Source organism: Pongo abelii, chromosome 21, assembly GCF_028885655.2.
Source record: "Pongo abelii isolate AG06213 chromosome 21, NHGRI_mPonAbe1-v2.0_pri, whole genome shotgun sequence".
Lineage (NCBI taxonomy): Eukaryota > Metazoa > Chordata > Mammalia > Primates > Hominidae > Pongo > Pongo abelii.
This window is the reverse complement of record NC_072006.2, coordinates 67199053-67477478: the sequence shown is the minus strand read 5'-3', so window position 1 is coordinate 67477478 and position 278426 is coordinate 67199053. Positions and strand designations below refer to the sequence as shown.

General features: G+C 55.0%; 9 protein-coding genes, 2 long non-coding RNA genes and 1 pseudogene across 34 annotated transcripts; 5 read left to right on the top strand and 7 right to left on the bottom strand.

Moving 5' to 3' along the window:
* Window positions 1–31817: 31817 nt before the first annotated feature.
* BHLHE23 (basic helix-loop-helix family member e23) lies at window positions 31818–38339 on the top strand. Its single transcript, XM_002830516.4, has 2 exons — window positions 31818–33386; window positions 37736–38339. Exon 1 carries the CDS (start codon window positions 32002–32004, stop codon window positions 32725–32727), a length of 726 nt encoding a protein of 241 aa, XP_002830562.2. The 5' UTR covers window positions 31818–32001; the 3' UTR covers window positions 32728–33386; window positions 37736–38339.
* A 23237-nt stretch (window positions 38340–61576) lies between these two features.
* Window positions 61577–66310, top strand: LOC129052255 (uncharacterized). 6 transcript variants are annotated; one of them, XR_008517218.2, is made up of 7 exons: window positions 61577–62669; window positions 62835–63110; window positions 63317–63496; window positions 63576–63631; window positions 64902–64975; window positions 65396–65473; window positions 66155–66310. XR_008517218.2 is itself a non-coding variant. In XM_054542339.2 (5 exons), the coding sequence occupies exons 1-2, from the start codon at window positions 62097–62099 to the stop codon at window positions 63226–63228; spliced, it is 912 nt and encodes a 303-aa protein (XP_054398314.1). In that variant the 5' UTR covers window positions 61577–62096; the 3' UTR covers window positions 63229–64710; window positions 64902–64975; window positions 65396–65473; window positions 66155–66310. The 6 variants fall into 6 exon arrangements, 1 of the variants encoding a protein (XP_054398314.1); XR_008517221.2 differs by lacking the exon at window positions 65396–65473 and having other exon boundaries at window positions 61577–62899; window positions 62976–63110; XR_008517217.2 differs by lacking the exons at window positions 63317–63496; window positions 65396–65473.
* Window positions 66311–72215: 5905 nt separating this feature from the next.
* Window positions 72216–90704, bottom strand: SLC17A9 (solute carrier family 17 member 9). Of its 7 annotated transcripts, none has more exons than XM_009233806.4 (13): window positions 88357–90704; window positions 84387–84584; window positions 83845–83984; window positions 79559–79658; window positions 77783–77913; window positions 77195–77291; window positions 76884–76980; window positions 76249–76336; window positions 75393–75427; window positions 74834–74949; window positions 74248–74303; window positions 74093–74122; window positions 72216–73484 (listed from the first exon to the last, which is right to left on the bottom strand). In XM_009233806.4, exons 1-13 carry the CDS (start codon window positions 88413–88415, stop codon window positions 73321–73323), a joined length of 1311 nt encoding a protein of 436 aa, XP_009232081.1. In that variant the 5' UTR covers window positions 88416–90704; the 3' UTR covers window positions 72216–73320. The 7 variants fall into 7 exon arrangements, 5 of the variants coding, with proteins under 5 accessions (XP_009232081.1, XP_063576647.1, XP_009232084.1 ...); XM_063720577.1 differs by lacking the exon at window positions 88357–90704 and adding an exon at window positions 87974–88282; XM_009233809.4 differs by lacking the exon at window positions 74093–74122.
* A 2080-nt stretch (window positions 90705–92784) lies between these two features.
* GID8 (GID complex subunit 8 homolog) lies at window positions 92785–103067 on the bottom strand. Of its 2 annotated transcripts, XM_024238942.3 has the most exons (6): window positions 102807–103018; window positions 102232–102333; window positions 99633–99762; window positions 98075–98271; window positions 97569–97766; window positions 92785–96528 (listed from the first exon to the last, which is right to left on the bottom strand). In XM_024238942.3, the coding sequence occupies exons 3-6, from the start codon at window positions 99748–99750 to the stop codon at window positions 96355–96357; spliced, it is 687 nt and encodes a 228-aa protein (XP_024094710.1). In that variant the 5' UTR covers window positions 99751–99762; window positions 102232–102333; window positions 102807–103018; the 3' UTR covers window positions 92785–96354. The 2 variants fall into 2 exon arrangements, with proteins under 2 accessions (XP_024094710.1, XP_003779445.2); XM_003779397.5 differs by lacking the exon at window positions 102232–102333 and having other exon boundaries at window positions 102807–103067.
* A 40-nt stretch (window positions 103068–103107) lies between these two features.
* Window positions 103108–163692, top strand: DIDO1 (death inducer-obliterator 1). Of its 3 annotated transcripts, none has more exons than XM_054541395.2 (16): window positions 103143–103266; window positions 127046–127242; window positions 129827–130667; window positions 131432–131753; window positions 134109–134321; window positions 135361–135574; window positions 144372–144834; window positions 144973–145132; window positions 146222–146338; window positions 146473–146577; window positions 146837–146972; window positions 147191–147719; window positions 148420–148573; window positions 149301–149390; window positions 150225–150420; window positions 159021–163692. In XM_054541395.2, the coding sequence occupies exons 3-16, from the start codon at window positions 129829–129831 to the stop codon at window positions 162200–162202; spliced, it is 6720 nt and encodes a 2239-aa protein (XP_054397370.1). In that variant the 5' UTR covers window positions 103143–103266; window positions 127046–127242; window positions 129827–129828; the 3' UTR covers window positions 162203–163692.
* Window positions 143223–180334, bottom strand: LOC129052254 (uncharacterized). Its single transcript, XR_008517215.1, has 4 exons — window positions 180123–180334; window positions 156584–156754; window positions 152210–152376; window positions 143223–143888 (listed from the first exon to the last, which is right to left on the bottom strand). It is a non-coding gene; the product is annotated as an uncharacterized LOC129052254 (long non-coding RNA).
* TCFL5 (transcription factor like 5) lies at window positions 179835–200704 on the top strand. 9 transcript variants are annotated; one of them, XM_024238933.3, is made up of 6 exons: window positions 179835–180646; window positions 181352–181538; window positions 182116–182278; window positions 183772–184015; window positions 187262–187403; window positions 199918–200704. In XM_024238933.3, exons 1-6 carry the CDS (start codon window positions 179994–179996, stop codon window positions 200038–200040), a joined length of 1512 nt encoding a protein of 503 aa, XP_024094701.1. In that variant the 5' UTR covers window positions 179835–179993; the 3' UTR covers window positions 200041–200704. The 9 variants fall into 9 exon arrangements, with proteins under 9 accessions (XP_024094701.1, XP_054398310.1, XP_054398309.1 ...); XM_054542335.2 differs by lacking the exon at window positions 199918–200704 and adding an exon at window positions 194968–195207 and having other exon boundaries at window positions 179958–180646; window positions 183775–184015; XM_054542334.2 differs by lacking the exon at window positions 199918–200704 and adding an exon at window positions 194968–195207 and having other exon boundaries at window positions 179964–180646.
* Window positions 195796–196921, bottom strand: LOC100461967 (Putative DPH3 homolog B; annotated as a pseudogene).
* Window positions 200705–200839: 135 nt separating the features above from the next.
* COL9A3 (collagen type IX alpha 3 chain) lies at window positions 200840–225611 on the bottom strand. The gene is given in 33 exon segments (XM_024238931.3): window positions 200840–201305; window positions 201308–201457; window positions 203206–203283; window positions 204701–204883; window positions 205436–205490; window positions 205626–205772; window positions 206007–206039; window positions 208937–208981; window positions 209824–209859; window positions 212327–212398; window positions 212502–212555; window positions 213154–213207; window positions 213292–213345; window positions 213459–213503; window positions 213971–214024; window positions 214130–214183; window positions 214968–215021; window positions 215652–215705; window positions 216067–216120; window positions 216630–216683; window positions 217017–217070; window positions 217776–217829; window positions 218299–218355; window positions 219999–220040; window positions 220459–220512; window positions 220813–220866; window positions 221093–221116; window positions 221408–221443; window positions 222625–222678; window positions 223335–223406; window positions 224080–224115; window positions 225000–225068; window positions 225492–225611. Coding segments are annotated over 33 exon segments (2052 nt in total). The 5' UTR covers window positions 225570–225611; the 3' UTR covers window positions 200840–201267.
* Window positions 225612–228562: 2951 nt separating this feature from the next.
* OGFR (opioid growth factor receptor) lies at window positions 228563–237414 on the bottom strand. Of its 2 annotated transcripts, none has more exons than XM_024238927.3 (7): window positions 237160–237414; window positions 234542–234610; window positions 233832–233910; window positions 232494–232572; window positions 231631–231697; window positions 230591–230739; window positions 228563–229966 (listed from the first exon to the last, which is right to left on the bottom strand). In XM_024238927.3, the coding sequence occupies exons 1-7, from the start codon at window positions 237340–237342 to the stop codon at window positions 228910–228912; spliced, it is 1683 nt and encodes a 560-aa protein (XP_024094695.2). In that variant the 5' UTR covers window positions 237343–237414; the 3' UTR covers window positions 228563–228909. The 2 variants fall into 2 exon arrangements, with proteins under 2 accessions (XP_024094695.2, XP_024094696.2); XM_024238928.3 differs by having other exon boundaries at window positions 234542–234605; window positions 237160–237396.
* Window positions 237415–237531: 117 nt separating this feature from the next.
* Window positions 237532–241596, top strand: LOC129052253 (uncharacterized). Its single transcript, XR_008517213.2, has 2 exons — window positions 237532–238906; window positions 240110–241596. It is a non-coding gene; the product is annotated as an uncharacterized LOC129052253 (long non-coding RNA).
* A 33-nt stretch (window positions 241597–241629) lies between these two features.
* On the bottom strand, window positions 241630–245710 carry MRGBP (MRG domain binding protein). Its single transcript, XM_024238926.2, has 5 exons — window positions 245498–245710; window positions 244938–245059; window positions 243557–243638; window positions 243176–243250; window positions 241630–242773 (listed from the first exon to the last, which is right to left on the bottom strand). The coding sequence occupies exons 1-5, from the start codon at window positions 245643–245645 to the stop codon at window positions 242586–242588; spliced, it is 615 nt and encodes a 204-aa protein (XP_024094694.1). The 5' UTR covers window positions 245646–245710; the 3' UTR covers window positions 241630–242585.
* Window positions 245711–278426: the final 32716 nt, after the last annotated feature.

Sequence of the window (278426 nt, the reverse complement as noted above, 5' to 3'; positions counted from 1 at the left end):
TGCTGAGTGACCTCGGAAGCCCTGTGCTGAGTGACCTCGGAAGCCCTGTGCTGAGTGACCTCGGAAGCCCTGTGCTGAGTGACCTCGGAAGCCCTGAGTGACCTCGGAAGCGCCGTGCTAAGTGACCCTGGAAGCGCCGTGCTGAGTGACCTCGGAAGCCCTGTGCTGAGTGACCTCGGAAGCGCCGTGCTGAGTGACCTTGGAAGCCCCATGCTGAGTGACCTCAGAAGCCCCGTGCTGAGTGACCCCGGAAGCCCCGTGCTGAGTGACCCTGGAAGCCCCGTGCTGAGTGACCCCGGAAGCCCCGTGCTGAGTGACCTCGGAAGCGCCGTGCTGAGTGACCTCGGAAGCCCCGTGCTGAGTGACCTCGGAAGCCCCGTGCTGAGTGACCTCGGAAACCCTGTGCTGAGTGACATAAGCCAGAAACAAAAGGACAAATGTTGTATGATTCTACTTGCATCAAATATCTACAAGAGCCTAATTCACAGACAGAAAGCAGATTCGAGGTTAAGAGAGGCTGGGGGTGGGAGAGGAATGGGTAGTTGTTATTCACGGAGACAGGGTTTCCGTTTGGAGTGATGAGTTGGGGACGTAGCTAGTGGTGATGGTGACACAACATCGTGAACGTAATTATTGCTGCTGAACTGGACACTTACTTAATTTTTTTAACTTAGCAAATCAAATTCGACTATTTATTTATTTATTTTCAGACAGCGTCTCGCTCTGTCACCCAGGCAATGGCACGATCTTGGCTCACTGCAGCCTCGACCTCCCGGGCTCAAGCCATCCTCCCACCTCGGCCTCCCAAAGTGCTGGGATTACAGGCATGAGCCACCGTGCCGGGCCAAATCCAACAATTTATTTTAAAAAGATAATACTGTACACCATGATCAAGTGGGATATTTCCCAGGACTGAAAGATTGGTTTAACAGCCAGAACTCAATTAATGTAATAAATCATATTAATAAAATAAAGGACAAAAGCCACATGATCATCCCAATTGATACAGAAAATCCATTTGACAAAATCTAACACCCATTTGTAATTAAAAAAAAAAAAAAACTTTCAACCAACCAGAAATGAGAGTGAACCTCCTCAACCCACTAATGGGATCTATGGAAACCTACAGCACGCTTCCTGGGGAAAGCCTGACCGTCTCCCCATGGCAGGGAGCAAGTCAAGGGGACCCTCCCCTCCCGCTCCCTCCCACACTGCACAGCGGGTTCCAGCCAGGGCAGTGAGGCAAGAACATGGAACTCAAATCACCGGGATTAGCAAAAAAGACGTAGAACTACGCCTCATGCCGTAGATGGAATCGCCTAAAGAATCTACAAAGATAAAATAAAATGAAGTAAAACCTGATAAGATGATGGAAGGGTTTAACAAGGCCATGGGGCGTAGGATATTTCTGCACTGACAGTGAACACCCCAAGATGAAATGCAGAAAGCGTCCTGGTCAAATAGCGTCAGAAAGAATAAGCTACTTAGGAATAATTTCACAAAGGAAGTGTGAGACTTGCATGCTGCAAACTGTGAAACACGGTTGGAAAAAAGACCCAAAGAAAACCTGAACAGATGGAGAGGCTGGAAGGCTGAACCCTGCGCAGACGGTGGGGCCCCCGCAGTGCTCCGCGTGGCCTTCGTCCCCTCTGGCCGTGTTCCCTCCCCAGCTCAGAGCCCCTCCTCCTAGTTACCATCCTCGGCCCTCCCTCTGCAAGTGCAGGAGGCCCGGGCCACAGGCCGGTGAGCTGGGGGTCCAGCCTCTCCTGGCGTTTTACCCACGTAGGTGACAACGGACGGCACTGGAGCAGAGAGGCTGACTCTGCCCGAGGAGACGGGGGAGGCTTGGACCCCAGGCTGGAGGGGGCTGGGGACCCAGACCCACTCACTTGATTTAGAAGGACACGGGGCTGTCAAACCTATGCAGGGTCATCACACCCCGCCCTTCGTTCGTCCCTTTTCGGCCAAGCTCAGGACACTGTAACCCTGGAAGACAAGCTTGTGGTTCTGAGATGACCCAGGGAATTGGCCAATCCCACCCGAACCCCTTGTTCCTTCCTCTGGTCATTGACGCTCCTCCCAGACGGCTTCGAGAGCCCCGCAGATCCTTCCACCACTCCCCAGCCCAGAAGATCCAGGCGTGCGGGGGACCCTGGCAGGGGACATACCCACTCGGCGCTGGCCTGTCCTTTACTCAGAGAGGCGGCCGAGGGGGGTTGGGGTTAAGGGGGCTATAGAGGGAGAAGGGTGAGCTGCAAGGACGGGGGCCTCAAAGAAAGCAGCACCTTCTGCTCCCGCTGAATCAGCTGCCACCTTCTCTGTGTCCCCGTGTCCTCCCACTCTGCCCTGCCTTCGGCCAGCTGCCACCTTCTCTGTGTCCCCGTGCCCTCCCGCTCTGCCCTGCCTTCGGCCAGCTGCCACCTTCTCTGTGTCCCCATGCCCTCCCGCTCTGCCCTGCCCTCAGCCAGCTGCCACCTTCTCTGTGTCCCCGTGTCCTCCCACTCTGCCCTGCCCTCCAGGGACAGAAGTCCTCGAGGTTCTGGCTGGGCCCATGTGCTGAGATGCCTCTGAGAAAGCTGTCTTTCCATGATGGATCCCGCTGGACGCCCGTGAACACGGGGCCAGCTTGCAGAGAGCTGGAAGGAGGCCTCCTGGCGGCACCCAGGCCTGTCACAGGTGGCGGAGCAGGGGAATGGCTCAAGGTGAGGAGGGTGGCCTGAGGGTGGCTCCGGCCGGGTTTCAGAGCCCCGTTCAGTCCCTGCAGTGCCGTCTGGATTGGATTGTCCATTTGTCCACAGGATGGCACAGCAGATGCAGCCGTGGGCCTGGGGTCTGGGGTTCCTAGTTGGTGGCCAGGAGAGGAGGCCGGAAGACTCCATGGCTCCCAGGGCCTGGTCGCAGCTGAGAGGCTCCCTGTCACGATGGCCAATAGCCCTTTCTCTAGGGACAAGGATGGGCTGATGCCACAACACGTGTGGGTCCAGCACACCTACCTATGGCACACATGGGTGTGCGTGTCCTGCTGGTGGCTGACCCGTGTGACCCTGCATGCGTGTCCTGCTGTTGGCTGACCCGTGACCCTGCATGCGTGTCCTGCTCGTGGGTGACTGTGACCCTGCATGCGTGTCCTGCGGGTGGGTGACCCGTGACCCTGCATGCGTGTCCTGCGGGTGGGTGACCTGTGACCCTGCACACGTGTCCTGCTGGTGGCTGACCTGTGACCCTGCATGCGTGTCCTGCTCGTGGATGACCCGTGACCCTGCATGCGTGTCCTGCTTGTGGATGACCCGTGACCCTGCATGCGTGTCCTTCTCGTGGGTGACTGTGACCCTGCATGCGTGTCCTGTGGGTGGGTGACCTGTGACCCTACATGTTTGTCCTGCTCAGGGGCACACCGTCTGCCCGTGCACAGGCCTCTGCCTGGCCACCTGGTGGGGTCCTGCCTGGATGCTTTAGAGTCTCCAGCCTCTGTGCACTTTGCTTCTTTGCTCAGATTTCATTTCTGATTGTGGAATTTTACTCTCAAACCAAAAGATGCCACACGCCGCTCCTGACGCCGTGACACGGAATCATGCTGCGTGTCCCTTGTTTCCGGATTTCTCTTCTGTGGCTTATTGATGGCACTGAAGCACCGCACAGCAATGACGTCTGTCCTGGCAGGGCACATGCACTCTGCGTCTGAACGAGTATTGAGCTAATTCCAAAGCCCAGTAGAGACGTGGGCCGTGCGTTTATCTGGAGGAGACCAGGCATGCTGTGGTTGGCTCTGGCTGCAGGACCCTGGGCTGAGCACTGACCCAGGCCACCCCAAGTCACCAAAAGAGGGTAGGGAGGGGTGGACAAAAGTATTTATTTTGCCTATTTTCCTGCCAGTGTCCAGTTTCAAATGTACTGTTTTTAAACTACATTAGCACTTTCTGCCCTGCGGCCTGCAGTGATTGTGCTGTGATTATTAACACTTCATAAATAATAATGCAGCATTTCCCCATCAGTTGTCAGAGTGAGTGGCTGCTCCTTATAGCCTGAGACTCTGGGCGCCCCGGGGTCTCCTGTCAGTGCCATCCCATCTCCTTTGTGAGCCAGGCTGTCCCAGAGCCTGCAGCCTCCCAGGCCACCCCTGCACTTCCCTACGGCCAAACTCTGTGAGTTTGAGAGCCCCCCACAGGGTGACCACGCTAGAGGAAAGAAGCCCCCAGCAAGCAGGGCCTCCTGGGCCTGTTCCTCCATCATCCATCACCCGTGACCTGAGACCTCCACCTCCCTTCCTGGTCTCAGGTCACTGCCCACCCCCTTCCACCCCACCCCCACCCCCACCCCCAGCCCCGTGACCCCAGGCTCAGGCCTCCTTTGTTTCAAGAGAGACCAACACCTCCCCGACCCCCAGCGGCTGATTCTTCTCTGGGGCTCTCTCTCATCAGACATTCCCATCTTGGAGAACAGGGCAGGGGGTGTGAACCCGTGAGCAGAGCTCCTCGCTGGGAAGGACCAACTCTGCACAGCCCCCTGGAGACACCAGAGAACATTCTAGAGTCGATGGCAGCCGAAATGTGCCTGCCCCAGGGGCTTGGCAGGGTGATGAGGAGGCCACGTAAAACACAGCTAGTTCACCCATCACTGACGATTGTTCCTCCACACCCAACTGTCACCACCAAAGTGGGGGAGGCGCGTGGGGGAGGGGCCCACAGCCGCTGGGTGGGGGTGCTGGAAATGGAGCCCCAGACCCGAGGAGGCCTGGGTGGCTGCACGGTGCAAATCTGCACAGTGCAAAATGTAAATGCAGAAGGAAAAGTGCCCTCAGAGGCACAAACAAAGCCTTCTCCTTCCTTCCGCATTCTCTCTATTGACTTGCCTGCTGTCTTTCATTTGCTATTGAATGTCATTCTAAGTAATGCAAATATAAGTCAAGGCACACATGCACACGTTAACTTCGGGGCAGAGCCACTCAAACCTCCGCACGCACGCTCTGCGGCTCCTGCGCGATGTGCATCTTGTTCCTGCAGCACGGTGGAAACGCCGCGCAGCCTCAGCGTCCTGCTGGCCCTTCATACCCTGCCGGGATGCCCTCTCGGTTGCTGTTGGGTATGAAGGACTGAAAGGAAGAGCCACAGTCTCCTGTCTTTCTCTCTCCTTCCACATCCTCATCTGCAGTGCAGGTGGCCGGCTCACATGCGAGTCCCAGGGAGATGGGGGGATGTGTCCTTGGTTGTGTGGGCATCTGAGAGCAATGCCACCTGCTTTCTGCATTTGGGGCCAGCTCTGAGTCAAGGGAAAGTGTGGCCTCTCGAACCACTGGCACCCACTGGCTCCGCAGTGGACTCGCACCCTGACCATCTCCAGCTTCCTTCAATCATGCTCACGCCACCATCCTTAGATTGCACTTACAAAGCGAGCATTCAAAGATAAAATTACTAAGAATTTCAAGATTGCTGCAGCAGGGCATCAAACCGCATGCAGGTACTTCTGAGCAGACCGTGTGGCCTCCAGGTCACTCCGCTGAAGACAGCCTTGCCCCTGCCGTGCAGATGGACATTCCTCCCATGCCAGGGAGGCCGAGGAGCACAAGGCTGGGTGCACCCAAGCCCCCAAGTCCAGCAGCACAGGGACAGTGCAGCCACCTGGACAGTGAGGAGCCTGGAACACAGGTGTGCACAGATCTGAGACCCCACCAGCAGCAGGCGCTTTCTGTGGGTCAGGCGCTGCCTCCCTGATCACATACAAAACTGAATGTCCTGGAACCCCAAGTCAGGGGTTGAGCTCCCCACACTCTGAAGAGGGCGGTGGGAAGGAGGCCCATCAGGACCCACTGAGCGCTGGGGAGACGCTACGTTCCGCAGACACTCGGCAGGCAGCTCCTGAGGGCGGCTTCTTTTATTTATCCCAGGGCAGCTGTCCTGGGGCTGCTACTGGCTCCTGATGGGTGAAGGAAGGGTGGCTCCGAGGGGAACAGAGCTGGGATCAGAGGCCAGATCTGAGGCCCCGAGGTCCCCACTTCTGACCACAAACCACCCGACAAACTGGATCCTTCTCCACACTCCAGAGTTGAGGCTCTGCACTCCCCACCAGGAGACCATCCTCTCACCCTCCTCTGATCCAGATGAAATCCGGCCAGCGTGTCCCCACCTGCTCTGTGCAGACAGCCCCAGGAACGAGAAAGGGACGAGAGGGGCCACAGCACCCTGCTCTCCGCCCCGGTCTTTCCCTACAAACAACAAACCCAACCCTCCCAGGCAGCCCCGTCAGAGGGAGTAGGGCTGCTCCTTCCCCGAAAAAGAAGCAGAAGACGTCCTGAAAACTTGGTCGGAGCAGGCTCAGGAGGCTGCAGCCCTGACACCTTCATCCTCGTGGCCCAGTCATTCAGGGAAGCTCTGGATGCCCCAGCCACTCACCTCTGCAGTGTCACCTAAGATGCAAACCCAGGGCCCCTCAGTGGCTCTTGCCCCCACCCTGCCTGGACCCAATGACCAGCACCCCTGAGTGCCCGTGTGGCAGAGGAGCCCCCAGGGCAGCTGTATTCCTGCTGCCAAGGGCAACAGGCCAAGCCAGGTGGCCCCGCTCCGACAGCCCCGTCCATCCCTGGAGTCAGCAGCAGCCACACAAGGAAACTTTGAGCACTCTGGGTGCCCGCTGCACGTGCCCACTGGGTGAGGGGTTTATTCTTCCACCCAGCCCATGGGGCATTAACTGCACCCCCACCCTAGGGACCAGAGACCAGAGGCTCAGCGTGGGGCGTCACCTGCCCCGGTGAGCACAGGTGGAGCTGAAGGGGCCCAGGCCTGGCTCCTGAGGCTGGCAACCAGCCTCATCCACAGTGACATCCTCCCTCCTCCCCCAGCCCCAGGCTCCCACGCCCCGTCTCCCCCAACTCAGGGTCACCTCCTGCCCAAGCCCTGCTGGTCCCTGGACAGGTCAGCCCTGCCCGCCTCTGGCTGCAGCACTGGCCATGTTGCCAGTGCCTTTCGTCCCAGCACTGACTCTTGCTGCTGCAGGTGGGCTGTGGTCCTGGGGACGCGGTAATTGAGGATGGGCTGATGATTGCTTTAGAAACGTGAGCAGGGAGCCACGCCAGAACATTCTAGAAGGGCTGCCAGGGGCTCATGAGACAGTCAGCAGAGAGCTGGCATGAGGGAGGCCAGTGGCCTCCCTGCGCACCTGAGGCCAGGGCACCACCTGAGCTGACTTTTGAAGCCCATCCTGCATGGAGGTCCCCAAGCCCTTCGGGTGACACGTTAGCAATGGGAGGGCTTTCCTGAGCCACAGCGTCCTTGAGGAGCAGCAGCTGGGACCCCTGGTTCTGGGTCCAGCTCCACGATGCCTGGCGATGCCCCAGTAGGCACTGGACTCTGCCACCCCCCAATGCTGAACCCCGAGAGCGGCTCCTGCTACAAGGCCGTGTTTCCCGAAGCGTGAGCGGGATACACGTCCTGCTGGTGACTGTGCCGCGGGAGAAAGGGCACGTCACGAGCAGCGCTGAAGGAAAATCGGGAAGCGGGAAGCAGCCCCAGGTCCCCCATGGGAGCGCGTGGACGCCCTGCTCGCACTCCCTCTGGCTCACAGGGCAGTGGCTGGACAGAACGAGGTCCTCTCCAGGGAAAGCCGACAGCTTTCCATGGGGACTAACGGGATCTAACACAGCATCATCGTGCTCGTCCTGGGACGGAGTCACCTGTTTTTAACTAAAAGTGGCCACTTTTGTCCCCTCGTGACCTGTGAACTGTCTGCACCATTTGTGAAACACCCATGCCCTTCCTCTGTCTCCAGAGCCCAGAGCAGGGTCGGAGCAGCCTCTGGTCCTACACAAGGGGCCTGGGCGCGCTCCCACCTCCGACATCCCCCAGGCCTGCGTCCGGCTCCAACAGAGGGGCCCTGAAGGGCCTCTCCCAACCCCAGGCTCTGCCTCCACGGCCCGGGCAGGGGGCCCTTGGTGAATCTCAGGGCTCTGCTTCACCGGCTGGGAGGCGGAGTCAGAACACCTGCCTGCTCCCAGCACGGGCCAGCCCCGTATGCCCGTAGGCCCGTAGGCCCGTAGGCCTGGCAGTTTGCAGCCTTGCCTTAAAGGGACAAAGAGAACAAGCCCGGAAGTGCAACTCGCTGCCTCGGGTGGGGGGGCCTGCGCGGCACCGAGGATGCAACTCCCGGCCTTGGGTGGGAGGCCTGCGCCGCACTGAGGATGGGATGCGCTATTTATTTCCCTCTCTCACCGACCCAGACCATGAAATATTTATCTTTCCTAATTGAGCCTCTGCTTGAGTGGCCTCAGGCCAGTTCCCCTTGGGACCCGACAGTGAATTGTTGGTCAATAACTCAAAACAGTGCAGCACTGGCAGCGCCAGGTCAGGCCCGGTGCCAGCAGCACCGTCTTGTGGGCAGGACGCAGGACAGGGAAGGAAGCCTTTTGAGGGGGTTCCCGCACCTTCACGGCAGCACACGCGTGATGAATGCACTGGACACCGCCCTGAATCCAGGGAAGGCTAGTGTAGGGGGTGGAATTTAAATGAATTCCCGAAGCCCAGTTGTCCAGTCCAGGCTGAGAGGCTGAGACGTGCATGCACACTGGCAAACTTGAGCCTGCACACAGAAACGCAGAGGCCCGGGGGACCTGCACACAGAGACGCGGAGGCCCGGGAGGCCCGGGGGACCTGCACACGGAGACGCGGAGGCCCGGGAGGCCCGGGGGACCTGCACACAGAGACGCAGAGGCCCGGGGGACCTGCACACAGAGACGCGGAGGCCCGGGAGGCCCGGGGGACCTGCACACGGAGACGCGGAGGCCCGGGGGACCTGCACACGGAGACGCAGAGGCCCGGTGGACCTGCACACGGAGACACGGAGACGCGGAGGCCCGGGGGACCTGCACACGGAGACGCGGAGGCCTGGCGGACTCGGGCGCATTTGGAACCATCATGGGAAATAACACAAGCCGTGGCCTCGCCCCTGCAGGGTGGGCCTCGCTCAGCCTCCTGCGCCTCCCAGCAGGAGCAGCTCTTCTGCTCAAGCCACCTGTGCATTGTGAGGGCTGAGCTTCTTAAAAAGGCAGACGTACCTTCTAAAAGGAAGGACTGCACCCTCTCTGAACAGACTCCCTCCCCCAGAACTCGGCATGGGAGCAGTTTGGGGAGCTCAACGGAGCGTTCTGTCCCAGAAGAGCGAGGGGACTCCGCTCCCACACACCCAAGGAGAGAGCCCCACTGGGCCACCATCTTCCTGAGTCCCGGCCGCTGCCCCACCTGCCCCGGGGGAAAGGCGGTGCCCAGAGCAAAGCCCCCATGGGGGAGAGGCTGCGGGCGGCCCCCTCAGGGAAAGAGTCGTGGGCGGGGGTTTCCAGGGCGTGGGAGGGAGGCAGGAAGGAGGGAAGCGGATCAGAGTGGAGAGCCGCCTGCCCAGCAAAGGACTTTGTTGCCAGGAGAGGAGGAAGGAGAAGAAAAACGGAAAACCTGCTGTCAGGAAAGAGGCTGAGCCTTAATCTCATGCCACATGAGGGCACTCTGGCAGGCAAAGCCCGAGAGCAGGCATGGCTAATGCCCTCCTCCACCGCCAGCGCCCTCTGCTAATTGAGAACCTGATGAAGCTGCAGAAAGAAGGCCCTGGATCAGTTCGACTTGACTCGCGGAGGCCAGGCCAGCACCTGACGCTGCTTCACCAGCCTCCTCCCCACTGGCCCCCTCCCTGTAGGCTCCCTCCCCACCGACCCCTCCCCACAGGCCCCCTCCCCACCGGCCCCCTCCCCACCAGACCCCTCCCCGCAGGCCCCCTCTCCACCGACCCCTCCCCACAGGCCCCCTCCCCACCGACCCCTCCCCACAGGCCCCCTCCCCACCGGTCCCCTCCCCACCAGACCCCTCCCCGAAGGCCCCCTCTCCACCGGCCCCCTCCCCACCAGACCCCTCCCCGAAGGCCCCCTCTCCACAGGCCCCCTCCCCACCAGACCCCTCCCAGCAGGCCCCCTCTCCACAGGCCCCCTCCCCACCGGCCTTCTCCCCACTCCGGCCCCCTCTCCACCGGCCCCCTCCCCACCAGACCCCTCCCCACAGGCCCCCTCCCCACCGACCTCTCCCCACCGGCCCCCTCCCCACCAGACCCCTCCCAGCAGGCCCCCTCCCCACCGGCCTCCTCGCCACCGACCCCTCCCCACAGGCCCCCTCCCCACCGGCCCCCTCCCCACCAGACCCCTCCCCGAAGGCCCCCTCTCCACCGGCCTCCTCCCCACAGGCCCCCTCCCCACCGGCCTTCTCCCCACTCCGGCCCCCTCCCCACCAGACCCCTCCCAGCAGGCCCCCTCTCCACAGGCCCCCTCCCCACCAGACCCCTCCCCACAGGCCCCCTCCCCACCGACCTCTCCCCACAGGCCCCCTCCCCATCAGCCCCCTCTCCACCGGCCTCCTCCCCACCGACCCCCTCCCCACAGGCCCCCTCCCCACCGACCTCTCCCCACAGGCCCCCTCCCCACCGACCTCTCCCCACCGGCCCCCTCCCCACCAGACCCCTCCCCACCGGCCCCCTCCCCACCGGCCCCCTCCCCACCGGCCCTCTCCCCAGCAGCCCCCTCCCCGCCCGCCTTGGTTCTTCACTCTTCACAGGGAACAGGGCGAGGACAGCCGGGAGAGGAGGGGCCTGAGTACACAACAGACATCGTCAAATCAAGAAACGCAAAAGAGCCATGAAAGATACGGGCCGTCCCGGTGCGCAGGCACCCGCATAAATTACCCTATTAATAAACCGCTTACTCTCGGGCTGGGTCCCCTGGAATTCACCCGCCCTGGCCTGGAGAGGTGGGCCTGGTTAATTTCAGCGTCTGGTTTTAGGTGAACAGGTCAAGCCCGCTCAGAGAGCCGTAGTCCGCACCACGAGGCCCTGCGTTGCACCAATTCTGTTTCCACGAAGTGTCCAAAACCAGCAAGTCCACAGGGACAGCAGGGAGCTGGCAGGGGCAGTGGGGAGACTCTGATGGGCTCCTTTTGGGGTGGTGGAAGTTCTGGAATGAGTGGCAATGGTTGCGCGATGTTGTGAATGTGCTGAAGGCTGCGGAGCATCCCTTTGAGATGGGAGCGTGTGCAGTGTGTAAATTCCATCTCAGCAAAGGTCAGCCAGCAGGTGCCCTGAGATCCTGGCATTCTCGTGACCAGGATGCGGGGGGCTGGCATTTTTTTCTGTTCTGTATTTAAAAAGATTGCACAGGCGTGATCTCCAGAACAAGGCTGGAGGAGGAAACCCGTTCCTCAGTAACGCCCCTCCCTCGCTCCCGGCCAGCGTCCCTGGGGTGCCCGCACCTGCGCTCAGAAGGCTGCATGCTCCGCCATTGCTGTCCCAGAATTCTTCATTTTTGAGCAAGAAGCCCAGCGTTCTTAGTTTGCATGGTACTCGAAAAATTCTGAGCTGGTCCTGCCCCCCATACGGAAGCGGTCGGGGGGATAATGGTTAACCTAGTGCTACCTTCCTGGTAGGCCCAGAGTGAAGCCTGCCAGGCTCCCTGCCAACCCCCAACCAGGCAAGGGGCAGCCCGGGCACTGGGCAGGGCTAGCAGGGCCGATCTGCAGGCCTCGGACACCAGGCGCCACCCAAGACACCAGCCCCCGGGACCTGCCACTGCCTGCACTCGGCTGTCTGAGCTGCCCCAGCTGTGCAGGGCTCCAGGCGCTGGGGAAGGAAGGACGTTCAAAGGTGAGGCTCTGTGCAGGGAAGCAGGTTGAGGTCAGAGAGGGAGGCGGCAGCAGCGGGGAAGCCTGTGTCCAAGACAAGAGTGCTCAATGCCCAAGGGGGGTCTCGGCCTGGAGGTCTCAGCTCCTTCAACCTGCTCCTTAAATGGGAGGCACCAGGGAGGAGAGAGGCCCTGGGGATAGAGCTCCAGCCTGTCCACGACACACCTCGGCTCAGGCATCCCTCTTAGGGGTTGGATTGGGTCCCTTAAGAATTCCAGTGTTGAAGGCCTCATCCTGGTGCCTGAGATGTGACCTTACTTGGGAAGAAGGTCACTGCAGAGGTCATTAGTTAAGACAAGGTCAGGCTAGAGTAGGGTGGGCCCCAATTCAATGTGACTGTGCCCTCAGGGGAAACGTGGACACAGACACGCACGGGAGAGGCGTGTGAAGGTGAGGAGAGATGAAGACACAGGCCAAGTGATGGTTTCTCAAGCCAAGGAAGACCAGGATCGCAGCACACCTCCAGCACCCAGGTGTCCCACTTCCGGCTCCAGCACGGTGACACTGAATTTCTGTTGTCAAAGCCCAGTCTGCGGCCCTGTGTTAGGTGGTGCGAGGACCCCACCGTCCTTCCCGCCACAGGCCGTGTGTCAGTGTACGAGTCCTGCAGTGCCTTGACACGGCCGTGCTGAGTGAGTGTGAATGAGCCTCCCCGTGTGTGAGTGACGCTGCGCTTTCTCAGGCCCCTCACCTCCCACCCTGCTGCGTGGCCACCCAGCCACCCCTCTCGGCTTCCAGGGTCCCTGCAGGGACTTGGCACACAGAGCTAGGCGGCAGCTGAGCCGCATCCCTCCTGCTCCTGCCCCGGGACAGCCTGGTGAGGGTCCTTCCCCCAGGGCGGCCGCTGCCCAACACTCTCAAGACACGCCGGGCCCGGAACGTTCCAGAGCCCACAGAGCACAGAGCTCTCGCTGTGAGGAAGGCCGGGTGCAGCAGGAGACAGCGGCCCACACTCATGGCTGCAGACATACATTTCCTCCTGCACACGGGGAGCAAACAGCTTCCGGAAGCTCCCGGGCCGGGCGGCCAGCGTTTGCTCAGAGACAGGAGGAGCCTGGCATAAGCATGGCTCAGGAAGGCGGCTTTGCTGGTGCAATCATCCTTAAAGCAGATGCGCGTCCCACGCTGACAGCTTAAATCCTGTGACCTTCACAGAGGTGAATGTGAAGTCAGCATCTCCTGCCGGCGTGTGGGCAGAGCCAGCCTGGACGCAGCACGGCCGCTTCCTCCAAATCCCGCAGGATCCGAGAGCCCGGGACCGTCCGAGCGCTGGGCGGGGACCTGATTCAGCAGGCAGAGGGGCATCTGAGGCTTAGGAACCTGGCTTTCCCCAGGATTCGCTGCCTCCACCATCAAAATAGCTCAAATGGTTATTGGGTTTGGGTTTTTTTTTTTTTTCCTATCTAAAAAATAACAAAAGTCTCTCCAAGGTCATTTTGTGGGTGGTGTGTTCCTGTCCTTGATGGGAAAGAACATCGTGGAGGGTATAAAACTAAGTGAAACGCAGTCCCACCTCCACCCCCACAGCCCCATCACTCCCCGTCTCTGCCCCTAACCCAACTCAGAAAACCAATGCAGGTCCTTTGGGCCACAGAGAAACTGCTCAGCTAGAATGAAACTCGCCCACGGTGAAGGCTCTGCTCACCTTCGGGCTCGGCTCTGGTGTCCCCCCAGGAGACCCTCCCCACCCTTGTTCAACCCTTCCCGATAGGACAGTCTGGGTCCTGGAGACAGACACCCCCATCCTTCTGCGTCGGAGCCCTTCCCAGGGGTGACGCTGACAACTTACACCGTCCCTGAAGCCACCTTCCCAAGGACCACGGGAAGCTGCAGCTGGAACCACGTCACCTGCCAACACTCGGGTTCCCAGTCAAAGCACAAAACACTTGGGGTTCACCTGAGTGACACAGCTGGAGTGGGATGGTCCCAAGACACCCGGTGCCCGGTCAGGGGTGGATGGCTCTCCCAGGGAACCCTTCACAGCAGAGTTGCAGACACCTGGAGCCATGACGATGTCCCCAAAGGCAGCGGGATTGTGAAGCTCTTGGCCTCACAGGCCCCCTCTGAGAGGAATAAGGGAGGTGGAGACGCAGAAGGGAAGCTTAATCCCATCAGAGCTTCGCAATCAGGGTGTGTGATTAAGCGACAGAGCCTTGCGCCTTGACAATGAGGCCTGGCCCGTGAGCACATCGGGCTCAGCGGTTTTAAATTATCACGCAGGCACCACGGCATCAGAACAAAGATGAAATCTTGTTGATGGCCTTGTAAAACCTCTCGCTTGCTGAACTTCCTGCTACAGAGAAGTGAGGGTTTGCCTCCCACAGGAGGCCCAGAGGCTCCAGCTCTCTGTCCGCCACACCCTAGATCCACCTCGACCCGGGCTGGCCAGTGTCCAGCGGTGTGGGAGCTGGGAGCTCGCGGAGCCCAGCTCCTGCACTGCAGAGTGGACTGGGCGGCCACTCCCCCCGGCACGGAGCCGCAGAGTGGCAGCCACAGATCCAGTCCTTCCCATCAGCCGCTTTTGCCCGCACGAGGGTGGCGGCTGTTCACATAACTGACATTGCCGTCGAGCTCCACCATGTAATTTTCACGTCACTCTAGAGCCTCACCATATTTGGAAAATGTGAAATAGTTCTGATCTCCCACCCCGTTCTTAAAAATCACTCAAATCTGCCTAATTTCAAAACTCTGGGTCTGACAAGCCCGTGTTCTGTGCTATCCCCGCAAGGTGGTGCCACCGTGGTGGGTGGCCACAAGACCCAGGGTCCGGGGAGGGTGGGGGCTGGGTCAGGGGCCTGGGGCTGCACAGCCCCCTAGGCTCCGGGGCTGCAGGCGCGGCTATTGTTTCAGGTTGGAAGGCCTCACGTGTGCTCAAACACACACACCCTCATTTTCTCAGCCGTGCTGCCATTCCCCCTAATTAGGCAGAACTTGGGTTGACAGTGAAAGCAATTTTCGAGTTGACCCCATCATTCTGCCCTACAGTGGCTCAAGGAGGGGCCAGTCACCGTGGGAAAGGTTGGCAGATGCCGACCATATTGACAGTTAAAATAAGTGGCATCGGGTGGACATGCTAAGCCCAAATCCCTCCCTTCAGAGCAGGCAACGAGGAGCGAAGGAGGCAGGCAGGGGAGGGGTCCGTGCTGGGAATCCTGAGATGGCAGGAGCCCCCCGGGCAGCCCCGAGTTAACCACACCACTGACCAGCCTCAGCCGGGTTGGACCAGGTGCTCAGGAAGAATCTGTCCAGCTCTGGCCCAGGGAGCGGCAGGGGACAGAAAGGAGAGGCATGGCATGAAGAGCGTGTGGGCAGCTCACAGCCTCTACATGGGACCCGGTCCTCCAGAAAGACAATCTCTGTTCCAAATGCAGCCCCCTCCAGGAAGCCCTCCTGGAACTAGTCCAGATTAAGTGACTGTTCACCCCGCAAACCTCCCCTGGGCCAGGGTGCCCCTCCTTTCAGACTTGCAGGAAGCACCTAAAGGGTGTGAAGTGGGAAGAGGGGAACCAACAGACAGAGATTCCATCTGCACGGGCCAGTTCCGAGCAGCCCTCGGGGGCGCCACCACGCAGGTCCAGGGCTTGGCACTGACCAGCTGGACCCAGCTGGGTCTCCTGTGGGCGGCGCGGGAGATTCTGATCAGCCACTCAAACCACCAGGACTGAGACCTGGGAAGGAGCCTTGGGACTGAATTTCCAGGCCAAGAGAGAGCAGATGCTGGAGGAAGAGGTGCTCGTTTTCCTCCGGGGCTGCCAGCAGCTCCTGCCACGCTGAGGGTTCCACTGCCTCAGAGTCAAGTCAGCCCAGGACACAGCAGAGCTGAGGGACGGAAGGAGACCCAGGCTTTGTGCCAACAGCGGCACCTGGACTCCACTGTGCCTGAAGCCATCCTCGGTTCACGTAACTGAAAACTCCAGAGGCCCTTTTCCTACTTTAACTAGTTTGGCTCAGTCAGGATCCTTCAGTTGCAAGTGACTGAACCCCAGCTCAGAGGAAAGGCTGTGCGGTCCTGACCCCGCAGGTCACAGCACGAGAGAAGTCAGACAGACGAGGAGCCGGCGCCAGGAAGCAGAGGTGACGGTTCATTCACCAGGGAGAGGGGAGTGCCCTGCACATGGCCGTGGCCCACACCCCATCTGCCCACCCAGCTCGCTCTCTGCTCATCGACCTCCCCCACCCCCCGCAGCCCCATGGGAGGCTCACGGAAACCGGGTTTACATCAAAACGGTGGATGGGCTAGGGTCTCTCGTCAGGGGCTGCTCCTGGTATTTGCGGGTCTGGAGCAGGGGCACCAGGGCAGTCTGCCCCCTCATCTTGCCTCGATAAATAGTAGATGCCCACCCACTGCAAGTGGCCGTGCCACACGGCTTCCCTCTCTGTGCCCCCTCGAGGGGCCTCCCCTCAGCTCCAGCCCTCACAAATAAGACTCAGGTCAACAAACTTGCTCCTAAAAAACATCATTCATTTGCCTTTTAATTGTGCCATAAGCAATTGTTTAAAGGGCTGAAAACTCTTAATGTTCAATGTATTAATATTTAATCTCAGCCAAGTACAAAATCATGTGTGCAATAACGTGGGAGCCACGTGGAGAAAATCAATAACAGACACCTTCACTCTGCTCCCAGCACAGTCTCCCTGTCCCTGGGCTTCTCCAGGCGTTCACGCCTTCTCAGACACCGCAGGCCGCACAGGCCCCCTGCTGCAGCCAGGACACCCTGTCTGAGAGCAACACGGCCAGGGCAGCTTCCAGGGGCCCTCGGGACCTGGGCCAGCCTCCTGTGCAGCTTGGGATGTGTGGAAAGGGAAGTCGGTGAGACCCAGCTCGACGTCCAGGTCTCCGCCCCACACAATGCTGTGTCCAGTCAGGGCTCAGAAAGCATGGCCCTGCTCCGTGCTCCCCTCACTCCTCCCCGCCTGCACCCACATCGTCTGGAACCATCCGGGAACCCAGAGAGAGACTCTGCACTCGGTGATGGCAGGGGGGTGGGCAGGGCCCAGGTGGACATCAGGGAGCCCCACGCTTGGGGCCCCAAAAGGTCTTCCCACAGTAGGAGAGCGCAGCACCCACGGCCCAGGACTCTGGACACCCCTCCTCACACACCAGCTCCCAAGCTCTACAGACAGACAGACGGCAGCACAAACTCAGGCTGTGCCTCAGCGGGCCAAGTGACCTGGCAGCCTGCAGTGCTCTCCAGGCCCAGGTCCCCATCTATAGGACGGGAGGGAAGGAGGCCACTGAGTGCTTGCACAGAGCTGAGGCTTTACAGAGCCGGTCCTCTCCACTGCTCAATACACGTCACCACTCAATAAATATCACCGGCCCCAGCAGAGCCTCTCATGGTCCCCGGCCAGTGGAGAGAACAGGGACAGAAGCAGCCAGGGTCCGGTGTCCATCTAGGAAAGGGGCCCCTCCCCTATAAACAACTAGAAACTGACAACACACGTGGACAGCAGCCTTCAGACTTAGGGTCCGGAGTGCAGGACCACGACCCCTGAAAGAGCAAGTGAGGGGCACGCACACTTGCCCGGCTCACCACCTGAAGACAGCTCCCATGCTGCAACTCACAGAGGGCTATGAACAGAACCCAGACATCTCTCTGAGCTGAGGAGACAGAAGGCACAGCCACGGGGCAGAGGACCAGAGACAGAGGGCTGCACAGAGAGGGAGCCCCGAGGTCCACAGAGGGCTCCCCGAAAGCCTTAGACACGTACCAACTTGCACTTGCCTGGGATGAGACTGCAAGAGGGGAAAAAGCCCTGGGGAATGGAACAGGGACAGCACCTGGAGCTCACACGGGCCAGGAATAAGCTGCATCCCCACGGGGAGGGAGCGTCACCGGGAGAGCCCTCCAAAGGGGACTGCTACGGCACTGAGATAACCTGCATCCGACCTGCCAGCACCCAAGGCCAGCCTGGAAAGGGTCATCGGGTTCCCAGCAGCTTCACTGCCTACCAGGACTAAGCCCAACACTCTCTAAAGGGTTACAACAAAACCTAGCACCTAACAATGTAACACTCACAAGGCCGCGTGCAGCCAAAAATTACCAAGGATGCAACCACGGGGGAAGCATGACCCAGGATCAGGAGAAAAAAGAATCAACAGAAACAGACCCAGAAAGGACAGCAGCAATGGCATCAGCAGACAAGGACATTAAAGCCGCAGTCACAACTAGGGCCCACATTTTCAAGGACATAGAGGAAAACATAAGCGTGCTGAAGAGTGCAATGACAGATCTTTAGGAACCTAAACGCAATTTCAGAGGCGAAAAATACGTCGGAAATGAAAACACGATGGACAGGAATAACATCGAATTACATTTTTTAAGGAATGTGAAGACATAGCAATAGCAAATATTCAAAATGAAGCCCAGTGAGGGAAAAAAGACTAGAAGACCAATGGCCGGGCGTGCTGCCTCATGCCTGTAATCCCAGCATCTGGGGAGGCCAACGCGGGCAGATCAGTTGAGGTCAGGAGTTCGAGATCAGGCTCGCCAACATGGCAAAACCCCGTCTCTACTAAAACTACAAAAAAATTAGCCAGGCCTAGTGGCAGTGCCTGTAGCCCCAGCTACTCAAGAGGCTGAGGCAGGAGAATCATTGAAACTGGGAGGTGAAGGCTGCAGTGAGCTGAGATCACACCACTGCATCCCAGCTTGGGAGACAGAGCAAAACTCCATCTCAAAAAAAAAAAAATCAACAACATGCTGCACACAGCTAACGTGGTGGAGGGATCAAGAAAAAATTTTTAATAAAGTTTTTCAATTGGACACAAATCCAGACAAGCTCCATGAACTCCAAGCAGAATAAACAGAAAGAAAGCACGGCAAGGCCATTGTAATAAAACTGTAGAAAACCAGTGACAGAGAAAAATCTTAAAAGCAGTCAAAGAAAACAGGCATGTTACATAGAGAGACAGGAATTACAGCCGACATCGTGTGAAACGTCGTGAGCTGGGAGACAGACGACGCGTTAGCACATTTAAAGGACTGAAAGAAGAGAATACCTGTCAAGTTAAAACTCTACATCGGGAAAAATATCCTCATAAATGTAGGCAAATAAAGATTTTTTTCAACAAAAGGCTGAGAGAATTTATCACCAGCAGACGTGCAGTACAAGAAACATCAAAGTTATTCAGGCAGAAGGAAAATGACACCAGATGGGTCTACACAGACAAAGAAAGTGGCTAGATAGGGAAAATATGTGGATGATAAAAATGCTGTTTTTCTGGCTGGGCGTGTTTGCTCATGCCTGTAATCCCAGCACTTTGGGAGGCCGAGGTGGGAGGATCACTTTAGCCCAGGAGTTCAGTTTAGGCTGGGCAACATGGTGAGAGCTGTCTCTTTAAAAAAAAAAAAAAAAAAAAAAAAAATGCTGTTTTTATAACTTTTGAAATTTTGAAAGATAATCGCCTGTTAAAGCAAACGTATTCATAATACACTGTGGGGTTTATAACATATGCGGATTTAGTAAAACGTCTGACAATGATAGTACAAAGGGCAAGCAGGAGGGTGGCGGGCGGGTGAGTGGCAAGCGGGCGGTGGGTGAGCGGATGAGCAGTGAGCGGGTCTTACACTGTTATGAACACATAGTGCTCTTTAGAGCTACGCCTTGATGCTCTGGAAGCACGTGCCAGAAGCCTACCTACTGAAGAGGGTGGCCACTAAGACGTAAGCCAAAGGGCCAGGTGCGGTGGCTCACGCCTGTAAACCCAGCACTCTGGGAGGCCGAGGCGGGCAGATCACCTGAGGTCGGGAGTTTGAGACCAGCCTGGCCAACATGGCAAAACTTCGTCTCTACTAAAAATACAAAAATTAGCCGGGCATGGTGGCTCACGCCTGTAATCCCAGCTACTCGGGAGGCTGAGGCAGGAGAATTGCTTTAACCCAGAAGGCAGAGGTTGCAGTGAGCCGAGATTGCGCCACTGCACTCCAGCCTGAGTGACAGAGCAAGACTCTGTGAAAAGAGAAAGAAAGAAAGAGAGAGAGAAAGAGAGAGAGAAAGAAAGAAAGAAAAGAAAGAAAGAAAGGAGGGAAGGAAGGAAGGAGGGAAGGAAGGAAGGAAGAAAGAAAGAAAAAGAAAATCAAACAAGCGGGTAGTGACGGTAAGCACAGAGTCATGTGAAAGGTCTGTTAGTCCCAAACGATACAAGAGAAGAGGCAGCAAGCACAAGTGGGACAAATAGGAAAATCTCACAAACTTTGTGGAAGAGCCGCATTCTGAAACCACAAGCCATTGAAGAGAAAAATTCAAGACCTAAATAAATGGCAAGATGCCTTGTTCACAGCTGGGAATACACGGCATCACTGCAACAGTGATGCCAGCACACCCCAAATCAGGCTCCACCTTTCCGGGAGGAACCCTTGCGGAGCACGGCCAGGGCACACGCACCAACTCCGAAAATGCTGAAAGGAGACAGTGAGACTCTGCAGGTCAGAGCTGGGGACTGCAGCTGACAGCAGGGCCACCACATGGCAGCGCCCAGTCCCCAGCCCTGAGTCACGCAGGCTGTGAGGGCCCCGGTGGAGCCCATGCCCCAGGGCTCAGCTGCTTCCACATCAACACCGCAGAGCTGCGCTCTCAGCAGCAGGTGTCGGCCACCACCTGTGCACTCCCTGCTCAGCCCAGAGGACCTCTCGGGCAGCTCAGACAGACCCTTGACCCTCTAGGGCTGTGCATCTCACAGTCGCGGTGGTGGCCCTGAAGGACGGCCTCCTGCCTGCTGTCTCTGCAGGGGGCACTCCAGTCCGGGGCCGCTGCGTGGAGCCGGGGCATGGCCTGCCTGTGGACATCACGCCCTGGTGCAGTGTCAGATGACTGCACCACGGACCGTGTGCTATGGCGGCAGGGCTCGGTCAGAAGTTCCAAGTGCTGTGGCCAGGGCTAAGGGCCACAGAGAGGGAACCTGGGCTCAGGGGCCCTCAGAGCCTTCCCACCTCCACTGGCCAGAGGGGGAAAGGGTCAGCCCGCAGAGCGTGAGGACACAGGCGGTCGGAGTGGGGCTGGGGTCTGTGGGTGCACCTGCTGTGGTCCCAGCAGGGGGGATGCACAGGTGAGTACCCAGCCTGACCTCATTCACCTAAACACACGGCAGGAGGCAGGCACCATGACTGCACCTCGGTTTACTCACTTTGGGGCAAGGAGAGAGTTAGGGGTCCAGGTTGAGCCATAAAATCTGGGCCTTGACCTCTGTCCTGGGGGCTGGTCCCCTGTGCCTGACGTGGCCTTGTGGGCACAGACCCCCCAGCCCTGCCACTGTGGAGCCCAGCCCTGCACCAGCCTTGCCACCATGGAGCCCAGGTCCCCTCCACAAGCCCTGCCACTGTGGAGCCCAGCGCCCCCCACCAAACCCTGCCAACATGGAGCCCAGCCCTGCACCAGCAGGCACCACATGAACCATACTCCAGTCCCTCCCTGTCCTCTCTCACCGTAGGAGGCCCCTCTGCAGCCCCCTCAGGGCTCTCCTGAGGCAGGGCTGCCGGCCTGGGGGACCGGACAGGCCCACTCCATCACCGCCAGGCACCAACTCCTTCTTTAGGCCCACCCTGCACAACCCAGCACTGGTGCCCTCCTGGCTGCCTCCCGGCTGCTTCAGGGACCCCAGGACCTGTGATGTGGCCCCAGAGTGGCCAAAGACACACTTGGCCGCTGCACCCCTGCTCCCCCAAAAGCCTCGCCCAGTCTTGGCCACTGAGATGCAAACCTGGGGCCTTGCTGCCTCCCGGCGGCCAGAAGAAGAAATGCCCAGGTCAGCAGCCCCGACCAGCCTGCAGTGCCCTGGAGACACTGGTCCCATCATCTGGGGAGGACCTGGACCCCAGCCTGTCCCCAGACAGCACCAAGGGGCTGGGCAGAGCTAGTCAGACCATTTCCCCAGGCCTCCCCTACTCCTTCCCAGACTGAGCCCCCACTCATGTCCCCATAAGGTGCCCAGCAAGGGCTCAGCAGGTGCCAGGCTGCCCTGTGCCCCTTCAGTCCACTCAGAGCACCTGGAAAGAACACAGGTGGACAACGATGAGGACAAGGAAGCACACCCACACGGTGGGGGTGGCGGGGCCTTAGAAACAGAGCGAGGGAATTGGGGACTCTGTCGAGTGTGCTGACGTCAGCGTCTGCACACGGTGAAGGCAGGGAGGCTGAGCAGATATTCAGGAGGCGGAGTGCACTGAGTGCATTTCATCTGGAGGCTTTCAACTAATGTTGGGTTTATCAGACGTGACCCTGGCATGATCCAGGAGCCCCCATACAGGGGAGCGAGTACGGAAATGGGGAGCCCCACGGGGCAGTGTCTCAGTCACCTGCTGCCTGGAGCAAACCACCCCAGAGCTTGGTGGCTTAAAACAACCCCCACTTTACAGTCACAACTCTGGGTGCAGGATTGGAGAAGGGTCAGGGTGGCTGTGTCTGTTCCATGAGGTGTGGCTGGGTCAACCTCGTGGCTGCATCCCGTGGGGCTGGGCTGGGTTGGAAGGTCCAAGCAGGGTCACTAATACACAGGGGACCTTGGGTGGGCCACACCCTCCACGTGGCCTCTCTCCATGCTGCAGGAGAAGCTGGACTGGAGGTGCCGGGCAGTGAACGAGCAGAAGCCGAGGCCACCACACCCAGAAAGGATGTGACGCCTCTGCTGCATCTGTCATGGCCACGGGGGTCCCAGCAGCCCAGACGCAGGGGTGGAGCAGCCCAGCACTAGGTGAGAGGAGCTGTAGGCCTGGGCGGGGCGGGGGGAGGTGGAGGCAGGGAGAGGCAGGGAGAGGCACGGAGAGGCAGGGAGAAGCAGGGAGCCCTGTGCAGATGGGACCTGTGATGGGGCTGACTCTGGGCAGGGGTGGGGGAGGGAGAGGCAGGGAGAGGCAGGGAGAGGCAGGGAGAGGCAGGGAGCCTTGTGCAGATGAGACCTGTAATGGGGCTGACTCTGGGTGTCGGGAAGGTGGAGCACGGGGATTTCAAATTCACCGGATGGGAGTGAGTGAAGGCACTCAGAGCGGCGGCGAGGCTCTCGCTTGAGCAGCAGGAAGACGGGGCTGCCCCAGCGCGCCAGGGATGTGGGGAGGCCCAGCTGCCCCGAAGACAGTGAGTGGGAGCCTAGGAAAGCCCAGGACCTGGGGACAGAGCCAGGCCCGACCCCACCCCAGGTGAAACAACCTGGTTCACAGCTGGGACCCCAGAGGCACACCCGTCCCCCAAATAGCAAGGAGTTAGGCAAAATCTCAGGTCCCCTCTCCCACACCGCCCACCAGTGGAGACATGAGGCTGCCTCAGGAGCCCATGTGGCATTTCTGTGCATGTCTGTTACCACACAGCCAGGGGCACCCTGCCCAGAAAAGCCCAGCGTGGTCCCTCGTCCTCAGGTGGGGAGGAGGGGCCACCTGCAGCTGCATCACCTCATCCCCAGCCTCTCTAGAGTACTCTACATCCAGCCCCGTAGTCAAGACCCTAGAAGCCCACCCAGCTTTCCACACACAGAAACCCACCAGGCTGTTCCCTGAGCATGGCCAAGCACAGGGAGGTGACATGGGGCTGGACACCTCATCTGGCTCCCCCAACGGGATGCCTCCTGTCTTCAATGAGGGCCGGGTGTGTCCCCAGGCCCAGGGCCCACAGCAGCAGCAGCCAGGCCACATCTCTCATGGAAGACACCCTTTCTGGGTATGGGCATCAGCCTTGAAAAGACAGACCCCACTCGCCTGCAGTGCAGCGTCCACAGACTGCCTGGTGGGGTTTCCCATCCGGGACCTCAGAGGCTGTGAGCTCGGGAGGCAGGAGGCAGATGGGGCCATTCGCAGTCTAGTCTTTGTTGATGACAGGGGAGGGGCCGAGGCAGGACTCTGAGCGGGAGAGGCATGACCTGACCCTGCCCGAGGAGGACCTCGCAGCTGCTGTGTGAAAGGGAGGGTCTGGGGATGATGGGAGGGCAGAAGCCATTAGGAGGCTGCTGTGCTGACCGAGGACAGGCAGGGCGAGGTGGGGAGCGGCCACATTCCAGATGAATGCAGGAGGGAGAACCAACAGGATGTGAGCTGTGAGGAAGCATGATTTGCCATCAACAGAATCTGGGGGTGTGGGTGGGCGGGTCTGGGGGAGACCGCAGCTCCATCTGGAACGTGCTGCATCGGAGGCGGCCCTCACACATCTGACATCCTGTGCCCCGCTGGATCCCTGAGTCTGGAGTTCAGCACTGGGGTCTGGGTAGGCTGTGGGAAGGGTATTGGATGAGATCCCCGAGGGGGCGGACACAGCTAGAAAAAAAGCCAAAGGACCGAATCCCAAGCCCTCCAGAATGAAAACGTTGGGGAAAAGAAGAATCAGCAAAGGGGGCTGAGGATGAGTCACCAGGAGGTCACTCTAAGTATTAGCTGAAATAGTGATGATTTTACAAGGGGGAGGAAGGTCTATTGCATGAACTCTAAACTGGTCACCGCAGAACCAATGTTGTTCAAGACTGAAAACAATCATCAGACTTCCAGTTTCTGGTCATGACGGACTAGTTAATCTGGACCCATCTTTTTTCTGACGGTGACTACAAAAACTGAGCAAAATGTTAAAAATATTTACCTGGAATGCAAACAAAATTCCGGGAAAGACAAAGACCCCGAGTGAAAAAAGCCTTCGGGATGCTCACTTTTCCCCAAAAGCATTTGCTGCTTCACATAGCTCAGAGCCCAGTGAGGAGCTCTGAGAGCCTGCTGGAGCCAGACAGGGAGAGATTCAGCCCACCTGAGAGTGGAGAGTTGGTGAACATCCCCCCGACCCCCACCATTTTGAATTGGGACAACAAATAACCGCACCCTAGACATAAGGGTGGATAGAAGGAGACCGGCTCTTGCAGCAACTCAGGGCCTTTTGCACCACTGCCACGGTAGGAAAACCTAAACTGTAATCATCTTGAAATGATTTCAATCCCTGAAACTAGAGTAAGATGATCCAGGACCCCTAGTGCCCCCATGTCTCGCAGATGCAAACATAAACCCTCTCTGGAGGAAAATAAAATAGATCTCAAATGATTTCTACAAAATAATTTTACAAATACAAATGTTCAGTCCACAATAAAAATTCCAGACAATTGAAAAAACAAATCAGCAAGAATGAAAGCAGAAGAGACCATAGGCAGCAGATCTACCAGTCCAGACACTGGAGTCACAAGACAGAGACTGGAATATAACTGTGCTTACAGCATTTGCAGAAATAGACGCAGGATTTAGAATTTCAGCAAAAAAAAAAAAAAAAAAAAAAAAAACCTACAAAAACCAAATGAAAATTCTAGCACTGAAAAATAAAATCACTTAAATTGTAAGCTTAGTAGCTTTAATAGCAAATTCAGCTGAAGAGAGAATTAGTGAAGTGGAAAATAGGTCAGTAGAAAATATTCAGAATGAAATATGGATGATACAAATGGAAAATACAGATGACAGGTTAAGATACACAAAGGATTCAGAAAGAAGGACCAATATATTTGTAACTGGATCCCAGAGATGAGATGAGAGAACATGAGGTTGAAGCAATATTCCAGAGTTAATAGCCAGGAAATTTCTAAAAGTAATCAAAACCATCAAGTCACAAATTCAACAACCCTACAAACCCAAAAAGGATAAATGAAATGAATCAATTTCTAGTCCAGTGTGTGAGAAGCTTGGAAACAATCAATTTTTTCACAGGAACAAAACGTGAGCAAACTGAAAGTCAATAATGTTTCTTATATTCAACAGATGAGGTCACAGGGCAAACCACTGCCCAAAAAAGTTGTAGAGATGACAGACAGATGCAGAGAATCCCAATTCTGCAGAGCAGACACCTCCCTGGGAACCACTGCCAGGTTGGGAAAACCTAAACTGTCACTGGCAGATTGCTGGAGGCTGTGTGGCCAAGCTTGACAGTTAAAAACTCCAGTGCCCAGTCTTAGGGTGGAGGCCACACTTCTGTGAGTTTTACCTGCACAAACTCTACCAGATCCCCAAAGTAAATGCCAGAGAAAAATCCCCTTGTGCTTTGGACAAGGGGAGGGGAGAAGTAGCACTTTCGAAATATGCCAGAGCATTCTGTTCTTCCTCTGCCCTCTAGAGAAACTATTTTTAACCTACCAGAGTTTAATCAGAGTCTAACCAACCTGGAGGAAGGGAAGTATCAACTCTAGCTCCCTCCAGTCTTCTGTGTTGGGAAGGGAAACACACAACCCCATTCTCTATCCCTCTTGTCTCATTTAAGAAGGAAAAACAGGCTGGGCATGGTGGCTCACACCTGTAATCCCAGCACTTTGGAAGGCTGAGGCGGGTGGATCATCTGAGGTCAAGAGTTCAAGACCAGCCTGACCAACATGGAGAAACCCCGTCTCTACTAAAAATACAAAATTAGCTAGGCATGGTGGTGTGCGCCTATAATCCCAGCTACTCACGAGGCTGAGGCAGGAGAATCACTTGAACCCAGAAGGTGGAGTTTGCAGTGAGCCAAGATCATGCCACTGCACTCCAGCCTGGGCTACAGAGCAAGACTCCATCTCAAAAAAAAAAAAAAAGAGCGTCCAACTTAAGAAAGCATTGAGTGAGCTTGTCATGCATTCCTACACAAAGAGTACAACCGCAATATATTCTACAATAGCAAAGCAAAGTAAGTAAAATCATTCCAAGTAAACCAACTAAACAGAAAGGCTTTCCAAGAACTGGGCAGCTGTTGGAACCAAGCCAATAGAGGATTGACTGACAGCTCATCAATGGCAGAGATGTGAGCGTCTAAAGCTCTCATAGTCTGGGTAATGGTCTGGAACATAATAAAATCCCCACAGACTTAGGTTGGCCGGTTGACTATGCCAGGGCAACCCAGAGTTGGGGGAAAGTGGCAATTCTCCACATACCCAACCGTTTATGTGATTATGTAGACAGGCTAAAGTCTGTGCCTACTCAGTAAATAAATCACTCTCTGCATGATTCCAACTTGTGCCTAAAAGTAGAATGCCAATCCACGTATTTATGCCACCCATCCCTCTCATTTCTTAGGAACAGGAATCAGAGGTCACTGACTGGCTCACGGGAATAAACGGGATCACTCTCTTGTGTTCCGTTGGCCTGTGGGGCTTTGTAAGAGACAGGTTTAATTTGAGATAAGTGGACCCAGCTGTTTATTCCCAGAAGTTTAACTGTAGTTGGGGTACTAAGGAGAACTTGATAGAGTCCCTTCCACTTGGGGGGAAAGTTGATCTGCTGAGGATCCTTCCTTCCAAGTTTTTAATAGGACCCAGTCTCCAAGCTGGGTTGGAACCAGATTCTCTTCCTCAGTGGGGGAAGGGAGTCTTTGATTTCCATAGTCAAGGGGTGTGTTTTGCACTTGTCCTAAGTTGATCACATAATTCTGTAGCTTGAAAGTATCTATGTCTATTAGGAGGTCTGTAGTTAAGAAAGGCCTTCTATACATTATTTCGAAAGGGCTGAGATGCAGATTTCCCTTAGGGGCCATTCGAACCTGTAATAAGGCTACAGGTAATAAAGACCTCCAGGTTTCTGATGTCTCTTGGCATAGTTTAGCAAGAGTCCTTTTTAGAGTTTGATTAGCTCTTTCTACTTTCCCCAAAGACTGTGGCCTCCATGCTGAGTCAAGGCGGTACTGAATTCCTAGGGCTGAAGATGTGTTTTGGGTAATTGTTGCTGTGAAAGGTGGGCCATTATCACTCTGTAAGCTCTTAGGCAGCCCAACTCTAGGAATTATTTCCTTTAGTAGGAGTTTAGAAACCTCAGTTGCCTTTTCAAACCGGGCAGTAGTGCACGCCTGTAATCCCAGCACTTTGGGAGGCCAAGGCGGGTGGATCACGAGGTCAGGAGATCGAGACCATCCTGGCTAACACAGTGAAACCCCATCTCTACTAAAAATACAAAAAATTAGCTGGGCGTGGTGGTGGGTGCCTGTAGTCCCAGCTACTCGGGAGGCTGAGGCAGGAGAATGGCGGGAACCCGGCAGGTGGAGCTTGCAGTGAGCCCAGATCGCATCACTGCACTCCAGCCTGGGTGATAGAGTGAGACTCCGTCTCAAAAAAAAAAAAAAAAAAAAGAAAAGAAAAACATAAAATAATAAGTGTTTGCAAGAATACGAAGAGATTGGAGCCCTTGTCCGTTGCTGTTGGAATGTACAATGGTGCCGCTGCTGTGAGAAGCAGCGTATGGGAACCTCTGAAGACCACGTGAGAACTCCCTGAAAGAACTGAAAGCAAGGGCTGAACAGGTGCGCTCATCGCTCCCACGGGCCAAACGCTGGAAATAAACAAGCCGGACGTGAACGTGCAGAGACCGCATGAGGTCATTTTCTGAGGTACTTGGAGCAGTCAAATGCAGAGGTGGGCGGCGGAGTCGTGGTTTCCAGCGGGTAGGGGAGGAGGGGAGCAGGGGTTACTGGGGACAGAGTTTCAGTTTGGGAAGATACAAACATTCTGGAGTGGATGGGGGCGTCGGCTGCACAACACCGCGGTTGTGTATAATGCCCCTGGGCTGTGCACCCGAAAATGGTCACAACGATCAACTTCGTGTGATATACATTTTGACAGAGCACATACATACACGAAAGAAAAGGTGGAGTCTTCAAATCCCAGGGCCTGGGCGTTGTCCCTAAAAGCCAAACAGTGTGGGTCCCAGGGTTGGGGCAGGGGCCTCCGGTAGGGGCCTCCGGTAGAGACGTAGGTCTCTAGAAGACCCTACGTCCTGTGGAAGGGGAGCATTGAGGAGGCGCCGTCTCTGGGAGAGGCAGGGTGGGTTGTTCCAGTTACTAGCACCATGCCCTGCAGGCAAGAAGCTGGCTGGCCCAAGACCACCCAGCGGGGGCTCCCTCCCGCTCCCCCCACCCAGCAGGGGCTCCCTCCCGCTCCCCCCAACCACGGGGGTTCCCTCCCACTCCCCCCACCCAGCGGGGGCTCTCTCCCGCTCCCCCCAACCACGGGGGTTCCCTCCCACTCCCCCCACCCAGCGGGGGCTCTCTCCCGCTCCCCCCACCCACGGGGATTCCCTCCCGCTCCCCCCACCCACGGGGATTCCCTCCCGCTCCCCCCACCCAGCGGGGGCTCCCTCCCGCTCCCCCCACCCAGCGGGGGCTCCCTCCCGCTCCCCCCACCCAGCGGGGGCTCCCTCCCGCTCCCCCCACCCAGCGGGGGCTCCCTCCTGCTCCCCCTACCCAGCCTGACCTCCTGGTGCCCCCACTGTGCCCCACCAGACCTCCCTTCCCCAGTCCCAGCAGCATGGACAGCAGTGACGCCCACAGGGTGCTCACTGGGGCCACAGCACACCCCTGTCTTTGGGCACCCCCAGGGCCAGGGCGCAGTGGGAGCCAGGGGCCGCTGCAGGGACGGCTGCCGGCCACAGGTGCTGTCTCCTGGGAGGGCGGGGGAACCACCGGTTCAGAACAGCCCGGGACAAGTGAGTCCGCAGTTACAGACCCACTCCACAGGGCCGTCGCTAGACCACACGTGTTGTGGACAGACCCCACTTTACAGATGTGGAAACTGAGGCCAGAAAGGCTGAGCAGCTGGCCTGGTAAACGCCTCGGCCGCGCGGAGCCGCTTCGCACCCTCCACAGCCTCTGCCTACAGGAGGTTCGAGAAGCTGGCCAAAGTGCGGGGCTGCTTCATCGCCTGGGACCCCCGCTCAGCCCTCAACCCCCCACGCTCACCTGCTCCTATGCAAACGGGCAGCGTCCAACCCCAGCTCGGAGGGGCACTCGATGGCAGAGACGGCAGGTTCCTCCAGCTCCCCTACCATGTGGGCGCCTGTGAAACAGCCCCCAGCGCCCACCTGAGCAGAATCCGGGAGGGCCTGGGAACCCGCATTTTCACCCCTCCCGGCCCCTCTGAGAAACACGGGTTCTGAGCCGCTGGGTGCAATCTCCCAGAGAGCCAGCAGGTGGCAGCGTCGCACCGAAAACGCCGCCTCTGCAGCTGGCGGGGCTGAAGCCCGGAATTTGTGGCTGGTCCCGCAGGGGCCGCAGCAGGGGCTTCCCCCGGGTGCTGTTTCGTGCGCCTCACCCCTTACCCCCTGCCCATCCCTGCCTCCAACCCTCTGAGCCAAGGTCGATCGATTCTACTGAAGATTAACTGGGCCTGGGAACTGGCCCAGAGCCCTGGCTCCCTGCTGGGGAGTTCGGACCTCCCAAAGCCCCGACCCAGCCCCAACCCCAGCCCCATGGCGTCAGCGTCTCTGGCTTTAATGAGGACCCTGCTCCAGCCGATGCTTTGAAAGCCACTCTCATCCACACTCGTGATGTCAATTACCGCGTACCCCTCAGAGGCCTCCCCACCAGCGCTGGCTGCACCTCCCCTCGGGGGCCTCTGACATTCTCCAGGTCCATAGCTTCCCCTCCCGGTCAACCCCATCCTTCTGCTCCCCCAGCTCCGGGGACCTGTGGAGCCACCTTCCGCCATGGCCCCCACCAGCCCTGCAGTTCAGGCCCAGGAGGAGGCCGCGCAGCCCCGGACCGCACCGGCAGCAGTGCCAGAGGGGCTCTCCGAATGGCCACGGCGCCTTTCTTCCCATAAAGACCAAACTCCCCGCGTGATTCAAACTGTCCCACAGGCCTGGTCCCGCCCCTCTATATCCCGGCCCCACCCGGGCCCCTCACTGCCCTCTCCTGTGTCAGGCCGCCTCCGGCCACCTGAATGCTCCCCAGACCCCGGCCCGTGGCCACAATGACACCCACTCACCCTTCAGACCCAGGCCCAAACACAGCGGCCTCCTCCACACCAGGTCTCCCCATTTCCCGGTCTATGCATCAGCCTCGAAGGCGGGGTGGGGACCCAGGACAGCGCCTCAGACAGACGCTTCCATCCTCGCGGCCCCTGCGCTCCTGGCGGGCGTGTGCTGGGGGTGAGGCCGGTGCTGCAGGACGCGCAGCCAGACAGGCCGCCAGCCCGGCAGAGGCTGCCTCAGGCCCATTCCCCTCCGCCAGGACAAAGGCCTGAGTTTCCCACGGCGACTTATCCGTGCGTCTGTCTCCTCACACCCCGCACCTGGCAGGGAACCACCGGACAGGCCGGTCACTGCTGCGTTCCCAGAACCTTCCAGACAGCACATCCGCCCCACACACGTGCAGCTCCCACTCCCCTCCTGGGGCTGCGCACACAGCCCCATCGCTGTAGCTCCTCCTGGGGCGGAGCCTAGAGAACAGGGAGGGTATGCGGCCCTGCCCAGGTCACATAGAAGGGCCCGACGGGCCGCTCCACCTCGTGCCAGAGGCCAGAGTGGCCCAGTCTCCCACCCAAGTGAGGACCGGAGAAGCCACTATCCCTCAGCACACTCTAGCCTCAGCACTCGGCCGGGCCTCCAGGCAGGTTCCCACCTGGGAGAAGCGCTGGGGTCCTGGCCTTCATGCGGGGTTGGAAGAGGACTGAAAAGGCGAGTCCGAGGCCGGCCACATTCCCATCCAGTGTGGCTGGACCCCAGGGGTTCGGAGGCTCCGGGAAAGCCCACCAAGCCTCACGCGTTTCGTTGATCCCCAGGAAGCGGCTGGCAGGGAGGAGGCAGCTCACAGAGCCCCCACTCCCACCCCCGGGGAGCCCCAGGCCACGCTGCCCTCCACCTTCCTGCCCTCCCCGGCCTGCAACGCTCGTGGCGTTTTTCAACAGGTTCTAGAAACTCCCTCTTACTCTGCCCCTCAAGCCTGGCCACAGGGCGCCCCGAGCCGGAAGTGTGCGGGCTCCGGGTACACGCTGCGCCGCGGCTGCACCAGAGCGCCCACGACCCGACCCCGACCCCGACCCGAAGCCGCCCCTCAGCGGGACAGGGTGTTGGCGCTGGTGCTGCTGCTATTGCCGCGCGCCCCCCCGCTCTGGCCCCTGCCTGTCGCCAGGGTCTCTTGCGCTAGGGTCAGACTCAAAGACGGACCGAGGCGGGTGCCCACGTGGGACGCGTGCGTTTGGTGGCGGAATCCCCGGGGCGGCCGGAGGCTGCGAGCCGGGAGTCGAGAAGCAAGTACGAGAGCGCCAGGACCCCGCCGCCCCGCCCCGCCCCTCGGTCCAGAGCCCCCACCCCCGGCCTGTGAGCCTGCGGCGCTGGTGGAGCCGGGCTCCAGGAAGAGGAGCTCACCCGGTCCCCCCTGATTGGACAGCAGCGAAGTCCCACCGGGCGCCTCTGCGGCTTAAAACCGAAGCGGTGGCGAGTGGGAGGTAGAGCCCGCCCCCTGTGCGTCGCGGCTGGGAGGGAGAGGAGCTGCGAGAGAAGGAAGAGGCGGAGGAGGCAGCGGGCGCCGAGGCTCTGGGACCCGCAGGCCAGCCGGACCGACGCGCAGAGCCGGGAGCCTCATCGCAGCGGCAGCGGCGGGCTCGGGCGGGCCTCGGGGTCTGCTCACCCGCATGAGCATCCGCCCACCCGGCGAGCCCCCGAGCCCAGGGGGCGCGGCCATGGCCGAGCTCAAGTCGCTGTCGGGGGACGCGTACCTGGCACTGAGCCACGGCTACGCGGCGGCGGCTGCGGGTCTCGCCTACGGGGCGGCGCGAGGACCCGAAGCGGCCCGCGGCTACGGCGCTCCGGGCCCGGGCGGCGACCTCCCCGCGGCGCCCGCACCTCGCGCCCCAGCTCAGGCGGCGGAGAGCAGCGGCGAACAGAGCGGTGACGAGGACGACGCCTTCGAGCAGCGGCGGCGGCGGCGCGGGCCAGGGAGCGCGGCGGACGGGCGGCGGCGGCCGCGAGAGCAGCGGTCCCTGCGGCTCAGCATCAACGCGCGCGAGCGGCGGCGCATGCACGACCTAAACGACGCGCTGGACGGGCTGCGAGCCGTCATCCCCTACGCGCACAGCCCGTCGGTGCGCAAGCTCTCCAAGATCGCCACGCTGCTGCTCGCCAAGAACTATATCCTCATGCAGGCGCAAGCCCTGGACGAGATGCGGCGCCTGGTGGCCTTCCTCAACCAGGGCCAGGGCCTGGCCGCGCCCGTGGCCGCCGCGCCCTTGACGCCCTTCGGCCAGGCCGCCGTGTGCCCCTTCTCGGCAGGCGCCGCGCTGGGGCCCTGCCCTGACAAGTGCGCCGCCTTCTCCGGGACGCCCTCCGCGCTTTGCAAACACTGTCACGAGAAGCCGTGACCGCGCGGGCCCGCGCCCCTCCCGCACGCGTCCTCCGATCGCCCCTGTGACTGTCGCTCTGCCCGGACAGGAAAGGCCTGGAGGGACCCTGCAGACCGGGAGGAGGCGGCCCGACGTCGCTTCCAGCCTGTGCGCGGTGAACAGTTTGGCGCAGCGGGAAGCGCCAAGGCCGTCGGGGCGCGGGATTGAGCTGGAGAGCCGGACGCTGGACTCTGCGCCCGGGAACTCGCTGCACCCACTGGGTATTGTCGGGACCCAGCAAGTCTAGGAGCGGGGGTGGGTAGAGCATCCTTCGGGCACTGCCGCTCGCCCCCAAAAGAAGACCACCGCGGGGTCCCAGGGCCACGGCGAGGACGGGCACTGGTCAGATTCCGGACAGGCGGTCCTAGCCCGAGGCGCACGAAGGGTGGAGACGAAGCAAAGCCGGACTTACTGGCTCCTGATCCTCTCGCAGTGGGCCTCGCGCTCCCGCTCCAGCCGGCCCTTCGTGCTAAACTGCAGGGCAGTGCTCTGTTCCTGGGGACGCGCGTGGCCGGCACCTCCCACCTCGGTGGCTCCGAGACTCCGCAGCCCTGCGGAGAGCCCACGATGGCCGTCTGCAGAGGAGCTGGACCGCGGACGCAGGAAGACCCCGGCGAAGAGCTTTTCACCTTTTCCAAGTAGGAGTTTGTTCTATTTATTTGGGAAGTGGACGTCGTCGCCGGCTGCCTCGAAGTCTGAGGAATTTGTCCCCTAAACGTCCCCTGGCCTCCCCCCCCCCCCCGCCGCCATCCCCTGCCCTGGACGTCCGCGGGGTGGAGTTGGATGGAGACCGCTTTGCGGGCCCTCTGCCTCGGGGGGCTGCGTGGAGGAGGGTCCTCACAGCCCGCGCCCTACTTAACCCTGACGGTCAGGGGAGGGCCACGTCTAGCCCTGGTGTCCAGCAAACCCCCTCCCCACCGATCCCCTCGCGCTTTCAAGGGAGGAGGCCGGGCTACGGGTGAGTAAGCTGCTGCTGGCCCCGCGCCCCGCGCCCCGCCGGGTGTGAACGGAGATGCGCTGCGCAGTGACCGTCTTGTGCAGCTCCCAGCTCTGCCACCATCCAGGGTCCAGGGAGCCGGGCAGGGTGCCCCCCGGGGACCCAGCTGTCCGCGCCGGTTTGCGCCCCGCGGCCCCGCCGCAGTATCCGACTTTATTAACCCAATTTCCTCGGCTGTCGGTAATGCCAAGGGGAGAGGGCGGCCGCCCGGCAACGCGCCTGTCTACAGCGTTTAACTTTGATTAATACATTCCAGAGGGCCTTCTGTACTTGCAAAATGAAGTGTATGATTAAGTCTTATTCATAAAGACATATGCCTAATACTGGTTTCTGCTAATTTCCACTTTTATTTCTTCATTGTTTTTTTTTTCCCTAACAGACTAGTTTATCAGTTTTGCACATTCGAAAAGCCGAGTGCCAGACACCGTTTTTCCCTTTAGATAAAGTGGGAAAGCTGGAAACTCAAATGCCCTTCACTTCTAGCGTCATTTCAACGTGATCTTAAATAGCTTACCTGCTTATCAGAATTTGAAACAGGGGTGTTTATTCTGGTTAAAATCGGAGACATTGGTACATTATTTATATTCAGAATAAAGCATTTTATTTCCATTTATTTTATAAAAATAATATGGTTAAATTTTAATATCAAGTGAAATAGTGTTCATTTGTAGCTGAATTCACCATAATTTCAATTTTCAGATAATTGTGTCCACTCGAAACCAGAGTCTGAAGAGCCTCTGAGATGCTAAAACTCATCCAAAAGCAACCACTTATTATAGCAAATGTGTGAAATCATAAGGAAAAGGGCAGAGGAAAAAAAATCTCTTTCTCTCTTTGGGTGGAGAATAAGTTTTTGAAAGAACCACTTCACTAATCAAAAATTCTTCTGATAATTTAAATAAAAATTCAAGTTACATTTAAACTTTTTTGTACATGACAAAGCTGTCTGTCTACTGTTCTACAAAACGTCTGCATGCCTCTCATTTGGCCTGAGCGGAGTGTGTTGTTTCGGAGAATTAGCTCGCCTTGTCTGCAGTGGCTGCTCGTGAAGCCACCTGGGCGATCACAGTGTCATTTGGCCTTTCTCAGATTTGCCCAAGGATCTTCTCATTCCAAGACAGCCCTCCACGGCCTGTGCGCCCACATCTGGCAAACAGCAAAGCAGAACCCACGCGGGTGCCTGTGCAAGCCTGTGGCTCCCGAGAAATGTGGGGGGCTGCTCGTCTTTTCTCTGACGGCTGTGCTCCTGCAGGTGTGTCGAGAATGGCTGGGGATCACCTGGAAGGAACTTCGCCATCACCACCCACCAGGAGCCACCCTTCCCCCAACACTCAGGGAGGAACCAAACACGAAAGAGCTTTGCTTCCAGCTGAGCTTTTCAAGACGCTCACCGTGTTTTTTTGTTTGGTTTTTGTTTTGTTTTGTTTTGTTTTGTTTTTTTAAGACAGTCTTTCTCCATCACCATCTTGGCACCATCTTGGCTTGGCTCACTGCAGCCTCTGCCTCCCAGATTCAAGCGATTCTTCTGCCTCAGCCTCTCTAGTAGGTGGGACTACAGATGTGCGCCACCATGCCTGGCTAATTTTTGTATTTTTTCGTAGAGATGGGGCTTCATCATTTTGGCCAGGCTGGTCTTGAACTCCTGACCTCAAGTGATCTGCGTGCCTCAGCCTCCCAAGTGCTGGGATTATAGGCTGAGCCACCACATCTGGCTAAGATGCTCACCTTTAGATTCCTTCCAGGTAGAGATGTGTAGGCTGTGGGAGGTGGGAGGCCGCATCCCCAGAACCGAGGTGTTCACACCACCCTCTGTGACCAGCGTTGCTGTATGGAGAGAATGTGGTCATGTGTAGAATTTTACATTTTCAAGTGGCCATATTAAAAAAGGAAATAGAAGCAGGTGAAATTATTTTTATTGATAACTTAATACTTATCCCAATACATCCAAAATATCATTTCAGTGTGTCATCAATATTTAAAGTTATTCGATATTTTACTTTTTTGGCACTAAGTCTTCAAGTTCCAGCATGTGTTTTGCACTTAAAGCCCAGCTCACTTCATACCAGCCATGCTTCAATGCGTTTCAGTGCTCAGTGGGCACGCGTGGTTTGGCAGCCTTGGGTTTTGCAGCTCTCAGCCGTGAAAACGCCAAGCATGCAGAGTACTCTTCGCTTCTTTCTCTTTGTTTAATAATAACCAGGAAATGCCCGTGGACTCAGGGAGTCCATTCTAGAGCTAGGCAAATAGGAAATGCCCCATCCTTGTTTCTTTTCCAATCCTTATTCATCGAGCCTTTCTCCAGAGCGCGGACTGGGGCTGGGGCTGGGGCTGTGGCTGGGGCTGGGGCTGGGGCCCGGGCCAGCAGCAGGAAAGGCAGAGGCTGTACCCACTGAGTCACTGGGTCCACATGCCCCTCCAGCCTCACACGCGCCAGCCACACCCAAGCCTAGGAAACAGGAGACAGCAGATTACAAGGCCGCAGAGTAAGGGTGTGGGCCCTGCTGGCTGCTGCTTGAGCGACTCACAGATCAAGACCTGTTTTTTTTTTTTTTTTTTTTTTTTGAGACGGAGTCTCATTCTGTTGCCCAGACTGAAGTGCAGTGATGCGATCTCTGCTCACTGCAGCTTCTGCCTCCTGGGTTCAAGCTGTTCTTCTGCCTCAGCCTCCTGAGTAACTGAGATTATAGACGAGTGCCACCACGCTCAGCTAATTTGTGTGTTTTTAGTAGAGACTGTGTTTTGCCATGTTGCCCAGGCTGGTCTTGAACTCCTGAGTGATCTACTTGCCTCAGCCTCCCAAAGTGCTGGGATTACAGGCGTGAGCCACCACGCCTGGCCAAGACCCATTCTCTTGATGGCTTGGCCTCTCTTTGGAAAGGAGTCCCTTTGTGAAGCCTAGTTTGTGGGAGCTTGGGGCAGACTTCTCCGAGCCCAGTGGCTCTGTAAGAGTCCCTCATGGCATCAGGAGATGCAGGTTGCCTGACCTAGGTCCCACTGTTGTCTTCATGCCTGCTTCCTTGCTCCCCAGGGACTCTCCAGCTTGCTGGGCAAAAATACAGGGCCCAGCAGGTTAGAAAACAAACGTGGGGCTCACAGGGCCTCTCCTTTTTTCATTTCTTTTTTTTTTTTTTTTTTAAGACAGAGTCTTGCTCTGTCACCCAGGCTGGAGTGCAGTGGTGCGATCTCGGCTCACTGCAACCTTCACCTCCCGGGTTGAAGCAATTCTTCTGCCTCAGCCTCCTGAGTAGCTGAGATTACAGGCGCCCGCCACCATGCCCAGCTAATTTTTTTGTATTTTTAGTAGAGACGGGGTTTCACCATGTTGGTCAGGCTGGTCTCGAACCCCTGACCTCGTGATCCACCCGCCTCGGCCTCCCAAAGTGCTGGGATTATAGGCGTGAGCCACCACGCCTGGCCTTTCATTTCTTAAAGAGACAGACGCGTCTCCTGCATTTCCACGCGTTTGGATGCCCTGTGGTCAGCGTACCTCAGACAAGGCAGCCCTTAACACGCAGTTTCCTGCCTGAAACCAAGCTGCCAAGGACTTTCCCACCCCTGGGTGAAGCACTGTGGCCCGAGCACTTTTGGTTCTGCTGGTGCCCAGTATATGTTACAAAGAGCTTTGCTTCCCCCAGTTAAGAAATTCACTCACCTAAAACTGCATCCCCGGTTTTCAGTAACAGGCGATCGGCCTTCTATCTCAGGGCAGAACTGCCCCGGCTCCAGCTCCACCCTAGGGCCTGTCCGGTGCCACTGGGTCCATCCAGCCCACAGAAGTTCATGGACAGACCCTGGTCGACCAGGGACTCTGGCTTCCAACAGCTCCCTTTAGCTAATAATTTCATCCGAACGATGGGATTTTTTTTCGTGTGCGCAGCTGTCACTAGACTCACTGGGAAACTTTGTTTTACCTTATGGTTAAGCCAATGACCAGCCGCTTGCTTTACAGATGCTTACTTTACCAAATGCATGTGTCTATTTCCTTTGCAGGATGGGAACAGGAAAAGAAGAGGCACCTCTTCGTAAAGGACAAACACCGTTCTCCTAAAAGGATAGGTGAAATGCACAAACCATCTCCAACCCGAAAGCCACTCTGGCTTCACCATCGCTCTCCAAAAGACCTCCTGTTGGAACCAGCCACCAGAGGCTCCTAAACCCTGGTTAATCCAGCAGAGAATGATTACAGCAATTTTCTAATGTGAATTTGTTTGTGGTATGTTTTTAGTCTTTAATCGCTTTTGGCATCCCATTTGAAGAGATAGAAATAGAGGGATTTGTGATGTATTAAATTATTTCTCCCACAATTACCTCTTTGAACTCATAACCCTGGATACTGTGTTCCAATACTCCAACCAAAGTCTGTTTCATAAAATTAGAAAGTTGATATGCATTTGCAAATTGAATCCCAAAGGGACAAAACCTGTGCTACCCCGAATGCAGAAAAGGTTCAAACAGTTAGCAAAGTCACCTTTGATTCAACTGTTTTACTTGCTGTAAAAAGTGATTTATGCTGTATTATTTCCAGTGTGATGTGTCTGAGGCATATTTACTCACATAAATGTATAAAAGCTGTTGTGTGGTAGCTGAATGGAAAGACGGTCAGAATTATCCTTGAAGTTAACATATGAGGAAGAGCCCCTCTGAGGGGCATGGAAGGGGGTCTCTGAGCACACTGCACACCGCTGTGGCCTCTCCTGTGTGTCCTTCCCTGATGTGTCTTCGCCCAGGCATCTGTGGGCATCCTCCGAGAGCCACCCTGGCAGGCAAGAGGCCTCTGTGGCTGTGCGTTTCTGGTGGCCATGGTGGGAAACAGCACAGAGTGGCGCACGGGCCTGCCAATGGTCTCTGTTGCCCGAGACACACAGCACCACCATGCATGCCTGCCCCACCTGGGGCCCCTGGGGACAGGACCATGATCTTGGCTAAAGTGCTCCTCAGAGAATGTCTGCACCTCTTCCTAGCCAGCCTCGTTTTGCCTCCAAGCTGGGTTTTGTCAAAAGTAATGAGCCCACAGTCAGTTGCTCTCCCCGGACCCCCTGATTCGCCCTGACGTGAGGCCAATCTCCCCGTGCACGTGGACGGCCCTTGCTGTTCTAATGAGGCCTCCACCAGTCTGGATCTGTGGCCGCAAACCCTGAGACAGAGACAGGACCCACAATGCTCTCTGATGGCCACAAGGCATCTGACAGGACACATTTTTGTCGCCGTCATCCACAGCCTCTGTGTGCTCTCAGCATCTGGAGCTGCTTCTGGCCCCCAGCACTTCCTGCTTTCTGACCACGGATGACACCAAAGTTACCAAAGTTACAGGGTCAAACGGTCTCTGCATTTCATGCACGGAAACAAAACCATCCTCCACAGCTCAGCAGACTCCTGGGGCATTGCGTCCCGGTAGGTCCATGTAATTTAAACTGGCGAGAGACTCGTCGCAAGGGTATTCCGTACATGAACACACCCACAGCTTTAGGGACTGGGATTCAGAAACCCACCGACTATGAGCCAGTGAGTGCCAACAGGCCCAGGCTGCTGGTGGAAGAAACGGAGGGGAAAAGCTTATTCTCCTCCAGACTCCACACGAACCAAGCCCCTGAGCAGAACCATCCCACCTGCTGGAGAGTGTCCCCACCGCCCTGGGCTGAGAAGTCGGTGACACCTGCCGGAGAGTGTCCCCACGGCCCTGAACTGAGAAGTTGGTGAAGCCCTCGCTTTCATTTCAAGCACCATAGACAAACGGGAAGATGCTGATTTCACATTCAGGAATCTGGGTTTCCAAAATAAGCGTCTTCACCTGCTGTCAGGAGGAGAAGAGCACTCCCCTGCTTTTACCCTGGATCTGCCCTCAGGGTGGTGGCATCAGCGGTGTGTCCAGAATGAGCAGATGCATCCAAAGCCGTCAGCTCTCCTGCCTTCTACCTTAGCAGCTTCCAGGGCACTAACAGGAGGAAAAGCATTGGGCTCGCCCTCCCCTCTTCCCTCTCCCCTTCCCCTCCCCTCCTCCCTCAACGCTCTCTGCAGAAGATGGGGTGCTTCTGCAGTGCACCCCCTCTTGTCTGGGTAGCTCTGCTCCCCTAACCATCAACCCATGCTTTTAAAAATATCCCAAATGTGTAGCGGGTCTCAAGCCCCTGGTCACTGCCCCCAGCCCAGGTAGGTGCTGGTTTCATCTGGCTTGGGGAAGGCCTGGAGGGTCTGGAAAGAAAAGACTGGCCCTGGTGGGGCAACTGACTACCTGTCGTCACCCTAGTCTTGAGACAGGCAGACATCAGATGTGGCAAAAATTATCTCTGCCGAAGTGTGTTGCCCAAACTTGTGTGTGTGTGTGTGTCTGTGTGTGCTATATGTGTGTGTCCATGTGGTGTGCCTGTGTGGACACGTCTGCATATATGTCTGTATGCATGTGTCCATATGTGGTATGTGTGCATGTGTGTGCATATGTGTGGTTTGTGTGTATGCATGTGGGGGTGTGCATGTGTGTGGATATGTGTGGTGTGTGTGCATGCATGTGGGGGGGTGCATATGTGCGGTGTGCATGTGTGGTGTGTGCATATGTGTGCATATGAGGGGGTGTGTACATGCATGTGGGGTGTGTGCATATGTGGGGTGTGTGCATATGTGGGGTGTGTGCATGCATGTGCGGTGTGTGTGCATGTGTGTGGGGGATGTGCGCACGTGTTTGGCGTGTGTGTGCATACATAGGGGTGTACATTTGTATGCATATGTGTGGTGTGTATGCATGCATGTGGGGTGCATGCATGTGTATGCATATATGAGCATGTTTGTGGTGTAGTGCTGCATACAGCTGTCTTTCTGTGTGGGTTTCCAGCCCCCTCACCTTCGTCCTGTTACAGCCCAACTCTGACCTGCCAGGACAGCCCTGCTGCCCCCACGTCCCCCTGCCCCTGGCCCTGAGAGATCTCTGGGGCCCTCCTTCCCTTTCTGCGGAGTTTGCCTTGTGTGTTTCACCGAGGTGAGATGGGAGCCACCATTCCAATTCCCAGGACACAGCCCTTTTGGTCTTTCTTAAACCCTGGAAAGCCCTAGCAAACACAATGAGTTGGGTGCCCCAGAGGTCAGGCCCTGTAACCCTTTCTGGCAGGAGAAGAGAGAGTCGGAGCGTTGGAGGTTCCTGGACTGTCCCCAACTCTGAGTGCACCCGGCTTCCCTGTGCTGCTCCTGCTCCTGTGTCGGAGGGGTGAGCATAGAGAGGGAGGGGAAGCCGGGGGCAGGCCAGCGCGTCCTCATTGCCCGGCAGGAAGTCTGCGTGGCATCCAGGGCACACCCCACTTGCAGACGTCACAGCCAGAGGCACGTGGAGCCTCCCTGAACCCAGACACACACACAGGAGGGCAAGGAGAAGGAAGCGCCAGGGAGGAGGATGGCCTGTCCTCAGTGTGAGGGTCCTGCGGCCATGGCTGTCTCCCCTCAGGGAGGGAAACTGGAGTGAGACTGAGTCACAACAGGGCCAGGGCAGGGAGGGGCCAGAGCTAGGGGCTGCGGCTGTTTCCTCCTGAAACCGAGGATTCCCACCGCAGGCACGCGAGGCAAAGACCACACCCGGCCTCAGGTCCCTCCAGGGCAGGCTTTGCTATCAAATGAGGTGTGTGTTTTTTTTTTTTTTAACATTTCCATTTTCAGAGCCTTTTGAAATGGAAGCTGTGGACTCGAGACAACAGGCCTGTGGGATTCCATTGACCATTGACCATTTTTTCAGAAGGAGAAACCGAGGCTGGAGGAGAAGGTTACTCTTTCCAAAGCACCAAAGCTCAGATTTAAAACTTGACTGTCAGGCTGGGCTCAGTGGCTCACACCTGTAATCCCAGCACTTTGGGAGGCCAAGGCAGGCAGATCACCTGAGGTCAGGAATTCGAGACCAGCCTGGCCAACATGGCAAAACCCAGTCTCTACTAAAAATACAAGAAAAAATTAGCCGGGCGTGGTGTGCACCCATATCCCAGCTACTCTGGAGGCTGAGGCAGGAGAGTCGCTTGAACCAGGGAGGCGGTGGTTGCAGCAAGCCGAGATCGTGCCATTGTAGTCCAGCCTGGGTGACAAAGCAAGACTTCACTTCAAAAAAAATTAAAAATAAAGTAAAATAAAATAAAACTTTACTGTCGGCCCCTGAGACCACAGCTGCGCCCACTGTGAGCATCACCCCAAGACACACAGTGTAAAGATGTGGCCCGAGACCAAAGGGCGTCTCGTGGCTGTGGCTCGGAGGAAATGGGTGTCAGCCCAGGAGAAACGGCTGAGCCTCACCCAGGGTGGGGTCAACCCTGCCTCATGGCTGTTCCGGAAGGTGAGCGAGAGCCACTGCGCCCGGCCAACGGTCGGCACCTTTCAGTGAACATGGGTGTAGCAAGTCAGCTCTGATTTTCTGCTTAATGAGGCTTAAAAGGTAACTTTGAGGGGACATGGCTCCTCCAAACCTGTGGGTTATCAGTGAGGGACCCATCTCCAGCACAGGTGGTGGTGATGCTGTGGCTAATTGATATTGTGTGGGATTGCAGCTGTGGGGACAGAGGAGGGGACAGGGGACAGACGGACTCTCCAGGATGCAGTGTCACTAAGCAGCCTCTGTACAGCCTGCAACAGCAAAATGTGTTGTGGAAAGAGGACGCTCCCCACGCCTTGCCCCCATCGTGTAGCTGAACAGGTGTTTCCAAAATAATTACAAATGAACAGACGCGCTCAGAGGCTGGTGTGCTGGGGAGGGAGGGGCGTGTCCAGGGCCCTGCTGTGGTCCAGACACACTGCCCCACAGGCTGAGGGTGAGGTCTCTGCCCGGGCTCCGACCTCGGCACTGTGTCCCTGTCCTTGGCAAACTCCATACCAGGTGGCCGGCTGAGGTCTGCACCTGCAGGCTGGGCCCCGGCTCCCCTCGCCCGTCCCGCCACCTTCTCTGCTGGGGAGTGACCGTCGTTGAGCCGCGTCCTGAGGATTAAGGAGGGACCTCCCCACTCCAGGCCCGCATGGGCACTGCATCAGGGTCAGCTGCAGTCCCACAGACGCAGCAGCCTCCAGCCGGATCTGAGTCACGCGGCTCCACGCCGCATGGCAGTGACATAGGCACCACAGCCCTTCACTAGAGAGCGGCAGCCGGAAGGGGCAGGTGCGGCCGGTTCTCTGCCTGAAGAGCCTGCAGTGGAGGAAACGTGGGGCAGCTCTTCCAGGCGGCATTGAATTCTCTCACAAGGCGATTGTTTTCTTTCTCTTATTGTGGTGAAATATACGCCACGTGGAGCTCACCGTGGTAACCGTTTTTAAGTGTATAGTTCAGTGACATGAAGGACACGCAGTGTAGTGCAGCCAGCGTCACGCTCCATGTCCAGGACTTTGCTATCATTTGATCGTTTGTCTCGTAAATTGAGGTGTAATATATGTACAGTGACATTCACCCTTCTGAAACACCACGGCCACACGGCCCCCACCACAGTCGAGACAGAGAACACTGCATCACCCCAGAGGTCCTGCTGTGGCCCCGGCCCTGTGCCCTTGTGACCCCTGGCCTGTGTTCTGTCCTGAGTTCTGCCTTTTCCAGAATGTCTCATAAATGGAGTCACCGGACTGGGGCCTTCAAGTCTGTCTTCCTTCCCTCCCTGTGCCCTAGACTGTCAATCAGCACTAACGTGGCTGCACTGGGGGGTTGAGGAGCTGCATGAGGTGTTTCTGTAAACCCTGGAGCGGGCCAGGCCGGGAGTTGCTGTCATTCTTATTCCGCTGCCCCACGGGGGCTCTCACTGAAGCTCTGAAAGTCGTATACTGCCTTGATTTTTGCAGGAGGAGCCCTGCGTGAGCCTCTGTGATGTGAAAGAGACGTTTGGGGAATGAAGTGATCGGCCCGGCCTTAATCTTGCTGGAAAGATCCATGGACCTGTGTCAAAATCCTGCCTGCAGTTCTGGGCCGCTGAGCACGGCACACAGAGAATCCGCAGCGTGATGCGTGCTTGGCAGCCCTTTGGAAGCAGCCCAGCTGTCTCCCACAATTCCAGAAACACTTCTCCAGATTCCAGCCGCAGCACAGCACACCGGGTTGACAGGGTGGATGGAGAAAGGCAAGGGGAGTGAGTTGGCCAGGCACGCACGGGCGAAGGGAAGGCTGTGTGGTGTGGAAAGGCCTGGGGTGGCTGGGAGCTCAGGCCCTTGCAGGACTGATGGATTGAAACAGCAGCAACGGTCTGGAGGGGACGCCAGGGAGGCCCCTGTGAGCTCAGCCCCCAGGGCTGCCGCTAAGTTGCCTGTCACTTGGCATTAACCTGGAGACGTCCCCAGCCCTGACTGCAAACACTGCAGAATATAAACCAGTCACGAAAGGCCCACGCGATCTTGCAACAAACCAGCAAATGAGAAAGGACCAGACTAGCAACTCCTGAGATGGAACGGGCCCAGCCAGAGACACGTTTTACCGTCCTTTGTCTCTAGAAGGTGGAACACCGCGGGTGGGTTTTCCTACTCAGATCTTGTCTCAACTTTTTTCTCTTTCACATCTTGATGGACAGGCCTTTAATAGACAAAGCGGGTTTAGGGTGCTCCCACCAGGGGAAGTCACGATGTCAGGATGTCAGCGCCCCAAATGGAGCCTGGTGCATTGCTCCCAGCTACCTCCCAGGCCGGGCCCAGACAGCGGGGCTGTCTCCACAAGCCGGTGTTCCTAATCCCCCTCTAGGCAGCTCAGTTATCTATCAGGCACTGTGGGATGTTATGGATGAACTATGATTATATATCCCCCGTAACACCCTAAGTCAATCTTCACAATTTTCATTTTGCGGAGATTTAATGTAGATTGTGCCCTGTTGTTGACTCCCATTTTAATCCAAAATCGCTCATTAAATGGAGACCAGCAGGCGTCGGTGGGCGAGGCCTGTGGGCTGAGCCTTGGCCGAGAGAGACCAGAGCAAGTTCCAGATGGACAGAAGCAGCTGCCCTCGTTACGTGCTGGGCGCTAATCTGAAACGCTGACCCGCTCCTCTGCACATTACAGTTATTAAATGCAACCAAAATTCCAGGGATGACGTGGTCCCTGGATGCCTCTGAACCAGGAGCCTGCCTGGGGCTGCACTCCTGCCTCAGAACCTCAACGGGAGGAGGACAGGCAGCTCCACACAGAAGCGGCGGTCTGGCCCCACGGTCTGCTACAGGCAAAGGCCCCCACTCAGTGCCCACGTACAAAGCCCACCTGGAAACCCCTGGGATTCCCTGCCCACCTGGCCGAACACCCCCAGCTGGGGTGCCAGATTCAAAAACAGTGACTAGGTCCCAAGTATTGCATGGGGTATATTTACCCTACAAATGTATTTATAGTTATCTGAAACTCAAAGTTAACTGGGGGCATCCTGTGTTCTTACTTGCTACATCTGGCCACCCTCCCTGCCTCCCAGCCTCCCCTGCCCCCAGCCTCCCCTGCTCCCAGCCTCCCCTGCCCCCAGCCTCCCCTGCTCCCAGCCTCCCCTGCCCCCAGCCTCCCCTGCTCCCAGCCTCCCCTGCCCCCAGCCTCCCCTGCCCCCAGCCTCCCTGCCTCCCAGCCTCCCCGCTCCCAGCCTCCCCTGCTCCCAGCCTCTGCCTGCCTCCCAGCCTCCCCTGCCCCCAGCCTCTGCCTGCCTCCCAGCCTCCCCTGCTCCCAGCCTCCCCTGCCCCCAGCCTCCCCTGCTCCCACCCTCCCTGCCTCCCAGCCTCCCCTGCTCCCAGCCTCCCCTGCCCCCAGCCTCCCCTGCCTCCAGCCTCCCCTGCCCCCAGCCTCCCCTGCCCCCAGCCTCTGCCTGACTCCCAGCCTCCCCTGCCCCCAGCCTCCCCTGCTCCCACCCTCCCTGCCTCCCAGCCTCCCCTGCTCCCAGCCTCCCCTGCTCCCAGCCTCTGCCTGCCTCCCACCCTCCCTGCTCCCAGCCTCCCCTGCTCCCAGCCTCTGCCTGCCTCCCAGCCTCACCTGCCCCCAGCCTCCCCTGCTCCCACCCTCCCTGCCTCCCAGCCTCCCCTGCTCCCAGCCTCCCCTGCTCCCACCCTCCCTGCCTCCCAGCCTCCCCTGCTCCCAGCCTCCCCTGCCCCCAGCCTCCCCTGCCTCCAGCCTCCCCTGCCCCCAGCCTCCCCTGCCCCCAGCCTCTGCCTGACTCCCAGCCTCCCCTGCCCCCAGCCTCCCCTGCTCCCACCCTCCCTGCCTCCCAGCCTCCCCTGCCCCCAGCCTCCCCTGCTCCCAGCCTCTGCCTGCCTCCCACCCTCCCTGCTCCCAGCCTCCCCTGCTCCCAGCCTCTGCCTGCCTCCCAGCCTCACCTGCCCCCAGCCTCCCCTGCTCCCACCCTCCCTGCCTCCCAGCCTCCCCTGCTCCCAGCCTCCCCTGCTCCCAGCCTCCCCTGCCCCCAGCCTCCCCTGCCTCCAGCCTCCCCTGCTCCCCAGCCTCCCCTGCCCCCAGCCTCCCCTGCCTCCAGCCTCCCCTGCCCCCAGCCTCCCCTGCCTCCAGCCTCCCCTGCCCCCAGCCTCCCCTGCTCCCAGCCTCCCCTGCCTCCAGCCTCCCCTGCCTCCAGCCTCCCCTGCTTCCCCTGCTCCCAGCCTCCTCTGTCCCCAGCCTCCCCTGCTCCCACCCTCCCTGCCTCCCAGCCTCCCCTGCCCCCAGCCTCCCCTGCCCCCAGACTCCCCTGCCTCCAGCCTCCCCTGCTCCCCAGCCTCCCCTGCCCCCAGCCTCCCCTGCCCCAGCCTCCCCTGCCTCCAGCCTCCCCTGCCTCCAGCCTCCCCTGCTCCCAGCCTCCCCTGCCTCCAGCCTCCCCTGCCTCCCAGCCTCCCCTGCCCCCAGCCTCCCCTGCTCCCCAGCCTCCCCTGCCCCCAGCCTCCCCTGCCCCCAGCCTCCCCTGCCTCCAGCCTCCCCTGCCCCCAGCCTCTGCCTGACTCCCAGCCTCCCCTGCCCCCAGCCTCCCCTGCTCCCACCCTCCCTGCCTCCCAGCCTCCCCTGCTCCCAGCCTCCCCTGCTCCCAGCCTCTGCCTGCCTCCCACCCTCCCTGCTCCCAGCCTCCCCTGCTCCCAGCCTCTGCCTGCCTCCCAGCCTCCCCTGCCGCCAGCCTCCCCTGCCCCCACCCTCCCTGCCTCCCAGCCTCCCCTGCTCCCAGCCTCCCCTGCCCCCAGCCTCCCCTGCCTCCCAGCCTCCCCTGCCCCCACTCTCCCTGCCTCCCAGCCTCCCCTGCTCCCAGCCTCCCCTGCCCCCAGCCTCCCCTGCCTCCAGCCTCCCCTGCTCCCCAGCCTCCCCTGCTCCCCAGCCTCCCCTGCCCCCAGCCTCCCCTGCCTCCAGCCTCCCCTGCCCCCAGCCTCCCCTGCCTCCAGCCTCCCCTGCCCCCAGCCTCCCCTGCCCCCACCCTCCCTGCCTCCCAGCCTCCCCTGCTCCCAGCCTCCCCTGCTCCCAGCCTCTGCCTGCCTCCCAGCCTCCCCTGCCCCCAGCCTCCCCTGCTCCAAGCCTCCCCTGCCTCCAGCCTCCCCTGCCTCCAGCCTCCCCTGCCTCCCAGCCTCCGCTGCTCCCAGCCTCCCCTGCCCCCAGCCTCCCCTGCCCCCAGCCTCCCCTGCTCCCAGCCTCCCTGCCTCCCAGCCTCCCCTGCCCCCAGCCTCCCCTGCCTCCCGGCCTCCCCTGCTCCCAGCCTCCCTGCCTCCCAGCCTCCCCTGCTCCCAGCCTCCCCTGCCACACTAACCAGGTAAACTCCTGCAGCTGCCAGCACCTTAAGTGCTGTTGCAGTTATTAAATGCAACCAAAATTCTGGGGGTGACCCTGCCCTGCTGCCCTTCCTCCAAAGGATGATGTAAACACCTTTCTAATGAGTTTCCCGGGGGCAGGACTGGCTACAGAATTTGCAGTCCCAGCACAAAATGAAAATATGGGGCGCTTGTTCCAAAACTGTTAAATATTTCAATATGGCAACTTCGGAGAATTAAACCAAGCAGAGGTCCCTTCTCATCACAGGGCGCTGGGCAGCTGCTCAGGTCATGCATGGTGAAGCCAGCCATGCCTGGGGAGGAGAGGGGTGTACCTCGAACCCCAGTCAAGCTGCACAGCAAGCTAGGTCCACGACAGACCCACTTCTTAGCACCCTCCTCTTCCTTCATCCCTCTTGGCCCCTTCATCCCAGTACCCGACAGTCACATCCATACACGTGTGCACACGTCTGCACACACACCCAGGGGCACACACTTCCACACTTCCATCTGGACACTGCTGCCTGTGTGGGAGGTGGAGACACACCTGGTTTAGCTGCTGCTGCCCTCGCTCCCATCCGTGGAACAGAGTCTGTCCAATCGCCATTTGGAGAGGAGGTGGCCAGTTTCTATCTCATGGGAGAGGCATGGGTTTCCCTGTGGGATCTGTCCCTCAGCACGGGCAGGCCAGAGCATGAGTCGGAGCATTGCTGTGCACACAGGTGACATGGCCCCATCTGTCTTCACATCACCTTCTCCTCTGTGTGCGTTCGTCCCCAAACTCCCCTGCCTCTCTCTTCTAAGGATGCATGCAGGCCAGGTGTGGTGGTACACACCTGTGGTCCCAGCTACTCAGGAGACTGAGGTAGGAAGATCGCCTGAGCCCGGGGGGTTCGGCTGTAGCAAGTGAGCTACGATGGTGCCACTGCACTCCAGCCTGGGCAACAGAGCAAGACCCTGTCTCAAAAAAAAAAAAAAAAAGGATGTATGTTGTATTAGTAGTTCTCACATTGTTATAAAGTACTACCTGAGACTGGGTAGTTTATACAGAAAAGAGGCTTAATTGTCTATGGTTCCCTGAGCTGTACAGGAAGCGTGGCTGGGGAAGCCTCAGGAAACTGCCAGTCATGGCAGAAGGCGTAGGGGAAGCCAGGGTGCCCTACATGGCCGGAGCAGGAGGAAGAGAGAGGGGAGCATGGGGGCACTTTCAAACCACCAGATCTCGTGAGAATTCTATCATGAGACAACACTCAGGGATGGTTAGAAGCCATTAGAAGCCACCCCCATTGTCCAACCACCTCCCACCAGGCCCCACCTCCAACACTCAGGATCACAATTCAACGCGAGATTTGAGTGGGGGCACAGAGCCAGACCATGCCACAGGTAATGGCATCAGGGGCCCCTCTGGTGATCCAAGATAAGCCCCTTTTCTTGGGACCCTTAACCTAATTACGTGTTTTACCACATTCACAGGCTCTGAAGATTAGGGTGTGGACCTACCTTCTTGGGCGCTACCACTCAGTCCACTACGGGTATTTTCTTCTGTTAAGAATGTTCCCAGTGGCGGAGGACGGTTTCCATAGAGATGCAGCCCCGGGAATCGGGCCTCCCTGTCCTCCTGCCTGCCAGGACAAGCACCTTCCTCAGAAGCCGTGCAGTGGCTGGTTTCTCATCTGCCTACAGAGACGTTGTGTATCTGAGTAAATATCCCTTCCCTAAAAAGCAGAATGACAGCCTGTTGCAAACAGTGCTTCTGGCTGCTTGCTTCCTTAGTCGATCTGGGAACTGTCTGCATCGTGCGTGTGACTGAGCCCGACTCCTCTGAGCAGCAGCCCAGGTTCCATCTCTGACTTCCTGGCCTTTGCCAACAGCTTGCAGTGCTGGGAGCTGGGATTGACGGCCACCACCAGATTCAGAAAGAGGCAAGGAGAATCCCCCTGGGAGGATTCATGCCCTGCCCACACCTTGATTTGGGGCTTCTGGCCTCCGGGACCATGAAGGGATCAGTTTCCCTTGTTTTAAGCTGCCCAGTTTGTGGTACTTCACGGTGGCAGTCCCAGAAGACGAAAGCAGCACCTGCCGTGAAAAATCCTAAACTTGGGCTGCGGCGTGGACGTGCGCCCCCACGCCCTTTGGCATCCTCCTGGGGTAGCGGCTTTCCTTTCCACTTGGGCCTGTTCACATCTTTCGTGTAAGTTTTTTTCTCCCAGAGGAATGAGAGGAGAGGGCGGGCGAGTCGTCAGTGTGAAGGTCCATCAAGTGTGCATGGCAGCAAGGCTGCTTCCACCCCACAGGTCAGCCAGCCAGGGTGCCCAGAAATTGGGCATAGAGACCCCTTGTGTGGTCCTGTGGGCCTCTGCAGCCCAGCACGGGAGCCCCCACTGTGGAGGTGTTGGATATTGGGTGGATCAGGTACTGAGTGCTCAGCAGCCTGGCTCAGGAGCCCCTACTGTGGAGGTGTTGGAGATGAGGTGGGTGAGGTACTAATCGCTCTATAGCCCAGCTCAGGAGCCGCCGTTGTGGAGTTGTTGGAGATTGGGTGGGCTCAGGTACTAAGTGCCCACCAGCTGGCGCACTCCCCGCTGGGACCTTTAACGTAATCACGCATTTTACCACATTCACAGGCTTGTGAAGAGCTGTGGAGATTGGGTGGGTCAGGTCCTAAGCACTCTGCAGTGCAAGCCATGAAGCCAGGCTCTCATTCCCCTCCTGCCGATGGGGTGGTGGTGGGTGAAGGAGACCCAAGGCCTCCTGCTGCTTTTGGAGGAGCGGAAACTCAGGGCCCAAGGCAGCCGCAGGCAAGTGTCCCTGCTGGCTCCATAGAGGCAGCCCCTGCCTGGGGTGGAAAGTATGCAGGGAGGCGGCTCTCTGGCACACACAGACGCTCTCCTGGTCCAGGCATTTGCATTCTTGAACAGAAGGTCATGCACCCTCCACCTCAGGATGCTCAAACCAAGGAGCACGGAGGGCGGGCTTGCTGGGCTCTCCTGAAAGTCACAAGCACCTTGGAGGCCACCCCAGGAACGATAGGAGAAGGTGATGCCAGCCGGGCCACCCAGAAGGGGCGTGTGTCAGTGGCTGGGAGGATGGCCTCAGTCCTCCGCGTCCACGCCAGGAAATAGGTGTGGGGCCTGGGCTGATGCAGAGAAGACAAGCAGGGAAAGGGGTCCCGATCCAGACCCCAAGAAAGGGTTTTTGGGTCTCATGCAAGAAAGAATTTGAGACGAGCCCATAAAGTGAAAGTAAATTAAGAAAGTAAAAGAACAAAAGAACAGGGACTCCATAGGCAGAGCCACTGCGTGGGCTGCTGACTAAGGTCACTTACGGTTATTTCTTGATTATATGCTAAGCAAGGGGTGGATTATTGATGAGTTCTCTGGGAAAGGGGTGGGCAATTCCCAGAACTGAGGGTTCATCCCCTTTTTGGACCATATAGCGTAACTTCCTGATGTTGCCATGGCATCTGTAAACTGTCTTGGCACTGGCGGGAGCGTCTTTTAGCCGCTAACGTATTATAATTAGTGTGTAATGAGCAGGGCGGGTGAGCAGAGGCCACTCTTCTCACCATCTTGGTTTTGGTCGTTTTGGCCGGCATCTTCACCACATCCTGTTTATCAGCAGGATCTTTATGACCTGCATCTTGTGATACCAGTCCTGCCAACCTCCAGTCCCATCCTGTGACTCAGAATGCCTCACCCCTGGGAGTGCAGCCCGGCAGGTCTGAGCCTCATTTCACCCACTCCCTACTCAAGATGGACTCACTCTGCTTTGAGCCCCTCTGACCACAGTATCGGAGGAACAGGAATTGGGGTGTGGCTTAGCTGGGCAGTTTTCACAGGAGGTTGCTGTTGAGGTGCTGGCCGTGGCTCTGGTCATTTGAAGGACCCACTTCCAGTTGGAGTGTGGCTTAGCTGGACGGTTTTCACAGGAGGTTGCTGTTGAGGGGCTGGCCATGGCTCATCTGAAGGATCCACTTCTAGGAGGGTTTCCGCGGCTGCAGGCAGGCGGCCCCTGTTCCTCGCCTCGTGGACTCCCAAAGCAGGCAGCACCTCACCTTGGAAGTCACACTGTCCCTTCTACTACTTTTTTTTTTTGAGATGGAGTCTCGCTCTGTCGCCCAGGCTGGAGTGCAGTGGTGCGATCTCGGCTCACTGCAATCTCCGCCTCCCAGGTTCAAATGATTCTCCTGTCTCAGCCTCCCAAGTAGCTGGGATTACAGGCATGCACCACCATGTCCAGCTAATATTTTTGAATTTTTAGTAGAGACAAGGTTTCACCATGTTGGCCAAGCTGGTCTCCAACTCCTGACCTCCAGTGATCCACCCACCTCGGCCTCCCAAAGTGCTGGGATTACAGGCGTGAGACACCGCGCCTGGCCCCTTCCACCACATTTTACTCATGAGAAGCAAGTCGCTAAGTCGGGCCCACACTCAAGAAAACCTGCTTTTGAGGGGAGGATTGTCCAAAAAAATGGGGGACATTTTAAAACCACCATACTCAGATAATTCACTGACAAGGATTTAAAGAAAACCATCAAGGCTGGGTACAGTGGCTCACGCCTGTAATCCCAGCACTTTGGGAGGCCCAAGTAGGAGGATAACTTGAGACCAGGAGTTGGAGACCAGCCTGGCCAACATGGTGAAACCCCATCTCTACTAAAAAATACAAAAATTAGCCAGGCGTGGTGGCGCACACCTGTAATCCCAGCTACTCAGGAGGCTGAGGCAGGAGAATCGCTTGAACCTGAGAGGTGGAGGTTGCAGTGAGATAAGATGGTGTCACTGCACTCCAGCCTGGGCGACAAAGGGAGACTCTGTCTCAAAAAAATAAAATAGAATAAAATAAAATAATATAAAATATAAAGAAAACCACCCAAAGATCCCTCCACACATATAAAAATAATGATGGGGTCTAAATTCAACCTTCAGATGAGTCTCCAAGCTCTGGAGTTAGAAGCGAGCATCCCAAAAGAGGCGCCACATATGAAGGAATGTCCATCATCGACCCTTCAAGACCAATCACCGTCCTCTCTCGGGGGTCTTTGGTGACAATGACCTCTGTCCTCGGGGCAAAGTCTGTGCCCGTCGCTCTATCCTCACTGCTCCTGTCCTGCAGCTACAAGTGGTTGGCTCACATGCCTGGCTTTCATGACGCTGGATGGGCGTGTCCCCTGAGCTCTGTGTTCACCCGTGTCCTCAGGGTGGGGGCGGCCCAGGTATGAGAATGTGATTGTGTTTTGCAGCTTTAGCAGGGGTCTGTGGGCCCCCCAGCTGTCTCTGCTGAGTCCCCCATCCCCATCCCCCATGTGCCCAGCCCTGCATGCTACACTGGCTCGATCAATCCCCTGAGACTATCTTTTATCAGCAGTAATAACGCTCACGTTAATTAACTTAATGAGCTTAACCCAGGTAATGACTCTATCACAGGAGCGATTCCAGGTCCCAATAAAAACTGTGAAGTTACATTTCCTCTGCATATTTATGTTAAGCTTCCATTGTTCTGAAACAAAGCAGAGCTTCCACAAGAACGTTCTGGAGGGGATGCTGGAGCCTCACACTCCTTGCCCCAGTAGAAAATGGACGGGCACTGGAGTGCTAAGATCCCAAACTGCCCCCAGGCTCTCTCTGCAGAACCCTCTCACCCCACCATGCTGGCCTGGCCCCCAGGAGGGTGCAGGCTGGGCTAGGAGACTGGGGCATCCCCGCAAGGCAGGGGCCAGAGCCTGAACCAATGCCTGAGAGACCGGGCAAGCCGCTGACCACTGTGAGCCTCCGTGTCATGGTCTGTGAAATGACGGTGAAGACACGGCTCCTGCCACCCCTGGGCTCAGCAGATGAGGCCCACAGACACCCAGGAGGGGTGGACACCCTCTTCAAAGTGAGAATGCACAACAGGACGGAGTTCGCAGACACCAACTGGCACAGTTTTCAGGAAGATAATCGTGTTCTAGGGACACATTTTCCCCTGTTAAAATCAGTTTCCTAGTTCCAAGGCTCTGAAGTCACAGGGCTGGACATTTGCATTTGAATAAAGGGCAGAGCAGAGATTACACCCACAGGCCACCACACCCCCATGCCTACATCACCCCCATGTCAGCCTCCAGCCACCTGCACCCCCTGCCCAACTGCACCTGCTCCCCACCTGCACCCCTGTCCACCTGTGCCCCAGTCCACCTGCACCCCCGCCCACCTGCACCCTAGTCCATCTACACCCCGCCCACCCACACCCATGCCCACCCGCAACCCCACCCACCGGGACCCTCTGCCCACCAGCACCCCCGCCCACCGGGACCCTCTGCCCACCCACACCCCCACCCACCCGCACCCCCGCCCACCGGGACCCTCTGCCCACCCACACCCCCACCCACCCGCACCCCCGCCCACCCGCACCCCTGCCCACCGGGACCCTCTGCCCACCCGCACCCCCGCCCACCGAGACCCTCTGCCAAACTACACCCTCTGCCCACCTGCACCCTCTGCCCCATCACCCTTTTCCCACCTGTACCGCACCCACCTACACCCGTGCCCATCTACACTACCACCCATCTGCGTCCCCGCCCACCTGCACCCCAGTCCACCTGCACCCCAGTCCATCTGCACCCCAGTCCACCTGTACCCCAGTCCATCTGCACCCCAGTCCACCTGCACCCCAGTCCACCTGCACCCCAGTCCACCTGCACCCCAGTCCACCTGTCCTGTCCCACTGCCCACCTGCACAATACCACTTGCCCTGCTGCACAGCCCCAGGCTCTCCTCCATCCCATCTCATCCTCAGAGCCCGAAGTGCCTGCTCTTGCTCCCGGGCCCCTCTCCCCAGGTTTCCTCACTGTAGGTCATTTCTAGGCTTGGGAGAGGTGTCCTCAGGCCTGACAAGGTCCAGCGGAGGGCTGGACGCAGGTTGGAAGGTCTCTCCTCCCACAGCGCCAGCTCCTGTGAAGAGATGACCTGTGGTGTCCCCTAGCCTGCCTGGGCAGAAACCAGGGAGAGGGACTTTGACAGAGCTGGGCCAAGCAGGTGTCAAGACCAACACATTTGCATGAAAGACTGTGGTTCTGGGGCCCCCAGGGGCTGCCTGGTGCCTGCCTCTCCTGAGCACCTCACCTGAGCAGGGGCTGCCTCACCCCCAGGTCCAAGCGCCTATCAGGTTTCGCGTTCTAACATCAGGAAGGAGATGCTTGCCTCCATCCACCCCAGACGAGTGTGGGCAGGGGGCACTTTGCTCTCAGAAGGATGCTGGGACCAAGACAGATGAGGAACTGGGGTGGCCTCACCCACGTCAGCCAGCTTCCAGGTCCACGCTGGACCCTGGCTCGGGCGCCAGGGCCTGGAGCTAAACGTGTCCCTGGAGTCCTTGCGGCAGCCTGAGAACCACGTGCAGTGGCCTTTCTCAGGTGCTCAGATGCTGGGGAAGCCGGGGCCAGGACTCCCTTGAGGCCAGGCCTTTTCCAGACGCTGGAGTCCTCCCCAGCCCGCCCGGGCCCCACCGCTTAAGGCACCAGTCCTCCATGCGGTCCGTGTCAGGACGGAGCAAGATGACTGGAGAGGGCCTCAGGAGAGCGCCGTAGACCCTGTGCGATGCTCTGGTGATACTGGCTGAAATCAGCAAATCAGAGTGTGATGGATGGACAGGTCAGACCACAAAGGACCGGCGTCTCTGTGTGTTGATGATGTCCCCTGTCCTGGACTCATGTCAGTCCCCTGGGGCCTCCACCCACTTGGTGAGCATTGTGTGAAAATCAATCTCTGCATTAAAAACAGCTGAAGTCAGGCTTTCCGCGGATTCTGACAGGTGTTCTCCCTCGCTGTTCTCAGCTTTTTTGCTTTTTTTTTTTTGCAAAGGGTGCCTGTGTGGGCCTGGGCCTCCCTCCCAGGGCCTCCCTCCCAGAGCCTCCCTCCCAGAGCCTCCCATCCTTCCAGGGCCTTCTCTCTCCCTCGCTTCCTCTCAGTCTGGGGAGCCTCTGGCTTTGCGTGGAGCCTGGGCTCATCTCTACCCCTCATCCATTCCAGAACTGTGGCCTCTGTAGAGTACTGGCCTGTTTCTCAGAGGCTCACAGGGACTCTGGAGGCAGAACTTATTCCTCCCTGCCAGCCAAGGCCCAGAACCAGTGCCACAGAGAGGTGTCTGGCCTGTGGCTGCCTCGTCCTCTCCGTAAACCCAGCCACGCAGCCCCAGCTCATGAATATTGATGGCGCCTCCTTTGTGGGGAGCGTGCACCCGGCCACCCGGGCCTGCTGTGGAGCAGCCACCACTCCAAGATTGATCCAGCTTTGTTGAGTGTCAGGACACACGGCGGCGACAGATGGACACTCGCCTTCAAGCCTCTGTGCACCCGGGCCCCGCACAAAAGAGCTCAGGATGTTTTTAATATCACACACTTGCCTCAGGGCTTGTTTTCAATCCCCACTTACCAAGGGTTCCAGCTTTTTATCAGTCAAACGCCTTAAGCACTTTGTCAACCTGGACATCTGGCCGCACGTTTAAAAAATTTTTATTTGCTAAAATATTTAGTAGTGTGGCAGGGGGGCTAGCTGGAGACTTGGGCGGCCACGCATATGCTCACACCCGGCCACTCCTGCAAAGAGCTCGAGTTGCTTCACTAGCTCAGGGCTTGCCTGCTCCGGCCCAGGACAGGGGAGGGAGGTCAGAAGGTGGACAGGATGCACTCTGTCCTGGCAGGAGGGGCCTCCTATGGATAACCAGAATCTGCCCCAGTCGGGGGCAGGGTGGGCATTCTTGGGGAGGATTTGTAGCCCTCCCCGCATACCAAAGACCAAGGGGGAATCTGTGACTTCGGGAGACAGTTGCAGCTGAAAACCGGGGATCGGCCAAAGCTGTACATGTGCATCTCGAGAACAGCAAGATTCAACGCCTCTTCAACAGGATACAGGAGCCAGGTGGGGGTGTCCAGCCCAATGCCCTCAGCCCAGGACAGATCAGCGAAACGCCATCCACCCATAGGTGCCTCCATGCCACGGTATGCCCTTGCAGCCTAAGTGAAGCACGGATTCCTGCTACAACAGGGACGAACCTTGAAAACTCAACACTCTGTGGAAGAGGCCGGACACGAAGGGCACTTATGATTCCACTTTCATGAAATGTCAGAAACTGCCACAGAGACAAGGAGATTGATGGCTGCCAAGGGCTGGGGCGGGGTTTGGGCGTGACGGCTTACAGGTACAAGGTGTGTTTTGACAAATTGAAAAGATTCTGGAAGTAGAAGGTGGTGATGGTTGCACAACATTGTGAATGTCCTTAATGCCACTGAAAAGCACACTTAACAATGGCTGAATTTGCCGGGCATGGTGGTGTGGGCCTGTAATTCAGCTGCTCGGGAGGCTGAGGCCGGAGGATTGCTTGAACCTGGGAGGTCAAGGCTGCGGTGAGCTGTGATTGCACTACTGCACTCCAGCCTGGGCCTGCCTCAAAAAAAAAAAAACAAAAAAAACAGTGGTTGAAATGGTAAGTTTTCTGTTATGTGTATTTTGGCACATTCTTTACAAAGATAATCACAAAGAAGAGATGGAGCTTTAGCAGCCTTAACCCTGTCACACTGACCGATGGTCACAGGCCTGTGTGTGCCCGCTAAGGACATGATGATGGATAAGAGCAGCCTGGCCTCGCCCCAGTAGAATCCCCAGTCAAGAGCAGGCACAGCAGTAACCAGCCAACTCAGCCTGAGAAGAAGGAAGGCTTCATGGAGGAGGTGACCCTTGGGGGTGGGCATCCAGGCAGGGGAACAGCACATACGGGTCCCTGAGGCAGCAATGAGGGTGCTCAGGGGAGGGGAAAGGGTGTGTGGGTGGGGGAGGGGGACTAAGATTGGGGAGGGCGGTGCCAGGTGCCCTGGCTGGAATGGAGGTCAGGGGCCTGTACTGGGGATAGGGAGAGATCTGCTCTTTGCCCTGAGCGCAGGAGTTGCCATTGTAGGAAGGGGATGGGGATGATGAGGGCAGCTCAAATCTCTGTGATGGAAACCCTGTTCTGTGAGCCCGCCGGGGAGGCCACAGGCCTGCAGTTTTGGGGCAGGGCCCTCAGTCCTCTGTGAGGGCAGGTGAGGAGGCACCACCATCCCCCACCCTCTTCTCAGCCACCTTTAAGGCCACCCATGGGTTCCACAGCTTCCCTATTCCCCCTTCCAGGGACAACCTGGGTTCCTTGCCCATGTGAGCCATCGAGGTGCGGCCGGCTCCTCGGCCAGGCCATCGAATCGGAGCAGGCTCAGCCACCGGCACCTCCCCCGGCCGGGCCTCAGTCCCTCCCGCAGAGCCTCTGGAAGCCAACTCGAGAATGCATGCACCATGAAATAGATTTGTCTTTGCCTATTAATTAACAATGCATTAGCCTAATCACAATGCATTCGTTGGAAAGCCAGGAAGGACAAGAATTATAGCCGTGAAATGGTCCCGGGGGCAGTGGCCGTGGGCTGTGGGGGCCAGGCAGGGTGAAGTGGGAGGACATCATTTGTTTTCAGACTTAAACATGTGACCTCCTCCACGTTCCCTCCCCACCGTCCACAGGCTTAGGCCAGTGGAGACGGTGCTCGGCCCCAGGACCTGCCCCCAGGCCTGAGAACCCGGAGGCTTCTCATGCCAGATCCTGAGGGCAGCCTGCACTCCTGGCCCCTTGGGCTCACAGCTCTGGCATCCAGCAGAGAAGGACGCCCAGCCCCAGGGCCGTCAGGGACCCCCAGAGCCTGTGAGCACAGGGAAGGCACAGGGCAGGGCACTGTGGTGTGGAGAACCAGGTGGGGTCTGGAGAGATGGGAGTCCTCCCCAAGCTTGTGGCCTGGCAGCTGTGGTCGCTGGAAGGAAACTCCTGGGAGGAAGTGGAGAGAGGTGGGGAGGGGTTGGGGCAGCTGGTGCTGTTGGGGCACTTCTGGAGTAGGCCAGAGCTGGGCACTGCCGGTTGCCTTCCAGGGTCCCTGCACTCAAGGCCTCGCCAGCCTCAGATGGGCCCAGCCTGTTCCTGCTGCCTCCTGTTGCCCCTCTCTCAGCCTGCCCCGTTCTCCCAATGCCCAGGGCCCTCTGCTGTCCCCAGCCCAAGTGGAGTCACAGTCCCCCAGTCTCTGTCCCACCAAGGGCCTGCTCACTGCCCCCCAGCAGGTCTTGGTCGGGCCGCTCCCTGGCCCACTGGACCCTGAGGCCTCACACCTGCACCCACAGTCCATAGGCTCTACGCTGGCAAGGAGGGAGACAGCCCTGAGGCCTCAGAGTGGGTCACCCTCAGCGTCGGAAGGAGCACAGTGAGGGTCAAAAGATTATGGAGGTTTCTGTGCAGCCAGCTCACCTTTGGAGCCCTCGCCCGTCCTGGGTTCTCACAGAGAGGCGTTAAACCACCGCCCCCGAACCCACCGGGCCTTTGCCCATACTGGTCCCGAAGCCCCGCCTGCCCTCCCCAGCTCTTCATAGCCTCTCTCCCCTGAGGGCACTGCCCCTGGCTTCCCCTAGCCCAGGGTCCCCCTTCCCCACTGCATGAGCTGATTCATGCTATTTTCTGAGCCTGGGTGGATGGTGGGACTTCCCAGCACCAGGGACAGAGCCTGGGGCCGAGGGGAGCCCAGCAGGAAGCCCAGAAGCCTGCACACGGCCCCACTCTGATGCACAGAAGGGACAACAGCAAGAGTGACTTTGAGGACTGGGGTGGCAGCGGCGCCGGCCCAGCTGAGACTGCCCCAAAGGAGAGACCCACGGAGGTTGCTGGGGGGAGGGGGGAAGGGGAGGGAAGGGGGGAGGGGAGAGGGGGCACGGGGGAGGGGCAGGGCCAGCGCCACCTGCTGCCACCTGCCGCCACCGCCCGCCACCCCAGAAGCCATCTCCTCTGACACTGGCCCCGCTCACCGCAAACTTCTTCAAAGGGAACATTTGTTCTCCTCTCAAGGAGACAGGCACATCCCCTCCCCTGCTTTCAAGTCCCGGCAAAGGCGCCAGTCGGCATGAGCGCTCTTGCTTGGAGCCTGCCAATTACGCCAGTCCCGGAACGCAGCCGAGCTCTCGTGTGGCCGCGCGTTTCAGCCGACAGGAGGCTGCCTGAGCCCCTCCCGCCAAGCGGCTACGTGCCTGTCACCCCCGCCCCGTGCCTCTCTGTGTGGTGCCGTCTGCACCCCGTCCCCGGGGACCCCGGGCGCGGCCCCTCCACCAGCGACGACGGACCCAGGCCACAGGTTTGTACTGTGTTGTCTCCTTTACCTTTAGATGTTCAGCAGCATGAATATTCTTATTTTTTATTTAAAACTAATTTGGAGTTCTCGCTCTCCAAGGGGCTTCTAATCACCAAAAAGTGCCTCGGGCGAGAGCTGATTGACAGGCAGCGTGGCCACTTCTGAAGAACAAATTGGCCACTGGCAGCACGGCGCACAAAGGGAACGCTCAGTGCTTATTATTTATGAGCTATTAGGGAGAATGCGATTAGCATCTGCTTCCCACATGGGCAAAAACACCTGTCAGACATCAGGAAACCATAAAACATTGCACGTTTAACAGCTACTTTGTTTAAAAAATCATTAAAATTGAATGTCAGCTAAAACTTAGGAAAACATTTATTCTTCAACCCCCTTTGAATCGTGCTGGTGAGCAAAGGAAGATGGGACTGGTTCTGTCCAGGACAGACACCCGTGGTTTGTGCGCAGAGAGGGCCTCCCCATGAGCAGGCACAGCCACTGAGCTGGGAAGCGAGGGGGGCCGCACTTGAGCCTGTGATGCAGGGTTGGGACTGCAGGACCCTCGCCCGTGGGGTTCAGACCAGGACTGGCAGGGAAGCCACCTGTCCCTGCCTGGGGCCGCTGGACTGAAAGGACCCAGTCAAATCTGGCACCTGTGGGCTGCATGCGTTCAGGGGCTATTCTCCTCTCTTTGTTTTTCTGCAAACAAACCGAGTTTCCTTGCCAGCTCTAGACAGCGACCAGCCAGCAGGGTTGGGCAGGGCTGGCAGGCAGTCCTGTCTCCTCGCCTCCCCTGCGGGGTCCCCCCCAACGCTGGCTGAGACGGCAGCTCTCTGCCCACGAGGGGATGGCCGCAGCCCCTCACTCTTCTCTCTGAGAGCTGCCGAAAAGCCGCCAATTAGGCCAATCCTGGAGATGACTGGGGACAGGAGCCTGTGGCCCTGGGTGCGTCTGCACAGCAGGCAGGGGCGCTAATGAAGGAGCCAGAGCAGCCTGAGCTGTGCTGAGCGGCTCTGCATGCTGGAGTGTTGAGCATCTGTCTGTCCTTTCCCAGGCCCCAGTTTGCCCAGGGACAAGACAAGCCTGAGCCACTTGCTGCCCACGGTCACTATTCTGTATGGACCGATCAATATGGAAAATCCAAGACCATCACGAGCTTTGTATTGCAGTGGGAGGGGCAGGAAACTCCATTATGGGCAGAGCTGCTATCACCTCAGCCCTCCTGGCAGAGGGGGCAGAGAGGGCCCAGCCAGACAGGGCCACGTCCTTGGCCCTCGCTGGATGAGAGGAGGACCAGCCAGGGCATTGAGCTTTGGTCGGGCACAGGAGCCAGTGTGTGTTCTCAGCTCTTATTGGGAGACCCTGGCTCAGCTGTTTGGGCCCCAAACATTCGTGATCCAGGTTTTCGACTGCTTTTGCCTGGGGCCCGCGTGGTGCTGTTGAGCTCAGGGTCACCTTTGTCACCCACTAAAGGCCGATGGAAGAATAACCTCCACTTGACATCAGCTAGAGCTTCAAACCCGGCCAGGTAACTGAAGGCGCCCAAGAGAGATGGGACGTGATGATCGGCAAATTTTGACTGTGGCCAAGACTTGTTCTTAGTTTTCCACATAAAAGAGTTAATGTTGGTAAAATCATTTTCTCCAATTAAACGCGGAAATGGAAAATGTTTGAAAACTGGGTACCTGACCACTGATCCTTGAGTTCCCTGGCTTAGCAAAGGAATGTCCAAGAAAGTCCCTCCTAAAACCATCCGCTCCATGGGATGCTGGCAGAAACACAGAGACAGACTGTCCTAGGGTCAGCGTGGGGGCAGCGGTCAGTCGCACTGGTGCCTTCCCGAGCCTGTGTCCAGATTGTCTATTTGGGGGAAAAAATGGCGGCACGGGGAGCACGTAAACAGCCTAAAGGGCGGAGGCAGCTCCTTCGCTGAAAACCCCTCAGGCCTCGTGAAAAACCCCAGTGGTGACACTGAGTGTCCACAGGAAACACCCCGGCCTCTGAGGGTCCTCCTGTCCCTGGGCACTGCCATCCACCAAGTTCGGCCCCCGAGGACAACGGGGTGAGGAAGTGCTGCCCGTGCCCAGCTCCGGACGGGTCCCAGAGGAGGAGGGGCCCGGCTGCTCAGGGCTTGTCTCCAGCTTCCCCACGCTGGCTCAGGCTGCGGGAACAGAGGACGCTTGGGGACAGGAGGAACTGCAGAAGCAGAACTGAGACTCAGGGACCATGGAGGGGCGGAAGCTGAGTCTTCCTGGACTGGGCGGGGGAAACTCCAGTCCCCAATTGCCCAAATGAGCTTCAGGAAAGGCTTCAGGCCTTGCTCGGGTGAGCAATCCTCTCATCCTTGCCTGGGGCCATCCTGGCGCTGGGGGAGGAAGGAAGGAGGATGGCCTGGGTATAAATGGCAGGGAGATGCCCAAAGGAAATAAGTAGCCAATCCCAGATCCCACTGTCAGCCACCTGGGACAGGCGAGGTGGCGTCTGGGGCTGGAAGCAGGGAGCAGTTTTCTTGGCGTCTGGGGCTCACAGCCCCCTGGTATGTGTCCCTGGCGAGGCCCAGGGAGGGGGGTACCGAGCAGAGGTGTCTCAGCAGAGGGAGATGGGGGTGGGACAGCCGCTGCCCTTGACAAGAGACCCTACGACCCGGCAGGAGAACGCTTCCCAGCAGGGGGCCCAGGGGAACCCGCGGTGCACAGACGCCCAGCAGCTCGAAGGATACTGACCAAACCCCCAGAGGATGCCTGGGCAGGGTTACTTCCCTCCGCTCACTCGTGTGTTTTACTTTCTCAGATAACGGTATGCGGTTTCTGTGACGTCTATCAAGGTGACATCCTAAAACTAGAAAGAGGAAGTGCGCCAGGAGGAGAGACGGCCCACGGGAGCCGTGAGACCCCACCCCCTCGTACCCCCTCAGGGACCGGCCGCCCCAGCAGGGTGGTGGGGACGGTTCGGGGGCCAGTTCCACGTGCTCCACTTTCACAGGGGCGTCAGCAGCAACCCGACACCAGGCGGGCTCTTGGGACCCCTCCACGGCCTCGGCCCCTCCTGATCCTCCCGTGGGTCACAGTTCCAGCCACTCTAGTGGGCGTGGCCACAGTGCCAGCCATTCTGGTGGGCGTGGCCACAGTGCCAGCCATTCTAGTGGGCGTGGCCACAGTGCCAGCCATCCTAGTAGGCGTGGCCACAGTGCCAGCCATTCTAGTGGGTGTGGGCGTGGCATCTGGTGGGGGTTTCTATTTTGTTTATAATGACACGTAATAACAGTCCATGTTGCAGGCACAGCATACCGTTGCACACAGGGCGCAGCCATCAGAGCAGCGCAGCTGGCGCCTCCACGCCTTGTGAGTGTTCTGTGGGGCTGACCCTCCGGGCCCTGCTTTCCAGGCTCTGGAACCTGTGTCACCCCTCTCGCCACAGATCCGCATCCCCTGCAGCAGCACCTCCTGCCTGGGCCCATCCCCGGGCTCCATCTGTGCCCAGCTTCCTCCTGGCTGGACTGAGTCCTGTGGCATTGTGGCCGAACATGTCATCTGCCGTGGTCCTCTCAACGCGGTTTGGTTTTTTTTCCTTATTAATATGGAGGGTCTGCTGGGAGCCCTCCCAGCAAGGGGCTTGGGGTCTTGCCTTAAGCCGGGCCCCCACAAACTTGATGGAGATGGAGATTTGCTGAGGGAGGGTCCTGGGGCTGGGGGGCAAGGCAGGGCGGGGGAGGAGTTGGGGTGCGATGCGTCCCCGACAGAAGCTTCTGCGGCCCACAGGTGCTCTGGAGCCTCCGTGGCTTCGGGGTTGTCCCCCATGCTGAACAGTCGTCAACTTGCTAGCGTGAGACCCAGGAGAGGGACTCAGCTGTGAGCCGTCTGTCGCCACCACCCCTCAGTCCCCAAGGAGGTTGGGGCAGCGCCAGGCTGTCGTATGCTCTCGGGCAGCCTCGCTGCTTGGTAGGCCCTGGGTCCAGGGTAGGCGGGAATGGAGCCTTGCTGTGCTGGACTGAACTGTGTCCCTCCCCTTCCTGTGCAGAAACCCTAACTCCCACCTCAGGTGCGGCCTCATTTGGAGTTAGGGTCTTTAAAGAGGTAAGGAAGGCAAACTGAGGTCACGGGGGTTGGTCCTAATCCAGTCTGGCTGGATTAGAAGAGGAAATTTGGACACAGACACACACAGAAGGATGACCAGAAGGACACAGGGAGGAGAGTGGCATCCGGAGGAACCAGCCCTGGTCTTGATCTTGGTCTTCTGGGCTCCAGAGCTGAGAGAGAGCCCATTTCTTTTGTTTGTTTGTTTTTGTTTTTTGAGACAGGGTCTTGCTCTGTCACCCAGGCTGGAGGGCAGTGGTGCAACCATAGCTCATGGCAGCCTTGACCTCCTGGGCTTAAGCCATCCTTCCACCCCAGCCTCTGGGGTAGCTGAGACTACAGGCTCGCACACCCACACCCGGCTAATATTTCTTTTCCTTTTTTGTGGAGACGAGGTCTTGCCATGTTGCCCAGGCTGGTCTCAAACTCCTGGGTTCAAGCAGTCCTCCTGCCTTAGCCTCCCAAAGTGCTGGGATTCCAGCCACTGTGCCCTGCTGAGAAAACTCATTCTTGTTGTTTAGGCTGCCCTGTCACAGGGCCCCGCTAGGGCAGCGGAGGTAACTCACATGACACCGTCAGACCCACCCCAGTACCAGGCCTGTCTGTGTGGGAGTTCCGGATTCCATTCATGGAAAACATTCCTATAGGCAGCCCTAAAAATAGATGGCAAGGAGAGAAGGGGCCAGAAAGACCTGGAGCCTCTCTGCTGGGGGAAGGTTGGGGGCAGATGTGGGTGTGGGGCTGGTGTGGGTGGATCTGGGGCACCAGAGGCAGTCCTGTGCCTGCTGGGGGAAGGTTGGGGGCAGGTTTGGATGTGGGGCTGGTGTGGGTGGGTCGGGGGCCCCAGAGGCAGTCCTGCACCTGCTGGGGGGAGGTTGGGGGGAGGTGAGGGTGTGGGGCTGGTGTGGGTGGGTTGGGGGCACCAGAGGCAGTCCTGTGCCTGCTGGAGGAAGGTTCGGGGGCAGGTGTGGGTGTGGAGCTGGTGTGGGTGGGTCGAGGGCACCAGAGGCAGTCCTGCGGCACCTGTGCTGGGGTGGGAGCACACCCTCAAGACCCCCGCATCACAGAGGCTGGTGTGGGTGAGTCAGGGGCCCCAGAGGCAGTCCTGCGCCTGCTGGGGGAAGGTTGGGGGGAAGTGTGGGTGTGGAACTGGTGTGGGTGGGTCGAGGGCACCAGAGGCAGTCCTGTGGCACCTGTGCTGGGGTGGGAGTGCGCCTCCAAGACCCCCGCATCACAGAGGCACAGGGAAAACTGTAAAATACATTTCCAGCCTGAGTTCTAGCTGAAGGTTCTGCAAGCTGGAGGAAGGAAGGAAGATGTGAGCCACTGCAGGTTTGGAGGATGGTAATTAATGTTAAAGGCATTCAGTAATTTAATGGGACAGGCTGTATTTTACCCCACGTGTCTCTGGCATTTTTAGTCCCCTCTCAGGTTTGTCCTTGGCACGGACACTATTGGCTGAGGACGTTTTCCTGAAGCAACTCTGAGGTCCAGCTGCCCACCTCAGGGGTGGGGCGGAGGTGAAGTTAGTGCTGATCAGATTCTCTCTGAGCAACAGCCATGAGCAGAGGCCAGATAGCCACAGAGGGCCAGGGCTCTCCAGGCAGCAGCTGGCTGGCACTGGCACTCGGGCGGGCACACGGGCGCTCCCTGCCCAGCACTCCCTGCCTGGCCCCTTCTGCCACCGGGGCTCCTGGGTCTGCTCTCTCAGTGAACAGCCTTCCCTCCTCCAACCAGCTCAGACACCCCCTCCCCCCACCCTAGGTGCATGTCTGGCCTCTCCAGGTGGCTCCTGCGTGGGGTGATTCAGCTTCCTCACAGCATGGTGGCCGGGTCCCAAGAGTGAGTGCCCAGGATATCCAGGCAGAAGCTGCAGAAGTCACATTTTAGCTTCAGAAGCAGTCACAAGTCCCCACCCCCAGATTCAAGGGGAGGGGACACAGGCTCCATCTCTTGAGGGAAAGAATGTGGGTGCCAGTTTTAAAACATCCTCAGCAGGGTACCCTCCCACAAAGGTGCCCAGGCAGTGCTGGGACGGGAAGACCCTAGAATTTCGGCAAACCGGTGCCTCTCGGACACTATATTTCCAACCACAGATAGATAAGTCGGGGGGGCAGAGAAGAGTGCTTGGACCCCAAGGGGGGTCACAGGGACCTCGGCCTCCCCATCCATAGCTCTCTGGCCCAGGACCCCTCCTGTACCCCACATGGCCACCAGGTTGTCCATTGGACTCCAAGGAGGACCAGCCAGAGCTGGGATGGAAGGCGAGGTGTGCCCTGAGGGTGGACGTCCCCGGCAGCCCCCACTCCGTGCACGAGCACAGCCTCCCTGTCAGCTTCTTTGAAAGTTGAGAGCGTCTTTTGTATTGCAAAGGCCAAAGGGCCAAGCACGCCTTTAATTAAAATGCACGTCCTTTAATTAAAGGCCTCATAACACATGAAGGGCATCCACTGAAATACGATGTGTGACATAGTCATTACCCTGCTGTTAATTACTAATTAATGAAGCTATTTCAATTAATAGCTTCCCCACCGTCACTCCCCCTCGGACAGGCCCCCTGCTGGGCACGTCGGAACACAGACCTCGGCTCCGCGCCAGCAGCCGGCGATGCTGAATATTCATGCCTTGACTTCCACGCTTTACAATTAAACACAATAAAGTAAATTCCCATCAAAAGTATATTCCAACCGCTGCCCATCTTTCCTTCTGACCGACTTGGCAGGACCCAGGGGAGGGGAGGGAGGGGCCGGGCAGCCCGGCGGTACCCACTGCCGACAGGCAGAACGCAGCTTGGAGGGCTCCTGAGAGGTGCTCCCACTAGGGCGTCCCCAGGCATTGTCCCAGCTCGAGTGTCCCCATCCAGGGGGATGGATGTCCAGGGTCCCCCAAGGGGGCAAACAGAGACCTCCAGGTATTGCCGTCCCACAGATGAAGGACAATGGCCCAGAAATGGGGGGACAGCCCGCCCAGAGTGGGGGAGGGGTTATTAACATACTAATGATGGCTGTTAAGCGGCCATTAAAGATCCTGATTTAAAGAAATGACAGAAAGGCTGGGCGCGGTGGCTCACGCCTGTAATCCCAGCACTTTGGGAGGCCGAGGCTGGTGGATCACAAGGTCAGGAGATTGAGACCATCCTGGCTAACATGGTGAAACCCCGTCTCTACTAAAAATACAAAAAATTAGCCAGGCATGGTGGCGGGTGCCTGTAGTCTCAGCTACTCGGGAGGCTGAGGCAGGAGAATGGTGTGAACCCGGGAGGCAGAGCTTGCAGTGAGCCGAGATCGCGCCACTGCACTCCAGCCTGGGCGACAGAGCGAGACCCCGTCTCAAAAAAAAAAAAAAGAAAAAAGAAAAGAAAAGAAATGACAGATAAGTGCCTCTTACAGTGACCAGGAGGGGAGGTGAGTAGGAGATCCCTGGGGAGGCTGGCGTGGGGCGGTCCGGGCCTGGGGACAGGACCTGGGGGTCAGGGAGCTCGGGCAGGCACAGCCCCAGCCCTGGAGGGACATGCGGGGGGTGGGGCGGGAGGACTCAGGGCAGTGGGCTTGGGGAGAAGCCGGGAAGTGACCAGGATGGGGCCTCTGGGGCTTGTGGGCTGCGAGGCTGGCAGGGGCAGCCGCGGCTCCACTGCAGCGCGCCGGGAAACTCGTTCTCCCCTCCGCAGGCCTCTGTTTCCCAGCTTCTCCGGACCGGTCATCACAATAGTAAATATTTCCAGCAGGACTCCCCGTCACAGGGACTCGAAATCTTCATGCAAAGTCCCGTGGGAAAGAGCAAGCGCAGAGCTCGGTGGGCACCGCAGCGCCCGGACCACCAGAGCTGGCACCGCCCGCATGTGACCCCGCCCCAGCCCGTGTTCCTGAGCCGGTGTCCTCAGTGATCCTGTGCCTCGCCCAGCCTCCCCAAGCCCGCGGACCCGGAGCCGCTCCTTAGACGATGATTGCCACAGAACTCCTACCCGAGCCGTCTGTCCACACCGCAGCCCGGCCCTGCCCTGCTGGGCCCTGTGGTCTTTGAGGGGAAGGGCGTGGGGGCGTGCTGGACCCTAGGGAGGGGCGGCGAGGAGAGCCTGGAGCTCTGCCCTGGGCCAGGATTCTGCCCCTTGTCCTTTAATGGGGAGGCAGGACACGCTACGCACCCGGGGGAAGGACGCGCTGTGGTGACCCAGGCTGGGGACGGAGGGGACGGTGAGAGGGTTCTTGCCCTCCGTGCATCAGGCCGCTGAGGCACACCCGCCAGTCCGGAGAGGATCGGGTGCCCACGCCCGGCCCCCTCCCCCGCGTCCCGCTCCCGGGCCTCACACCCTCCCTCCTCCCACCCCAAACTGGACCTCACTTTGCCCCCTGCCATCCCCCACGCTGTTCCTCCACCTCGTAGGGCTCCCTTCCAACCCGTTCCCTTCTCTCACAGCAGAGCGGCCGGCTCCCCCACGCTGAGTCCCAAGCAGGAGACAGCTTTGCTGGGAGCGCAGAGCCGGCGCAGCCCTGTCCGACGGCACCCTCTGTCGGCCCGACAGCGAATGACCGCCACGGCCAGGTCCTGAGGTTGTGTGCACACTCAGACATGAACACACAGACGTGCATATTCACGCGCACACGCACATGCGGCAACTCGCACACTCAGGCACATGCACACTCGGGTGCGTGCACACACGTGCATGCTCACCCACACTCAAACACAGGGTCACACAACTCATAAATACACAGACACACATTCTCCCATACACACTCCAACACAGGGTCACACAACTCAAATACACAGACACACATGCTCCCACATACACTCAAACACAGGGTCACACAACCCATAAATACACAGACACACGCTCCCACACACATTCAAACACAGGGTCACACAACTCATAAATACACACACAGACACACACGCTCCCACACACATTCAAATACAGGGTCACACAACTCATAAATACACACACAGACACACACGCTCCCACACACATTCAAACACAGGGTCACACAACTCATAAATACACACACAGACACACATGCTCCCACATACACACAAACACAGGGTCACACAACTCATAAACACACAGACACTACACGCTCCCCCACACACTCAAACACAGGGTCATACAACTCATAAATACACAGACACACACGCTCCCACACACATTCAAACACAGGGTCACACAACTCATAAATACACACACAGACACACACGCTTCCACACACAAACACAGGGTCACACAACTCATACACAGACATGCTCCCACACACATTCAAACACAGGGTCACACAACTGATAAATACACAGACACACACGCTCCCACACACATTCAAACACAGGGTCACACAACTCATACACAGACACGCTCCCACACACATTCAAACACAGGGTCACACAACTCACAAATACACAGACACACACGCTCCCACACACCTCAAACACAGGGTCACACAACTCATAAATACACACACGGACACACACGCTCCCACACACAAACACAGGGTCACACAACTCAAATACACACACAGACACACACGCTGCAACACACATTCAAACATAGGATCACACAACTCATAAATACACAGACACACGCTCCCACACACACTCAAACACAGGGTCACGCAACTCTACACACAGACACACACGCTCCTACACACATTCAAACACAGGGTCACACAACTCATAAATACACAGACACACACACTCCCACACACATTCAAACACAGGGTCACACAACTCATAAATACACACACAGACACAGATGCTCCCACACACAGCCCCAGCCTGCCAGAGCCCCTGCTTCCAGGGCACGAGGGCGCTAATGAGAGGTGCCGTGGGCCCTGCCGCCTCCTCTTAGCTTTCGGCTGCCCGCAGGGCTCCAACTTAGCAGCAGAGTGGTTTGTTGGGGGGGTTCTGAAAATCCAGACCCAGAAATGGGAGCTCCTCGTGGGCCAGCATCACGATCTGAGGTGGGGGGTGGGCTTCGGGAGCCGGGTCTGATGTGGCACTGACAGCACGTTCTGCCTTCTAGTAAGGTCCCAGGAGGGTGGGCACCGAGCTAGAGGACCAGGAGCCTGTGTGCGGCTGGGAGTCTCCTGCCCGAGGCTGTCCTGTGCTGGGCTGCATAGAGGCCTCCAGGCTCAGAATCCACCCAAGCAGGCCCTGCCACTCGCTTCCTCCGCAAATGACCACAGGGCCTGGATGCTCCTCCCCAGCCTTCCCAGGCAGGCTCCCTCTCATTCCCGCCCACGTCCCAGCCCCTCCGCCCCAGCCCGTCTCAGGACTGCCACCCGAGCCTGGAGCTGACCTGGCAGAGGCAGTCAGCAGCTATGGCCGAACAGCTCACGGAAGAAGGAGCCAGCACACGGGCATGCTCTGCCATCAGCGCTCGCTCTGCCATCAGCGCTCACTCTGCGGCTGAGGAGCTCCATCCCGCAGTGCATCTTATTCCAGACGGGGTGGTGGGGCCGGGGGGTTAGGCTCCCACAGCTCCTGCACCACGATCCTGCAGAGCTGCCCCACGGGGTGCAGATGGCATCTGGGCCTGTCTGCAGCAGACAACAATGTGCAGACCCCACCATCCCTCTGCTGGAGCTGGAGAAAGAGCAGATCACCCACAGACTCCCTGACTCCCGACCTTCTCGGGTTCCAACATCCGCCTGAGGAAAGGCCGGGGAGGTGGCACCCAGAAGCCGCTGGGAGGGAAGTGGGTGGGCCTGCCTCCTGTGCCTGGGCCTGCGCCCACACATCCCACATGACGGCCTCCCCGGCCTCCACTCTGCAAGGAAGTGACAGAAACTCCACAGAACCCAGAGGGCCTAGGAATGTTGGTCCTGCAGGACTGTGCAGCCCAAGGGGCGGCCGCACTGCCCACCTAGTCCTGTATCCCTTCTGGGTTCTCCACTCCAGTTCCCTGGGCAGGGCTGCCTCCTTGCTCTCAGAGATTTTACAGCTGGCTGTGGATTTTAGATGGTGCTGACTGGTTGGGCACCGTGGTTCATGCCTGTAATCCCAATACTCTGGGAAGCCATGGTGACAGATCACTTGAGCCCAGGAGTTCAAGGCCAGCCTGGGCAACACAGTGAGAGCTGGGCATGGTGGTGTGCACCTGTGGTTCCAGAGGCTGAGGTGGGAGGATCTACTGGAGTCAGGGAAGTTGAGGCTGCAGTGAGCTGTGATTGTGCCACTGCGTTCCAGCCTAGGTGATGGAGCAAGTCCCTGTCTCCAAAAAAAAAAAAAAAAAAAAAAAAAAAATAGGGCCAGGGCTGGGCATGGTGGCTCACACCTGCAATCCGAGTACTTTGGGAGGCCAAGGTAGGTGGATCACCTGAGGTCAGGAGTTCAAGACCAGCCTGGCCAACATGGTGAAACCCCATCTCTACTAAAAATACAAAAATTAGCCGGGCGTGGTGGCAGCCGCCTGTAATCCCAGCTACTTGGGAGGCTGAGGCAGGAGAATCGCTTGAACCCGAGAGGTGGAGGTTGCAGTGAGCCGAGATCAAGCCACTGCACTCCAGCCTGGGGGAGAGAGTAAGCCTCTGTCTCCAAAAAATAAATAAAAATAAAAGGTGTTAATTTCACACTCGTGTTCATAGGTCCATCAGTGGGTGAACAGATACACAAAACAAGGCTTATCCACACAATATTTTATTCAGCCTTAAAAATGAGAAAAATGCTGACACTTGCTACAAAACGGATAAAACCGGAGGACCCTCTGCTGAGTGAAATAAGCCAGATGCAAGCAAACCCAGCGTAGGTCCACTCGCACTGGTCCCCAGAGCAGCCACACTTAAAGTCGAGACACAAAGTGGAATGGGGTTGCTGGGGCTGGGGGAGAGCAACCGGGAGCTAGCCTTTAATGAGCACAGAGCTTCGGTTTGGGAAGATGAGAAAGTTCTGAAGGCGGAGGGTGGCGGTGGCTGCACAACGCGAATGTACCTAATGGTGTGCACTTAAAAATGGCTAAAATGGTAAATTTTATGTTATGTAGATTTAGTGCAGGATGAGGAGGAGAGAGACAGCAATTCATTCACAACGCACGGGCCCCACCTCTGAACTCAGCCGCAGGTGGGCTTCCTGGGCTTGGTTTCCCGGCCTCCAGACAGCAACTGCCAGGCTTCTGGAAGCGCTTCCTCCCCTGAGACCCCCCAGCGGCGTCCAGCAGTCCAGCAGGGCCATCCCGAAGCCTCTGTGGGGGTGATGCTCTAGGCTGTACCCATGGTGCCAGAGGGTTGGGCTGACCGAAACTGGAGAGATTGTAGGGGAACATTTGTGCTCAGGTGCAAAACTCCACTTTGTCTTTCCACAGCACACCTGGGCTGTCTGACTCCATGGGGGCCCCACATCTTGGGAAAGCTGGGTGGACAGCTGATAGGGCACATCGCTGTCATCTGTGGACACGCAGGACCCCTGGCGGCAAAGGAACCCCAAAACCCAGTCTGGCTCTGCTGGCATGCTCATTTCAACACTCCCGGCCTAGGAGTCTGTTCCTGGGATTCTCCTTTGACCTGATTCCAACGTGTCACTTGTTTCCTCATGAATTAGTTACAGAAAGTCTTTAACATGTGTTCATTCTTAAAAAACAAAGGTGTTAAATAAAGTAACAGTCTTCTTTTTGAATAGTTTAATAGTTATTATTTAAATAAGGCTTTGGCGTGCTTTTCCACATTTTTAGGTTTTTTTCTCTATGTGTACACCTTGCAAGATGTATCATTAACTCATGAAACCACCAGCTCCTCAGGCAATGAAAAGGGAGGTAGAAAGAACGCCAGAAAGGTGGGTCTGTGTGTTCTGGGGTGCGTGGGGCCCGCCCCTGAGGAAGGTGCCAACCGTCCCTGGAGAGCAGAATCACCAGGTCTGGGAAAGCCGTGTGGGTTCCAGAGCCTGCGCCATGGCCATGCTGGGCAGGCCCAAGGGGTGCCCAGGCGTCTGCCCACTGAGAACACTGTTAGTGCGGAGGGATCCACAGGAGGGGAGAGCGGCACCAGGGTCCCAGAAACGGGCAAGGGTCTCTAGCCCGCCACCCACCCACTGCCCTGGGGGTCTCTGTCAGGCTGCTGGGAGACACAGAGACTCTGAGGTCATGTCTCGAGGGTGGCTACCCGGGGAGGATGGGCAGAGTCTGGAGACATTTCTGGCTGTTGTCTGACTGGGAGGAGGGAGAGTAGGTGCTGCTGGCAAGGGGTGGGTGGAGGCCAAGGATACCTTTAAGCATCCTACAGTGCACAGGACAGCTCCCACTAAGGAGGACAGCCCGCCAGAGACACAGCAAAATGGGCTGGGATTGGGGAGGCTGCAGCCTGGTGCCAGCCTCACATTAGCAGGCGGGCGCTGCAAGAGGCTTGCGGAGAGCACGGCAACCGCGGGAGGCTTGGCGGGAACCACGCGGAACAGATCGTGGTGGGAATGAGGCTGCGCCTACTAACAATAACCCCACTCACCCTGACGGCCACACCAGCCTGTAAGGACAGGGCCGAGCCCGCTGGCAGGTGGGGAAACTGAGGCCCAGAGAGCAGCGAGCCTGGTCTGGACCCAGGCCCACCCCACCCTCCCGCCAACTGGTGTGGACTCTCCTTCAGCAGCTTCAGGCTCCACAGTGGTTTGCGTTCCTCTCTGCTCGTGTGTCTAACATGGAGTGACCAAGTCCCACACACTGAGTCCCCTCTGTCCCGGGGCTGCTGGTGCCTGGGTCCTTGGAGAGGCTGTGGGGTTGGGAGCTAGAGGTCCTCGTGGGTGGAGCTCAGGTCCACCCTCTGGGCCTGTCCAAACACCAGGAAGGTGCACAGCCCCACGTTGCTGATGATGGCCACAAGGTTGAACAGGCAAGTCCAGGAGCCCGTGGTCTCGATCAAGTAGCCGCCCAGACACACACCCACGACACCTGCCCAAAAGAGGCCCAGGTGGGCTGAGCACTCCCGGGCAGCCCAGGCCCCACGTCCCACCCTGGTTCCCAGGGTAGTGCCAGGGGAAGGGCTGGGGGTCTAGCGCCTGATAGACAGAAGCCCCCATGGTTCCCAGGGCTGAATTCGGTGTCCCAGCTGTGGGTCAGGCTCAGACTTGGAGGGTCTTGGAGGGGCAGAGATCTCATAGGCCATCCAGAAAATGGCCTGGTAACAAGTCCCCCTTGTCCCACTGAAGGGGAAATGGGAGCCACAGGCCGGCCCAGGCAAGGCTGAGCTGGAGAAGGACCCCCATCATCCACGGCACTCAGCGGGGCCAGGCGGTGTCCCGGGGACCCTGGGCTACCAGGATGGGAACATATCTGTGAATCAGGGCAGATGGCGACCCATGAGCCACCTGCCATCAGCAAAGTCCAGTGGAACCTGGAAGGCAGCCACATCCTCCTCTCCTGGGCCTGCTCTGGGGTCTGCGCCCTCCTCTGACACCGGGACCCCCTCTGAAGGGAAGCACACCCCCACCCTGCAGCACCTCGGTGGGCTCAAACCCCACAGACAGGGGAACTCCTGGGCGCAGAGGCCCGCCCCTCACCTGCCAAGGCCCCGGCGGTGTTGGCCACACCTGTGAACAGGCCAGAGTGAGCGAGAATATGGATGGTCAGCAAAAGCCCTCCAGGATCTCCCATGGCCCGCCCACCCACCCGGAGGCCAAGGGAGGGGCAAAGCTGGGGTGGGCAAGGTCCTCACCAAACAGAAAGCCGGCGCAGGACGGGGCCAAGTCCTGGATGTTAACGGAAATGCCACTGTGGAGAGGAAAGAGGGTGGTGAGCGGCCCTGGCCACCACCGAGCTCGTGGCCCAGGGTTGTCACAGGGGAAGTGGGGAAGCAAGGTCTAGTGGAGCCACGGGAGGGGCTGGGAGACGCTCAGGCCTGCTCCCTGGCCAAAACACTGCAGCCCTGCACACCATGCCAACCCGAGCCCCAGCCGCCCACTGGCCAGAGCGCTGCAGCCCTGCACACCACGCCAACCCGAGCCCCAGCCGCCCGTCTTCATGGAGGACCCAGTGCAGGAAGCGACTCCTTAGAGTAAAGTGCTGTGGGGAAAGCACGTTTGCACAAATCACGCGCACGTGCTGCTCACTGATGTGAATTGCTGGTTCCTAAAGAACTCCTATTGAGTCTTCAATGCAGTCGCTGCCCAGCAGCTTGGGAAGGGGGTGAAGTGTGAAGAAGAAACTCAGAAAGAGGTGGACAGAGCTCCCTCTTCACATGCGTGGGCCTGGGGCGTGCGGGCAGCACGGTGGCTCTGGTGGATGGAGCAGTCGGCCCTCACCTGTGGTTGAAGGTCTGGAGGCCGATGGAGGCTGATGCAAAGACCACAGACTCACAGAAGCTGGAGGTGTGGCCCAGGCACAGAGCAAAGACACTGGAGAGGCCAAGGCCCATGCCCTGCAGGAAAGCGCCACCGTGACGGACAGGCACCCAGCCGGCCTGCAGCTGGGCCCTCTCCTGACTCGGCCGCCCGACAGCCCCCCTGGGCGCACTGCACAACGGTCAGGTCGGCTGGGACCGAAAACCTCTCTCAGACCAGGACCCCTAGAGGAGATCTGGGAGGAGGCTTCGCAAGAATCAGCCCCACTCCAAGGGAGAGGCCCTATTCGACGTGGGCAAGCTCAGGCCTGGGCCCAGAGGGGTACAGGATGCTGACCCCAGCCTGCCCCCAAGCAGCGGTCTAAACAGCCCCCTCTGGGCCCCAGTGCTGGACACATGGAGAGGCCTGGCATTTGCCTGGTCCCAGACATCAGGTGACTTGGGGACATAACCCTGCGGTCCTGGGAGACCCTGAACAAAGCAGGGATATCCAGAGAGAACGACTGGAATGATTCTCCTACCTGCATGAGCTTCCGCACCGTGATGGCTCTGTAACCTACAGACGGAGGCCAGGGAAGGGGCTCTCGTTAGCCCTTTCGTGCTGACACCCCAGACAGCACCCAGAGGGGGTCCCATCCCGAATGGCTGCAGAGGGGCAGCAGGGGAGGAAGAGGCTTGGGGCTCAAGACAGCTATCCCGTGCTGCAGGCACACACGTGTGTGTGGTGCAGCTGCGAGGCAGCACGTGTGCCTTTGGAAGCTTCCCAAGGCGTGGGTTTGGGCAGAAACACAGAAGAACAGCCACACGGCAGTTACAGAGGCGGAAACAGGTGAGTGGCCCCACTTCCTCTGCTGCTCCAGATTTTCTAGCTTTTCCACAACGAGTGTGTATTCCTTTTGCAATTAGGAAAAACAGGAACATTCTAAGAATAGGCATACGTGTGTGGAGAGAGCATGTGGGCACGCGTGTGCATCCGCCTGTACGTGTCTGTGCAGCGGACACTGCACTAGGGGAAGAAACACGCAGCCCGCTCGGGGCTCATCCCAGCGTGGGTCTGGAGCACATGGAACAAAGATAGAAGCTCTTCCAAAGGTTCAAGGATGCTTGTAACCTCTGACCCCTCCAGGTGCCTTCCCGGAGGGTCAGGGGCTGCATCCAGCCCCCAGTGATGAGCTCCACAGTCACTGTGAGACCAGACCCTCTCACCACAGTCTAACCCCACCCTTTAAGGAGGAGGCCGAGCCTGGAAATAAGTGCCCCTCTGTCCCAGCTCTCCGTGTGCTGAAGCTGCACCCCCAGGAGGGAAGCATCCTGCCCCTCGAAAGCGAGCTGAACCAGGGTGTGGCCTCTGGCCCCGGTCCCCTCCCTGGGGCTCACCCTGATTGATGAGATGATCAGAGAGAAACCCGCTGAATAGACTGGCCGGAATCGCCACCAACCAAGGCACCACGTTGAAGATCCAGCCCTGCAGGGGGGAGTGTGGCCTCAGAGGGGGCCAGGGCCGGCACCTGGCCATCTGGAAGAGGATACTCAGGCTGGACAGCTCCCCCGTGCCCACCACTGCCCAGGAAAGCTCTCCGGCAGGGCCAGCCCTGCTCCTGGGAATGTGCAGCTCTTGACCACCACCCGGCGGGGCAGCAAGACAGCCTCAGAGAAGGAACCGTGCTGACCGCAGGTGACCCCTCTGTCCACATCCCGGCTTCTGCACCGGCCTCCTCAGGCTCTGAAGTCGGGTTCTGTGGGCCAGCAGGTCACCGGTGAGGGCTGGAGGGCTGCAGCCGCAGCAGGAAGGCACCAAACACCTGCATCATTTCCAGCCTCAAACACAGAAACCTGCCCCGAGCATGGACGGGGTCCTCTCCAGAGGAAGAGCCTGGCAGTGCCAGGACCCTCAGAGACCAGGAGGAGCCGAGGGTTCCGCCATCTGCAGGCCAAGGACCCACGGTGCCTGGTGCAGCTCAAGCCTCGTGCCTTCTGGGGGCTCCTTCACCCTGCGGGAGCCCCCGACTCACCTTGGCGTCGGGGAAGGTCTCCTTGAAGAAGGTGGGCAGCCAGGAGAGGAGGACGAAGAAGGAGCAGGCTGCAGAGAGCTGGGAGACGATGGCTGCCCTGCGGGGCCCAACAGTGGACCGTGACTCTGGTGCCACACAAGCTGGCCGGGCCTGTGGGACTCACCCCGAGAGGCCTCCCCTGGGGGCCAGAGTCCCGCTTCTCTGAGCCCTAGGCCCTGCTGGCTCAAGGGCTGTCAGGTCTGGCCAGGTTCACACCCCCATGGTCACCGGCCCTGCCACTGCTCCAAGGGGCGGCACAGGTCCCAGCTCACCAGACAGCAGGCTTCCGGAAGAGCCGTCTCCAGGGGACTCTGCTGTGCCTGGACACCGGCCGGCCTTGGGCCAGGACACCCAAGGCCAGGATGAGATCTAAGGGAGCAACGGTTTCAAAGTGATGGCTATCAGGGCGGGAGGCGCCATCCGTTGCCAAAGGATTGGGGATTTGGGGGTGGTTCCAGAGGGCTCAGCAGGCCTCGTCCATGCCTCAGACTGCACATTGGCGCCAGCCTCCTGTAGCCTTCCCTACCAGGAACCTAACAGGCAGCATCACCTTCAGAACCGTTCTGAACAACCCTCCCCATGGCCTCCTCCAGAGCCCCCTCCTGGCCACCCAAAGACTCGGCTGCTCCTGCACCCTGCCTTGACCTGTGCACAGCAGGTCTTCCTGGGTGTCTGCCTTAGCCCTAGATGGAACCTTCCAGATCGAATTGGGTGGCAGAGCCACTGACAGCTTAGCACCCGAGCGCTTTTCCTCACTGGTGGATTCTTTGGGAGGTCAAAGCCGCCGTCTCCGGGCTCCTGCTCCAGGAGGCACTGAGCAGCCGTGGGCGCCCGGGACTAGCCCGCCCGGCCTGCGTTACCTTTTTCACTCAGCAGGTACCTGTACACGTACCACACCCAAAGCAAGGTGAGGCCGCCGGAGAAATAGAAGATGCTCTGCCAGCCGTACCATTCCAGGAGCAGGGAGCCCACTGCCCCGGTCAGCAGCGTCCTGCAAAGACAGGGGGAGTGTGGCCAGGCCTCTCAGCGTCACCCCTTGGGTGAGGAGGGGCCTCTCAGAAACCCCACCCTGGTGCAGGCTGAGCCCCTGGAGAAGAGAGTGTTTTCATTGCCTCCAGAGCAGCAGCTCAGAAGCCACCGTCCCAGCCTGTTTTGTTAAGGACTTCTGGTATTCAGGGGAGACTCCGGACACACAGGGCTGGGGCGGACTTGGGACCAGCCACGCATGTGTCCCAGTCGGGAGGCTGCTCTGGAACTCACGTTGTTTTTCACATCTTGCTTCTAGGCCTTCAAACTGGCCTACAATTTGTCATGTGGATCCTTTTCAACTAAAAACGGCACTGAGGAGGAGACAGTGATGAGCATATACTACAGTGAACCTCCACACGGTTTCTGTGCTTCAAACATCATTGAGGATAAAATTCAAAAAGACTTCTGGATGCAAAAATACCACGACGGCCAAATCCAACAACCCCCATCCCGTCCCCATGACTTCATTGTCCCAAATAGCCCCTCAGAGGCTCCCTTCTAGGTGCAACCTGGCTGGCGGCCCAGCCCCCATCTGCTGCTGAGGCCCCTCCACTGGCACCGGGGGGAATAGTTAACATCATGGCAAAAGGAGGAAGAGAGAGAGCCCCAAAGCGGGGCCTGGCATCCAGATGGGGCCTCCTTCCTCCCACTGAGCCTCTGTGGGGTGGACACAGCTCCTGGGGCAGCAGGACTTGGCCTTGGGCACCAGGGCGGGCTGGGGTAGCACTCTTCCTGCCCCTCCCAGCCCACACTTGACCCTGTCTCTGCTCCCCACGTGAGTGCAGAAAAACCGCAGGACACTCAATGAAACCGGGTTTCGGAGAAGTGACGATTCATTCTTTAGTAGACGTATATCCCCTCCGGTTTATCTGAAATTCACATTCCTCTGGGCAGTCTGTTTTTATTTGATGAATCTGGTCACTCTAGGCCTGCCTGGGCCTGCTCCCGGCCCCACCTACACGGGCCGCCTCCACCCCTCTGAACCTCAGCAACAGTAACACGAGGGCCTGAGCCCAGCGATTGGGAAGCCCCTGTCAGCTCCTGCACCTATCCACCCTGCTACAACCACTGGGAAGGCCTCCCACCCCTGGCCTGGCCTTGATCCAGGCCGCCAGCATCGCTAGACGGTCTGAAGCTGCCCAAGGAGCGGGCACTGGGAGGGAGGACTGGGGGCACGGGGTTGCCGCATTGTGGATGAGGACAAGCCGTCCTCCAGCCAGCTGATAGGCCCACCCTGGCCCAGACGCTCCTGGGCTCACAGACTCTCCTGTCGGGGGTGGGGGCCAGCGGAGGGTGGGGACGGCATCTGGCATCGTTAGCACAGATGAAAGGAAATGAGATGATGTGGCCACTCCTCCAACCCATGTCCCCAAGTCCCAGCCTCATCACCTGCCAGCCACTCCAGAAGGGCAGAAATATGCACAAAGCAAGCACGGTGCCCGGGGCTGGTACCTGCAGAGCACAGCCTCAGGCTACAGAACCCAAAAGGCGCCTGTGGGACCCGCCTCACCCATGGTAGCCCTGCAGGCCCATGTCGCCCATCCCCCACGCAGACCAGGGGCTCACCTGGTGGCCTCTCCTGGGCCCCGTCTTAGGCCAGGACTTACCCAAACTGGGAGCCGGCGCCCACGATGCTGTAGGTGAAGGCTCGCTCACTCTCCCGCACCTTCTGCGACAGCAGGCTGGTCAGGGCAGGGAAGTAAACCCCTGCAACAAGTGGAGGGAGGGTCTCTTGGGGTCCATCCAGGGAGGCTCGTCCCGGCCCATCTGCTCAGGTTTGGGCTGTGATTCCAGAGGACGTCCACCTGTCCCTCTCGCTCACCTCCCCACCCGAGGGACCAGCAGGGCAGGGCTTTTGGTGCCACTGAGGAAACAGACTCCTTTTGGGCGAGGCTCGCTCAGGGTCATGCCACCCGCACGGCTGAGGGAAACACCCCTGCTTCCAAGCTAGCCCTCCCACCCCACGAACACGCACACGCACATGTGCATTCTCTCACCACCGTCCTCCACCTGTGCTTTACAGAGTCCTCGCACCAACACACACACACGCCTGCACACGCACACGTCCACCAGCACACTTCTTGGCAGTGCTGCACGGTGCTCACACTGATGCAGATACATGCCTGCGCACGAAGATACACACCTGCATGCACAGAAACCTGCCGCACGCGTGCACAGACACATACTTCCCCCAGGAAAGCTGCCCTTCCCTGTTTTATAAACTGAGCTTCCTCCTAGGATTTCTTTTGGACCAAGTGTTCTCGGCCACTTTAGAAGTTTGGAAACCACCTTACCACCCCATGTAGCTCCACATCCAGAGGGCTCTGAGCCTGACCTGGAGGGACTCTGCGAGGGGAGGCACCATGGAGCCACGGTGACAACAGGAGCTTGTCCCCCAAACCCACGGGCCGTGTCTACAGGGCGCTGATGCTACCCTGCAGGGGGGCATCGTCAAACAGACGGCCACACACAGGAAGCGCCTGCCTGGCCAGCGCCTATAACTTTTAACTGCAGAGCGCTCACTCATAGGCTCACGGCTCCTGGCCAGCGCCTATAACTTTTAACTGCAGAGCGCTCACTCATAGGCTCACGGCTCAGAGGCAGGGCCCATTCCCTCGCTCCCTCGAGGGAGGCTGGGGGCCACCTGGCGGAGCTCCGTGGGGCTCCCTCCAGAAGTCCGATGCCCCGCAGCAAGAGCCACAGGTCTTGGGACACCCAGCGTCTCTGCTCTGCCCGAGGACAGCGTGCACAAACACGGCAAAGCCAGCCGCAGGTGGTGCCCACGGTTACCATGCAGCCGCCATTGCTGCCCCCCAGACCCCCAGAGTAGGCTCATGGGCACAGGATGACATCTGACATTGAGACGTGCCAGACTTTGAAGGTTTCTAGAAAACAGAATGTGCCTCAGGTGCCAAGTCATCGTAGCACAAAAAGCTGGGCCCTGCAGAGGAAGCGCAGCTGGAGCTGGCAGCGAGCCTATGGGGTCTGGCTGCCTGCTGGGTCCCCAGAGCTGCCCACGAGGACAGCCGCCTGCCCCAGGGCTGAGGGTCTTCTCAGCAACACTTGGAGGCATTGGTCAGCTCAGTCCGAGGCAGTGCCACTGTTTTCTTCACAGCTTCAGCCTTGGGACCCTCTTCCCTCACCCCGAAGACCCTCCAGTAAACAAAGATGAGGGCCCCCACCCCCCGCCAGGCCTGTCCTCCCCTCCAGGTGGTTGCTCATTCGTTCATTCCTCCCCTCCTCCTCCAGCTCCTGCAGTGGGGCCTGGCCAGTGCCTGGGGAGGCGGTGATGCTGGAAGGGCTGGCTCTGGGATGAGGCCTCACAGTAAACACACAATCTTAAGTCCTCAGTTGCACTCGCTGCACCCTCTTCTGAGGGTGGGCCATGCACGGGGCCCTTGTTCTCATGTGACACCCCGTGACCATGAGAGTGGCCTCTCTCCTGGGCAGACCCTCTTCCTCTGTTATGGAGAGAGTCCCAGGCAGCACCTTCCAGGCTGTAATCTTGGGGAGTGAGGGTGTGGAGAGGGAGGAGAACGAGGCCTGGGAGTGAACTCCCCAAAGTCTCTGGACTTGGAGGAGAGGGAGGGCAGAGGTTCTAGGGGAGCCATGGCCAGCGCTCTGAACCTGATGCCGGCTCAAGAAGGTAGGGGGAGTCCTGAGTGGGGGGTCTGGATGGCCCAGGACACTGGGCGAGGAGTGGCCCAGGCTGGGAACTGCTGATGGGTGGGGTGGCCAGGCAGGCTGGGTTGGGGCCGGTAGGCCCCTGCAGGCTGGAGGCCTAGCTGTTTCTCCAGGGGACCCCAGCCAAGTAGGGGCCCCCCAAAGCCCCCTTGACCCCCCCACCCACTTTGTTCTCCTGACAAGGTGCTCCAAGGCCCTAGTAGTGGAGGCATCATCAGCATACGTGTGACCAAAATGCACAAAACCCAGAGTCCCACAGCGGGTCCCTTGCAGCTAGAATCCGCCACTGAACTAAGATGTTTGGTGACAAAATTCAGGGGCAGGGGCAAGTTCACTACACAGGTGCCCCCTGTGATCCTGTGTATCACTGCAGAGTGTGCACCTACAGAAGGCACATGCATGGCCACACGTACACCCTCATACGGGCACACTCACGCACGTACACATGCATATGGGCACGCATACGCACATACACATGGATACGGGCACGCACACACACATACGCATACAGGCATGCACACACATGCATTCCACCTGCACGCACACGTGCATGCACACATATGTACACACAGGCACAAGCACAACATACATGCACACTGCTTGCATACACGTGTCTGCAGGGACATATACACTTGCACACGCACACACACAGGTGTACGCATGCACGCGGGCATGCCCATACACACACACTTGCACACGCACACACACACAGGTGCATGCATACACGCGGGCATGCCCATACACACACTTGCACACACACACACACACACAGATGCACGCATGCACGCGGGCATGCCCATATACACACTTGCACATGCACACAGGTGCACGCATGCATGCGAGCATGCCCATACACACACACACTTGCACACACACAGGTGCACGCATGCACGCCCATACACACACACTTGCACACGCACACACACAGGTGCACGCATGCACGCGGGCATGCCCATGCACACACACTTGAGCATGCACACACACACAGGTGCATGCATACACGTGGGCATGCCCATACACACACTTGCACACGCACACACACAGATGCACGCATGCACGCGGGCATGCCCATATACACACTTGCACATGCACACAGGTGCACGCATGCATGCGAGCATGCCCATACACACACTTGCACATGCACACAGGTGCACGCATGCATGCGAGCATGCCCATACACACACACTTGCACACACACACACACAGGTGCACGCATGCATGCGAGCATGCCCATACACACACACACTTGCACACGCACACACACAGGTGTACGCATGCACGCGGGCATGCCCATACACACACACTTGCACACGCACACACACACAGGTGCACACATGCACGCGGGCATGCCCATACACACACACGTGTGCACACACACAGGTGCATGCATACACGTGGGCATGCCCATACACACACTTGCACACGCACACACACAGATGCACGCATGCACACGGGCATGCCCATATACACACTTGCACATGCACACAGGTGCACGCATGCATGCGAGCATGCCCATACACACACACTTGCACACACACACACACACAGGTGCACGCATGCACGCAGGCACGCCCATACACACACACTTGCACACACACACACACAGGTGCACGCATGCACGCGGGCATGCCCATGCACACACACTTGAGCATGCACACACACACAGGTGCATGCATACACGTGGGCATGCCCATACACACACTTGCACACGCACACACACAGATGCACGCATGCACGCGGGCATGCCCATATACACACTTGCACATGCACACAGGTGCACGCATGCATGCGAGCATGCCCATACACACACACTTGCACACACACACACACACGTGCACGCATGCACGCGAGCATGCCCATACACACACACTTGCGCACACACACACACAGGTGCACGCATGCACGCGAGCATGCCCATACACACACACACTTGCACACGCACACACACAGGTGCATGCATGCATGCAGGCATGCCCATACACACACTTGCACGCACACACACACAGGTGCACATGTGCATGCGAGCAGGCCCATACACACACACTTGCACACGCACACACACAGGTGCACGCATGCATGCGAGCATGCACATACATACTTGTACACCATCTGCATGCATGCATGCACCTGCACACACATCCGTGCACACTCCCCTTGTGTCCCCACCTGGTGCCAGAGAGCGTGAGGGAGCCGCCTGAGCTCCCCTTACCTTGGAGCAAGCCCATGAGGATGCGTGAGGAGGTCATGAGGGCCAGGTGGGCACTGCTCAGGTGGGCGAGCAGTGGGGTGATGGCCGTGATGGAGCCCCAGGCAGAGGCTGACAGCAGGATGACCTTCTCACCCCCAATCCTGGAGGGAAGACAGAGGGAGGTGAGGATGTGGCTGTGCAGGACCAAGAGGCACCACCCTGACTGAGGGCAGCCCTCGAGTGGGTGCTCAGAGCTGGGCCTGGCCTGTCTGCCTCTACAGGGCCTGCTCATGACCCCAGAGCTGCCTCGTGAGGAGACCAGGTACTCCAGGGGAGCGGCCTGCCTCCTCTGCCTGCAGAGCCCTGGGGCCTTGCCAAGCCTGGCCTCTCCCCTCCCAGCTCCCATCTTCCTCTGGGTGGGTCTTCTGCCCAAATTTATCCACCAAGCTCCTTCCCCGGGAGTCGCATCCTCTGTGTGCAGCAGCACAGCCAGCCCACTCACCCCTGGAGGCCCCAGTGGGGCGGCCCCCACCAGCCTGGAGATGGGGAAGAGGGGCAGTTACCGATCCCCGAGGTGGCCACCCACAACCTGCGTCAGGCAGTAGCCCCAGAAGAAGCTGCTGAGCACGATGCCGGCCTCCTTCTTGTTCCAGCCGAAGTCCTGGCTCATGGAGACAGTGCAGATGGGCATGCTGGAGCGGGCGCAGTACAGAAGGCACGTGCCCAGCAGCAGCGTCCCCGTCCATGCCTGGCACTCGGGCCTGTGGGACAGGAGATGGTCAGGCCCTAGGGAGGCCCCACGGCCCTGCTGCTTCGAGTTCGTCACTCAGAGACCTCCCTCAGGGCTGGGGGACATGAGACTGTGAATGGGGACAGCTTTGATGGAGGGCAACTTGGCAAGCATTCAAACACCTAATCGCACCTATCTGCTGACCCCTGGGAGAACACAGGCAGCCAGAAAAGAGGCACAGTGGCGGCTGGGAGCAACCGAGTGGCCAGCACACGGGCAGGTCACAGCAACAACAACTCATCCCCACAAAAGGTGCCTGGGTCAGGCCCTGCTTGCTCCCCTCAAAGAGAACAGACGAGAGGGTGACCAGGAGATGGGTGGCAGAGGAGTCGGACACTGGAGAGTCTCACCCCACCCTTTCCAAAAGGTCCTGTCTGCCCCTGCGGGGAGCTGGCTGCACCCAGAACCTGCCACAGATGAGTGAGTGGATGACAGTGTGCTGTGGACAGAGGGGCAGGTATCCGGCCTTCTTGGCACTCTCTGCAAGTCTGCGCCTAGACGCTTCCCACAGGAGAAAAGACCACCAAGTCGGGCACTGACCACGCCCGAGATCACAGAGCCAGGCCGGCCAGCTCACACTCCCAACCCTGGTGAGGGAGGCCCGGTGAGATCTCAGAGACAAGAACAGATCGCTCCAGCAGCCCAGAGCTGCGTCCTCTGACACTTCCCGCTCTGCCAGAGGCTATCCTGGCTCCAGCCCCTCCCCACAGCAGGGCCAACCATTAACCCCTGGAGTTTGGAGAAAGTTGTGTGGGAGGAAGTGCTGTCTGCCCTGGAACTTGGCAGTGAGTATGGTTTTGCCAGCGTCATTTGCAGCCAGGTTCCACTCTGGGGACAACTGGCTTGCTCCATATCTGGCTGTAGCCTGGGTCTGGGGACCAGGTCTGCTCCCTAGGTTACCACAGAAGGACACAGTCCTCACCGCCAGCCTGCCTAACCCAGTACAGCCCTGGCCTCCACGCCCTGTCCTGGCGTGGTTGATACCCGCAGCCCTGTTATTTACCTGGCCCCAGGCTCTCTGTAAACAGTTTTCATTGACTTAACAGGAGGCTTGCAGAAGGGACATGGGGGCCCCACCCTTAACTTTCCACTAAAAGCCACACAGTCCAAAGGTGCCTTTAAAAAGGAGCTTTAGAGCCAGGTGTGGTGGCTTATGCCTGTAATCCTAGCACTTTAGGAGGCCGAGGTGGGCAGATCACTTGAGCCCAAGAGTTCAAGACCAGCCTGGGAAACATAGGGACATCCTCAGCTCTACAAAAAAAAAAAAAAAAAAAAAAAAAAAACCTTTAAAAATTAGCCAGGGCTGGGCATGGTGGCTCACGCCTGTAATCCCAGCACTTGGGGAGGCCAAGGCGGGAGGATCACAAGGTCAGGAATTCAAGACCAGCCTCGCCCACATGGTGAAACCCAATCTCTACTAAAAATACAAAAATTAGCCAGGCGTGGTGGCCGGCGCCTGTAATCCCAGCTACTTGGGAGGCTGAGGCAGGAGAATCGCTTGAACCTGGGAGGCAGAGGTTGCAGTGAACCGAGATCAAACTACTGAACTCCAGCCTGGGCGACAGAGTGAGACTCCATCTAGCGAGACTCCATCTCAAAAAAAAAAAACCCATTAGCTGAGTGTGATGGTGTGCACCTGTGGTCCCAGCTGGGAGGCTGAAGTAGGAGGATCGCTTGAGCCCAGGAGGTCGAGGTTGCAGTGAGCCGAGATTGCACCACTGCACTCTAGCCTGGGCGACAGAGAGAGACTCTGTCTTGAAAAAAAAAAGGGGGGGAGGTGGGGGACCTGTGTCCAGGTGGCACCTGCCCCGCACTGCCTGGCCGCTAGCTAGAAACAGCAGAAAGCTCAGTTGCACTGATTCTCACCCCCATCGCGGCCAGCACAGTACTGAGAACACAGAGCCACTCCCTGGCCTCCTTGGAAGGAGGAAGTCAAGAACAGCCCTTCCAGGCAGACAATCCGCCCTATGCGGCAGGCGGCAGCCACAGCCCCTTCTCTGAGCTGGGCAGGTGGTGCTGGCCAGGTGGGCACAGGGGCACCCTCCACAGCCGCTGCGGAGACAAGGATGTCAGGCTGGAGAGGATGACCCAGACAGTCGGCTACCTGAGGGCTGACTAGGACCCCAGGCTGGGAATCCTCCATCCTGCTGGGGGCGCGGGGGACGGGGGGTGTGCCAAGAACCGGAAAGCTTTGGGCAGCCTGAACAGCTTCCTCCCACCACTCCGCACTCCCTGAGCCCAGCAGCCTGCTTCCTGTGAACTTTCTAGAGCAAATGGCCCTTGTGCAGCAGCAGCATCCACGGCTAAGCAAACAGGTGGTCACATGGCCCCTCGATTCAGAAAAGGGAACTGTCCGGGGCCAGGCCAGGAGAGCAGCCAACCGGAGAGTGTGGGTGCCGCCCTCCAGCTCTGTTCTCGCCTGGCCCAGCCTTCATGATGCGGCTGCAGGAGGCAGGGCTAGGAAAAGGCGTGGGTGTGGCAGCCTTGACCCACAGGCGCCTCCAGAATCCTTGGCGCTACCCAGTAAGGGCCTGCAAAGGAAGTTGCCAGAGCTGTGGCAAGGGCTCCTTTTTAAACATCAAGCCTGGGAGGGACGTAGTGAAGGCGGAGCCACTAAAACCAAGCCGCCAGTGAGGAGGCCCTGAAGCCCTGGGGAGCTGGCCCTGCCTGGCACGCCTGGATGAACGTGGATGGGGGAAGAGGAAGAGAGCAAGGGGCAGGGCCCGCTGAGGGCAGCCCTCCCCTCTAATTGGCGCCTGACAGGGCTGTGATCTGGGCTGCCAGCTTTTCCCACGCAGCCAGCGCTCCCTTCATCTGGGTGCCAACATCCGATGGTGGCACTGCCCCTTTGGGCCTTCCTGCAACTCTTCCCAGCACTTCTAGGGTCCTCAGCCCTCATACAGCTGGGAACTGGCGGGGCCGGAAGGTGCCATTACCTTGCCATGGTCACGGTAGGTGCCCTGGGGACTCAGTGCAGGCAGGAGACTGCTCTGGAACCCACAGGGCCTGAGTCTAGGCCCAGGGTCCAGCCACTTGAGGCCTCAGCCCAAGACCCAGAGCCAAGGGGTTCAGCAGTGTGGGGGCTGCTCTCAGGAGCTCCGTGGCAGAGGCCCTCCCCAGCTGACCAATGGCCCGCGGTAACCATCTCGCCCGGTTTCTGAGGTGTCACCTGCCCGGGGAGCCTCCTACAGGCAGCAGTGCTGGTGGCCAGGCGACCTGCCCAGGCCCTGCTTCTCCCCACCACCAAATGCTCTGAGAGCTGAAGCCAGCGGGGAGCTCGTCCCCAGCACACAGCTGGCACGTGGTGGCAGGACCCCCCCCCCCCCCGTCCAGCTGCAGGCTCCAGCCTGTGCCCCCTACCTGGCCTCCTGACTGTCCCGGCGCCTGCCTGTCAGGGTCATGCATACACAGGGTGGTCCCACCTGGCGGGGGGTATGCCTTCTGACTGTCCAGGACAATGCCCCTGGCCTGGGGAACATAGCCCTGCCTGGAAGAGCCCCAGGAACACTGGCTGGGATACGGCACTTGCCAGGTCCCGTCCTGGAATCTCATGGCAGGGAGGAAGGACGGGACACTCACTTCCTTCCATCTCCCACAAGGAACACAGGAGGCCCCACAGCCAGAGAAGCCCGCCCAGCTCAGCGCTCCCCACCTAGCATCATCCCACACGGCAGTATCTGAGCTCCCTCCCCACGGCCCCATCTCGACCACTCCCACCCCTCCTCCCCTCACCCCCGCCACACCTGGACCACTGGGTGTCCCCAGCCATGTCCCTGCGGGTCTCGTCTGGGGGTGGCTGCATCAGGCTTGGGGTGCTCGGACGGCGTGGGCACAGCTGTGTCCCGGGGCTGCCTCCCAGCTCAGGCTGACCCACCCGGGCAGCACCGCCCAAGTCCACGTGTCAGTCCCAGCGCGCTTCCGTCTGGTTCTCTCAGGACTTGTCGCCCCCAGACGGCCACCAGGGCGGGCAGGCGGGGCAGGGCGGGGCATACCACTCGGGTGCCCGCCCCACCCTGCTGACGTCCCTCCCTGCTGCCCCATAGAAGCGGGGCCGACGGTCGCCCTGGCTGGTCTGACGCGCCCTGGCTCAGCCCCAGCCGAGGTTAGTGTGGGGGCAGAGGGGGATTCCCAGCAGCAGGCTGGTCAGACTGGGGCTTCAGAGAAGGGCCCTGGTGGTAAGCCTGGTCCAAGAGGTGCCAGCCCATCCCTTGGACACGACACAGAGCCATGGGGCCGTCTGTCCTCTGTCTATAAAATGGGGAATGATGGCAGTCCCTGCCTCACCGATCAAATAAAATTAGGGATAAAGTCTTAACCAAGTGCAAAGAGAGTAAAAGTACAGGGTCATTGATTTTTAAAATGGATCTTTCGGGACAGGGATGGGTCCACTCCTGAGCCCTTGGACCAAGCCTGGGAGAGCTGGGCAAATCCAGCGCTGGCCAGTGTCTTCTCAGCAGATGCCTGTGAAGGCTGTCATTGGCCCCTGGGTTTCTGAACAAAAGGTGTCCTGAGGACCCATCACAGGCCAGGCTCTGGGCTCGGGGGCACGGGCGACGGGGTGGGGCCCCCACTCTGTGTGCTCCTGCTGCCATGCCAAGGATGAAGCCAGCAGGGGAAGGCCTCAACCATGCAGCCTTTCCCCAGGAGGCGGCAGGGCCTGCTCCTCAGGCATCGCCCCCACCTCCACTAGGGCCCACCTCAGTTCATCTTCCACGCAGCAGCCACCACCCAGGGGCAGACGGAGACATACCTAAGGCGGGGCCCTGCACTTAGAACAGAAACACATTTACCCTCCCTCCCTCTCCCTAGCCCTCAGGTCTCCAACAGCCCAACCCACTGCACTGCAGGGCCTGCTCCCAGGGCCCTCTGAACAGGTATTAAAGACACGAGCACCCTAAAAAGTAAGGCCATGCTTTCATCCATCCTGATGTACGGTAGGGTGAAAAGATGGTGGCAGAGAGAAGTTTATCGCCCCAAACAGCCCTAGCCCACAGCCAGAAGTTTGGAAACTGTTACTAAACATATCGCTGTCAACAGCACCCTCTTTGAGGTGATTCGCTTCCATTCACTCTGTGATGGTGATTTCCTACCAAGATCTGTGATCATGCTGCAGCAGACATTTGCCATCTGGTCACCCAAAGTCCCCTTCCTCCTGGAGCTGATGTTCTGGGGCAGGTAGACAAAAATCAAAGAAGTGAAAGGGGTAGGGAAGGGGTGTTACTTCAAATAGGTTGGGCTGAGGAGGCACCCCTCCTGGACACCTGAGTGAAGGCTGGATGAGCTGAAGAAACGGGCCGTGCAGGGATGGGTGGGTGGGTGGGTGGGTGAAGGGGCCATTTCACAGGGACATTATAAAGCTGGGTGTTGGTAGTGGCCAGATGGAGGCTCTCCTGGCTTCTGGTTGATTCTGAGAGCTGCCTCGCACCCAAGCATCTTTGAGGCCTAAGGTGAAAAATTATGCACGGACAGTAGACAGTCAACACCTGGGTATTCAAGGACAGAGGGTGACCTTGTGGACAGGGCACTCACAGCCAGCACCCACTGGCCTCTGCTTCTGGAGGGCTGCGTTCCTCCCTCTTGTTGGGCCTGGCCCACCTAACTTCTTCTTGTTTATTTCAAGTGCTGCTATAAAGATGCTACAGATTTTTTTTAAAGCAAATCCATGCCTCACTATGTGTGGCTCCCGTTGCTCAGCCTCTGCTTCCACACACCCCGCAGAGGCCCCAGGAGAGCCCAGCACAGCTTCTTGTAAACCAAGACAAGCCAGCCCTGGGCCTGGGGCTCCTCCCTGCACCCCACTTAGCCCTGCACCCTTCCAGCCCAACTACAATTCTCAAGATGAGGAGTCCATAAAAAGGAGACTGACAGATGACACTTTCCTCTGCCATGACTGACAGGCAGCAGCAAGAGGGAAGACCGCGGTACTGGACATCACGTGAGGGAACTGCCTCAAAGGTGGTGGCACCTTTCAGGCTGAGCTAACCCTGTCAACAGCAGACTGGAAAAAGACAAAGAACTGTGTGAGATGGTGCTCGAAACCAGAAAGATGAACCCTGCAATGACGACAAATGGATTCGGTGTGATGTGGGCGCGCTACAGAGAATCATTCTTCAAGGTTCTGGAGCAGTTCATTTTTCTCAGAGCTGGTAAACTCATTGTTCGAATCTTACAAGCACTAGCGTTCAACATTTCTAAAACTGGGAGGGCCCAGTGAGGACTGGATGGGCACACAAATCTATAAACGAGCACGGACAAACCCTGGGCTGCTGTGACCGCCAGCACCTCTTCCCGTTCTTCCACGACCCTCCATGGCAGAGAATTCTTGGTGACGGGTCAGCCTGCTTCACTTTCAAAGTCAGCCGGGAAAATTACTAAAGCTGTCAGTCACACACCGTGATCCACAAGAGGGAGAAAACCTTGTTTGTGTGAGGAACGCCTACAGATGTGTCTCCAGGAAGCAGAAGTCTCAGCCAGGCGGAGACCTTGCCTGACACGGGCAGCTCAAGGCAATAGCAGCTCCACCGCTTCTCCCTGGCTCCCAAGCTCATCAATTCCACCTCAAATACACAGAGGCCCAAGGACAGGAGGCGCTGCTGCACCCAGCACTCTTCATCTCCGAAGTGAGCCTGCGGGGTGACCAACTGCCTTGCATGGACGGACAGCCGGCGGAAGAGCCTGCAACGTGACCTGCATTTAAAAACGTGAGAAAACCTGTGGAGGAAACCCACTCACCCTCAGCTGTTACTCCTTTCACGAATTCTTTTGGTTATAGCTGTGCCTATGGGTCTACAGGCTTCACCTGATAAATGGTCTTCCGTACTATGGACAATTTGGACCCGTAAACCTGGCCTTCCAACTAGGCGACACTGAAATGTTACAGACAAATCAGAACATCACATTCCCTTTAAATATTCCCCACACACATGCACCAGGCTGACTGGTGGATACTGGGGTGTGAAATGAGAGAAACAGCCCCCACCGTGCAGATGTGGGGACATGATTATTACCAATTAACCACAGGCTGCACCTCAGCTCCTGCGCACCAGGTGCCTTGTGCCAGTGGCTCTGTAGCATGGGCCTGTTTATCTCCAAAACCATTTTGTGGCTTCTGGAAAAGGCAAACAAGCTCAGGACATTGTACCTCCAAGAAGCACATCTCTTAGAAGATTCTTGCCATAGCTAGCTACACCAAAGACCCATTCAAACCCCATGTTCTACTTTAACAGAAGTGAAAAATCACAAGCAAAGATGGCATTCCAAAATAAGGCAGAATATCTAAGACAGGAAGGCCATGTGTGCAAGGATGGTGTGAGCCTCCAGACCGTAGTGTGGGAGCTCACACCGAAGCATTCCTGGTGATGCCCACCTCCACCAAGAACTACCGTGTTGCCTTCTGACCCTTGAGGCTAATGGACCGGCAAAGGTGTGTGGAAGTCAAGAACACTGTGACATGCCACTGTCACACAGGGAGGAGCAGCAGGTGAGGAGAGGCCTTCCCTGTTCTCTGATACCCAACAAACATGCAAGCTCTCAATGCCTCGCTCCATGATGCCCGCTGCTCAGCTTCTGTGCATGGGCAGTTTCTGAATTTCACCTCAGGCCCTTGAAGCGGTCAGTCTGAGTCCTTTCCAAGAACCCTACAACTGCCTTCCACTCATGAAGATGCTCATGGCCCTGAAAGCATGGTAGCCACCCAGAATCAGACACCTGTAGTTATCTCCTGCCTGGGGCTCAGGCAGGTGGTGGTGGGTGTCAGGCTGACTGGTGGATACTGGGATGTGCTGGCGTATTCCCTCTGTTTTTAATATGTTTGGAAAATTTCATTAAGCAAAAAAAAAAAAAAAAGTAATTACTTAGGCTATTCAAATCAGTTTAAAATCACGCAGTGGGTAGCTCAAAAGTTCTACTTCCTTCACACCAAGGAAACTAGTTTATGAAACATTAAGTGCCCCAGTCAAGAGAGCAGCCGATAGGTTTCAAATTAAACACACCAAGTACAGATTCACAAACTAAAAGGGGCAGCACTGTCAGAGTGAGAGGAGAGCCAACTACAGTTCCACAAGGCGAGCTTTCTTCTGTCCTTCCATTCCAAGATATCAACTTTCAATACAAATGCAATAGTATTTGTTATTAAAATATCCTTAGGAAAAAAGAGAGCTTCCAGATAACAGTTCTGAGAAAAATGTGAAAACTTTTACTGTTACATTAAGAACAGGTGGTAGAAGCAACCTATTCCGCACTTCTCAAAAGATACTGAGGGGCACATATGCCACGCTGGAATAAAGAATACAGAATCAAACATGTACAAAGGTACCACAGCAGGTTATGGTTCATACAGGACTTTAAATGACCAATGTTGACAATACAATTTGCAAAAAATATGAGAAAAGCAATACATATTTCTGAAACAAAAACATACCTGCTGTAAAAAACAACACGTGTACTATCAGAATAGAACAGTCAACAGAGCAGCAGTTACTGAAGACGGACAGCAACAGGCAGCTGCGCCAGCCATGGGTCTGCCGTGTGTCCACACCCATGAGGCCCTATTGCGTTGATGGAGAACAATGCAACGTTCTCCATCAGCGGGGAAGCACACAGACTGCTTGGCCACCATGCTTTCCGCCTGGTCTGTTCACACTGAGATTTAGCAGTAACAGCCCAGAACGGAATGCAGCTCCACGCTCCCTATGATATCAATGTCTTCAACACATGTGTAAGATTCTTTCTGGAGCCCCTAGCTCCTCCACTCTTCAAAACTAACAACGCACAGAAACAGAAATAAGAAAGCAAAGACATCACATTGCCTAAGAAAAACTGTCCTCAACTCATCTTCTCTACATGTTTTCAGATCATGTCCTGACGGAATGGAAAGAGCAGCTCCACCTCCCCGAGGCTTCCACGGACTCCGCACACACACGACCACCAGTCTTCAGTCATGCACCACGGAGACTTTGGTCCCAACCAGTGTCTGCCTTTTCTAGAAACTGGAGACCCAGATTCAAATGGCAAGATGTGTTAATTCCCATTTGCCTTGCAATAACCCTATGCTTCACAAAGATTCCAGACTAGGGGTTATTCCTCACCCAACTTCATGCATCAGGAACACAGAGTACCAGAATACTCTCACATTTTATTTCAAGGCACTCTCCACCAGAAAGTATAAAAAGAATAAACTACTTTGTAAAATGTGACTACATTTTTATAAAGACAACAGTGAGATCTAAAATGAGACAAAGGAGAATTATACTGCTCATTATCCCAAAGTGGCTTAATTTCATTTGCTTGCTGCAAAGACAAAGACTGTAAAAAGGAGCAAAGAAGTGTGCAAAGCACTTCCTTGGAAGACCTCGTCCACTAACAGATCATGAGAAAAGCAAGTGCAGCCCCTTACACGAAAGGCAAGCAGGCAGTAACATCAGAGACTTCCCAGTCTCCCCGACGTCTGCTCACGCTGGATGCTGGCACTGGCTTATCACGAAGGGAAGGAGAGCAGTAACAGTGGAGACTTCCCAGTCTCCCTGACATCTGCTCATGCTGGATGCTGGCACCGGCTTATCAGCTACCCACTGGCTGAAATGGAAATCAACACCAGCACATCACGTGACAGCCACGTAGTGACAGTCCAGGCATGTGATGACCCCATTTGTGTTCCCCTAGTTTGTGGAGAGACTTCCTATTGCTGTGCTTCTCACACTCTCTAGTTTTAAGAATATGTCAAATTGATTATATATTATGCAAGTAAACGATCTTATATACACGAATAGTAAAAGGTAATTAGGAATATGCTGAATCATCTGGTGCTGTTGAAGAAAACGTGCAGATGTCTCTCTCTCACCTAACCGTTTTCTTCTAGCTTCCGCTGTATTTTATCACCTATTAGTTACTCTCTTTCCCTCCAACTTATCTTCATCCTCAAACCTCAGAGGAAATAATCGCAAGGGTCCCATCTGGGAGAGCGGTAGTTGGAAGGCAGCATTTTTAGAGGGTAGGGAAGCACCACCTCCCCAGCACCGCATCCTTACAAATTCCAAAGGGCAACCAATGGGTCAGTCTGGAAGCCGCCATGCTTCTGTAACAACCGCAGCAATTCTATCTTTGCATCTCTTACTGGATTATATAAGCCATCTAGGTAAGAGTAAACACTGCCAAAAGCTCCTACCCACTGGAAAGAGAAGTAGAGGGCTTGAAAACACAACTTCGCCAGGCTCCAACACAGAAAGAAGCATCATTCAGAGGCGAGAACAATGCTGTGGATGCCTCCTGATCAACACTCAAGGGATGCAGGAGCTCGGTGAGGACGGTCCCTCAGAGGCAGATGACCCGACCGGCTCAGGTACTGGCGAGCTGGCCACCAGACCTAGACCGTGCTTGTCAAGATGCCTTGCTACTTGAGAATAAGGCAAGATCCCAGATTCAAGTGCTAGCAGCATTCTGCCCCTCAGATGCACCCGCAGGCTCCACTGGCTCCAAAGGATGCCCTTGGATGGGTCAGCAATTCCATGAACATCCACAAAACCAACACTTAGCACGGCTCAGTGGGGTCAACAGTGCCCGGCGGTCCGCTGCAATGAATCCAAACACATCTGTGCCCAGAGCTACAAGGCCATGTGCCCATCAACTGTCCCGACTCGCAGGCAATGCATGCAGACCTGAACCACTTCCCTCCTGCCCACCACGGAGCAGGGGACAGTTCTGTGAGTGAACAGAAGCAGGACATCGGCAGAGCCAGCTGACGATGGAAGATGAGATGCTGCCGAGATGCTGAAGGGCAGATCACTGAGGCTGAACATGTGTTCCTTCTGCCAACAGTCGTGCACCACCAGCTGGGGCTCTGCGTCCCCACTGGCCAAGGGCTGCCTCGCTCTAATGAAGGCCGCTCACTCAGCACAGGGCCAAGTGGCCTTTCCAGCTGCAGGTACCAGAAAAAGCCACTGCCGCTATCACGGGGGAAGAACGCCCCAAAGACAAAAGGTCATTTGAGATGATTAACATCTTTTAGAGGCCATTTTGGTCATTCTTGAAATCAAAGAGAAACCTTTATTTTCAACAAAACTGCCCAGAAGAGATGGTTCATTGATCCACTAGGAACAAGTCTCTCACCACACACAGCACCAAAATATATATTTAAAAAATTAAAAAACACATAGCCCCCTCACACGCATCCCCCAAAAGCCACACAACCCAGACCAAAGGGAAAACAAATCAAACTCAACGCCCTCACACACAAGCCATCTTTGAATTAGGATTTACAAATTTATATATTCTTTCCTATGGAAAAAGAAAAAAAAAAAACACAAAAACCACAGGGGTAAGGAAAAACTTGTAGGTGAAGGCCCAATGTCTGCCTAAGCTAACAGAAAGCAGAATCATGATTCGTGCTTTTCCTGTATTTTGAGTGGGATGCAGCCTAACAGCACAGCCCTCCGTGGCAGACCAAATCCTTCAGCAGCCAGAGGCCCCCAGAATGTTGGAAGAGCAAACCGCAGCCTTCTAGATTCTTCAGCGAGTGCCAGAGTGCAGGCTCTGCATCAGACTGCCAAAGAGACGGCAGCTTTCCTTGCAAGTTTTCCACTGCCTACAAAGGCCATTTTTCCCTATAAAAAAGATGCCAGGTCAAAAAAAAGTACAAGGGAGAAAAAGAGTTCTCTACTGCAGTAAGAATCTTGCAGTCGCAGGCTGATCTGAGGCAAGTCCCACGACACAGGGGTGGTGTTGGGTCCACCACACAAGCGCAGGCGCTACTTGGGCTCCTCAATCACACCCTTGCTGAGGTCTGTCATTTTGGGATATTTTACTTTCTTCTGGTCCAGCTCGTTCTGAGCCCAAAGTAGTAGTTTCAGTAATTTTGCCAGTTTGGGTGTTGACTCGCGATTTTCATAATCTAGGACAGCTTGGTTAACTTCACTCCACACCTAGAATATAAATACATCTGATTAAAACCACCATACACGCAGAGCACCAGCAGAGTCTATTAAAAACAGGCAGTTTAAACAAACATTAAGCCCTTAACTGCGAGACACTCTCGGGACATGCAATACATAGTCCTTGCCTGGGGAAGTTCACAGTCTGGTCGGCAAATGTCACATCCAACCTCGATGGCAGTTAAGTGCCATGAGCAAGGCTTGAACAAAGTGCTGAGGAGACTGGGAGAGAGGCAAGACCAGCATAGCAGGACATACCAGCACCCTCCTCACAAGCCTCAAGAAAACATCTCAAGTGGACTCTAGGACAGGCCATCCTTCCAAGACAGTGCAGGGAAGACAGAGCCCTGGGAGAGGACCTGGGGGAAGAGGGACCTGGGTCTGGGAAGGCGAGAAGCTGTCATGTTCTGCCAGACAAAAACATAGCAGTGAGGAGAGAAAAGTTTCAGAAGACAGGATTTTAAATGAAAAATACTTGGGACATCAACAGAAAGAAGGTTCAGATAAATATAAGAAATCAGTAAAGGGTGTGAATACTCTGTAACGGTCACCAAGTCCATTGTCCCTAGTTTGACAAGATAAAAGATTAAAAGCCAGAGAGAGGCCGAGCACGATGGCTCACACCTGTAATCCCAGTACTTTGGGAGGCTGGATCACCTGAGGTCAGGGGTTCGAGACCAGCCTGGCCAATATGGTGAAACCCCATCTCTACTAAAAATACAAAAATTAGCTGGGCATGGTGGCACACTCCTGTAGTCCCAGCTACTCGGGAGGCAGAGGCAAGAGAATTGCTTGAACACAGGAGGCGGGGGTTGCAGTGAGCCGAGATCTCGTCCCTGCACTCCAGCCTGGGTGACAGAACAAGACTTCACCTCCAAAAACAAAAAGCCATGAAGGAACCACTTAGCATCCCAGGCACAGAAGCTACCTGTCTCTCAGTCCACACCACAAAGCCACACACTTGGCGTCGTCAAGAAGCCCCCTCAGAGCACATCGGGAATGGACGGAAGCTTCCCTCTGGCAGGCCCCACCTTCTGCCTCTGCATGGTGTGGAGGAGGTCTCCGAAGGGCGACTCCTCGGGACTGTCAAAGGCCAGCAATGCCAGGGTACGCTCCATCTCTGTGAGGCACTCTCGGCTCTCCTCGCCCTGCTCCGCCAGTTGAGTCTGTGCAAACTCCAGTGCCGCCTCTGTCTCCCGCTGGCGGATCAGCTCGATCAAATGCTGTTGCTGGAGGCAGAGACAGACAAGCTTGACCCACACACACCCAGGCCAGGGACTTGGGGCAGGTGGTACCAGGTCCCAGTCAAAAGTACATCACAGACGGAAGACTCTTCTTGCATCTCTGAGTTATCAAATTTGCATTTTTAAAACAAAAAACAGCTTCTGAACTACATAAAAGAGCAAATTCAAACCCCTCCCCCACATGCATTGAAATAATATTATTAAAGCAAATTAGCCTATTATTTCTCAATCACTGCAAATAACTTTGACTTATCAAGTATCCGCAAACCAGACTACGCTCTCCTGAAACATACCTGCAAATGGAAGTAAAGATACCGGTTTGTGTCCAGGAGCTCTGGGTGGAGGCTGTTGATCAAGGCGATGGCCTCCTGAATCTGACCTTTCAGTATCATCTCCCGGATCTTGATTCGTTCATCAAGTGTTTCCAGATCCACACTAGGTTCGATCCCAGATTCCATTCGAAACTTCTCCGCTGCTTCCTTAAAGCCCTCTGAAAAGAAAAACCATCTTCACTGCTAGGAAAGTTAGCAAGGAATTAAGGCAAAGACTTTGTATCTCCAGAAACCCCAATTGCCTCAATTAATAACCTCTGATGTGAACCACACTTTTTCAGGAACTCGGTATTAATATCTTTATAATTTACAAGCTATGTTCTCAAAATACATATAGAAAATGAGAAGAGTATACTTCATTCCTTGTTATCCCATCCAAAAACTCTAACCCATTAGCCAAAGAGGTCAGAATGGCTGCTGGCCCAGTGTGTTGGTGTGGGCTCCTTTGAGAGGACAGATAATAGGTCCAGACGCCAGCAGCCACAGCTCTGGTGCCAGGTTAGGCAAGTCACACTGGCTCAGCCTCCACAGCACAGGGGCCCTCCATGGCCAGCTATACCTGCAGTGGCCTGGTGACTCCCACCTCTTAAGAGTGTCTACAATTTTTCAAAGCCAGCATGTGTGCCCCTTCCCCTGCCCCCGACATAATTATAGGCCTAAATTTCCTCTTCACCTTCCAAAAATATTTTTTTTGAGATGGGGTTCCACTCACTCTCCCAGGCTGGAGTGCAGTGGCACAATCTTGGCTCACTGCAACCTCCGCCTCCTGGGCTTAAGTGATCCTCCCACCTCAGCCTCCCAAGTAGCTGGGACTACGGGCACAAGCCACCACATCCAGCTAACTAAAATTTTTTTTTTGTAGAGACAAGGTCTCACTATGTTGCCCAGGCTGGTCTCGAATTCCTAGGCTCAATCTTCCTCTGTCTCTCAAAGTGCTGGGACTATAAGCATGAGCCGCCATGCTTGGCCCAAAAAATTTTCACAGAGATTAATTTGGGAGTAGGAACTGGGGACTAACGAGGGAGATTTTTCACGTCATGTCTTTTAAAAACATCTATTTTCTTGCCGTATACAGCACTGCCCTTCCTCCAGCTGACATCAAGAACAGCCTGAGTGTTATTTCCCTCTGCACGCTTCTGCTCTTCCCCATTCCCATCCTCTGAGTTGGGCATACTTTCCAGAAACAGGCCAGCATACTTTAGCAGACTGGCCAGAAGAGATCAACTATTTGGGCTTTCAATATACTTACTTCACAACAGTCTCAATTATTTTGATTAACTGTAAAACTGTCAAAGGCTGAAAAACGGGTTTGTGTTAGGTCTCAAGAGACCTGGAATAATCTCATCTTCAGAAAAGGCTTTCACGTGAGAATTTATAAACTTAACAGGTTAGCACTGTGTTTTCATAATGTCTGAACACAAATAACTACATCATCAAACCTCAGTGCTACAGCACTCCTTATGTGTTCAAAAAGGGAGAATCACATTCATGCAGCAGCATCCTCACTGTAAGCCATTACCTGTGACCAGGTAGTTCATGATGAGGCGGTTCATGTCTGCTCTCTGGACGTGCAAGTTATTGAGCTTTTCCATCCACTCATCTTTCGTGATTTCATCGGGTTTTTCTGCATAACTCATTCTGATTTATTTCTACAGGAAAAAAATAACAGCTGAGGGAGGGGTTTAGATGCTCCTCCAAGGGCAGAGGGCAGCGCTGGAGAGCTGTGAGCCGGAGAATCCCACACTGAGCATGTACGGAAAGAGAACGCTGCCATGGGACAACCACCAGACTGAGAACGCCAATGCTTAGCAAAGAATAAGTTCACTTCAACCTTTTCTACTCTGGTATCAGGAGAACGGACTGTGCTATAAAAACAATCTGGTACTCCTTACAAAGCTGAACATGTGTGCTCCTCACAACCCAGCAATTCTTTTAATACATTTATATTCTAGAAAAACTCACCAGGATGCACCAAACACAGACTACGCTGTTCACAGAAGCACCGTTCAAAGCGGCAGGAATGTGGAAGCCACCCACCTGAGCGTTCATTCAACAGCAGCGTGGACCAAGGGACTGTGGCGCACAGAACTGCATGTTTAAAACCCTTGGGCAGATGGCTTTTGGAATTCAGAATTCTTCAATGTACAACGATTATTTTGCACAATTTACCATGTAACAGCCTCACTGGGGTATGGGGGCACTCCCCATCATCAGACGTTATTTCTTCAGTGAAATGTGTTAAGTATCCATACTAAGTGGTAAAGGGTATTAAACTTTACCTGGTGAGGTTTTGGCCACCAAATAGGTTAAAAACAAAACCAAAAACTTTGGTTTCAGAGATGTTTAGATTTTTAGCATTGCTGAGAAAGGACTGTGGTCATGTATTCACACAAGAGAATTTCATAAAGCAGTTAAAATAAATGAACACCACACAAAGTCACATGGATGATTCTCATAAAACAATGCTGAATGAAAAAAGAGAGTTGCGGCCGGGCGCGGTGGCTCACGCCTATAATCCCAGCACTTTGGGAGGCCGAGGCGGGCGGATCACGAGGTCAGGAGATAGATAGAGACCATCCTGGCTAACACCGTGAAACCCCGTCTCTACTAAAAATACAAAAAATTAGCCGTGCTCGGTGGCGGGCGCCTGTAGTCCCAGCTACTCGGGAGGCTGAGGCAGGAGAATGGCGTGAACCCGGGAGGCGGAGATTGCAGTGAGCCGAGATCATGCCACTGCACTCCAGCCTGGGCGACAGAGCTAGACTCCGCCTCAAAAAAAGAAAAAAGAAAAAAAAAAAGAGAGTTGCAGGAAAGGCCAAATGTGGCGTGAGTTTTATTAGGAACAACAAGACAAAATACATGACATGTGCTTTAGCAACAAATATGTACGTGGCAAACCTATTTTTTTTTTTTTTTAAATAAGGGCATGAAAGCTGACACTCAGGAGGGGGTTACCTGTGGGAGGGGCAAATGGCTGAAGCCCCAGAGGCAGCTGTTCCGGCTTTGGGAGAATGGGTGGGTACCTGAGACAGGCAGGGGCACGCCACCGTCCACTCTGTCTTTCTCTTTTGCCACTGATACATACGTTACACATACTACTTTATACAAACTACTGCTAATAATTAAAAAACTTTGGTCTCTTGGCTGAAAATGGGATGAACGCAGGGTGGTGAGAGCTGAGCAGCCAGTCCATTAGGGAGACACCCAAGCGAGAGAGAACATCGGCAGAAGAGATGGAGAGCAAGGTGAGATCAAGATGCTTTGGCCAGAGTCAATGGCTGCTGCTGGACAGATTACCGGACAAAAAAAAGGGAAGAATCGAAGATGGTCACAGGTTTCAAATATGAGAGGCCCTGCAAGATGGGGCCACAAATAAGGAGGAAGGACTGGAAGAAGAACAGGTTTGAGGAGCAGGGCAAGTTTGACGTGACTATTAGACATGCGTCTGGAGAAATCAAGCAGGTGTCTGGATTACAGATCCTGAGCTCAGTGCTGAAAACATGAATTAGTGAAATAAGGAGGGGGGAGCTGGGGCACAGGCATATCCAAAGCCAAGAATTCAGCAAAGACCATAGAAAGAGTGTAGATAGGGAATGAGAATCGTCATTACTTGGAGGATGCCAACCTTGAAGGTAAAGCAGAGAAAGTGGCACCAGCAGAAGAAAACTTGCTGTGGAGCGGCAGGTAAAGTGGAGAAGAAACCAGGAGTCGCTGTCACACATGAACATCCATCTCTCGTAGTCAATTGCAAAACTCACTGAGACCAACTTTTTATTCACGACAATTAATGTTAACTTAAGGACTCATTTTCTTTTTCTTTCTTTCGAGACAGAGCCTCGCTCCGTCGCCCAGGCTGGAGGGCAGTGGCGCGATCATGGCTCACTGCAGCCTCGACCTCCTGAGCTCAAGCGATCCTCCCACCTCAGCCTCCAGAGTAGCTGGGACAACAGGAGCGCACCACTCCGCCTGGCTAATTTTTTTATTTTTAGCAGAGAAGGGAGTCTCGCTGTTGCCCCGGCTGGTCTCGAACTCGCGGGCTCAGGTGATCCGCCCACTTCGACCTCCGCCACCGCGCCCGGCCCTAGGACCAACGTTAAGAGCTCCGTAGGAAAAGGCACCTTTTCTCTCGGCCCATTCGGTGATCGGCACTCACAGCGCTTCCACTCCGGGCAGTTAACGTGCGCCCATGAAAAGCAACAACTTTGTAGAACTGGCCAGTCCTGTTGTTAGCAAGAAGAACTCGGTAGTCTCAAACTCCAGCATAAAAAGATTCAGCAGAAGAAAACACCCGTGTGCTGAAGACTCCTACTTTCCATGCCACACTTTACGTCCTCACCCGCTCGGTTTCTGCTTTAAAGCAGCAGATTTTATTAAAAAGACTTCGTTACAGACGTCGCTCCTCCGCAGAGACAGCTACCGCCGCCCCTCAGGCTGGCCGGGATCGCCCCAGAACACCAGCGCCTGAGGCCGCGCGCCTGGAGGCTGAGCCCTGACTGCCCCCTGGGCACCGGCGCGGGGCGGCCGTCCGGGCCGGGACTCACTGCGCGCCCCAATTCCGCACCTGCCAGCGCCGGCGCTTCCAAGGCTCCCAGAGCGGGGGCGGCGCGCACCCCGGCCGCATCCCGCCTGCCCGCCCGCCCCGGCCCCGGGAGACGGTCGGCCCGGCCGCCCGGGCCCGCCGCCGCCATCTTACCGTGCGGAACCTGCCTCCCGCGCTGCGCGGTCTGGGCGGCTGCGGCTCCGCAGCCTCTCCTGGGCCGGGGAGGGGTGGCGGCGGCCGGGGCGCCCGGGTAGAAGGAGGCAGAGGTGGGGGCCGCGGCAGAGGCGGGGGCGGGGGCGGGGGCGGGGAGCGGGAGGGCAGGCGCACCGGCGGCCGCCCCTCAGCACCTCTCGCGACAGCAAGAGAGCGCGAGAGCGCAAGCCGATGACCAATGAAGCGCCCCCGCGAGGGGGCGGGGCGGACGGCCTCCCGGAAGCGCGGAACCTCAGCTTCCGTCCTTGCGCAGAACCCTCCTCGCGGCGACCTCGCACTACGGGTTGGCGCCAGAGTCAAAAGGCGTCGGCCGCCTCTGGCAAGATGGCTGCTGCGGAGGCGTTGGAGTGCGGAAACCTGGAACTGGGATGGCGACGTCTACACTGAGTCGGAGACGAAGGTCCCAGCTTTTTTCCTGTCGTTTGCGTGAGGCCGGACGGGGTGGGGCGGGGGAAAGGCGCCCCTCAGACGAGGAAGGAGTCCCCTCCCGACCGGCGGCCTGCCAGGGCTGGTGTCCCTGAGGCCCAGGGAGAGACGGCTGACCCGAGACCGGGCTGGGCGAGAGCTGTGCTCTCTGCTCGTTGAAGCGAGTTCCTCGGTTTTACTCGAGATGTTATTGAGCGCGTCCTCACTCGAGGCCAGGTGGGGAATCAGAAGGGCCCTGCCCTCACGGCGCCTCCCAGGGGCTACGCCGAAGGGCGGGACACGGCCAGGGCGCGCGGGACAAAGGAGACCCCACTTGCTTGCGGGACGGAGTCCCGGCGGCGGCGCGGGGCAGGGCCGGGGTTACTCGGTCACTGGAGACCACCGGGCAGGAGCGCGGGTTGAGGCCGCACTTGGGTATTTGCGCGTTTACTTGCTTATTGCCTGTCCGCTCAGGAGGAATGCGAAGTCTGTCATTGCAGGGTCCCACGTTTCCGTTGCTGGGAAGTAACTTAAAATATTTGATAGAGCCGAAGGAAGAAATACAGTCCTTGAGGGGCAGCCCCGGATTTCATCTGTGAGGAATTCACGGGACGGCTTCTTTCTGAAATAGCAGTCAGGGGTGAGGTGGTTTCGTGTGTTTGCTTACAAGGGAGCTGAATAACGTGTAAGCTATGTCGGTCGGTCTACTTAGCGACAGTAAGTCCAGTTCGGCAAATAGGTTGGAGGAAGACTGATTTTGGACATTTTCCGTTAATCGAAAGAGCTAAATCTACAGGTCTAAGGTCTTGACAAAATTGTGCTTCATACGCAGAGGCAGTACATGCCAGTAATTTCTTCATTTGCAACTACATAACCCTATGGGAAACAGTTATTGGTCTTTATTTATTTATTTATTTTGAGACGGAGTCTCACTCTGTCGCCCAGGCTGGAGCGCAGTGGCGCCATCTCGGCTCACTGCAACCTCCGCCTCCCGAGTTCAAGCGATTCTCCTGCCTCAGCCTCCCGAGTAGCTGGGACCACAGGCGCGCGCCACCACGCCCAGCTAATTTTTGTATTTTTAGTAGAGACGGGGTTTCCCCTTGTTGGTCAGGCTGGTCTCGATGTCTTGACCTCGTGACCGCCCGCCTCGGCCTCCCAAAGTGCTGGGATTACAGGCGTGAGCCACCGCTCCCGGCCTATTTTGATTTTATTATATTTTTTGAGAAGGAGTCTCACTTTGTTACCCAGGCTGGAGTGCACTGTCATGATCTCAGCTCACTGCAACCTCCGTCTCCTGGGTTCAAGTGATTCTCCTGCCTCAGCCTCCCGAGTAGCTGGAACTACAGGCACCCGCCACCACGCCCGGCTATTTTGTATTTTTAGTACGGGTGGGGTTTCACCATGTTGGCTAGGCTGGTCTCGAACTCCTGACCTCAAATGATCACCCACCTCGGCCTCCCAAGGTGCTGGGATTACAGTTATGAGCCACCGCATCCGGCCTATTTTTATTTTTTAAAGTTTTTTAGAGACGGGGTCTTGCCTTCTTGCCCAGGCTGGTCTCGATCTCCTGGGCTCAAGCCATCCTCCCGCCTCGGCCTCTGGGAGTGCTGGATTTACAGGCGTTAGCCACCATGCCCAGCCTGAACTTCAAGGAAAAAGTGTGCAAGGGGATGCACGAGCAGAAAGCTTGAGTGCTAGCGCCTTAAGGAGACATTTCTTAACCTTCCAGTCCAAAGAGGCTTTCTCAGTGCCTGCCTGTGGGTCACAGGTTAATGCCCCTCCTCCCAACAGCCAACCAGGAGCCCCCTCCTTAATCCTCTCTAGAAACTGGCTCCTTTGTGTTGTTTCCCAGCTTCTTCCACCATAACATGGAAGCCATCATCTTTGCTTTTTGGATTGCCAGGATGTCTCCGTAACTCCTGTTGAGTTCCAGAAGTCCTGTCACTACCTCTCACATAGCAGACAGGGTGATCTCTCCAAAAGCCATCACTCATTGACTCTATCCTTCTAACATCCCTTGGGGACTCCCCAATTGCCTATGTAAAGTTAGCGCCACTATAAGTCTGCACTCCTGATCTTACTCTCTGCTCCAGCCATCCCAGCTGATTGGAGGTTTTCTCATGTCAACAAGCTTTGTTATCGCTGCTCTCTCACAGTCTGGGCCCTAGCTAACAGCCTTCCCTAGGCTAACTCCTGCTCACCTCCTCAGTAGAGACGTGGCTTTCTCGGGGAAGTCTTCCCTAACAAAGCCGGATTGAGTGCCTTTCCTTTATGTTTGCACAGAATCCTAACTTAGCTCTTCGTAGCTCTTAGCACACGGTCCGTGTGGTTGCTGTCTGATGGGATGTCATGATTCACCATAAAATGGTAAGCTTCATGTGAGTTGATTATGGCTAAAGTCTAGCTCGTAATAGGAGCTCCATAAATATTTGTTGAGTGATGAAGGAATAAATGAGTGAATGATTATGAGGATCTTAGCTGGAAGCAATACTAGCAAAAATGGAAAGAGACCTCCAGTCAGGAGGGAAATGAGCAGTCCTTGGTGTCTGACAATTTGTGGGAGCTAAGAAGGAAGACCAGAGTGATGCGGGTGAGTAGCCCAGCTGATGAGGTAGTGGCACCAACTGAGAATGATCATGATGAAGAAGGAGGTGCAACAACGAGGGTAAGGTGGTGAGTTCAACGTGGGCCTCATTCAATTGGAGGTGCCTGTGGGACACATCTAAAGTTCAAGGGGAAGAGCAGGGTTAGAGTTGAGAGTTGATGGGTACAGTATTCAGAGGAAGCCCATGGAGACAAGGAGTGGATCAAGTCCAGAATGCAGAGCTGCAAGCTGTATTCACTAAGGAAGAAGTTGCCTATGAAGGGTAGCAAGAAAGTGGCCGTGGGGTCTGACAAGAACCAGGGGCTTCAAAAGCGCTCCCTGAAGCCACAGGGTGTTGAGTTTCAAGAAGCTATGTTAGCAGTTTCCAGGCGGCAGGGATGTCCAGGGTGAAGGTGCCAAAACTCCCCATTTGATAGTTTTTGGTGAGAGAGCAAGAAGTTGAGTGATGCGATGGGAATGGGAAACATTGGAGTGTGGTGAGCAGGGGTGAGGTGAAGACAGCATAGTATGTTGAAGGCGTTCAGAAGCCATTAGGGCCATGCACTTATGTACTGAGAAGTGAGCAGTGAGCTAGATGCCACGAAACGCTGCAGCAGCAGGTGAGACTGAGGAGCAGGGAGGGGGGTCAAGGATCATTTCTCAGCTTCTGGCCTATGAATTTATAGGGTGGTGGGACCATCCTCTGGATAGGGAACGCCAGAGAAGAACCTGGATGTATGTAGTAGGGAGGTCAGAAATCCTAAGCTCATTTTGCATGTGTTAGGTAGGTTTTGAAGTGCATTTGAGGCATTCACATGGAGATGCCAGGGGAGCAGGTGAATGATGGTGCCCAGATCCAGGCAGAGATAAAGGCAACTACAGCCAGGTGTGCATGAAGTCTCCGTGGAGAAGGTATGGGTGGAGGGAGAGGAGGAGAGCTTGGGCCAGAGCCCTGAAGACACCAGCATGGAGGGTCACCAAGAGTGCAGGATTGCAGGAAAGAAGTAGGTGGGTCCCAGGACAGGAGAGGGTGCAGGGCCACACCGGTTGACATCTGGGACAGTGACAAGGACTTCAGCCTGCTGAATTCATCAACTGCCTGAGCTTTCCTATGACAGAGGTGGGCATGTGGACGAGAGAAACCAAAGGCTTGGCCCTTACAGTCAGCTGAGGGGCAACCAGGTGTTCAGAGCTTCTAGTGTCTTGCAAGCTGAGGTGGTGGCTTTGAACTTGAGTTGTTTCATATTGAAAGAGATGAATAGAAAGAGGAGTGCTAAAGGTATATTAATCTTAAAAGAACATTAATGAGTTTTTAAAAAGGGGAAAGCAGTTTGCCCAGGCTGGAGTGCAATGGCGTGATAATGGCTCACTGCAACCTATACCTCCCAGCTAATCCTCCCATGTTAGCCTCTTGAGTAGCTGGGACTACAGGTGGAAGCCACCACACCCGGCTAATTTTGTTTATTTTTTGTAGAGGAGTGGTCTCACTATGTTGCCCAGGCTGTTCTCAAACTTCTGGGTGCAAGCAGTCCTCCTGCCTCGGCCTCCCAGAGTGCTGGGATTACAGGTGTGAACCACTGCATAGAGTGCTTCCTTTACTCAAATCATAGAATGTTTAAAAAACGGGGATATCAGCCATGTTTCAAAACTACATTATTCCCATGGATGTTTTGTTTTACTCTCAAAACCCAAAAGCATGAAATCAAACCCCTACATACTGGAGACTTCAGGCTTTCAAAGAGATTGGGCAAATCAAACCACCTTATTTTTCAGGATAATTGATAAACCCATCAGTTGTTGATTTTTAGAATGGTTAGCACAAGTAGGTAGGAAACACTCAGACCTCAATTTTCATGGACTTCACTTTTCACAGTATTTTAAACAATTAGAGATGTTGGAAAGGGTTAAGGAAGAATTTTACTATTTAGTCTGCTGCACATATTCTTTTTTTGTTGTTCTTCTGTTTGTTTGTTTTGTTTTTTGGTTTGAGACAGAATTTCACTCTTGTTGCCCAGGCTGGAGTGCAATGGCACGATCTTGGCTCACTGCAACCTCCACCTCCTGGTTTAAGCGATTCTCCTGCCTCAGCCTCCTGAATAACTGGGATTACAGACATGCGCCACCACGCCCGGCTAATTTTGTATTGTTAGTAGAGATGGGGTTTCTTCATGTTGGTCAGGCTGGTCTCGAACTCCAGACCTCAGGTGATCCACCTGCCTGGGCCTCCCAAAGTGCTGGGATTACAGGCATGAGCCATGGCGCCTGGCCTGCTGCACATATTCTGACACCATGTGTCTGGTGAACCCAGACCCTGTAAAGAATCTTTACTGGTGATTGTTTGATATAGGTGCCCTTCCCCCTCCCTCTTTTTGCCTGATTTTATTTCCCTTTCTAGATTATACCACTAAATCAGAAAGCACTGAATATTTTGTAAGTTTGTTTGGGTGAGAGCAAGAATAATCTTGATTTTTTTTTTTTTTTAAACCTTTAACTCCTGCTGAGGTTGAGACAAACTGTATCTAGCATACTGTTACCTGAAACAAATGTGGTGGGAGGGAAGGTGATACAGTCCTGCCATTGCAGACCAGTGGGAAAGACCAAAGAGTATTTTGAGTAGCAATGTACATGGTCAAAGCATCGTTTATGTACTATTTCATTTGAGTTTGATTATGCACTTTGAACCTGGCTGGTCAAGATTTGATAGACAGTTATTGGTTTGGGATCTGACTTTTCTTTTTTATAAAAATTAACAACATATGTAGATATACACACATACATGTGGGTAGTTCTGTCTGTGTCTTAAGTTCTTTGTATGCAGCTGTTGTGATCACGTGTCTGATGGGCAGGTAGAAGGAGAAATAGAGTTCTTATGTTTCCCAGGCTGGCCTTCAACTCCTGGGCCTCCCAAAGTGTCAGGATTACAGGCGTAAGCCACCGTGCCTGGCCCTACGTTTACTCTTTAAATACTTTCCTATTGGAATGAAAGAGGCAGGGTGGCTCACACCTACAATCCCAGCACTTTGGGGAGGCTGAGACAGGGGATCCCTTGAGGCCAGGAGTTTGAGACCAGCCAGGTCAATAAAGCAAAACCTCCCTGAAGGGAAAAAACCTCCGGTTCCCATTTGGGTGTCTTTTGGAAACTGCTAATAGCTCAGTCTTTGTTGTTGTTGTTGGTATTTCCTCCAAACACACTCTTTCTCAGTTTTACCATTTTGTTTTTGTGAACTAAGCAAGAGCAGGAAGTAATTTATATAGTTATTCCTATCTGGACACACTCTGGAAGGTTACTGAAGTCTCTTTCACTTCTTAAAGTGTTTTCATTTAAGAAAAAAATCTTTAATTGTAGCCTGCACAATTGTAGCCCTATCCTTCCCCCTAAGGTCCCATACTCCCAAGGCATTGAGGTTAGGCAGAAGGCTCAAGAATGGGGCCGGGCCCATTGCGTCTGGAATGCAGTGTGAACTGATGGCTGTCTCTGACCTCATGGACATCCCTGCACCTTCCTCCTGGTGCTCGCCAGCAGGTGTAGGAATTCAGTCGTCTATGGGTTGGTTTCCCCTTTTTCACTGGTCTATATTCCGTGGTGTGAAGAGCCTGTAAGGGTAAATGTCCTATTTGGGTACAACCACTGTACTCTTATTCTGTCAGAATCTGTCAAAGCATTTTTTTGGCTTTCTTGTTTGCTGTGTTCCTTTAAAGATGGTTGAGATAAAACCAGTCAGAAAAGAAATAGTTTTTTGCCCTATACTTACTAAAATATTAATTTATTCCAAAGTTGTTTTTATTTACTTTTCACTGACCTCAAAGAGAAAACTTAGACACTTCAGAGAAACATGAAACATTCTCAGAGGAAGGAGTGATGAGCATGGTTCTGTATTAATGTGTTCACTCCTTAGCAGAAGATATAGAAATACTGCAGCTCAGGCCAGGCACTGTGGCTCATGCCTTTGGAATCCCAGCATTTTGGGAGGCAGAGGCGAGTGGATCCCTGGAGTTCGAGACCAGCCTGGGCAACATAGTGAAACCCCATCTCTACAAAAAATACAAAAATTAGCCAGGTGTGGTGGCATGCACCTGTAGTCCCAGCTACTCAGGAGGCTGAGGCAGGAGGGTTGCTTGAGCCTGGGAGGCAGAGGTTGCAGACAGCCAAGATCACACTACTGCACTCCAGCCTGGCAACAGGGTGAGACCTTGTCTCAAGGAAAACAACAACACAAACTGCAGCTCATTCTTTCTAAAGGTATCTGGAAAATGACAGAACTGAGAATAACATCCAGATTCAGTTCCCTGCCATGAGAAGTTCATTTTGCCTTGTTTGTGGATATTGTTGTCAGTTCATTGCAGCTGTCTTGAGTAACTTACAGAGGCTAATGTGACCAAAGAAAGATCCATCCCTTGTTGTTTTTCTCGTTAAAAGTCATAGCACAGGTTTCTGGTAACATACAAAAGATAAGACACTGTCCATAATTCTAATTACAAAAATTCAGTTTGTATAGTAATTTGGTACAGCATTAAGGGGGGGTGATGCCCTCCTCCCATCTCATTTCCCTCCCTTTTTCCTATTTCACATTTATTCTTTTGTCTAAAAGACAGAAAATTGGTATGATTCTCATATGCCGCACAGAACATGTAGCTCCATCACATCCCACAGCTTTCTAGAGGTCTTTGGGGTTGGAACACAAAGTTTAACTTCTGTTTCTGTTTTTCCTTGAATTCTTTTGTTTCCTGGCCCTTTTCCATCTTGCCAGTTCCCCTTATCTTACCCACTATCGTCTATGCTCTCCCTCTGTGTTGGTTGTCTCAAAACAGCATTCAGCGGAATTCATTGAGTGGGTGAATTCTGTGAAGTTGCCTTTTGTGGCAGTGCTGTTACTGAGTGATGCACAAACATAGCATTTGCCCTTTGGTTGACAAAGATCTGTGTTTTTGTTGTTGTTGTTTTTGAGACAGAGTCTCGCTGTCACCCAGGCTGGAGTGCAGCGGGTTCAAGCGATTCTCCTGCCGTAGCCTCCCGAGTAGCTGGGATTACAGGCGCCTGCCACCACGCCCGGCTAATTTTTGTATTTTTAGTAGAGATGGGGTTTCACCATGTTGGTCAGGCTGGTCTGGAACTCCTGACCTCAGGACCTCAGGCGATCTGCCCACCTCGGCCTCCCAAAGTGCTGGGATTACAGGCTTGAACCACCGCGCCTGGCAGATCTGGTTAGTATTCTTTAAAGGAGCCAAAGGCAGTGCTTTACTGTTTGCTTTGAGGGGAAGTAGTGGACGATTTGATTGTGACACCTTTTAGCATTGGTGAGTTGATTTATCTAGTTAACTGTTAAAGTTAGCTGGCCTTACACAATGTAAAAGTAAAGAAAATTCATCAGTTTCTCCAAAAAAAAACACACAGCACACAGTGGCTGAAGTTTTTGTTAGCAATAAGAAAACAGTAGGCATATATATGTATATTTTTTGTGTTTTGTTTTGTTTTGTTTTGTTTTTCTTTTCCCTGGGAATCCACGTTCTCCTCCTGGGTAAAGGAGAGGGTTGTATTTTGTGATTCCTTTTTCGTGCCCCAAGTGGCTGGCGATACAGCCCCAGCGCGCCGGGCACTGAGGCCCTGGAGCACAGCGTGGGGGGCCTGGCACAGACACGACTCACGACCGGGCCGATCTCCGGCCAGAAAGAACTATGTTCCGGCCGCCCGGGTCGCGGGCCCGAGGTGCATCCCTGCAGGCCTCCATCCTGCCTCGGCAGAGGTCTGCAAGAATCCTGCAGGCGTCCCCCGGAGCGGGCAGAGGAGGAGCCCAGCGCCGAGGCCCAGGCGCGCCCCGCCCTCGCCCCTCCCCGTGCCCTTCCCCCGCTGCTCCCCTCCCAAAGGCCGAGACCTGGACGCTGCCCGGTGGCCTCGGCGGGGGCCCTGTCCTTGGCCGCTGCCTCTCTGAATCCCAGGTGAGAAGAATAAAACGTCCTGACGCTGTCCGGCTTCCGGTTTTTGGAGAGGACGGGCCGTCTCTGCCGAGAGAACTGTGCGGAATCAGGAAGCGCTGGTGCTCCTTCGCTTTCACGGGACTAAGCGAAATCCGGCTTTAAACGAAGTAAAGCCGGCTGCCTGCTGGAGTATTTTTGTCATAGTATTTTTATTTTGGGTCAGGGTATTCTGCTGCGGACCCTGAGTCTTAGGAAGGAGGCTTATAACAGCGGAAAGCCATTTTTTTTTTTTAAAGAATTGCTGAGTTTTCCGGATTGTACTTTCAAAGACTTTCCTTAAAACTTTGCGTGGCATGGGGGTTGCAGAAACTGGTGTCTACACATTACAGAAGTGTACTGTTTACACCTGTTTGTGATGCGCCCATCGTGTTTTTCTCCATGGACCACCTATTAAGCTTCCTGCTGGAGCGCTCTTGGCCCACTTCCTGCTTTCTGGGCCACATCCTGTTGTAAATCGGTGTTACTTGTGGGGTTTTGTTTGTGGATTGGGGATATTTAAGGAACAATTTATTGAAACAACTGAAGACTTTGTTTCCTCCTTTGGATTTTACTTTTAAAATAAATTCGGTTAGGAAAAAGTATTCTTTTGCTAGTGGAGTTCAAATTCAAATACCCAGACTAGATTCTCTAAATGCCTTTCTCACCAGGGAGGGCAGCTCCCAGGAGTAGTGACGGCAGGTAAGCTGGGATAGAGCTGACTTCGCCACCTTGTAGGTGGGGAAGGCCAGAGTGGATAGTCTGGCCAGGCCTCCACAGCCGAGCCAGCTTCTGCTGGGGGGCGGGGGAGATGAGAATGAGAGGCAGGTTCCAGTATCCTCTGGACTTGCAGGAAGGAAGGCATTCTGCGTATTGCTGAGCACTGCGGTGAGCTGAGGGTTCCCTTTCCTCATGTTTTCCTGCCTTTTTCTTTCTCTTGGTTCTCTTGTCCCTGAGCCGCCTTGTCCACTCTTTCTATTCCCTTAGTGCCTTTCCATCTATCTCTCCTGAGTGCCCAGCGTGAAACTGTACCCAAGAGCTAAAATCTCTTAAAAATCTCACCGTCCTGCAGAAACAAATTGTGGCTGGTTTAAAGATCCTCAGCTAAAGAGACTGGGCTGAGGTTCCCCCATACCAGTTGGATTTAGAGAGAGCCTCTTGTAGGGAGGCCTCATGTGGTCTTCACCTGGGCCTCAGCATGTGAGCCCTCCTTTAACAGAGAGCTTGCCCAAGATCACACTGCTTGTTAAAGATGGTCTCAACCCCGTCTGTCTTCTAAGCTTCCCACTACCCCGTGTCTGAGGGCAGAAAGCCCTCTTTGCAACCTGAGGACACACTCAAGATGGAAGACTGTCAAGCCCATCCCTGCCAGATTCTATTAATGTGGTCCTAATGGGCCACACCAGCAAAAACAAGCTGCGTTGTATTCCTTTGAAGAAAACTAAGTCTGCCTCAGAAACTGGCAGACCCTGTAATCTTCAGCGGTATTATTAAAAAGCACACCTGCCTCAAAGCCCCTGGTTCATCCATGGAAGCATCGCAGAAGCCTCTGAATTAGGGGCGGCTTTACGGCACTCTGGGCCCCTTTTACTCTTGGCCAGGGCCGACGCCAAAGGCTAGATGGTCCATGCTTTCAGGTAGCGTATCACTGTTCACAGAAGCGGAAGCAAGTAATGGGGCCACCTCCCCCCCGCCAAGTCCCTGCCCTCGGAGCAAGTGGCCAGTGCCCATGGTGCCTCAACGCAACAGCTGCCCCTCCTGCCCCCTCCCAGTCTCTTTCCTGCAGTATCTGGGGACAGACAGGTGATGGAGTGTCACTCTAGTTACTATTGAGCGAACTGAAGAAAATCCACATGCAAGGTTGACATCTACCATACTTCACTTTCCCCTCTCTTGATAGTATCTAAGCTTTCCCTCCAACCCCTGTGGGCAAACATGTCCATGCATTCTTTAAGTTCTAGCTACTGGTCAGTAGTTCTGAGTGTAGGATTGACGTGGTGGGAGGAGGCAGAGCTTTGGGACCACACCGCCAAGGTCCCTGGGGCCTAGAGGTCCAGCGTGCCCGCCTCCCTTCCTCGCTGTGCTCCTTTCTCTGCCCCCACCCCCACGCTCCTGGTTTCTGGAGCCGAGCTTGGGGTGGGGAGGCAGCAGGGTAGGGTCTTCAAGTTGGAGAGAAACCCCGCCCACACCTGGACCTCGCCGCTCACTGCCATTCCCAGCCGAGGCCGTCAGGGGCTTGCGGTTCGAGAAACACAATCTGGAAGAGAAAACCTGGGCCTTTTCTTCTTTTATCCTCTGTCCCCGCCCCCCCACACCTCTTACAAATTTAGCCCAGGAGCTTTCTATCCCCACCGACTTGAAGGGTTTATCGGTCTTAAGAGTGAAATCCTGGCGGAGTGCAGTCCCTCGGGGCTAGCATCCACGTTCCGCCTGCGCCCTGCCCGGGCTCTTCCGAGGGATCCCCGCAAGGGAACTGCCCCAGCTTTCACTCTTGGGGTCGGGGAAATAAGGTGTCCACAAAGGATGCAAGCAAGTCGTTTTCAGTGCAGACCCGAAGTGCGCGTTCGGAGTGCAGGTATGGAAGACGGGCGCATGCGCGCAGTCCGGGGCCGGGCTTCCCAGCCCGGGCGCCGCTCTAGCCCCGCAGCGTCTCGGTGGCCGGTCTCGTCCTCCGCCCGCCGCGCGGGGGCGCCGCTCTAGCCCCGCGCTATCTCGGTGGCCGGCCGCCCACTCCGCGGCGTTCGGGGAAATGGCTGCGAGACCCTAGAGGCCTGCGGCCTGCGGTAAGTGGCGTCCCGGGCGCCCGGTAGAAGAGCCGGCCGCCGCTTGGGCCGCCCTCGGGAGCGGGGCGGGTCCGGCATCGGAGCCCGGCTGGCGAGAGCCGCGTATCCCGCACAGGCCGCTCCCGCCGAGAAGATGGCGGCCGCGGAAGGGAAGGCGCTGGCGGGCGGGCGGGGCCGGTCAGAGCTGCCCCGGGCTGGGGGCGCGGGCCTCAGACGCCGGCCCTGGTGGGCTGCGTGAGGTCGAGGCGACTGGCGAGCACTCGGTGGTCGCGGCTGGAACGGTTCCGAGGGTGGGAGTTGGGGCGGCCGTTCGCGGGGAAGAGCGCAGGGCTGGCCTGGGCGAGTGCGGCCCGGGTCTCGGGGGGCTGCGTAGCTGGCTTGTAAGCGCAGCAGGTTTCCCAAGGCATTCTCGGGGGCCTCGGTGCTTCCTCCCGGGCCCTGGGTGCGGTCGGGGTGGCCGGCTTAGCTTCTGGCGTGCCTTCGGGGGATTCCGGCACTGCAGGGGGCTGGCGCTGCAGGAAGCGCGAAGAGCGCGGATTCGCTTCCCTGAAGAGTGTGTCCTTATCTCCCCGCGCTGGTTTTCAGTTTTTTTGTGGAATCGTTTGTTGCGTTGGTGTGTACTGGCCGTATTTGTGACACATTTTGCCTTCCAGTGACCCCGGAAGCCGAAAGGGCCAGCTCTTGCGCTCGGCGGGAGGGGTGCTCGTGCTGCCTCCGCTGCGGCGTCCAGGGCTCCATGTCGCGGTTCTGAGACAGTGGAGGTCAGGGCCGGCTTTTCTGCTCTAAATAAAGGACTTTAATGTATAAGTTTAGAGTTTGGGCCACAGGTAGCAGTAGTTTACTGCGTTACCAGTTATTGAAAATACTCTTTAACTTGTGCCTGGGCCATCGATATCCGTGTCATCTGCCTGCTGATGGAATGAGATTTGAGCCTAGTGTACTCAGGGACTTAGAGGAGGCAAAGGCAGATGGGAACGTCTTTTCGGTATATTCACATAGCCTTGCTATATACCCCGTGTTCCATGGTTTCCCTAGGGCCACATATGACTTGGTTGAAATACAGTTCTGAGAAAGGTCCTTAGCAGTGCCTTTTAAGGAGTAAATACAGTCTTTTTTTTTTTTTAATGAACATTAATTTCATATTGTTAGCACGAGGGATACAGCAGTGACCAAGGCGGCGCCTGTCCCAGTCCTGGAGACAAGTTCAGTGGGGAACTTGAGAGATTATTCCACCTCCTTCCTTTAAATCAGATGTTGCCAACTCGTTTACCCTGGAGCCTAGGGCTCTTTAGTGGCCGTTTGGGTTGCTGTTTGTGTATGTGTGTCTGTGACTATTTCACTATTTTCCTATTTTAAATACGGCATAGACATCTCAGAAGTGTCAGGAAGACAGACACAGCCCTGTTGTGAAACTCCCTGCTTAATGCACACTTGTTTTCCTACTTGCTGTGTACATGGGGAGGGGATGTCTGTTCTTGTAGACTTGTTTCAGCAAGTTTCATAAGATACCTCTTGTTTTGGAAAAGCGTGTATCTTGAATTTTTTCAGGCTTTCCACCAGAGGTTGTCCCTTATTAGTAGTCGATTGAATTCAGACTATGTCAAGTAGAGCTGATTGTGCTGTGATGAGAAGACAGGGCACAAATAAGATAATTTGTGATTGACTGCCCAGCTGTACCCATGGTTACCAGACAGCCCACCCCATGTTGCATGTGTATGTGTGAGCATCACAAAGGCTTGTCTAGGACGTGTGTATCATCAGTTGGGCCTTGGAGGGTGGTGGGGTTTCTTCATGTAAGGAGGAGATGATCAGAATGGGCATTGGCTCCCGTTTTGTTTGCGGTGAAGTTGGCAGGTTCTGCTGTTGATACTGTGAGTTTTTCTACAGCCTTAGGGTCATAATTCCCTTAAGGTCAGTTCTGTGGAGCCCAGTAGGGTGCTTCTCTTCAGTGTTTATTTTTAAGCTGTGCTACGTCTTCAGTGTTTGGAATCTCTGTAAACAAGACACGTTTTTCCTTTTTATATGCCTGTCCCATGATAGCAGGTGGCTTATTTGGCTCTTGAAGAGCCAAGATTGAATGTGTTTAACAGGTGACTCCCTACTATCCGTGGGTCCCTGCACTGTGCCCTTGCCTGAGAGGTCTCATCTCTGGCAGGCTCAGAAGACCACTAGAAAATTCTGTGTAGACAGTCTCTCTCACTTATATTTCTTATTTAAATGATGGGGTCCCTTACAGTGGATACTAAGCCTTTTTATGACTACTATCAAATGATGTATGTTAATTGCATTACAAAAGTTCTGTGATTAACAATTAATGGAAATGTACTAATTGGGAAAGAGGAGGTCAAAGAACAAAGTCCAGTTTGCTCATTTCATGTACCGTACACAGTCATCTGTGAGGCAGTCTGTGTTGTCTAGGCCTCATTTTATTTTTTGAGTAGTAATTTTGAGGGTAAGTTGTTATATGAAGTTGAATAGGTAATTGTACATATTTTAATAAGAATTCTGTAACCGTGACCATAAAACTTAATAGGTGGTAATAATCATGTGTAAGTTGTAAAGGAGGCATTTCTCTCCTTGGGTATCAAATTTTGATGCCGTGGTTTTGTTTTGCATATGCTGATAGAGACATTTAAGTGGTATTTAATATACCTTTATAATAAGGTAAATCAACTTTTTTTCCAAAATGAAGATACCTTAATGTGTTTGGTTACAAAAGTAATACACATACAGGAAACTTAAACATTATGTAAAAATAGAAAGTAAAGACACCAGAAAGGGTGCTGTCCAGAAAAGCCCCACGTTACAGCTGTTTTGCACTGGTGAACGGGATGTGTTGGAGGCTGTGGCCACTGCCCTGGCCGGCTTGTCCGCGGCTCTTGCTCAGGTGCCAGGGCGTTTTTCTCACGGCTGTGCATGTGATGATTCATCAGCCTTAAAGAATTCCCAGCCGGGCATCGTGGCTCGTGCCTGGAATCCCAGCACTTTGGGAGGCCAAGATGGGTGGATCACTTGTCAGGAGTTCGAGACCGGCCTGGCCAATATGCTGAAACCCCATCTCTAACTAAAAATAAAAAATTAGCTGGGTGTGGTGGTACGTGCCTGTAATCCCAGCTACTTGGGAGGCCGAGGTGGGAGAATCGCTTGAACCTGGGAGGTCGAGGTTGCAGTGAGCCGAGACCGCACCACTGCACTCCAGCCTGGGCGACAGTGAGACTCTGTCTCAAAAAAAAAAAAAAAAAAAAAAAATTCCCTTAGGCCAAGCATGGTGATGCGCTCCTGTAGTCCCAGCACTTTGGGAGGCTGAGGCCAGAGGCCCCCTTGAAGCCAGGAGTTCCAGGCTGTAGTGAGCCGTGGTTGTGCTACTGCTCTCCAGCCTGGGTGACAGAGCAAGACTCTGTCCACCCCCAACCCCCAACAAAAAGAATTTCACTATATAGATGTTTCCTTATTTTTCAAACTAGTCTGTTAGTTTGTGTTCAGTTTGTCACCTTTGTGAGAAAAAAAAACACTCATAAATTTGTGTGTACTTCCTACTTATTTCTCCTGGGTCATCGTGAAGCACTCCCTGCCCTCCATGAGAACAGTATGTCACCAGCTCTCTTCCCTGTGCCAAGCGCATAAAGGGCTGTTGGCAAATATGTCGGACAAATAGACTCACCTAAGAGGGCCTTTCTCTCCAAGCCCTCACCAGCACAGGCTGTGTCACTTTCTTAGGTGGCACTACCATCTGTTGCACACTTGCCACGGATGATTTGGCACAGGATGTCGCTTCAGAAAACCTTGTAGGAAGCTGTGAGGTCATTACCGTCCCCATTTCACAGACAGGAAAGTGCAGGCCTTAGATGCACTGCCTGATACTCTGTGGCCCCCGCATTCGTAGACAGATACACTGCCTGGTACACTGTACACCACCCCCCCGCTATCGTTTGCAGCTGGGGTTGAACCCTGCATTCATAGAAAGTTTCCCCCTTGAGTGAGCCCCCCAACCCCCTATCTGCTTAACTGAGGGCTTGTCCTGGTTATAAATGTCTGGGTGGGGGTGGGCACTGCTGGCTGCAGCTGTCAGGACTGGGAATGCTGAACTTGCACCGAGGGGAGTAGGCCCCAGAGATGCTCCCAAGACCCTGGAGACACAGGCCAGGTAGACACTGTGTGTGTGTGTGTATATATATAAAATAGCCAGGCATTGTATATATACTATCTATCTATCTATCTATCTATCTATATATATAAAATTTGTGTGTACTTCCTACTTATTTTTCCTGGGTCATCGTGAAGCACTCCCTGCCCTCCAGGAGAACAGTATGTCACCAGCTCTCTTCCCTGTGCCAAGCGCATAAAGGACTGTTGGCAAATATGTCGGACAAATTGACTCACCTAAGAGGGCCTTTCTCTCCAAGCCCTCACCAGCACAGGCTGTGTCACTTTCTTACCTGTGTGTGTGTGTATATATATATAAAATAGCCGGGCATTGTGTATATACTATATATATGTATACTATATGTATATAGTATGTATATGTATATATATAGTATATATACTGTATATACAGTATATATAGTATAGTGTATATAGTGTACACGTAGTATATAGTGTATATACAGTATAGTGTGTATATAGTGTACACATAGTGTATATACTGTATATATAGTGTACACAGTGTATATATAGTGTACACATACTATATATACTGTATATGTTATATATAGTATATAATACATATATAGTGTATGTGCTATATATATAGTATATATAGTGTGTATACGCTATATATATAGTATATAGTGTGTATACGCTATATATATAGTATATAGTGTGTATACGCTATATATATAGTATATATACTATATAGATATATAAAAAAAAATAGCTGGGCATTGTAGTGCATGCTTGTAGTCCCAGCTACTCGGGAGGCTGAGGTAGAAGGATAACCTGAGCCCAGGGAGATTGAGGCTGCAGTGAGCGGTGATCAGTCCCTCCATTGCCCTCCAGCCTGGGCGACAGAGACCCTGTCTCCAAAAAAAATCGGCTGCAACTCCAATTTGAGAAGCAAATTCTTGTGAGAAAAGGGTTTTTAAAGAAGAAACCCCATTCTCTCCACCTGAACTTAGGTTGCCATCATCTCACTTGGCAATCCCTGCCTCGTCAGTAATCACATGAAACTGAATGAGAGTAGACAGGGTGTCTGGAAAAACCGAATGCTAAAGCAGTGCCTGTCACTGCCACTAGGATCCTGACTGAACCGGAATGGCCTCGGGGAGCAGCCTTTCAGGCTCCAGCAGTGGAAGGCGCTGCTGTGTCAGCAGTTCCCCAGACTGGCTGGACCCAGGACTGCTTTACACTCCTAAAAAGCACGGAAGACCCCAAAGAGCTTTTGTTATATGTATTGATAGTCACCATGTTTGATGTTTAAAAATGAGTCATTTAAATGCTGAAGTGCCTTCTATTTAAAATTGTAAACCAGCCGGGCACGGTGGCTCATGCCTGTAATCCTAGCACTTTGGGAGGCCAAGGTGGGTGGATCACCTGAGGTCAGGAGTTCAAGACCAGCATGGACAACATGGTGAAACCCTTTCTCTACTAAAGACACACAAAAAAATAACTGGGCATGGTGGCACACGCCTGTAGTCCCAGCTACTCGGGAGGCTGAGGCAGGAGAATCCCTTGAACCTAGGAGGCGGAGGTTGCAGTGAGCCGAGATCACGCCACTCCACTCCAGCCTAGGTGAGAGTGAGACTCCATCTCAAATAAATAAAGTAAAATTGTAAACCATTATATATTAACATTAAGTAAACCGTTTAGTGGAACCTGTTTTCAATGACGAAAACAATGAGAAAGATGGTTTTGTTTTCACATATCTCTTTGGCTTAACTGACAGCTTCTGGATTCGCACATCTCCTTCCGAATTCAAACTTAGTATCTCCGTTCAGCTTCTGAAATGCTCTAGCATATACTCAGAGTGGTTGTGGAAACAGCACGGAATGTTAGTGTTGTGCAGACTGCTTTGATCTGGGGGCCTCCCAAAAGGACCCCTGGACCACCCTTTGAGAACCACTTCTCTAAGGGTTGTAAAATAGTTGGCTCTAAACACTTGGGGAAATTGATACTTTTAGGAAGATAAGCTGTATCTTTGAACAATTTTTAGTGGCTCAACCATGTGCTTGCCCCTTGGGGCAAGTGTGGAATCAGTCTGATTCGCTGTCACCGGTAAAGCTGTTCCAGTACACACCTCTCCCTCAAAGTGCCCTACACAGCCCCTTGCGGAATCCTTTGCAGCAGTGAAAATCGGGGGTTGGGGGGAGGCAGGAGTAGGCTGTGCTTGGGGCCATGGAATTACGCAGGTCTCTAAGGGTGTGGACCAAGGAGAACACAAAGGAACAGTGATTTCAACCCGTAATAAACAGATGCCCTTGAGGGGAAACAGCCCCCACAGTACCCTGCTGGGATGACCTCCCGCAGCGCACCCCACCTCACATGGTCGCCGGGGAGCTCACACTGCCACACTTGCGGCATGAGGTGGATTTCTTCATGGGGATAAGAACCTGTGCATGGTGGTCCTCACCAGGGCCCAAGTGGTAACCTTTTATTAAAAGCAACAGGAATCCTCGTATATAGAATTGGGACCGTATCTTAGTGTTTGAAACCATATCTTCTTTTTTACTGAGACAAGAGGAGTCCATCAAAGGTAGTTAGGAAACTTTATGTCCAGCCATTGAATAGAGAACAGTAAACCTCACTTCTCCTTCACCTCGATAAATGATTTTATGTGACTGTTTCTGGTTCCTGGCATTCATTTGAAGAGTTGAAATTTCCCACCTGAGTTGCCCACCAAGGTCACCAGCCTGTGTTTTGCACTAGAAAGTAGATAGAGGGAAATGGCAGGATTGTTGCAAGCTCACACCGGGGAGCTTGGCGGCCTGGCTGTAGCCGGGGCCTGGCCAAAGCATTAGTCCTCAGCAGGTTTTTCAGTAACAAGTTTTGCTTTTTGTCTCCGCGTATCTATAAAAACACAAATATCCAAGAAATGTAAAACATCAATAGGTTGTTTCTGGATTTTTCTCTATATTTTCCTTGTGAGAAACATACTGTTGTGGCACCCTTGCTGCTGTTTTTTTGTTTTGTTTTGTTTTTGTTTGTTTTTTTGTTTGTTTGTTTGTTTTTTGAGAGAGAGTTTTGCTCTTGTCGCCCAGGCTGGAGTACAGTGGCATGATCTCAGCTCATTGCAACCTCCGCTTCCCGGGTTTAAGTGATTCTCCTGCCTCAGCCTCCCAAGTAGCTGGGATTACAGGCACCTGCCACCAAGCCCCGCTAATTTTTGTGTTTTTAGTAGAGATGGGGGTTTCACCATGTTGGCCAGGCTGGTCTCAAACTCCTGACCTCAGGTGATCCACCTGCCTCAGCCTCCCGAAGTGCAGGCATGAGCCACCACACCCGGCCCAGAATAATTTTTGTAATGACAGTATTACTTGGTAAGCAGCAAAACTTTGAATTTGCCATCTGAGGAATTTAAATGTAATCTATGCAATTGAGTCAGATTCTGCATAGATACTGAAGTAAATTAAAGTTGGGCTTCTTCATTTCCTTGTGGGCCCAAATCTCTCTTTCCTGTTTGGTGAGTGCAGCACGGTGTTTCCTGCCGCAAGCTGGTGGAGCTGAGTGGGCCGTCACGGTCCATGAATGGCTGCTGCTGGTGGCTGAAGAACACATCACATTTGGGGATGTCATCTGAAGTTTCTAGGCATATTCTCCTAGTGACTGTCCCATTCATGAAAACTGAGCTATCAAGAGTCTTTCATTGGGTAATCTTTCCTTCATTTGTGGTAGTTTAAAGAACTTTTACCTAGTGTCTTCTCAGTTCCTCCTCATCTGCATAATAAACAGATTGATGAGCCAGGAGACCCTTAATAGGCAAAATATAAATAAATGTAAACTTTGGCCCACCCTGTCAGAATTAACGAAAATAATGAAGTTTAGAATAGTGAGGTTTTATTGTAGCATTATAATTTCTGACTGGCGGGTTAAAATTGTTTTGAATATTGTTTCAGGGGAATGTGAGGTTTGAAGAAACAGAATGTTTGCCACCAGGTGAGGTAAACTATGCATTTTTGTTTTATCTTTTTGCTTATAAGTCAGAGCTCTTTTCCTGGAGGTGCGATGTTATAAAAATAGAAACTTAATTATGGTCGTATGTCATATTTTAAAGTGTCTTGGAGATTAATTACTCAGAAACTAGTCTCAAGTTTTTGGAACTGAAAATCTTTAGATGGGAGCTGGGCACTGTGGCTCACACCTGTGGTGTCCCAGCTACTCAGGTTGAGGCAGAAGGATTGTTTGAACCTATGAGGTGGAGGCTGCAGTGAGCCCTGATCATGCAGCTGCACCACAACCTGGAAGTGGGCACGCTTGAGTTAATGGCTTCAAGCAGATTTTAGAGCAGTAAAAGTTGAGCGTACAAATTTGCAGTGGTTGCAAACCCATGCATTGTAATAGTTGTAGTTAGGCTTTTTAAAGTAACAGAGCTGACTTTTTGGGAGGATATTTTTATTTGGTTTTTAAGAAATTTCACTTTTGGCTGCTTACTGTTTTGGTGAGTTGGGGAATCTGAGGGAAGATTAACAGGTAGTTACAGAACACTTGTGGAAGGAAATGTTTAAAGTCTCTTCTGATGTCTGAAGCATAGGTATGTATTACTGCTTTGCACATATCCAGTGTACTCCTAAGCTGGTAGAAATGGCATGTTGTCTGATGTCTGAAGCATAGGTATGTATTACTGCTTTGCACATATCCAGTGTACTCCTAAACTGGTAGAAATGGCATGTTGTCTGATGTCTGAAGCATAGGTATGTGTTACTGCTTTGCACATAACCAGTGTACTCCTAAACTGGTAGAAATGGCATGTTACCACAGTTCTCTGTTTCATGGACTCCTGAGGGGGAAGTCCTTGAAGCCCTTTCTGGGGCTAAGAGGTAAAGATGACTTCTGCATAATAATAGTCTAATAGTACAGGCCTTTTCTGTTGAGTTTGACATTTGCACCAGTGGCACAGGGCAGATTGGAGCCCTCTTCAGCACCGTGCATGGGCACCAAATGTTTAGAATATGCCAGTTTTCCCAAATAATGTCCCTGATGATGCAGTAAATATTAATTTTATTCATTCGGAACCCGGAAACATACATCTTTTTTACTTTCGCTGTGATTAAATGTCAAGTTACATATAAAGCTTCTGCTGCATCCCCACGTGGGTACTGTCCACGCACAGCCCTAGGGGATTGAGCTGGGAGCTGAGTCGTCTCGGAAATGCTATCTGTCCCTGACAGAACAACAGACGGAGGACAGTTTTCAGACTCAGCTTGTGGCAGGCGTTTTGTCCAAAACGAGTGATGTCTCAAAGAAAAAACGAACATTATTTGTTGCTAAGGATAAAATTTGAGCTTTGGGGTGAAAATTGAAATTTTAGAAAACTTGTACCTGCCATTGTAAACTTGATGGCTTTCTAGTAATTAAAGTCTTCTTGGAGATTGGACCCGACATTATCGGCCAGGTGAGGTGACTCACACTTGTAATCCCAGCACTTTGGAGGCCGGAGGTGGGTAGATCACTTGATCCCAGGAGTTTGAGACCAGCTTGGGCAACATAGTAAGACCCTGTCTCTACAAAAAAAAATGCAAAAATTACCTGGGCATGGTGGCATGCACCTGTAGTCCCAGCTACTGGGGAGGGTGAGGTGGGAAGACCCGCTTTGAGCCTGGCGGTGGTGTGGGTGGGGGAGGTGCTGAGGCTGCAGTGAGCCTTGATTGCACCACTGCACTCCATCCTGGGCAACAGGAAAAAAAAAAAATGTTTGTTTTATGCTATCCGGTGAGATGTGTGGACATTGAGAATCTCTGTCTGTAACTTGAACCTGTGTCATCCAGGTGACCAGCATGCACATGGGTCCAGAGTGCAAGGACATGTTCAGAGTGAACACAGCAGTCAGTTTTCATGAAAGAAAGGGAGAAGTTCCTTGACAAAGGCTTCAAATTCTGTTTCAGCTAACTTTTATGAAACTGCTACTTGGCGAGAGTTGGTGTAGTATCAATGAACATCCAGTTATGTGAAGATGGTTACAATACTCCATTCTAAAGACCTATCTGTGTGAGGCAAGATTTTGATGACGTGTTTTAGCTGAAACACTCCATGGGAACAGATTGAAGGCAGAAGTAGACATGAACATGGAGCTGTCTTCGGTTATGCCAGAAATTTGCAAAAATATACAACAGGGTCGCTCTTCCTGTTCATTTTTGTTTGTTTTAGAAATAACTTTCATTAAAGATACTGTTAATGTATTAATAGGTTTATTTTTAATACATACTTAGAATTTTGAAAATAGCAATACATTCCACATAAACAAAAGCTCTTTGGTGTTCTCAACTTGTAAAAGTGTCTTGAGACAAAAGGTTTGAGAGCCGCCATTCAAGCATTTGGAAGTCAGTGTGTGTCCTCTGCTTGAATCACCGCTCGTCAGCTGCTTCTAGTTAATAGAAAATAAAGCAGTTTTCAGCTGGGGAAAAAAAAGTGCTTAGAAATGTAGAAATATTTGGTACATTCTGTTTTAACCTGTAGTTTGTTCACTTCCCAGTTTCAAGGATACCCACATTTTTCTTTCTGGGGAAAAGTTGTTACTGATAGAATATGGTTGCAGCTTTATGAGCACATTGCCCTGTGATGTGCTGTGTAGTGTGTAGAATTACACACTAATTCTACACACAAAAAGTTGTGTTAGAACAGTTTTTTTGCTTGTGCCTTGATATACATGTTTTTATTTTAAAAGGTGGCTGAAATGTTATAGTAAATTTTCTCTGTTGAAGACATTATGAAATCAATTTTGTAAATATAAAGTGATCTGATCTTTTCCGAAGGTATATCCTTCATTGAATTCTACTTAACAGAAATAACTACATTTTTCTGATTACTCAGAACTCAAATCTAGTAGCGTGTTTATTTAGCAGATTAACATAAATTGAATTTTTAAAAATCAGTTTTCATTCCTGAGAACTTCTTAATTTCTTTGCTTTTATAGATGTTCAGTGTTGGCTGGGCACGGTGGCTCGTTCATGTACTCCCCAAAACTCTGGAGGCTGAGGCAGGAGGATTGCTTGAGGCTAGCAGTTCAAGACCAGCCTAGATAACATAGCAAAACCCTGTCTCTAAAAGAATTTTTTTCAAAAATTAGCTGGGCATAGTGGCACGCATCTGTAGTCCCAGTTGCTCATGAGGCTAAGCCAGGAGGGTCACTTGAGCCCAGGAGTTTGAGACTGTAGTGAGCCATGATTGGGCCACTGCACTCCAGCCTGGGCAACAAAGCAAGATGCCAACTCTTTAAAAAGTAAAATAAAATAAATTAAATGTTCAGTGTTGCAAAATATAAAAGTTTATTTCCAGTGTTTTCTGAGCAGTTGTTTCTGAATTCTTGAAGTAATTGTTTTGAGGATGATAGTTTTACCACATTGAAGAGATGGTGAGTATGACGATGCCATTTTGCTGATCAGAGGGAATGCCTGTCTTATTTTTATTTTTTGTAGAGACAGGGTATCTACATGGTGACATGTTGTCTGGGCTGGTCTTGAACTCCTGGGCTCAAGCAGTCCTCCCAAGCAGCTGGGATCACAGATGCGAAACACTGTGCCCAGTTGTCACTGTCCCTTTAAAAGGAGGGGAGTTGGAATGTTTGTCCCTTTGTTCTGAGGTTGCCAGGGAGACCACAGAGGCAAGGCAGTTGGTCTTGAGGCTGAGGAAGAGGTGAGAGCTGGGGCTCAGCTTGGAAGTGTGGGCTTTGGGGCAAGGACCTAGCTAGAAATTTGGCACCTGGAACCTTTGAGTGTTGTGATGTGACTGTTTGAAAGAGGATATAAGAGAAGTGTTTTTTAAATACACGTGGTGAACTGTATCGTGTTGATTTTAGTAAGCCATAAACATTAGTCTTCTAAAATTTTTCTTGTTTTTAATTAAAATAATACAGCTACAATATTAAGAATTTTCAACTATTACATTCTTATATAATTTCGATGTTCAGCCTTTTCACTTTTTGTTCTTGTTCCTGTTTTGTGGTGGATTTTATTGAGTGGGATCAATCTCGGACATAGGCTCCACATGGAAAAGAAGCTGATGCTTGGCGACTCCTCTCTGGCCCTGGTCTGGTTAGGCCTCTGCCTGCCTCCCTGGGGCAAGCCTGGGACTCCACTCCTTCCTGCGCTGCCCCAGCCCCTTTCTCTCAGGGGTTGGTAGCATCCGCTGTCCTGGGTAGAGGTCCTTAAGGACACTGCTTGCGTGCTGGTTTTCAACCCCCAAGCTGTCTTTGTGGGTCACACAGTATCACTCAAATAATAGGTTACTTGAGAAGTTTGGTGCTCCCTTTTAATTGTTGTCAATACGTAGTTTACTTAAGATATGTAAAATATTTTCTTATTTTCTTTTAGGAGCTTACTCCACGGGAACAGCCTCTAGATAATCTGAGTTGTTGAAAATACGAAGCCTGTTACTCGTGAACAGTGGCTGACAACAGTGGTGTTGTGAGCCTGGCTGTCTGCTTGGACCCAGAGGTTTCATCTGCCGGGGTTTTTGGTTGTATTTAGGATTTCAGGGAAAAGTGTCCAAGCTTTCAGTGTTGGAGCAGGTAAGGTATCAACACTGTTAGTAGCAACAAAATTTTAACTTAATAAGTCTGTATTTGCTATTTATAAAGTGGCATTTGTAAAGAAACTGATAGAATGTAGTATTCATATTCATTTGAAATACCTTCAGCCATTTGTATCAGCAGTCTCTATAGCAGCAGATTCTGCATCTGTGGATTCAGCCAGCTGCAGATTGAAAATATTTGGGGGGCAAACAAATAATAATCTAACAATAAAAAATAATAAAAATGTTATAAAACAGTGTAGTACAGCCACTGTTTCTATGATGTAATCTAGAGATGATTTAAATATTTGAAAGGTTTTGCATAGGTCATGTGCAAATAGCCTGTTCTCTCTTTAATGAGAACCCAGTTTTATAAACTGGAGCTCTTCCCGTAGAAAGCTACCAGCATGGATGCAGCAGCCCTTTTCAGCTGGGTTGGAGCTTCATAGGCCCCCAGAGGCAGAGGGGACTGCAACTTTGTGCCCTTCTGGGCAAAAGCTAGTGCGAGCCCCTCAAACTACATCTTTAGTAGAAACTCCAAGTGTTGCATGAAAACGAGAGCTTGACCCTCTTCTGAGATGACTGTCACATTTCTTGCAAATATTTTGGCTTGCACAAGCAGAAAACTTTTCCTAAATGTAAAATTTCCAATGAGAATGAATAAACCATTTTAACTGATGTGGTTTAATAATTGCTCTACCATATATATTTGTAAGCAGCATTCTCTGCTTTGCCCTTAATCTTTGAGGTCAGCATTGCCTCCTGGATCAGAGCGGTTCCTTGTGACTTGCCTGGGGTCACCTGGCTGGTGAAGGAAGCCCCCGTTTCTGTTTACCACCGTCTCTAGTGCCCCCCTCACACAGCAGCCTCCAGAGTTTGCACCCTGACTTGGAGTCGCTGCTGGTGCCCTTACTGAGTTTAGCTGTGTCCTTTAACAATGGGGTCACTTTAGGTGAGCATAGAAGTGATGTGTCCCTTATCTCCAAGGCTTCTGTGGAGTGCCCTGGGGGGTGTGGGTCATGTTTACAGAGCATGGAGGCCACGGCCAGGCAGCATCTTTAGCTGGAAAATGAGAAATGACAGCATTTAGAGGGAAGCAAAAAGAACAACACAGGTTACAGGTTGCAAGTAATTTTCCATTTTGTATTTTTGTTTCTTTGTTTTTTTTTTTTTTTTGAGACTGAGTCTTGCTCGCCCAGGCTGGAGTGCAGTGGTGCGATCTCGGCTCACTGCAACCTCCACCTCCTGGGTTCAAGCAATTCTCCTGCCTCAGCCTCCCAAATATCTGAGATTACAGGCGCCTGCCACCATGCCCAGTTAATTTTTGTATTTTTAATAGAGATGGGGTTTCACCATGTTGGCCAGGCTGGTCTCGAACTCCTAACCTCAAGTGGTCTGCCTGCCTCGGCCTCCCGAAGTGCTGGGATTATGGGCTTGAGCCACCAGGCCCAGCCCCATTTTGTATATTTTTTAAGGCTTTCATTTTATGCCAGTCCTTCCCCCAGGATGGAACATGGCATAAAATCAGAGTCATCATTAGCATTTAAATGTAATTAAAGCTTGGACAGTTTGGAAAAGAATTCTCAAAGTATATATTATCTTTTTCAGATTTTTGTCATTTCAACAAGAGTAAAAGTTTCACAGATAAGATTCTTTAGTAATGTATTAGAATGAAAGTGAAAAATAATACAGAGAAAAAAAATGTACTGGCCTGGCACGGTGGTGGCTCACTCCAGCCTGGGGACAGAGCAAGACTCCGTCTCAAAAAAAAAAAAAAAAGAAATATGCCCTAAAGTGATCGCCTTGACCATGTTTTCTAAGTGTCCCAGTTGTCTGTTGCTGCTAACAATATCTCCAAAGCTCAGTAGACTAAAACAAGGTTTATTTCCTACCACACAATCTGTGGGTCAGGAGTCAGGCACTTCTCTCACTTTGTGCCCATGAGGGTCATTCACTTGGCAGCAGGGCTGGTATGGAGGGTCCCAGATAGTGATCGCGTCCTTTCTGGCCCCAGCCCCTAGTTGGGGAGCTGAAAGTCGGGACTCGGCTTCTTCATATCCTCTTTTCAGCATGGTGGTGGCCAGCCCATACTTGCAAAGTCCAGAACAGACTTGGGTCCCTTTGCAGGCCATGCCCAAACTGGCACAGCATCTTGTTCACTGTGGTTGTGGTCAGAGCAGCCCATCTGCCTGCGGAGGTGCTGGGGAACTCGTGCCACCTCTGAGCTGCTCGCGTCCTTACTCCCGTCCTTACCCTGCTATACTGTCCAATATTTCCTATTTGTCCCTACTGCCTGGCTTGTGAAGCCTTGTCCTAAGCAGTTAAATGACGGTATTGTACATTTGATTTGCTAGCTGTATTTTTATCTAAACGTTAGTTGTTTAACTATATTAAAATTATCTTTACAAATCGTCTTGAATCATCTCACGTAGCACACATTAGGAAACACTGGTCAGAGGGACTTGCTTTAGGTAGAGCTCCACTGTTGGTAGGGAGGTGGCCCCTGCTGTGCGTGTTTGGCGGCAGTGTCATCTTTTGTTCTGTGGTCAGTTGGTCACTATGTGCTTACGCTTTACCGCTAGGTATGGACGACAAAGGCGACCCGAGCAATGAGGAGGCACCTAAGGCCATCAAACCCACCAGCAAAGAGTTCAGGAAAACATGGGGTTTTCGAAGGACCACTATCGCCAAGCGAGAGGGCGCAGGGGACGCGGAGGCTGACCCACTGGATCCGCCACCCCCACAGCAGCAGCTGGGCCTGTCCCTGCGGCGCAGTGGGAGGCAGCCCAAGCGCACTGAGCGCGTGGAGCAGTTCCTGACCATTGCGCGGCGCCGCGGCAGGAGGAGCACGCCTGTCTCCCTGGAGGATTCTGGTGAGCCCACGTCCTGCCCTGCCACAGACGCTGAGACAGCCTCTGAGGGCAGCGTGGAAAGCGCTTCTGAGACCAGAAGCGGCCCCCAGTCTGCTTCCACAGCTGTGAAGGAACGACCAGCCTCTTGTGAAAAGGTGAAAGGAGGGGATGACCACGATGACACCTCCGATAGTGACAGCGATGGCCTGACCTTGAAAGAGCTTCAGAATCGCCTTCGCAGGAAGCGGGAACAGGAACCCACCGAGAGGCCCCTGAAAGGGATCCAGAGTCGCCTGCGGAAGAAGCGCCGAGAGGAAGGTCCCGCCGAGACTGTGGGCTCCGAGGCCAGTGACACTGTGGAGGGCGTCCTGCCCAGTAAGCAGGAGCCCGAGAACGATCAGGGGGTTGTGTCCCAGGCTGGGAAAGATGACAGAGAGAGTAAGTTGGAGGGAAAGGCGGCTCAGGACATTAAAGATGAGGAGCCTGGAGACTTGGGCCGACCGAAGCCTGAATGTGAGGGTTACGACCCCAACGCCCTGTATTGCATTTGCCGCCAGCCTCACAACAACAGGTGGGTCATTTGTGGGCACCCTGCCTCGGCACCCACAGATATCCCAGGGTTGCAAACAGAATTTTCCATTTGTTTTCATTTTAAAGGGTTACAAAGCTGGGCTGGATGAGCGATTTGTTGGAAAAGATGAACAAGTTGTCAAAAAAGAAACACATAAGAGTGGCTAGGGACTTCCTAGAGCCACCTCTTCACTCTGGTAGCCACCAACCACACATGGCTGTTTCCAGTCAAGTGAGGTGAATAGCTCCCCACCCCAGTCACGTGAGCCACGTGCAGCCAGTGGCTCTGTGTAGACGGCACGGAGGAGAATGTGTCTGTTCCTCCAGGGTCTGTCTGAGACTGCTCCTCTAGACTGCCCCTTGGGAGACATAGCAAGAGGGCCATGTGCAGACCGCAACTGGCTTAGTGCAAACATTGGAGCAGCTCAAAAGATCTCTGCTAGGACTGGGTGTCAGATGGTGATAGGCAGCCTGTTGGCTTGGTACTGGGATAAAGGCATTGTCGCAGTTTTGGGGGGAGACTTGCTGAGGTATCTGTGGTGGAATGCCTTAGAGTTTGCTCCTAAAATGCACTACTCTTAAAAAACAGTGAAGTAAATTTGGTTGAATGTTAAAATCAAAGGAAAGGCATGAGGACGTTCTTAATCTCTACTTTTCTGTATGTTTGCATTTTTTCATGATGTTAAAACCAGTTGGCTTATTAATATGTTGAAAAGTGCTTGTCACTCACGTCCCATTGCTAATACCATTATTTTATAATTTCAGGTTTATGATTTGCTGTGACCGCTGTGAAGAATGGTTTCATGGCGATTGTGTGGGCATTTCTGAGGCTCGAGGGAGGCTTTTGGAAAGGAATGGGGAAGACTATATCTGCCCAAACTGCACCATTCTGCAAGTGCAGGATGAGACTCATTCAGAAACCGCAGATCAGCAGGAAGCTAAATGGAGACCTGGAGATGCCGATGGCACCGACTGTACGAGTATAGGAACAATAGAGCAGAAGTCTAGCGAAGACCAAGGGATAAAGGGCAGAATTGAGAAAGCTGCAAATCCAAGCGGCAAGAAGAAACTCAAGATCTTCCAGCCTGTAAGTGTTTGTCCGCTGAGACAAGCATTCAGCGGTCGGCCTCACGGGGTTCAGTCTCGCTCTAGATAGAAATTCCTCCCAGGATGGGCGCTGCACCTATGTGGGGCGGTGCCTCTCCCGGGTTCCTGCCTCACTCCACCTGGGTGAGGCCTTTCTATTTTTATTCTTACCCTGTCTACCTTCTCTACTATTAGTGACTTAATTGTTGAAATCAGCCCATCTTTGAGGATTTGGGTGTTGCTTACATGTTTTGTATGCACTAGCGGAATTGTTTCTGAACGATGGGAGTGGCGGTGCTCCTGTGTCACCTGCCATCTCCAGCTGCCTCGTGGTTCTGGTGCTGGCTCCTCAGGGTGCTTGTGTTGAGAGTGGTTTCTCTGTCTTGCAGCTGTGTTGACTTAATTCTCTCCCCCTGATGTTTATGACATTTCCCACACGCTGTCAGCTTCTGCTGCTGTCTTGTCTTTGCAGTCTCCATTCCAGTCCCTACAGGGCAGGTGTGACTTGGCGTGTTTTCACTCTGGGCCTTCCAGGGTCCTGGGTCTGTCCCCACCCAGCTGCCTGTCCTCTGGCAGGTATTGGAGATTGCTATGTCTAGAAGCATCTCTGCCTTCACACTCTTGCACTGCGTTAGCTGCAAGGTGAGGATGTCTGAAGGCTGGGCCGTGCACCTAGGAACGTGCCCTGGAGGCATGGAGGGGCTGAAGGCTTATGCTGCGCTGCTGTCAGGGACCACATCTAGGCATTCAGAGATGAATGGAAATGGGAATTCATGAGAAAAGTCATTGATTTTATGTCTCTGTTTTTTAAATATATTGATTCTGTTTTTTGTGCAGTTGCGGCTTTGCTCTGTTGCCCAGGCTGGAGTTCAGTGGCACAGTCCCAGCTCACTGCAGCCTCGATCTCCTGGGCTTGAGTGATCCTCCCACCTTAGCCTCCCAAGTAGCTGGGACTACAAGCACACACCACCACGCCCAACATTTTTTTTTTTTTTTTAAGTGTCATTGTGCTTGACATAACCCTGCACAAACCTAAATTGTATTCTCAGTAAAACTTAGATTTTGTGGAGGAAAACTGATTATGTTAAATATTTAATTTGAGAAATAAGGTTTTGCTTAGGTATGTGTGAGGCACACGTTCGTGTGTGCTGAGGCCTGATCATCGAGACAGACTTTGTAAAAGCAGTGGTCACGCTGCTATGGTACGTGAGTTTCCTCCTGCTGCACGATGAGTAACTGCAGTCCTGGCTTGAAGGAGCACAGATTTATGCCTCCATTTCCATGGGAAGCCTGGGCCTGCTGCTCAGGTCTCACAGGACTGCAGTCACGGTGCAGCAGGGGCTGTGGTCTCGAGAGGCTTGGCGGGGGATTCCCTTGCAGAAGCCCTCACGCTGTTTTTTACTATATAAGTGTGTTTTTTACTATATAAGTGTGCCAGGTGCTGTGGCTCACACCTGTAATCCCAGCACTTTGAGAAGTCAAGATGGGAGGATCACTTGAGGCCAAGAGTTCAAGACCAGCCTGGGCAACATAGTGAGACCCCCCCCATCTCTACAAAAAAATAAATAATGAGCTGGGCGTGGTGGTACGTTCCTGTAGTCCCAGCTACTGGGGAGGCTGGGGTGGGAGGATCACTTGAGCCCAGGACATCAAGGCTGCAGTGAGCTATGATTGTGCCACTGTTCTCCAGCCTGGGCAACAGAGCGAGACCCTGTCTCAAACAAAAAAGAAGTATGTTTCATGCAATTTGGGGGGGCATACTTACACTGAAAAATTACTCATTGTTTATCTGACATTCCGATTTCTTTGGCATACTGTATTTTACTTGGCAGCCTTGCCCTCAGATCCTAGCCACAGGTAACCCTCTCAAAGCAGGGAAGCTTACTTCAAAACCAGCTATGAAGTCTTCTCTCTTCACGAAAGACCCAGTTCCTCTTTTAAGGGTTTTTACCTGATTTAGCCGGACCCATTTGACTTGCAGTCATTCCAGTTAGATCCTTAATTATATCTGAAGAAGCCCTGCATGTGGATCCTCTAGCGGAGCCTCATCGTGGATGTGAGGTCCCATGGGCCCCGCCCACCCTCGAAAGGGGTGCACAGAGCAGAGGGCAGGAGTTCAGGGGTCTCCTCACACTCCTGCCCCCTGCAGGGCATGACGGGCAGTGACAGTGTGAATGCCTTACCTGGCTTTTTCATAGCTTGAATCAACAAAATGTTTATTCATATTAAAAGTACTATTAGTATTTTATTTTAAAACTGTGGCCTTGGTACTATAAATGGTGATTTTACAAAACACACACTTAACTGCTTAAAATTGGCAAGTACATTGTTTGAAGTCATCTGTTTTGTTCTGCAGGTGATAGAGGCGCCTGGTGCCTCAAAATGTATTGGCCCCGGGTGCTGTCACGTGGCGCAGCCCGACTCGGTGTACTGCAGTAATGACTGTATCCTCAAACACGCCGCAGCGACAATGAAGTTTCTAAGCTCAGGTAAAGAACAGAAGCCAAAGCCTAAAGAAAAGATGAAGATGAAGCCAGAGAAGCCCAGTCTTCCGAAATGTGGTGCTCAGGTGAGTGGATCAGGACCAGCCGCCCAGGCAGTGGACGCACAGGTGTGAGAGCGTTTGTCGCAGAACTGTTGGTTTGTAGACTGTGTGGGGGTGGCAGGTGTAGGGGGCGCACACATGGTGTCGCAGTGTCTCCTTGACCTTTGTCGTCCACCTTCCCACCAGTTTTCCCTTCTCTGCCCGTTAGCTGAGGGGTTAATTAACACAAGTGCAGTAAAGCAAATGCTGACAGTGGCACTGCACGGGGGGGCATGAGACTTCAGGACACACCCTGCTGTCTTGTGAGAAGAGTTGGTGGCCACCCAGTGGAGTTTGTAGGGCGTGGACTTGCAGGCAAGCAGGAGTGGGAGGTGGGTTCGGGGCAAGGCTGTGGTCTTCATTTAAGACCCGGCTCTCAGAATTGTCTCATGTTTGTACTCCATGTGATTTGGAAAGAATCGAGGATGTTTAAAAATCGCAAACTCTTGTCTTAGACTTGAAGGCCCTTCTGAGGCTCAGGTGGCGGTGGCGGTGGCTGTGTCACTGCCCCTGTTACGTTTGTGACCAGCAAAGCATAACTAGCACTGTTTGGGGAGTTTTCTTGATCATTTTCAAATGATTATTTAGCCTTAGAACGACTTAATTTTTAAGGCTGGTCCTTTTGAACCCTCGGCGTTGGGCACAGTCTCCCGTGCAGGCCTTTCCTCTCATTTGGCTCATTTGGTTCATTGCCGCACTCCTCCTGTCATCTTGGCAGCCTGTCCAGTGGCTGCTCCTCCTGTCATCTTGGCAACCTGGCACCTCATCAGGGTTGCAGGTGACTCCGTGCCAGCCGCCCTTCATGGAGCACAAGTGGTTGAAGTCCTCAGTTTTGCATGGGGACACTGCGGGCCCACTGGATACGCAAGTGTGTTGAACTGCTACCAAGCAGGCGCAGGATGGGTGCAGGGTCTTCAGATGGCCTCAGGAAGACATTGGGTCCCCGCCTTCACCTCTCAGTGAAATGAAGTGAAGGTATGATTTCTTACCTTCTTAATGATTTGGGGTTTTACTGATTATCCAGGCAGGTATTAAAATCTCTTCTGTGCACAAGAGACCAGCTCCAGAAAAAAAAGAGACCACAGTGAAGAAGGCAGTGGTGGTCCCTGCGCGGAGTGAAGCACTTGGGAAGGAAGCAGCTTGTGAGAGCAGCACGCCGTCGTGGGCGAGCGATCACAATTACAATGCAGTAAAGCCAGAAAAGACTGCTGCTCCCTCGCCGTCACTGTTGTATAAATGTATGTATCACCTAGGGGTTGGCCTCCTGGACCCCTCCCATTCTTTCTGGATAGCCATCCCCTGGGCCTGTCCAGGACTGGGAGTTGCAGCTGTGTGTTAAGCTGATCACAGACACCGGCTGCACCATCAGCGGGAAGCAGAGCCCATGTCCAGGATGCCTCCTGCTGCCCTGTGTCCATCCCTAGTCTGTCAGGACTTCCTGTCACTGTTTTCCAAAGCTGTAAACCTCACTGGTGAACGTTCACCTTAATGATTGATTCTTTAATCTCTGTTTTCACTGTCAGACTCTGGTAAGTATTCGTATTCTCTTCATCCCAGTCTGATTGCATAGCCACACTACCCGGCACTCCACATCCACCCCTGTCTGCACATGAGTTCTGACGACAGCGCTGTATACGCTTCAGTTTTTCCACGTTGTCCACGGCCAGCACATGAAAGCATCACTTCTTTTTTATGTTGTGGGAATCTTTGCAAGTTAGTGTTGGGTCTGATGCTCAGCTTACGTATGATTTTCAGGTGTACATTTATTTTTGACTGGGCAGATAGGGGATTTTTTTTTTTCCATGTCCGATTCACACGCTACACACCCGCATGAACACTTTCGAACTTCGAAGGCCACACACTCCTGCTTCATAGGCCCCACGGTAAGTGAGTTCACACCTAGAACACTGTCCTGACCGCAGGACGCGCGCCTTGGACTTGGTATTCTACATGTGACTGGCTTTCTTGCCCTCCTCTCTTGAATGTTTAGACTGTTAAGATCATATCCTGCCCCAAATTTCAAATTAATGAAATGAAGACATTTCAAACAGATCTTTGAAACCTCAGATTCTGTGGTGCAATTTTAATGTTTTCTTGTTTTTCAGTTTTCTGCTATAAAACTATTTTCAATTCATTCTTTAATGCCTTCTGTCTATAGTGCATTTTGTGCTTTTTTTAAAAAGCACCGAAAGGTTAAATAGTGTCAAGTCAAAGATGATCACAGAGTGCCCCACTTTGCCGTCGTCAGACTTTGAGCAGATTCCCTAAAGGAAGGCACTCATGCAGGCAGGCAGACCTATGCTAGGTCTGGTGTGCTTTACAAAAAAGTCGCTTTTTTTTTTTTTTTTTTTTTGAGACAGAGTCTTGCTCTGTCACCCAGGCTGGAGTGCAGTGGCATGATCTCGGCTCACTGCAAGCTCCACCTCTGGGTTCAAACGATTCTCCTACCTCAGCCTCCCAAGTAGCTGGGATTATAGGCACGTGCCACCATGCCTGGCTAATTTTTGTATTTTTAGTAGAGACGGGGTTTCACCATGTTGGCCAGGCTGGTCTTGAACTCCTGGCCTCATGTGATCTGCCCAACTCGGCTTCCCAGAGTGCTGGAATTGCAGATGTGAGCCACTGCGCTTGGCTAAAAATACGCAGTTATTGAGTGTGAGTAACTTAATAAAAGAAGAAAAATACATCACTCATTTTGATCATGTAAACAGCCTAGACCTAAGAAATTGAGCCGCACATAAATTGAATCAAGCAATTGCTGCACTATAATGAATCTCGAGATACCTTACATTGAGCTGAGAATTTTATGCTAGCAAATGTCTCACATGTTCATCAGATTCTAGCACGTCTACGATAGAGCAGTTCTACAGAGCTAATGGGCTTAAAGTGTCACTCACCTGTGAATGCGGAGGGAGGGGTTTTTAATGCTATACTAAAATTTAGCCGTAGATTGGTTTTAGACACATAACAGTGAAGGAAAACTGCGGTTATAACCTCAGTTCAGATAAGTGGGTGATAATTTCAGTTTGGTTAATTTCCATCTGTGTCAACCAAAATTGAAAAGCTGCCAGAGACTCCACATGTGGAGTTGGAAGAGTCCATGTACATTGTGGGGAGGGAGCATTGGTGGGAAGATGGGGAAATGAGGGGCTCTCAGCCCTGGGTTATTGCTTCCTGCCTGCCTCCTGCACTGTGAGCGGGGAGAGGTCGACTGCTCAGAACAGAGGAGGCTGCTGTTCTGCCCATAGCGGGGTACTCTGACCCCTTCTCCCTCTTCCCTTCTTTGCCACACATCAGCTCCTCTGGGAAGCTGATTTGCTCCAGGGACCCGAAGTGGGGGAAATTGCCTGTTAACCTTCCCAACACATCACCTCAAGTTAAAATTGGTGGATTTCCATAATTTATACAGGATGTGAATGGGGACGATGCACTTTTGAGCTAGTAGCTTCTGCTCGTTTTGTTATCCCGTAAATGTCGTCTTCCCAAAAGATGATTGATTGGAGCAGAGTTAGAGGCATTGGTGAGAGCAGCTACCATGTCTCTGCCTCTCCCCTAAACACCTCTGCACTTTTGTAGGCTCAACAAGTACTGGGGAGCCTGCCACCACTGTATGCCTTTGAGGCCCCCGCCCTGCCTCCCTGGCTGGCCACGGAGCTCGCCCTCCCTGGTAGGGGGTGAGTTTGGAAGTGAGAGGCTGGTGTGGGTCTGTCCCATGAGCTGATTCACACTTGCCTCACCACACATACCATCAGAAGACCCACGTGGTGGAGCTACTGCTGCTGCTCCCCAAAGTGCACCTAGGCACCCTCCTGTCCTTCCCATGGCCCTCGGTTGACCTGGGGGCTCCTGTCCAATAGGTGAGGCCTGGTGTGCACAGACACTCTGCCGTTGCTAGAAGGAGGCTGTGCCCCCTGCTAAGGTATCAGTAGGTCCTTCACAGCCTCACCTTATTCCTCCCATTTGTTTTTAAAAATTGTTTCTTATATATACAGTTTCTTTAGCTTACGTAAACATTTGGTGCACATAACTTCTCTCAAAGATCATGATGTTTCTTTTGTGGTTTTATAAATTCTTATTCCATTTTTTTCTCTTTATTTCTACTGTTCACCTCCCATTATTGTCCAGGCATGAAGTCAGTTGGAAATGTTTTTCTGAGATGTACCTGACTGACTAGAATTTTGAGATGGTATTTGATAGGTGCAATTCCTAGTATTTTGCACTCCCTAAATGGCTCATTAAGTGACTTAAACACTGAGGATCTGAACAGATTTTGACTGCAAAGCAGATTCTACAGTTCGTTTCATCTAACCGTTGGAATTAAAATGGAAAACCTTGCCAATTTGTAAACCCAAATCCAGATGCTGTGTTAAGCATGGTGCCCAGGTGGAAGCACTGCCTCTTGTTGCCACGTGCTGCCACAGAGATGGCCCTGGTGGTGTGAAATGGACGGAGAACACCGTTCACAAGCATAACTCATGGTGTGGGCTCCAGAAGCACATTTCACTGAAATCCTAAGAGGACCCAGTTTCAGTTTTCATTAATAAAAAATACATGAGGGGTTCTAGAACCTAAGAGTGTTTTGCAGGAATTTAAAGCCGGGAGAGGAGGGTGGCTTGTTTCACTGGTCGCGTGAGCTCTTTTTTATCTGTCTCCTCCAGAGTTGTCAGCGGCAATAAAATGAGACTGGGAGTCATCAGACTCTACGTGTCCACCAATCTCTTCCTCCCAATTAGAAAAATCAGAATTTGTACTGAGAAAGGATATAGCTTGATAGTTGTTTTTTACGTTATCCATATAACTGGAAGTTTCTTGGCAGTAATGACTTTTTTTGGGGGGGTATTTTTAAGTGTTTTACTTTTTATAAACTTAAAAAGCAGCCTGCCGTTGAGAAAATTACATCAGGGAAAGGTTTCACACCTCCGTAACTGTGAGCCTGCACGGTGAAGCCCCACATAAGCACCATCCCGTGGTGCCCCTGTCTGTCCCTCAGCTGCCCCTTTGTGCTTATGCTTCAGCCACCTTGGGCAGGTGGGGTGCAGGGATGGAAGTTTCCAGCAGGATCGGTGCCTCTGAATTCACCACCTCTTCAGTGACCTTCATAGGACCTTTTGGAGCTGTGGATCTACTCTAATAGTCTAAAGATGAATACTCAGGAAAGCCTCCTTGGCATTATCGGTGTCACAGAGTGCAGAGGTCAGCTCTGAAGACGCCTGCTACAATTCCTCCAATGTGGTACACAAGTTTCAGGTAGATTTGTATAAAGTTGTAAAATAATACTAGGTTTTTTTTTTTTTTTCCTGTAAACACATCAACATACACAGTTATATTCTTAGCTTCTAAAAGTTAGAGAAGTAACTTAGAAGATTGACAAGAATTTTTGCTACTTATTTAAATGAAGGTTGCAGCAACTTTTCATTTGCCGCAAACCTGAAAGAGTTCGGCAAGAAGAGCGTAAGGTAACTGGCTTTATCCTCAACTGACCTGCTTGGTGCTGTCAACATGCCCCTAACATGTTGGTTTAAGTAGTAAACAATTTAGATAAATGTTAAATTACTGGTGTGGGAGATCTTGGGAATAGCAGCAGCTCTGCTCCCAAATGGGTTTGGCAGCCAGGCACACACCATGTGCAGCTGGGCACAACTGAAATTGCAGTTGAGTGGAACGTCCATCTGTCCACGTGGCCCTCATCACACGAGTTTCTTAAGGAGAATTACACACCTCTCCATTAAGTTGGAAGGCACTCACGTAGTGGGTATTAGTAAGAAAACTGACCAAGGAAAGCCTTGAGTATTCCAAAACACGGCAGTCTAGCTGTGGTCCCTGCAAGGGCGTCCTGGCTGTAGTGATGGTCTCCTCTGAGGAGCATCTGGGATGTAGTCTTGCCTGCTTTATTTGGGAAGTAACTGTTTCCCTGCAACATGAAAGCAAACTAGTAACTACTTATAAAAGGCTAATTCATTTGAACACATTTTAGCATGTTGAGAGGAGCAAAAGCAGAACATTTTCTCTTGCCGCTGTCACCTTGATTGTTCCCACTAGGGGCCATCTTGGAGTGAAGAAACAGGTAAAGCGGGAAACTGCATTGTTGTACACATGCCTCACTGAGGGCTGGAAATAGGCCTGACGTCACAGTGAACAGCATTTACTTCCACGTTTCCTTCACTGTCTCGAGTCTATTTTCAGGTGCATGGCATAGAAACAGCCCTTAGAGCTGTAGCCGACGGTGACAGGCAGGATTCAGGACACCGTGGGAGACCAGTGGAGGTCTGCGTGCCCCAGCTTCCCTAAACCAGCCAGCAGTACCGCGACAGGGCGGGCCACTTCATTGTCAACACCTATGTGAGGGCGTGTGGTGTTTCTTAGTGATTTTTATAACCAGTTCCTTTCCCTGTGGGGAGCCATCCAGCACATAAGGTTGCTACACGGGGGCCTCTGGACAGTCCAGAACTGAGCAGACTTGGTCTCTTGCCCCATATTTTAATCCCTGTCCTGCTAAAACTTCCACTGGGGCAATTGGACAGGTTCTGCAGAGAGGAGCGGAGTAGCACCATCCTCCGGTGGGGGCCTGATTTTCCCCTCCCCGTCCCTGCTCAGGCCCTGGTGCCACCCAGTGGCCAGCGGCGCTGTAGCACCCAAGCCGGCCAGCCTTCTGCTTTGGGGGAAATTGGCCAATTAGAGAGTGCTGCTGATCCCTGTGCACGACGGCGACCTGCTTCGTTCTGCAGTTGGCTGAAACCCAGACCCGGCAGCAACAGTTTCATCTGGGCCAGTGGCCTGGGCAGGCCCCCAGAATGTGGGAGCTAAAGGAGACAGCGCGGCAACCAAGGGGCAGAGAGGTGTGGGGAGGGGCAGGGGAGCCCTGGCTCTCAGGCATCAGTGCTGTGTGGTATGACCAGGTCACCACCACTGCTGCCCCCAGGGAACCCAGCAGCGTGTAGGGGAGGCTCGTACCCTGACAGGGCCCTGCTTTTCTGCAGTGGGGTTTTTTCCCGGGTTGCTTGGAGTTGCTGCTTGCCCTTCTCTAAAGTTATACACAACGTAATAGTTCAAAGTGAATTTGGGTGAACTTGCAAATTGAATTTTAGCTCCACTAAAAAGTTTCTGTCCCCATTTCAGCGGCAGCTGACCCAAGCTGAGCACCAGCCATGCTGTCCCACTTGGAGTGGAATGGGTGTGTGCTCGGGTCCCTGGAACAGTTGCTGGATAGAACATGTCTGTTCAGAGCAGGAATGGGGCTTTCTGCGTATTGTAGGACACTGCTCCCAGAGGCCCGGCTTGGAACATTCTGCCATTCACTCACCTGACTGCCCATTTCCACACTCTTTAAAGCACAGATGAGGGATGACAAAGGTTGCCTTTAGAAAGGGAGCAGTTAATTTTCTAAAGTAGCAATGGTTAAGGAAAGCTATCTCTTGCTTTTAAAATAAATTACGTTAATCTGCTGCCCCCACTCTTGGGTAATGGGTGGTTTTAATCCCATGTATTGGGAGTGCCCTAAAATTCATCTCTCAACTTGGGTTTTCCCTAAGTGAGGGAGACAATACTGTAGTTACATGAGCAGAAATACTGAGTGTGGCCATGGACGTCTCATTCCAACACTTATGATCTGGAGAAATGGAGTTGATGTTTTTGAAGTTAGCATGTAACCCTAACTTGCAACAAGGTGAACGTTAAACATCATTAAAGATATCATTCAGTTCACAACACACAGGTGTTCTGTGTGTTACAGCCAAGGCATTTTGCTGAGGTTTCTGGAAATGTCTTCAGCCAGCTTTTTTAGAGTTCTTTAAACATGATATTAAAACACTCCACGGTTTCTAGTGCAGTTACTGAATTGGTTTGAGGTTTCAGTTTGCATCATGGTTGGCTTCCTGGCAGGTGTCTGCCGCCTCTGGAGACCAGGGCTTAGTTCCTGGTGCCTGCCTGGTGTCAGCCTCCTGCCTGCGTGCCTCCAGCGAGCACCCTAGGCCTGCTGTGCCTTTTCATTCCATCCCCACCCCACCCCCTCGCTGCTTCCCCAAGATAAAGGGCCTCCACTGATTTTTATTGAACCTGACTGACCTATTGCAACCCTGCGGGCAAGATGCTGCAGACCTGTGAGCTAAGTCTAATGAGTGAAACTGAGTTGTTAAAAACAGATTTTCAAACACTAAGGTAGTGACTACTTGGGTGTATAGACCTGATCTGATGACATAGTACATGTATAATTAAAAGCAAAGTTTCCTGGACAGATAAAAACTAGCTGTCACCTTTGTTCCTGTCTTGTTAGATATTGCCATTGTTTATAGTGCATTTTTAAGATCCAGCTCCAACAGGAGTGAGTGTTTTGGGGTGCGGTTGTGGGTGAGGAGGCAGGGCTTGGCAGTGTTGCCAAGGAGGGGGTCCTGTGGCTGGACCACATCTAGCAAGGGGTAGGCAGGGGCCGTGAGGTTAGAAGGGTCCTAAGGTGAAAATACAGGATTTGCCTTTACTTAGTTACCATTAAAATGATGGTTAGGAAAGAACACATGGAAATCTTGAAAGTCGGGGCGAATATCTGTTAACAGTGACACCATTTTTTGAAAGTCGGGGCGAGTATCTGTTAACAGTGACACCATTTTTTGGACCCATGTAGTACTGTTGCAAGTTTTGTAAAAAATGGAAAGAATTGTACTTCTCTGGGAAGTTGGGAAGACTTGCAGCCCTGAGGCTGCTGCTTGATGGACTGGCTGCTGGGGAGGGCTGGCACCCGCTGCCAACGTGGCCAAGCCTGGCAGCACATGCGGGGCATCCTGCACGACCAAGCTGGGGCAGGCTGTTGAATCAGGCCTTATTTGTAGAGTCTTGGCTCTTTACTGAGCTTTCAGACTTACCTCATTTATTGAAAGCAGTCAGTAAGACGACGGTGGAGGAGTGTGGTTTTATTTTCCACCCCTGGGTAAAACTGAAGTGCTCTTGGGAGCATCTGTCACATTCTCCCATTTAGGCCTTTGGGAGTTTTGGAGGCTTGCTGCTGCAAAGGGGAAAAGCCTTTCCCCAGGAGGTGCCTTGTTTACTTGATCACCCGAGGTAGCTCCCAGGCACTTGCCTGTAGAGCTGAGATGTCCTCTGCCGTCCTGGGGTCCTCACGGGGGCCCCCTATTCCCCAGGTGTTTCACTCTTTGCCCCACTAGCTGGATCCCTGCCCTGGCATGTGGTGCACCTCAACGAGCGCTGTCCCCTGGCCATCTTTCCCGTGGCACGCCATCTGTCCCCCGCTCGAGGGCCTTTGGGCTCTGACGATATCACACGGGGTTATAAGGTGATTGATTTTCTACTGGCATAGAAAGCTTTTTGTGCAAGTTGAGGGGGTTTGATGTCTTTGAGCTTTTAATTATAATCCTTGTTTGGATTAATACTTCACTTAATGGAATCACAGCCTGAGGGTTGTGAATGGACACATTCCTGTAACAGCATTGCTGCGTTCTCAGCTTCTCACTCTTCGCGTAAAGGTGTGGCTGCTCTTCCCGTGGTTCAGGTATATGCCAGCTTTCCATATTTTTATTAATGGCATCGCCTCCAATGGACTCCAGTCTGGAAGGACAACGAAGTGAGATGTGTAAACCCCACCCACCGGGCTAAGAGAACCTGTTTTACCCTTCTAAATGATCTTTTTCACTGAAGTTTACAAAAAGTTTGCACTTGAATTAATAATGATAGTGCTGTTCTAAATCTGCCTTTTAAAAAGTGATAATAGGAAATTGTCCTTCAGTTTTGAAGCTTAGCTAGTGCTCAAGTCAAGCCTTTAATAACTAGAGTTTGCTGGTTGAAGGTAAAAGATGTAATAATAAAGCATTTTTCTTTCTGAAATAAAATGTAGTCACCATCATAAATGCTGCTGGCGGTCCTCCCTTACACTCCTCTAACATTAACATTTTACAAATCCTTTTCTCTGTGTATGCTATTCAGTAATGCCAGGTGGGCACTTACAGGTTTAAGAGTAAGTCTGCTTTTTAGAGTCAGGTGGCAGCACCCCGCGGTGTCCCCTCACTCAGCGCCTGTGTTTCTCCTTTGTAGCCCCAAAGGAAGACAGGAGGTCTGAGGAGAAAGCGGCAGCCACGGCAGCCTCAAAGAAAACAGCCCCTCCAGGCTCCACGGTGGGCAAGCAGCCTGCACCTAGAAACCTCGTGCCAAAGAAATCTTTTGCTAATGTGGCAGCAGCCACACCAGCCATTAAAAAGCCACCCTCAGGTTTCAAGGGCACCATCCCCAAGAGGCCATGGCTCTCCGCTACCCCATCGAGTGGTGCTTCATCTGCCAGGCAGGCCGGACCAGCACCTGCAGTGGCGACGGCTGCCTCCAAGAAGTTCACCGGCTCCGCTGCTTTGGTGGGAGCCATAAGGAAGCCAGTGGTACCTTCTGTTCCAACAGCCTCGCCAGCCCCAGGACGCCTCGGGGCTATGAGTGCCACACCGTCGCAGCCAAATTCACAAATCCGGCAAAATATCAGACGCTCCTTAAAAGAGATTTTGTGGAAAAGGTGGGCTGTTCTGCTTGATTTCTTACCCATTAAAATGGAAGGGCTTTCATTAGAGTGTGGCTGCAGGATTGCCTCACTGTTCAAAAAGTTTAATATACACAAGTGTCTTATGTAGTTCTTTTTTTTTATTCCGTTCAGAGTCAATGACAGCGATGACTTAATCATGACAGAAAACGAAGTAGGAAAAATTGCCCTCCATATTGAGAAGGAGATGTTTAACTTGTTTCAAGTTACAGATAATCGCTACAAGAGCAAATATCGCAGCATCATGTTCAACCTGAAGGACCCTAAAAATCAGGTGTGTGCCTGGTGTCAGTGCGTTGGAGTATTCCTGTTCTGTTCGCTGGGCGCTAAAGGGATAAACCAATATTTTGAGATGTTTGTGCCCTTTCCAGGAAAGCTGAAACGTTTCTTTCTCCTCGGTGACCCTTCTGCCAGCCCACGTATTGTTGTATAGGCATTGGGGGTCCTGGAAGCCCCTTCCCTGCCCTGCCTTAACTAGGGTTGTGTCTGCTTCCTGGCTTCCCTGAAGTCCACCTTTTATCACCAGATTAGTCTCCTCTAAACATTGCTGTAAAGTTACAAGCCAGTCACTTCACTGGGCTGCAAAATAAAGTCCAATTCTTTATCCCAGTATATGAGGGTGTCCATATTCTGGCCTCAGACAGCCTTTTCCACCTTATTTTCTCATATTCCTCATCAGCCGAGTGAGCCTGATGGTTTGGGCTGCTTGAGTGAGCTCTCACCACTTGGAGCAGGGGCTGCTCACGCCCAGGTTGTGGGATCAGTCCTTCCTCACTGCAGCATGGGCCATGCTACGAGGACAGAAGCTCCAGCTGGGAGGGATAGGCTGCCTGCCTGGTGGCCTCTTGTTGCCGGGCTGACAGCCTTCCGGTGTTCTCTCTCCATCGGCCTCCAAGCTCCTCCCTGTTTAGAATTTTAGGATATTGAAATACCCCGACTTTGCATCTCACCATTGAACAGCCCCAAACAGAAGTGATTTCTTCCTTCCTTTGTTCCTGACACTACCTTTTTGACTTGTGTCCACCTTGTGTACATAATTGTTTTTCCTGAGGTGTTGTGTGTGGTTTTTTTTAGCAGAGCCAGTGCAGCACAGGCTGTGAAACCCACTGTTGAACCTTATTACCTGTGCTCTCTGGGCTCCCATTTGCTCACAGCAGGGATATCCCGGGGCGCACTCTCATAAGGCCATTTGGGGAGTTAGGTCACACCCTGCAGGGAGGGCTCTGCCTGGTGCCACACACAAGTGGGCCCTGAGGGCCTTTGTCCTGTGCCCGCTAAACTGGGCAGCTCTGTTTTCCATAAGCTCTCTGTATTGACAGATACAGGAATATTATTTGAGTAAATGAAAAATACTTGTTTATAGGGACTCTTCCATCGTGTTCTGCGTGAGGAAATCTCTTTGGCGAAACTTGTGAGACTGAAGCCAGAAGAACTTGTATCTAAAGAGCTTTCCACGTGGAAAGAGAGGCCAGCAAGATCTGTGAGTGCTGAGGGGCACCTGCGAAGGCACCCAGGACTCGAGTTTAATAGAAATAAATTCATAGACAGCTGCATGAGCGATGCTTTCCTCCTAGAAAACAAGGCCTAAGCTCTGTTTCATCTTTTTCATTTCAGGTGATGGAGTCCAGAACTAAACTGCACAATGAAAGCAAGAAGACGGCCCCCAGGCAGGAGGCCATACCCGATCTGGAGGACTCTCCGCCAGTGTCGGATTCAGAGGTAAGCATTTGGGAGTTTTTATGTTCACCGAGAGTAGACTAATCCATCCCAAACGTTTTGAGGTTATCTTCAATTATTGGGCAGGACACTGAGCTTACAGCAGGTGTATGTCATTGTGGCATTCCTCAGTCCTTGTGTTCGGTGGTCCTTTTTTCTCCCCCGTGGGTCTCAGTCCCATGAGACTGCTTTTGTTGGGTGGTGTTAATTTGGAGCTGAGTTTGGAAAAGAAACGACTTCACTTTTTTTCTTTTTCTTTTAGGAACAGCAAGAGTCAGCACGTGCTGTCCCTGAGAAGAGCACAACGCCACTCCTCGACGTCTTCAGCAGCATGTTGAAAGACACCACCAGTCAGCACCGCGCACACCTCTTCGATCTCAACTGTAAAATTTGCACAGGTGAGCACAGTTTAGGGGATGGAGCCTTGGAGCTGAGACTAAACTTGATTTTGTTAAAAATCACTGAACCTTCTAAAAGCAACCGCATGTAAGCTTAAACACGCAGAAAGGCCAGAATGATTTCCTGCCCTGCCTTTAGAGTATTGCTTTCGGCTTTGTGTGAGAAACACCCGTGTGCCGGCTAGGTTTCTCACAGAGCCTTTCCTCGCCTTCTTCAGGCCAGGTTCCCTCTGCAGAAGATGAGCCAGCTCCGAAAAAACAAAAATTGTCAGCTTCTGTTAAGAAAGAAGACTTAAAATCGAAGCATGACAGCTCTGCACCTGACCCAGCTCCTGATTCAGCTGATGAGGTGATGCCGGAGGCTGTGCCTGAAGTTGCCTCTGAGCCAGGCCTAGAAAGTGCTTCTCATCCAAACGTGGACAGAACGTATTTCCCTGGGCCTCCAGGAGATGGCCATCCCGAGCCCTCCCCGCTGGAAGACCTGTCCCCCTGCCCAGCCTCCTGTGGGAGCGGGGTGGTCAGCACCGTCACAGTGTCCGGCCGGGACCCCAGGACCGCTCCGAGCAGTTCATGCACAGCCGTGGCCTCCGCAGCATCCCGCCCAGACAGCACCCACATGGTGGAAGCCAGACAGGATGTGCCGAAGCCTGTCTTGACTTCTGTGATGGTGCCCAAGTCCATACTAGCTAAGCCATCCTCATCTCCTGACCCAAGATACTTGTCAGTTCCTCCGTCACCAAATATCAGGTGCGTACTTCAGGTGTGGTCTGAACAAGCCAAACTTTTTTTTAGATTAACAAAAGGAAAGATAACTGGTGATTAAATAGTTGAACTCGGAAATGTAACCTGAAATACAGCTTCACTCTTTCATCTTTTAAAAAGCTGCAGTTGTAGGGTGCCTTATTGTCCTTTTGGAAGTGGAGATCTTAGAAATTTACATTTAAATTTGTGCTCATCCAGTTTTGTTGCCTATTCACTTTATTTTTCTTTAACCAAAATGGCTGTATCATTTTAATTAAAGTAAGTAATTGGCAAAAGTAAGCTACCAAAAACGTAAAACTTGCAAGAGTTCACTTTTGCTTTTACATATAAAGTCTCTGTACTCTTGAAGCTGGGCACAGTGGCTCACACCTCTCATCCCAGCATGTGCTTGAGCCCAGGAGTTTGAAACCAGCCTGAGCAACATGGCAAAACCCCATCTCTACAAAAAAGACAAAAATTAGCCAGGCGTGGTAATGCACGCCTGTAGTCCCAGCTACTTGAAAGGCTGAGGTGGGAGGATCACCTGAGCCTGGGAGGCGGAGACCGCAGCCAGCCATGTTGCACCACTGCACTCCAGCCTGCATGACACAATGAGATCCAGTCTCAAAGAAGAAAAGGCTTTCTACTTTTGAAATTCTCATTACACAGAGAGACATTGACTTTTTTTTATGGTTTTGTTTTATAGCACTTCAGAATCGCGTTCCCCTCCAGAAGGAGACACGACCCTCTTTTTGTCTCGACTCAGCACCATTTGGAAAGGATTTATTAACATGCAGAGTGTGGCAAAATTTGTCACTAAGGCGTATCCCGTCTCTGGGTGTTTCGATTACCTCAGCGAGGTTAGAACCAAGAAAATGCGTGTGCGTGTGTGTGTCTTTCATAGGAGTTTCTAAACTAGAGTCAAACACATGACTTTCTGCCTTAATTCAGGAGGTAGGAGAGAAACAGAAATGCGTGACACTCTTGCAACTGGCTGTCTGGATGCAGAAACGCCTCTAAACGCAAAGTGGCGATGGCCGTGATGAGTCCACAGGTTCAGCAGTTTGGACAGGGTCAGAAGTGTGAGCCTGCAGTCTGGCCTCTCAGTGATCAGTTTCGCTGGGGCACTGACCAGGTGGCTGTGCGCACAGCCACCAGCACAGCCAGGTGTTCGGAGCCTGCTTTACACACACCTGGCCACATGCCGGGTGGCACATGTGGCCAGGCCTTTTAGTTTTCAGAATTAACCAGAAAACAGCACTAGCATTTATGACTTTAATGCAAGGAGTCACCCTAGCTCATATGTGAATCGTTACTTTCTGTGTATGTACATAAAGACAGCGTAGAAGTGTTGGGCAGTAATTTGTAAACATAATCTTGTTTGGCAGAAGGTTGGCATCACACCCCCCTTGGATCTGGTCACTTGGAATCCTGGATTTAATACATTTAATACAAGTGTGACTCTTTTCCTTGGAATAGTTGTAGTCTTCTTGAATCTTGGGTAGTATGGTGCCTTCACATGACTGCATTCATCTTTTTGTGACTACTACAGTTCAAAGTGATTTACGCAAAGTACTTTTTGTTTAGGATTTGCCTGACACAATTCACATTGGTGGGAGGATCGCACCGAAGACAGTTTGGGATTATGTTGGCAAACTCAAGTCTTCTGTGTCTAAGGTACCTGCTTATAGTATAAATTTTGCAACCATGGAAAATTGTGTTTATTTAAACACATCTTTTTTTAACCTCTGGTTTTGATGGGTTAACACTTAAAATGTTAGCCTGTAGCTTACTAGATATTTCCAGGTGAATGTTAAAAATTAAGTTTTGCAGTGAGCCGAGATCGCACCACTGCACTCCAGCCTAGGAGACAGAGCAAGACTGTCTCAAAAAAAAAAAAAAAGTTTATATAGTTGTATTACTGTGTGAAGGTGTTTGAGTATACAGTGGTAGAAGTTTGTTTCTGATTTATTATAATGTATGTGCAGTTAAATTGTAGTAAGAAATATATAAGTTTTATTTTCTTGTTTTTTTATGATTGAAGGAGCAGAAGGTGTCTTTTGCAGGGGTGATCAGGCTCAGGGCACTCAACCTGGGCTCTTGAACGGTCCTGGTTTTCTGGGACCCCCTGAGATTTAGCTACAGCTGTGTGTGTCTGTCTGTGGTTTTCTCTGGGGAATCTCTGTAGTCTTCATCAGGTTCACGAAAGGGCTAGACGCTGTCGTCTAGTTTAACCCTCCTCTAGGGAGGGGCACAGACAGCCATTGCAGATCATGCAGCTGGTTCCTCGTGACCGGGGCCATCGCGCATGTAGGAAAAGCCGGCTCTGCTCCAGACACTGCTGGGCTCACATGTCACGCGAATTGCCTCACTGAGACAGGAGCTCTGTGAGATCGTGGCTGTGAGTAGGAGAGATTTGACAAGGTTTCCTGTTGAAAGCAGGATGTGAATCGGGCGTGTGATGCCTGAGCCGCATTTTCTTTATGAGTGCTTCCCACTCTTCCATTGCAGGAGCTCTGTCTGATCCGATTCCACCCCGCCACAGAGGAAGAGGAGGTCGCCTATATCTCTCTCTACTCCTATTTTAGCAGCCGTGGCCGCTTTGGTGTTGTAGCTAATAACAACAGGCACGTCAAGGACCTCTACCTGATCCCGCTGAGCGCCCAGGACCCTGTTCCATCCAAACTCTTGCCCTTTGAAGGACCAGGTAAGCGCCAGCTTTCTGGGTGGAGGTGAGGCCCCCCTGCACCTGCACCTCTCCTCCCACTGACGTGCCCTGCTGAGTCCTGACCAGCCCAGGGCTCTCTAGGAGCAGGAGTTAGGAGCACAGACGCAGTGGTTAGCAATAGGATTCATCTTTGAGGGCGTAGGACTGTGGCACGAGAAGTACCCCTGATTCACAGCATAAATTGTCTTAGGAGAGTTTTTTAGAGAGGGTCTGCAACCAGCTCATCTTGGTCTCAGGTCAGAGAAGACTCAGTGTCCAGGAGCCCGAGGCTCAGCCAGAAAGGGAGGTGACACTCCCAGCGGCCCTGCTCTTTCCTCTAGATAGACTCGGGAGCCAGCACACACCAGGAAGTGGCTCCATCAGGGGTCACTTCTCTAACAGGGATGGATTTCCAGGAGACTTAAAAATAATGACATAGAAAACTATTTCTAGAAATAATTATTTTAAAATCTGCGGCTCAAATTGTAATGGGTTCATTCATCTTTGGCAAGCTACTTTGTGTTTGCACATTCCTTGGAAAGTACTGTATTTAAAGAATAATGTACAAATAGCCTAAAATACATCTTCTTTGTCAAGGGTTGAGGGTGATTCCAGGGGCCATGTGCTCTGTTAGTGACCAGCTCTTTCATAGCCCCTTAGAAGAAGCTGATGTGACTTCAGTTAGGGATTAGTATCTGATGCCCAACTGAAGGGTCTCCTTGGCCATGCAGTCCCCAGAGGATTGGTGTTCTCTAAAAGTGGGTATGTGGATCACACAGTGTCCTCTAAAGTGCTTCGTCATAAAGGCAGGTGCTATCTGGACCCTGTGCCTCAGTGCCCTCTGTCCCTGTCACCAGGCCTTGGCGGGTGTTCCTGCCATAATTGTGCAGGGTGCTCCCACCCACACCCCTCATGCCGCACCCTAGCTAGCTGGGGTCCTGTAGGGGCCACTCCACATCTTGGGCGGGACTTCTGTCGCCCCAGGCACAGCGCATGTTCCTACTGGAGCCCATTCTTCACAGCTGGAGTGGGCTCGGCCCATGTCTGTGTTGTGGAATTACATGTCCATAAAGGGATTGGTTGGTATCAGTAATTTCGTGGTTAAATATTTGCTGGCATGGTGCATTAAATTATTTTAGTGCCAGATAAATTTTTAAAAGCAAAGTGCTTTAGTGTGTCCCCTCAAATCCTACTTGGGATAAAGAGATGCCACCTAATGGGTGACAGAAAGGACCCTGGTAGAGGTTCTTGGTGTTGCTTGTGAAGAGCTCTGGCCAGCTCCACGTGACCAGGGGGAGGAAAAGCCCGGCCCTCCTGGAGGTGAAGACCGAGAAGCTGACCTCTCCGCACCTGTGACGACCCACTGGTCAGCTGCAAGTGCGACAGTGTGTGCAGTCAGTGCAGACACTGCAGCACCTCAGCGCCTCCCTACTGGGGTGGAAAGAGCACTTTTTCTTTACAGAAACATGATTCATAGATAGCGAGCCTCCCCTTTTTAAAAAAATTGAAGCAATATTTGATCCTTTTTTGAGCTCCTCTTCCTACTGCATCTCCAAACTTGGAGCTATCAGGTGAGCACAGGTTGTAGGGTGTTGAGCGAGCCCCGGCGCATGCCGGGCACGGGGGCAGTGACGGGGCCCAGGGAGGCCACCAGAGGAGCGGCGCCCCCATTCTCCCCACAGCAAGGGCTGGCTGTGCAGGTGCAGCCCCGGGGCAGAGGGAGAAGATAGGTCTCCCAGCACCTCCCAGATGGCACCAGGACAAGGAGGGCTGGGCTGGGGTCACTCACCTTGTCTGCTGAGTGCGATGGCGCCAACCACCCACACTGTCAGCTCCGCGACCAGCTGGGGGAACGTCACACTCGCCCATCAAGGCACTTGCTGAGGCCACGACGCCGCCTGACGGGGACACACAAAAGCCCCGGGGACTTTGATCCACGATAAAGAGCAGAGGCGTCTGGGTAAAGTAACACAGGGCGAGGGACTTTAGAAAAGTAACAGCTAGTGAAACCTTTCCATACACTTCAGAAATGTTTTAACTTAAGAGTTCAGTATAATGTTAAATTCTCCTGATGTCCTTGTTGACATGAATACATGTGCGTGAAATCTCACACACTTCCATGGTCACTGAACAGCCTTGACCCTGGGCCAGGCCATCGGGCACTTGGCCCGCTTCACGTACTGATTACTTGACTTGGCGTTTTCTAGATATAAACATATACATGTGTGTCTTGGCTTTGTGGTGTAAATGTGTAGTGCGTGTGCATGCGTGTGTGTGTGTAAGGCTAGGTCCTGGCACGTTTCCCCTGTCTCAGCGCACCCTGTCCTCACGGAGCTAGCCCAGAAGCCCTTGGACAGCACAGGCCACACCTGAGGGTGCTGATGGTGGTGACTCCACAGAGCTGTGGTCAGGGGTGAGTGTGTGCTGCGCGGCTTGGAGTCACGCCCCCAGAAGTGCTGGGCGAGGGTCTGCAGGACCCAGCTCCATTCCAGAACCTCAGTTCTCTGCAGCACATGCAGCGCAGGCCTGAAGGAGACTTGGCGCCCCAGCCTTGAGCTGCCCGTCTGCATCAGGGCACTGATGTGGGAGCATCTTCCCCTGGGGATGTTAAGGAGAAGGTCCTGTTGGGGTAGAGATTCACGCAGAAAAGAGTGACTGACTCGTCCATGTGCCTCAGTTTATATCACACAATTGCAGGTGTCCGTGCCTCCCACACGTGGGGACCTAGTGGGTTTTGACAACGTAGTGTCCGGTCCCAGCCCCCCTCAGTGCTTGCTGTTCACACTTAAGCAAGTGAAGGCCTGAAGGTGCCCAGCTGTGCCCTCCGGGGAAACCAAGTCACCCGCCCCATCAGCACTTGGCCCTTGTTGGGCAGTGAGAGTGGAGCTGCCCCCGCAGCACCCTCGGGAGCCATGCAGTACCCTCGGGAGCCCTGCTGTTCACAGCAGTAGCTGGATCTCCCTGAGGACATTTGTCCTTGCATATCTTAATGATTTGTCCACAAAAACACCGGGTTGTCTTCCTCTGCGCCTGTGCCCCGCAGTGGGGGCACTCTCTGTAACTCAGCATCACTGGGGGGGCAGCTGGGAGGCCTGGGTCCAGGTGACCTTCTCCACCTAGATGTTCACCCCACTCGGTTCCAGCTTTACCAACAGGGCCCCCCGCAGGGACTTGGGGTCGTAGAGTCCCGGCCTGTCTCAGGGCCTTGTTCATGGAACGGAGATGAGTCGGGTTGAAAGCTCATCATGTAGGGTTCTGTGCGGGGCCCTTACAGGACTGGACCGCAGCCAAGATGCCTGCCTGTTAACCATGCCTAACCCCCGTCATTTCCGCATGAAGTCGCAGGCCTTGGAGCCTTGGTCTGAAACGCCTGTCGAGTAACCTCGGTCCATAAACATGGGTGCACAGTCTGTTCTCCCCAAGTACAGGGTAAGAGGAAACACTGCCCTCTGTAGCTGCTCGAATGGAAAGGGCTCTTTTCTCTGAGGTCTTCTTTATACATTAGAAAGCTCTTCTGGGAAGAATGTTTGAATCCATAGTGTCTTTCTTTATTCACTTTTAACTGCTTTCTGAATTAGCTGAGAAATTCTGACTTGAAATACTGTCAGGTAAGCATTTCTTCAGTTTTCATGTGTGTATGTAACAGTAGCTTTGCATGGAAATTGTAATCAGAGTCAAATACAGTATTGAATGGAATGTACTGCCTTCTCCTCCTAAATCAATAAACATATTTCATGGAAACTGGTCCTTGTTTGTTTGAATTGGAACCATTTGGTGGCTCCAAATGGTTGGAGCCTGGTCACCTATCCTAGGCCCCCGTTTGCTTTCCGTAAGCCAGCACAGCGCACCCTAGTGGTGTCCCCAGCTCTGCAGCCCACCCAGCAGCTGCTGGAGCTGATACAGTGCAGGCTGGTGCTGCCTTGGGGCCCTTCTCGGCACCCCGGCACCCAGAAGAAGATGGACGTCGCTCTCCTCTTACCTGAGACGTGCTGGACCCAGTGGCTTTGTGCAGGTCTTAGGGATTCCCAGTTGGAACGAGGGAGGGTCTGTGTGTGTGTGAGTGGGTGTGTTTGGTGGGTTGGGGGAAGTCACTTCTTCCCACCTTAATTGCCAAGTCTTTCTATCCAAGTCATACTTCAGAACCCTTGTTGATTAACTTCCACACAGTTTCTGTTCCAGCAGGTGTGAACATTTTGTTTTGACAGATGCAGACCATTGAGAGAGTTTTCATTTTAAATCACTGATAGTGGGATGTGCTAGGTGGGTTTAGGGGTAAAGGCCTCATTGTATAGTTTGGGGTTGGGAGGAGTCAGGTTTCGGGTGGTTCATTTAGTAAGAAGGAGCGTCTTCCTGCAGCCTCAGGTTCAGTACCAAGGGCGCTTCCTGCACCCTGAGAAGCAGGTGGTTCCCTTTGCCAGCTGCCTTGTCCCCCAGTCCCTGTTGTGACACACCTGGACACAGATTCTGGTTTTGGTCTTGGCCCACACAGCTTTTCGAATACACCCTTTATCTTCAGTTTCTTGAGTTCTTTTCCTGTGCATGTGGTCTGATTCTGACCACTGAGTCCAGACCCCTCCATCATGAATATGCAGAGAACACAGACATGGTGCTAAAAAGGCCTGTTTGCTTGCACATGATATGCCCTGAAGAAAGCCATTTGCCTTCTGGCCTTTCAGAGGGTGTTGGGGGAACGTCCACACCCTTGTTACAGGCCTGATCAGTGCCCTTCAGTGGAAGTGCAGGGCATGTTTAGCCGCACCTGGTGTCTCCGGCCCCTGGTTGCTTTATGAACTGAGGCCCTCAGTAGCCCTCAGGAGGAAGGTGGGTAAGTAAGCCTACCGTGCCCTGTGCCACCCGCGACCTGGCTGGTGCCAGCTTCGTGCAGGCCTCAGTCTCTGCACCTTCCCGGGGCACACTCCCTTCCAGGGCTCACACACACCACGGGGCAGCTGCCGAGGGGAGGGGCTAGCCTGGGAACAGCCCCTGGGCAACCTCGACTGCCCCTCCTGAGGTGGGGGCTCTGTGACCTTTCGACCTTACTGGTCTGTGGACATGCCAGGCAGTGGCAGGCACACCCTTTCCTCCATGGGAAGATGGCTCCCAAGGTCCAGCCAGGTGAACTGCACTGCTCCTTCCATGAAGAGTTATTTCCAAGGCGCCGGCCACATTTTACATATTGATGCAACCATAATAACAAACATGAGTTGGGTGACAAGATTTGACTGTTTCACAACGGGTGTGCCTTTTTGGACAGCCCAATTTAAATTTTAAATGGCGGGGAAATTCAGAACGAACACCCATCTGACTGCAGCTTTCTCTGTTCAGTCACCAGTGTTTGCAGATGAGAGCACCAAGAGCTGGGAGCATTTACACGTGCCAGCTGCGTGTTTGATGCCGATCTCCAGATGGTTGCTGTTTTCAAGACTAAAGAATCTTGCCAGGGCTGGGATATACTAATTATTTTTTTCATTAACAAGCAAGTTAGCCATTAAAAGTTTGAATTGGAGTGACACACCATGAGCAGGGATCATGTAACAATGATGTTGTACATCACACTGCCACCCTAACAGGCCTTTAGAAGCTGAGTGTCTCCCTTGGGTGGCATGTCCCCTCTGTGTCAGAGTCAGCACTAGGCTCCCCCAGGTGACTTCCCCACAGGAAGCCCCACAAGCCCTACTGCCCGGGGTCCTTCCCGAGGCCTAGCCCGTGCCTGTGTCTGCTCCCTGTGTCAGGTTCTGCAGGCAGAGGGCCTGGCTTACAGAGCCCGGCTTACAGGAACTCAGCCTGAGCCTCAGTGCCCTTCCCACCAGGGCGTGGTGGGCTCTGCAGATGTATGGTCCAGGAAGGCCATAATAGCCAATTTCATAACCAACCGTACCCAAAAAGTGGATTTGAGTAAGCTATGTAATAGCTTATTCAGTAAAAAGATAGCTATTGTGGTGAGAGAAGTACTATTTTAAAATATGTTTAATTCATGTTAATCAGAACATGAACTTGACAGGTTTGCTGAGCAGCAGAGCTCAGCTGTGCCCTTCGGTGTGGCCCGGCTGGTTTTCCTGCTTCCCTCCTCCTCTGCCCACCCAGCCCTTTCACTGGCACCGTGCTACTATCCGGGGGACAGAGAATGAAGAGGAAGTGGAGGTGAGGTGCTGGGATACCTTACCCCTCCTGCTCGAATCTCAGCTCTGTCCAGCAGACTGTGAAGGAAGAGTCCTTTGGCCCTCTCTCCAGGAAGGAGGAAGCATCCCATGGAGCAGGCTGGTCCTGACTCAGTCTGGCAGGCCTGGTATTCCTCCCTTCACCCATCTTCCATGCTCAGCCTGTCCATCAATTCCTTAGTGGAATTTAGAGAGATTAACAACAAATGTATTTAGAACTACATGGCGGTGCCTGTCCAAACAACTACCAGAAGCAGTCTGTGATGATCTTTAACATCACCGGCAGCACGGGAAGTCATACTGGTTTTCATTGTAAGGGGAAGAAAATCTGTAGTGTGAGCACCTTTTGTATACCACAGTCACGTTAAATTATCTGTACTGTTGAGTTGTTACGATTTAATCTCACATTGTTACGTCGCTGCCGCTGAAATGTCCCACCCACGTGTATCACTTTCCCTCAGCTCCTGTTTTGGGATGTGGGTTTTTATATTCCCCTTTGGCATTCTCGATTGATTGTGATTGTGGGGAGGGTCGTTACTGGAATGTTAGTACTCCTGATCGAAGTTACCACAACTTACAACGTGGGGAATATCTTTGAAGAATTTTTTTTTTTAACTAATACTGTGCCTTAAAACCCCCAGTGTGCGTCGTCCACCTGCTCTGCTCTTTGCCACCTGTTTGCTGAGCACCTGGGTGCTTTACGTGAGCACAGTGTCTGTCCTGTGTTTACAAAGACATGAGCCTTAGGGAGTCTTTGATATGTTAATGCTCACTGAATTTCTAAACCCAAAACATTTATTTTATCTTTTTTTCCAAGAGAGTCTTACTCCGTCGCCCAGGCTGGAGTTCAGTGGCACGATCTCGGCTCACTGCAACCTCTGCCTCACAGGTTCGAGCAATTCTCCTGCCTCAAGCCTCCTGAGTAGCTGGGACTACAGGCACACGCCACCACGCCTGGCTAATTTTTTTTTTGTTTTGTTTTGGTTTTTTTGAGACACAGTCTCACTCTGTCACCCAGGCTGGAGTGCAGTGGCGGGATCTCGGCTCACTGCAACCTCCACCTCCTGGGTTCAAGCGATTTCTCCTGCCTCAGCCTCCTGAGTAGCTGGGACTACAGGTGTGTGCCACCACACCCAGTTAATTTTTGTATTTTTAGTAGAGACGGGGTTTCACCATGTTGGTCAGGATAGTCTTGATCTCTTGACCTCATGATCCGCCCACCTCAGCCTCCCAAAGTGCTGGGATTACAGGTGTGAGCCACCGCACCCAGCCCAATTTTTGTATTCTTAGTAGTGACGGGGTTTCACCATGTTGGCCAGACTGGTCTCAAACTCTTGACTTCGTGATCCACCCGCCTTGGCCTCCCAAAGTGCTGGAATTACAGGCGTGAGCCACCATGCCCAGTCCAAAGCATTTATTTTAGCCATTTCATTTAATGCCATTTTTCCTGTCTAGTTGTAATTCTGACACCAGAGACTAATGGATGACCTCATGGCTTGTGCTTTATTGATTATTATGACTTTATTGATAATTTAATATCAGTATATTTAGAGTAATTATGTGTTGCAACTCCTAAGTTAAAGACAAAAAGGGGGCCAGGTGTGGTGGCTCACACCTGTAATCCCAGCACTTTGGGAGGCCGAGGCAGGTGGATCACCTGAGGTCAGGAGTTCGAGACCAGCCTGGCCAACATGGTGAAACCGCTTATCTACTAAAAACACAAAAATTAGCCAGGCATGGTGGTGCATGCCTGTAATCCCAGCTACTCAGGAGGCTGAGACAGGAGAATTCTCCTGAACCTGCAAAGCAGAGGTTATAGTGAGCCGAGGTTGCGCCACTGTGCTCCAGCCTAGGCAACAGAGCGAGACTCCATCTCAAAAAAAAAAAAGGCTGTTTGTTAGCTTCCTGGCAGTGGCACGAGGGGAAGAGCATAGCTGAGCTGTTGTGTTGAGGGCATGTGCGACAATGCCCTTTTCACCCCTGCAGGCCCACACCTCGGCCTCCTTCCTCTCCACACTACTGCTCTAGCATTACAGATAATTTATTTAAAATATGTAACAAATTCCGACGATTGGGATGAATTCCCTTGTGGATTGGGCCTTCGGTTCCATGGTTGGGACGAGGGGTTAGTCGCCCCCTTCACATGGCTGCGGGAGGACTGGGTTGGTGCATTCCTGGCTCGGTGTGTTCCCAGCTGGTTCTCGGGGCAGTGCGTTCCCGGGGCGGTGCGTTCCCGGGGCGGTGCGTTCCCGGGGCGGTGCGTTCCTGGGGCGGAATCGTCCAGGCTTTTGCAACTGTCTTGACACTTGATTTTATTTTGCCACAGAATGGCTTATTTCTGTCTGTTAAACGTTCCCCGTGAAAGCCCTTAATAAAATTCACCTCTAAAGGGTAAAAGCTGGATTTAGATTCTGAAATTTGCACAAATATTTTGTTTTTCAGGTCTTGAGTCACCACGTCCGAATATAATTCTTGGGTTAGTAATCTGCCAAAAAATAAAACGTCCCGCAAACAGTGGAGAGTTAGACAAGATGGACGAAAAGCGGACCCGACTTCAGCAAGAAGAAGCGGAGGTTCCGGCCTATCCAAAAGTAACCACAGCCCCGCAGTCCGAAAAGAAGCCCTCCAAGTATCCACTCTACTCTGCAGACGCGGCTGTCAGCACCACACCTCCTGGGTCGCCGCCCCCTCCGCCCCCTCTTCCAGAACCACCGGTGCTAAAAGTGCTGTCATCCCTCAAACCTGCAGCCACCAGCCCAGCCACAGCTGCCACAACAGCAGCAGCAGCCTCCACGGCAGCTTCCTCCACCGTTTCGTCTGCTTCCAAAACAGCATCACCGCTGGAGCACATCCTGCAGACTCTCTTTGGAAAGAAGAAGTCATTCGACCCCTCCGCCAGAGAGCCTCCCGGGTCCACCGCAGGTCTCCCCCAGGAGCCCAAAACCACAGCGGAGGACGGGGTGCCGGCGCCTCCGCTGTTAGATCCGATTGTCCAGCAGTTCGGTCAGTTCTCAAAAGATAAGGCTCTAGAGGAAGAGGAGGACGACAGGCCATACGACCCCGAGGAGGAGTACGACCCTGAGAGGGCCTTCGACACTCAGCTTGTGGAGCGAGGGCGGCGCCACGAGGTGGAAAGGGCTCCTGAAGCAGCTGCAGCCGAGCGGGAAGAGGTGGCCTATGACCCCGAGGATGAGACCATCTTAGAAGAAGCGAAAGTCACTGTTGATGACTTGCCCAACAGGATGTGTGCTGACGTGAGAAGGAACTCCATGGAGAGGCCTGCCGAGCCGGTGGCCGGGGCTGCCACGCCTTCCCTGGTGGAACAACAGAAGATGCTAGAAGAGCTGAACAAACAGATCGAGGAGCAGAAGAGACAGCTGGAGGAGCAAGAAGAAGCTCTCAGGCAGCAGAGGGCCGCCGTCGGGGTCTCCATGGCCCACTTCTCGGTGTCGGACGCCTTGATGTCTCCACCACCAAAGTCGTCCTTGCCCAAGGCGGAGCTGTTCCAGCAAGAGCAGCAGTCTGCAGACAAGCCCGCCTCACTGCCCCCCGCCAGCCAGGCGTCAAACCACAGAGACCCCCGGCAGGCGAGGCGCCTAGCCGCTGAGACCGGTGAGGGGGAGGGGGAGCCTCCCTCCAGGCTCTCGGCACGTGGTGCCCAGGGTGCCCTGCCCGAGAGAGATGCTTCCAGGGGCGGCCTTGTGGGCCAGGCGCCCATGCCAGTCCCTGAGGAAAAGGAGCCAGCCTCTTCCCCCTGGGCTTCGGGCGAAAAGCCCCCAGCGGGGTCCGAGCAGGACGGCTGGAAGGCAGAGCCTGGGGAGGGCACCCGCCCCGCCACAGTTGGAGACAGCTCGGCCAGGCCTGCGCGGAGGGTGCTGCTGCCCACACCGCCCTGCGGCGCCCTGCAGCCCGGCTTCCCGCTGCAGCACGACGGTGAGAGGGACCCTTTCACCAGCCCGGGGTTCGTGTCGCAGGACAAGGCTCTCGGCCCAGCCCAGTATGAGGACCCAAGAAATCTTCATTCTGCTGGAAGGAGCAGCAGCCCTGCAGGTGAAACAGAGGGGAACAGAGAGCCACAGGCCAGACCCGGCGAGGGCACCGCCCCGCTCCCCCCACCAGGACAGAAAGTGGGGGGCTCTCAGCCCCCGTTTCAGGGTCAGCGGGAACCTGGACCTCATGCTTTGGGGATGTCAGGGCTTCACGGCCCCAATTTCCCGGGACCGAGGGGGCCAGCGCCTCCGTTTCCAGAAGAGAATATTGCTTCTAACGATGGGCCACGAGGGCCTCCGCCAGCCAGATTCGGAGCCCAGAAGGGGCCCATCCCTTCCTTATTCTCGGGGCAACATGGGCCACCTCCTTATGGGGACAGCAGAGGCCCCTCACCCTCTTACCTTGGTGGACCACGAGGAGTGGCACCATCCCAATTTGAAGAACGCAAGGATCCCCATGGGGAGAAAAGGGAGTTCCAGGACGCCCCGTATAACGAGGTGACGGGCGCCCCCGCCCAGTTTGAAGGGACAGAGCAAGCCCCGTTTCTGGGAAGCAGAGGCGGCGCGCCTTTCCAGTTCGGAGGCCAGAGAAGGCCGCTGCTGTCTCAGCTGAAAGGCCCCCGAGGCGGCCCCCCTCCCTCTCAGTTTGGAGGTCAGAGAGGACCACCCCCTGGTCATTTCGTGGGCCCAAGAGGGCCCCATCCTAGTCAGTTTGAAACTGCCCGGGGCCCTCATCCCAACCAGTTTGAAGGACCCAGAGGCCAAGCGCCTAACTTTATGCCAGGTCCCAGGGGCATTCAGCCTCAGCAGTTCGAAGACCAGAGGGTCCATTCACCACCAAGATTCACAAACCAAAGGGCGCCTGCACCCCTGCAGTTTGGTGGACTACGGGGGTCTGCACCCTTTTCTGAAAAAAATGAGCAGACCCCTTCGCGATTTCACTTCCAGGGCCAGGCCCCGCAGGTGATGAAGCCGGGCCCCAGGCCCTTGCTGGAGCTTCCCAGCCACCCCCCGCAGCACCGGAAGGACCGCTGGGAGGAGGCCGGGCCGCCCTCCGCGCTCTCCTCCAGTGCGCCCGGACAGGGCCCCGAGGCCGACGGACAATGGGCATCGGCCGACTTCCGAGAGGGGAAAGGCCACGAATACAGAAACCAGACTTTCGAAGGGAGGCAGAGAGAGCGGTTTGACGCGGGGCCCAAAGAGAAGCCGCTGGAGGAGCCCGACGCCCAGGGCCGGGCGTCCGAGGACAGGAGGAGAGAGCGCGAGCGCGGCCGCAACTGGAGCCGAGAGCGGGACTGGGACCGGGCCCGGGAGTGGGACCGACACCGGGACAAGGACTCCAGCCGGGACTGGGACAGAAACCGGGAGAGGAGCGCCAACCGCGACCGAGAGCGCGAGGCCGACCGGGGCAAGGAGTGGGATCGCAGTCGGGAGCGGAGCAGGAACCGAGAGCGCGAGCGAGACCGGAGGCGCGACCGGGACCGGTCCCGGAGCAGAGAGCGGGACCGAGACAAGGCCAGGGACAGGGAGCGGGGCCGCGACCGCAAGGACCGGAGCAAGAGCAAAGAGAGCGCTCGGGACCCGAAGCCCGAGGCCTCGAGGGCCTCCGATGCTGGCACCGCCTCGCAGGCCTAGACGCCCCGGCCGAGCAGAGACCCTTTTTAAAGCCACGTTCGTAAGATGCGTTGAACAAATAGCTTTGGAAATAGCCACGATCTTAGATTCAGGATGGAATATTCTGGACTTAAACATTACTGTAATTTTGTGTAAATGGTTTCTTACAAGATTTCACATCTTTACAATTCTGATGCTTTTTTAAAAAAACTAAACTTTAATATTTCCATTTAAAATTAAAGAAATGGGAAATTGCCTACAGAGCATATTGCTTTTCAGATCATAGTTATCTTTTCCAATAACTTTATTGTAAATTTTAAGGGAGTTTCATTGGACCCTAGAGCCACACCTTCACTGACATCTCATCTGTTTGTGTTTCCAAAAGCTGCTTTTACAAGTCTTAGCCGCTGTCCCGGAGGCCGGTGTGGGCGTGACCTGCAGGCGTCCCCCCTGCGGCTAGGCTACGGGAGAAGTGTTAGTAGCTTGTATCTGGAGTCTTGAGAAACACAAACCTTATAAATGCATCTTTCTTTTGTCATAAAATTTGAATTACAGTTTTCAACTGGGAAACAAAAACACATTTCTTAGTGTGCTCAGATTTTATATATCACCTTATCAATTTTTTCAAAAACATGATTTAAAGCAACATCTGTCTTGGTATAATTGTTGCATTTTAAATAACAATTTATTGGAAAATGTTAAGTTTTACCAGCCTAAAAAAAAGTAACAAACCAATTAAGTGTACTTTGGGGGCGGGTAGGAGTCCTTGATTTGAATAATCAGGAGTTTTGTTCGTCCAATTTCACCTTCTGAGCAGTTCTTCTGTATCCCGGGAAAAGTACACTCAGCCCCAAACTGGTATTTGTCAGACGATACATTTAAAAGTTTGTCCTTGAAAGTGGAACAATACTTGTATAAAGTCTGAGATGGGAAATAGTGATTATTAGCTCAAGAACTGCAAATGAGATAGGAAGCTGTTCACTGTGAAACAGTCTCTTGCTTGTCGTGTATTTTTCGAGTACTTCTGAAGTGTGAAGTAAAAAAATCTGGCTAATTTATTTGTACAAATACACTTTGATAATTTTTTATATTTTCATAAACTTTTACAGATGTAAAATTAAAGAACTTCACTTGTTCTTTGGAGTCTGTTATTCCATTGTACGTCACTACAGATTTTTCACTTTATAGCACAGATTTTTTAAGTTAAGAAAACATTGAGAATGTATCAGTTTGAGATGTTTGGTGTTGAAAGCCAAGTGTCCATAGGTTAAATTACATTAAAGTAGGTGTCACGTTCCAACATCTAGTATGATGAGAAGGTTTTGTTTGTTTATAAAGCAAATTTTTCTAATTTAAATACACAAATGTAAAAATCAAGTGTGTTTCTTTAGTTTACTTGATAGAGATTCCTGTAAATTGTATTTTATATTGCGGAGGCTTATATCACTGTACATGAGAACATGGAACGACCTAGGTTTTGTTACTTGCAGTAGAATAAACAGCTACAGGAAGTTTCTGTCTCGGGTCTTCATCAGCCATTTTCTAACGCGGAGAAGTTAGGGGTCGTGCACGGACGCCCTGGCCACCCAGTTTCTTGTTGCTGGTTTGCCTAGGCGTGGGCAGGAGTGCCCTTTGGACCCCTCCCTGAACTCATGCTGAGCCCAGGGTGAGACTGGCCGGGTGCGGGTCCCCACATCCTTCCGTCACGGGGCAGCTGTCTCGCTCCCTGTGGGGACCCAGCACCATCCAGCTCTGGAGAGCTGGGCAGGAAGGTCGGGAGGAGGGACTCACCCCCTTCAGACCCTCTCCTGGGGCTGTCTGAGTGTGAGCCCGAGACCACTGCGACAGCCTCAACTGCGGTGAAGGAGTCTCATGGTTGGGGAGTGAGCCCCGAAGCCCCAGCCCATCCAGGCTGCAGCAGAGTGTGCACCCGCTGACTGCCGGGCGTGCTGCTGCTGAGGATGCAGGTGGGCAGGTGGGGTTGGCGGCCAGACCCAGCAGTGCCAGTGGAGGAGACACGGTGGCCCACGTGCCTGCACACAGCGCGGCTGCAGGGACAGGCTCGGGGAGCTGGCGCCTGGCCTGCGAGCTTCCTCTGGTCGCCTGTGGGCCAGAGCTTGGCTTCCGAACAAGTATATGGGTCCACAGCCCAGCCATGAGCAGACGCCGGTGGGACGTTCCCACGCAGACCAGTGCAGGCCCCTTGGCCAAGTGTCTGGTGGGGCAGCAACAGCTCTGACCAGCCTCCTCCAACAGCTCCAGACCGTGACCTGTGCAGCCAAAGGGCTCACTGTGTGGAAACATGGCGAGAAAGACCTAGCTCCAGTCTGCCCCTGGGTTTGGCCGCGGCCCGGTCAGCCACACCAAGCAGGGAAAGGCCCAGGCCCCGGAGCCCTGGCACCCACAGGCCCACAAGGCACCACGGGGTCACTGAGCTGTAGCTCCCTGTTCTAGCACAGAGGCCAAGGCAGCTGTCGGGGGAAAATGGAAAGAGCCATCTCACTCGAGAACTTGGCACGGGGGCCTCCAACAGGCGGTAACACCCAAAGCAGCCAGCACCCTTCCTGCCTGCCCCCCACACCAGGCATCAGCGAGTCCCAGGGAGGAGGTGGCAGTGGGGACCGTGGCTGTGGCTGAGCTCAGGGGGCCTAACCAGAAGGGGAGAAAAGACAAGACCACATGAGACATGCCCAGACAGACAGTGACCTCAGCCCTTAGTGGCAGGGCAGGGCCAGTGAACAGGCTGAGCCAGGGTGAGACTGGCTGGGTGCAGGTCCCCACACGCTGGGTCCGTCTTCCTGTGGGACACCTAGCAAAAGGCAGAAGAACCAAGCCTGCCCAAAACGTCACACCCAGCAGTCACTGCTGTCGTTATTTTGGTATTTTCCTTAATCTTTTTCTCTCTGCATCTAAATTTTGACAAAATCGGGGTCCCTCCAGGAGCACGCTGTGGCCTGGGGTTTGCTCCTCCTCCTCCGGCTGCTCTGCTGCTCCCAGCCAACCTCACTCCGGGGCTCAGGGGACCATGTGGGGACCCTGCCATTGGCTGAGTATGTCTGTTCCACAGGAGGCCGGGAGGCTCACTGGGCCTCCTCAGGAAAACCTGAACCAACTCCGTCATCCGCCTCCATAAACCACAGCTCTGCCTGGCATCTGGGCCTTCTGAAATGAATGTCCTTTCAGCTCCAGGGTCTAGTAATTCCTAAAAGGCCTGATTATTTCCCATCCCCGTTGCACAGACTCCTGATAAACAGAGGAAGATTCCTTTGGGAAGGGCCGGTGGGAAGATTAGCTGCATGTTTTTGGCATTTAACAGGGCCCCTTCCTCTGGGAGACTCAGTCTGTCCTTCATTCCAGGAGCCTGGGTCTGTCCAGAGTCTGGAACTTGGCTGAGGGCCCGGGACTCTGTGTCGGGGCTTCCAGTCAGAGCGCAGGACTCCTGCTCTCGGACCTACAGCCTTTCTGCGAACACAGAACGGGGACGCCTTTGGCAGGATGTCCATTTTTTTCAGTTCTAGGGAAGCCGCGCCCATCAGGCAATGCGGGAACTATGTGGGTCAGATGACTGCGCCTCTGCTGTCCCTCACGGCTGTGCTGGTAATCACGTCCCGCAGGACGGCTCCCGCCAGCCCAGAGCTCCACCATCCCCACTGCATTGGGAGCCCAGCTGCATGGCAGCAGTTCCCGCCGCAGTGTTTCGCCTACAGAAAAGAATGATCATGGAGCTCTTCCCCGATGTGGGTGCGGGTGCGGTGTGGGTGAGGGTGGGGGTGCCGGTGAGGGTGCGGTGCGAGTGAGGGTGCGGGTGAGGGTGAGGGTGTGGGTGCGGGTGCAGGTGAGGGTGACGTTGAGGATGCGGGTGAGGGTGAGGGTGTGATGAGGGTGCGGATGAGGTTGAGGGTGCAGGTGAAGGTGAGGGTGCGGGTGCGGGTGCGGGTGAGGGTGCAGGTGAGTGTGTGGGTGAGGGTGCGGGTGAAGGTGAGGGTGCGGGTGAGGGTGCGGGTGAGGGTGCAGGTAAGTGTGCAGGTGAGGGTGCGGGTGCAGGTGAGTGTGCGGGTGAGGGTGAGGGTGAGGGTGCGGATGAGGTTGAGGGTGCGGGTGAGGGTGCGGGTGCAGGTGAGGGTGCGGGTGAGTGTGCGGGTGATGGTGAGGGTGAGGGTGCGGGTGAGGGTGAGGGTGCAGGTGAGTGTGCGGGTGAGGGTGAGGGTGTGGGTGAGGGTGCGGATGAAGGTGAGGGTGCGGGTGAGGGTGAGGGTGCGGGTGAGTGTGAGGGTGAGGGTGAGGGTGCGGATGAAGGTGAGGGTGCGGGTGAGGGCGTGGGGCTCCCCGATGAATTCACTCCTCACAATCCTCATGAAGGGGTGACCTCCAAGCCCCAAGGACATCAAGCTGGTCTTGCATGATAAATCCATCCTAGCATTCTGCCATCCTCTCCAGTATGCCAGGAAAGTTCTGGATTTCACTTAATTTAGGGTAGGCTACCTGTGGGGCAACAGTTTCGGTGACTGATCAAGAAAATGGGGGCGGGGGGTGGGTCACTCTCAGCCGTTCCCTCCAACACATCAAATCCAGAATCTCGTATCTGAGTCCCTGTCTCACTTATGCAAGCTTATGTTCTTCCCACCCAGATCCTGCACTCTCAACATCCGTTTCCACATGCGTTCCCCAGGTTTTGGAAACGTATTTGTAGGCCACACCTCTCACTTTCTCTTTTGGGGCCTGCTGGAACTCCAGTCTGGATCTAGGTCTAGAAGGAAAACAGAGGCAGTGGTGGGTCCTGGGCAGTATGGCGGCACCTTACAGGGCAGCTCCCTAGGGAAGGCACTTGAGGGTCTTCAGGCAAAGGGGTCTCAGCTCCCCAGGCAGTGGTGGAAGAGCCGCATGTGCCTTCAAAGAAGATTTGCGGAGTTTACGGGCAGATCCCAATGGACTTGCAGGGCTTGTGGTCCTCAGCTTCACTGGGATCTTCCCACATGCCCCTGTAGGGACCAGCCCCACAGGGTCGGTGGGCTTCTCCCTGTGTGTGGTGATGAGAGAGTGTAAAAATAAAGACACAAGACAGAGAGATAAAAGAAAAGACAGCTGGGCCCGGGGAACCACTACCACTAAGATGTGGAGACTGGTAGAGGCCCCGAATGTCTGGCTGCGCTGTTATTTATTGGATACAAAGCAAAAGGGGCAGGGTAAGGAGAGTGAGCCATCTCCAATGACAGGTAAGGTCACGTGGGTCACGTGTCCACTGGACAGGGGGCCCTTGCCTGCCTGGCAGCCGAGGCAGAGAGAGAGAGGGAGAGAGAGACAGCTTACGCCATTATTTCTGCATATCAGAGACTTTTAGTACTTTCACTAATTTTGCTACTGTTATTGAAAAGGCAGAGCCAGGTATACATGGAACATGAAGGCAGACTAGGAGCGTGACCACTGAAGCACAGCATCACAGGGAGAGAGTTAGGCCTCTGGATAACTGCGAGCAGGCGTGACTGATGTCAGGTCCTCCACAAGAGGTGGAGGAGTAGAGTCTTCTCTAAACTCTCCCAGGGAATGGGAAACTCTCTTTCCTGGTTTGCTAAGTAGCGGGTGTTTTTCTGTGACACTGAGGCTACCGCTAGACCACGGTCCGTCTGGCAACAGGTGTCTTCGCAGACGCTGGCGTTACCGCTAGACCAAGGAGCCCTCTGGTGGCCCTGTCCGGGCTTAACAGAAGGCTCGCACTCTTGTCTTCTGGTAACACCTCACTAGGTCCCCTCAGCTCCTATGTCTATATGGCCTGGTTTTTTCTAGGTTATGATTATAGAGCGAGGATTATTATAATATTGGAATAAAGAGTCATTGCTACCAACTAATGATTAATGATATTCATATATAATCATATCTAAGATCTATATCTGGTATAACTATTCTTGTTTTATATTTTATTATACTGGAACAGCTCATGCCCTCGGTCTCTTGCCTCGGCGCCTGGGTGGCTTGCCGCCCACATGCCCCCATTCCAACGTCAGGTTCCCATTCTTTCCCAACTTCCCTTAACTTTAACAAAAGAGGCACCGCAAAGTCGAAACTGCAGTTTAGGCTGTAATTAAATCATCCAGGAGACTAGGCTTCAGGTTTGCTTTGCAGGAATCTCAGCCCCATGGCTACAGGAGACAAGGACTTACTTTAAAGCAGTCATAGAGGCTTGCAGGTTCCTTTTTCAGACTCCAAGCCAGGAATTTAAAGCACCGAGAGCTGGAGCTGCTGTGTCCATCATCAGCAGGTCCTCGTCCTGCTAATTCCTGTCTACAGCTTCACCAGCACATGGGCCAGTGAGACGTCCCTGCCTTCCTCTTTCTTCCTCAGTTCTTTCTCTTCCCCCTTGTTCAATTTGCCTGGAAGCATGAAAGAAGAACATACAGGGCCGCCCCGAGCCCCTCTGCTTCTGCTCATCGCAAGTGCCACGAACCCATGGTCCCCGCCATCTCCACTCTCTTCTCCCGCCCCTTCAGCAAGAAGCAGATGCACATTTGGGTGGTTCGATTGGATGCTGCCAACACATTGTGTATAAACTGAAGTTAGGGGAGGCACTCACCACAGTTCCTGCCACTGCTTTTAACATGGAAAGAGTGGAATATAAGAACACTTGCTTTGGGCCAGGCGTGGTAGCTCATGCCTATAATCCCAGCACTTTGGGAGGCCGAGGCAGGCAGATCACAAGGTCAGGAGTTCAAGACCAGCCTGGCCAATATGGTGGAACCCTGTCTCTACTAAATATACAAAAATTAGCCAGGCGTGGTGGTGGGCTCCTGTAATCCCAGCTACTCAGGAGGCTGAGGCAGGAGAATTGCTTGAACCCAGGAGGTGGAGGTTGTAGTGAGCTGAGATTGCGCCATTGCACTCCAGCCTGGATGACAGAGCGAGACTCTGACTCAAAAAGAGAACACTTGTTTCACGGTGTGGGATGTTGGTGGTCGAGATATAATTAGGCCTCTCTGGAAGCATTACTTCCAGAATACCCAGGGTTTTCTTTTGCTGGCAGATAGCAATGATCATGAAAGAATTCGGTAAGTGGCGGATGCGCTGCAGAAAAAGCTTCTGGCAGGTGAGTGTGGAGACGCAGCACCACTGCTCTCTGCAAACAAACAGGGTTTGCCCAGCGCTCGGGCCATCAGTGCGACGATAGATGAGCCAGCCAGCTCTTCAGTCTCTTCCTAACAGGACATGGTATGTTCAGGCCACTTGTGCAACACGGAGCTGGTGTAGATGGGGGACTTGACTGGCTGTCAAATGAGTTTTCAAAATGTTAAATGCAACTAGACATCTAACCAAAGACATGTTTGATAAAATTGGTCTAGACTTGCTACAGCAAAATTAGTTTGTATCTTGGTTAAGAAACAACATCTGGGACTGGCTTGGGCAGAATAATAAACTTATTTTGTTGCCAATTATTGTTTGCCAAATATAATGTTGTTATTTAGCAATGTGCTTGGTTTTAAAGAAATTCTTCTTGGGAAAAAAGTGTCCTCATTTACTTCCCATGAGCCTAAAGCCTGGACATAGTTATCGTAAAACCTTTAAATAAATACACCTTGGAAGTTAAGATACATAAAAATAAATAAGGTGGGGCGTGGTGGCTCATGCCTGTGGGAGCATTGTCGGTGAAGAGGTGAATCCCTTGAGCTTGTTGGAGACCAGCCTGGACAACATGGTGAACTTTGCCTCTATTTTTAAAAAAAAAGGCCGTGCACGGTGGCTCATGCCTGTAATCCCAGCATTTTGGGGGGCCGAGGTGGGGGGATCATGAGGTCAGGAGATCGAGACCATCCCGGCTGACATGGTGAAACCCCAAACCCCGTCTCTACTAAAAAAATTAGCTGGGTATGGTGGCACGTGCCTGTAATCCAGCTACTCGGGAGGCTGAGGCAGAAGAATCGCTTGAACCCAGGAGGCGGACGTTGCAGTGAACCGAGATTGTGCCACCGTACTCCAGCCTCGGTCACAGAGACTCCATCTAAAAAAAAAAAAAAAATTCGGCTGGGCACGGTGATTCACACCTATAATCCCAGCACTTTGGGAGGCCGAGGCAGGCAGATCACTTGAGGTCAGGAGCTCGAGACCAGCCTGGCCAAGGTGGCGAAACCCTGTCTCTACCAGAAAAATACAAAAAATAGCCAGACATCATGGCATGTGCCTGTAATCCCAGCTGCTTGGATGGCTGAGGTAGGAGAATCGTTTGAACCCAGGAGGCAGAGGTGGCAGTGAGCCGAGATTGCACCACTGCACTCCAACCTGGGTGACAGAGCAAGACTCCGCCTCAAAAATAAATAAATAAATAAATAAAGCACTGACTCACAATTTTCTTTTCCCAGATTATCCAGGGCACTTGGGCAAAAGCATCTACCCCATTTTTACTAGAATATTCAATGGCAGCCTTGGTTCCAGAGGCACTTGGTTGAATTTTGCCCATCGATGCTCATTTGCATGAATTATCAGCGCCTCTTTCCCGTGGGAAACGGTCATGAATGCTTTTAAATCAAAGGCAATCAAAGATCCAGCTCCAGAAAACCCAGAACCAGCTTTGATCACTCCACATCATGGAACAGAAAAATCAACTGGCCCAGGAGTCCAAGAAGCTACAGGAGGATGAGAGGAAGGGGAGCAGTTGCCGGCAGGCCTGGTGACCCTGCCCTGCTCAACCTTCCAAGAATTTGAGAAAGAAAGAAAAAAAACCCCTGCTTGCTGTGGTCTGAGTTTGTATCCCTCCAAGATTCATACTGAAACCTAATCTCCATTGTGGTGGCGTTAAGAAGAGGGGTCTTTAAAACAATGGCCGGGTGCCGTGGCTCACGCCTGTAATCCCAGCACTTTGGGAGGCCAAGTCGGGCGGGTCACCTGAGGTCAGGAGTTCAAGACCAGCCTGACCAACATGGTGAAACCCTGTCTCTACTAAAAATACAAAAATATTAGCCGGGCGTGGTGGCACATGCCTGTAATCCCAGCTACTCGGGAGGCTGAGGCAGAAGAATTGCTTGAACCCGGGAGGCGGAAGTTGCAGTGAACGGAGATCATGCCATTGCACTCCAGCCTGGGCAATAAATCGAGACTCCATCTCAAAAAAATAAATAAATAAAAAATAAGAAGAGGGGCCTTTAGGAGGTGACTAGGTCATGACGGGAGAGCCATCATGCATGGGATTAGTACCCTTTTACAAGAGGCCCGAGGGAGCTGATTTTCTCTCTCTGCCACATGAGGATGAAGCAGGAAGGCACCATCTGAGCGGAACAGGCCCTCACCAGTCATCACGTATGCTGGTGCCTTGATCTGGGACTTTCCAGCTTCCGGAACTAGGAGCAATACATTTCTGTTGTTTATAAGTGACCCAGTCTAAGGTGTCTTGTTATGATGGCACAAATGGACTAAGACACTGCTGGGTTTTTATTGGAACTGCATACATCAGTTTTGGGAATAACAGACATCTTAACACTATCGAACCTTCCAATCCATGAACATAGTATATCTCTATATTTGTCCATCTTTTTAATTTATTTCAACAGTATTTTGTAGTTTTCAGTGTACAGTCTTTTACTTCTTTTGTCAAATTTATTTCTAAGTTTTTTTTTTTGTTTTTTTTTTGAGATGGAGTCTCACTTTGTCACCGAGACTGAAGTGCAGTGGCACGATCTCGGCTCACTGCAACCTCTGCCTCCCGGGTTCAAGCAATTCTCCTGCCTCAGCCTCCTGAGTAGCTGGGATTACAGATGCCCGCCACCATGCCCGGCTAATTTTTGTATTTTTTTGTAGAGACAGGATTTCGCCACGTTGGCCAGGCTGGTCTCGAACTCCTGGCATCCAATGATCCATCCATCTCAGCCTCCCAAAGTGCTGGGATTACAGGGCTAACATTATTTTAAAAATAATTTTGGGCTGGGTGGGGTGGCTCACGCCTGTAATCCTAGCACTTTGGGAGGCCGAGGCGGGAGGATCACAAGGTCAGGAGTTCAAGACCACCCTGGCCAATATGGTGAAACCTGTCTCTACTAAAAATACAAAAATTAGCCAGGTGTGGTGACGGGTGCCTGTAGTCCCAGCTACTTGGGAGGCTGAGGCAGGAGAATTGCTTGAACCAGGAAGTGGAGGTTGCAGTGAGCCGAGATCACACCACTGCACTCCAGCCTGGGCGACAGAGCAAGACTCTGTCTCAAAAAAAAAAAAGAATTTTGGGCTGGGCATGGTGGCTCACAACTGTAATCCCAACACTTTGGGAGGCTGAGGTGGAATGATTGCTTGAGCTCAGGAATTCGAGACCAGCCTGGGCAACATAGCAAGGCTCTTGTCTCTACAAAAAAATTTTTTTTAATTGCCAGGTATTCTGGCATGCGTGTGGTCCCAGCTACTGAGGAGGCTGAGGTGGGAAGATCGCGTGAGCCCACGGGATTGAGGCTGCAGTAAGTCATGGTCACACCACTGCACTCTAGTCTGGGTGACAGAGCAAGACCCTGTCTCTTGAAACTTTTTTTTAAAGTAATAAATAAAAATAAAAATAACTTTTGCATCTTTGCTCCTGTCAGATATTGCTCTGTAGTTCTGTTTTGTCTGGTTTTGATATCAGAGTTATGTTTGTTTCATAGAATGCTTTGGAAAGTATCCCCTCCTGTTCAGTTTCTTGGAAGAGTTCGTATTACCAATAGAACTGGTATCATTTCTTCCTTAAATGTTTAGTACGATTCACTCGTGAAGACATGTTAGAGGAGTTTTCTCTATGAGAAGGTCCTTAATTACCAGTTCAATTTTATCAACAGATATAGAGAAATTAAGGTTATCTATTTATTCTTGAGTGAGCTTTTGTAATTTATGTATTTTAAGGAATTTGCCCATTTTGTCTAAGTTGTTGATTTTATTGCCATAAAGTTGTTCATAATAGCCCCTTAATATACATTCAATATCTACAGAAGCTTTTTTTCTTCATTTTATTTTTGAGACAGTGTCTCACTGTCACCCAGGCTGGAGTGCATTGGCATGATCACAGCTCACTGCAGCCTCCGCCTCCCAGGCTCAAGTGATCCTCCCACCTCCAGCCTCCCAAGTAGCTGGAATCACAGACACGCGCCACCACTCCTGGCTAATTGTTGGTATTTTTTGTGGAGATGGGGTTTTGCCACGTTGCCCAGGCTGGTTATAAACTTCTGAGCTTAAGTGACCTGTGCACCCTGGCCTCCCAAAGTGCTGGGAGTATAGGCATGAGCCACCGCACCCATCCAATATCTTTACAATCTTTACTGCTGTCACCGCCTATTCCTGATTCTGGTCATTTGTTTTTCTCTTTTTTCCTGCTCAGTCTGGCCAGAGGTTGATACATCTTATTGATTCTCTCAAAGAACCGGCCTTCAGTTTTTTTTCCTTTTTCTTTTTTGAGACGGAGTCTCGTTCTGTCGCCCAGGCTGGAATGCAATGGTGCAATCTCCACTCACTGCAACCTCTGCCTCCCAGGTTCAAGCAATTCTCCTGCCTCAGCCTCCGGAATAGCTGGGATTACAGAGACCCACCACCATGCCCGGCCAATTTTTGTATTTTTAGTAGAGACGGGGTTTCACCATGTTGGCCAAGCCGGTCTCGAACTCCTGACATCAGGAGATCCACCCGCCTCGGCCTCCCAAAGTGCTGGGATTACAGGCATGAGCCACCATGCCCGGCCAGCCTTCGGTTTCATTTGAGCTTTTCTCTACGGTTTTTCTGTTTTTTATTGTATTTAGAAATACAATGGAAACTGACGCACAGTTCTTCTGCTTACTTTACTCTTCCTTTTCTAGCTCCTCAGTGCAGAAGTTGAGATTAATAATTTGATACTTGTCTTCTTTTGTGATTACTATACTTTTCTAAGTACTTCTTTAGCTATATTCCATAAATTTTGATGCTGTCTTTTTCATTTTTGCTCATTTCTAAATACTTTATAACTTCCCTTTTGATTTCTTTGACCCATGAGACATTTAGAAATGTATTATTTAGTTGCCAAATGTTCGGAGATTTACAATATCTCAAATATCTTTACATTAGATTTGAAATTAAATTCAGTCGTGGTTGAGGACATATTTTTGTAAAGTTTCTTTAAATTTATTGAGACATATTTTATGGTCCAAATTATGGTTTATCTTGGTAGATGTTACCTATCCAGTTGAAAAGACTGTATTCTGATGTTGGTGGTTGGGGTGTTCTATAAACATCAACTAGAGCAAGTTGGTTGATGGCGTTGTCCAGGGCTTCTGCATCCTTTCCGATTTTCTTTCTCCTCTCTCTCTTTCTTTTGAGACGGAGTCTCACTCTGTCACCCAGGCTGGAGTGCAATGGCACAATCTCTGCTCACTGTAACCTCTGCCTCCCAGGTTCAAGAGATTCTCTTGCCTCAGGCTCCCGAGTAGCTAGGATTACAGGCATGTGCCATCATGCCCAGCTAATTTTTTTTTTTTTTTTTTAGGTAGAGACGGGGTTTCTCCATGTTGGTCAGGCTGGTCTCGAACTCCCGACCTCAGGTGATCCACCTGCCTCAGCCTCCCAAAGTGCTGGGATTACAGGTGTAAGCCACCGTGCCCAGAATTTTTGTGTGTGTGTGTGAGATGGAGTCTTGCTCTGTCGCCCAGGCTGGAGTGCAGTGGCACAATCTCAGCTCACTGCAACCTCCATTTCCCTGGTTCAAGCAATTCCCCTGCTTCAGCCTCCCGAGTAGCTGGATTACAGGTTCATGCCACCGTGCCCGGCTAATTTTTTTGTATTTTTAGTAGAGACAGGGTTTCACTTATGTTGGCCAGACTGGTCTCCAACTCCTGACCTTGTGATCTGCCCGCCTTGGCCTCCCAAAGTGCTGGGATTACAGGTGTGAGCCACTGCGCCCGGCCTGCTCCATGGCTTTTTTTGTTTTGTTTTGTTATTTTTTATTTATTATTTTTTGAGACAGGGTTTCGCTCTGTTGCCCAGGCTGGAGTGCAGTGGCACAATGTCAGTTCACTGCAACCTCTGCCTCCCACGTTCAAGTGATTCTCCTGCCTCAGCCTGCCAAGTAGGTGGGATTACAGGTGCACACCACCATGCCCAGCTAATTTTTGTATTTTTAGTAGAGATGGGGTTTCGCCATGTTAGCCAGGCTGGTCTCGATCTCCTAACATCAAGTGATCTGCCCACCTCGGCCTCCCAAAGTGCTGGGATTACAGGTGTGAGCCACTGCACCTGGCCCTGCTCCATGTATTTTTAAGCTTTCTAATCAGATGCATTTTATCAGGAAAATGTTCTGCCCCCTATTTCACTATGAAATGATCAGCATCGCTGGCAAAATCCTTGGCTCTGGCTCTGAAATCTACTTTAGTATTTGTTTTCTTTTTTTTTTTTTTTCAGACCCGCCCCCTTGAAATTGACTTTAGTATTTATATGCCTATTCCAGCTGCCTTTCGCCAGCTCTAGGGAGGTATGCATTTTCCATCCTTTCTCTTTAGAATGACTTTCTTACGGGCACTCCAAGGTCTGATTTATGGAGTCTCACTCTGTCGCCCAGGCTGGAGTGCAGAGCTGGGATCTCGGCTCACTGCAAGCCCCGCCTCCCAGGTTCACGCCATTCTCCTGCCTCAGCCTCCTGAGTACCTGGGACTACAGGTGCCTGCCCCCACGCTTGGCTAATTTGTATTTTTCAGTAGAGACGGGGTTTCACCGTGTTAGCCAGGATGGTCTCGATCTCCTGACCTTGTGATCCGCCTGCCTCGGCCTCCCAGAGTGCTGGGATTACAGGCATGAGCCCACCGTGCCCGGCCTCCAAGGTCTGACTTTTTATCCATTCTGGTCTCTGCTTTCTCATTGACGTGTTTAAACCTTTTACATCTTATATGATTTTTTTTTATTGGATTTAAGTCTACTATCTTGCTATTCATTCTCTATTTGTCCCGTGTGCTCTTTGTTCTATTTTTCTTTTTTCTGCCTCTTGCATTTTTAAATTTTGTATCATTTATTTATTTACTTTAGAGGTGAGGTCTGTCATTCAGGCTGGTGTGCAGTGGCACAATCATATCTCACTTTCTGCCCCTTTGAGAGTCTGATTCCATTTTCTCTCCTTTATCGACTTATTAGCCATCACCCTTTGTTGTTGTATTGCAGTGGTTGTGCTAAGGCTCATAATAAATAGCTTTAACCCGTCCAGTCTCTTCATTCTTCTGTGGAGACCCTGACTTCTATCCAGTCTCACCTTCCTTTTGTCTGAAGGACTTCCGGAATATGTCTTGTACTGCAAGTCTGCTAGTGATGGATTATTTTAGCTTTTGTAAGTTCAAAAAAGGCTTTATTTTGCCTTTGTTTTTGAAAAATATCTTTGCTGGGTATAGAACTACAGTTATTCCTCAGTATCCCTGGGGGATTGGTTCCAGTACCTGCCATGGGTACCAAAATCCACGAATGTTCAAGTCCCTTATGTAAAATGTCATAATGTTTCCATATAACCTATGCACATTCTTCCATACACTTTAAATCATCTGTAGGGGTGAGCGTGATGACTCACACCTGTAATCTCTGTAATTTGGTAGGCTGAGGTGGGAGGATCACTTGAGGCCAGGAGTTCAAGACCAGCCTGGGCAACATAGTAAGATACCATCTCTACAAAAAATAAAATAAAATAAAAATTAGCAGGGCATGGTGGTGTGTGCCTGTGGTCCCAGCTACCCGGCAGAGTCATGCAGGAGGATTGGTTGAGCTCAGGAGGTCGAGGCTGCAGTGAGCTATAACTGTATTACTGTACTCCAGCCTGGGAGACAGAGCGAGACCCTGTTTCTAAAATATATACATATCGAGATTACTTATAATACCTAATGCAACGTACATGCTAAATAAATACTTGTTATACCATATTGTTTAAGGAATAATGACAAGGAAGAGCAGTCTGTGCATTTCAGTACAAGTAATTTTTTTTCTGAGTATTTTTGATCCTTGGTTGAATCCACAGATGTAGAGCCTGTGAATACAGATGCCTGACACTATCAGTCAACTTTTCCCTTTCCCTCAGCACTTCAAAGGTGTGATTCCACTGTGTTCTGACTTGCATTATTCCTGAAAAAATGTCTGCAATCATTGCAATCTTTTTATTTATTTATTTTTTTAGAAGGAGTCTCTCGCTCTGTTGCTAGGCTGGAGTGCAGTGGCATGATCTTAGCTCACTGCAACCTCCACCTCCCAGGTTCAAGCGATTCTCATGCCTCAGCCTCCTGAGTTAGCTGGGATTACAGGCCTATGCCACCACACCCAGCTATTTTTTTTTATTTTTAGTAGAGACGGGGTTTCACCATGTTTACCAGGATGGACTCGATCTCCTGACCTTGTGATCCGCCTGCCTCAGCCTCCCAAAGTACTGGGATTACAGGCGTGAGCCACCGCGCCCCGCCTGCAATCATTCTTATCTTTGTTCCTCTGTACACAATGTCTTGTGTGTGTGTGTGTGTGTGTGTGTGTATAGCTACTTTTAAGATTTTTCACTGATTTAAAGCAATTTGAGGCCAGGCACGGTGGCTTATGCCTGTAATCCCAGCATTTGGGAGACCAAGGTGGGCAGATCACCTGAAGTCAGGAGTTCGAGACCAGCCTGACCAACATGGCGAAATCCTGTCTCTACTAAAAATACAAAAAATTGGCCAAGCATGGTGGCACATGCCTTTAATCCCAGCTACTCAGGAGGCTGAGGCAGGAGAATCACTTGAATCCAGGAGGCAGAGGTTGTGCTGAGTCGAGATCGTGCCATTGCACTCCAGCCTGGGAGATAGAGCAAGACTCCATCTCAAAAAAAATAAATAAATAAAGCAATTTGCTTTCCATCTTGGTGTAGTTTCCTTCATGTTTCTTGTGTTTGAGGTACGTTAAACTTCTTGGGTCTGTAGGTTTGTAGTTTTAAAAAACTTTTCAATCATTACTTTTTTTGTTGTTTTGTTTTTGTTTTTTGAGACGGCGTCTTGCTCTCTCTCCTAGGCTGGAGTGCAGTGGCGCAATCTCTACTCACTGAAACCTCCACCTCCCGGGTTCCAGCGATTCTTCTGCCTCAGCCTCCTGAGTAGCTGGGATTACAGGCACATGCCACCACACCCGGCTAATTTTTTATATTTTTAGTAGAGATGGGGTTTCACCATGTTGGCCAAGCTGATCTCGAACTCCTGACCTCAAGGGATCTGCCCGCCTTGGCCTCCCAAAGTGCTGGGATTACGGGCGTGAGCCACCTCACCTGGCAATCATTACTTCTTAAAATGTCTTTCTCCCCATCCTTCCACCCCCAGGGGACTTCAAATCACACTGCTTGAAGCAGCCCCACAGCTCACTGATGCTCTGCTCACTCTCTTAGCCTTCCCTCTCTGTTTTACGTCAGACAACTTCTGTTGCCATGTCCCTGAGAGTTTTAAATCCATGCTTTCCTCCTTGGTATTGTTTTCTGAAACCTAATGTTTTGCCCAAAACTGATATATTATTTTCATGTATACATGTGGGAGTTTAGCTTTGCATGGCTGAACTTTCATAGCCCATCGTTGAATCATTGTAATATATTGGTCTGTGTCTAAACTGTGATGAAATGAGCGAAAGATTCAGACCCGGCTTAGAAGACGATGTGCAAGTCACAGGCCTTTAAGTGTCCTAATGCCGAGACAGAGAACAGACAACCACTGTGTGAGATGGGAATGTGGGTGAGAGGTTAAGTGCAGGAATTATTTCAAGATTGCAAAAATAACTCTCTTAAAGACCACATATTGCATGGTTCCATTAACAGGGAGGGCCCAGCCTAGGCAAACTCCTGGACACAGAAGATTAGTGGCTGCAGGCGGGGGAGGGGCAGTGTGCTGACTGCTACAGGAGACCGGTGGTGAATGCGGCGGTGGAGGCGGGCCCAGCGCTGGGAATGCACCACCACCGTCGCGCTGTGCATTTTTTTTTTTTTTTGAGATTAAGTCTCGCTCTGTTGCCCAGGCTGGAGTGCAGTGGCACGATCTCGACTCACTGCAACCTCCGCCTCCCGGGTCCAAGCGATTCTCCTGCCTCAGCCTCTTGAGTAGCTGGGATTACAGGCGCGCACCACCACGCCCAGCTAATTTTTGTATTTTTAGTAGAGACGGGGTTTCACCATGTTGGCCAGGCTGGTCTCAAACTCCTGACCTCAGGTGATCCACCCGCCTCGGCCTCCCAAAGTACTGGGATTACAGGCATGAGCCACCGCACCCGGCCATGCGCTGTGCATTTTACGCGGATGAAGCGGATGGCCTGGGCACTGTGGGTCCAGGTAGCTGTTTTGACAACGTCTTCATTCCTGCGGCTGTAATGGGGCGCACGTGCACGCACGGACGTGGCTTCTTCCCAGGGTGTCACCGCGTAGGTATCACGCTGATTCCAGCGCAGCCGCCCTCGCCGGGCCTCAGCGGGGCGTGGCCGGGCAGCAGGGGCGTGGCTGGGAACCGGGCGTGGCCTGGAGCTGGGGGCGTGGCCTAGCAGTGAGGGCGTGGCTGGGCCGTGGGGGCGGGCCCTCCGCGCAAGCTTCCGCCGACGTGGGGCGGGGCCGGACGTGCGGACGGTTGGGCGGGGGCGGGGGCGGGGGCGGGGCCGGCGGCGGCGGGTAACGGAGGGGGCGGGGCTGGCGAAGGGGTGGGGTCGCCGTTGCGGGGCGGGGCGGCGCAGGCGCTGTGCGCGGCACTCAGCGGTTTTCCCTCCCCCAACGGCGCGCCAGCTGTGGCCGGCGCAGAGTAGTGCTCGGGCCAGGGGTTGCCTCCCGCCTCCCGCCTCCCGCCTCCCGCCTCCGCCTCCCGCCGCCCGCGTCGCCCTCGCCGCCGTTGGGCCGCGCCGCGCCGCCATGTCGGGCCCCGGACCGCGGGAGCCGCCGCCGGAGGCAGGCGCGGCAGGCGGCGAGGCGGGCGTCGAGGGCGCGGGCGGCGGGGACGCGGCGCTGGGCGAGCCGGGGCTGAGCTTCACGACCACCGACCTGAGCCTGGTGGAGATGACGGAGGTGGAGTACACGCAGCTGCAGCACATCCTCTACTCGCACATGGAGGCGGCGGCTGACGGCGAGCTCGAGACGCGCCTCAACTCGGCGCTGCTGGCGGCGGCGGGCCCGGGCGCAGGCGCGGGCGGCTTCGCGACGGGCGGTCTGGGGGGCGCGGCGCCCGTGTACCCCGTGCTGTGCCCGTCCGCGCTGGCGGCCGACGCGCCCTGCCTGGGCCACATCGACTTCCAGGAGCTGCGCATGATGCTGCTAAGCGAGGCGGGCGCGGCGGAGAAGACGTCGGGCGGCGGGGACGGAGCGAGGGCCCGGGCCGACGGCGCCGCCAAGGAGGGCACGGGCGCGGGCGCGGCTGCGGCTGCGGCTGGACCCGAGGGCGCGCCCGAGGCCCGGGCCAAGCCGGCCGTGCGCGTCCGCCTGGAGGACCGCTTCAACAGCATCCCCGCCGAGCCGCCGCCCGCGCCGCGCGGCCCCGAGCCCCCCGAGCCGGGCGTGGCGCTCAACAAGTGCGTGCCCGGCGGCCGGGGGCTGGCGGGGCCCGGGTGGAGGCCGGGGCCGGGGCGGAGGCAAAGGGGGCCCTCGCTGTGCACGTCCCCAGCCTGCCCTCCCGGCGGCACAGGGCGCGGACCTCACCGGGTCTGGGGCCGCCCCGAAAGGCTGTGTGCGCTGTGCGGGCCCCGGGGAGCAGGTACTTCCAGGAACTAAACACCCCCCCCCTCAGTGGCCCCGCCTGGAGAGTGGGGCTGAGCGCGCAGAATTCCTGGGAACCATGTGCTCCGGGTGGCACTCTTGGATGTCAGGGAAGCCTAGGAAGGCCCGACGGGGGTTTGCAGGCTTTGAGCTCTAAAATGAGGCTGCAGCCTGCAGCCGCCCCCTTGGTGACCCTCAGGGATGACTGTGGAAGGGGCTGAGTCCGCAGTTTTCTGCTCATCCCAGCCTGTAGTTGCCCATCGTGGTCAGACTGGAGGATGGCAAAAGTGAGATTGGTGTCAGGATGTGATGAGAGCAGGGAGGTGGCGCAGTTTTGCTTTTCCTCCGTAGGAAGAGGAGGACTTCCACAGCAGCGATAGTTGCTAATTGTTGTGTAGAGGTTTCCAGGATGAGAGTTGAGTTGCTGTCTGGAAAAACTGGCCGGAGCCGTGAGAGTGGGATGGTGGATGCTTGTTTGCCACGTATTGCTGACACTTCTGGGCTTTCTTTTGTCTTGGCAGTTTGGTAACTCTCATTCGACATCCATCTGAATTAGTGAATGTTCCTCTTCATCAGCAACAAAACAAATGTACAACATTAGTGAAAAATAAAACTGCTGCTACAACTACTGCTTTGCAATTTACATACCCACTGTTTACTACAAATGCTTGCTCTACTAGTGGAAATTCTAATCTTTCACAGACACAGGTAGGGAACATGATTTGTGAAGCTTTGCTCTTTTGTATTAAATGGGGAAATTTTAACTTATTTTGGTTAGGTCCCAAGTACTTTTTTTTCCCTTCAGTGAGCTTAATAACCTTTTAAGCCGGGCGCCGAGGCTGACACCTGTAATCCCAGCACTTTGGGAGGCCGAGGTGGGTGGGTCATTTGAGTTCAGGAGTTCAAGACTAGCCTGGCCAACATGGTGAAACCCCGTACGAAAATTAACCAGGTGGTGGTGGTGGACACCTGTAATCCCAGCTACTCAGGAGGCTGAGGCAGGAGAATCGCTTGAGCCTGGGAGGCGGAGGTTGTGGTGGGCTGACACTGCACTCCAGTCTGGGCGACAGAGTTGAGAGCCTGTCTCAAAAAAAAAAAAAACAAAAAACCTGTGAAAGTTGAGTGTTTATGTGGTATGGGAATATTTTAAAATCTTAAGTGCAACTAAAGTTCTTCAAATTACATATTAGTAGCTTTGATGTTTGTTAAGTGCATTTCATTTGTGCAGTAAAGAGGAGATTAAGCCACATATTGATAAAATTCCTGTTGCTTCATTTTTTTCCAGAGTTCTAGTAACTCGTGTTCTATACTTGAAGCTGCCAAGCACCAGGATATTGGATTGCCTAGAGCATTTTCTTTCTGTTATCAGCAAGAAATTGAATCCACTAAACAGACGTTAGGTAGTAGAAACAAAGTTTTGCCTGAGCAAGTTTGGATTAAAGTGGGAGGTAAGCGATGAAGCAGCAGGTAGTGGGAGCTTTCTTCTGACTGAGCCCTATGGCTGATGGCATTTTGGCCTTGGGGGGCAGGGGAGACAGATGGTTTGTACACGTGTGAAACAGTCTTGGAGGTGTCTGTGTATCTCAGGGATCCGTCCACCTGCTTCCCCGTCTTCTCACTTTAAACATTATTCTGATTCTCAAACATAATTAATCTTGGTGTGAGAACGTTGAGTTTGAGGGCTTTTTCTTAACAGTAAAGTGATGGACTTACATAAATTTTCAGTTATTTTCAAGTTACTGAAAGTACTTTATAGTTTTTTATTTTCCTTATTTTATACTCCATGAGTGAGGCAGTCATCTAACATTTGCGAAAGCCTTTGGATAGGTGGCTGCTAATAGGAGGACCCTGGGCTGCCAGGGAGAGGCTGTAAGGTGATTCGGAAAGTTTGGAAATAAAGTCACTGCTGTGCTAACCTGCATAGCCCCTTCCTCCCTGGGGAACACCTGCATAGTCCCTTCCTCCCTGGGAAACTGATTTGTCAAGTGACCCAATAAAAAGAACACTCCTTACACTCAGCTTTCCAAGAGCTGGTGAAGACAGGATGGGGATGAAGAGCTACCGCCTTCTCCCGTGTCAGTCACTCCTTTTCCTCCCTATAAAATTTTATGCCAAAGTATATGTTCACATTTGTAAGATACAAAGATGAGTATTAAAGTAGCCTCTGTGCTGACTACTCAGGTTAAGGAACAAAATATCACCAAAACGACCGAATTCCTCTCTCTCCTGCTGAAAACTTCATCATCCTTCTGAAATGAGTGCTTTGTGTGGCATACGCGTGCACGTGGGCACGCCTGCCAGTCACATGCCTGTGGTTCTTTGTTGGATGCAGTTCCACATATGCACATGTGGCATAGCCTGTTATGCAGCAGAAGAGCTTGGACGCTACTTCTTACTGCTTTGGGGAGGAGAGCCACTTCTGAGGCAAGGGCGCACATTTATGCTGCTGCAGTTTTGTTCTGAGCATTTCAGTAAAAATACTGTCATATTAGAATAATTTTTTTTTTCTTGTTCTTAGAATAATTGTATGTAAAGAAAATATTTTTGGGAGGAAATATGTCCAGGTGGTTTGTTTTTTGTTTTTTTTTCCATTCTGACCTTTAGAAAAAGTAAACAACTTCTTGTTTTCTGTATTCATAGATAACACCTGTTGATTAAAAAGAGGGACTTTGGATGAGGTCATATTGGTTGCATAGCACTTGGAAGACGTATTTAATGTGATGATTGATTCTTGTTCAGTTTCGTTGTACAAAATAGGCTTGGGCTTCATGTTCCCTGCTGATGCTGAATAACTGCATTAGTGTATCTCTTTGTGGTTCAGTTCTCTGTGCTGCTTACCCAATAATGTTTATATCTTAGATTGAAAAGGCCAAAACTGTATTCAGCATTAATTGAGATAAGAATAAAAAATTAAAAACCGCTTTTTTCTTCTTTCGCAAAGAAGAAGCGCTATGCAAACAAGCACTGAAGAGGAATCGGAATAGAATGCGTCAGTTGGACACAAATGTAGAGCGAAGAGCCCTTGGAGAGATTCAGAATGTGGGCGAAGGTGCCACCGCCACACAAGGCGCTTGGCAGTCCTCGGAGTCCTCACAGGCAAACCTGGGGGAGCAGGCCCAGAGTGGGCCCCAGGGAGGAAGGTCTCAGCGTAGGGAGAGGCATAACCGAATGGAAAGAGATAGAAGGTAATACGTGCAACTGCTTGTCAGGCTGACTCATATATGATTACCTTAGTCATACATGGTTATCAGATAAAATGAGCCTTAGCCATTTCTGCGTTCAGAGGGAATAAAGGAGGTAGGAGCATTGTTAACTTTCCCAGATGGATCAAGGATCCCCCAGACTGTGCCCAGGCTCGCTGGCCCACCAGAAGGACTGCCGGGACTCCGCATGCAGTCACTCTCAGGCTGTGACTTACCATGGAGAAAGGATGCCAGGTGCGATCAGCAAAGGTGCATGGGGAGAAGGCAGGAGCTGAGGTGCAAGCTTCTAAGAGCGCGCCCTGTGGAGTCAGGCAGGATGCCCCTCATGCCCCCAGCCATGTGGTCTGAAAACGTGGTTGAGGTGTTGCCAACCAGGAGAGCTCGCTAGAGACCAGGGGCGCGTCACGTGGGCACTCCCCCCATGCATGCAGCCACAGTCCAGTCTCCCAGAAGGAAAGCAGGTGTTCAGTGTCAACCATATTGTTTGCACAGTGTAGGTTCTGGGGGCACTCTTAACTCCCCGAATCTAGGTTCGCAGACTCCACTAAGGGCCAGCCCTGACTGCAGGCCTTTCTGAGGAGAGTGGTCAGGTCAGGCTGTTATGGTAACTGCTGCTTACCAGCCAACAGAGTTCAGCAAGTTTTGCCTGGTTCTTTTTTTTTTTGTTTTTTTTTTTTTTGAGACAGAGTCTTGCTGTGTCGCCAGGCTGGAGTGCAGTGGCGCGATCTCTGCTCACTGGAAGCTCCGCCTCCCGGGTTCACGCCATTCTCCTGCCTCAGCCTCCCAAGTAGCTGGGACTACAGGCGCCCGCCACCATACCTGGCTAATTTTTTTGTATTTTTTAGTAGAGACGAGGTTTCACCATGTTAGCCAGGATGGTCTCGATCTCCTGACCTCCTGATCCACCCACCTCGGCCTCCCAAAGTGCTGGGATTACAGGCGTGAGCCACCGCGCCTGGCTATTGCCTGGTTCTTTTAAGATTGCTGGGAAGGAGGTTAAAATTGTTATTTAAGTGGTTTTGTCTGTAGATTTTATTTGTGGTATCCTTCTTTGTAGAATTAAGAGGTGGCTGATTTTTTTCTATTATAATTGGGTTTTATTTTCCTTTTCTTTTTTCTTTTTTTTTTTGAGATGGAGTCTCGCTCTGTCACCCAGGCTAGAATAGTGCAGTGGCATGATCTCAGCTCACTGCAACCTCCACCTCCCAGGTTCAAGTGATTCTCCTGCCTCAGCCTCCCCAGTAGCTGGGATTACAGGCACCCGCCACTACACCCAGCTAATTCTTGTACTTTTTAGTAGAGATGGGGTTTCACCATATTGGCCAGGTTGGTCTCGAACTCCTGACCTTGTGATTCGCTCGCCTAGGCCTCCTAAAGTGCTGGGATTACAGGCGTGAGCCACCACACCCGGCCTATAATTGGGTTTTCATACAATATTTCCCTAATTTATAATTAATTAACTACATAATGTATCGAGTACTGGTACTGTGTACCAGTTTCTGCTTTAAGTTCGGGAAATAAATAACAGCGAATGAGACAAATACTCAGGTTTGAAGCTCCAAGGTTGAATGTTGAGCTAAGGCAATTTTATTTATTTTATTTATTTATTTTTTTTTGGTGAGATGGAGATTTACTCTTGTTGCCCAGGCTGGAGTGCAATGGCACGATCTCGGCTCACCACAACCTCCGCCTCCCAGGTTCAAGCGATTCTTCTGCCTCAGCCTCCTGAGTAGCTAGGATTACAGGCATGCGTCACCACGCCCAGCTAATTTTGTATTTTTAGTAGGGAAGGGGTTTCTCCATGTTGGTCAGGCTGGTCTCGAACTTCTCACCTCAGGTGATCCGCTCGCCTCGGCCTCCCAAAGTACTGGGATTACAGGCGTGAGCCACCGCGCCTGGCATGGCAATTTCTTTTAAAGGGATCTATTCAAACTAGCTAGGGCAGGGTGCAGTGGCTCATGGCTGTAGGCTGAGGTGGGAGGATTCCTTGAGCCCGGGAGTTTGAAACCAGCCTGGGCAACATAGCAAGTCCCCGTCTCTAAAGAAAAAACAACAATACTAGTAGTGGTGGTGGTGCACACCTGTCGCCCCAGCTACTTGGGAGGCTGAGGTGTGGGAGGATCACTTGAGCCTGGGAGGTCAGCGCTGTAGTCAGCTGTGATCACGCCACTGCACTCCAGCCTGGGCCACAAAGTGAGACCCATCCCCCAAAGAAAGAATAAAAAAGCTAGCTAATATCTTTTTTATGATACTTTTATACACATAGACTAACTGAGGGCCTTCCTCAACCTACTGTGAATTATGAAGGGCATTTTGCTTGCTCTGACATTTATTTAATAGACATTTATTGAGTACCTGCTATGTGGAAAGCCTTACACCGTATGTTGACAGTTTGAAAGTTTGACTTCTAGCTCTACTGCCTAGACTTGTGGTTAGAGTTCAATGAGCTGATGCGTAAAGAGTGTTTGGCTCAATGCCTAGAAGTCCAAAAGCACCTAGTAAATGCCAGCTGCTGTTTTACGGGCAAAGTCTCTAATTAAGGTTCTAAATACACGGGTGTGAAGATGAGTAACAAGGGCCATATTGAATAAGTTGCTCAGTATCTGCTTGTTCAGGACTTTGCATGTACTGAATGTAATATGTAAAAGTTTAAAAAATAGTCTAATAACAAGACTCCAATTGTTTATCTCTACAAAGACCAAGTTTCAGAATATTAACAGTGTTGAGCCGTGATCCTTTCTGAATCAGGGCCCCTTGGAGAAAGCTGTGCATGAGTTCCTGGTAGGGTATTTAACCCATGAAGGGCAAGAATTTAAGTCTTGAATGAAAGAGTTATCTGCCCAATTTGGACCCCTCAGTGGTCCAAATGGAAGAAGGTGTCAGACACAAAATGTTGCTTCCAGTTTCAGGGGCTTTGGAGCCATCCCTAATCTAGAGACTTGAACCTGGCCCGTGAGAAGTAAATAGGGAAAGCTCCAGGGAGTGTGTGGGTCATGGGGCCACCAAGGGCACCCAAGGATGCTCTGGCCTCCCGAAGGCAGTAGCTGCCTCTGTAGACAAGGCCATGGCAAAGCCGTGGGGCTTCCTGTGGTGACAGGCGCTTCCGTGGCACTCAGTGGCCAGGCTTCACGAGCTCTGGTTCCCTCAAGTACTACAGTGAGACACTTCCTTTTACATGTTTGTTTTGCTCTGGCCTCTCTTGGTGATGACTTTGGGTTTTGACTGTAGGCGCAGAATCCGCATTTGCTGTGATGAGTTGAATCTCTTAGTGCCGTTCTGCAATGCCGAGACTGACAAGGCTACAACTCTGCAGTGGACCACAGCATTCCTGAAATACATCCAGGAAAGACATGGAGATTCTCTTAAAAAGGTTAGTGGTAGGCCAGGTAGATTTTCAGAATTTTACAAATTTTACTTATCAATGTCCCTCTTTTTTCCTAAGGATAACTCAAACTATCCTTTGTTTCCTGGAATCTAACATCAAATACTAAGTCCAGTATGAACAAAGCTCTGCTCATTAATGATATAACTTGTCATTTATTAAAGTAATAGTCACAGCCTACATGTGTTACATCAGTGTGTAAATGACTGTGAAGAGGCAATTGTCGGATAGCAAATTGGGTACCTGCTCTGTACGGTATATTGCACTGGGGCTGATGGGTGTGTAGGACATGACTTTTGCCCTCAGAAAAACTTGTGAAAGGGATAAAAGCAAGAATGGAGAAACAAAAACCGGCCAGGCACAGTGATTCACGTCTGTAATCCCAGCACTTTGGGAGGCTGAAGTGGGAGGATCTCTTGAGCCCAGGAGTTTGAGACCAGCGTGGGCAACATGGCAAGACCCCATCTCTACTAAAAGAATACAAAGATTAGCTTGGTGTGGTGGCTTATGCCTGTAGTCCCAGCTACTTGGGGCGGGGGCTGGGAGGGAGGCTCAGTTGAGCCAGGGAGGTCGAGGCTGCAGTGAGCTGAGATCATACCCCTGCACTCCAGCCTGGGCAACAGGGCAAGACCCTGCCCCACCCCCACCCACCCCAAAAAAGAAAGAGAAACAAAAATGCAGATAAGTGTCAAATAGTCTGATCTGGACTTCAAATATGCCCAGCAGGTTAATAAAAAATATACTTCTGTGGACTGGGTAAATATACTTCTGTGGACCGGGTGACTATACTTCTGTGGACTGGGCGACTATACTTCTGTGGACTGGGTGAACTGGGTGACTATACTTCTGCGGACCGGGTGAATATACTTCTGTGGACCGGGTGACTATGCTTCTGCGGACCGGGTGACTATGCTTCTGCGGACCGGGTGAATATACTTCTGCGGACCGGGTGACTATACTTCTGCGGACCGGGTGACTATACTTCTGCGGACCGGGTGACTATGCTTCTGCGGACCGGGTGACTATGCTTCTGCGGACCGGGTGACTATGCTTCTGCGGACCGGGTGACTATGCTTCTGCGGACCGGGTGACTATACTACTGCGGACCGGGTGACTATACTTCTGCGGACCGGGTGACTATACTTCTGCGGACCGGGTGACTATACTTCTGCGGACCGGGTGAATATACTTTTGTGGACTGGTGAATATACTTCTGTGGACTGGGTGACTATACTTCTGTGGACTGGTGACTATGCTTCTGTGGACTGGTGACTACTTCTGCGGACCGGGTGACTGTACTTCTGTGGACCGGGTGACTATACTTCTGTGGACTGGTGACTATGCTTCTGTGGACCGGGTGACTATGCTTCTGCGGACCGGGTGACTATACTTCTGCGGACCGGGTGAATATACTTCTGCGGACTGGGTGAATGTACTTCTGCGGACTGGGTGACTGTACTTCTGTGGACTGGGTGAATATACTTTTGTGGACTGGGTGACTATACTTTTGTGGACTCGGTGAATATACTTCTGCCAACCGGGTAACTATGCTTCTGCAGACCGGGTGACTGTGCTTCTGTGGAATGGGTGAATATACTTCTGCGGACCAGGTGACTAAACTTCTGTGGACCAGGTGAATATACTTCTGTGGACCGGGTCACTATACTTCTGTGGACTGGGTGACTATACTTCTGTGGACCGGGTGACTATACTTCTGTGGACTGCGTGACTATACTTCTGTGGACTGGGTGACTAGGGAGGAGCCGGCCTGTTAGCGCCAGCATATCCAGTCCCTCAGGACAGCCACCCTGCCGTGATCCTGTCTGTGTGGTCGTGGCAGTGGCCTGCAGCAAGCCATCGTGGTTGGCTGGAACCAGACGTGTGGTTTGAATGCGGGAGTTCAGTCAGCCCCTCAGTGGCCCAAAAGGAAGAAGGTTTCAGTCACAGGGCTGGTTCTGGGCCCTGCCTTTGGGGGACCTGAGTTCCATGTCCCAGCCTCAGCGTTGCAGTGGCCAGGGTCAGTGGCTCTTTGGCCCTCTACGAGTGAGCAGACCTTAGTGAAATAGATCCACAGGGTCCTGACTTTGTACCTGGTCCAAGCTGTGGGGCAGTTGCTACTGTTGACCCAGGCAGGAGTCTGACTAGAGAACAAGCTAAGGTTGCTGCAACAAACAAGGACCTCTTTCAAGAAGGGCTCCCAGGCCTGGCGCAGTGACTCATGCCTGTGATCCCAGCACTCTGGGAGGCCGAGGCGGGTGGATCATTTGAGGCCAGGAGTTCGAGACCAGCTTGGCCAACATGATGAGACCCCGTCTCTACTAAAAATACAAAAATTAGCCAGGCGTGGTGGCGCCTGTAGTCCCAGCTACTCAGGAGGCTGAGGCAGGAGAACTGTTGAACCTGGGAGGCGGAGGTTGCAGTGAGCCAAGATAGCGCCACTGCACTCCAGCCTGTATGACAGAGCGAGACTCCATCTCAGAAGAAGGGCTCCTGTGTCTATGTCATGGTTGGGGCTAGAGAGAGGTCCCGCGCAACTGGGCTGTGTTGAGTGAGGGCTCTTCTCTTCAGCGCCAGGCAATAGTTTGTCTTGTCTCTGTCCCTTTTCTATGTCCACGTGACATTTACATCTTGCGAGTTGCATAATTTAAGTTCTTTATTTACATTATACATTTAATTGCATTCTATAGCAATACTATGTTAAATGTATTCTGATCGGATCATTTATGGTTATTTACAATGCAGTTACTCTTGAAGTATTGTTAGAGGTAGACTGTGGATTTGTTTTGATAAAATAAAGCTTTTGTGTTTTAAAAAATGCTTTAATGTTTTGGCTCTGTGTATCTATTAGTAAATCATTATTGATCTGATTTACTCAAATAAGACGAAGGCATTTATAGTTTTTGAAATTAAAAAATGTTAATTGTATGTATAGTCAAAGATTAAGGAGACCAAATGTTTATGGGTATGATACTTTACATACATTATGTTTGCTGAATATTTCTGAAATGTAATGACATTGGATCTGATTACTTCTGGGTCACATTATTAGACCCACCAAGAAATAGGCTGAGGTCAAGTCAGTTCACAATTTTTTCGGGGAATTAGAACTTAAAAAGCCGAAACACATGGGTTCTTAATTGTTTCTTTAGTGACTTCCCCCTTTTACTTGCATGCATATTTTTGTCCTTAAAGACGCTATACACGAGAGTTTTAAGTGATTTCTCTACATTATTTTGGTACACATTTCACTCAGCAGGTCTTTTCCAGTGTGACCAGGCACTACTGAAGGTGCTGGGGTACCCTGGGCAAGACAGAAGCATGTCTGGCACGGAGGGAGGCGGGGGAAGAGTAAACGTGAAGACAGCGGGAGCAGGGCCTTGCGGGTGGAGGATGCTGCTGTGAGCCGGCCTGACTGGGGTGGCTGCTTTGGATTGGGTGGTATTGGGTGGTCGAGGGAGGCACCCAACCAAGGCCCAATGATGACAGGGAGCTGGCAGCCAGGACCTGGGGGCTGCAGGGTCTGAGGAGTGCCTGCCTGCCAGCCAGCATTGCTGGGCAGGGCCCCGGGGCAGGCTGGGGCCTGGTGGACCGCTAGTCCTGAGGGTTGGGGGCCTTGGCAGTCTTTGGGCAGTGAGTGACATGACCTGACCCATATCACCCCGCTGCTGGGGGACACCGGACACTAGGGAGTAGGAGTTGGGCTGGGGTGAGAGTGGAAACCAGGAGTCTGCAGTAGCTGGGAGATGTGGCTGGCCGGGCGATGGCTGCCGGGGGTGGCGCTGGGCAGGAGGAAAGGCACGAGGCTTCTTGTGTTTGTGGCAGTACCAGTTGGGAGGTGTAATGGGAAAAAGGCCTCAGGGTTTGGCCTCGGTGGCTGGGTGGATGGGGTTGTTTACTGAGAGGGAAGACTCAGAGAAGCAGGATCTCGGTATTCTGGGGGTGTCAGGTGGGGACATCGGGAGGCAGGTGATAGACAAGTATGGGGTGAGGGCAGGGCGGCGTCAACCATCAGTGATTCACTTCCTGTTCGTTTTCTAGTGAACATAGGAATTACAGTGAACACCTGTACACCTATGCTTCAATCTCAGCAATGAACATTTACTGTATTTACTTTGTACACACGCACAATTTCAAAGACAATTATAGACAAGAACCTTCATCTCTAAATATTTCTACATAAATCTCCAAAAGACAGGCCTTCCACAGAATCCCAGTGCCATGATCATGCCTCACCAAGACGATGACAAGTCTTTTTCATATCCTCTAATGCACAGACTATTCAGATTTGCCCAAAATGTTCTTTTATTGCCACCATACCTGCCTAATTTTTTTATTTTAATGTTTATTTTATTCTGGTTTTTTTTTTTGAGACAGGGTCTCGCTGTCTCCCAGGCTGGAGTGCAGTAGCATGATTATGGCTCACTGCAGCCTCTGCCTCCTGGGCTCAAGCAATCCTCCTGCCTCAGCCTCCTAAGTAGCTAGGACTACAGGTGTGTGCCATCATGCCCAGCTAATTTTATTTTTGTAGGGATGGGGTTTTGCCATGTTTCATAGGATGGTCTCAAACTTCGGGGCTCAAGTGATCCTCCTGCCTCAGCCTCCCAAAGTGCTGGGATTACAAGCATGAGCCACCATGCCTGACCAATTTTTAAATTTTTGTAGCAATAGGGTCTTGCTATGTTGCCCAGGCTGGCCTCCCAAAGTGCTGGGATTACAGGCATGAGCCACCACACCCAGCCAAAATGTTCTAAAAATGACTTTCATAGCTGTTTTTTTTCCACAGTCCAGCACCCAGCCATGGATTATACACTGCATTTGATGACAGTCTTCAAGCTCTTTGAGCTACAAGAATCCCACCCACAGTTATTAACTATGGCATTGAGGCTTTGAAGAGATCAGGCCGGTTGTCTAGAGAATGCCCCATATTCTGGGTTTAGATGGCTCTATTTACTTTTGGTAATTTTAGATTTTGGTGTAATTTCAAACTTACAGAAAAATTGCAAGAACAGTACAAAGAGCTCTTTGTAGGCCTGTCCGGGTTTGCTCCATTCTCCCTGCTAGTCCCAGTTTCTCTCCAGGTATCTTTGGGATCCATTTGATAGTAAGCTGCAGACACCATGCTTCTTTATACTTAAATACTTCTGTGTGTTTTTTTTTGAGATGGAGTCTTGCTCTGTTGCCCAGGCTGAAGTGTAGTGGTGCCATCTCAGCCCACTGCAACCTCTGCCACCCAGGTTCAAGCAATTCTGCCTCAGCCTCTCGAGTAGCTAGGACTACAGGCAGGGCCCACCACGCCGGGCTAATTTTTGTATTTTTAGTAGAGACCGGGTTTCACCCTGTTGGCCAGGCTGGTCTCAAACTCTTGACCTCAAGTAATCCCGCCTACCTCAGCCTCCCAAAGTGCTGGGATTACCATTGAGCCACCACGCCCAGCTAATTTTTGTATTTAATAGAGACAGGGTTTCACCATGTTGGCCAGGCTGATCTCGAACTCCTGACCTTGTGATCCGCCTGTCTCAGCCTCCCAAAGTGCTGGGATTACAGGCATGAGCCACCACACCTGGCCCAGTGTTTACTTGTTTTGTTTGAGACAGAGTCTCGCTCTTGTCACCCACTCTGGAGTGCAATGGTGTGATCCGGGCTCACTGCAACCTCTGCCTCCTGGGTTCAAGCGATTCTCCTGCCTCAGCCTCCCGAGTAGCTGGGATTACAAATGCGTGCCACCACGCCCGGCTAATTTTTGTATATTTAGTGGAGACAGTGTTTCGCCATGTTGGCCAGGCTGGTCTCAACCTCCTGACCTCAGGTGATCCACCCGCCTCAGCCTCCCAAGGTGCTGGGATTACAGGCTTGAGCCACCGTGCCCGGCCCTCATGTTGACTTTTTAATATCCACAACGATGAAAATCAGGACATTTAACATTGGTGCAAGACTGTTATTCACATTTTGCCTGCTGTCTCAATAGTGCTCACTACAACTTTTTCCCCAGTCGGGATGGCATCTGGGGCGCTGGTTGTGTTTAGTTGTGAGATGCCCCTGCACACTGGGGGCCCTGAAGGTGCCAGCCACACCTGGGGCCTCCCTTGTGGTGTCTGTCCCTCCCTTCTTCACACCAGCAGGTGGCTGAGTCCCACTTCGCGTCTCCCTGCCATCTGCATCAGGCCCCGTGTCGCTGTCCCTCACGTGCTGTCTGGTGTCAGGCCCTGCTACAGACTCGGACTGGCCTGTCCCTTCTCTCCTCCTTTCCTGCGGACACACTGTGACTTCTCCCATGATCCTTCTGTGAGAACTCCCTGGACCTCGTGTCCTGTACTGGCAACCGCCCATTTCTCTGCTCTCCTTGGCTGCCTGGCGCTTGTCTGTACCTCCCGAGCCACTTCATCCTCTCTTGGATCCATTCCCAGCAGGCTGTGACCATGGCTTCCCATGCTGTTTAGTCACGCCACCACGCCCAGCTAATTTTTGTATTTTTAGTAGAGATGGGGTTTTGCCATATTGGCCAGGCTGGTCTCGAACTCCTGACCTCAGGTGATCCGCCCGCCTCGGCCTCCCACAGTGCTGGGATTACCAACGTGAGCCACCTCGCCTGGCCTACATACGAATTTTCATTCTGTTTTTGAACATGGCCACTGGAGGGCCTCTCGGCTGCAGAGCAAGCATTTGTAGCTTGTTCGTGGCAGAATGAGCCGGACGCTGTGTTGTGACCTGTTTTAAAAATAAAGCATCTTGAAAAAGAAAAGCCATTCTCTTTGTCCTAATGAGTTTATGCCTCCTTACCTCTGGCCACCTGAGCTCGTTGGTCTGCTGTACCCCTCTGGCCTGGGCCGTGCTGGAGTCTTTCTGGGGCTCAGTCATTCACTTTGTTGATTTTTTGTGTGGGGTCAGTGGTAGTGCTTTTTCCATCATAATTTGCTTTTATCTTTATTATCCAAAAACCTTATTTCTATTATTTCCTTCTTGAAGTTTTATTTTTTTCTGGCATCTTGGGTTGAAAGTTTATTTTGTCTATGTTGTTTTCTAATCAATGCATTATAGTAAATTTGTCCTGGTGTGCTTTTGAAACATTTCACAGGTTTAGGACACAATGCTTTCATTGTTTCTCAGTTCTAAGTAGCTTGTAATTTTTTTTTTTTTGAGATGGAGTTTCACTCTTGTTGCCCAGGCTGCCGTGCAATGGCATGATCTTGGCTCACTACAGCATCTGCCTCCTGGGTTCAAGCAATGCTCCTGCCTCAGCCTCCCGAGTAGCTGGGATTATAGGCATGCGCCACCACCCAGCTAATTTTGTATTTTTATTAGAGACAGGGTTTCTCTATGTTGGTGAGGCTGGTCTCGAACTCCTGACCTCAGGTGATCCGCCCGCCTCGGCCTTCCAAAGTGCTGGGATTACAGGCAAGAGCCACTGTGCCTGGCCTCTTTCTTCCTCTTAATAACTCCCTGGTATATTTCCCTGACATATAGTTAGAGCTATTTCTTTTTTCTTACTAAGACATTTTTTTTTTATTGTTGGTATTATTCTTTTTCTTTTTCTTTCTCTTTTTTTTTTTTTCAGCGAGGGGCTCTCATTCTGTCACCCAGGCTGGAGTGCGGTGCAACCACAGCGTATTGCAGCCTTGTCCTCTCGGGCTCCGGTGCTCCTCCTGCCTCAGCCTCCCGAGTAGCTAGGACTGTAGGCACCCCTCACCACCATGCCTGTCTTATTGTTATTCTTCTCATATTCACAAATCTGAGTATCTACTTTGGTACGTTGTCATCTCAATATGTTTTGATGTTATAAAAATTCCTTTAAAACTCAACTATTTCACATATGTTCTGTTGCAAATAGATGCAGATTGAGAGTGCGATGACATCAGTACCATGTCTTTGGCCTGGGCTCAGTTGAGGAGGACTAAAGGGATCTGCTCCTCTCTTTCACAGCTGCCCCAACTCCCAGGAGATGGGTTGTGGGCGGGCCCTGCAAGGGTCCAGATGGAATCACAACTTAACCCTGCCTCTGCCCAACTGTTCGTAGTGAAGGCGGACGCCGGGACTAGCCTCATCACTGTGTGAAAATAGTTTAGAAGATCTTGCGAGTGCCTGCTTATGTCTGAGGATGATTATTTTCTTCCTTCCTTCTTTTTTTTTTTTAATCATCTTCTTTTAAATTTAGATGGATAATTAAGAACGCTTCCAATTTAAGGTTGTAAGCACAAACTCCAGATACGTCATGTTATGGACTTGCTTCCTGAAGATGAAGTCAGCAGTTGATGGAAAGAATCCACAACACACCTACAGAACAGCAAATCACAAATGGTTGTCTTCATGAAGCCAGGAGCTTTGCATTTGAAATTTCTATCTGGGCTCATTTCCAGCTGTTCAGGATTCGGATTCCTGAAGGCTTCCTCAGCATTTAACTCATTCTTTGTTGGCTGAAGGCACTGGGACTGTTTCTCCACACGCAAACTGATCTTTGTCATAAATCACTTTTATAATGAGAGAGCAGCCTGGACACATTGCCACGCCTTCCCCATTCTCCAACTCCTCCTTGGTGATGGAGAAGTTATCTCCACTTGGGCAGGGACAGAAATACGTCTCCGAGTCCTCGTCATATTGGAAGTCCTCGATTTCCACCCCGTGAAATACTGCCATGGTCAGCGGGGGTTGCTGAAGGGGTGACGCCCCGGCAGTCCGAGACCAGCTCCGAGGGTCTAACTTCTCCGGAGCCGGCCCAGGCTCTGACTTTCATTTAATTATCCTAAAAGGTGAATTCTGTCTTGCCAAATAGGCAAGTGTTTTTTATATGTAGGCTTTAGGTGTCAGAATATAGGAAATTATCAAAATGTGGGGTCATTTTAAGTTGCATCCTAAAACCTTTTAAAATTTGGGAAGAAGCTGGGCGTCGTAGCTCACGCCTGTAATCCCAGCACTTTGGGAGGCTGAGGTGAGTGGATCACCTGAGGTCAGGAGTTCGAGACCAGCCTGGCCAATATGGTGAGACCCCCGTCTCTACTAAAAATACAAAAATTAGCCAGGTGTGGTGGCACATACCTGTAATCCCAGCTACTCAGGAGGCTGAGGTGGGAGAATCACTTGAACCCAGGAGGCAAAGGTTGCAGTGAGCTGAGATCGTGTCATTGCACCCCAGTCTGGGTGACAAAAGTGAAACTCCATATCAAAAAAAAAAATTGGGAAGAAAATAAGTATATTTATATGCAGGTGTAGATTCTGAGTGTACACAGTAGTTGGAAATGGCAGCTTGCTTGGTTCAAAAGTTGCTTAAAAGTGGATGGGTAGAAAGTTACAGCCACTCCAGATGATTCAGAAGTTAAATCCGTGGCAGCATGGCGCTTATGTCCTCCTGGACTTGAATTAAGTATAAAGTTACTACAACTCAGCAACAAAAAGACTACACTGACTGGGAACCATGGCTCCCGCCTATAATCCCAGCACTTTGGGAGGCCGAGGTGGGTGGATCACCTGAGGTCAGGAGTTTGAGACCAGCCTGGCCAACATGGTGAAACCCCGTCTCTACTAAAAAAACAAAAATTAGCCGGGTGTGGTGGTGGGCGCCTGTAATCCCAGCTATTCAGGAGGCTGAGGCAGGAAAATTGCTTGAACCCCGGGAGGCAGAGGTTGCAGGGAGGCGGAGGTTGCAGTGAGCCGAGATCACGCCGTTGCACTCCAGCCTGGGTGACAGAGTGAGACTCGGTCTCAAAAAAAAAAACACAACAGAAAGGAAAAAAAATGTTAAAAGCCAGGCATGATGGTGCGCACCTGTAGTCCCAGCTACCTGGGAGGCTGAGCCTGCGGTGAGCCGTGGATGTGCCACTGCATTCCAGCCTGAGAGAGCAAGACCCTGTCCAAAAAAAAGACAGCACAACTCAAAAATGGGAAAAGGACTTGAATAGACATTTCTCTGGAGAAGATACACAGATGGCCAGTAAGCCCTTGAAAGATGTGCCAAGCTTTTAGTCATTAGGGAAATACAAATCAAGACCCAATGAGATGCTACTTCACACATACTAGCATGGCTATTTAAAACAAAACAAACAGAAAATAGCAAGTATTGGCAAGGATGTGGGGACATCAGAATCCCTGTGCATTGCCGCTGGGGGTGTGAAGTGGTGCAGCCACTGTGGAAAACAGTATGACAGCTCCTCAGAAGGTTAAACGTAGAATCACCAGAGAAGCGTAAACCCCAAAGACGTGAAACAGGGACCCAAATGGATGCTTTTCTATGAATATTCATGGCAGCACCTTTCACAGTGGCCAAAAGGTGGAAACGAGTCAAGTATGCTCCAGCAGATGAATGAATAAACAAATGTGTTACAAGCACACAACAGAATCTTATTCAGCTATGAAAAGGAATGAAATTCTGACACAGGCTACAGCGTGGATGGCCGTTGAGGACATTATGCTGAGTGAAATAAGCCAGTCACAACAGGGCACACCCTGCAGGATTCCGTAAACGAGGCACCTAGAGCCGTCAGATTCAGAGACAGAAAGTGGACTGGTACGTGCCAGGGGCTGGGGGCCGGAGCGGGTGTGGAGTTAGTGCTTAATGGGTATGGAGTTTCTGTTTAGGGGGATGAAAAGGTGGTGGTGGCCGCACAGCACTGTGAATGGACTTCACGCTGCTGCACTGTACACTTACACATGCTTAAAAGGCAAGTTTTGTGCTATATTTTAATACCACAATAAAAAACATATAAACCTGAATTTAATTGTGTAGAATGCTATGTTTTAAAACCAACTTACGGAAATTTTCAAATGTGCACAAAAATGGAGAGAAAGTGAACTCCCAGGTCCCTCTAACTCAGTTTCAGGCATCAGCTTGTTTCACCTATACCCTTGCCCTCCCACCCCCACTGAATTATTTTAAAACAATTCCAGACATCATTTCATTCATAAATACATCTTCAGAAAGAAAAGGCCTGTTTAAAAACACAACCACATCATCAGCTTCCTTCCTGAATGCCTTCATTCCTTATTACCCACCTCTGAGTCTCCTTCCCGAATCTGAGCAGAAGCTCCCGTGAGCCCACAGGTGTCTCTGCAGTCAGCTCATTTGAATCAGGATCCAAACATCGCATTTGGTTGATAGTTTTTTAAATATATCTTAACCCGTAATAGTTCCCCCTTCTTTTCTTCCTCACCGTTCATTTGTTGAAAAGGGAATGATTTGTCCCGTAGACGTTTCCACATTCTGCCTGTGGTGGTTGGTGCCTGTCATCAGGCCGTCACCTGTGCCTCTCTCTTCATCTCAGTCTCTCCTTTGGGAGGTTGAGACTGACCTCACCATTATAATTGAGGCCTTTTGTAAAAGACAGGTGGTTTGACAGGAGCAAGCTCACCCCACCCCCACCCTGCTGGCAGGGTCTCCCCAAGGACAGAGCCATCTCAGCGAGCAGCACCTCCACCATGCTGGCCTTGGAACCCTGAGTGTGTGGCAGTGCAGAGGGCAAGGGAGTCACCCTGGGATGGGGGTAGATGTCCCTGACTTGTTAATGGTTGAAACTTTTTAAAAATTATTTTTTTGAGATGGAGTTTCACTCTTGTTGCCCAGGCTGGAGTGCAATGGCTCGATCTCGGCTCACCGCAACCTCCGCCTCCCAGGTTCAAGCAATTCTCCTGCCTCAGCCTCCCTAGTAGCTGGGATTACAGGCATGTGCCACCACGCCCAGCTAATTTTGTATTTTTAATAGAGACGGGGTTTCTTCATGCTGGTCAGGCTGGTCTCAAACTCCCGACCTCAGGTGATCCGCCTGCCCCAGCCTCCCAAAGTGCTGGGATTACAGGCATGAGCTACCGCACCTGGCCTAATGGTTGAAACTTTTTAAAAATTTATTTTTTTTGAGATGGGGTTTCACTCTTGTTGCCCAGGCTGGAGTGCAATGGCATGATCTCGGCTCACTGCAACTTCCACCTCCCAGGCTCAAGAGATTCTCCTGCCTCAGCCTCCCAAGTAGCTGGGGTCACAAGATGCTTGCCACCACGCCCAGCTAATTTTTGTACTTTTAGTAGAGACGGGGTTTCACCATGTTGATCAGGCTGGTCTTGAACTCTTGACCTCAGGTGATCTACCCACCTCGGCCTCCCAAAGTGCTGGGATTATAGGCATGAGCCACCGCAACCAGCCTGAAACGTTTAATATAGACACTCTACCTTCTCTCAAATGCTGGGTTTGCAGGTTTATAAGCTAGGGCCTGTTAACGGTTGAAACATTCATGTCATGTATATTTTACCACAATAAAATCAATATAATGTGGCCAGACATTCTGAGTATTGGAAAAACTAAATAAAAGTACATGTGCAGTGTAACTGCTATTTGAAAAAAAATGTTCAATTCTGTTTATTACATAAATCCCCTTGTGAGATATGACACAAGTTTGTGAATGATGCCTTAAAACAGCGTATTTTAAAGTCATTTACTTAGCTCTTAATTTCAACCTTTTGCACTTTGGAAGATAGCAGTTTTCATGTCAATTAATTCAGTACCTTAACCATCACTTCTTAACTTTAGGAATTTGAGAGTGTATTTTGCGGTAAAACTGGCCGAAGGCTAAAGCTGACCAGACCAGACTCCTTGGTGACCTGTGCCGCACAGGGGAGTCTGCAGAGTAGCCCCTCGTTGGAGATCAAGTGATCGGACTGAACAGGAATCCTTGGGGAGTGAACAGCCATTCCTTCGTGATCTGTGCACGTTTTCCGCAACCCTGGAACTCTGCTCGGATAGTCTGACTTGAAAAGGGCGTGACTCAAGCTGATGGGACTCCAGTAGGGACTATGAGAGCACATTTTGTAAAAATATTTATCTAGAACCAAATGCTTATCCATGAATGTCCTCTTAGACCATTTGGGGATGAAGCCATCTTAATAATTAGTAATAATTAGTAAGCATTTTCTCAATGCTCTGATTCCATCATGTTTTCTTAACATGATAACTCAAAAAATTGACATCCTTTGTACTTTCTTTAATCTTAAAAAGTACACTGCTTTTTACTTATTTTATTTACATTTTAAATGCGCCCCTTTAGCAATTGGAACAGGTTAAATTGTTAACTAAAAACAGTTTGGAAATTTTATTTCATTTGTTATATCACACCCCCATGTAATGATTCTGAGTCACGTGGTGCTGTATTGCAACATGCAGGACCATTTTAAACCTTTGTGCTAAAAATTTTCCAGATACTTGCTTTAAAGCTACTTTTGTCTGCAAATGAAATATTGTCACAGTAGATGCTTAAATGCCCACATTTTCATACCGAGTCATTACTTCATGTGTAATAAACTGTGGTGTTTGGAATTGAGTTTTTAAATGAGTGGCTTTATTTATCACAACAGCTAATAGCAATAGACGTTAGTGCAATACAAAGTCACCCTCAATAAATACTGTTAATTGGAGATGTGAGTTTGTACACAAAACATCAGACTGGACCTTTGTATGGGAGAGAATTTACTGTACATTAAATTCTTTATTTTTTTGTTACTCTATAGCCAGTCATTAATCTGAAGATTTAATATATCATTTTATTGGGATGAAATCATAGTCTTTACACAAATGCTATGTAAACAAGTTACTGAATATTTTTCACCTCGTGGAGTTGTACACAACCTTTTATATATACACCCTACCTTCTCTCAAATGTTGGGCTTACAGGTTTATTAGCTGGGGCCTTTTGAGGTATGCTGTCAGGCGACAGCCCGATGAGGGTGCTCGCTGGCAGGGCCCGCGTGTCCAGTCGGCGGCCGCGGGGCAGCCAGGGGCTCCCTCTCCTGGACGTCACCAGCCTGCCACACTGCCCGCTCCCTCACGACCGCCCCACTGCGCTTCAGGCGTCCTTGTCACTTGCTTACTTCCTCATGTCGAATTTTATGAGCTTCTAGAGCCTGATTTTTCCCCAACCCCTGTAACACGGCTCCTTGGCAGGCTGAGGTGTCGCAGATCCCCGGTGTTCCTTGGGCCCCAATGGCACCTGGAAGCCCAGGATCTCCGGGAGGCCCAGGCTCGCCGGGAGCACCATCCTGGCCGTCCTTGCTGGTGCCGGGCACACCTTGGGGTCCTTAGGACAGAGCAGAAGGGGTCCTGAGTTCAGCTGCAGCCCAGACTGAAAGCAGGGGGACTTGACGTCCAGCTGCGGGCACGCCCTGCTCTTCCATCAGCTCACTCTTCGCTTGGGGGGGGGAGGCCGAGGGAACAGGGCGCACAAAGGCTCTCCGCGGGGCTGGCGGTCAGGAGTGCCCGGAGAAGGTCAGGCACAGCCAGCTCCAGGCAGGGGTGCAGAGCCGTCCTGAGGACACCTGCATTCTGACTTACGCGGGTTTGGTGGGGGCTGTGTGAGTAAGGAGTGGATTTGGAGTGAGCAGGGGGCCTGGGGTGGGGGGCTGTGGGGTGGCTTTGGTGAGTGATGACAGTGGAACCATGGGGGAAGGCCTGGGTGTGAGGGAAGAGGGAGTCAGCCGCCTAAGTGGGGGGTGTCAGAGCCCTTCACTGAGATGAGGTGACAAAGTCCAGAATGGTGTGGGCATGGCGCAGCCGGGAGGCTGCTGTCCACCAGCAAGCGCAACACAGACGCTGTTCAGAGCCACAGGTGGAGAGATGTGGCTGGGGCCTGGGACCCCTGTGCGTTTGGACACCAGGTAGAGGCAGAGCTAGGTCAGCAAAGGAGAGTCCAGGAGCATGGGGCACCCAGAGAGCAGTGTGCGTGCCTGGAGGGGAGGAGGGGAGAGGGCTCCAGGGCACCTAGAAAGCAGTGTGCGTGCGTGGAGGGAAGGAGAGGAGAGGGCTCCAGGGCACCCAGGCAGAGGTGCGGTGGGTGGAGGAGGGGAGAGGGCTCCAGGGCACCCAGGCAGAGGTGGGGTGGGTGGAGGAGGGGAGAGGGCTCCAGGGCACCCAGGCAGAGGTGGGGTGGGTGAGGGAGAGGAGAGGGCTCCAGGGCACCCAGGCAGAGGTGGGGTGGGTGGGGGAGAGGAGAGGGCTCCAGGGCACCCAGGCAGACGTGGGAGCGGGTGCCTTCTCAAAGACTGTTCGGGATCCTTCTCATCTGGGCACACACATCCTTGAAGTCTAAGGCCTCCTGGTTTTGAGAAGGCACCAGGCTAAGGCAGGGGCAGGCAGGGGATGGCCTTTGCCAAGGATCCTGGCACTGCCTCCTTCCGTGACAAAGCATTTATTCTTGACATTAGAAATGGAAATATTCAATGTATGCACAGGTCAATTAAGAGAACATTCTGTTAGAATTTAACTGAAATAGACACTGAGTAGCTTAAACAGAATCTAACCAAATTGACTTAGCTAAAATAGATCCAGGAGGATCTGCTTACTGATTAAACTTTTTTTTTTTTGAGATGGAGTCTCACTCTGTCGCTAGGCTGGAAGGCAGTGGTGCCATCTCGGCTCGCTGCAACCTGCAACCTCCGCCTCCCGGGTTCAAGCGATTCTCCTGTCTCAGCCTCCCAAGTATCCAGGATTACAGGCGCTCGCCACCACGCCCGGCTCATTTTTGTATTTTTAATACAGATGGGGTTTCACTGTGTTGGCCAGGCTGGTCTCAAACTCCTGACCTCAGGTTATCCGTCTGCCTCAGCCTCCCAAAGTGCTGGGATTACAGGTGAGAGCCACCGCACCCAGCCCCGATTAAACTTTTATGTATTAAAGTGGTTATTGAGATAATTCCTAATCTTGTCTCTCTGCTTTGCCAAGAGAAGAGGAAAAGAGACCCATTCATAACCCAAGCACGCCCCCACATAAAGCTACAAGATGGCAGAAGAGATGTCACCCAGTGAAGCCTTGCTGGCCGTGGACTCGTACCTTGGGGCCCCTGGTCTCCTTCAGGCCCGTCCAGCCCTGCTCCTGCCGCGCCTTTGTCTCCTCTGTCGCCCTGGTTTCCTGTCACGAGGTGTGACACAGACACATGGTTAGAGTATCTGTTGCAGCCACACCACAGCGGTGTCTGATCGACCTTTGTAACAAACAGGGTGCCAGCTTTTTACCGAAGTGGAACCATTTAGAAAAGTACAGATGTCACATGCGTAGGGCTTGATGGGGTCTGACAAGAGGGACCCACCTGTACACAGTCTTGTGCCGCAGGACGGCTGCAGGAGGACGACACACCGCATAGGCGACAGTGGTCCCGTAAGATTATCATACCCAATTTTTACCATACCTTTCCCGTGTTTGGATGTTTAACACAGATACCCACCACCATGTTAGAACCGCCCACAAGGCCCAGCACAGTAACAGGCTGTGCAGGTCTGCAGCCGTAAGCCCCAGGCTCTGGCACATGGCCCAGGGGTGCGGGAGGCCGGGCTTGCACAAGTGAACTCAGATGTTCCCAGAGTGAAACCGCCCAGTGGCACAGCCGTCAGAACCTATGCCTGCTGCTGAGCCGTGCACGGCTGAACCACCTCCCTGACCTCCGGCAGCCAATTTGAATGGGATTTTAGTTTTGTTCAAAATATTTATGCCTATTAAGCAGTTGAGTATTTATTAATATTTTGTAATCATATTTTAAATGATTTTCGACCCATGGGTCATCTAAGGGCATTTTCACATCCCTCTAATTGCGTCATTCAAATCTTACATCTGTGTTTTGCCCGGCTAATTTTGTATTTTTAGTAGAGACAGGGTTTCACCATGTTGGCCAGGCTGGTCTTGAACTCCTGACTTCCAGTAATCCATCTGCCTCATCCTCCCAAAGTGCTGGGATTACAGGCATGAGCCACCACGCCCGGCTATTCCTCACATTTTTTTTTCTTTTGTGGAGATGGAGTCTCGCTCTGTCGCCCAAGCTGGAGTGCAATGGTGCAATCTCGGCTCACTGCAACCTCCGCCTCCCAGGTTCAAGTGATTCTCCTGTCTCAGCCTCCCAAGTAGCTGGGATTACAGGCGTGTGCCACCATGCCCAGCTAATTTTTTGTATTTTTAGTAGAGACGGGGGTTTCACCATGTTGGTCAGGCTGGTCTTGAACTCCCGACCTCGTGATCTGCCCACCTCAGTCTCCCAAAGTGCTGGGATTACAGGTGTGAGCCACCGCGCCAAGCCTTCATCACATTTTTAATCAATCCCTCCCTGCCAAATATTGTTCTAATGGTATTTGAGAAAAACATCACATTTTTAAAATGTTCCAGTTCCCACAGGATTACTAAGGAGTTAACTGCGCTACACCCTAAAACATGAGAGGCCCCCACCTTCCAGGGGTTACCACTGAGGGCGCATGGCAGGCACCAGAAGCAGCGCCTCCTAACAAGTCAGTCTCAGGGATTTTTACAGCAGGGTGACTGTGTCATGGGGTCAAACACTCACCTCTGGGCCCAGGGTCTCCCAGCTCCCCAGTGGGACCGCGGTATCCGGGGGGTCCTCGAGCGCCAGGGTGACCAATGGAGCCTGGGGGTCCTGGGGGTCCAGGGGGGCCAGCTGGACCGGGCCGGCCAATGGACCCGGGTGCCAAAGGCTTCCTTAGGTGCGCGGCTAACTGTGCAATTTGTTCTTTGGGAAAACAAGGGTGCAGGCGTTTACTCGAGAGAGGATCATCAAAAGTATTGTTACGTAAAGCATAAAATACCTACACAGTGCTGCCTTCCAGAAGGAAGTTTTCCTTCTGATTGATGGAAAATGGTTTAACTGCTTTGGGGTGATGAACGCCGGAGCTAGAAAGGACCCCCAACCCCTTGGAGCCTGAGAAGCCTGAGAGTGGGAAGGTGAAGGAAGTGCCCTTGGGGGTGTTTAGGGACCTGCCCTGCCAGCCACAGGGGCACACTCCGCTGTTCTTGTACCCATCGCATTCTGCAGGCTTTAGGGCATCTGCTGCGTGCCGGGAATCTGGTTGAATCCGGGGCTGGAGAGTGGGTCATCCTCTAGTGCAGAGGACAGGCAGACGCCAAGGTGGACGTGGACCCCCAAGGGCTAACAGGCGGGGTGAGTGCCAGCGGCTCACTTTGGCTGGAAAGCGGTGGCGCAAAGGCTCTGTGTGTAGCCCCAGGCACGGTACCCCCAGGTGGGGACGGGCCCCGCTGCAGCAGGTGCGGGTGGCTGACTTACCGCTGATCATCCCCCCACACAGCTCCCTGATGCGCTGCTCGCTGGCCTCCTTCCCCTGGAATTCACCCCACACATTCGTCAGCATGGGGGCGGCAGCCTCTGTAAGGCATTCCCACCATCACCCCGCAAAGTAACTTCCTTCAGGAAAAAACACGATCCCAACCCTGTGAAAGCTGGGACAGTGACGTACCGGAACTCCCGGCTTCCCCGTGATGCCAGGAACACCCGGGACACCCTGCAGGCCCAGAGGACCGGGGGGCCCGGGGACACCCTGAACACCGCTGGTGCCGTTGGGACCCTGGGTGCCTTTGGGGCCCAGCTCCCCTCGACTGCCAGACTGCAGAGAAACAGAGGAAGGTGGGTCAGGGGTGAGCCCAGGAGCCCAGAGCCACCCCGACGTGCTCTTTCCCGGCCGACAAGGAGCCGTCTTGCCCAGCCTTGACCAGAGCAAGCTTTTTTACAATCTCAGATCTGGGCAGTGCCCTGCAGGGCTGCCTCGTTGCCCAGCGGTGGGCAGGAAGCCAGCAGGCGCCCACGGATGGTGTCATTGGAACAGTCGCCGGGCACTCACCTCTCCTTTGGGTCCGACCAGGCCGCTGGGACCCTGTGAAGAGAAAAGTTGTGTGCTTTAACTAAGTGTGTATTGTTGGGTGGGTGGGAAGTAGCCAGCTGAGGATAAAATAAATCAAATCATCCACACACCTGCTATTAGACTACATCCAAATATTGACAGTGGTTCCGTCCTTCTGTTATTCTATATACATTTTTTATATTTCTGTGATTGCATCGATTGATTGAAGCTTTTTAAAAACTTACTTTCCCGGGAAGAGTGACTTTGGTAGCTGCGCGGTGCTGTCTCTTACACGTGCTTACTTCGTTTCCATTCCTTTTTCTTACTAACATGCCTAGTGCTAGGCTGAACCTCTCTGCCCTAAAACCCTGGAACGCGCTCCAGCTGGGTCCTCAGGAATGACTGGCCCCAGGTGCGTCAACACACAGTCGGCCGGGTTAATGTCTCCTCCAAAACACATGCTGCAGTTGAATGGCCACTGCGATGCTGTTAAGAGGTGGGGCCTTTGAGAGGTGATTAGGTTTGAGAGCTCGGCTCTCCGGAGTAAACTAACACAGTTATCTCCTGTCTCTGCAGTGGGTTCCTCATGAAAAGGATGGGTTGGGCTCCTTCCCTGTCTCTGGCACCTCCTCTTGGCCCTTCTGCCCTTCCATCATGGAATGACGCAGTGGGGAGGCCCTCGATGGATGCGCCCCTCGGTCTTGGGCTTCCCAGCCTCCAGAACTAGGAGCCACATGGATCTCTTTTCCTTGTAAATTACCCAAGCTGTGGTGTTCCGTTACAGCTGCAGAAAACAGACTGACACAGTCTAACCACGCAGCAGAGGGACCGACCGGGCCCCGACACCATGCTCCGCTCAGGCCAGGAGGGTGGGGGTCACCTCACACAGCCCGGCTGTGCAAGTAGCTGAGAGCAAAGCCTTAGCTTTTCCGCCTGCAAGGGGCTCTGCCCCTCACCCCACCAGCAACAGTGGCCAGGTAGGGCAGCTTCTGGGATTTCCAGGGTCCATTTGTCAGGGTTATCTAAGAATTCACTAAATGGGCCGGGAGCGGTGGCTCACGCCTGTAATTCCAGCACTTCGGGAGGCAGAGGCGGGCAGATCACAAGGTCAGGAGTTTGAGACCAGCCCGGCCAACATGGTGAAACCCCATCTCTACTAAATACAAAAATTAGCTGGGTGTGATGGTAGGCACCTGTAGTCCCAGCTACTCGGGAGGCTTAGGCAGGAGAATCGCTTGAACGCAGGAGGCAGAGATTGCAGTGAGCTGAGATCCCACCACTGCACTCCAGCCTGGGGACAGAGCAAGACTCCGTCTCAAAAATAAAAAATAAAAAAAGAATTCACTAAATGAAACACATACAACTGAGGTCTTTTGTCCCCAGGCATAAAAAGTTTACACTGGGCTGCGGGGGTCTGCCAGAGACTGGGGTCCCTGGGGCTGGGCTGTTTCTATTTCACCCAGAAACAAAGGAAAGACTTAATCATAGAGGAAAAACCCCGGCCTCGGGAAAGCCAGAAAGGCCGTCCTTCCCTCGGACTCACGACTGCTCCATTTGTTACCTCCGGAAGGAGAAATGTGTCTGTCAAGGGACTCAAACAAGAACCTAATTTCATGCTTCACCTGAGTTTTAGGCCTGTGGAAGTGGAGTTTTCTTCAGTTAAAAACCAGCTGTGGGCCTGGCACGGTGGCTCACGCCTGTAATCCCAGCACTTTGGGAGGCTGAGGCAGGCGGATCACCTGAGGTCAGGAGTTTGAGACCAGCCTGGCTGACATGGTGAAACCGCGTCTCTACTAAAAATACAAAAATTAGGCCATGGGCGGTGGCTCGTGCCTGTAATCCCAGCACTTTGGGAGGCTGAGGCGGGCAGATTGCCTGAGGTCGGGAATTCGAGACCAGCCTGGCCAGCAGGGTGAAACCCTGTCTCTACTAAAAATACAAACATTAGCCGGGCGTGGTGGTGGGCGCCTGTAATCCCAGCTATTCAGGAAGCCGAGGCAGGAGAATCGCTTGAACCGGGGAGGTTGCAGTGAGCCGAAATGGCGTCACTGCACTCCAGCCTGGGCGAAAGAGCGAGACTCCGTCTCAAAAACAAACAAACAAACAAAACCCAAAAGAACACAAAAAATTAGTCGGCTGTGGGAGGGCCTATAATCCTGGCTACTTGGGAGGCTGAGGCAGGAAAATCTCTTGAACCCGGGAGGCGGAGGCTGCAGTGAGCCGAGATCGCGCCACTGTGCTCCAGGCCGGGCAACAGAGCAAAACATCGTCTCAAAAAAAAACCCTGCCGGGCGTGGTGGCTCATGCCTGTAATCCCAGCACTTTGAGAGGCCGAGGCAGGTGGATCACGAGGTCAGGAGATCGAGACCATCCTGGCTAACACAGTGAAACCCCGTCTCTACTAAAAATACAAAAAAATTAGCCGGGCGTGGTGGCGGGCGCCTATAGTCCCAGGTACTCGGGAGGCTGAGGCAGGAGAATGGCGTGAACCTGGGAGGCCGAGCTTGCAGTGAGCTGAGATTGCGCCACTGCACTCCATCCAGCCTGGGCAACAGAGTGAGACTCGTCTCGAAACAAAAAACCCCAAAAAAACAAAAACAAAAAAACAAAACAAAAACGCAGCTGTGACTGCTTCATGCAGGTGCCACACCACGGGGCAGAGTGTGGGAGCCCACATGTCTGAGCACCGGGTCAGGTCAGACTCCAGAGCCGCTGAGTTTTCCTGCCAGGCCCTGCCCACTTGCTAAGGGGCGGCCAGTGGCCAGGGCCTCTGCCCGACCCTGCTGCATCCCCACGCTGCGCAGCAGAGCTGCGGATCTTCCACCGGGAGCTGCAGATTTTGACCCTGTCCCCAGGACTGTTCCCCAGCCACAGTGGCGACCTTGCTCCCAGCTGTTGGTAACAGTGAGGTTAACTAATTACTCACTCACCAGTTCTCCTTTATCCCCAGGAAGACCGTCGGAACCTGCAATACCCTGAAAATGATACACCCCAAAGTTAAAAGAGCTGTTCATGCATGAGTAGGGACTTCATGCCTTAAACTGCCTGCTCTCAAGCCTCCGTGCGTGTAACGTTCATCTTGATTCGAGGCCAAAAGCCCAGGCCCCAGGGCTGCCTTTTAACCCGCTCCAAACGCAGCCCAGGACCCTGCCTTGGGAGACCTGCAGGCGGGGGCGGGGCCAAAAAATGGAAGACATTTGTTTGCATAATGAGGCTTTTCTGCCAAGCAGAACCTGAACCTGGGGTGGGGGTTCGATGGCTGCAGGCCCTCCAGCCCTATGGAGAGGCCTTGTGCCTAGAAGTGATGGCTCTGCAGGAGGGCAGGGCAGCCACGACCATGGCCCCACCCACCCTGACACTTTTCCAAAGAGAAAAGTGCTTCGAAGAGCAGAAATGCATTTTGAATCTGCCTGCAAAACACACATGCAGAGACTAGCCCCTGCCCTCTGTCAGTTCTCCAGAAGGACAGCAGGAAACACCTCTGTCCCTTTGAGAGTTCCCATTGATGCCTCCTGGACTAGAAGCAGCTTCTGTTGCACCCACAGCCATGCAGGGACACTCTGGCCAGCTGTTTGCACCCAGGAAGGCAGCGGGGGATGCCGGGGCATGCCTGGGGGCTGGGTGCCCAGAGCTGCTGTCACTGTGCTAAGCAGGAGTGGCAGGAGCCAGAAAGGGCGACCAATGGAGATAGCAAGAGGAGAAAGGAGGCTCAGCGTCCCGAAAACACAGCCAGGGCCAGAGCCGGGGCAGGCGGAGCCTGGGAGAAGCTGTGCAGCTTTGCCGTCCTTCCTTCTGCCCCGGCCTGTGCCCAGCTCACCTGGTCTCCCTTAGGGCCTGCGGCACCTCCCGGACCCTGGGCATGGAGAGAAGGTTCTGGATTAGAGGAATGGCAGTAATCCCTAAAGTGAGCCTGCCCTGGGCCCAGGAATGGTAAACACCTCCCCACATCCCCATCTGTGCTGCACAAAGGGCTTCTGTGAACACCGGCTCCCAGACACAGGCCCAAAGGCCAAGCTCACGTTCACAGCCTCTTGGCCCGACGGCTCTGTCCAGCCTCCCCTTGTGGGTAGTGAAATCCCGTTAGGTTTGGCATTGTTTGTAACACCCGTGAATTCGTGCCGGTATTTTTGCACAATCGCAGGATAATTCCATCGCAGTGGAGTCAAAGATGCAAAAGCTCATCTAATCACCTTCCCCTGAGATTGTGAAATTAGGACATGTCTGGGAGTTGCTATGAATCCCTTTAAAAAAACGTCCATTTGTTCACATGGCTGCGTAAGTGAGAACTTGCCCAAATGGCAGAAAAGCGGGAGGCTTTCCCGTAAGTTTAAAGTGAAAGGGAAATTCAGCCACCAGGCCCCACCCACACCTGGGACAGGCGCAGTGCCCTCGGGGCGGGTGCCAGCCCTGCCATCTCGGAGGCCCTGAGGTTGCTGGCATGGCCCCCACCTCTGGAATGTCCTGCCTGGAGGCCAACAAACAGCCCGCTATGCCCCCATGGGGTGGTGGTGTCCACAGCTCCGGCCATCACCCTGGAATGACCATCCCCCTGGAATGATGGGGCATCTGCAGCCGTGTCCTGGAGGCTTCTCGGGATTCACGTCTAAAAAGGGGTCTGTCTGCCCAGCAGAGGCTGTCACAGCAGGCACATGAGGTCCCCAAGGACCTGGTGGAGCGTGGCTGGGGCCCAGACCAGACCCACAGGCTCCTCCCAGTGAGCTGTGGCCCTGGGTAGGTCATGCCCCCCTTCTGCCCGGACCCCCAAGGAGCTAATGCTGCAGCTGCTGCAAGACCAGCAGGAAAAAGTCTTGACGAGGTAGATGTGACTGTTACAGTCACTTGGCACATGGTGTTCAAACCTATTTTATAGCAACGTGATCCTCTGTCAATGGCACCTCTGCAGACACTCGCTAGGCAGGAGCAGGCATGGCTCTTGAGCCTCAGCCTCCACGCCAGTCTTGAGGAATGAACACTGACCATGTGCAGGTCCCGCCAGGCTTCTACGCAGGGCAGGAGGCAGAGCGGCCCAGGCTCCGCAGCCTCCCGCCCACAAGGAACACCACGTGGAAGGTCAGAGGGGCCAAAGGCGCCACAGTCGGGGCCCTGATGCCACTGCCTCCGCCACACAGGGAGACACTGCCCACGGCCAGATTTCCCACCGGGAGCTGCGAGGGCCTCTCCCTGTCTGCTTCCCAGGGGACTGTGGTGGGGGGTGAGGGACTGTGGTGGGGGGTGGAGGATGGTGGTGGGGGTGGAGCACTGTGGTGGGGTGTTGGAGGACTGTGGTGGGGGGTGGAGGATGGTGGTGGGGGTGGAGCACTGTGGTGGGGGGTTGGGGGACTGTGGTAGGGGGTGGGGGACTGTGGTAGGGAGTGGGGGACTGTGGTGGGGGGTGGGGGACTGTGGTAGGGAGTGGGGGACTGTGGTAGGGGGTGGGGGACTGTGGTGGGGAGTGGGGGACTGTGGTGGAGGGTGGGGGACTGTGGTAGGGGGTGGGGACTGTGGTGGGGGGTGGGGGACTGTGGTGGGCGGTAGGGGACTGTGGTGGGGGGTGGAGGACTGTGGTGGGGGGTGGAGCACTGTGGTAGGGGGTGGGGGGGACTGTGGTGGGGGGTGGAGGACTGTGGTGGGGGGTGGGGGGACTGTGGTGGGGGGTGGGGGACTGTGGTGGGGGGTGGGGGACTGTGGTAGGGGGTGGGGGGGACTGTGGTGGGGGGTGGGGGACTGTGGTAGGGGGTGGGGGACTGGGGTGGTAGGGGACTGTGGTGGGGGGTGGAGGACTGTGGTAGGGGGTGGAGCACTGTGGTAGGGGGTGGGGGGACTGTGGGGGGGTGGGGGGACTGTGGGGGGGGTGGGGGGACTGTGGTGGGGGGTGGGGGACTGTGGTGGGGGGTGGGGGACTGTGGTAGGGGGTGGGGGGGACTGTGGTGGGGGGTGGGGGACTGTGGTAGGGGGTGGGGGACTGGGGTGGTAGGGGACTGTGGTGGGGGGTGGAGGACTGTGGTAGGGGGTGGAGCACTCTGGTAGGGGGTGGGGGGACTGTGGGGGGGGTGGGGGGACTGTGGTAGGGGGTGGGGGACTGTGGTGGGGGGTGGAGCACTGTGGTGGGGGGTGGGGGGACTGTGGTGGGGGGTGGAGCACTGTGGCGGGGGGTGGAGCATTGTGGTAGGGGGTGGGGGGACTGTGGTAGGGGGTAGGGGGACTGTGGTGGGGGGTGGGGGACTGTGGTGGGGGGTGGAGCACTGTAGTGGGGGGTGGGGGACTGTGGTATGGGGGTAGAGGGGGCAGCAGGGGATCTTCCTGCTGAGAGGGCCACTTACCCGGTCACCCACGTCACCTCGGAGGCCCTGGGGTCCTGGAAGGCCAGGGTCTCCCATGCTGCCCTTCCGGCCCTGGGGAAGGAGGTCCTGGCTCGTCAGTGCCCATAGCCTGTCGGGTCTGGCCGGTCTGGGTGTGCCGCCCCCTGTGCCAGGCCCTTGCCCCAACCTCACCCACCTGGAAGCCTCGGACACCAGGGGCTCCGGGAGGGCCTTGTGGGCCGAGGGCGCCCTGGAAGACAAAGGTGAGGTGTGAGTGGATGTCTCAGGGTTTGAGGAGTCCCCAAGAGGTCCCAGGGAGCCTGGCTCGGCCTCCCCCCAGAGTGGGTGGACACAGGAGCCGGTTCTAAGCCACCTGGCTGGGTTGCTGGGGACAGAGGCAGGGCTAACTCCCAGGGCAGTTTAGAGGGTCTCAGAACTCAGGCATGCCCTGGACCCAATTTGTCAGGCCAGACTCGGGGCCAGGCACCCATGCCCATGGCTCCCCCCACCAGGGCCCTGTGGCTGGTGCTGTCATTATCTCAGTCTATGAGGGCACAAGGCTGGGCTCAGCATAGAAGGCTTGAAAACAGGGCAGCTCTGGTCTGGCCCTGACCATCTCCCAGCGGGCGAGGGACAAGAAGGAAACAGGGCAGCTCCGGCCTGGCCCCGACCGTCTCCCAGCGGGTGAGGGACAAGAAGGCGGGGCCCCACACCTCCTGGCATCCTAGGCTTTTGTGGGCCTGGCCCATCGAGGCAACCAAATGCCACCCCGGCCTGCTCAGAAACTGGGGCCACGTGCCAATGGCTCAGTGCTAACCCCCGACCCCGGGCCACGTCCCTGCACTCACCGCTGAGCCCCGGTGGCCAGCCTCACCACGCTCCCCAGGCATGCCAGCATCTCCCTACAGGGAAAGGAAGGAGGGTGTCAGGGCAGGGTCTGCACATAGGCTGGATGGGGTGGGGTCTGGGGCGCCGCAGATACTCACAGGGACGCCTGGCTCTCCTGAGGGGCCAGCCTCACCCAGCTCCCCAGCTCTGCCCTGCAGAGGAAGGAGAGCTGTGAGTACCTGCCTACACCTGCATCGGGGCCAGGTCGCTCGCCTCCCGGCCCCTTGCCTCCTCTCCCAGAAAGAAAGCGGCTGCAGCCACGTACCAGTTCTCCCTTCTCGCCTTTGGATCCCGCTCGTCCGGGGAGGCCCTGCCAGGAGAGAGCTTGCGGTCAGGGCTGCCAGTCACATTGCACACAGGCAGCAGCACACAGGGGCGTGCACACAGGCAGGGTGCAGGGGCCAGAGTGAGTGCACCCCGACTTCTCCCAGCCTCGTGGACCTGAGGTGCGGCTTTGACAGCTTCCCTGGCCTTGGATGCAGGAGCCCCTACTTGGAGCCCATGGGGGTGATGACCGTACGGCATCCAGGGACGGCCATCAACACGTTCACACATGTCCCACGTACACACAAATAAGCACACACATGCAAACACACAGGCAAACGTCCACAGCACTCACTGGGCACCAGGGGTTGTGCCAGGCCCTGACGGACACAGGCCCCAGAATTCCTCACAGGGAGTCGGCTCTACAGCGACCAACCCATCCAGCCCAACATGGGCCACTGGGCAGGCAGAAGCTGTGGCGCCCCAGGCTGGCCCCACCCACCGGGCACTCACCGGCAGCCCGTTGGGGCCCTTCTCTCCCGGGGCACCGTTGCGACCAGCCTCTCCCTGTGAGGACAGAGATTGGGGTGCGGGAGGGGAGGCTGAGGCCTCGGGAGGCAGAACTCCCCTCCAGCCCCCTCCCTCCCGTCACACCCGGAGCCCCATGCCAACCTTCTGGCCATCGAGTCCTGGCACGCCATTCTGGCCGTCCTTGCCCGGCATGCCCTGGGGACAAGGGATGCGTAAGGCCCGTTGGGCAGGCGGCCCCCTCCCTCCCTCTACAGTCCTCCTTCCCCAGCAACCTAAAACTGTGTCTGCCCCCAAACCCTGGCAGTTGTCTGGTTTCATGACCGAGGTGGCCGTGTGGCAACCAGTGCTGCCTCGGTGACCACACAGGCGAGGGGTGCGGGTGGGTGGCAGAGGCGGTGCTGATGCAGCGCTGACGCCCGAGGCCTCGTCCACCAGGCACATCATGGTGCCCTAAGGAAGTTCGGTTCTGGCCCATTTTACAGTGGGGAAACTGAGGCTTGGGAGCCAGGACTTAGGCCAGGCCCGCCTCGTCCACCCTGGACTGGTTTTGGAAGCAGGACACAGCCAACTGCTGGGTGTCCCAAGACAGGGCACTGCTCCGGGGCAGAGGCAACACGAGGGGCTGGAAGGGAGCTCAGGTCTGGGCTGAGGGTGGGCACCGAGCAGGAAGGAAGGTGCCGCACAGGTGCCCGGGACCCCGGGAGTGCCCACCTCTGCCCAGCGGTGCTACCCACCCACCCTTACTTCCCGTGTCCTCCATGTAGGCAAACCCAGCCTGAGGCCCCTACTCCTGCACACTCATGAGGCTCTGGCAAGAGAGAAATGTGTGGGGCTGCGGGGCTGTTCCACCGTTAACCCGGATTTCAAGATGACCACAGCACAGGGCACTGAGCTCCAGCCCTTCTGAATGCCGTCTCCGCCTGTACATAGCCAGGACCCAGGCAGGAGCATTCTCTGAGGAGCAGCCACGTGCACTCACCGGCTCTCCGCTTGGCCCGGCCACTCCGGGGGTTCCCTTGGGACCAGGTCTGCCCTAGAGGACACACAAGTGACAGAAGCAGTGGCAGTCTCTTCCCAGACGGCCTCACGCATTCCCCAGCCAGCTGCTCGGGGCCACCAAGGAGCTGTGGGGGGCGGCGGCAGGGGCCACCCCCGACCACCACCCTGGGGCCTGTGGGTGCGTGGAGAAAACTGTGTTTGGATCCACGGATGCTGCAGCACGGCGTGGCGGCTCCCTGTGCTCTGGCTGCCAGGGCTCGGTCGAGGGAGGTGTGGAGGCCGACCAGTCTGGGGACGGTCACTTCAGTTCCACTCCTGGAACGCTTGGCTACCTCTGGACCTTGTTCATGTTCACTTGCTCAACCCGAGAGCCGTTTCTCTGGGGGGGCAGGATCCAAGCCCTGGAGCCTTGTCCCTCCACCCGGCCTGTGGGCCGCTCTGCAGGGGGCCACAGAGCTTCCATGTGGCTCTGGGAGAACGGCTGGGGCCAGGGAGAGAGCTGGGGCCCTCCAGGGCCAGGCTCACCCCCACGCACCCCCAGGCCCACCCAGGGCAGCCTCTCGCAGTCTCACTCCCAAGTGTGTCCCCCTCCCCAGCATGAGTCAGGAGGGAAATTGGGTTCTTCCACATAAGGACCCAGGGAACCAAGTTCCCTCTCACTTACGAGGTCACCCTTGGGGCCGCGGAACCCTTCTGGGCCCCTCTCGCCTCGGTCACCCTGGAAATGATGAGGTGGGGCAGGGACAGAGTTAACACCATGGGGATGGTCGGAGAGTGGGATGGGGGCCCCTCCAGGCCTGGGCCCTCCAGGAGTGGTCAGAGATGGCCAGAAGTGCCAGAGGGACGATGGTGACCCCTCATTCCACATCCAGAACCAGAAAGGAGGCGAATGTCCCACAAAGAATGGATTCCATTGGTAAGCACCCCCGTACCCACGCCACAAGCCCTCCCAGGGTGTCCAGGGAACAGTTCAGCCACAGAAGAGGGGCCCCAGTGGAGCTGGGGGCGTTTGAGAAGAGCAGAGGGAAAGGGGAGAGAGGCCACGAGGCACGGCGCCCACTGTCCACTGACACACGTACCGCTTTCCCAGGTGCTCCTGGGATCCCAGGTGGCCCTCGGAACCCGATGGGACCCTACAGAGGAGAGAGGGGATCCGGGGTCCTCTTGTCTGAGGCTGGGCTAGCATCCCCCCAGTGCTCCCCCAGGGGCGGCCCAGACACAAGCAGCCCTTCCTCTAGGGCTCCCCAGCAAGTTCCCCCAAGATGCCACCTAATAGTCTCCAAATCCCTGCTTCCCCTCCTGCTCTGGCCTAAGCCGCAACAGCCCTCACAGCAGCCTGGGACTGTCTGTGTGGGTGTCAGCGAGCAGAGTTCATCAGCCCTCACCCAGGCACACGCGTGAACAGCCCTCACAGCAGCCTGGGACTGCATGCAGGCGTCAGTGAGTGCCGACTGTCAGCCCTCGCCCAGGCACATGCGAGAACAGGGGCCCAGAGCAAGGCCTGCGCCACGGCGGCGATGGCCAGAGCCAGGGTGCCGGCTGCTTCAGAGTGTCACTCACGGGGCCCATCTGAAGTCTGGAGGTGCGGGCAACCAGGCCCCCAGCCACCTGGCCGGCCCCCACTAGGGGCTGCAGGACTTACCCGGTCCCCAGGGGGCCCAAGTGGCCCTGGCAGTCCTCGTAATCCCCGGGGGCCCTGGGGGAGAGAAACACAGATGCAGAGGCTGGGGCTGCACCTCCATCCCGGGGAGCACCCAGGGCCTCGGCCCTCGGGGTACCCCTGGGAGCCCTGGTGTCTTCCATGAGCCCTCAGCCTCAGCTCAGGTCCCCCAGAGGGAGGCGGCACCAGCCTTGAGATCAGCAGTATTGGCAGAGGTGGGACCCCCAGCCAGGTCGCGCTCCTGTGCCTGGGTATTGGCCAAACACCCCCCCAGCCGGAGCTGGCCCCCTCGGGGGTAGATATGTGCACGGCTTGATTACTCTGTGGCTGAGTTCCCATCCCGCCATCCTTACCCCTTCCTAGCCTCACCTGCAGCCCCACACTGCCCGGGAGGCCGGCGGGCCCCGGGGGGCCAGGGTCACCCTGAAACAAGAGGGGATGGGGTGGTCAGCGGCCCAATCTGGCTCTCCTTGCACCTTTCGGTGCCTCCAGTCACCCTACTGAAGCCCAAGCAGCTGGGGGTGTTGCCCCCTTCACAGTTGGGCCTTGGAGGCTCTGTGAAGGGGACACTTGCCCACAGTTCCAGAGCAGTCCCCCGCGTCTCGGTGGCCTTGCCCTGCCGGGCCTGGGTCCGTGGTCACTGTTCCCACAAGGCCCTTCAGCCCTGTCCAGGCCCCTCCTCGTGGCCAAGCAAGGACCCCTCTGATGTGCACCTGGGGTCTCCTCATCTGATCACTCCAGCCATGCTAAAGGGCATCCCAGACCTGGCCCCCCGGCCTGCAGGTGACCATGGACAGACACCCTCCATGGACAGCGGCCACAGGTGAGGGGAGGCTACAGGCTAAAGCCAGCCATCCTCACAGATGCCCCTCGCCCCGGCCACAGACACAAACCAGGGAGCTTCCAGCAAGGCCAGGCAGGAGGGGGTCTGTCCAGGGACCCTGCCTAAATCACCCAGCTCTGATCAGCCAGACCCTGTCTGGAAGACAGGCACAGTAGGTGCCAGCGCAGGTGCACCCATGAAACTGCCCCTCCCTCCCGCCTGAGCCCAGCCCCCAGCCCCTCCCTCCCCCCCGAGCGCAGCCTCCAGTCCCCAGCTCCACCCCAGCTGCTATGCGGCAGCTTTACCTTCTCGCCGTCCTTGCCGACTTCCCCCTGCTCGCCTTTGTAGCCAGTGGGTCCCTGCAAGCAAATGTGGGGTCACTGCCCCACCCAGACCCCCGACACCCCCTCCCTGGCAACACTGAAGTAAGGCCCGCAGGGTCAGTCAGCCCAGGGCCCACCACACGGCAGCGCACAGGACTGTGGGCCTGGGCCCTCATGGGGAAACCGAGGCCTGAGAGGTGCTAGGACCCACATGAGGGCGCTCTGCGGTCAGGAGCGGGCCAGAGCTGGGCTGGGGTGGGAACTTGAGGCTAGCTCTCCCCCACAGTCTCTCTCTGATACCCATGGCCAGTCCCAGCCTGGCCACATCAGCGTGTCACTGGGGTGCTGAAGGCAGGACAGGGAGGCTGGCCTGGCTTTCTTACTGGGGCAAGCCTGGAACCAGGGCCCGGCTTTCTGGACCCACCACCTCCACAGCCCCATGCGAGCCCAGCTGCCTCCTGCCCAGCACAGGGTGGTGCTTGGGTCCCAGTCACCCGTGACTCACCTTGAACCCTGGCATTCCAGGGGGCCCTGGGGGACCTGGCGGGCAGATACTTGGGCACTGTCGGAAAACAGAGCAGTCAGACCCCTCCCAGCCAAACACAGCAGGACCTCTGATGCAGAGATCAGTGCCCGCAGGACCCCAGGAGGCCACTCCACATGGTGACGGGGCCCTGGGAGGCCACTCCACGTGGGTGACGGGACCCCAGGAGGCCACTCTGCACGGTGACGGGACCCCGGGAGGCCACTCCGCACGGTGATGGGGCCCCGGGAGGCCACTCCGCATGGGTGACGGGACCCCGGGAGGCCACTCCGCACGGTGACGGGACCCCAGGAGGCCACTTCGCACCGGTGAGAGCACTGGGACAGGACACAGACAGGGTCTCCTTCAGCACTGGCCAAGCACAGCGGGGGCTGCATGGAGCAGCCGGCTCGGATTTCTCAGCCCCACGGCAGACACTGGGTATCAAAGCAGCCATTCAGCACAGCGGCAGCCGGCTCTGCAGGGGGCCTTGCAGCAGCCTCAGGTCGGGGGCTGTCCACAGCACAGGAATGTGCTCGGCATGGGGCTTTTAGGAGGGTCGCTGTGAGCCCAGGCAACAGGCCTGATGCTCAGGAAACCCAGGGCTGCTTCTAGATTATCCTACGGCTGCAATAGGCAGGCTGGGCCAAGGGTGCAGACCTGTATCTTCAGCCCCCGCCCCACTCAGCCTGTGGTCGGCGGCCAACCACGCACCACATTCTGGAAGGTTCCCTAAAGCCTCCCTTCTGGGACACAGGCTGGCCAGGCACCTAGGCCCACGGGTGGGGTGAGGAGAGAGGCTGGTAGACAGCCGTCGGTGGTCAGGTCAGAGTAGGCCGAGCTTTTCCCTTCAAAACTACCAAACCTCTCTATGGAAACAAGGCGCTGACTGCCACCACGGATGGCCAAACAGAGAGGAGAGATGGATCCCGTTTTCTTTCCTCTTCGTTTTTTTGAGACAGGCTTGAGCTTGGCTGCTCATGCTGGAGTGCAGTGGCTTGATCACAGCACACTGCAACCTCTGCCTCCTGGGCTCAAGTGATCCTCCCACCACAGCCACCCAAATAGCTAGGACAACAGGCACGCCACCACGTCTGGCTACTTTAACAATTTTTTGTAGAGACAAAGATCTCACTATGTTGCCCAGGCTGGTCTCAAACTCCTGAGCTTAAGCGATCCTCCTGTCTTGGCCTCCCAAAGTGCTGGGATTACAGGCGTGAGCCACTGCGCCCGGCCTGAGCCTGTTTTCTTTTCAGGCGAATGACGAAGCTCAAAGATCAAGATAAAGGTGGGTCCCAGACTCCAGTCCCGAACGCAGAATAGTGAGGGACTATTCTGTGGCCATCTGTGGCCAAGGGCGCCCTCTGCGGATGACGCAGGGGAGCTGGATGGCTCTGTGACATGATTGTGATTCATTGCATTTGCACAGCTCCATGCGCCTGGCTTCATGAGGAACCGTGAAGGTCTAGACGGTGGTGAGGAGGGTGGGAAGGGGGAGGGGGAGGTCCCAGCCAGCCTCTCTGCCAGGTTGTGCCCGAGCTGTCTGCTCTGAACTCCCGTTCCCAGGGAGGGCTCGGGCCCTGCCTTCTTGCCAGCATGGACAAGCCCCTCTCCAGGCCAGGCCCCCTTCTCCCAAGGTAGGCACCCCCCAGCCCCCTTAACAAATGGCTTCAAGTGCCTACCTGAAGGTCAGTAGCGCCTTCAGGGAGGACTCCTGGGTGTCCCTAAGACACAAAGAGACAGCTGACATTCTCCCGCCCTCCCCAGCCACCTGCAGCCACCCAACCCACCCACCCACTCTCTGACAGACCACGACCTTCCCCATCCACCAGGGGACTTGGAGACCCTTCATCCCGTCCCCCAAGTGGCCATTGCTGGGAGCTGCTGGCCCACCCACAGGGCATGTGACAATGACAGAATCCACCTGTCCTTGGGGCCATGGGGACCTGAGTCCTGACCATCCCCAAGTTGGCTGGCCTAGCCACAGCCACTGCCCCCACCACTGACTGTTCCTGGGAGTGGCCAAGTTAGGGTTAGGAGATCTCGGAGGGGCATGGAGCCTGGGGACGGGGAATGGGGAGGGTCCAACCCAGTGTCCTAGTCCATGCCCAGCACTTCTTAGAGCCTCTGCCCACTACTTACAGGGGGTCCGGGAGGTCCTGGGGGGCCAGGGAGGCCGGGGAGTCCAGAAGGTCCCTGGGGAGGGGGTATGACTTAGACAGAGTAGGACCAGCCCCCACCTGAGTGAGGTGCCCGGCTTCTCCCAGGGAGGTGGACACGCCCAGCTCCCGCCAGCCCCCACTCCCACGGCCTGTGCTGGTGTCTGCGTCCTGAGGTCGGGTCTGGATCATTGGCCAGGGCTTCTACCAACACCTACCAAGGTTGGGGTGGGGGAGAAAGGGAAAAGGGAGAGGGGAAGGGAGCCCCTGGCTGTTGAGTCTGGGGGTGGAGGCCACAGGTGAGCACACTCTGAGGGGGTCTGGGACAGCCACTCACCGGGGGGCCGCGGAGGCCGATCCCACCTGGGGGGCCGCTCACTCCTGCCTCTCCCTGGAGGGAAGTAAAGAGAGGTGGGGAGGTCTGCACCCGGAAGCCCCGAGGATCCCCACCCAGGGTTGGTGTGCCACCTCCAAAGGGAGAGGGGCTCCAAGTATGGGGTGGTCAGATCGCTGCCCCTGAGAAGCCCCACCCCCAGGCACAGTTTGGGACATCTCAGCCTGGCAGGCTCTCAGGACTTGCATGCTTGCTCAGGGCCCCAAGGATTGTCAGTACTCACGGGGGGTCCAGGGAGGCCTTTGCCCTGCAAAGCCAAACATGGGGTCAGAGCCTGCCAGGCACAAGAAGGGCTGCGCCTCACCCCTCCTTAAGATGGCTCAGGTGGGTCCCGGGGAAAGGGCGGTTCTAGGGATGGGTGTCTGGTCCCAGCCCAGAGAGGGCACCAGGACCCCATCCAGGCAACCAGCCTCCGGAGAGGCTGCAGACGAGAGGGCCAGGGATGGCCTCTGGGATTCCTGGAGGCCACCCCATTTAGACCAGACTCTCCAGCTCCCCAGACTCCCATGGAGAGGAGATGACCACACTCCATACTCACCCCCAGCCCGGGCGGCCCCGGGGGTCCCAGACTTCCCTGTGGGAGGAAAGCAGGCGTCTAGTTTGGGCTGGGCCTCTATTTGCAAACCCAATCCCCTCCCTCTGAAGTGTGACGCCACAACTCCAACTCCCAGGACAACAGGGTCCAAGTCCCCACTTCACAGAGGGGCAGGGCCTCTGAGCCCTCTTGACCTGGAGGGTCTTTGCCGTCCTGGGGAGCTGCTGGAGACAGATGGCACCAGAGTCCCAGCGCCCGCCGCAAGAAGGTGCAACATAGGGCAGGTCTGAGAAGTGACCCCAGGTGCCTGTCTCCACCAGGAAGCCCTCCCGATAACCCACCCACGGAGCCTGGCTGAGTCCTCAGCCCCCGCCCACGTCAGCGAGCCCCAGAGCCTTGGGCAGCCAGGCCCTGTCTGCCCTCCACACCCTCTGGGCCCTGTCTGGCCCCTGCTGCCTGAGATGCCTCATTCCCTGGACGGCACACACGAGCCCTGCACTAAGGCTGGAGGCCCCTCCTGAAAGCCTGGGGACGAGCCCACCCCACACCCCCGGGCACCACGGACTCGGCTGCCAGCAGCTACTGTTTCCCTCCTGTTTTCAGCTCAGAATCCACCTCATGCCTGACAAGCTCCCAAGGGTCCCAAGGGCAGGGCTGTGTCCTCGTGTCCCCAGCCCAGCCTTCCTGCCCTCTGTGATGCTTTCCGCCTGGGGCCAGTGGCACCCAGTTGGCTGACAGCCACGTCTTATGAGGCCGAAGAGAGGATGCTGGCGTCGGCTTTGGACTCAGAAGCCACGAGGGGAGAAAGCACTCTTGGGCGGTGGTGCCGCTGCGTCAGGGTAAAGGATTCAGTGTCCAACAGGCAGGCACAGGGGACTCTGCAGGCCGCGTGCCCGGGGGTCCCTGGTGGTGGTCCGCCCAGGGCCCTGGGGGCTGCAGGGACATTCTGAGGAGGCACCTGGGGTGGGTTCCCCCAAACCATCCCCCTTCTCCCTGCCATGGTCTGGATCCCAGGACAACTCTGAACATACGTGGAAGTGAGGCAGGGAGGCAGGCACAGGGGACTGGCCACTTGGCACCCTGCCCTTCTGCTCCTCCACCCCAGGCATGGGCAGGGCAGCTGTCCTTGGAACTCCAGCTCCTTGGCCTTGTGGACACAGAACAGCCAGAGGGGGCCGGGGAACTCACCTCTGAGGGTGAGGTTTGGCGCAGGCACTTACCCGTTCCCCAGGGGCACCCTTGGGTCCAGGGGGTCCATCTTGCCCAGTCAGACCCTGGGGAAAGAGGCAGAGGGCGAGCTCAAGGGGCCACATGGGAAGCACATGCCACCCCCCAGGCAAAAGTGGAAGCATGGACCCTTCCCTTGGTGAGTCCAGAGAGGTATAGAAAACCCTTAGGTTAGCAGCCTCCTCTCTTGGCCCTGTCCACTGTCTGCCTGCTGTGGCCAGAGGCTCTGGGAGGACGGGGGCAGCCAGCGGGAAGCCAGCAACGGAGGCACCTGCTGTAGTCAGGCCTCGGGGACCAACCCAGCAGGACTGGACAGCTCACTTCTCAGGCCCGGCTTCCTCCGAACAAAACTCCAGTGGCCCTGGGGCCAGGCCTGGAGCCCATGATGACTGAGCGAGGCCAGCCTGGGGCTCACAGGGGCCTGGCCAGCAGTGGGCAGAGGGGCCTGACAATGGGCACTCATTCCTGGACAAGCGAGGGCTGGCGGGACTTCCGACTCCACTGGGCTGGCTCTGTCCCCTGCCAGATGCTAGTGGCGTCTGGGATGAAGGCCAAAGGACCCCTGTTGGGGACTTCTGGAGACTTCTCTCAGGACTGGGCTTCCGGCCTGAGCAGGCCCAGCTGGACAACAGCAATTAAGGCCGGACTCCTCCAGAGACCCGGAGCGGGGAGCGGGGCATGGGGGAGGGGCAGGCGCACTCACATCCACACCCGGCAGTCCCGGCAGCCCGGCCTCTCCTGGTTTCCCCGGCTTTCCTGGGGCCCCCTTCGGTCCCTGTGCAGGAGGAAAGGGCAGAGATGTGAAGGCGGGGTCTGGCCTGGAGCCCAGGCCTTCAGCAATGAAGCAAAATGCTTTCCACTTCCCCCCAACCCAGCCATACGAGATGGGCCCCTCTCCTGGGTCCTCCCTGCTGTCTGGCAGACCCGGCTCAGCTGGGGCACGTGTGTCCTGCTTGCCCACACCTTGCTGGCCCAGGAAGGCTGCCTGCCCCATCCCTCAGTGGCATCTGTGAGACCTTCGTCTGGTCACCTTGGCCTCCCTGGCTAAGGGCCAGCAGGCATCTCTGTAGGACCCCCAGTGGGCCCAGACAGGGCTCTGAGCCCCAGGACCCTCAACCCCTGGAGCTGAAGAAGGTGGGAGGGCTCCAGGTGACCTCAGGCCTGGAGGACCTGAAGGGCTGTACCAGCCCCAGCCCCGGCCTGCCTGGCGCTGGTCCAAAGAAAGCTTCAAAGCCAGGCCCTGCCCAGAACATGCAGAGGCTGAGCCCACACACTCCCGTCCCGCCCCGCCCCACTGGCTCCGGGCCTGCTCCAAGCCCTCTGAGGCCTCCCCTCAGGCAACCCGGGCTCCGGCAGGATGAGACAGGATATCAATGACCCCTCTGTTTCGAGTCCCCCCTTTCTCTCCAGACTGGAAAAAGGCTGTCTCCCCAGCCAGGGACACTCACCGGGGGCCCAGGCAGACCTGGAGGACCAGCTTCTCCCTGTGAGGAAAGACACCCACATGTAACCCTGAAAATCAGAGGTCCCTCAAGAACCCCGCCTCGGGGAAAAGAGCAGCGCTGGCCTCCAAATCAGCCCCGGAGGCCCAGCCCCAGCAGACAAAAGGGGCCCCTGAGCCCCCGATCCCTACCTAGAGGGCACCCTTCCCTGTGTGGGGCAGCACTGGGCAAAGGGGTGAACTGGACAGACTGGAAGGAGGCTGTGGCCATTGAGGCCGAGCTGGGCAGGGCGGCAGAGGGTGGGTCACGGGGGGCTCTTGGTGCAGCCCTCCACAGCCCTCCACAGGGACCACACAGCGAGGACAGGCCCTGAGGGGACCCCTGCCCTGGTGGTGGCCACATGGGGAGGTTCACCCCAGAGGGTCCCTCCAAGGGAGGCACAGTTGCAGAATTTCAGCCGCCTCCTCCTGCTGCTTGGCCCACACCAGGCCTGAGATACCCGTAGGGGACATCATCTCGGGACTGAGTCGGCTCCTAAGCCCTCTCCATGGCTGGCTCCAGAGCCCAGCAGCCTCCAACAAGACCCCCGGCCCCCATCCACCCGATGGACGTGCCTCTCCCCACTTCAGCCACAGAGGCCAGAACCCCGAACACGGGGCACGGGCCCCTCAGGGGACCCCAGAGACACACACCTCAGTGCCGGCATTCTGGGTGGAGGACCATCACGTGACACCCTCCACCCCTGCCCACCAGCAGTCCCCGCAGGGCCACCCCCATCCCGTGAAGGCACTGGCTGCCCCCTGATGTCACCCCGGCTCTGGGAGGTGGGGCCTGGTTTTCTCTCCATTAGGCCGGGGAGCTCAGGGAGGTGAGGGCCAGGGCCAGAACCCCAGAGCGCTCGGGGCCCTCCCCACCCCCAAACTCACGTCAATGCCGTCCTGGCCGGGCTTCCCGGGCGGCCCTGGGGGGCCGGGGGGGCCTGGGAGTCCCACTTTCTGAAACGGAGAAAACTCATTAAGGAGCGCAGGTGCCCCGGTGGGCCTGACCCGGCGTCCCTTCCTCCCGGGTCCCGAGCGGCTCCGGGGCCTGCGACGACGCCGCTCTCCTCGGTGAGCCCCAAAGCCTCGGGCGGAGCCCGGCGCCCCCGCGCAGTGTGTCCCCCGCCTCCCTCGGGCCGCGGGAACAAAGGCCTCCTTGTGCTCCCAGAGGAGGCGGCGGCGCGGGCGGACCCGGACCAGCGAGGACCCATCGAGGACGCGGCCGGACGGGGCTCATCCCGAGGCTCTGGCGACTCCGCGCCCCGACGGCGACACGGGCTGGGGGCGTCGAGGCTGCGCCGGGCACCCCGGAGTGGCGGGTTCGGGGCCGGGGCAGTCGCGGCTCCACATCCAGCCTCAGAGCCCGGAGCTCGCGCTCACCTGCGCCCCGGCGGCCGCCAGGAGCTCCCCGAGCAGGAGCAGGAGCAGGAGCCGGGCGAACGCGGGCGGCCGGGCCATGGCTGAGCAGAGTCTGAGCTGCGGCGGCGGCGTCGGGGCCGGCAGCGCGCGGGCGGGCGGGCGGGGCGGGAGGTGGGCGGCCCCTTCCCCTTCCCCTTCCCGCCCCCGCCTGCACAAGCCCCCCATTCAGCCGGGCCCACCTGGGCGGGGGGGCTCCTACCCGCCCCGCGCCGCCGCCCAGCCCGCCGGGGTGGAAAAAAAAAGACGCCGGGCGGGCGGCGCGTTCTCTCCGGCCGCGAGTTAAAATTATCCCGGGACTGGCGCGTTGCACACACGCAGCTTTGAGCGAGAGAGAAAGACGCTCTTTTCTCTCCTTGCTCCTCAACCCGAGTGTGGGGGAGGCAGCGCGCGGCGCCGAGGGGCTCCCTTCAGGAAGGGGCAGGGGGGACCCGCGGGTTTCCGAGGCCGCAGACCCCTCCCCAGGCGCCGGAGCGGACCCAGGCGACCCAAGGCCCAGGAAGACCCCGGGGAGGGAGAAGCCTCGGTACCAGGGCCCGGTCAGTGCCCAGCGCAGCCCTGGTTCCTGCTCCGGGGTCACCGTCCAGGGCTGCCTGCTGGGCTGGGAGCAGCACCCCCACCGCGGCCCCTCACCCGTGGACCTGGACGGGCCGGGTGGTCAGGCCACGTCAGTTGCCACCGGCTAAGACCAGACTCCAAACCCAGACTCCCGGGAGAGATCGCAAAACGATGACCCTGGCCGAGGGGAAGGACCCCTCCCCGGGATCCCCGGCCTGAAGGAACTGTGCCCTGGGCAGGAACCTGAAGGCGGTGCTGGCCATGTCCATTTCCCACAAGCTCAGGAGTCGCCAGGTCCGGCCAAGCTCTGTCTCAGGCCGCCAGGGCAGTCGCTGCCCTGGGGGACTCAAACGTTCCAGTTGCCTGTAGGCTCAATGAAGGCGCAGATGGCAGCCCCTCCCCCAGGAATCTTGAAAATTCCCGAGAAAGGCTGCCCTGGGGGTTGTAGGGGACTGTAGGAGCTTCCTTTCGGCAGGTGGGGACTCGTGACTGTTGCAATGCTGTGAGTTAGCAAGGGCGAGAGGGGATGAGAGGGGAGTGGGCGCAAAACTGCTCAGCAGGAGCGTGGCACTCTGCCGGGCGCAGTCAGCCTGGCGACAGAGAGAGGCCTCATCTCTACCAAAAATCAAAACATCGGCTGGGCATGGTGGTGCTCGCCTGTAGTCCACGCTACACGGGAGGCTGAGGCAAGAGGATCGCTTGAGCCCCTAAGGTCGGGGCTGCAGTGAGCCAAGATGGCGCCACTGCACTCCTGCCTGGGCAAGAGTGAGACCCTGTCTCAAAATAATAGTGTCGCTCTAATCTCTCCCGAGGTGGAGTGAGTGGAGGGAGATTCTCCCTTCACTGCTGGGTGAGAGGGGTGGCTGGGAGGGGTGTGTGTGAATTCCATCAGGCGAGGTGGGAGGAGCTGAAAAGGCCCACCCTCCTGAGAAGTCCAAGTCATCCTGGCACAGAGCTTCCTAACAGAGGATTTTTGACAACGGGGAGGGGTGGGTGGAGCAGGTCAGCCCAGACAGCAGGGGGCCTTAGGGGCCCTAGCAGCAGTCCCACCCCAAGCCCAGGGTCTGGTGGACAGAATAAGTCCTCCCTACCAGTTCCACCTGGCAAGATGACCCTGTGGCCAGCCCCCTCATCAGTGGCTCTCCCCTGGTCCCTGGCGCCACACCCCACTTTGCCTGTCCCCACGATGCCCAGCATGCAGTCAACAAGGATTGCTGTCTGACCCAAATCAGACAAAACACAGCTGGCCTTCACCTCAGGCCAGGGGAGCCACCTCATGCCTGGGACACCTGCTTGGTGTCCCCCCCCGAACCACCTTCAAGCCCCTCAAAAAACCACCCCCAGCTCCAGGCAGTTCCTAGGCAGAGGGTGAGCACTGTCAGAGCTCAGCCTCCCCCAGCTCACCTCTGAGTGGGGCAGAGCCTCCTGCTGCCCGCCTGTTGTGGGTCATCACTCTCCCTGAAGCCCTGGTTGGCTGGCCAGCACTGCCTGCTGTCCCCAGGTGCCCACCGCCAGGCATCAGCCCCCAGGGCTGCTCCAACAGGCTCCTCACTTCAGGCACTGATTTCCACCGACTCCAGCCCCACAACAGCCTGGACTGGGGATGCTGGGTCTGCTGAGCGCTGCCCCAGTGACTGCATTTCTAGCCCTATGTCCAGCTCACTGCCTCAGTTTCCCTCCATGGCAGGAATTCTCTCACTGAGCCACACTTGAGGCACCAGGGGTCCCACAGCTTCCCCACCCAGCTCTGGGGGATTATTGAACCTGGGGTGTCTCCTCCCAGTGACTTCCAGCTTGTGTATCCGGTGCCACCAGATGGGAGCTGGGCATTTTCCCTGAAGTGGTACCAGGGTCTACAGCTTTAACCCTCCCACCGAGGGGTGCCCCGGCTCTGCCCTGCCCTTCATTGAGCAAAGACAAGTGTCCGGCCCCTCCTCTGAGGCCCTACAAAAAACCCCTTACCCTGCTGATGTAGAAATGTAGGTGAACCGGGAAGGGGGGGGGGGTCCTGGCCCAGGGTGACAAGGGCAGACTGCAAGGAGGGACTGCCCTGGGGGCGCACCTGGCTCCACCAGACCTGAGAGTACTGCCAAGCCTGCCCAAGGCACAGCAGCACGTCCCGGATCACAGCAGGCAGCAAGGCCTGGTCCAGACCCCACCATGCACAAGCATTGCCCCAGTCAACCCCAGGGGAATCCCCAGACTCATCTTGAACAGGTGGCAAAAGCCTGCTGAGGGACCTCGGTTCCACCTTCAGAGGCTCTGAGAGGCTGCAGCCTGCCCACCTGTGCATGCCTGTGTGCACTGTGTGGCCAAGTGGGTGTGTGGGGAGGGCTGTGCCACCACTCTGCCCCCACAGGCACCTGGTGGAGCAATGTGAGGCGGTAGCCGGGCCAGGCCACTGGAGCCTGGTGGGACATCAGCTGTGACACCAGCCCTACCAGCCACACAACAGGACCCCGGCCCATACCAAAGACTCAAAGTCAAACGAGTTTATTCAGAAAAGGCCTTGCTTGGCACCAGACTAAGAAAAGCAGCCCTGCCCACCGCCCCCACCAGAAGGATCAATTTACAAAGACAGGGGTGCAGGGGAGAGCTGGGTGGGGAAGACACAGCCAGGCCAGGAGGCTTCTGCAGGCCTTGGCCTTCCCTGAGGGCCTCGCAGCTTCTGGTGGCTGCTATAGTGGCCCCACAGGAGGCCAGCACTGCGGGTCATGGGTCACGGGTCACGAGCAGAGCCTGAGGGGAGCCCGCAGCAGCTCCGGAGGCCCCGGCCCCTGCAGCAGGGCCAGGAGGGCCAAGACGCCGACGGGCACTCCTTTCCTTAAGGCTTCCCAGATTTGGTAGAAGGCTCCACCTCTGCGTCCTGCACCTCTGCTGCCTCCCCTGCCGTGGCTGGCTCGTCCCCTGCAGGTCCTGCCAGGCTGGGGCCTGGGGTCTCCGATGGGCTCCCAGGGGTACCTTCTTTGGGCCCTGTTCGACCTTCTGTGTCCTCAACCCCGTTCTCACTGTGTCCAGCCTTGGGGTGCCCCGATGGGGCAGGGGACCCGGCAAGGCCCAAGGTCTGGGCACCACCACTGGCCACCGCAGCACTGTCCCCAGCACCCTCATCCACCTTCCTCCGCTTCCTCACCTTGTCAGCCACCCTGGCCCCCAGGGGTTGGCGGCAGGGCTGCACTGCCTCCCCAGGGTCCTGACCGCCCACTTCCTGGGTCCCCGTCCTGAGGCTGCCCTGGCTGAGGGCGCACCCCTCCAAGTTCAGAGCGATCTTCTCCACCTCTGAGGCACTCTGAGGGCTGGGCTCTGTGGGCGGCTGCTCCCGCCGGCTCAGCTCGAGCTTCCTCTTCTTGCTCTCTTTGGGGCTTAGGGACTCCGGCCCATCTTCCCCGTGGCCCCCTGCCTCATCCCACTGGCTCCTCTCCAGGGGTCCCACATCCTGGGGCTCCACATTCCGTGGCTGGGGCCCCTCGTCCACCCTGCCCCCACGCTTGCTATGCTCTGGCCCACAGGTCCGACCCTGGGTGCTGGCCTCGTGGTCGGGGTCCCTGGGGCTTCCTTCCTCCTCCACCTTCCTGGAGCCCTTGAGCGGACGGGGCAGAGAGCCGGGCTTGAACCTCCGCAGCTTGTCTTGGGGCCCCCAGACGAACTTGCAGCGGGGCCGGAAGTGCTCCCAGGCGAAGTGCACCAGCTGGCGGCGCTGGTGTCGGCAGCGCACAGCGAACATGAAGTAGTCGAGGGCACTCTGCCGCACACCTGGCAGCTCCCGCCGCACCAGCGTCTCCTCCAGGAAGAAGCGGACCAGCGGCGCCTGGAAGTGCTCGAGACCCAGCTCACCCAGCGACTTGAGGATGCGTGTGATGCGGAGGTTGTTGTGGCTGCGCCTGCGGGAGGTCCGGGTCAGCAGAGGTCAATGGCCGGGGCCCCTCCTGCTGGGCTGCACCCTGCCCTGGCCTCTGCCCTCCCATCCAGCTCCACGAAGTCTCCCCACCCTGGCCCACGATTCAGTCTCTCTCTTCAGTTGCCTCCCTGGGCCCAGGGGAGGACTCACGCCATCCCTGTGAAAATGTCCTGTGGGCCCTAGACACATGGGGGTTGGGGGCATGCTGACACATCACCTAGAGAGTGGCTGTACCCCGAGTCCCCCTGGTGGGGAGGAGCTGGCTGGATGAGAGCCACAAGGGGCCCCTCCAGGGTACAGGGGCCTCGAACACCCTGTGAGAGCTGGCTGTACCGCCTGCAGGTTCTCCATCACCCCTGCTTGCTTCTCTATGCGGACTGCCACCTCCTGGGTGCAGGAACAGCATTCTTTACCTTCTCACCAACCCTATCGGGGAGGGACCGCCCGGCTCTACAGGCGGCAAGGAGGGGGCTCAGGGCCTTGGTCCATTGCCCAAATGGCCCTGGAGTTCTTCGTCTGCAGCAGCGCTCTGTGACCTGCCCGAAACCTGATGTGGCCCCCTGTTCTGCGCCAGGGGTGGGGGTGGGCGGGAGCAGCCTGGCCTCACCAGTTCAGGTTCTGGAAGCGCTTCTGGTAGTTCTGTGCTCGGCCCACCGTGCCCGTGCCTCGGTCCTCCAGCCGGATCCCGTAGAAGCCCAGCATGAGCTCGTAGGCCCGGACAAGCCGCTCCTGGATCTCCCGGGAGCTTTTAAACACCTGGAAAAGACCCCCTTGGAGAGCTCAGGCACCATCCCTGAAGTCCCGGTTCCCAGGCATGTGGGGGTGGCCGTGGGTCCCGACTCACTCAGAGGCCTGGACTAGACAGATAGACAGACATTTATTTAGAGACAGAGTCTTGCTCTGTTGCCCAGGCTGGAGTGCAATGGGCGATCTCAGTCACTGCAACCTCTGCCTCCTGAGTAGCTGGGATTACAGGTGCCTGCCACCACGCCTGGCTAATTTTTTTCTATTTCTAGTAGAAAAGGGGTTTTGTCACGTTGGCCAGGCTGGTCTCAAACTCCTGATCTCAGGTGATCCACCCGCCTCAGCCTCCCAAAGTGCTGGAATACAAACGTGAGCCACAGCGCCTAGCCTGGACTCAGACTTTTAGGGTAAAGTGACAAGAGACACACTCATGCCTTCATCTCTCCTCTGAGCTGCTCCGAGCTCTCGCCAGGGCCTGAGGCTGCTGCCCTCCCCCAAGAGGAAGTTGCCGGCCATGGGAAAGCGCCAGGAGGGGTCCCTCAGCTCTCTAAGTCCCTGCATCCCTCAGGGACAGCTTCCACACTTGGGTGACCCCATTCCAGCCTACACCAGTTGTGAGACAGGCAGGTTCCGCCACTGAAGGTCTCTCAGGGGCTCAGCCCCAGACTCCCGCATGGGGACAAACAGCCTTGGAAATTGAGTTTCTCTAGATGCCTGGTGGGGTGAGGACCACTGGAGGGGCAAGCTCATCATACTGGAAGCTCTTTCGGCCCTTCTGCCTTCCAAGGGACCCCTGAGGGGGCACTAAATGCCTACTGTCAGAGGTGACCCCGTCTCTGCAGAGGCGTGGTTTGCCTAGGCCTCTCCATCTTCCCCTCCAGTCACAGCCAAGGCCTGGCTCACCTCGACCTCCCTGAGCGTGAGGGGCTTGGCATGCCAGTTCACTCCCGGTTCTCGCAGAGGAAACAGCCTGCAGGAGAAGAGATGCCCAGGCAAGGGGTGAGGAGAGCTGCTTCCAGCCCTTGGGCACGTGCTTGCTGTGTAGCCCGGGGCAGCTCCAGTCCTCTCACTCCAGGAGGGAGTGGCTAGGTGGAGGAGCGAGGGTGGGAGAGCTCAGCTGAGCGTGCGAGGGCCCAGGACAGGAGGTGTGTGGTGCATGAGCCACAGCCTGCATGCTCAGCAGGACTAGGGAGATGACTCAGACAGCGAGGGGCCCTGCAGCCATCCAGCCCGGGTGGACCAGGGCCTTCCTTTCTACTCCTCACTCTTCCCTCTTGTGTTGTCACTCGTGACACGTCACACACCAGCAGAGGCTCCCTGTGGACGCCCAGCGAGCTGTCCCCAAGACAGGGCATACTGTGTTTCCGGGGCCACACTGTGGGTCCCCAAGACGCCTGCCACGAGTCTCACCCCAGCACTACGCCACGACCCTGGCCCAGCTGAGTCGGACACGGGGGCTGCCCCTCGAGGCTCACTGAGGCCTCCTGGCACTAAGGCTGCCCCCTCTCCTGTTTCAGGGAGCTTGTGTGCAGCCCTTCCTGTCTCCCTAGTCACCGAGCCCCCAGATTGGGGACAGACCTGAGCCTTCCCTCAGCGGCCCTTGCACGTCCAGTAATGTCCACCCGTGTAATGTGGACACCAGCTTCCAGGAAGGACAGGGAGTGCTCGGTCCATGCCAGGAAGCAGCGTGGGGAGGGCTCCTGCCTGGGAGGGCCCTCCCCCTGTGGCCTCGCCAAACCCCCATCCTCCCATCGTCTCCAACTCACCACTGGATGTAGGAGTGATTGTCCTCAAGGAGGTCATAGTTGTCCGTCCAGTTCTGAAGAATGTCCTCAATGAAACAGCCTGGGAGCCCCATAGGGACAAGTCAGCTGTGGCAGCCACGCTGCCCGTGCTCAGGAGGATGGGGTGTGGGTGGGGGACATAAGGAGAGAGTGCTGCCAGCAGCTTCCCCAAGCTATTCCTCGCCCTTGTCTCCTGAGGCTCTTCAGGGTGCTAAGCTCAGCGGGGCTGCCCATCCCTCCTCCGATGCACAGCCCTTGCCCTGCTGCCATCTGTGAACTGGACCCTTGTTGCTGGCTGGCGGCAAACCCGAGTGAGAGCCTGGAAGGTCCCTCTAGGGGAACCAGTGGTCCTTGACCAGGACCTGTCTGTACAGGAGGGGGCCTCAGTGCCTCCTGCAAAAGCGTAGCCTATCGGCCACAGAAATCTGTCCTCAAACAGCCCCCAGCTGAACCCAACCCCATGATGTGGCAGGCAGGCACAGTCTCCTGAGATGGGGGCCTGATAGTATTTTGTGCAGCCACCCAGTCTCTGTTTCACGTTGCAGCCCTGGCACATGCATAAACAGGTGTGGGCATGTGCCCGTGAAGCTTTATTGACACTAAAATTTTAATTTCTTATAATATCAAAGTAATAGAACACTATTTTTTTTTTTTTTTTTTTTTTTTGAGACACAGTCTCATTCTGTTGCCCAGGCTGGAGGGCACTGGCGTGATCTCGGCTCACTGCAACCGCCACCTCCCAAGTTCAAGCGATTCTCCTGCCTCAGCCTCCTGAGTAGCTGGGACTACAGGCACACACTACCACACCTGGCTAATTTTTTTTGTATTTTTAGTAGAGACGGGGTTTCACCATATTGGCCAGGCTGGTTTTGAACTCATGACTTTGTGATCCACCCGCCTTGGCCTCCCAAAGTGCTGGGATTACAAGCGTGAGCCACCAGGCCCGGCCTCTACTTTAATTTTTTCCAACCATTTAAAAATATAAAAACTATCCTTAGCTCGTTGGTTTACATGTGGCTTTCATGAGGTCGTGGAGGAGTTCAGTAGTTTTGATAGAGACCGTGTGGCCTGAGAAGCTGCAGATATTCAGTCTCTGGCTCTTTACAGAGTTAGCCCACCCCGACCCAAACACCACACCACTGCGGAGATCCCAAGCTGGGGATCCTGGAGTCCCTCTGGCCGCCTCCAGGGGGCACTGTGGGGCTATTTGAAAGCCGTGGCCCTGGTAATCGCGGGGTACACCCCAAACCAGGCCCCAGTGGACCACCCCTGCCAGGCAAGGATGGAAATGCCAGCTGCCAGTGGTTGTGAGGCACCCACCGTTGGGCAGGAAGCGGATCTCATTTCTGTAGAAACTCAGGTTTGGCGTGTCCCCATTGCAGTCTCGTTCCACCAGATCCTGAAGACCCAGAGAAAGGGGACAGCAGGGATCCATCAGACACAAGCTGCCCTGGGGCCCTCCGTGCCTTTCGGGGAGGCGCATCTGCAAACCTCCAGGCTGGCCCAAGACCCCAAGAGCCCGCCTGGCTCCTCACTCTGCAGGTGGGGGCCAGAGGACAGCAGCTGCCTCCAAGCCTCAGGGACCCCCCTTCCCCATCTCGCCAGCCAGGCCAGGCCTGGCAGGTCCCCTCCTCAGCACCCTGAAGGCAGCACAGGGGTTTCCGTGATTCAGGGGTGTGGAGGGTAATGGCTGAGGACAACCTGCAGGAGACAGGGCTGGCATAGGGGTGGAGTGCCGTGTGGGCAGTATCACGGACCCCACACATGTGCATCACGAGGCTGGCACTATGGCCACGTTTGCAAGGCGACGGTGTGCTGAAGCTCAGAAAAGTAGGGAGACGCCCCCAGTCTCCCATGAGAGGGGAAGGGCAGCGCTCTGAATCTACACCAGGCTGTGCCCCAGGCAGGGTCCTGCCCAGAACTGTGGCCCTGGCGCAGCAAGCCAGGCCGGCCTTCCAGCAGAACCCGGGACATTCTGCCTGAGAAGAGCAGCTGGCGGGAGGGTTCTGTGTCCCGGGGCAGGTACGTACCGGGTAGTTGTGCCGGTACCTACACATGTCCCTCGTGGCTCGCCAGTTTCGGGACCCTGTCATTCTGGACTGGGAAGAAAAGAGATGGGATTAGGACCCCCATGGGAGATCCTCAAGCGAGCCCCCACCGTGGAGAGGGCTGAAGGGCCTGGGCCAGCTGCCAAAGAGCTGTCTTTAAAGGGCGGGGGCTTCATGGCTCCTCCCTCTCATTCTCCCGCCCTGACTCTTTTTTGGGGGTTCCCAGTGGGGCAGACTTGGGCCTCAGTAACGCATCCCAATACCCTGCACAGAACCAGAGAGGGCTGCGGTAGCCAGGTGGGGGCCTGCTCCTTCTCTAGTCCCCTTTGGGACTCCTGGCTTCCACCTTAGGGTGGCCCCTGGCTGACATGCACCTCCCCTGGGCTGTGGCCCTGACCCTCTCCTCCTCCTAGGCCTGCTGGCCACCCCCATCCTGGCTTTAGCCTCTGTTCTGTGCCCCTAGAGACTCCCCCTGCTTTGTACTCTAAAGTCAACAGGCTGTGTTCTTGGGGGCAGTGGCCTTACCACCTGTAGCCTCAGGAGGTGACCCAGGTGTTTCTGGCAGGGTCTAATGAATGAATGCCCCTTCCCTGCTCAACCCCACGCCTCACTGGCCACGGTGAGGTCAGGCCCTGAGTCTCCAGCCTCCAGCCCTGTCTGGTGATGGCTTCTCAGCAAGATGTCAAGTTCCCTTGATGCCCCAAGCCCTTCAGCCCCCATCTCTGCAGGCCAAGCATCATGAGGCTGAGCAAAGGGCCGGAAGTACCTAGTGATGAGGATGCTGGGACACAGCCCTGACCTTGTGATGAGGGTGGGGGGCCTGGGGCTGAGCCCCGCTCAGTGGGTAGGGCAGGAATGGGCGTATTTGTCCAGGGCAACAATTGGGACCCAGGATCCTGGGGTAGTGCTAGAAGGGGGGTTGGGAGGACCGGTCAGCCACTGTATCCCCCTGGCTCCCCGCTGAGCTCCAGCTGGGACCTGGCGTTGCCTCTCTGCCTGATCTATCTTTCTTATTTTTTTCCCCCCGAGATGGAGCTTCATGCAATCTCCACTCACTGCAACCTCCACCTCCCAGGAGATCTCCACTCACTGCAACCTCCACCTCCCAGGCAATCTCCACTCACTGCAACCTCCACCTCCCAGGTTTAAGCGATTCTCCTGCTTCAACCTCTCGAGTAGCTGGGATTACAGGTGCCCATCACCACGCCTGGCTAATTTTGTATTTTTAGTAGAGACACAGTTTCACCATGTTGGCCAGGCTAATCTTGGACTCCTGACTTCTGGTGATCCGACTGCCCCGGCCTCCAAAAGTGCTGGGATTACAGGCCTGAGCCACTGCCACCGGCCTCTCGGGCTGATTTCTCAACAGGGCCGCTGGTGTGGTTCTCTCGCCCCGCCTGGCCATCAGTTTCTACTTCTCCTTCCTGGGGCCAGCGGGAGCCTCCCTGGGTCAGTTCTGGAAGCTGGGTCCTGACTGGATGTGGCCACACAGTCAGCCCACAGGTGCATACATGACACTGCCCAGGAAAACGTGAAACAGTCCCGCCAGGGTCCAGTGCAAGCAGCTGGGGAGGCCTGAGGGGTCCGAAGGGGAAGGGGAGGGGCTTGTGGACAGAAACCACAGCAGCAGGCGGAGGGAAGCGCTCAGGGGTCACAGGCGCCTGGCAGGATTGTCAGGGCCTCTGAGCACCGCTTCAGGAGAGTGGCCCGAGGAACTCGTGAGGAAAGCCCGTCAGAGCCCACCTAGGGGTCACACCGTCCTGTGGGACAGAGCCAGACCCCACCCCCCTGCCCAGCCTGCCTGGCCGCTGTCCTCCCGGCGACAGGGCCGAGCCCCTCCGTGCCCTCTCACTGCCCACTCCACCATGGCCAGGCAGCAAAAGCAAACAGTGCCGGGTGCCAAGGGGAGAATCCACGCGGAGCCTACGGCGCGGAGTTCCAGACACTTCCCGGCCCTCCACAACCCCGGCAGCTCAGCTGGAAGGACGCTCCCAAATAAATCCCAGCTCCCCGACAGGGGGCCGGACTGCGACAGCGTGGCGTCCCCAGCGCGGCAACAAAAGTAACCCCGGCGATGACAGGCGCCCGGCGGTAACAAAAGTAACAAGCGGAGGCCCCGTCAGCCCGCCCCGGGCTCCCGCAGGTGCAGAAGCGAAGCCTCCGCGGCCAGACCCGGCCCGGGCTCCAGCCCCAGCCCCAGCCCCAGCCCCAGCCCCAGCCCCAGCCCCAGGCCCAGGCCGCGGGGCCTGCGCAGGAGCCGCCAGGAGACCGAGGCGCGGGCCCGAGGCGGGAGGGGTTCCATCGGGGGCGGCCACGGCGGCTGGAGGCGGGACGCGCCCGAGGCACCCCCGGGGGAAACGGCGCCCACACACGATGGGGCCCGGGAGGCTCAGCTCCGCTGTCACCCACGCGCGGCCCCCGCACTTCCCCGCCAGGCCCTGGGGCTGGGGGTCGGCGGGTCTGGGGTGGGGTCCCCGGGGCTGCGGGAGCTCCAGGAGGCTCCGGGTGTCTCCGCCCGGGAGAGGGGAGGGTCTCCCGTCCACGCAGCCGGGCGGGGGGCGCCGGGGACCCCAGGCCTCTTCCGCGCCGCGGGGCCGCACCTGGAGCGAGCTGGGCCGCGCCGCCCGCGGCTCCTCCGATTCCTCGTCCTCGTCGTCGTCCCCGTCCCCTGCGTCCGCGTCCCTCGCGCCGGCGGCCTCGCCGTCCTCGCAGTCCTCGTCCTCCGCGTCCTCCGCATCCTCCTCGTCCTCCTCCCAGGTGGAGTCGCAGTCGGGGTCGTCCATGCTCGGCGGCGGCGGGGCTCGCGCTGGAGGCGGAAGCGAAACCGAAAGCGGAGGACGCGCGGGGGGCGGGGCGGGGGCGGGGCGGGAGCGGCCCAAGCCCCGCCCACGTCCGCGCGCAACGCCCCTCCCTCCCCGGGACGCCCGCCCCCGCGCCCCTCCCTCCCCCGAGAATCCCCCAACGTCCGCCCGGGAGGATGCAGCTCGCAGAACGCCCACCCCCACCCCGCGATGCCCACCCGGGAGGATTCGCCCCACCCCGTCTCGCAAGGATGCCCGCCCTAGGGGATCCTCCCTCCCGAAAATGTCCCCAGAGCCTGCCCGACCCCCAGAGGACGGTCTCCCCGCAAGATGAGCCGGGTACCTCGGAAGGATGTCTTCCCGACGATGACCTCCCAGCAGGATTCTCTCCCCGGAGGATGCCTGTCCGGCAGAGAATCCCCTCTTCCAGGAGTATTTCTGTCCCCCAAGAGAAATCCCCCCAGAGGATGTCCCCATCAGAAGAATGTCCCCTGGAGGATAACCCCCGGAGGGGCCACGTGTCCACAGGGGCCTCTCTCCCTAAGCTGGGTGTGTAGGGGTCTCTGTCCTTCTGCTGCGAGCTGGGGGCCTTACTCAGCTCCTGGAAGCTGCTGGCGCACCCCTGTCCCTCCATAGGCAGTGCAAAGCACGGCCATTTTCTCTTTGAAGCCACCAGGGGAGTCTTTCTCTTTAGGGTGCCGAGTCTTATATAACCAAGATGACATGGGCAAGCTGTGGCTTCCTTCACTTTTGCCATCTTCTCTCAGTTGTAAGAAGGCACTTAGGGGACAGGACCACACGAAGCCTGGGCCACCAGGAGGGTCACCCTGGGGACTGTTCAATACAGCTGATGCCAGTTCAGGGCCCTCTCTCTAAGCACTGGCAGATGTGGGGCAACACAAAGTCACTTTCACCTGCTGTTTCCCAGCACCGTGGGTCCCTTGCTCATCCACTTTTGACATCTGCTGGCAGATACATGGCAAGGTTGTTGACCTCTTGAAATAAAAATCAGGAGTGGCCATTCCAGATAAATTTCTTCTGTAACTGCTATACCACTTCATTTCAAAACATTTAGGTAAAACTAAATCTGGATTTTGGACTTGGCCATGAGGATAGCTCCTGGCAGAGTTGTCCCTGTAATGATGGTGGTGGAAAGGTGGAGCGGGCCCCAGCCCAGCCCCTAGGGGACACTGCCATCTCCTAGCCCTGCAGGCCTGCTGGGCCTGGGAACTGGTGACATTCCTTGTACTGTGTGCCAGGGACAGCCGTGAATGGAAGTCTTCCAATCCTGGCCACAAGTACAGGTTAAGGACCCTCTGGGTGCTGAGCCCTAATCTTTGCTGACCTGTTGACCATTGTTAGCAGGTGCAGTCTCACCTGGCTGGAAGCTGTGGACATGCATTACACTTTCTTGAAACGACAGTGGTGATTCCCTGAAGTTCTGGGGCTCTGGACATTTCTGTAAATCAACTTACTGCAGTGACCAGGGCAGGTTTCCCAGGGAGCCTGAGTGAGCTGCCTGACCTCCTTGTTAGATGATTTACAGGTGGGATCCGGTTACAGCATCAGAATAGACTGTGAGGTGGAGTCGGGGGGCTCTGATGGGGACATTGATGGGTGCTGGGTGGTTGTATAGGGTTTGGGTGATCTGAGACTTGGGTGGTCAGGCTGCCCCCTCCACTGCCCCAGAAAACAGAAAGACAAGCATACTGGGTGCTGACAACATTGTTCCAAGGGGACAGCATTCCCGCTGCTACCTACTGTCGGCAGGACTATAGAACCACTTCCCTAAAAAGAGTATTAGAGGCATTGCCCAACTTCTGTTTTACAAATATCACCACACTGAATTGCTTCTTTACAAATATCACCACACCAAATTGCTTCTTTAGTTGCTTTTGTGTCGTTTGTGTGTGTGTGTGTGTGCAGAGCTCATCTCGGGGGCACGCTAATCCAAGAAGTGCAGGAGCTGCTGCAGGGGACTGTGCAACAGAACTGCTTCTTCAGAGCGTCCTCTGCAGTCCAGTGACGCCCTGTGTGGCACGGCATTCCAGAAGGGTTTGCTGTTGAGACTGGGGAAAGGGGCTCTCTTTCTCTGTCACATACTCTCTCTCTCTCACATACACACACACGCACACACACACACACAGCTCCCAGGCACCCAAGAAGGGCAATGGTCTCTGCACATGCAGTAGGTGATGTGCCCGGAGCAGGCTCTGCTCATAGCTAAGGAGCCCAGCAGAATTTTGTGTGGCTGGGAGCTTGGATTACAGCCTTCATATCTTCTCCAGGCAAGACCAGTGGCAGCCTCGTGATTTGGCCCAAGCATGCCCTGTCCTCAATCAACCAGCCAAGCAGGGAGCCTTGCTGCCAGTGCCCTGCAGCTCAGTATTTATTCGCTGCTATTTGGGGAGCAGTGGAACCCAATTGCCTTTCCCAGTCACCCCTGGGTCGCCCTGGGTGGGTCAGGCGGGGGAGTTCAGATCACTCCCACTCTCAGCCTTCACTGAGTCCCCACCCGCAGCTGCCAGCCATAGAGAAAATGACTCTGCGGCAGCAGGTGCTCTTGGGCCCTTGGTGTCCCAGGTACAGAGCCACTGCCGAGGCTTCCAGGCTCAACATCAGTGGCGGCTTCTGACTCATTCAGATCTTGTCCCGAGCGCACAGTGTACCACGTCTCGCCTCTACAGCAGCAGGTGCGTGAGCGTCCGTGCACGGGCCAGCCTCATGCCAGCTCTGTTTTCCTTTTCAGATTCGGGTGCAGTCTGCACCTTCTACATGACATGGTGGAGTATGCATTACATAAAGCCCCCAGGTTATAGACGGGACCCCTAGGGCCGGGAGAGGGTAAGTACAGCGCTGACCAGGACTTGAGGCCACATTGCCCTTGCCCTGACACTTGTGAATTTGACCTGGTCATCCCACCTGCCAGCAGAGCGTGAACTGGGCCTCCCCACAGGGAAGCCCCGAAGCCCCTGTGAGTCCATAAGGGCTGCGTGGCTCCTGACTTCCACCAGTCAGCCTCTGGTCTAGAAGGGGAGGGCTGGGGCGGGGGGCATGCTGCTCGCCTGCCTGGTGGGCTTACTCTGTGGGCTCTCGCTTTCTCCTGGAAGTGCAGCCAAATGTTACAGTAATCGAGATGAGGCAGATCTATTAACTAGGCTTTCCCAGCACAATCTGAGGTCACCCGAGATGCGGTTTCAGATGGAGGTTTAGAACAGTGAGCCTTGGTGGAGAGCAGGACTCCTCCTGGCCATCCCGTGACACCCCATGTTAGTATTTGCCCCTCTTTCCCCTGCTGCTTCTGGACTGCCTAAGAGCCAGGCTGCTGTCCTGGACTGAGACTCCAGGACAGGACCTGGCACAAAGCCCTGACTGAGGCTGACCTCACAGGAGAGATCGGACGGGCAAGGGGGCACACGGGCAGCAAAGGGAGACCCCACCCACCCTTCCCTGGCTGTAGGGCTGAGTATTTGGGGTGTGAGTGGAGGAATGCCAGGCGGGCTCAGTCCTTTGGTCTATGTGTGTGGGGCCCTCCAGGTGCCTGCTCTTTGTGGCAGGCTGTTACTGCAGGGCTGTGGATTTGTCCCGGCTCTATAGAAAAGGGACCCAGAGGGTCCCCCCAGGCAGCTGCTCTACCCTTGGAGTGCAGCTCAGGCAGGCCGTAGACCAGCAGCTTCCCTGGGCTGTTCTTCCCCAGAACTGACAGTGGGTTTGGTGCAGACCAGCGGCAGGTGCCACACGGGGTGATCACATGGCACGGGATTCCTGGCTTTGCCCCTTTAGTGGGTGCCTTGTGATCTGCGTCATGTTGAGGAGGACTTCAGGGACAGATGGCCAGGGATGTTCCCAGGTGGTGGAGGAGGCTCCACTGGCAGAGAAGCAGCGTCAAGCTGAAGACATTGGGGTGCGATGGCTGGCCAGGACAGCTTGTCTCCTTGTCCGCACACGGAATGCTGGACTTCACTCTGTGACCCAGCCAGCGGTCTCATCTTGCAGCCGCAGCTTTCAGCAGGAAGGAGCCCACTGGTGCCTGCCTGACCTATGAGGGCCCACACCGTTTCGCCCTCCTAACATTTTGTATTTGAAGTGCTTGTCACAGTCCACAAAATAACCACTCAGAATCTGTTACTATTTTGTTTATACGTTGTATCAAGTGAATGTTAGTAAGTCATCTAAGTGTATGCTTTAGTTATAAATCTTGGAAAAATAAAAACTTCCTTTTGGAGGAGAAGTTAACTTACTTTGGTATCAAAATCACACAACTCCAAGTTGGATTTTTTTGTGCTTTAATGTTCACAGTCACACAAAAGTGGTATCTCCATCAGCACTGGGGTGGCCGCCGCCTCCTCATCAGCCCGACAGCTGCACGGTCCCCGCCTCTCACCCATTTGGTCTGTTTGCAAGTTACTAGATCATACAAAAATAACCGCTACAAATTCTCTGTATCTGGCATATAAAAACTGAGCAAAAAGTATCTCTTAAAGCAAAACATCTCAGAAAAAATACAACACAGGTTTAACTTCTGCAGTACTTTGTTCATATAAAACACTAATAAAATAGGCTTCTTAAAAATTAAATAGTGAAATACCAACCAAATTATATACATTGTTACAGTACAAGTGAATGAGGCAAAATATCCAGTTCTTAGTTTCCCAGGTGGGGCTGGGGGTGGCCTTCAGTGCGTGGCACGGAGGGGCGACAGGAAGGCCACGTTCTGATGTCACAGTCAGCACAGAAAGAGGCTTGCAGCGGGACAAACAGATGGAAAGAACTGAGTCACGCAGGGAAGACCAGTGGCTCCTTTGAGGAAGAGTGAGGTCATGTTTTTATTGCTTGCTAATCCGAGGTTTTCCCCTGGCCCGATGCCCCTCTAGGTAGCCTGGATCCCAAACACTGCAGCCCATGTAGCACTAATCCATGTCACCAAGCAGCCACGGGGAAGCCACAGCTGCTCCAGAGAAGACAGAACGAGGCTTCAGAGCCCTCAATATCTGAGCTGGATCGATCCTGGTCTTTCAGGTCCATCAGGGTCCCACATGGTCCAACTGACACACACGTTTCCCCGCCGACAGCCACGTTCACCTGAGAGCCTGAGGGCGGGCAGCGTGGGCTCACGGCACTGGGATGATATCACTGTGGCCCGGGGGGTGGCACTCAGACCCAGCCGACCCCCTCAGCGACCACAGCGCCTCGCCCGCTTCTCTGCCGCCGCCAGGGCTGAGGGTCTACGTGCGGCGCCGCTTGGCAGCGCTGGGACTGGAGGGGTTGCTGTTTGCGGTCAGGACTTTGTCGGTGACCCGGCTGCGCTTCCGCCTGTCTGCGCCTTCTTTGCACCCCAAGTCTGAGGAGTTCTTCTCTTTGTCTTTGCTGGATTTTTCTGATGCTTTCCCCAAACTCCCTGAAGATGAAAAAACTGAGAAACGAAAAATCACTTGGCTGACAACAGAATATCCAGAATCTTATTTTTGTCTCCCTGTTCAGTTAAAAAATCTGCATATTGACACGTGACCCTCTGAACCCAAAGCTTCCTCCTGAGCTGGGAGCCCCTTGCATTTGGGCCCACAGAGGGGCCTGGTCCTCCTGAGGACCTGCCTGCGGCGGGCACTGCAGGGACCGCCGCTCAGACCCTAGCCTACATGGAGCAGGCACTCAGCTCCTGGGGAGGGGGCACTGCAGGATCCACCCTGTGCCTAGATGACCTGCCTGGGGCCTCTGCACCGCAGGCTCTACGCCCACCTGACTGTGCCCTGCCTGAGGGCAGCCTTGGGGTGCTGAGCCCCAAAGGGCATCAGGGCAGGGTGAGCTCCACACTCACCATCGTCAGCCCCATTGTGGGGGTCCACGTCTTCCTTCATCTCCTCTTTCATCTCCTCTTCTATCATCACTTTTCCTGTGGAGGAGACAGCTGACGCTCACCGAAAACCCACGGTGGTGGCCGACGCTGGGGGATGGTCAGGCCAGGGACTGCTCCGACGTTTGCTGCCCACACAGGCCTCAGCTTCCGTCCAGCCACTGCTCTCAAACAAAGTCCTCTCCAATCCCGGAGGTTCCAAGACCACCCAAGCACAGGTGGGGTGGGGTCTGCGCTGGACCCTCACACCTCCCTGGAGGCCCGGGGTCCTCACCCTCACCTCCCTGCCCTTGGCCAGGGTCTGGCCTTTTCTGAATCCCAAGCCCAACCTCTCCCGAGTCTCACCTTCTCGGACCTCCTGAATGATCTCTTCTGGAAGGACAAAGTTCCTCTCTGGATTCGGGAATGGAAGAATCTCAGACTCATGCTAATATCAAATAGAGAGTTTTGTTTAAGAAACAAGGGTGAAAATGCAGTTTCAGGAAGTCACTAGAGCCGTGTAAGAGCCACTTGGGGAGCAGCCAATGAGCACACATCACTGTGTTGGAGGCTGCGGCAGGCGGGGCAAGGGCAAAGGGCATTTCTTCTTTTTGTGAACAGCGCCTGCCACAGCTGGGCTTTCCAGACAGACCCAGGGAGGGCAGAACCAGCGGAAGCAGGTGCAGGAGACAGGAAGACTCATCGGGACCGGCATCACTAAGGCGGGCCCTGAGGACCGGGCAGCCCTGGTGACACACACCTGTGGGCCCCGCCTGCCCAGCACAGCCTGCAGTCTCACCATGAGACTGCGTTCCCCAAGGCGGCGTGCAGAGGGCACAGTGACAGCCCTGGGGAAAGGCCGCAGGCACCTCGAGTTCTCATCCACATGGCAGGAGCCCATGGACACCGAGGGTGTCGGTTGGGAGCGCCACAGGCACAGAACCAGGCAAAGAAGAAGAGAGTGCTTGCCAGGCACTGCCCTCCTGAGGTCACACAGGCCAGAGGGAGAGACCTATGTTGTACTGGGATGGCTGGTGTGGCCCTGAGTCCAACGTGGCTGGCACAGACTCTCTTTTCACCAGCACAGGTCCCCACTCCTCCTGGTCACCTGACCCCTGACCCCCACCCCACTTTTCAACTACACCACCTTCTTTGAGCTCCTGGACCCACCACCTCCTGCTGCCACAGGGCCTGGAACACCCACCTGTCTCTTCTGGCCACCCTGCTTACCTAGTTAACCCGCTCCCCCGTCACACACTACCAGCTCCAAGCTCTGTGAGGACTGGAACTGTACTTGTCTGACTCCCACAGAAGTCACCAAATTCACCTTGGTGTGACTCCGATAGGGTCACCCTCTGCCTAAAGCACTTCGGGGGCCTCCCAGGAGGCTGACAATGGCCTAAGGGCCCGGGACTCTGCATCCTTCCCTCCCTCCCCAGGGTCTCAGCTGGAGACTCTGGCCAGCACCCAGTCTAAAGCAGGCCCCCTGAAAAGCTAGCCAGCTGCTAGCACTGCGTTTGTGCTTTCCATGACAGGCTCTGGAGCCCCGGGATGCCCTCCTTAAGGACGGGCCTCACTGCAGGGGGCTCTGCCCAGCGGACCCCAGTAGGTACGGAGGGGCCTCTGCTCTGCCCAGCGGACCCCAGCAGGTATGGAGGGGCCTCTGCCCAGCTCAGGATGACTCTCAGAGAGCGGTGTGCGGGTTCGTGCCCCCATCGGGCGGCACAGGGAGGGCGGATGGGCTCACCAGCGCCTGCATGTCGTACATGGTGCTCAGATGGTCCCAGATGACCTTGGATGGGACCTGCCGCCCGATGTTCTGGCTGAACTTGTCCCGAATACAAATCATGTGGAAGTGTCGGTTCACACCTGAGGGGAGGAGGGGCGGCGGGATAACCGGTGAGCGGGGAGGAGAACGGGGATGGAGGGGACGGGCTGCCCTGGGGACTGGAGGGGCAAGGGTGGCTGCGGAGAGATGGGGAGGGCCAGGGTGTGGAGGGGCTGTGGGGGGGCAGGGCTGGGTGGCGTGTGTGGGAGGCGGTGGGGTGTCCCGGGGCGGGGGTGGGGGTGGGGCACTGCGGGCTGGGGCCTCGCGGTGTCACGGGGGTAGCGGTCGTGGGCGGGGTCCGGGGCGGGGTCCGAAGGGCGCGTGGGACGGGGCGGGGGTCCCGGGACGGGTGTGGCGGCGGTGTCACGGCCCGGGCTCGGCGGGGAGCGTGGGGGCGAGGGTGTCGCGAGCGCAGGCCCCGCCCCGCCCCGCCGGTTGCCCGCCCCGCCCCCACGCGCGTCCGCAGCCTGGGCGCTCACCGACGGGCTTGTGGCCCAGCATGGCGTGGAAGAGGCACACCTCCACCTCGGGGCTCCACACCACTGTCTCCTCCGCCGGGCTGGTGGCCGCCTCCCCCGGGCCCTTGTCGCCTGCGGCGCCCCCGCCGCCCACCTCGGCTTCTCCCATGGCCGCGGCCCGGCCGAGCAAGGAGCCCCCGGCGGGAGCAGGCGCGGCCACGAGCTCCGCGCAGGCGCACTCGGGGGCGGGCGCGCGCCCCGCCGGGTACGCGCTGGGGCTCACGCGCCGGCGTCGGCGCAGGCGCAGCCGAGGTCTCGGGTCTCTTCCCGCCGGGGACTCCTCCCTGCTCCGCCCCGCGCGGGGGTGCTTAAAACGTGTTCCTCTTTAAAGCACAGTAAGAAATACACTGCACCCAAACAAAAAAGTCTGTGCTTCAAAGGAAACCATCAGAAAAGTGAAAAGACGACCCACAGATGGGAGAAAATATTTGCAAATCCTATATCTGATAACTTCCTTGCAGAAGGTATAATTCTTATAACTCGATAATAAAAAGACAATCTAACTATAAAACGGCTAAGGATTTGGATACACATTTTTCCAAAGAAGACGTACAGATGGGCAGGGCGCAGTGGCTCACGCCTGTAATCCCAGCACTGTGGGAGGCCGAGGCGGGCGGATCACCTGAGGTCAGGAGTTCGAGACCAGCCTGGCCAACATGGTATAACCCCGTCTCTACTAAAAATACAAAAAAATTAGCCGGGCGTAGTGGCGGGCGCCTGTAATCCCAGTTACTCGGGAGGCTGAGGCAGGAGAATCGCTTGAACCTGGGAGGCAGTGAGCCGAGATCGCGCCAGTGCAATCCAGCCTGGGCAACAAGAGCGAAACTCCGACTCGAAAAAAAAAAAAAAAGATGTATAGATATGGCTAATGAGCACCGTCGGTCACGCGAAACAAGAATCAGCCGGCATGGGGACCCCCTGCCCCGCCGAGACCGCCACAACCACGCGGCCGGGGTGACGAGTGCTGCTAGGGTCGGGGCTCGGGACCCTCGTGCGGTCGTGCTGTGGGGTCAGATGGGCCGCTGCTGCGAAAGACAGTCCGGCCGTTCCTTCAACGATGGAACCGTCTCCCTAGGAGGCAGCAGCTCCGCGGCGGGCGCCCGCGGCGGTGGAACAAGACACAGGTTCACGCTGGGACCCGCAGCCGCGAGGCAAGCGCCGCCCCCAACCCGGGGCTGAACCTGCGAGGGGCGCCCGGAGCGCGGGCACCCGCACGGCGCAGCCGCGTTCAGCCTAAAAGCAGCGAGCGCGGACTGCGGCAGCGTGGGTGCGGGCTGAGACGAAAGTCAGAATTCAGACACCAAAATACACAGCATGGGAATCCATTCACAGGAAGAGCCAGAACTGGCAACTCCATAGGAATAGAAAGTAGATGCACGGTTGCCGGGGACGGGGGAGGGGGAGGGAAACGCGAGTCACTGCGGATGGGGACCGGCTTCTTTTTTGTTTCTGAGGCAGAGTCTCGCTCTGTTGCCCAGGCTGGGGTGCAATGGCACGATCTCGCCTCATTGCAACCTCTGCCTCTTGGGTTCAAGCGATTCTACTGCCTCAGACTCCCGAGTAGCTGGGACTACAGGCACTCATCACGGCCGGCTAATTTTTGTATTTTTAGTAGAGACGCGGTTTCACTATGTTGGCCAAGCTGGTCTCGAACTCTTGACCTCAGGTGATCCTCCTTCCTCGGCCTCTCAAAGTGCTGGGATTACAGGCTTGAGCCACTGCGCCCGGCCGGGCCCAGCTTCTTTTTAAGGAGGTGAAATGTCTGGAATTAGATAGTGGCCACGGTTGCTCGCAACAAAACCCCACCGAATCGTGCGCTTTAAGCGGGTGAACTGTATGGTCTCAATAAAGATGTTAAGGAAAAAACAAAACCAGAAACCCCACAATTACTGCAGGCATAGGGCTCACTGCCCGGGTCTGGGTGCGGGACGGAGGGGCTCACGCCCGCCCCCAGAGTCCAGCGCCTCCTGGGAGAAAGGGCAAGTAGGGGGTCCGGCCCTGCCGGCCTTGGCCGCCTGCCTCCGACTCCCGGCCGCGCAGCCCAAGCTGTGGTGAAGCGTTAACCGCGGGTCGCTGCGGAGGCCCCACCGCGGGGCGGGGCCGGGGCCGGGCGGTGCAGAGGGGGCGTGACCAGGGCGGGGCCTAGGCTGGGGCCGGGCGGGGCAGCGCTCGGAAGGGCGGCTCGGGGGCGGGTCAGGGGCGGGGCCGCCAGGTCAAAACGTTTCCATGACGAGCTTAAGGCGGCATCCAATCAAGGCCGCCGCGGCCTCCGGCTCCGCCTCCGCCCTGCCCTCACGGGCTTCTCTCCGCCCCATTCCCTCTCGGCCACGCCCACCACGGCCCACTGGCCAGGGACCCGCTACGCAGATATTTTCGCCTCTGCGGGTGTAGGCTCCGGGTCGGGCTTCCGGGTCCCTTTCCTGGCTCTGGCGCCTTCCAGCTGTGTGACCGGGCGAGGCCCTGAGCCTGAGCCTCTTGAGGGTTCAGTGCCCTCCTCCGTACAATGGGCCAACAACAGCCCCTTCCCTGGGGATCTCGGTGAGGGTTGGTTGCCCTGCAGGGTGCCCTGGGCCTGTGCCAGCGCGCTCAGGCATCCTGGTGACCAACCACAGCTGGCACTGGTGAGCGCAGCCTCTTAGCCCAGGCAGGCTCTGGTCAGCCTCACCTGCTGGGACCACTGAGTGGTCGAAGAGCTGGCTTGGCTGACTGGGACCTGGGCCTCAGCTTCCCCATCTGTGCAGGGGGCCGCTGGTGATACCGGTCCCTGCCATGCCCTGGTGGAGATATGGCCCAGTGAGACTTCGTGAGGGGTCTAGGCCACTGCTGTCATGTGATACGTCCTCTACCCTGGCCCCTAGGTGGCCCTGGCCTCAGCCTTGCTCTAAAGAGGAATGAAATCCAGCCCACAGCCACTTAGCACAGATACGCTCGGGAGACGGGACCCTCACCTTTACTCATCTCCTTACTGTTCCCTGGACACCTTGGGGTCCCTGCTCCTCCCCACCCGTCCCTGCCAGGTACTCTCCTCTTTCAGTCTGGAGCGCCTCCTCCCTTGGGCGTCCCCTGTGCCTATTGAGAAAAGATGGCATAAAAGGGCGAGACAGGAGCCCGGATCAGGAGACCCGAGGGTGCTGAGCCCCAGATTGGGCCGGGTCCACATGGAGACACACGCTTGGCTCATCCCAGCCGGGGCTGTCTGCCTGCTCCAGTGGGAACTTGGGCAGGGGTACTGTCTCCAGGGCTCTATGCTGGGCGGTCGTCATGAAATACGCGCTTTCCCCACACGCCCCCTCCTTTCTGAGGCAGGTGCCGCTGTCACGCCTGCTTTGAGGGGAGGAGTCAGAGATGAGTAGAGTGGGGAACTGCCTGGGTTGAGGGCAGAGCCAGGAATCAACCCTCAGAAGCCTGGCTCCAGCTGACCCCTGACCACCTCCCTTCTTGGCCTGCTCTAGTCCCTGTGGACCCTCACCTGGGCTCCCCTTGCAAATCACCCTGCAGCCCCCTAGGGTGCAAATGCCTGCCCCCACCCCTTTGCCTGTCTCTCTCCTGTGCAGCCTTCACTCTCAGCTCCAAGGTCACCGCCCCAGCTGTGAGGGTCCCATTTGGCCTCTGTGGCCACACACCTGTGTTTCTCACTTAATAAGTGCTTTGTGGGATGCACTTTGCACACTTGTCATTCTGCATCATGGACGATAATTTGTTCAACGTGTGCCACCCCTGCCAGGCTATCAGCTGGCTCCAGGGGGCCGGGGCTGGGTCTGGTGTGGCACCACCGTCCCCTACCTCTCAGGCAAGGCCAACACACAGCAGGTGGACAGTGACCATTTGTGGACTGGTTACACAACCTACTGACCCATTCCCTCCCTCATGGGGATGGAATGAATGATCCTCACTCTTTGATCCCTGTTGCTCAAATTTCCTTCAAAAGATGGATGTGGCTTCCCAAATATCTTGATCCCAGGAACAGAGGACCTGGATCCCAGGTGGGAAACACTCAGGTCCTGGAAAGGCTTTCCCATGGTCAGCGAACATACGAGCCTTCCAGCTTATAGATCAGTCTTGTATAAGTTTAGCTAGCGTGAATCATTCCTCAGATCGGCTCTGGGTTCTGACTAAGTGGAGTTTCTTGCCCGGGGAGCTGATGTCATCTCTGGAAGGGGGTGACCACTGCTAACCAGAGAGTGCCCATCTCCCAGCCCCATGGGGACACCTGGTTCTTGGTCCTGAGAGTCGGGTGCAATGGAAGGGATGTTTAGAAGGCTTTGCTCAAACATACCCTTGTGTGTCCACATGCCTGTGGTCACAGTTTCCTTCTATCTGGTTGAGTCTCTGGGACAGAAGTGGAATTCCACTGCAACGAGGCTGACATGGCTGATGGGACTGCTCCCTCTGCCACTCATACCTGAGACCCCAGACACTGTAGAAAGAGCGCAGCCTTTGCAGCTGGGCGGCCACTGTGGGTTTGTTTCCCCAGGTCCTCCTGCTCCACCACAGGCCATCTCCCTGGGCCTTGTCCAGACAGCTGGACACTGAGCACAGCTCTGTTGTCCCCTTCCCTGGGCTGAGTGGCCTCAGAGGTGTTGGGGACTGCATGGCTGCCAGACGAGGCAGGGGCTTTCCAACCCAACATCACCGAGCCTGCCTCTTCCTGCCCTGGATGCTGTGTCTTCCATAGAGCCGCTTTTCCAACACAGCCAGGTGGGATATGTCGTCACCTGATTAACAGCTCTCATGTCTCCTCCCTTTGCTTTCTTCCTATTTCGGGGAAATTAATGCTATTAAGGTTCTGATCTAATTATTTCCCTTCTGACCAAAGTAGCCTGTGGTTGCAGAAAATTAAAAGTTGGGCTTCAGGGGAACCCCCCATTGAAGGCAACCTGGTGAGGGTGTCCCCAGGCCCAGCCACCAGGCTTGCAGCCAACACATCACACCTCTAGGGGGCGTTTTCTACCCAGTGTTTGGACCCAGATCTTGGCTCCTGTCTGAACTCTGCTGGAGGGAACCAAGGGAAGGCGTTTCCGTTCCTGGGAACCTGCCCACCACGAGGGGGCCACTCTCAGCATTCAGAAAAGAAGTTCAGTTCTTCACATGGGGCATCGGAAGACTCACCATGCTGACCAAAAGGCAGGCTGGTTGTGGCTCTGGGGCAGCGCCCATGATGCCCCCAGCACTAGACTTGGCCAATTATTGTTCCCACGATGTCCCCTGCAGGACCAGGCCACGGCCCCGAGAAGGAGGGAGCCGCAGTGTGCTGGCTTGGCTGCCGCACTCTCGACCGCCTGAGGGGGTTTTGGCTCCTTTCAGGGGTTGCCAGATTTAACATAAAAATACAGGATGCCCAGGTAAATTTGAATTTCAGATAAACATTGAATAATTTTGTAGTGTAAGTATGCCCCGAATATATATATATATATATATGTATGTTTGACCAAAGCCTTCTAAACATCCCTTCCACTGTACCCAGTTCTCATGACCAAGAACCACGCGTCCCCGTGAGGCTGGGAGACAGGCACCTTCTGGTTAGCAGTGGTCACCCCCTTCCTAATAAAATAATATGATATAACATAGCATAATGTAATATAATCCATGTATGTATTCGGGACATACTTATACTATAAAATCATTCATATTTTAATTATCAAATTTGAATTCTCTGAAATTCAAATATAACTGGGCATCCTACCTTTTATCTGATGATTCTGCCCCTTTTGCCTGAATTACCTCCTGGTCAGCAGCTTGATTTGACTTGAAACGTGGGGCCCACGCAGGTCCACAGCGTCACCTCTCACAGCTCACAGCCCGATGTGAGCTGCATGAGTGAGGGCCAGGGTGGGTAGTGCTCTCCCTGTCGGCTGCTCCTTAGGGTCTGTAGAGGGAGGGAGAGAGGCAGGCCATGATAGCCCAGGGGAGACCCAGGCCCTGGCTCTCCAGGTACTGCTTTTGTGGGCGGGGAGGATTCCTAGGTAAGGGTGCATAACTGATTTCACCACGCCTGCCTTGATGGACAGATTCTGCTGCGTGTTTCTGCTGTGAGAAGCCATGCTGTCCTGGAACCCCCGTCCACATGCGCACCTCTTATCCTCTGTGGGATGGGACAGGAGGAGGAGGAGGAGGGCTTACGTTCTGATAGACCCAGGGTGCTCAGAATGCGGGCCCTGCAACGGCAGACTCAGCCTCACCCGGAGACTTGTCAGAAATAGGTATTCTTCCCACATGTGCACATGTGTGTATACATATGCACACACACCTGTACTGCCTGCCATGGTACAACACATGTACAACACAGGTAGAACACATGCACACACACGTGCACACATGTACACAACACACATACATGGACACACACATGCACACCCAGGTGCACACACATGCATGTGTATGACACATATATACACGCGCACACTCGTGCACACACGCACATGGGCAGCACACCCAACACACAGCTCTGCTGCATCAGACGCTTTGGGGCGGGGCCCAGCACTTCTCCAGGGCTGGTGGGTGCAAGCACCACAGTGGGAGAGGCCACGCAATTGCCACTCAAGCTGTTTTTAAGTTGGCTCACATGGGCTGGGGGGTGCCGGGCTGAGCTGCTTCTCATTGTCTTTTTCCAATCTGCTGGGGGAGATGAGCCTCATGTTTCCTGCCTGCCATGGGGTGTGTGGTCCTTTGAGTCCTCAGTCACCGCCCCATTGTCACCAAGAACCAAGCTCAGCCAGGGACAGTAATCCCAGCACTCTGGAAGCCCGAGGTGGGAAGACTCCTTGAGTCCAGCAGTTTGAGGTCAGCCTGGACAACCTAGGGAGCCCTCCATCTCTACCAAAAAATAAAAAAAAAAAATTTCCTGAGTGTGGTGGCACACACTTGTAGTCACAGCTACTCAGGAAGCTGAGAAGGGAGGATGGCTTGACCCTGGGAAGTCAAGGCTGCAGTGAGCTGTGATTGTGCCACTGCACTCCAGCCTAGGCAACATGAGTGAGACCTTGTCTAAAACAAACAAACAAACAAACAAACAAAAACAGGCTGAGCTGGAAGGACCTTTGTCCAGCTGGCAAGTGGTGACTTCGAGAGCCAAGGGGGCCGCACCTTTGTCCTGACCTGCTCAGCCGGAGCCCAGACAACAAGGACCAAGCTGTTGGGATGTGGGAGCATGTTCCTGGTCACTCTCTGCCCATGCTGTGCCAGCTCTTCACGGCACAACATCACTTATGCATCACAGAAACCTCTCAGTAGAGCCATTGCTATCTCCATTGCAGATGGGGAAACTGAGGCGCAGGAGCACTGGGTAATGGGTTTCCTACATCAGGTGGAGGAACCAGACATGTGCTGTGCCCGCGCTACCCCAGGGCCCATCACCTGCCCTCACCTTCCCTGAATGGTGGGTTTGAGGGGCAGCTGTCCTTTCTCCTGCCTGGGAATGGCCAGTCCCGCCCATCTTGTTCCCCTTCCCATGGTCCCCTGGGAGTTTTCTGCAGGGTTGGCAGGGATCATCTTCCTCAGGAGATGTGTCAGATAGCTGAGGGTTGTAGAGAGTTGGGGTGCAGGCTGGGGGGGCACCCCAGGGACCCTGCCTAGAGCAAGAGACCAGCTCTCAGGGGCGATGACGTCTGGCAGCAAGGACAGAGCTTCTCAGGTTCTTGGCCGGGCTGGGCCCTTGACCCCAAGAGGCTGGAGTCTCACGGATGTTGGCCGTGAAGCTTCCTCCCCAGGCTGATGGGGAGCCTGGCGCCAGCAGCGCCTGTGCCCATGGAGCCAGCCTCTGCTTGCATGTTCCAGATAAGGCTCTGACACGGCCATCTGTGGTGAGTGTCACGCATCATTTCCCACTGCTATTCTCATCTCCTCGGATCCCTCAAAACCCTGGGACAATCACGACTTTAAAAACACCCAGGATGGAGACATGACACTTGAAAAACGCCACGGAGGCTGGCCTGGGTTCCCAGAGGTTTCAGCTCTCCAGTCGGGTTCCTGTGGGTTCACAAGGGGCAGAATTTATTTTTTAAAAAGATGGAAACTTTCCCCATTCATTCAGCTTCTAAATTCCAGCTCTGCTTTTTTTTGTTCAACAAAGGGAAATTATTCTTTGGGTCAACACAGAAAACAGCCAATGTCCTCTTTGTAAAAGGAGCAATTCTTTTCATAGGCAAGAAAAGTCCTTCTGAAGTAAGTCCCTCTGCCCCAGCACGTCCCCAAAGCCGGGCTCTGCAGCACCTGGGCTTTGGATGCGTTTTCTGTTGACTTTTAGGAGGGAGATGCTGGGGTTTCAAGGGCCAACCCGGTGGGTGTCAACTGCAACTCCATGAGGACAACACGGAAGGGAACAGAGAGATGTGAGCCAGGCTCCCGAGGACCAAGCAGGATTGAGGCAAAGGGTGTTGCTTTCCCTTCTGGCAACATTTCAGAATCTGGAGGTAAGGAGGGAAGGCCTGAGAGCTTCTGGAGAGGAACTGAGTGCCCATAGGACTCAGAGCCAGAGTGACAGCTGCTTGAATCAGCGACACTGGATGCCTGAAGACAAAGTTCACAAGGAACCAAGAACCTCAATTGCAGCCCAAGTCTTCCCATGTGAGGACAACGTGTCTGCCAGGACCTGGGGTGCCCAGTGCACCTGAAGCACCTGAACCACAGCAGCTGGGAAGGAGGAGGCCACGGGGACGCAAGGACATGGAGAAAAGGTGAAAGCTGACAGTGAAAACAAACGGCACAGAGAGCTGGTGCTCTGTGGAGTCTGGTTTACGTGGAAGGGTTTAGAATGGGATTGTATTTCCTGCCCTAGGACACAAACATAGCACTTGGCTTCTCAAAAGATGATATTTAAATCGTCATACTACTTAAGTGCTGTTTATCAGGATGGCCTGGTGTATTAGTCTGTTCTCACACTGCTAATAAAGATACAACTGAGACTGGGTAATTTATAAAGGAAAGAGGTTGAATTGACTCACAGTTCTACAAGGCTGAAGAGGCCTCAGGAAACTTACAATCGTGGCAGAAGGGGAAACAAACACGTCCTTCTTCACGTGGTGGCAGGAAGGAGAAGTGCCGAGCAAAAGGGGGACAACCCCTTATAAAACCATCAGATCTTGTGAGAACTCGCTCACTGTCACGAGAACAGCAACCTGGGTAACCGCTCCTATGATTCAATGACCTCCCCTTGGGTCCCTCCCATGACACGTGAGGATTATGGGAGATATAATTCAAGATGAGATTTGGGTGGGGACACAGCCAAACCAAATAACCTAGTTAGAATCATCCTATAGACGAAAAAGGAGGTCTCAAATGTATGACTGAACAGAAGGCAAATGTCCAAGATCTTAACAACGTGAAGGGGACATAAGGAAAAGATGAGGGTGGGAATGCGGGTGGGAGGGGGCCCAGGCTTTCCCTCCGTGGGAGTAGTCAGAAGTCACCAGCCAAGAAGCACAGCTCCAGTGCATTGCTTACAGGTATGAAGTATCCACCAGCCATCTGAAAATAGTGCAGTAACTAAGAAAAACAGTGGCGAGAGGAAGGAGCGTCAATGCCCCAAATGGATCATCTTCCAGAGCACGTCTACACCGAGATCAAGAATGAAAAGGTGGGAGCAGATTTAAGGCTCTTGGGCAGCTCTGCGGCCTGCTGTGTCGAGTGCCCTGGTGAGCAAATCTCTCAGGTCTGGGTGGTCAGGCTGGCTGTGGCGGTGGCCAAGACAAGATAGATGGGCATTGCTGGTCCCTCCTGGACACACTGCAGCCTTGGGACACAAGCAGGTGCTGGCTAGAGTCAAGTGGCCTCTTGTCCTTGCTGTGTCTGACCCATCCAGCCTGTCAGCCCTACCTTCCTCTTGGGGCTAAGCAGCTGGAGGCTAGGCCTCCCTCTCAGGGCCTCAGACAGTCCAAGCCAGAGGTGTGGGCAGCTGGCCAGGCCGGGAGCACTCCTGGGCCACCTGGGCTCCCAGCAGGGTGGGGGGCTTGTGCATCTGCCCACGCCGCAGCCACGTGGGCTCCTCTCCTGTTTGCTGGGAGCTGGAGCAAAGCATCAGGCTCTGTGCCCTGCAAGCCCAGAAATGCCGGTGGGCGCTGGGGCCTGCCTGCTGGCGGAGGCTGAGCTGACTCCAGGAGCCCTGGGGGTGGGTCCCGAGCTCCGTGTGGAGGTGCACAGGCTTGACGGCCACGTGAGAACCCAGATGCTGCGGTGCTTGCTGGGAAACTCCGGGAAAGGCTCTACATGGCCTTTGTCTGACTTGTCTGGGTAATTAGGGAAAATGTCTTCGGGTGGGTTTTTGTTTCCCTGAAGTTTCTGGTGATTGAGCTCCCAGGAAGTGAGGCTGGTTTTTGCTTGGTTACCTCAGGGCCTCAGCAAAGCCTGGAGGGGCTTGGCAGCCGGTGAAAAGGGGCCCTTTAAGCTGCTTCCTCTGGGACTCACGGCTGGGCTCTCCTGGTGGGGCCGTCGCAGGCTGAGCGTGGCAGGCAGAAGCTTCTGCCCAGAGTCTCTGGGTCTGCGATGGTTGACAAGCCCCACAGGGCCCCTTTCTCTTCCCCTGGAATAGTGGGGTTGTGTGTGGGTCTCCGCCCAGGCCCAGGGGTGCAGGGGCCCTCACAGGGCACAGGGGCCCTCACAAGGTACAGGGGTCCTCAGGGGGCATGGGGGTCCTCACGGGGTGCAGAGGCCCTCACAGCACTTGCTGTTCTTCCAGGTCTGGGCAAGAGTGCCCCCCGCGTTCCCTTAATTCTCAGGTCTTTGGAGCGAATGCCTTAGGCCTCCGAGCCCTGGGTCTCCTCCGTGTCAGGCGCTCACGCTGTGGGAGCTGCTTTCTCTCTGCTCCACTTCTGCAGAGAAAGAAAATCACAAGCATTTCCCACACTTCCCCCAAGCCTTGGTGTATCACAGTTCACTTATGGAGTTGTCAACAGACACAGGCACACACAGACCAGACTGTGGGCTCGGGAGGCGGGAACAAACCCCTCCTTCAGGAGACCCAGCAGTAGGCCAGGGGGTGCCCCGGGGCCCACCCACCCAGCACAGGGGCAGGCAGCCGCTCCCTCCTGCCCCTCGCCTGCTCCAGCTGTGGGCACTGGGGACTGCCCCTGGCCCACCCCGCCCTTCATCCCCTCACCTAGGCCTCAACCCGTGCTCCATCCCTGCCAAGTCCCACCCATCCCACCCTACCCTCACCCACCTCCACCCACCCATCAATTCCCCCTCACCCACCTCCACCCACCCATCAATTCCCCAACCTCTGCCTCACCCCACCTTCCATCTCCCCACCCGGTCACACCCAGCCCCATCCCACCCTCCATCCCCCACCTCTGTCCCACCCACCCCATTCCCCTCACCCTTGTGCCCTGACTCTCCAGCCCCATCGCTCCTCCACCCAGGTTATCCTTCCTGCCGTACTTGGTGTGTTTCAGTCTTTGGTAAATTTAAAATAAAATGTGGGATTTTCCCTTCGTAACTGTTGAATCTGGACGCTGTGCACACAGGTGCATGCGATACTAGTCTCTCGACTTTTCTGTCTGACGTTTTTCATAATACAAAGTTGAAGAATATAAACAGCTGTCTCTATGCTGATGGAAACGATTATTACAAAAACTGAGCCAGTCATCGCGCATGCAGCAAAAACACTCTGGGATAAAAGAGTCCCTGCTGAAAAGTATCCCCCACCAAGGCCACCTCCGTTAGGAGAGCTGAATCTCTGCCCCAGGAGGCCTGGGTTTCTGCCATTCCCTAATCAAAAACCAAACCAGTGGAAGCAGGCCTCCCCATACTTGTCTCCCTCCCTCGCAGCATGGCCCGTCCTAGAGGCCAGGCTGTGTTGGTCCCTGGAGATCTGGCCTGGTTAGCACAGTTCTGCTGGGCGCGGGTGCCATGCCCAGAGCTGTCCTCACGCCGAAAGCCTGAGGCAGGGGAGTCCTTGCTGGGATGGGAGCTTGAGGAAGGCGGCCCCACCCGAGTGGCCACTCCCAGATATGCTGCTCTCTGCACGGGGCTTCCTTGGCTTTCGGGCAGGTGACGCCCTAGGAGCAGCTGCTGCTGATGCCAGCGGGTGTTGGTGGGGAGCACCCAGCTCCTCACCCCTGGGTGGGAGGCTTATACACCCCTCTTGAGGGCCCTGGAGGGGCTGAGCCCCAGCAGCCCCACGTGTCACCTCTCTTCTTCCTGCACCGACTCGTGGAGTGTTGCCTGGGGAACACTGGGCCCACCGCTTCTCTCTGAACAGCCACCTCTGTGGGATCGGGGGGCTCCAATAGTGGCCAGGTTAGGACTTAGCAGACTGTGTGCAGGGGTCCAGGAAACCCCACAGGGGGAGCGAAGAATCTGACTTTGCAGCGAGGAGGACACAGCGGCCAGGATGTTGGGCCAGGCCAGTTCCTTTTGATTTTCTTTCTTTCTTTCTTTCTTTGAGATGGAGTCTCACTCTGTCGCCCAGGCTGGAGTGCAGGGGCACAATGATCTCGGCTCACTGCAACCTCCACCTCCTGGGTTCCAGTGATTCTCCTGCCTCAGCCTCCCGAGTAGCTGGGATTACAGACACCTGCCACCACACTGAGCTAATTGTTGTATTTTTAATAGAGACAGGGTTTCACCATATTGGCCAGGCTGGTCTTGAACTCCTGAACTCAAGTGATCTGCCCACCTCGGTCTCCCAAAGTGCTGGGATTACAAACGTGAGCCACCGCACCCAGCCTCTTTGTGATTTTTGACACAACTTTCTAATTTCAGGAATTGGGATCCTGACACATCCACCAAAGAGCCTTTGAGTACTTAGAAATCACTTGGAACAGGTTCCTGCAAAGCAAACCCTTCTGGGCTTGAGGAGGAAATGGACCCAGAACATTCAGCCCATCTGAGCACAAACTTTCTGGTGACCTGAGAGGCTGAGGCCTTCCTGTTCCCCACTCAGACCCAGGAGACAGCCTGCTCGGGGGAGCCCGGGCACGGCCTACGAGTTCCTGGAATCAGGCAGCTCCTGGGGGGCCGGATGGTCCTGGGCTGGCTGAGCCAGCCTCTGTCGTCCTGTGGATGGTGGGGCTGTGTGTATGCATAGCCTCTGCACAGGGGCACACTGTAGGTGTTTTGACGGACAGTGTCTCAAAAACCCAATTCAGGGCTTGACAGCAGATTTGTCCTCCACTGCATGTGCATATGAGCAAGGAGAGTTAATGCAAAGCTTTCTTCATAGCAGAAGGTTGAAAACAATGTACCTTTCCATCAGCAGAGCAGGCAAGGGGGATACTGTGTGTTTCCCACTGCTGCTGGGACAAATTATAACAAATGTAGCAGCATAAACCAACGTCCATTTTTCATCTCATGCTCTGGAGGTCAGAGGTTCTCGCGGGTTCTTCTGGTTTCTCTGTTCAAGGTCTCATGAGGCTGAAACTGAGGTTTCAGCCAGCAGGGTTCTTGCTGGGAGGCTCCAGGAAAAACTGGCTTCCTGCTCTGACAAGCTGTTGTCAGAATCCAGGCCCTACAGTTGCAGGACCTGGGTCCCACATCCTTGCTGGCTGTTGGCCAAAGGCTGCTCCCAGCTTCTGGAGGCTGCTCCCTTCTCTGGCTCACGGCTCCATCCTCCATCTTCAGAGCAAAACCAGGTCATGTCCTTACCTCGAATCTCTCTGCCTCCGCCTCCTGCCTTATAGCTCGGCCTCCAGGGAGAAGCTGGCCAATGCGCTCTCTTTTAAGGGTTCATACGCTGGGCTCACTGGGGAACCCAGGATTGTCCCCACCTTAACCTTTACCACAGCTGCCAAGTCTCCTTCCCCCGCCACACGTCACGGTAGCGCATGAAGGGATTGGGATGCGGGCATTCTGCTTCCCACGGACACTAAGCTGCCTCTCCCGGCAGGAGGCGGTGCTGAGTCTCATGGGGAAAGAGCTCTGCGCTGCGGTGAGATGAAGAGACCTTGGCGCCAGCGCTGGGCAGGGAGAAGGTGTTACCGGTGGAGGGTCTGGACTGCAAGTTGTCCAGGTTCTTGGCATTTAAACAAAGAACTGGACAAAACGCACAGCAAAGCAAGGAAAGAATGAAGCAACGAAAGCAGGGATTTATTGAAAATGAAAGTACCCCCCACAGTGTGGGAGCGGGAGTGTGCAAGGACCCTGGATACGGAATCTTCTCGGGTCCAAAAACCCCCTAGAGGTTTCCCATTGGCCCTTGGTGCTCACCTCATGTAAATGAAGTGGTGACCGCAACCAGTCTGAATGGCTGCAGAGAGCAACCAATCAGAGGCTGAAGTGAAGTTACAAAGTTACGCTCCTGGCCAGGCACTGTGACTCATGCCTGTAATCCCAGCACTTCGGGAGGCCGAGGCAGGCAGACCACCTGAGGTCAGGAGTTCAAGACCAGCATGGCCAACACGGTGAAACCCTGCTTTAGTCTCTACTAAAAATACAAAAATTTGCTGGGTGTGGTGGCGTGCACCTGTAATCCCAGCTACTCAGGAGGCTGAGGAATGAGCTTGAACCCAGGAGGCAGAGGTTGCAGTGAGCTGAGACTGCCCCACTGCACTTCAGCAAGGGCAACAGAGCAAGACTCTATCTCAAAAAACAAAACAAAATGAAAACAAACAAAAAACCAAAAAACAAACCAAAAAAAAAAACAAAGTTACACTCCTATGCAAACATCTAATTGGTTGCAAAAAGCAACCAATCAGAGATACTTTTAATTTTCCATCTGAGGGATTTGCAAAGGGAGTAGCCTCTGGTCCTTTAGTTACTTAGGCCTGGAAAGTTAGAGTTTTCCTTTCAATTTAGAATTCAGTTCTAATAAGTCAGCGTGAAACAGCCTTAGGTTCCCTGATCAGACCCAATTCTCCTGCTTCAAAGGGACAAATTGTCCGTAGGTGGAACAGGAGGGACCCGATTGTCCCATCCCTCTAGGAGCATGTAAACGCCTCCCAGGGCTGCCTCGAGGAGGAGGCCTGGGGCTGGGAGGACGTGGACTTTGCTTTTGCCTCCTGTGTGTGGCTCCACATGCACGTGTTACCAACTGGAAATTATACTTTTTTTTTTGAGACGGAATCTCACTCTGTCACCCAGGCTGGAGTGCAGTGGTGTGATCTTGGCTCACTGCAACCTCCGCCTCCAAGGTTTAAGCAATTATCTGCCTCATCCTCCCGAGTAGCTGGGATTACAGACGCCCGCCACCACGCCCGGCTATTTTTTTGTGTTTTGGTAGAGACAGGGTTTCACCATCTTGGCCAGGCTGGTCTTGAACTCCTGACCTCGTGATCCACCTGCCTCCACCTCCTAAAGTGTTGGGATTACAGGTGTGAGCCACCATGCCAGGCCTTATACTCTTATTTATAAGTTGTATACTTTTGAAAAACACAAAAAGTGAAAAGATAAGACTCAGAACATGTCCCGGTCACGGCGCACATGGAGGCTGGTAGATTGGGAAGCTATTTTGGGCTTCCTGGCAAGTGATCAGTGAAGGCCTTTTAAAGCCACCCTCAGCCCCTCCCTTGAGCTCAGCCTGGAGCCTGCAGGCAGCCGGCAGCGTCCCTTAGAATTCTCCTTAGACTGGGCATGAGGCTGGCTTTCCCGAGGGATGGAAAGGCAGCGGCAGGTACGCTTTGCAGGCCGCACCTTCATGGGCGGAGGTGGGCAGGGTGTCTGCGGCTGTGCCCGGAGTGGGGGCTGGGCCACACTGTTCTCACAAGCGTCATGTTTTGGGGTGTGGCACGTTGCACTCCCTCGGTGGCACCTGGGCTCTTCTCTGAGCAGACGCCTCATCTGCCTCTGAGAGTCAACAGCAAAGCAGCAGCCAGGAATAAGCCTGGTAGCAGGGCGGAGACAGCATCCTGTGCAGGGGACTCCACAGGGTTCCTCCCTTGCCCCTTCCTAGTCACACGGAGTTGGAGCATCTCATGGGGTGTTGGAGAAATACAATTAAAAACAAAATCTCTTGCTAACCCCCAGACCTCTCCACTAAGGCAGAAAAGAAAGAAACCCGTTTTGCCATTGATTGAGCATCAAACCAGGATGCCAGGTGCACGACGTGCAAGCTGCTGAGAGTTTGCAAAGACAGAGAGAAATCTCAGCCTGCACACAGCCGGGCGGATGCAGTCCACTACGTGCATCTCTCCTTGAAAGACAAACAGGAGCTCGTCTTCCCGTGGGACGGCTTGACGGCACCATTTGTCACACAGACTCCATCGCACATCCACCTGGAGACTGGGGTGACCATCTGTGCCAGCTAATTGGCTTTATCCAAAGGAAAAATAAACTCCTCGTATCTCTACTACAGGAGGTGGTTGTGAAGCACCGCGCCCGCCAAAGTCAGGCTCCTGGCCTTGGGCAGGGAGCGGGGAGGCAGGTGCGGCCTTCCTTGATGTCCACGTTTCAAAGATGGTGCGTCCTGCCCCTGGGAAAGACATCCTTGGCTTGTGCCCAGGCAGGGGGCTTATTCAGCTTTTAAAAAGATTTACCCACATTCGGCTGGGCACGGTGGCTCATGACTGTAATCCCAACACTGGGAGGCTGAGGTGGGCAGATCACGAGGTAGGGAGTTCGAGACCATCTTGCCCAACATGGTGAAGCCCTGTCTCTACTAAAATACAAAAAATTAGCTGGGTGTGGTGGCGGGCGCCTGTAGTCCCAGCTACTCGGAAGGCTGAGGCAGGAGAATTGCTTGAACCCGGGAGGCAGAGGTTGCAGTGAGCCAAGATCGTGCCATTGCAATCCAGCCTGGGCAACAGAGCAAGACTCCGTCTCAAAAAAAAAAAAAAAAAAAAAAAGATTTACCCACATTCAAAGAATCCACAGCGAAGAGCTTTCTAAGTAAAAGCTGAAAGAAAATGGGTCTGTTTTCCTTTTTGCAGGAAAGAAGATTAATTTAAAAAAATTTTTCATTTGTGTCAACCCTTCCAGGGACCACCGTCGAGCTGTCCGTCTGTCTCTCTAGCCCTGCAGCAGCAGGGATGAGCTCATGGCAGCACACAGAGTGCGGAAGGGTGGGTGCTCCCAGTGCAGAGTGGTCCTGGCTCCCAGTCTCTGCCCTGCCCCTTCTCACAGCGGGGTGATCCAGTTCAAAGTACAGACACCCTTGAGCCGCAGTTTTCCACCTCATGAAATGGCTGCGTGGCCAGTTCCTTCCTCAAGTGCTGTTGCGGGGACGAGACTACAGAGGATTGGTGAGCACGGCGGACTTCAACCACCACTGGCACTGTGGCCTGTAGGCGGGGCCCCGGGGCTAACAGCTCCTGCTTTCTGAAGGGAAGGTGGGGGCTTTGGGGACTGCAGGGGGTGGGTGTCACTCAGAGGGCAGCATGGCAGGGAGGGGACCTGTGGCAAGTTTTTGGATCAGAGGGGCAGCGACACAGGGCTAGAACCCTGAGGGTGAGCTGGGAATGGGCAGAGGAGGGCTCAGGACCTCAGCTCTGCCTCTTGTCGCAGCTGCCCTGGCCAGGTGGCCCAGTGGGACGAGGCCTCCTGGTGGCAGACGCTGCCTCTCATGACTCTTGATGCTCCGAGAAGGGGTGGCCAGGGGCTGTCCTGGCTGGGGCTGGGATGGGGGACGGGGGCCAGGATCCCAGGGTGGAAAAGGGTGGATCCTAAAGTTCATGCCACACCCCCCAACCCAAGGTGGATTCTTTTTCTTGCTGCACCAGTCAGCGCCTGGGGAATGAACTGGCCACTCAGGGTCACGGGCCCACCTTCCTCAGCTCCTCAGCTCCTCTCCTTATCTGTAAATGGAGACAGGGAGGAGTCATTGCCTGGGGCCACCGGAGGCCAGCAAGGCCGGGCCCCAGAGCCACTGCCCAAATGCAGGCTCTCAGGCCTTCTCCCAGACACTGCGGTGTGGGCGTCCGAGACCCAGAGAGGCAGCCTCATGCACCAGGGCAGGGAGCCAGACCTAGGGCACCCAAGGCCTCCCACACCAACTTCATTGATGTGCTGTTCCCCACTGGGAGTGGTACACACAGTAGGTGCTCATTAAATGTGTGGTGAGTGAAACAGACAAATGCAAAGTGGCAGAGTGGGGGCTGTGAGGACAGGTACAGGAGCCTGTACAGGAGCTGTAATCAGGGCCAGGCTGTGCGGTGCAAGGGCCCTGGAGGAGGAGTCATCAGCCTTGTGTCACTTCCTGCAGGCCAGGGTTCTTGATGTGAGACAGGAGGCAGGATCAAGAGGCAGGATCACACCAGCCAACAGGGGACCACCCCATCAGACAGGCCGGGGACCATGCCATCAGACAGGCCGGGGACCACGCCATCAGACAGGCCGGGGACCACGCCATCAGACAGGCCGGGGACCATGCCATCAGACAGGCTGGGGACAAAGCCATCAGACAGGCACAGGTCCATGCCATGGGGCCTGAGGTGGTGTCTGCTGTCACCTGGTCAGGGAGCACAGTGTTGCCCATCTGTGCCACCTCCCTGAGGCCCTGGCAAGCGTCATTCTCTAATGCAGACAGATGGCTGGGGCGCCGGCAGGAGCCAGACTGCCGCGGAGCAGGAACTGGGCAACTAAGGGTGATTTGGGCCGTAGAGAAGTGATTGATGTGGACAAATGGAGCCTGCAACGCAGGCCCTGCGCCACTCTGGCTCCCTGTGCGAACCCAGGGCTCTGCTGGCCTGGCGGGGCTGACTCCATGGACGGGGTGGCTCATGTAGGGCTGGCTGGAAGTCATCATGTCACCCCCTGCAATCATGCCTCCAGGAGCTTAGAATAGGACCCTGATCCCTCCTTTCTGTCCTATCCCCTCCTTTCCGTCCCATCTCCTCCTTCCTTCCTCATCTCCTCCTTCCTGTCCCATTTCCTCCTTCCCGTTCCACCTCCTTCCTGTTCCCATCTCTTCCTTCCTGTCCCATTTCCTCCTTCCCGTTCCACCTCCTTCCTGTTCCCATCTCCTCCTCCTGTCCCACCCCCTCCTTCCTGTCCAGCCCCCTCCTTTCTGCCTCATTTCCTCCTTCCTGTCCCGCCCCTCCTTCCTGTCCCGCCCCCTCCTTCCTGTCCTGCCCCTCCTTCCTGTCCCGCCCCCTCCTTCCTGTCCCATCCCCTCCTTTCTGTCCCACCCCCTCCTTCCTGTCCCGCCCCCTCCTTCCTGTCCCGCACCCTCCTTCCTGTCCCGCCCCCTCCTTTCTGTACCTGTTGACCTCATCTGGGCTGCAGCTGGTGACTGCTCGAAGGGGTGGGAGGAACAGTATAAAGTCCTGTCCCCCTCTTGCCTTCAAGGGCACCCCTGAAGGACCATATCCACTGTGATCCCCTTGGGATCAGCCGAGGTTTGTAGAGGTGACATCGCAGCCCAGCGCCTCCCTCCGCCCTGCCCTCCTCTGTCCTCCTTCCACATGTGTGGCCATGGGCACTGCCCAGTTGACCTGTGACCCCCAGCTGAGGCTGCTTCCTGGGCAGCTGACTTCGATTTGTGACCTGAGCTCTCCAGGCCCCCGAGCGGCTGGTGCCTTGGCCCTGCAGTTCTGCAGCCGAGACCCCTCCTCTGGGATCTCGTCTTACCCTGCTGCGGGCACCAGGGCTGCATGAAGCAAGGGTGAAAGTCCCCTCCGCCCGGGCTCTGCTCTCTGCCTGCTGGCCCCTGTGCTCCTGTTCCCCGTGGCTGCCCAGGGACAGGTGTGTGGGATGGAGGAGGAGGGAGAGGCTGAGTCCTCCCCAGTGGACCCCCAGATGCAGACCCTGAGGCAAGGGAGAGTGAGAAAGTGAAGGAAAGAACACAGCTGGAAATGCAACCAAGAATGAACCCCAGCCCGGGCCACTGTGAGCAAAGAGAGCCAAGCCCCGGGGAGCCCTGGGACAGTGTGGGAGTGGAGGCCTGGGGCGCCTCTGGGCAAGGCAGCGGGATGTCTGTGCCGTAAGCCCTGCCAGTCGTGGATGGAGACGCACATTTTAGTGTGGGCTCCAGAGACAGAGGGAGCCCCAGGCCGAGAGCTGTGGGTGCTGGGCAGGTGGGCATTGGCCAGCGTGGCCCCCACTCAGGGCGGGTCCACCTTAATTCGACGGGTGTGACACTCTCCTCACACATGTGCACATTCAAGAGGTAACTGTCTGTTTCTATAACTGGGTGCATTTCGGTCTGGAGCCATCGAGCCGGGTGGTGGCCATGAATCCCAGGCAACTTGGGGGGCCCACTCCAGGGTTGCCTTTTGGGAGCCTTGGGGTGACTAATGCAGTTCCACATGCTGTTAAGGACCTTGAGATAAGAGATTATCCTGGATGGTCAGGGTGAGCCAGTTTAATCACAGCCCCTCTAAGAGGGATGGGGAGGGCCAGGGTCAGAGGAGGAGAGGGGATGACGGAAGGGAGAGAGAGGCTGGGAAATGCTGTGCAGCCAAGGAGGGCAGGAGCCTCCAGAAACCACAAAAAGCAAGGAGACAATCTCTCCCCTGAGGCAGAGACCCAGGGCTGCCCCGCACAGTCGCACAGACTGTATACGGCCCTGCTCCTGGGGAGACCCAGGGCTGCCCCACACCGTTGCGCAGACCGTGTAACTGCCCTGCTCCTGGGGCTCATTCACACAGGTGGCCATGGCTGTGGGGTCCCTGGGGTTGGGCTATCTGCCACCCTGGGGGATGCTGCACCCTGTTTTCTGTCCTGTGTATTCCAGCTTTTCACACTCTCTGGTGCCCTTGTCTTTGGGCATCTCAGGGACTCGAAGGAATTGGGTCATGAGACACAGCCGAGCCTGTGAGTGCTGACCTGTGTAAAGAAGATGCCAGAATGAGACGTCTCCACACACAGAGAGCTGCAGCCGATGCCGGCTGGCGACTTGGGACTTGGATGCTTAACGGGAGGCTCCCCCTCCCTTGGGAGGTGAGGATGGGGTTGGGAGCATGTGTTGCAGGGGCTGGCTTCACTCACTCCTCAGCCCCAGCAGGTGCATCTCCCCCCACGAGGCCCTGGTTGCCGTCGTTCTTCTAGAAGGCTGCACTGAAGGGACCCTCTGATCCTCATGCCAGCTGCTCCACTCTTAAGACAGAGACAGGAGCTCCCGGGCTTGTGCACACCCTCCCTCTGCACATGTCCGGGACTCAGGGGGTCACAGTGTGGGCTCGTGGTCCGTGGGTAAGACTCGGGCCTGCTCTGCCTTGGGTTCTGAGGCCAGAAGCAACACCTCCCTCATGTGGGTCCTCATGGGGACCGAGTGGAAGACTGGCAGGGGGCGGGGCCTCAGAACTCCACCCACATTTGCACACTCAGCCTTCCCTTGCCCAGCCACAGCTTCCGTCCCTCATCATTGTCCTGTCGTGGTGGTGAAAACCAAATCTCTGTCAAAGGAGTTTTCTCCACCCCTTTTCCTGAGGTTGTAGCTTCGGGAGAAGTTTTGAAAATTGCCTGTCCTTGGTAGTGGGTGGGAATGCTGGGGCACCTTGTCCTGGGGTCTTCTGTTCACACAGACCCCTGTTGTGGCTTCCACAGTCCCCTCAGCCCCTGCTTGGAAGGAGCACGCAGGGCCCTCTGCCTGCCCTAGTGGAGGGAGCACAGAGCCCAAGCAGCACCCCTGGAGCTTTCCCCAGCTCGGCCTCATGGTCTCGTGGTTTCTTCTCCAGGTAGAGAGCAGTGAGGAAGGGGAATCAGCCTCCATGCCTCCCGCCAGCCCAGCTGCGCCCGAATCACCTCCCTCCTGAAAGGACGTCAGCCTCTGTTTGGACACTGTGGAGACAGGGCCCTCCTTGTGCTTCAGAAGCATCAACGTGTCAGAAAATCATCTTAACGCCAAGTCTGGAAAAAGTGGCTTTGAGGTTGTGCACACAAAGGAAGGAGGGAGAGCCCCAGGTGTCGCCGAGGACCGTGTGGCTGACAGAGCCAGCAGGGCGGTGGCGTGTGAGCCGTGCTCTGGATATGTAAAGATCTGAGGCTGCTGGCAATGTCTGAGCTCTGCGCTCGCCCATCTGTCGGCCGCTATCATCACCGGGTGGGATTAGTGGAGACTTCACTATGATCCACTCTTTCATATTTAAATCTTCACGAGAGAATGAATCACTTTTATAATAAAAGAAAAAGACTGTCCATGTTGTTAATGTGCACGCAGCAAGTTGGAAGGCCGGGGAGGGCAGCGGGTGGGGACGCTGACCCAGGTGCCCCCCTGCAGCCTGGAACAGCCCCAGGCCTGCTCCACTGTCCCCTCGGGGTTCCCTGTCAAAGAGTCCAAAGAGTGGAGGGGCTGGTGCGTAGAGGGTGTGGAGCTGCAGGTGCACAGTACAGCTGACACCTGGCAGAGGTGGTTCATTATCAAGCAAAGGATGAAACAAGGCACTTGGAGCTCCTTCACAACTGGAACCCCCCCTGCAGGCGCAAGGCTGGGCTGGACTGGGGTCTCCTCCTCTCCATGACAGCCTTGGGCAACCTGGAGCCCGCCGCTGCCCCTCCCCAGGTGCTGTTCCCTTGAAGCTTCTCCCAACGGTTTAGTATTTTAGAGTTGGCACATCTCACGTGAACAAGAACAGCCATCACTGAAACAAATGCTCAGAGTGGACCGGTGTTTTTTCCCAGCCACCCTGGGATGAGCATGGCTCACGCTGCACACCAGGAAGCCCAGGAGCGGGGAATTGAACCAGTTCCATCCAGTCCCTGGCAAGGGACCACCCTGTGTCCGAAGGCCACGTCCATTTTTCAGATTGCAGGAAATGACTCAGCCTGAAGTTCAAGTTTTCCTCTGAGCTCCTGTTGATTAAGGTGGCAAAGAGAGCATGCTGTGGAATATGCTGGCAGAAACGTCAGGAGAGCTAAAGGGTTTCATTGCAAACACTCAGGCTCGTTGGGAGGTGCCTTGGCACAATTCTGCAGAGGGTATTTGGCAATAGCAACAAAATCACAAAGGCACAAACCCTGTGACCCAGAAACACCAATTTCGCGGGAGGAGCTGATGCCGCAGGGGTTTGCCCAGAGCACAGGGAAAGATGTGCTCACTGTGCTCGCTGGGACAAGCAAGAGATTGGAAAGAGCTCGTTGTCATCATTCAGGGTGTCTCCTGTGTCTCCTGATTGCTATAAGGGGTTCCAGGCTGGTCCCTGGTGGAGGAGCTCCTGATCAGACGCAGGCCCTGCCCCCTCCCCAGCACAGAGCTGGTGAAGGAAGTGGACATTCATTCATTCAAGATGTTCTGAGTATTTCAGCACCACCAGGCCCTGTGAAATCAAGGTCTCAGCAGATGACGGTGGCAGTTTGATTTTTGGCTGAATTGTCCTCTACAGCAGTCACTGGGGATTGTGCTTTTCTCACACTGCCTGGTCATGCAGCACATGGAAGCCGTCCATATGCCATGGGAAAGTGCTTTGTCTCCTGCTTGGGTGCCCCCCGAGCCAGTGAGTACAGCCCTGCCTAGTGGCAAGGTGAGTGTCCTGTTCCCAAGTCGTGAAAATGCTCTTCACTGGGGCAGGTCTGCCGAGTTGGGAAGGGCACTTACGGTTTAAACCGAGAGACTCTCCCTGCATTTGAAATGGAGGACATGGAGTTCTTCTTTTTTCTTTTCTTTTGTTTTTTTGAGATGGAGTCTTGCTCTGTTGCCCAGGCTGGAGTGCAGTGGTGTGGGGTGATGGGGCAAACGGGGCAGGGTGGCCAGGTGGGGCCAGGTCAGCATTTCCCAAGGATGATCCTGGAGGTCAGCTGCCCGGTGTGGGTGGCCATGACCTTGGTAGTCTGTGACCTTGGTGGCCGTGACCTTGGACGAGGACATTTTCTTCTGCCAGTGCAATGCCTAGAGAGGCAGGCGGCAGGCCGCTGAGGGCTGGGGCAGTGATCCCCGGGGACATCGCGTTGGGGAGTCCTGCTGTGATAGAGGGCCCCTGGGCATCACAGTGCAGCGTGTACTCCACCATGGCTCCTGGATGGCCACCCATGGGCAGTGGAGCTGGGGCAGGGATGGCATTCCAGGTCTGCAAAGTAGGGAGAGTGACGGCCCAAACGAGCGAGGATCCAGGCACACGGAGGAGAGAGGGTCCCGGCGGGCTGCACACGGAGGAGAGAGGGTCCAGGCAGGCCGCACATGGGACAGAGGCTACAGAGCCTGTGCTGGGATGGAGAACACCATGTGCTCGGCCTGCTGTCCCTAGAAAGTGTGGGGCAGAAAGAACAGATGCACCTGTGTGCTCCTTGCTGGAAGTGGCAGGCGGCTCTTCCCAGGCTGGATCTTCGGACACTCCCCATGGCACTCTGCCTGGTGGTCTGCCGCTGCACACGGGACACGGCAGGCGCTGTCCCCTCAGCGGCCACTCTGTCCCCTCGTAAGGCATGTCGGAGAAACAAAGCCCTGGACGGCTGTGGCTGGGTTGGGTGTTCCCCTCAGTCCCTTTAAGCCCTCTGGGAAAGGTGGGAAATTTCTAAAACTTCCCGTTATCCACACCAAGCTCCTTGACCAGAGTCCAGTAACGGGACGCTGGCGGTGCCTGGATGCCCCGAGACAGGCAGGAGAGGCACCGTACTGGGTTCATCCAAGGCCAGCTTAGGTCCTGGGAGCCTAGGATGACCAGAGAGGAGAAAAGCAGGGCAGGGACATGGCACTGAGACAGAAGAGACCACCCCCAGAACAGGGACCCCTGAGAGGGCAGAGACCCCAAGAAATCAGAGACCTGGAAAGGGCAGAGACCCCCAGAGGGCAGCGATCCCAAGAGAGCAGAGACCCCCAGAGGGCAGAGACCCCAGCTGGGCAGAGACTCCTCAGAGGGCAGAGACCTCTGAGGCCGGTGACCCCCAAGACAGCAGAGATCCCTGAGAGGTCAGAGACCCCTGAGAGGTCAGAGGCCCCCGAGAGAGCAGAGGCCCCCGAGAGGGTAGAGACCCCCTTCCTTGTTTTTCCTTGTTTGCCACCTTCAATGTCATTCTTGCCCTCCCTCCCCCGCCTGAGTGGGGGACTGTGGTGGCCTTGGTTACCCTCAAGTGGCTTTAGGACCCTCAGAGCGTAACAAAGCCCCCGAAGGTTCTGGTCTTCCAACAACATGATTTTTAGGAGAGCAAAGCTCCTGTGGCTCCTGTGGGTGGGCAGTGTGACTGCCCTGGGAGGTGGCAGGTGTGACTCGCTGTCCCTGGGGAGGCGGGACCCCGCTGGGCACCTCTGCAGGTGTGAATCGGGGGTGGTCTTTCTCTGCGCGGCTGAATGGGGCGAGAGCCTCTGTCCCAGGGCAGATGTGGGGACAGGCCCTGGTGGAGTGTGCGGGCCTGCTGGAGCTGGGGCACTCAGAACTGTGGTTTGTGCAGGCCCCAGGAGCCTCTGTCCTCATGTGATCTTCGTGTACTCAGGACTTCGAGTCACAGCTGGATTTGGTGAAGGACCCCGGTTTTAGTTCCAGCTCTGGCAGCCACACCTCTGGGATCATGGGCAGGTCACACTCCCTTTCCCAGCCTCAGTTTCCCCATCTGTACGACATGCATCCTCCTGTTGCGAGGATGTGTAGGTGCAAGAGACGCCCACCTCCCCTGGCCCTGTCTGCAGGCATGAGGCTCTGTGAGGCGGGGCCCTCCCTGGGGGCTGTGTGAGGGGGGACCCTCCCTGGGGGCTCTGTGGGGATGGGGATGAGGCCCTCACCTGGGGGCTCTGTGGGGATGAGACCCTCACCTGGGGGCTCTGTGAGGCGGGGCCCTCCCTGGGGGCTGTGTGGGGTTGGGGATGAGACCCTCACCTGGGGGCTCTGTGAGGGGTGACACTCCCTGGGGGCTCTGTGGGGATGACCCTCACCTGGGGGCTCTGTGGGGATGAGGCCCTCCCTGGGGGCTGTGTGGGGCTGTGCTGTCAGCTGGGGGCTGTGTGGGGCTGTGCTGTCACCTGGGGGCTGTGTGGGGCTGTGCTGTCACCTGGGGGCTGTGCTGTCACCCGGGTGAGGGGAGCCCTGGGCCATGGTAACAACAGGGCCATGAGCTTGTCCCTTTGCCCAGAACATTCCTCCCATCTGCCCCCTCCAGGCCTCAGCTTCCTCGCCTTTCCCTCCAGGGGACCTCCTCTTCCTTTCCTAGTTCCCCTGCTTCCCTCCATATTCACCCGTGCGCATGCCAGTGAGCGGGCGTCCAGGCTGGAGTGCCGGCGTCTGGGTCTGGGTCCTCAGGCTGGAGTGCCGGCGTCTGGGTCTGGGTCCCAGTCCTCAGGCTGGAGTGCCGGCGTCTGGGTCTGGGTCCCGGTCCTCAGGCTGGAGTGCCGGCGTCTGGGTCTGGGTCCCGGTCCTCAGGCTGGAGTGCCGGCGTCTGGGTCTGGGTCCCGGTCCTCAGGCTGGAGTGCCGGCGTCTGGGTCTGGGTCCCGGTCCTCAGGCTGGAGTGCCGGCGTCTGGGTCTGGGTCCTCGGGCTGGAGTGCCGGCGTCTGGGTCTGGGTCCTCGGGCTGGAGTGCTGGCGTCTGGGTCTGGATCCCAGTCCTCAGGCTGGAGTGCCGGCGTCTGGGTCTGGGTCCCAGTCCTCAGGCTGGAGTGCCGGCGTCTGGGTCTGGGTCCTCGGGCTGGAGTGTTGGCGTCTGGGTCTGGGTCCTCAGGCTGGAGTGCTGGCGTCTGGGTCTGGGTCCTCGGGCTGGAGTGCTGGCGTCTGGGTCCCGGTCCTCACGCTCCCCACACCATGGCTGTCTCCTGATGTTTTTGGCTGACTCTCCCTGGAAGCAGAAGGAGGCCAGGGTTGATGTGGAAGCCGTTCATTTCTTTGGGAGGTGACCCAGGAAGACAGAGAGTAGGGAAGGGGGCGCACCTGTAAGGACTGATGGCTTAGTGCCCCTGCTGAGCACCCTCCAGTGACTCCCCTGGAGCGGGGAAGAGGCTGAGTATTTATCCAACTCCTGCCTGTGGGGGTAACAAACAAGGCTGCTCTGGGGGTGCAACTGCCTAACAGCCAGCCTGCCCCAACCCAGGCAGAGAGCCCTGGGCGGAGCCCCCTATTGCTGCCAGTGTCCTTTCCTCACTGCTGTACTTGCAGCGTGGTGGCCCAGCCACAGGACCCCCCTACCCCCAGGGTGCTGCCCATCCTGACAGGGCTGGCCAAGAGCCTGGCATTGGGGCCCGAGATGAGACCTCAGTGCCGCGTGGTGCCTGGACTGGGGGACCGACCAGAGTGGGTGGGAGGCAGGTGCTTTCTGAAGTGTGCCTGGCCTGGCGTTTGTCCAGTGAGCTCTAGACACAGCTGCTGACCCTGAGGGCCCCAGCGCCTGCCCTTTTGCCCAGCTGCAGACTGGCTCTCGGTGGCCATGGGTCTTGAACCAGGTCAGGTGGTGGGGGTTGAGCTGACAGGGCCTTGCTCCAGGCCCTGGGTAATTGGCTGGGTTCTGGGCCTGGCTAGGGGTGTCCCCAATGGCTCTGCTAGTCACCTGGTTAGTTGGCCTGGCAGGATGAGAAGCCGCAGGTCTCACAGACCCAAGGAATGAGCCCTTCCTGGTGAGATGGGAGGCCCTATGCAGGCCGAGTGTGCCCGGGTATGAGCACTTGTGTGTGTGCACTCATGTTCACATGCCATACCTGTGTGTGCATGCAGGCATGTGTATATGCACTTGCGTGTGTGTGTGCGAGTTGACTGTAACTGTGTGCCTGTGGGTGCATGTATGTGCACAAGTGTGCCTGTGTGTACACATGAGTATTCCTGTGTGTGTATGCATGCGCTGGCACATGTATATGGTGTGTGTGCCCGTGGGTGCATGTATGTGCACAAGTGTGCCTGTGTGTATATGAGTGTGCTTGTGTGTATGCATGCGCTGGCACATGTGCATGGTGTGTGTGTATGGGTGTGCGTGTGCTTGCATGTGTGCATGCTGTGTGCATTTGCATGGGGTGCATGTGTGTACGTGCATGTGTGCTGGGGAGAGCCCACTCACCACGTGCTGCAGGCGCCGTGCGGGCGACAGCCCCTCCTCGTTTGCCTTGCTCTGGCTGCCCTGCCTTGGCTCCTTGCCTTCCCCTCGCCGGTTCTCTCTCTGCTTGGCGTCATTCCTTTCATAAATTCAGCCTGGCCATGGTTTCCATGGTGCTCTGATAAAAACTGGAATTCCAGTCATAATTGCAGGGAGTGAGGGAGCTGGGAGAGAGGGAGGAGGCGGGAAGAAACCTTTTCTGTACAGGAAGCTCAGGTCTCAGTGGCTGTGGCTGGTTTTTCTTCCTTCAGAGGTATTTAGAGTGTATAGAATTCTCTCCCAAGAGCTCTCCTGTTGCCTCGAGATGGTGACGGGCCGGCACTGTCCTCTTGGGTGGGCCTCATAGCCAATGGGCTTCTGTCTCTGTTCTGGAACAGGGCGGAGCTCAGCAGACCTGCTGGGTGGGGAGGGGCTTGACCCAGGCTCTGGCTTCACGGGACTGGAGTTCCAGGGTGCCTGGGGCAGGCTGCCCGGCCAGTGTCCCCAGATCTCCCGCTCCATGACTGAGCTGGAATTCCACGATTGTATTTCCATTCCTATGATGTTCTCGTCAATGTCAGTGTTCCTCCGGTTGGGGTGCAGTGATCTCCTATGGCCTGGAGTGAATGGGGGTTGTGAGAATTCCCTGCAGGGGCTGGGGCAGCAGAGCCCCACACCGTCCGTTCTGTGCCAGCCAGGGGGGTGCCAAGTCAGCCAGGTCCGGAGGAGCACTGAGCGGATGAATGAATGAATGAATGAATGGATGGATGGATGGATGGATGGATGGATGGATGGGAAGCTATAGGGAGGTGGCTCTCCCACCTCAGGGCACATCTGACTCTCCTGGATAAGTTGTTAACATGCAGATTTCCAGGCCACCCTACCTTCTGATCACCTGGGGCTCAGCTGGGGCCTGGGAAGCTGGTCTGGAACAGGCTCCCTGGTGGTTCTGACGTGAGCCTGCCCATCTGCCTGCCCAGGAGACACAGGGAACAGGGGCAGCAGGAGTACTGGAGGCCTGTGGTTGGGAAGGGGGCTTTCTTCTTTGTCCCCCAGAGGACAGCGTTTGGCTGTCAACAAGGCCCTGCCTCTGCCTTAGTGGCTTGGCACTGGGCAGGGGGGTTTGGGGGACCCTGCTACGTGAGATGGAGGCAGAGGCAGGGAGGTGGGAAGGGGGATGAGGCAGGGACACATCCGGTTCAGAAGGCACTTCTGTGGGGCTGTCAGCCCTCAGGGGGTCCTGCCGTGGGGGTGTCTTCTCGTCCTCCTGTGGGGGTGTCCTCCTGTGGGGATGGGAGGGACGTCCTCATCAGCTCAGAAGCAGATGGTGGCTGGGTTTTTCCTTCCTTCCTTCCACTTTCTCTTCTTTTTCTTTCCTTCTTTCTTTCTATTTTTCTTTCTTTCTTTCTTTTTCTTTCTTTCTTTCCTTTCTTTCTTTCTCTCTCTTTCTTTTTCTTTCTCCTTCCTTCCTTCCTTCCTTCCCTCCCTCCCTCTCTCTCTCTCTTTCTTTCTTTCTTTTACTTCTTTTCTTTCTTTCTTCTCTCTTTCTGTCTTTGACATGGAGTTCTTGCTCTGTCACCCAGGCTAGAGGGCAGTGGTGCAACCTCAGCTCACTGCAGCCGACGCCTCCTGGGTTCAAGCGATTCTCCTGCCTCAGCCTCCCAAGTAGCTGGGATTACAGGTGCCCACCACCACGCCCGGCTAGTTTTTGTATTTTTAGTAGAGACGGGGTTTCACCATGTTGGCCAGGCTGGTCTCAAACTCCTGACCTCAAGTGATCCGCCCGCTTTGGCCTCCCAAAATGCTGGGATTACAGGCGTGAGCCACCGCGCCTGGCCTTTTTCAGTTCTTTAAACGCTGGTGTGTGTGTGGCTGCGGATCCTACGGGGTGTTTATGAAGGACACTTGGTATGTCCTCGGTCCCCACACATCTTCCTGCTGCTCCCACCTGCCCACCGGGGAGGAGGCTGACCCTGTTGCCTCGCTGCTCCGGCTCCTCTCTCCTTGGCACAGAGCCCAGGGATCCCTAGAGAGAGGCAGAACTGGAAAGACCACAGGGACCTCAGGCTGCTCCCGCTTGCTGGGTCTCAGTCGTGAAGAGCCACGGGTGTGCGAAAAGCCGGGAGAAATCAAATGGAAGCCATTCGGGATGGTGGTCAGTGTAACAAAGACCCCAGAGAAGGGAAAGGACTGTGGGGCTAGGGGGTCTTCTGGGAGGGAGAGTGGGGGGCTCAGAGGGAAGCATGGAGTGGAAGGAGGAGGGACAGTGACTGTGTTCTCTCGGTTGTTGATCTGGGTTTGCCTCCATGCCATGTGGCATCCCATGATTTATTGGGGTGATACTGAAACTCACTCACCACCAAATGGTACTTATTCCTCCCGGTCTTAGGCACAGACTTTCTTACTTTAAGGAGAACTATGTTGTCTGAATCCAATAATTTTACTTTAAAAATGTAGCCAGAGTTAAAAAATAGCTATTGGATAACAGCCTGTGTGAAAATTTGCCGCGGGGAATGAGGGCGAAGACCTGAACGGGTGGGTGGGGGAGGGTGTCCGTCATCCGAGACCCCCCATGCCTTGTGTTTGCTCCTTCACCTCTGCCCTCCCAACCTGCGCCCCAGCCCTGCCCCTCAGCCTGACCAGCGTCCTGGGGGTCTCCTGCAGAGCCCACCGTGCTGTGGCCACCCTTTTGGTCAACTTGCCTGGGGTCAGAGCCCGCCACGTCCACCTCTGCCTGGCTGCCCAACCAGCGTTCCTCCCTGGCATGTTTCCCCATGCCCCCTAGGGGGAAGAGAAGAGCAAAATGGTTCCCGGAGGCTGAAGCAGACCCCAGGAGGCTCTGGGTGTAGCCTGGACACAGTGTCTACACAGCTCGTCGTCTGAGGCTGAGGTGGGACAGCTGGGGCATGCAGGGCCTCCTGCAGGATGAGCATCTCTGATTTGGGGGTAAAGCAACCCGTACCCTGTTCTTCATCCCTCTCTGAGCCCCACAGCCTGGAGCTTCCTCCTGCCACTGCCATCAGTGGTCCCTACCAGCCCCTGGGGCAGCAGCTTGGCTCTGCCCTCTCACTGCTCCTGGGTCTTGGTGTGCTGCAGGCTGGGTGCTCTTCTCACCTGGCAGCTCCTGGGGAGGCATGCCCTCCCCAGGAGGGGTCACAGTCCTTGGGAGGTGTGGTCTTCTGAAGGTCCCACAATGGCGAGGGCAGAACCAACACCAGCTCCGTGCAGCTCTGCCCCTCCCTGGCCTCCCCAGCTGTGAAACGGGTGGAGCTCGCCTTCGGCCTGTGGGCCTGTAGGGTGGGTCACCGGGGGCACGTGAGGGTTGATAGGACCATGGTCTTCAAGCTTAGGGAGGCTGTGGGTCCCTGGCAGATTACCAGAGCCCTGGCTTCCTTGGCCAGTCAAATGGGAACAATGACCTAAGGATGCTGAACCCCAGGGCGGCCGGAGGCTCCCTACACACAGCTGGGTTCAGCCAGGGCTCCTAGGTGACGCCTGGCAGAATCTGCGCTTAAAGTCCTGTCTCCCAATCCTCTTCCTCCTCCTCCAGAGATGCAGTCGGAGAGACAGCCCCCAGCTCCAGGGAGGAAGCAGGGAGAGAGAGGAGCAGGGAGAAGAAAGGAGAGGGAAGAGAGGCTCGGAGGGAGGCTCAGAGGGGAGGGAGGCTCAGACCAGGGAGAGGCTTGGAGGGGTGAGAGGCTCTAGAGTGGAGAGGAGAGCAGGGACCTGGTTGCAGGCAGTGCTATACCCTGGGCCACCTCTAGAGTGACTGGAGGGGATGGCACCAGGCTCCACTGTTGGTGGAGGGGGCTCAGACTAGGCCGGGGCAGAGAAGGAGCTGGGCAGCCAGGCACGAAGCTCATGATTGACACCAGTTCCTTAACTTTAAACATCACTGAGTGTCAAACCCTGGGGACGAATTGGGTCACTGTCCTCCTCTGAAGGCTCAGGGGGTGTGGACAGGTTCAGGCAGGGAGCCCGTGGAGGGCAGCAGTCAAGGGCCTGGGGGCTGCTCTGGGCCAGGAGGGACACTGGCCTGGCCGCCAAGGCCAGAAGTCAAGGAAGGCAGCCTCTGCCTCCCTCCCAGCTCCCCTGATGGGGCCAACCTTGGTCCTGTGGGCAGGGCCCTGAGTGCTAACTTCCACCTTATCCCACATCCCAGCTCACAGTGGCAGAGCTGGAGTCCAGCCCAGGACCCCGTGCGTCAGCATCTGTGCCCTCACAGCTGTGCTGTGCTGCCGGGGGAAGAGCTGGCATCCCCTCTTCACCCAGTGCTCGCCACTCAGCCTCTGGGTGCACAACACAGGCCCCCAAGGGCTCCACATGGTGGGTGCCCTCTCCCTGTGCTCACCTTGTGGCCACGCACAGCCGAGAGGAAGGGGTACCCCGAGGCAGCAGGCTCTCCTCGCCCCCATCCGGCCTCCTCCTGGCTCTGGCTTCCCTCTGTCGGGGGTTTAAGGCTTCCTGGAGAGAGCAGCTGTTGGGTGAGAGGGTCTTCCCAGAGACCCCGCAGCCTCTTCTGAATCAGGGGCTCAGGAGTCCTCTCTCCAGCCATCCCCACCTCTGAGCTGGGCAGGTGCGGCACGGAGGGGAAGGTGGGGGACCATGCCCCTAGGGTGGGTGGGCTTGTCCTGTGTTTCTGCTGTCCTTTGGGTTAAGGTGTGGGGATCTTTTTTTTGTTTTGTTTTGTTTTTTTTTTGTTTTTTTTTTTATTTTTTTTATTTTTTATTTTTTATTTTTTATTTTTTTTAATTTCTGAAGTATTTATTGATCATTCTTGGGTGTTTCTCGGAGAGGGGGATATGGCAGGGTCATAGGATAATAGTGGAGAGAAGGTCAGGAGATAAACACATGAACAAAGGTCTCTGGTTTTCCTAGGCAGAGGACCCTGCGGCCTTCTGCAGTGTTTGTGCCCCTGAGTACTTGAGATTAGGGAGTGATGATGACTCTTAAAGAGCATGCTGCCTTCAAGCATCTGTTTAACAAAGCACATCTTGCACCACCCTTAATCCATTTAACCCTGAGTTGACACAGCACATGTTTCAGAGAGCATGGGGCTGGGGGAAAGGCCATAGATCAACAGCATCCCAAGGCAGAAGAATTTCTCCTAGTCAGAACAAAATGGAGTCTCCTATGCCCACCTCTTTCTACACAGACACAGCAACAATCTGA

Excerpts from the sequence above, each read along its gene's own strand:
- BHLHE23 (XM_002830516.4), top strand. The coding sequence starts at position 32,002 with ATGAGCATCCGCCCACCCGGCGAGCCCCCGAGCCCAGGGGGCGCGGCC.
- LOC129052255 (XM_054542339.2), top strand. The coding sequence starts at position 62,097 with ATGTGTCCCTGGCGAGGCCCAGGGAGGGGGGTACCGAGCAGAGGTGTC. Across the intron at positions 62,615-62,834 it reads CGGCCCCTCCTGATCCTCCC|GCACAGCATACCGTTGCACA; the intron begins GTGGGTCACAGT and ends TCCATGTTGCAG.
- SLC17A9 (XM_063720577.1), bottom strand. The coding sequence starts at position 88,092 with ATGTTCCCCAGGCCAGGGGCATTGTCCTGGACAGTCAGAAGGCATACC. Across the intron at positions 79,659-83,844 it reads CCTCATGGGCTTGCTCCAAG|GGGTTTACTTCCCTGCCCTG; the intron begins GTAAGGGGAGCT and ends CACTTGTTGCAG. Across the intron at positions 73,485-74,092 it reads CACCGCCGGGGCCTTGGCAG|GTGTCGTGGGTGTGTGTCTG; the intron begins GTGAGGGGCGGG and ends TCTTTTGGGCAG.
- GID8 (XM_003779397.5), bottom strand. The coding sequence starts at position 99,750 with ATGAGTTATGCAGAAAAACCCGATGAAATCACGAAAGATGAGTGGATG. Across the intron at positions 98,272-99,632 it reads CATGAACTACCTGGTCACAG|AGGGCTTTAAGGAAGCAGCG; the intron begins GTAATGGCTTAC and ends TTTTCTTTTCAG. Across the intron at positions 97,767-98,074 it reads ATCTTTACTTCCATTTGCAG|CAACAGCATTTGATCGAGCT; the intron begins GTATGTTTCAGG and ends CTCTGCCTCCAG.
- DIDO1 (XM_054541395.2), top strand. The coding sequence starts at position 129,829 with ATGGACGACAAAGGCGACCCGAGCAATGAGGAGGCACCTAAGGCCATC. Across the intron at positions 146,578-146,836 it reads CGCCAGTGTCGGATTCAGAG|GAACAGCAAGAGTCAGCACG; the intron begins GTAAGCATTTGG and ends TTTTTCTTTTAG. Across the intron at positions 148,574-149,300 it reads GTTTCGATTACCTCAGCGAG|GATTTGCCTGACACAATTCA; the intron begins GTTAGAACCAAG and ends CTTTTTGTTTAG.
- TCFL5 (XM_054542334.2), top strand. The coding sequence starts at position 179,994 with ATGTCGGGCCCCGGACCGCGGGAGCCGCCGCCGGAGGCAGGCGCGGCA. Across the intron at positions 181,539-182,115 it reads CTAATCTTTCACAGACACAG|AGTTCTAGTAACTCGTGTTC; the intron begins GTAGGGAACATG and ends ATTTTTTTCCAG. Across the intron at positions 187,404-194,967 it reads ATGGAGATTCTCTTAAAAAG|CGAGGGGCTCTCATTCTGTC; the intron begins GTTAGTGGTAGG and ends TTTTTTTTTCAG.
- OGFR (XM_024238927.3), bottom strand. The coding sequence starts at position 237,342 with ATGGACGACCCCGACTGCGACTCCACCTGGGAGGAGGACGAGGAGGAT. Across the intron at positions 233,911-234,541 it reads GGTACCGGCACAACTACCCG|GATCTGGTGGAACGAGACTG; the intron begins GTACGTACCTGC and ends CTGGGTCTTCAG. Across the intron at positions 232,573-233,831 it reads GATCCGCTTCCTGCCCAACG|GCTGTTTCATTGAGGACATT; the intron begins GTGGGTGCCTCA and ends TGGGGCTCCCAG.
- MRGBP (XM_024238926.2), bottom strand. The coding sequence starts at position 245,645 with ATGGGAGAAGCCGAGGTGGGCGGCGGGGGCGCCGCAGGCGACAAGGGC. Across the intron at positions 243,251-243,556 it reads CATTCAGGAGGTCCGAGAAG|GAAAAGTGATGATAGAAGAG; the intron begins GTGAGACTCGGG and ends TCTCCTCCACAG. Across the intron at positions 242,774-243,175 it reads CCACAATGGGGCTGACGATG|TTTTTTCATCTTCAGGGAGT; the intron begins GTGAGTGTGGAG and ends TTCGTTTCTCAG.